Below are 263,272 nucleotides of genomic sequence, written 5' to 3' on the forward strand. Positions count from 1 at the left end.
AGGGGAAGGACAAGGGGAGCAGAAGAAGAAATACTAGGAAACAGTATTGACCAAATTATATCATGTGCATGTATAAATATATAAAAATGAATCCTACTATTATATTTCATTATAATGCACTAATTTAAAAAAAAGAAACAACACTTATACAATTACACCCCACCCAGGGGCTTTATGGAACCTATTTTCACTTTTTTAAAAAACATGTGTGTACCTTTTTACAGAGCCTACAAATTTTGGACACAGCAGGGACATGTAACAGAGTCTTTTTCAATAAACACATTTTTAAAAAATATTTTTTTAGTTGTAGTTGGACACAATACCTTTATTCTATTTATTTATTTATTTTTATGAGGTGCTGAGGATGGAATGCAGTGCCTAGCACATGCTAGGTGGGTGCTCTACTGCTGAGTCACAACCCCAGCCCCAAATACATGGTTTTAAATCTGTTTATGTGCATAACAATATATTAGCAGCAATACATTAATATATTTGATTAATTCAGAATTGATATCTTTCAATTTATATGTTGAAAAGTAGTAATAAAGTATAATCAGATCAGAGGCTGGGGCTGTAACAGAGCGCTGGCCTAGCATGTGCGAGGCTCTGGGTTCGATCCTCAGCACCACACAAAAATAAATAAATAAAATAAAGATATTGTATCCATCTACAACTAAAAAAAAAAAATTTAATTCTAATCAGATCAACCCAAAGGATTTCACCCTCAAAACAGAGAAAAAAGAGTTGCTAGAGAGTCTCTAATTATGCTCATGTTTCCCTCTCCATCCCAAAATAGTCTTAAAATACCTGAAATTATCATTTGTGTCCTTGATAAGTACATGACAGAACCTTGGGCTTCTCATGATGCTGTAGCATCTCCTGGCCTAAGCTACATTCCTTTTCTATTAGAGCAGGTCACATGGGAAACCTAACAAAACAGGCTGGTAGAGGGCTGTCTTCCTGAAGCACAAGAATGTTCTAGCCTTCATTTTCCTGCTGCTTCTCAGGAAGAGATGCATGCTAATAGCTCATTCCTTATTTTAAAACCTCAGTAAAAAAATAAAACAAACCAAGCACAAAATTCTCTTTCGGAGAGAATTCTAATACTATTTCATTTCACATTTTCCTTGTATCTTTCTCCAAAACTCCAAATAGGAAAGCCTGATTTGAGGCATTTTCCCATTTCCTTGATGTAAATATTCCCATGACTCAGTATAACTACCAAAGTGCTAACTCTGAAAGTGGAGTTGGGATATGCACACCTGGCTGTCTTGGAAGTTGGTAAGAGCTGGTTCTAGTATACTCCTGCAGATGACCAAAGCTGAGCCCAGATAACTCTAGCCAGCATGTACCACCATACCAGTTTATAGTAAATTTTGAAATCTGAAAGTGTTAAGTCCTCCAACTTAGTTTTTTTCCCAAGACTGTTTTCGGTTCCCCCACATTTCCATATTGTGTTAACCACAAATTATTGAGGTCATCAACTCTAAAAAAATTATTTTATATCAATTTGGGAGGTTCCAGCCCATGATCAGTTGGTTCTGTTGCTTTGGGCCTGTGGTAAAGCAGCACAAGAAAGAAGTATATGGTGAAGTAAAAATGCACACTCATCACAGGGCAGGGAGCAAAAGAGGGAGTTAGGATTCTACAACTCACCTCAAGGGCATGTCTCCAATAACCTAAAGACTTCCCTCTAGACCCCAATCCTTAGAAGTTCCACCTGCTCCAAAGAGCATCCTGGGGATCAAGCCTTTAACAAATGAAGTTGGGGGACGGGTATGTAAGATCCAAATTACAGCACAAATTCTAGGATCAGCTTTTCCATTTCTGCAAAGTCAACTGGGATTCTGATAGGGATTACATTGACTCTATAGATCAATTTTGGGAATATTACGATCTTAATTGCTTCAAGCTATTTAACATGACCATTTTTATGTCTTCAATCATTTTTTTCAAGTTGTTTCCAGAATATTATTTTGTTATAATTATTTCTAAATGTTTTATTCTTGACCATGTTATAAATAATGTTCTTAATTTCATTTCTGGTTTGCTCAATACCACTGTACAGAACTGCAGTAAATTTTTCTATGCTGATCTTGTATTTTGTAACCTGGCTGATATGCTAGTTAAGTTTTAGGACAATAAATAATTGGAACACCAATCATTCACTTATTCCTGCAATGTCCACCTTAACCTCTTATTATATTGCTTCTGCTTTAGTTCTAGGCCCCAGCCCTATGGCCTGGGTCATGCCCCTCCCCATTTGTGTGTGTGTGAGTATGCATGTGTGCTGGGGATTGAACCCAGGGCCTCATACATGCTAAGTTACTGAGCTAAACCTCCCATATCCCCCATCCCACAATTGTCTTTTATTTTTGTGGTACTGGGGATTTAACTCAGGGGCACTCTACCACTCTACATCTCCAGACCCCCCCAACCCAAAGGTCTTTAGTAGACCTTCCTGCTGCCATGGAGTCCCCTGCAACTCTTCTTTCGCATTACTTGCGTAAATTGGTTGTCTGAAATAACAAACTTGCACGCAGTTGATCTGCTTTAAATCATTGATATCAACTCCAATATGAAGACTCGAATTACTAATTTTAAAGCTCACAAAAATGTTTATTATCTGCCCTCTCATATACTACTTCTGTTACCATTTGGGGGTAACTTTTGCTTCCTAACACAAACCTTCAAGCACTATTTACTTTGCTGGGGTTATTTTTCCTCAACCCCTACTCATCTTTCTTCAACTTGTAGATCTGTTCCCTCTTGTCTTTTTCCCCACAGTTTGTTTGGATTTTCTACTTTGTGAGTTCACAAAGTCCTATATTTCCCTTTACTACTGAGCCAAACATACTATGCTGAAATTGGAGATTGTGTGAAGGCAGAGACCAAGTCCAACTTATTTTTGTATTTCTGATACCTAGCTTCCAGTAAAGATTAAAAAAAAAAAAAGAGGCCTAAAATTCTATCCGAATAAGAGATGGTAAGAGAATGAGACTTGAAAATGATTTAATTTCAGAATCCAATCTCCTGACTCACTTTTAGGGGATGATCTAGAAGATGGAAACATAATTGATTCCCCTTCCTGAAGCTTCCTGCGATTAAAGGAGGCAGCCTTTAGTGAAACTTGGATTCATTCTCATTAAATGTGTATCAGAGTTCCCAGGAAAATTAAGACTTGTGTTCATTTTAAGAATATTACTGGAGATGGGGAGATGTAAGTTTCTAAATTAGGGAATTAAGATTAGGAAGAAAGCCAGTATATCCTCTCTTAATTTTAACTTTAGATTAGCAATCTCATTTTCATTTTGCGATTCTTACTATGGAGTGCCATATTTAGAAACATAATGAGGAAACAGTTTTCTGTATACTTTGCTTATAGATGTTCTGCTTTATGGTTACATTTTGAACAATCCATACCTTCTACATATAACAAAGAATGTGCAACAAAACCCACCTAATAAACTCTAGTAAAAACAAACTACTTTAGATTTAAAACACTTCTGCAATTAAGGAAAAAAGATTTTGCTAATTTTTTAGTAAAATCAACTTTAAATGGAATTTGTAAATATTTTCCTGCTCTATCTGAAAATGGAGAGGCATGGTTAAAAGAATTAACTAACAGGCATGAACATGTAAGATGTACTGTAGATTGCTATCAAAATACCTGGCACTTAGTAGAAACTGACTAAAACACTCATATAAGACTTAGTGCCTCACACAAATTAAACAAATATTAGACACATCCCGAGAGAATAAAATAGGCTCTCTGAAGAATCATGAAACTTGCATGAATATCATATTCAAGGTGAAATTCTGTCAAGACTACCCTACTTCCACTACTTTTTACTCACCTTTCTTTCTCTTGGATTTGCAGTGATTATACACATATATGTTCAGCCAAATAATTAGAAAAATATGCATTAATGAAACACCAACAACTTGGGAGAAAAATAAAGGAGGGAGGGGAAAATCACCTCATATTGTAAAGCTCTGATTTAGGCAAGCTGTCTTGGGTACAGGTATAAAATGTTGGAAGATCTTTTGAGTGAAAATCAAGATTTGAATGTAGAGGTCAAAAATGTGCCATGGGGACACAAATAATAAGTGATCCTAAAGTTCTGAATGGATCACAAACTTAATCAAGTGACTCAGCAAATCCTGTTAGAAGGCAATGCATTTACTGAGTGCTCATCCAAATACAGTGTTGCAATGTTTCTAAAATACAGAAATCCAAAGCTTACAACCAAGCAGTATTATATACTTATTGAGATCTTAAGTATATAAAAAAGGGCAGGGCAGGCCATAGTGAAAGCATTTAAGTTCATTAAGGATTAAGGATTTAGATTTGCTTCTGGCTCAGTCTCCAGGAATATAAAAGAGTTTCAGTTGATATAAAATATTGAGTGAACAAATTTGGTGTAGATTTGTCCAGGTAATTCTCCACTGTAGTATCAAAACAGAAGTTGTATAATACACTGGGAACTTATTAGACCAGGGCTAATTATTATTTGGAATATTGAGGTGAAGTCAGACTTATTTCTCATAATCCAGGTAAATAAAATCTATTTCACCTGATAATCACTCTGAGCCCCAATTCTAAATGCTTACAACTCAGATTACCTGATCTTCCCTAGCCCAATGCTCTGTCTCCTTCTAGCACAATATTTGTGACTCTGCTTATATTAAAGAACATTTCCTTCTGGATCCTTAAGAAAAACTTGGGGCTCCAGGTGTAACTCAGTGTTTTCTAAAATCTGTTTATAATGTGTGAGGCATTAGGTTCAATCACCAGCACCAAAAAAAAAAAAAAAAAAAAAAAAAAAAGGAAAAACTCAAATTACCTGGGTCATAAGTGACTTTGAAGGTAAAAGTTCAATAATTTTATTTGAGACAGTTCAGGGAGTTAATTTCTTCTAGGCTAACCACACCCCTACAAAAGGAGTGCTTCTGGGACAGGCCTTCATTTTGTGTTAGAAATGAAATCTGCAGTAATTGCATAACCACTATACCATTGCCAATTTCACTATGTAATGATAATTTTAGTTAAACTGGTATTAAGGAGGAGAAAAGTAGGAACATTTAAAAACTATGGTTTTACATAATTTATATATATATTTTTTTCTATGAAGATATCATAAACTTTTATAGAAGCACTATGCTTTTGTGTATCATTTATAATTAAAATGCTAATTTTCCCTGAAGAGCCAAAATCAGCAGTTTAGAAAGAATGTTGCTGCAACAGTATAGTAAAGTAAAAGTGGAAAACTGATATTTAGAATTTACCTAGAGGCCATATATTCAGTATAATTCAAGATACATGCATTTAATAGTATGTAGTCTAACAGGTTTACAATCTAATTACATAGGGAGAAGGATTTTACATGGTATGTAGATGAAAATAAAAATATAAATATCAAAAAGGAGAAAAAAAGCAACTTTATTTTAAGCAAAAAGCTGAATTTCAATTATATTAAGTTTCTTTAAAGGAACATTCACCTCTGGTTTCCAAGGAGTAGAATGGTGCATGCCTGTAATCTCAATGACTTGGGAGGTAAAGCAGGAGGATCACAAGTTCAAGGCCAGCCTCAGCAATTTAGCAAAGTCCTAATAAGCAATTTAGCTAGACCTTATTTCAAAAACAAGAAGTACTGCTGGGGATGTAGCTAGCTCAGTAGTAAAAGTGATTCTGCGTTTAATCTTCAGGCAAGAGAAAAAAAAAAGTCTTTTTTTTTTTTTTAGTTGTTGATAGACCTTTTATTTATTTATATGCGGTGCTGAGAATCAAACCCAGTTCCTCACACATGCCAGGCAAATGCATTACCGCTGAGTCACATCCTCAGCCCAGAAGTAAGTTATTAATGACTCAGTTCTACAAGTCATAATATGTACGGTAGAATTAAAGAATGTATGACAAATGTCCTTGAAAGTTATTCCTTGATCCATTGGATGCCACTATTCTCAAAAGACACTGCCAGGCATGGTGGCACAAGTTGGTGATCCCAGCAGTTCAGGGGTGGGCTGAGACTAGAGGATCCTTAAGTTCAAAGCCAGTCTCAGCAATGGTGAGGTGCTCTGCAATTCAGAGAGACACTGTCTCTAAATAAAATACCAAATTAAGCTGGGGATATGGCTCAGTGGTTGAGTGTCCCCAAATTTAATCCTGGGTACCCCCCTCCCTAATGTGGACAACATGCAATATGTAAGTATGAATACCATATATCTAATTAATTTTGTAATTTTTACTAATTTTTTGTTGTTGTGTTGGGGATAGAACCTAGAACCTTGCACATGCTTGGCAAGTGCTCTACCACTGAACTCTACCAGTCCATTTACATATGTAACTTATAAGTAGGGATGACCACAATCTATAAAATTCCTATTAAATCTAATTATCACTTGAATTTTGATATAAAGGTCTACTGATACCAGTGCAAAGAATTTTCTTTTTCTGCAGTGAGTCATTTAATAAAAAGCAAATGCACTATATAAAGAAAAACTGATTTTAAAATGTGCAATACATTTTATATTTCAGTACACAATTACTTAGATCTACCTCTTCTTAAAAGAATAGGTAAGAAATAGGCTTCTGAACACGTTCCCAAAAATTTGGTTTTAGAACTATGGCATATCTAGCATTTCAGAAACAATAGCATAAAACAGAACCTTAGACATACTTACCAAAGGTCCTTTGGATGTAAAATCACGTTTTTAATTTTCCAATAAAACTTTTGAGAAATTTATGACTTTAGAGAATTATAGAACTAGAATGACAGGATAAAGGAAATCAGTTGAGTCTAGTTTGAGAAAAGTATTCCACAGATTCTAATTGAATTTTTAGCTTCCAATATTTATATACAACTTAATTATTATATAATAAATCATAAGATACCAAAGAAACATTTGGTTCAACATTCAATAATTAAGTTCTAACAAATGCAGCTCAACTGTATTTGTTACTACTTAATTGTTGAATGCTAAACCAAAGTTTCTTTGTTATCTTTAGCAGCTGGCTTATAATGGTATGGTTCCACACATATATTTCTAAACTCTCAATGTTACAAGTTACTGAAGTCACTACTAATAAACATTACTGGAATGTACTTGAGGAAGCTTTTTCTAGTATACAGTCAGCTGTTGTTTTTTCTTAAAAGATGGAACAAAAGACTGATTGAGATAAAAGTAGCAGAGCAGAAACTCAAATCACATGTGATATAACAAATGGGGGTGCCAGCTGCTACAAGTAGCTCATGGAAGCTGTGTATATTTTATAAATATCATTTAATTAAAGTATTTGATTTCAAAGATATAATATAGTTTCTCAAGTATCACATTAGTCAACAGCTGCATTAACATTTGAATAAAAGCATTAAGATTTATGTCATTAAAACATAAAAGTTTTATCTCTTACATTAGCTTATCTGAATATATGGGGTAACACTATTCCAAAACATTAGCTACTCTCTTGAAGAGTATAGGGAGCACATGTCAATTACTATAATCACTACAGCTTTCCCTTTCATTTCAAATTCATGTCTTCAAATAACTGATGACATCAACTACAATTTAAATAATTTTATAAATATATAACTTCTACTTATCATTTAAAAGTTATCAAACTTTTACTATTTCATATTTTGAAGTTATCAAACTTTCACTATTTCATATTTTGAAGATTTGCTGAATGAATTCATTATACTCACAACATGGAGTCTGACAAAGCAGAAATGGTGAAATTATTAGACTAAGAAAATAATAACATGAATCTTTTTTTGTGTGTGTGGTGTTGGGGATTGAACCTAGGGCCTTATGCATAGGAGACAAGCACTCTGCCAACTAAGCTATATCCCCACCCCCTAATAATGTGAATCTTTACTGTTAGATATACTTAAGTTTTTACGTTAGGTTAATTTTGTTTCAATGGCTATAGTTTTGTGTAATTAGTTACTTTGTTAACAAACTAATTTTAACTTTTCTTTAAAAAGCTCATAACAAAATTGTAAAATATTTTGATTCTTAAAAATTATTAGCATCTATGCAGATCTAGGATAGTATTCAGACTTCATGTGTGTGTGAATATTTATACATTATCATTACCCTTACCTCAGTTCCTATTAATCATCATTAACTAATTTTTATTCATTCCTTAGTATAGAGTGACTTTCCTCCAGTACAGAATGAAAGGATTATTTTAAAATTAAGAAGAGAGGGCTAGGGATATAATTCAGTTGGAAGAGTGCTTGCCTTGCAAGCATAAGGCCCTGGGTTCAATCCCCTGCACCAAAAAAAAAAAAAAAAAAAAAAAAAAAAAAGCTAAAATTAAGAACAGAATCTAATGATCACCATTTAGGCAGGGGAAAAAACTGTTAGAAGAATCTTTAAAAAAAACTCTTTGTAGAAAATATTGTAAGAGAGGTCAAGATTATTAGGAATTGATTTCTTTTAGACAAGGATGAATCCTTAATATTGACTCAATATTCAAAGCATTGCTTAATGCTATGTTATCTTTATACATAAAGACTGAGCTGATGATACTCATTTAGAAAATTGTTGACGGCTTGGGAAACAGATCATGGTATAAGTTGGAATTTGGCTCCCAAATACTTAGGATCATGTTACTTCTCAAAATATAAAAAATGGCATTATTTTCCCTTATAAGTCCTCTCCCTAATATATTAAAAAAACAGATAAAAATTATCAAGAAAGATAACAGAATCCTATACTAAGACTGCTTCAAAAGTAATTCTCAGAAAATTTTGGTCTCCTCCAGTTTCTCCAAAGAAATGGTGACTGCTCAGACAATACAGTTTAAAAAAATTTTATTTTGGGGTAGTTGTGTATGGAGAAAATGTCTTTGTTTATTTTTACTTGATGCTAAGGATCAAACCCAGTGCCTAACACATGCTAGGCAAGCACTCTGCCACTGAGCTACAGCCCCAGCCCCATACAGTTTGTTTGTTTGTTTTGGTACTGGGAATTGAACTCAGGGGCCCTTAACCACTGAGCCACATCCCCAGACGTTTTTAATATTTTATTTAGAGACAGGGTCTCACTAAGTTGCTTAGTGCCTTGCTAAGTTGCTGAGGCTAGCCTTGAACTTGTGATTCTCCTGTCAGACTCTCAAGCAACTGGGATTACAGGTGTGTACCACCACACCCAGCAGAACATACTTATTTATTTTTTTTAGTTGTAGTTGGACACAATACCTTTATTTACTTATTTTTATGTGCTGAGGATTGAACCTACGGCACCACACAGGCTAGGTGAGCGCTCTACCACTGATACACAACCTCAGCCCAGAACATACAGTTTTAATAGGCCAAAAAGTTTTCCAGTTACCCTCAAGCTCTTCCAGTGTGTGGAAAGTAGGATACACTATAACAAATATCAGTATGTAGAATATAAAATCATTTGGATTACAAATATATATACGCATAGAAGAAAAATATGGAAGACAACACAGTAGTTCCTTTTGGGTAGATTATGGTGTTTCATTTTCTTTTTGATAGCCTCTTTTCACAAGTATTCAGTACTTTTGTAACTTTAAAAAGAAACTTATAAGAAAAATAACCACTATGTTCCCATACAATTCTCGTTTTTTTTTGGATAAAAGCAGAAAACATCCAAGGGCATTGTCAATTGTAAGAAAAGTTATGAACTTCATACATTACATGAAAGTACCTTAATTTTGCACTTTATAGGTTGTCCTTACTTGCATGGATCTCATGTAAAATGTAGAAACCATAAATAGGCATAGAGAATGGTAGTTCAGTGGTACAGGATTTGTGCAATATGCACAAGGCCATGAATTCAATCCCCAGCTCTGTCTTACCATGTGATACCAGCACAGCAACCAAAAGAAACAAAAAAATCATATGACAAAAAAACAAATACAACAACCATTAGGGATCAAGGACACTTTAGCTAAGGTTTTATTTTATGGCAACATGAACAAAGTGAAAAGAAAACTGGGGATCTGTATTCTAGAACTACTCATTTTTAGCTGCCCTGCTATCACAAACACCTCTGAATTACAAATTTCTTTTTTATACAATTTATGTCCAAACATTCCACACCCTTGCTTTACTCAAAAAGAATAAATGCTAACTATTTGCCAGGCTTTGTGCTAGGCACTGGGGAAGTGAAACAGAACATGGTTATCAGTCCATGAAGACAAATAGGCAATTACACAATGCTGGCAAGTACTAGTAATAAAAGAAGGCTGATGAGAGTGTATGGCAGAGCACTGTAACAGAAAGGCTACAGACTTTCCAGGGAAACTGAGACCTGAAGACTAAGAAAGTGATTAACTGGTTGAGTTAGGGAAATATTGTTCAGATGAACAAAGCATTTGCAGAGGAAGTATGATTTTTTAAAATTTATTTTTCAGTTGTCAGTGGATACAACATCTTTATTTTTATGTGGTGCTGAGGATCGAACCCAGCACTCCGCGCATGCCAGGCGAGCGCTTGAGCCACATCCCCAGCCCAAGTATGATGTTTTCCACAAATTTAAACAAGTTCTGGTAGATGGGGAGATGTAAGCCACACACTATGGTTTAAAATTTCACGTGTTTGAAACCACCCCCAAATTCATAGTTAATGTTATTTGGAGGGAGGGCCTTTGAGAAGGACTTATGATTAGATGAGGTCATTAGGGCTGGTCCCCCTTGATGGCATTAGTGGTTTTATTCAGAGAAAGACTAGAGCTAGCATACTTGCTTTGTCTTACCATGTGATAAAGTTGGCTGTTATAATAGAGGAAGAAGGCCCAAGTAGATGTTGAGCAGATGCTTGTACCATGTTCTTGAAATTCCTTACCTTTGGAACTATTAAAAAAAAATATATATATATATAAATAAAGGATATATATATATATATATATATATATATATATATATATATATATAAATTACTTGGTTTCAGGTACTTTGTTAAAACAGAAAATGGACTAAGACACTATACTTTTTAGATTATCCTAAAAGGCTTTAAGGAATAATATGGTAGGATTTATACTTTAGAAATTATTCTGGGGCAGTATGTATAGAGTGCATTGTAGGGATGTAGGACCAACACCAGAGAGACCAGGAGGTCTGCTGCAATAATTAGGAAAACTGCTGGGTTAATGGCAGGAGAGAAAGAGAGGTAGAAAGATGAGAGAAAATCAGGGGTTGTACCAATAGGATTTGGTGATTCAGAAATGTTTCAAGGATGATTCAGAGGCTTGCAGCTTGATAACTGATAGTAGGACTATTCAATGAGAAAGGAAATCCAGGACCCAGGAGAACTTATTATGTCTGGACAGCAGAATGGATGAAGATGCACGAAGGTGTTGAATGACATTAATTCTGGGTGTACTGAATTTTGGATGTCTACAAGATATCCCAATGGATGCTTTCAATAAGCAACATTTTAGAGCTCGGAGTTAGGTTTAGGGCAAGATATATATTTAATGATAAACATACAGTTTAATGTTTTCTTATTTTTTAAAAAAAATCCATTTCTATTTGATCAACCAATACACGATTTGCCTTCAATCTCTAAGATGAGAACAATTAATGCAGATGGTAAAGGAAGCCAAAGCAATAAGTGATGTTTTTCAGGGAAATGATTGTGAGTAGAGAAAGGACCTTATGATAGAAATTTGAAGAACATTTAATGTCTAAGAGAAAGGCAGAGAAGCCTTCAAAAGTAAAGACAAAGAGAGTTGACCACAAAACTAGGGGTCTATGCCACAGAAGCCGAGTCTAAAATGGAAGGCATTTCTCATAAAGAGAATCAATATGCTGACAAACTATACAAAATGTTGGGTCATTTAAAACTTCTTGGGGGAAAGTCATTTGGACTGCTAAGGGAAAAGGATAAGCTCTCTGAAAGCCCTGTGAATTCTAGAACTTGCACACAAGAAAGGTATCAACCTTCACATCTCCTACTGTTGTTGAAGCTAAGCTGCAGCTGTACAGAAAGAGCCTGGCAAGTGTACTTCAGGGAAAAAGGGGAAAGAAGGTCTTTTCACTTGTTTAATTTTATCCAAAGACCTAATGAAGTTTTTATTTTTTAAAAAATAGAAGTAGAAAAGTAAGTTGATGTAAACTTTATTTATGATTTCTAGAAGGTGAGTTCAAATTCTAATCCAAGCTCCATGTTGCACATTTTTCTTATAAATACAATACAATACAATAATTCTGGAAGCAAGTAATTCTGGTGATTCACTGTATTCCAAGACTCACAGTAACTCCTTCTTATCCTGAAAGACACTTTGGATCAACTCTTTCTAGAGCTTTGGTGTAAATCTGGCATTGTAACAGTCTCGGGTGGGTCCAGAACTTTTTTTAAAAATCAAGTTTAACTATGAATAAGAATACAGAATATTTTAAGGCTAAAGAATCAAAACAAATGCAAATGGAGGCTGAATCCTTATTTGGACACTTAGCATCTCCCATCTGAGTTCAAAGAGTAATAATTCTATATATCAAAGCAATAATATATAACAAGTTTTGCTTAGAAAAACACATTGTATCTGTGGGTTACCCTGGTAAAGAGCAACTATCTTTTTGCTTTATGACTAATTCCAATTTGCAAAGCAAAATACTGTGGTATATATATGTTTTAGTTGTACTTAATCTTTATTGAAGTTTGGTTTTAAAAGGTACTGTTAATGACTCAACCCAGAGAAATTTATAATGAATATTTTAAATAGTATATTACTTAAAATACAGCATTGGAAAATGTTATCAGAACAGTGGGTAAAGAATATGCAGTATTTATTTTGATTATTAATAGTTGGTGCTGTTCATCAATCAAATTAGAAGTATATAATGTTTAGGGATAAGCTATTTATTCTATGTCCCTACTCCAGAATAAAAAGGAGGAAGAATAGTATGCCACAAAGTTTTCTTTGACATCTTTGTGACTAGAAGAATTAGAAATTAAGGGAGAGCCTGGTGTGGTGATGAACACCTATAATCCCAGCTACTTGGGAGGTTGAGGCAGGAGGATCACAAGTTTAAAGCCAGCCTCAGCAACTTAGCAAGGCCCTAAGCAACTTAGCTAAACCCTGTCTCAAAATAAAATATAAAAGGGGCTGGGGATGTGGCTCAGTGGTTAAGCACCCTGAGTTCAATTCCCAGTACCAAAAGGAAAAGAAAGAAAGAAAGAAAGAAAGAAAGAAGAAATTATGAGAAAAAGAATAATATAGGAGTAAATATCCATTAACATACAATACTATTTCCATCTAAAATAATCTAGAAAATCAAAGTCTGTATTGAAAAATAAGTAGTGTATCCAATGGGTTACTCCAGGTGAACTGAGTCAGCTGCTTATAATTTTAATTTTTTTCATCAAATTAATAAAGGAAATTGGCATTACTATTTTATTCTTAAATATTAAGATAACTGGAAATGACTGATACAATATTAACTTAAATCTTACTTTCTCAGACTCCTTGACTAACGTAACTAAGCACTTAAATATGATTTCTACTGTCAGCATTCAATAGTTAATAGTCACTCAATTAATTATCCATTGATGTTAATTTTATCAACTTGAAAAATATAGAAATAATCTGTTTGGGAAGACTGTTTCAAAGGCTAGAAATCGAGCACTGAACATATATACCCAACCATGTTTACCATTACATGATATGTACCAAGTATATTCATAGTTGTTAGAATTTAATTCCTTAGTAGCAGTTAATGTTTACTGACTCCTCTGTGGATTTAGATACTTATATCCAAATATTCACATTTCAGGATTTATATAAATAATCAGTGCCAATTATCTTTGAAATTACCAACAAAAATTAATTTTAAAAAATCATTTGATAACACCGGTTTCCTGATTTTTAACCCTTATTCTGGTCTTGATCACTCATTACAAAATCCATTCATTTTATCTCTTGTCGATGCAAATTTCTTGATTATAATTCTCTATCACCTCAATAAACTATCTGTCCCTATACTTGCAAAGTTAGCAAAGTATAGAAAACTTAAAAGTATAGAAAACTTAAGAAAAGCTAAAAAGGCATAGAGACCTGGGGAAGTTCCTCAGTTCTGTATATTGCTTAGCAGCAGTGCAACAAATGAGCAACTACAGACAGTAATTGTCTTAAACTAGGTCAATACAACAGCCCAAACACTTTGTAAACACTTTATTTGGCTCTTTCTGGAGATCAACACCGTTCTAATTAAATGCTGTAGCACAGAAGAGCTTAAGAACAACAAAAGTGGTCAACAATAGTTATTTATCTAACATCCTTTATCCAAGAATCTTAAAAATTAACCTAATTCTAATCAAACTCAGTAACTGGGAAAGGTAAGTACTAATGCAAACTGTAAAGGCCAAGAAGAGAAATTAGAAATGTGTTTCTGAATATCTCTGTGAGCTAGATTCTGCAGTCATCTAGTTCTGAGTATATAAATGAAGTTTTATTTGCCTTCAACAAACCTAAATTAGGCATAATAACACAGTATTAAAAGCATAATACTTCTTACTATATTTCATTTGTGTTTGTATTTATATTTTACTGATATTTGATTTACTGAAATTTGATTTTTAAAATACTGTAGTCAATTATCTGATCCAATTATTTAACACTGTGAAATTCAAATTTACAAAAGATTTCTTGTTTTGAATATTTTATCTTAATATTATAAGTCTACAGTAGCACACACCAATCATTTTACTTATCTTTCCATTTGAAGGCAATGGTTTATGATAAACTATATATACCATCTTCCTTATGACCTACAGTAGACTGTGAGATGGACACGGAGCGAAGGTACAGTCTGTAGCCATGAACTCATTTTGTGCATGAGTAATGTTAACAAACTTATAAAAGGATAAGACATACCCTTAGCCTCATTACCACCATAGTCCAACTCTGCTAACTTGTTCAAACTCTTAAATGAGATAATGATAACTGAAGGAAAAGAAACAAAAAGGTTGTACTTCACCATTTTAAGGTTTCACAGGGAGGATGATGCAGGCTTATAATTCAATTCCCACATCCTAAAAAGTGACTTTTCAAGTCATAAAAGTATAGTAATCTGGAATTTTTATAATATAAAGGCTTAATAACCAATTACTACAACTGATATTCATTGTGAGGAATACATAGCTATATGAAATATAGCTTACACTCACAATAGAATTCAGCGAGGTAACCTTTTAAACATTTTTACAGGAAGAAAAATGCTAGAGATTCTTATCAGTAGTTACTAACTAGGTAAATGCTGAAGATCTGCATTCTTAAGATTACTGAAGAGGAATTCAATTTTATCTTTGCTCAAATGTCTGTTAGGCTTATTAAAGATAAGATGGATGTATGAACCACCAGTAGTGGTATTAAACCCAATCACTTTCAAGACAGGTTAGATATAGAGGTATCAAGAGATTTCGCGAATTTGGTTCATTGACAGTAAAAATGGAATTTGAAAAGAAAGACTGCATACAGTCTGCTGGCATTTTATACTAACCATTAGCAGAGGTAGTAATGTAAAGTGTTGGAATTTAAAATACAAGGTCAGCATTAACTGTAAACAATTTGAAAATATAAGTAACTCTTCAAAATAAGTAGTAAATAAAGAATCTGTCAGTATACTGATAAAGAATTAAAATTCATGTAAAATCAGAATTAAAAAAGCAAAAAAATAGAAATATTTAGTGAATTTACTCAAATGAAGAAAGTTTACATGATACAGAAATGAAAAATATTAGAAATCTATATACAATAAAAAGTGAATATAAATTAGCCAACTCCATGAACATTTCCAGTTAAACATTAATACAAATACATATTCACCTTTTTCTTTACAAAGATAACACATACGTACATGACATGAACATTCTGGCCAAAAAAAAAAAAAAAAAAAAAAAAATCAGAGCTTCTAAAAACATTCTCAAGTTTCAAAACTAGTATGGAAAATGTTTCAACAACAGCATTCTACATGAATGTAAACCCCTGATTTAATTAATTTCATGATTTTATCATGCCAGAACTATGGTTGTTTTTAATTTTTTTTTGTACTGGGTATTGAACTCAGGAGTATTTTGTCATTGAGTTATATCTCCAGCCCTTTTTAATTACATATTTTGAGACAAGATCTTCCAAAGTTGCTGAGGCTGGCCTTAAACTTGTGATCCTCCTGCCTCAGCTTTCCAAGTGGCTGGGATTACAGGCATGTACCCACCATGCCTGGTGGGTTTTTTTTTATTTTTAAAAAACAGATATTGGTATCATAACACATTGGCTTATTAATAATTAAGGCATTTATATACACAGTATCTCAGTGTGGACAGAACATTTTTAATATTGATTATTTACTATGATGTTTTAAACTTTGACATTTATTCAACATAAGAAAATAGCTGCACACATTCAAGTGTTTTTTTATAAAACACAATAAAAAATTAATAATGATTGGTCTTTGTGGTTCCTAGTAATAAGTCCTGCCTTATTTTTTTCACATAGTATAAATTATATTCTTATGCAGGACTGCATTAAGACCAGTAGTTCTTAAACAATGTTACCAGATAACCACATAAATCCCAAATGCAGCAAAGGCGAACAATCTTTGTAGTGCACTTTCACCTCATTGAAGTTGAAGCTGCTCCATTTGGATATTTTTCCACTTCAATGTGAAGTAGATTGTTAGGTTTTCATTAGTGGTTTCATTATGTGGCTTTTTAAAAGAAAAAATGGTTTCAGTTTCTTCCACAGTTCATAGTTCTCAGAAGAGACTTGTTTTTGGAAATCATATAATCCAGGATGTTTTGAATAACCAAATGCTCTTTAGTAGACGAAATATCTCAATGCAACTGTAATAAATAAGCATCTACATCCTTAGAGGATAAAACAAAAACATTTCATTAGCCAGCATGGTAAATACAAATACATACAACCCATTTTCTCTTCACTTTTGTTGATTGATTTGCCTTAGTTTCTCTTTGTGGCCTGTAGAAGTTACAAGTCAAGTCTTATATGATATTTTTATATGCACTTGTTTAGCACAGGGCCTGGCACACAGCACACATTCAAGAAATGCCAGTTAAGTGCTGGGTGAATGTTTTGGTTCCTATGCTCAGACCACTCTGCTTTCGTGGTTAAAACTGATAGGAATTTGACCAGCGCTATGTAAACTCAAGGGCTGGAGCTTGATGATAGCCCTCTGTTTTCTACCTCCAAAAAATTACAAATTAATTGAAGGTTTAATTTGGTTTATTATTGGCCTTTTAATATACTGGCCATATTTCACTCAACAGTCTTCAATAATAAGCATAATACCTTGAGACTATGTTTACTATAAAACTTTTCTTATTGTAAAAAATTAAAATTTAAAGCAAATTTTTAAAGAAAGGATCATTTTTTTCAGTTGTACTGTCTAAAATGCAAAGCCTTCTAACAGAAGTGGATATGTATATTCTATTTGAAACAACAAAACTAAATTGATTTGTTTGTATTATCATTAAGAATTCTATAAAGTAAAATCACACAATGTGATAACACATTTGCTTAATGTCATTTTTTTTCTGTTTCTGAATGTATCCAAGAAGAATCCATGATATAAATTCTCTTATTTAGACTGTTTTCTTAAACCAATGAATACATTTATAATTTTGGTTAATGTTCACTTATGATAGTAGTATGCCCCCAAACAATGTTTCTTTACAATAATTTCTTTTGTAATATAATTACCAATGATTTATGGAATTTAAATACTGAAATCCAAACTGGCAACATACCTTTTCCTTTAAGAGACAAATCAATAAAGATCAATGTCAAATTCATTCTGTGAATTAAACCATTCACTTTTTCAAAAAGGATGATATAAAAGCAAAGTAAAAATGAACACTCCAAAACCATTTAATTGTACTCTTCATCTTTTATTTCCTGAGTGTCATTGTCTTTGGTTTGATGTTGTCTTTATCTGAATTTTTAACTTTTTTCAAATATTGCTGTCTGATTGGAACTAGATTATTAAATGCTGTCTGGCACAACATTTCTATGGTTATTTATGAAACATATTCAATGGCTAATTCCTGTTCTTACTGCCTAGGTCACTCATACATCCAGAGGACTTTAAGCATTTGCAAATATGAGATTGACTTCAGAACTTCTTAGAATAGTACAAAATTATCTGAATAGTTTGTTTATAAATGTACAACAGTATTATTTTTAATGTCTAACATTAAATTTAAATATAGATTACCTTAGCTATATTACCAGTATATCCTGGAACCAAAGTAAGATGGTTTTCTTGTTCCCACAAGCCACTTAATTGTTGTTTTAAAATCTGAATATTTCTAGGAGGAAAAAAAGAAGAGAAACAAATAGTGGGATATGAACTTTGACAGTAAACACAATCCAATGAAAATAATTTTTAAGGGGCTGGGGATGTGGCTCAAGCGGTAGCGCGCTCGCCTGGCATGCGTGCGGCCCGGGTTCAATCCTCAGCACCACATACAAACAAAGATGTTATGTCCGCCGAGAACTAAAAAATAAATATTAAAAAATTCTCTCTCTCTCTCTCTCTCTCTCCTCTCTCACTCTCTCTTTAAAAAAAAAAAGAATTTTTAATTTTGTTCAATTTTACAAGGAGAAAACTACATTATTTAAAGTCAAGTAACTATTTAAAATAGGACATGTCAATCACAGAAATTCAAGGTTATTTAGCTGTCCAAGTAGATAAGAAAACAACTAAGAATTTACAGCATTTGGACAATCTGTTCTTGGGTATGAAATGGGAAATTTTGAGAGCTTATAGAGAAAATTAATGGGTGTTAAGGAAATTAGGAAATTTTTGCAGCTTCATGACAATCTGGCTCATTTAGTCAATACCAACACATTTTTACAGTAAGATAATACTCAAATTATGATTATAATATAGTTTTTACAATTGTAATCAACATCAGACTCCCAGGTTAATGTCTAGATAACCAAAGAACCCTGCAGAATTCCTCCATTCCTTATACCCCTCCCCTACTCACAGAATGGATATGGGGGTTAAGCTACTGTTGTGCTTTTTCTTTCTAAAATGAAGGGTAGGTTCTGCTAGGAGGGATATAGGGGATTACTGGGCTCTGGAATTTAATTTCCATGTGTGATTTTCACAAATGAACAGTGTTAATATTTCTTTGAAAATGAACAGAATAAATATTATACACTGATGATCATGGGATAAAATTACCACCTTGTTTAAAGTTGCTTTCCTGAAGAAAACTTAGCAAAAAATTATCTGTTTGTTATTTGTGGTGTTGGGGATTGAACCCAGGATGAATTTATCTTCAAAGTCATACTCACCCATCACTTATAATTTCTGTTTTGGATGATAGTTCTGACCACCACCTTTTTATTACAGCTTGAAGCCAGTTTAAACCAACTATCACATATCTGAAATGACATTATATTACAAAATTCAAGTGTTTTCATCCAAGAAGCCTTTATAAAGATGAAACTGTCCCCCCAACCATACTGACCTTGCCCCTTTTAAAAATTTTCAGTACTTTTATGTCATATTTCTTAAAACTATATTTTATGTAACTTGTTTCTAGAAGTTTCTATAATTGTTCTTCAGTCATTTCACATTCTTTTCCTAATTTACTATAAGCTTCTTGAAAACAGAAACCATGGATAGTCCATGGAGCCAAATCCACTACTACGTACTCAAAACACACAAAATCAAGGATGTTGAAAGAGAAAACTGAATTAAAATTTAGATTAGCACTTACTCTTCAAATTTGCTTTTAAGTAATGACTTTACAAGAGGCAATAAGTCTACACAGCAGCCAAGTGAGATATATTGTTTTTCTTCCTGTAAACTAAAAGAAATCCTTAAGTTATGAAATTATAAACAGGCCACAAATTGCCCTTCTTTAAGCTTACATTACTTTTTTTTTCCTAAAAAATACTAATTTTACCTATTAGTGAGTACAGGCAGGCAATCTACCACAACTCCAAGATCTTCTATCCTGGGGGTACAAAAAGGATAGCATTGCTTAGAGAGCCAAATTCCTTATTTACTTTCATATTATAATCATCATACTGGCTTTTAGAAATTTATTAACAAATAATCCCAGTGTCTATGATGAGTCAGATATTGAAATACAGCAGAAAACAAAGAGATAGGACTTGCATTCCACTTCTGTGTGTGTGTGTAGGAGGTAGGGGTGGGCTTGCAGAGATAGATAATAAACAAACAAGTAGAAATATACAAAGTTAGGTTGATGATGATAAATGCTATGGAGAAAAATAAAACAAGGAAGGAGACAGGGAGTTAAGAAATAACTATTTTTAAATAAGATAACTGAGGAAGTCCTCCAAAAGGTAACATTTGAGAGACCTGAATAAAATGAAGGTAATATACAGAAGGTTTTCTGTATTCTGATTACTCTTAGACTGGTAATGAATGTAATTTAAACCATACTGTCTCTATGGAAACTAAACATAGAAGTTTTTAGCTGATAAAAGCATAAAAAAACAAGAGGCATTTCTAATATCACATTGAAAATTACTTGTACTGAACTAAGAATATAAAGGGCACACTTACCTCACCAAATAAGCTACAAGTTCACTTATACTTCTCTTTCTCCAGAAAGTTAAAGCTACATTCAGTCTCAAATTCCTGCTAAACAAAACTTGGGCCATTGTTTCATGATCCTGAGAAACCTGAAAGGCAATAATCTAGTTTGTTAAAAAGCACACTGAAACATGATATTAAACTATTTTTTTCAATGGAAACAGTCTACTGATACAGTTTTAAATTATGCAAAGGTGACTCCTTATACTGGGCTCAAAAAAGAATACTGCAGTTGAACATAGTAAACAAATGATGTGAACAAATATAAAATCTTCTTTTTTCTTGCTACCATTTTTCTTTTAAAACCCAATAATTTATATGACAAATTACTTTTAGCTATTTATAAGTGTGAATAAAAGGAAAAGGTAAACATAGGCTAGACATTAACAACTGAATGGTATAAGAAAGAAACGACAAAAATTTAGTTCTGTGACAAGCAATATAATATCATTTAAATGTGTCTACTTCTATATAATAAGACAATACAATTATATTGTGAGAAGTTTAAAACAGAGCTAAATAAGACCAAAACTGGATACTCTCTACTGGCCTATAAAAACATTCAGTTTCACTCCCCAGAAATAATCACAGCTAATAGACTGGCATGTATCTTTCCAAACCATATTCTGACAAATAGGTACATATGATTATACTCTGAAAAAATAAAATAAAATCTACATTTTTTTAAAGCCTTGCTTTTTCACTTATATGAACAATTTCAACATCAAAACATAGACTGACCTCATTTTTAATAGCAAATTCTCCAGTCTTTATATATCATGGTTTGTTTAGATTGATTTTGGTTTTTACTATGTATCAGTGAACATCCTGATGTATGTAAATATGTGCACTTTTATTATGATTAATTTTATAATTAGAACAGCTAGCAGGTTTGCCTGAATAAAACTTCTACTAGGCAATTCTGAGAGCTCAACAAACTGTGCCTAGATAATGGGCTTTGGTGATCCACTTTTTAGGCAAGATTTGTCTTTTTCCTTTAGTTTACACCTCTATTGGTCAACCTGTCATTCTGGATATTTACAGCAGCTTGTCAAGCATTTCACTAAATCTTATATATTGCTAGATTAGAGAAATGGAAGAAATCATTGATTCAAATTTGGTTAATCTAGAAAATTATCTGAGGGAATTACTATCACTCAAATAAGCCTGTATTCAATGGGTGGTAAATTATTATGATAGAAGAATAAGCCAAACAAATAGCCAATAATATCACAGGAATAAAACTAAACATGATTTAGAAAAATTTCTTACCTCGGAAAAAAACCCACTGTATTTAGATGATGGGCTTTCTGTCTGTGAAGTACCAGAGTCACTGGAGTTAACCAAATATGTTCGACTATCATGGTGTAATTTTTCAGGTAGGTGGCCTGCACAAGCCAGTTCATTTTCTTTATTTGCCATGTCACAGCCCCCACTTATAGGGGACTGTTTTTTTCTGTAACAAGGATTTGGAAAAGGATGCTGAACTTTCTTTCTGCGATAGATCACCTTTCGTAGTTTATCTGGGCTTTTCACAGCTTGGCCAACTGTTCTGTAATAAGAATTTGTTTTCTTAAGTGAAAAAAAATATAAAAACTTTTTAAGTTTTTAAACAGAGATTTAATAGGCCATGTTTTGTGACTGTATTCTAATAAAATTAGAAGTAATTAGAATTTAAAAAGTGTTAACTATTAGTTATAGAGGAAAATAAAAAAGAAGTTACAAATTACCTGGAAAACAATGAAAATAAAGACCAGATGAAAATAAAGACATAACTAGATACTTGTTAAATGAAATAGTAAAAGGCCATTTGGGAAAAAGAAAATTACAACTTTTTTGAGATATCTACTCTTTCTCTGACAAAGTGATAAACTGCCAGTTTGAATATTTGTAACATAATTTTGATAAAGGAGAAGTATATTTAATTTGAGTATGACTGAACACAACAGAGCAAACCTTACATACATACTGTGGTCCTCAAATGTTTTGGTATCAGGATGCCTTGCACTCTTAAAAATTTTCAGGGCTTAAAAGAATTTTTTTATGTGGGTAATATGTACTAATATTTATGGTATTAGAAACTAAAACTGGGAAAATTTAATTCATTTTAAAAATAATAGACTTATTACATATTGTTATGGTATGAATCTTAAAAGTCCCTCAGAGGCCCATATACTAAAGGTTTGGTCAATAGGCTGTGGTGCTATTAGGAAGGGGTAGAATCTTTACAAGGTGGAGGAGCCTGGTAGAAGAAAGGTCATTTGGAGAATGCCCTTGAAAGTGATATTGGGATACTGGATCCTTCCTCGATTTTTCCCTTCCTAACTGCAACAAGACAAACAGTTACTTTTGCCACATGCTTCCCACCATGATGTACTGCTTTGCCACAGACCCAAAGGCAACAGGGCCAAATGACCATAACCTCTGAAATGGGAAGCCAAAATAAATCTCTCCACCTTATACCTTTTTTATTTCAGGTGTTTTTGCTGACCAACATTCATACTAACAGAATATTTTACCAACCCTTCCCCCTAAGCAAACAAACAAAAACAAAAACAACTGTATTATAAATCAAAAGCCAAACAAAAACAAGTGACAACAATGTTTTACGTTTTTGCAAATCTTTAATATTTGGTTTAAGAGGAGACAGCTGTATTCTCATTTCTGCTTCTGCATTTAGTCTCTTATGATATCAAATGTCATGTCACCTCTAGAAAACTACCATACCATTTTCAGGAGAGTGAATATAAAGAAAAATATGTTTTTGTATTGTTATGAAAATAGTTTTGACCTCACAAAGTCTCTGAAATGGCTTCAAGATCCCTAGGTTCTTGGATCACACTTTAAAAACCAGTGCTTTTGTAGGAAAGTCATTTTAGAGTTAGGCAGTTCTAAAAATGTATGCCATGTTTACCACTTTTTGACCGATCCTGAACAAATCAGTTTTCTTATCTGACCTTAAGTTTTCTCACCATTATGGGTAATGATACTTATTGAGTAGGATGTTTGAAGGGAAAGGAGATAATATTGATATCTGTATTAGTGTAGCCTGGAACAAAGGAAGTGTTTAATAATAACTTAACTATTATAACAGAATATTTATTTTCCCCATATTTTCATTGTTCCCCAGCTTTTGATATTTGCTGTTGCACACAAACTTTAAAAAAGTTCTTACCTATTTATATAAGCAGCCAACTGTTTTGGAGATTTCTTAACCTGAAAAAAAGAAAGTAAACAGTTGTGGCACATTAAATTCTTTAATAGGGTTATATGTCAACTTTATGATTGATGTCAACAAAATTAAAATTCAATAGATATATTTTTGAAGTTAAAAGCTTCTTTGTCCTAACAATCATTAGGCACAAGCTGGATGCAGTGGTGCACATCTTTAATCCCAGTGACTTGGGAGGCTGAGGCAGAAGGATCATAAGTTCAAAGCCAGCCTTGGCAACTTAGCAAGGCCATAAAAATTTAGTGAGACCCTGTCTGAAAATATAAAAAGGATAGGGGATGTGGCTCAGTAGTAAAGTGCTTCTGGGTTCAATCCTTAGCACCAAAAAAAAAAAAAAAAAAAAAAAAATTAGATACAACATTGTAGTTAGGTATCCGTGACAAAGCAACACATCCATCTCCCTATTTTTCACACCACTAGTCACATATTATGCTTATAAGGGGCTTAATATGTGAGTTGAGGTTTAGTATTATTTAAAAGAAATTATATCAATACTAACAAACTTTGTAATGTTGAACAAAAGGAATCCCAGAGCTTGTTCTTTTTTTTTTTTAGAAAATATATTTTAGTTGTCGATGGACCTTTATTTTATTTATTTGTTTATATACAGTGCTAAGAATCAAACCCAGTGCCTCACCTATGCTAGGCAAGACTCTACCACTGAGCTACAACCACAGCCCTTTTATTTGTTCTTTATAGTTATACAAAAGAGTAGAATGTATAATGTATTTTGACATATTATACATACATGGAGCATAACTTCCCATTCTTATGGTTGTACATGATGTGGAGTTATACTGGTCATGTACTCATATATGAATATAGGAGAGTTATGTGCAATTCTGAGCTTCCTCTTATACCAAAATATTAGAATTATAGCATATCAAAACAGTATACTTAACAAAAAGTTTTTAGAGCTTTAGGAATGTAATGGCTATACTTCAATAATTCTACTTAATTCTAGCATATTAAGCAAAATTATTACCCTCCCATTAGTTAAACAATTTAACCAGAACAATCTATAGACCTGACTATTTAAACTGACCTGCCCATTTCTTAGAAACCATGGACTTACCTCCTTCATGTTCTTATTAGTGAAATTAGAGATCTTTTTTCTAGGAAGATCAATGGAATGATCCTCAATATTATTAGAAAAGTTTCGTTTTTTAACATTGTGGGTTTCAGATGCCATAATCTCTTAAATACCTAAGGAAAATAATAGAAAATACAAAAAAGTAAAGAATACGATCATTTTTTGTTAACACATAAACATCAACAGCTTCACACTGTGTAAAAGAAGCATATGAGTTAACAGAAGACTATCTTATACATTTTAAAACTTTAAACACAAAGGAAACATAAGACAGGGTATTCCAGGAAATTTTTTCTGTTCTCATTTTTTTTCAGTCACAACCAGTTGCAATAATATTATATACTTTTGCCAAAGCAATAGTCAATCTCCCCATTTCCCATATCACTAGACATTTTGAAGAAATCAGAATTTAGGTCCGTACATTTAAATGGTATTTATAATATCCAAAGGTATAGAAACCTAAAATTTTGGAGCCACATGACTGTAAAATAAAAAGAGAAAACCCTTTGCAACCAGAGGAACCAAAATCAGATTACATACATAAAGTTGACCCCCAAAACAAGTAGACAATCTGACTTGCCCAATGCCTAATCTTTAATTTTTTTTCTTATATTCTTGTAGCCTGTTCTCCAAAACTGTCCTTTTTTTTGGGGGGGGGGGAATCAAGCCTCTATTATTTCCTGAATATCCCAAAGTGGTGGAAACAGATGATATCACTACATTTATAAAAAGAGAAAATCAGTGATTTCCCTACTTGTACATTGGTTTCACACAGGAAATTTATTTTAGGTCATATCCTGACCATAAACTCCTCCCTAATTCTTTCTTTATATATTAAAAAGCATTCACTATATGCCAGGTCCTGGAGATAATAGGATTATACTCAGAAATCCTGTTCTAAAGAATCATTTAGGAAGTTTTTTTTGAAAACACACCTTATTGAGCCCTAATTTTAAAGACTCTACTCAGCAGATCTCTGGAGCAGAGCCTAAAGCAACTATAATTTTTAAAAAGCTCCATGGGTATTTCTGATGCACATTCCATATTTTCAAAAAATATGCACACACATCAAATTTTGCAAATAATTTTAGGTTATTGTAATATATCCTGCAGCTAAAATAATGAACAGCCTTCCCACCTGTATCTCTAGGGTAAGAAACCTTAAGGGTGAGTTTTTAAAATAAATAAAAAAATAATTCCAATAATACCATAAGCATTCTGACAGAAAGGACCTAGACAATCAGCAAAGCTGAAAAGAGAGGACAAACAACATAAAGAGAAAATAGCATGCATAGAACTGAGAGGTATAAAGGAACATGGTTTATTTGGCAATCACTTAAATAGATACATGTGGTTGGGGCTTAGGCTGGAGGCCCATTGGAGCAGAGCGAGATATGAGGCTAGAGAAATAGGCAGCAAATAGACATAAAGGGTTTCTTGCACAATGCTAGCCTTTTTTTTTTTTTTTTTAATAAAAAAAGGTACTTTGGGGGCTGGGGTGGTGGCTCAGTGGTAGCACGCTCGACAAGCATACACGAGGCACTGGGTTCGATCCTCAGCACCAAATAAATGTAAAATAAAGAGACTGTGTCCACCTAAAACTAAAAAATAAATATTAAGAAAAGGTACTTTTAAGTTAAGTATAATGGATTGAACACATATGATTACTTCTATCCTTTCCTAAAAGCCATTAAAATAACAATAGAGTTTTTTTTTTTTTTGAGAGAGAGAGAGAGAGAGAGAATTTTAATATTTATTTTTTAGTTTTTGGTGGTGGATACAACATCTTTGTTTGTATGTGGCGCTGAGGATTGAACCCGGGCCGCACGCTTGCCAGGCGAGTGCGCTACCGCTTGAGCCACATCCCCAGCCCCATAAAAGGCATAAAACCTATGAGGACAAAGAAAACATAAGATGAAAGCAACATTTACAAACTGCAAAGCCAAAGTAGTCCTTGACTTGGCAGATCTGAGAAACCCAAATTCTAAATCTGTAAGAAAGGTGAAAAGCAGAATTCCTTAAAGCAGAATTGACAATAGAAGCAGACAGATTGAATATCTATTTAAGACACATTTGAGAAATCCAAATCCTGAATCAGCAATGAGGAAAGGTGAAAAGCAGAACCCCTCAAAGGGTTAGGAATTGGTAATATCTACTCAAGAAGTGGGGAAAAAGGTAACCCTAAAAAAAAGTAGATGGATTGATGCATAGTTAGTTTCCTTCTCCATTCTAGAAAAAGACTGGAGTTTTATTCTACAGGAAATGTAAAACAGAGTCCTTGGGATGGGAAACACCAAGCATAAATATGGTTAAGAGGAACATATTGTGAATCAGAGGAATCAATTAAAAGTTTATATGCTAAATGATCAATCATTTCACCTTTTTTCTATCACTGAAAAAAAAAAGAGGGCAGAAGATGCTTTGGGAACTCTGACAGCCCTACAGGAATGAACACACACACACACACACACACACACACACACACACACACTAAAAAAATTGTCATTATGGTGATCAGAGCTCCCAAAGAACTGCTCTACATCTTGATTATGGTGGTTGTTACCTGTGAAAATTAATAGAACCATACACTAATGGAAGTAATTTTTTCTTCTCTTTTCTTTCTCTCTCTCTCTCCTTTTCTTTCTTTCTTTCTTTTTTTTTTTTTTTTTTTTTTTTTTTTTTTTTTTTTTTTTTTTTTTGGTGGCTCTGGAGATTGAAACCAAGGATGCTCTACCTCTCTCTGAGCCTTAGACCCTATAGCTCAGTGTAATTTTATTTTGAGACAGGGCCTCATGAAGTTGCCTCTGCTGGTTTCATACAAGTGATCCTCCTGCCTTAGGCTCCTGAGTTGCTGGAATTTCAGGTCTGTGCCACTCCCTGTAGGGGTGAATTCAAGGATGAATTTTAATTTTGCATAAATTATACTTCAATAAACCTGACTTTAGAAACACTTTCAAGAGAGAATATGAAAATATATCCATGAGATGGAAATGAGAAAAAACAAACCAACAAAATGATTGTTGGGAAATTAAAAATAATAATATAGTAGAAAAACTCAACAGAAGATGGAAGAGAAAGCCAAGGATCTCTCCTAGAACATAGGGCAAAAAGATTAAAAACAAGCAAAATCAGAAGTTGGGTTTTAGGGATCCAATAAAGGAATATGATAAAGAGTAGAGAAAAAACAATAAGAAATTTTAAAAGAAAACTGTACAAGTTTGAGTGACATGAATTTCCCAATAAAAAAAGGCACGCTTTGAGTCATATAATGGAAGAAAAGGCACATCACTGTCAAATTTCAGAGCACCAGAAAAAGGTACAGAAGGTGAAAATCTATAACAAAATGAAAAATATGCCCTCAAATTCAAACCTGTTCATACATAAGTGATAAAGATAAGGAGCAATGACTAAAATTCTCAGGCAACTTAAAATTTTACATATAACCAAATTATCAATCAAATCTGAGGGATGAAAGAACGTATCTGCAGATATTCAAAGCTGGAAAAAAAAATTCTTCCCAGTAAGCAATAAAGGGTGGAGGGCGACAACAAGAAATGGAGGTGTAACAGGAGAGATGGAATCGACTTCCCAGGACAGTCATAAAGGAAGATCTCAAGATAAAAAGGTTGTTCACCAGGAGTAGAGGACAACCAGTCTATATCAGAGCAGGTTAGGATTAGGAGAGTAGTCGCCACAAAACAACCACCTGATGTTCACTAGAGATGGAGACAACTGGGAAAAGTCAAAAGAAAGCAGTACATATTTTTCAAGTGCTAAAAGAAAAAAAATGCAATCCAGAATTCTGTAGGCAGAGAAAATATTCTTCAGGAATGAAGGAGAAACCAAAGCACTCTAAGATGAAAGAAAATTAAGATGACTTCTCACCAGCAGACCGACCTTAAAAGAATGGTTAAAAGAAGTTCTATTTAGTTGAATAAAAACAAAAAGGAAATGATAAAATAATAAATATTAGAATATCAAGGAGGTAGAAAGAAAATGGTAACTGAAAAAATACAGGTAAATGCAATAGACTTCTGTTCTCAAGTTTTCTAAATTACTTTTGATGGCTGAAACAAAATTTATATGATGTGGTTCACAACATAAGCAGATAAAGTATTTAAGACAATATGGTGGAAGAAAAAAGGGACACTTTGCTCAAACTAGTAAAAGGACAAACACCAGTAAATTGTGTTAAGATACGCATATATAAGGTACTATCTTATGAATTAATTGTATGATGTCTATAAGAAATTCACTTCAAATATGATTTAAACAGAAAGTAAAAGGGAAGAAAAAAATGTATAGTGTAAATGTGAACTTCCAAAAGCAGAAGTGGCTATATTAATATCACATAAATATGTTAGAGAAAAGAAAATTACCAGAGACATAGAAAAAACTTATTGAATGACAAAAAGGCTTATGCATCAAAGCAAGCATAGCAATGTTACATGTGCACCAAATAATGCAGGTGAAATATACATGAAACAAAAACAGGGCTGAAAGGAGAAAGGGACAAATTCACAATACTTGAGGACTTCAATGTCCCCTCTCACCAACTAATAGAAAACTGAAGAGAAATTCTCATCACATAAACCAACAGGATCACATCAACATTTATAGAATATTCCACCCAATACATACACATTATTTTGAAATGTGATAGGACAAATACCAAGGTAGACTATATCCTGAGCTATAAAACAAACCATAATAAATTTATTTCTGTGGAACATAGCTAAAATAGTTCTGAGGGAAATTATAGGACTAAAATGGATATAAGAGGAAATATCTGAAATCAATAATCTAGGCTCTTACCTAAAGAACCTTGAAAAAAGAAGGGCAAAAAAACCATAGGCAAGCAGAAGGAAGGACACAGTAGGGAATAGAAATCAATAAAAGTGAAGAAAAGTAATCAATGAAACATAGTTGGTTCACTGAAAAAAAAAAAAAAAAAAAAAAAAACGAAAACAAAAAACTGGCAACCTCCAGGGAGACTGACAAAGAAAAATAAGAGATATGAATTCCCAGTGTCAGGAATGGACAAAAGATGTTACTACAGGCTCTACAAATATTGAAAGGCAGTAAGAAAACACTAACTAGTCTACAAACATAAATTTGCTAAGTTAAAGGAAGAGGGTTAATTTCTATTTAAAAAACAACAACTAACTGGATATGGTGGTGTACAACTGTAAAACCAATGACTTGGAAGTCTGAGGCAGAAGGATCATCAAGTAAGTACAAGGCAAGCCTCAGTAACTTGGTGAGACCCTCAGCAACTCAGCAAGACCCTGTCACAAATCAAAGAATACAAAAGACTGGGGATGTTGCTTAGTAGTAAAACACCCCTGGGTTCAATTCCCAGTACCAAGAAAATAAAGTTTAGAAATAAAAAAACTACTACCACTCATATAATGTGAATAGCCCTGTAACCATTTAGGAAACAAACAAAACACACAGATACAGGCAAAAATATGTATGTGTGTATTTTTTTATTTTTTTTTGGTGGGGACGGCGTGTGCTAGGGATCAAGCCCAGGGGCTAGGCATCACTCTAACATTGAGCTGTATCCTTAGCCCCTAAACTTATAAATTTAAAAACTATCAACAGAAATCTCCAAGCCCAGATGATTTTGGGGGAGAAAATAGAAGAGCAGGGAAGATGTCCCAGTTTATTTTATTAATTTAATATTATTATTCTGATACAAAAACAATACAAAAAGGGAAAACTTAAAATATTAGCAAATGGAAGTCAGCAATACAAAAAAAAAAAAAAAAAGGAATTACATTGCATAACAAAGTAGGATTAATTCCAAGGATGCAACACTGGTTCTATATTCAAAAACCAGTCTGTTATTTATTATATTAACAAACTTAAGAAGAAAAATTATATGATCATATCAACTTATGCAGAAAAGGCATTTGACAAAATTCAGTACCCATTCATCATAAATATTTTCAGAAAAATAGGAATAGAGAAGACCTTCCTAAACTTGATTAAAAAAAACACAAATAGGTGTAAACCTAATAAAACTATATAATACTTGTAATGCTGAAAAATACAAAATTCTGAATCAGAGATCTAGTAGAGAAAAATTATGTTCATGAACTAAAAGACTCAAAATGGTAATCAATTTTCCCCAAACTGAAATATGGGTTTAATGCAACTTCCATAAAAATTCCAGCAGGATTTCTTGTAGATATCAACAATATTATTCTAAAATTTAATGGAAACATAGAGGACTAGAATATCCAAAACAATTTCAAAAAAGAAAAAAGAGGAAGTAATCAGTCTACCCTATTTCAAGACTTACTATGCAGCTTCAGTACTCAAAAGACTGTGATATTGGTGTGAAATAGATACACAGCTCAATGGAACAGATAACCCAGAAACACTCAAATAGATATACTCAATTGATTTTTGAAAGCAGCACAAAAGAAAACTAATGGAAAAAAAAGGAGTCTTTTCAACAAGTGGAGAAAAGAAAACATGTCTACAAAAAATCTTGCACATGAATTTTCATAGTATCATTATTTTTAATAACAAAGGAAACAACCAAATACCCATCAAACAATGAATAGATAAACAAAATATGATGTCCACACAATGGAATATTACTGAAGTACAGAAGCAGAATAACATAGATGAATGTTTAAAACATTATGCTAAGTGAAATAATTCAGTTACTGAAAGGCCATGATTCATAAGGTTTAAAATAGACAAATCTATAAACAGAAAATAAACAATTGCTTTTCTATGCATTTAAATGTTTAAACTATATGATAAGTGAATTATATCTTTGTGTTTTTTTTGGTACAAAGGATTGAACTCAGGGGCACTTAACCACTGAGTCACAACCCCAGCCCTTTTTTATATTTTATTTAGAGACAGGGCCTCACTAAGTTGCTGAGCCTGGCCTTGAACTCACAATCATTCTGCCTCTACCTCCTGAGCTGCTGGGATTAAAGGCATGTGCCACCACACTTGGCAAGTGAAAATATCTTAATAAAGCTGTCACAAAATATTTTTTAAAATGGTGAAACTATCTCTCAGGAAAAAAAAAAGAAGAAAGTATTTGGGATCTTGGACTTTAAAAAAAAGGCAAATTGGTCTTTTAAAAAATTCAAAAGCATGATCCAAGAAAACATGATAAACTCAATTTCATAAAAAATTAAAAACTAAATGAGAAATTATATCCCATCTGATTCAAATGTATGATATGTCAAGATCATTGTACTGTCATGTGTAACTAAATAAAACAAATAAAAAAAAGAAAAGTAAAAAAAAAATTAAAAACTTTCAGGCTGGGGTTGTAGCTCAGTGGTAGAGTGCTTGCCTCGTAAGCATGAGGTACTGTGTTCAATCCTCAGCACCACATTAAAAAAATAAATAAAAATAAAGATATTGTGTCCATCTACAACTAAAAAAAATTTTTTAAATTAAAAACTTGCTTGGCAAATGAGAACTTGGTAGGAACATGAAAAGACAAGCTACAGACTGGCAGAAAATATTTGCAAACCACATATTCCATAAAGGACTAGTATCTTGAATATAAAAAGAATTCTCAAAATCAACATTAAAACCTCCAAACATCCAATTAGTAAATGGGCAAAGAGCATGCTAATTCTAAATATACATTTTTTCCACCAAAAAGATGGAAGAAAAAAAAAAAAGACACTTCACTAAATAGGATATAAACATGGCAGTTAAGCATATTCAATATCATTAACCATTAGATAAATGCAAAAAAATGACATATTGCTACACAGCTATCAGAATAGCTAGAATAAAATAAAAATAGTGACAATACAAAATACCGACAAGGATACAAAGAAAATGAATTTCTAGTGGAAATGCAAAATGGCATAGCTAAACATTTTAGCTATTTCTTTAAAAAATTAAAGACGTAGCCAGCTAAGGTGGTGCTTGCCTATAATTCCAGCTACCCTAGAGGATGAAGCAGCAGGACTGCAGGTTCAAGGCCAACTTGGGCAATTTAGGAGACCCTGACTCAAGATAAAAAACAAAAAGGGAAGGGGTGTAATTCAGTGGTAGAGTGCCCATAGATTCAATCCCCTGTACTGACAACAAAACCAAAAAAAAAAAAAAAACAAACAAACAAAAAAAAAACCCTGCCTAAAAATGTTAACTACCATATGATCCAGCAATCACACTCCTGAAAATCTATCCCAGAGAAATAAAAATTTATTTCACATAAAAATTCATCATGGCTGGGAATGGTGGCACATATGTGTAATCCCAGCTACTCTGGAGGCTGAGGCAGAAGGATTGCAAGTTCAAAGCCAGCCTCAGGACTTTAAAGTCCCTATCCAACTCATCAAGATGCAGTTTCTAATAAAAAATAAGAAGGGCTGGGGATATGGCTCAGTGGTTAAGAGCCCCTGGATTCAATTAATGGTTAAAAAAAAAATCATCATGAATGTTTCTAGTGGTTTTATTCATAATAGTTTAAAACTTCAAACAACCTAGATTTCCTCTGATAAGTAAATGGCTAAACAAATTCTGATAGATCAATACCATTAACTATAACCCAGCAATAAAGTAGAATGAACTACTAAAATATATAATAACTTGGATGAATCTCCAGAGGATTATGCTGAATGGAAAAACTTAGCCCCAAATGGATTCATACTACATTAATACATTTATAGAGCATTTGTGAAACAAACAAAATTTACAGAAATGCATTAGTGGTTGCTAAGTATTAAAGGGAAATTTATAAGTACCTCAAAATAAATTGGTTAACTAAAAAAGTGAGCTGGGCATGTGGTACACACCTATCATTCCAGCAACAGGAGGCTGAGGCAGGAGGACTGCAGTTTGAAGCCTGCCTAGGCAACTTAGTGAGAATGTGCCTCAGGGGTAGAGCACTTGCCTGTTATGCACAAAGCACTAGTTCAAGCCCCAGTACATCAAAAAATACAAAAGTAATACAAATTGTAATCAGTATAAGCTGTTAAAATCCGTTAGATGAATGTGTATTACAAAAAACTTAGAATTAATGTAGTGACTTAAAAATATTCTGAATTCCCTAATACCAAAACCAAAGACATTGTAAGAAAACTATCAATTTCTCACGAACACTGATAAAAATACTCAACAAAATATTAGCAAATCAAACTCAACAATGTATAAAAGACTAAATACATCATAACCACACAGAATTTATCCTAGGCACAGAAGATTTGATCAGCATTAGAAAATCAACTAATGTAATCCATCAACATCAACAGGTTAGAGAAGAAAAATTACATAATCACATCCAGAGATGTAGAAAAAGCATCTGACAAAATCCAAAAACCATTCAGGACAAAAACTTTTGGTAAAACAGGGGAACTCCATCAACTTGATAAAGAACACCTAAAAAAAACCTATAGGTACTAAGGGTATACATCCTTAATGGTAAAAATTATGGAACTTTTCCACCAGGATTAGAAACAAGGCAACAATGCCCCTCTCACCACAGCTTTTCAATAGTGTATTAGAAGGCCTAGCTAATGCAATAGAACAAGAAAAAGAAATAAAAAGGCATACAGATTGCCTTTTTCTTTAAACTAATTTCAGTAGCACCGTAAAGAAATATGACTATCTTTGTTCACAGATAATATAATTATCAATAGAGAAAACCTGAAAGAATCAACCAAAAAAAAAAAAAAATCCTGAAACTAATAAGGGATTTACAGCAAGTTATCAAGATACAAGGTTAATATATGAAAGTGATGATTTCCCTATTTACCAGTGATGAACAAAGGGAATTTAAAATTAAGAATCATCACCACTTATATTAGCACTCTCCCCTAAAACAACTGAATTCAAACTAGATCGCCTGAGGAATGACAATAATAGTCAAAACTCTGTTCTCTCAATGAAGTAAAAATGAGCAAGGTATTTAGGTACATTGAACCAAAATAATGAAGATAAATATGTTTAACATTATAAGTCTTTGAAACTAGAGAAATTAAAGAAAAATAAATGAAAGGAACCAACTGACTCAACTTCCCTCTTCTCTTTCTATAATGTGTGTGAAAGTTATGGTTAAGTGAAAGAAGCCAGACGCTTTTAAAAGAGCACATCTTATACTACATGATTCCATTTATATGAAATGTCCATAAAATTAAAAATTTATAGACCAAAATTAGATTAGTAGTTATTTTAGGCTGGAGAAGGAGTGGGTGTAACTGCATATGGGCACAAGCTAAAACTATACTGGGGATGATGACTGTAAAATCTGTTCATCTATACAATGAATCAAATATTTAAAACATTAATTTTATGGAATATATGTAATACTTCAATGAAGTTTTTTATTTTAAGTGGAAGAAAATTATCAAAATTTTAATAATAAAACCTCATTGCAGGGCTGGGGATGTGGCTCAAGCGGTAGCGTGCTCGCCTGGCATGCGTGAGGCCCGGGTTCGATCCTCAGCACCACATACCAACAAAGATGTTGTGTCCGCCGAGAACTGAAAAATAAATATTAAAATTCTCTCTCTCAAAAAAAAAAAAAAAACAACCTCATTGCAAATTCATGTTTCATGAAATCTGATAGCATCTTTTAAGGGCAGTAATATAGGATTATCCTTTTTCTCTCAAGAATATTTATGGTGCTACTGAAATTAGTTTAAAGCTCTCTATATGCTGCTGACATTCTATCTGGTAATAGAACAAAAAAAATCTGAAATGGTCGGCTGGAGTGTAGCTCAGTGATAGAGTGCTTGCCTATCATGTGTGAGGAGCTGGGTAAATGAGATATTCTGGGACAATATTTAGGGTTTGGGGTTATTGATTCATACCTCCTACATTCAGGTTGGAGCAGTGATTATAGAAAATATAAAGGATGGTCTTTTAGTGAAAAAAGAACAAAAGAAATAAGGTCCTAAGAGAATAAAAATAGACAAGGAGGCTGGGAAGGGACCAATATGCTGACTTAAAACTATTCTGAATATTAAATATTTTCCTAAAGATTATAGTATTTTTCTTGAAAAATAAAACAGCAGTACACAGAAGAAATTGAAAGGATGAATTTTCTTTACATAGTAGGTTTTGCCCACCAGAAAGATAGAAAGGAATTTATTCATATAATCTATCCTGATGGCAGCCAAATCAAGTGATTAAACAGCTTTAAATGTTCAGAAATTCACAAAGAGAAAAACTCATCACATAGGAATGAAATATGTCTGGACTTTAGTCTATATCTTAAGTTGCAACTCAAGATCAAGCTAATTTAACTTTCCTACATTAACATACCACAGTATACTATTTATATTGTACTTAACTTTGTAATTTCACTAGGCAATTTCTTCTTGAAAAGTTAAACATGGTTGTCTCTAAAGACTCATTCTCAAGTCACCACCATAGTCACTCCTATTATTACAAAGGTGTTTTCTATTTACTTCCTTGAGGATAAAGACAGTTTATAAACACTATCATAATAATAAAATAGATAAGAAATAAACAGGTTTCAGAATTTAAAGCTCCAACCAGCTTTTTTGCTTAACCCCAGTATGCCAAGTAACACATCCAAAGATATTAGCCAGTCAGTGATAGAGCATAAAGCATAGGATGCCATTCCATCACATCTGTTTTTGTTAATTGAAACAAATTATTTTCAAACAGAGTTCAGTCAGCATTTTCAATCTGAATAATCAAACATTAATGCTTTATTCAAATAAGTACTAACTTTTGAGAAGACAACAAATGGACAGATAAACATAAGCTATAAGCTTTCTCCCACCCTTCCCTCACTTTATTTGGGTAAGCCAAATCTCCTATTAGGAGATTTATAGGGCTTAAAGACCAACAAGAGGCAGCTGCCAACCAAAAAAAATGACAGGGAAAGATAAACACAGACTTTTTCCCTCAAGAATTTCAGTGAAGGGGAGAGGAGAGAGAAGGTAAAAATGAGATATTCTGGGACAATATTTAGGGTTTGGGGTTATTGATTCCTACCTCTTACATTCAGCTATCAGAATCATGCTAACTGCTATGGTATCTGAAATATTTAACAATGAAATTTGGATTATATTAAAAAACAAGGTGATAAAAACAGACTTAAGAAACCAAGGCTGGGGGCTGGGGATGTGGCTCAAGTGGTAGTGTGCTGGCCTGGCACGTGCAAGGCACTGGGTTCGTTCCTCAGCACCACATGAAAATAAATAAAGATATTGTGTCCACCTAAAACAAAAAAATAAATATTAAAAAAAAAAAGGAAACCAAGGCTGATCCACATGGGATCAGCGCCTACAATGGAACATTAAAAACACTATTTTCAAAGAATGTTTTTAAAAGTGGAGGAAGGGTCAAACATAATGGTATTTTAAAACACAGGATATGGGGCTAGAAGTGTTTGCCTAGTATGTGTAGGCCCTAGATTTGATCCCCAGCACGCAAATATAAACAAACATGAATAAAAATAAAACAGAATACTGAAGGCAAAGTAGGATCCCGGTTTTTCAAACAAGATATAGATAACATATATCCATTCAAAAAGCTCTAAAGCAAAGGAAACAAAAGCAAAAATAGATAAATGTGATTATATTAAGCTAAAAAGGTTCTGCAAAGGAAATAATCATCAGAGGGAAGAGACAACCTGCAGAATGGCCAGGCTTGGTGGCATATACCTGTAATCCCAGATACTTGTAGGCTGAGACAAGAAAATCACAAGGTTAATGGCAGCCTGGGCAACTTAGCAAGAGCCTGTTTCAAAATGGAAGAGAAAAAAAAAGTAGGGCTAAGGATATAGCTCAGTGACAGAATGCCCCTGGGTTCAATCTCCAGTATCCTCAAAAATATAAAAATAAAAAGGGCTAGGGATGTAGTTCATTGGTAGAGTGCTTGCCTAGCATGTACCAGGCCCTGGGTTCTATCCCCAGTACCATAAAGAAAAAATTAAAAATCAAAAATAGTACTACCACATGAACCAGCAATCCTACCACAAGGTATATATCCAAAGCAAATGAATGACAAAAAGATATCTGTACTTCCATATTCATCATTGTGGTACTATTCACAATAACCAAGAGATAACTATTCACACACTAATGTGTCCATTAGTTGGTGACTAGATAAAGAAAACATGTACATATATACAATGGAATATTACATAACCATAAAAAGAATGTAATTGTATAATTTGTCAGGACAGGGATAGAAATGGCGATCATTACAGAAAGACAAATAATGCAAGATCTCATTCATATATGAAATCTAAGAGTTGATCTCATAGGAGTTGATAGTAGAATGGTGGTAATCAGAGACTGGAAAGAGTAGGCTGCAGGAAGGAACAGGGGAAAAGTTGACCAATAGCTACTAAGTTACAGTTAAATAAGAGTAAGAAGTTCTGATGTGCTATTTCATAGCAGGGTGACTACAGATAACAATAAGACTGTACTTCTCAAAAGGCTAAAAGAAAGGATTTTTAATGTTTTCACTGTAAAGAAATTATGAATATTTGAGTGGACAGGTATGTTTAACCTGATTTCAACATTGTACAATGAATACATGTATCAAAACATATGACACCTCATTAACATCTAGGTTTTTTTTATATTTTATGTCAGTTAAAATACATATAATTAATTTAAAACTGGGAGAAAGCTCTATCCAAACATTAACCATGGACTGAGGGTGTAGCTTAGAAGTAGAGTGCATGCCTAGCATGCATGAGGCCCTGGGTTCAATCTCCTATGTCCCCTTCCCCAAACACAAATTAACTGAAGTTCTTTATTGTGGGTGGGACTACAGGTGATTTTTTCATTCATTACAAGTTTCCCTATTTTCTACAATGAACATGAATTATTTTATTATTTTTATAATCTGAAGAAATAAGTATTTTAATGAGATTACTGTTTTAAAAAAGCGACTTAACTCTAAAAGTAATCAAAATAAGATAGAAATACCAACATACAGAGGTAAAGTTTCATTAAAGCAATCTATTTTAACTTTTCCAAAATTAGGACAGCTTCATTTAATTTTCTCAATTTTGCCTTTTTACTTCAATTTAGACTTTGCTCCCACTTTTTAAAAAATCTTCAGTTTCTCCCTTTGAACTGATTTCTCCCCATCTGCTTTCAAACATGCTCCGGTTTCCCCTATCAACTCCTATATCCTTTATCTGTTTTCCTTTCCTGCCAAATTTCTACAATGAGTGCTTTTTACTTCCAATTTGTATTTAATCCTTTACAATCTTGGTTTTCATTTTACTCTCTCATTTGAAAAGTTGCATCTTCAACATCACTGAAAGCTATAGCCTTTATAGCAGCAATGATGCTCATCAAGGTCAGCCACACCAACTCTAAAGACTGCTCATTATTCATCATCAGTTAGCTCTTTCATCACTCTATGACTCTTCCCTGATTTTGTTCAAACAATACAGCTCTGCTGACTCTTCTTATTGGTTTACCATTCTCTGGGTTTCTTTTCCTTCAGCAACTCCTCTTTCTATCCTAAAACAGAGGAAGTATGATTTCATGGCTTAAGCTATTTCTCTAAACCCGGCCTTGGCTTTCTGGTCTGCCTGCCATTGCTAGGTTCCAGTCGTCTCTTCAATGTCCACCTGAGCTACCACATTTGAAATTAATGACATCAAAATTCTCTTAGACTAGAATCGGGGAATTATTTTTGTTCCTCTCCATCCTTCTAATAGTCACAAAGTTTTCTTAAATCTTCTTTCAGAATACTTCATGGATTCATTCATTCTGACTTTCCCTCTTCCACTATCAGAACTACAACCCCATCAATTCGAGCCCAAATTGTTGTTTTATTTGCTTTCCTGCAAAAAGTCATCTCCTGGTCCCTACATTATCCTATACAACATCTGCCTTTATTAATTGTGGAAAAACATTACTGAAGATTTTTCCAAGATACGTTTAAAGCAGCTATATACATTTTAATGGATGCTTTACTCTGTTCAAATAATTGTGTATATGCTGCATGTTAAACCATTTCTTGGAAATTAAATATATTAAAAAGTCCCTATGATTAAATATTTTAAAAAGGGATTCATAATTGGGTACCAACTACTGAAGGTTAAAATTATTAATTTTTAATTAGAGGGAAAAACACAAAGTACTCTTATTTTTTTTTAAGAGTGGGAGGTTTTATTTTGGGGGAAGAGAGGATTTCACTGCATATTAAAGGCTGGGGATACAGTTCAGTGGTAAAGTGCCAGCCTTAACGTTCATAAGGCCCTGGATTCAATCTTCAACATCACATAACAACAACAAAAAAAAGTTTACCATAACCAAGGCACAGTGTGCAACACTGCACCCAGCTCCATTACCTATAATCAATACAATATACTTCCTCCCAATAAATATAAGAGATTAAGGGCCAAATTAATTAATTAATAGATATTGCAAAGACCTTAAGATATACACTATAGAATATACGGAGCTTCTAGCTCATGATTTTTGGCAGGTCATTTATTCTAATCTGAATGTTTCCTCAAATGCAAAATGAGAATATTGTTGTAAAGATTAAAATGAGATTACATGTTATTACTGCTATAATGTTTATATAAAATGTAAATATGCATATTACAGTATCTTGGAAAGTAATTTGGGCAAACTGGAAAGTAAGCGAACTATAACCACATCTTGCTATGTACTCGGTTTAGACTGGAAATATAATTGATCATCCAAACAGGAGTCTTTTGGGAGTGAAAGGAGGTACTATTAAAAATTATGCTGGAGCAGGGCATGGTGGCACTGGCATGTAATCCCAGTGGTTTAGGAGGAGCCAAGGCAAGAGGATTGCAAAGTTCAAAGCCGGCCTTAGCAATTTAGTGAGGACTTAAGTGACTTAAAATATATATTGCAATTGAACATAATACCTTTTTTAAAATTTATTTTTATGTGGTGCTGAGGATCGAACCCAGCACCTTGCATGTGCTAGGTGAGAGTGCTCTACCGCTGAGCCACAACCTCAGCGCCCCCCCCCCAAAGCAACGTAATGGGACCCTGTCTCAAAAATTAAAAAGGGCTAGGGATGTGACGTAGTTATTTAGGTGTCCCTGGATTCAATCCTGGTACCAAAAAAATAAAAAATAAAAAATTATGCTGGGATAATAGGCAGAAGCCAAGTTCATCTTAAGCAAAATTAGAATGCATGGATATCCCATCACAGTTCAAATGTTTAATTTCCTAGATCAATTTTTCTACAGTTTCTTTCTATAAAAATTCCCAACTACTCAGCAATAAAAAAGAACTACAGATCCACATGCAGCAATGGAACTCAACTGCATCATACTACATGAAAGAAGCCCGACTTGGAGGGATACATGCTATACAATTTTATTTGTATGATATTCTAGAAATAGCAAAAACACAGCCTGGGGGGAGGGAAAAGTTGACTACAAAGGGATAAGAGGAAGTTCTCTGATAGAGGGCCACATTTTATATCTAGATTGGTAGTGATTTCACAACTGTGTGCATGTCAAAACTCAAAGAAATGATACCTCAGTAACCTGACTTAAAGAAATTGGGGTCCAGAGCACTAGGGACTTGTTCGACAGAGCTGAGAAATTATGACTCCCTTGGGCCACTCCCATTCCTTTCCCTGGAGGAAACGGGTTCACACTTCAGTCCTGGAGGTTTCAGAACATTCCTTAAAACATCTGGGATATAGACTTGTTTTTAATGGCAATCACCAAGACCAGCCCTACTGGTTTTGTGCACTCCACTCAGCTGTGTGGGCTGGGTCAGCCCTGCAGACCAAGCTGGAGATGCCCTAGGTGCCCTGTGCATGCAATAGCTTGAAGTGAGTATTCTCACTTGGAGGCCTGTGGGAGTTAAAAGCTTCATCTGCAAAGGCCTTGGGGGCTCCTGCTGCGTCTCAACTCTCTGGAAAGCTCTGTGCTAAGCAGGTATCACAACTTACTAAATGGTTAAAAAAAATTAAGATTCATTCAACCTTAAAGGCTGGTATAGCTTGAAGATTAGGTCAAACAGACCCACGTTCAAATTCCCAGCTTTCCCTCGTATCTAGATATATAACATTGGAGATAGCTGAGTCTCACTTTCTTCATTGATGAAAGCAAAAATGTTTATATGTCTACCCAGCCTTACTTCAAAAAGAACGAAAAAAATCTGCAGATAATAAAATAGGATTTTTTTAAATACATTTTTTAGATGTTGATGGACCTTTATTTTATTCATTTATTTATATGTGGTGCTGAGAATCAAACCCAGTGCCTCACATATGCTCTACCACTGAGCCACAACCCCAGCCCCTAAGACTTTTGGTTTTTAAATAGAGGAGGAAACCAGGATAAAGAGAAATGGGAGTAAATAAATTAACCAAATTGTTGAAACTTGAGGAGAGAATATTTTGAGTGTCAAAGTGATTTCAAAGCAATAGGCAAAGTTTGGCAGAATGCTAATATTGGTATATCACATAGAGATCAACAAAAAAGATGGCAAAAACTTACAAAACTGACACATTAAATCTTTTACAAAAGGAAACAGGAGGAGAAGTGTAAACCATTGTAAGCATACCTGAACTTCATAACTTTGGATCTCATTTTCTAAACTTTGCAATTAAACTTCCTGTCTTTCCTAATGTTTCATTTTTATTGAAACAAAATGTTTTTACTCCCTGAAATACTCCTTTCCTGCCTTTCCTATTCATGAAAGTTTCCTCTTATCATTATTGAATTCAAATCTCTCTCTCTGAAGCACTTCTCTTTTCTTTATTTTTTAATAGTACTAGAAATTGAATCCAGGAACTCTCAACCATTGAGCTACCTCCCCAGCTCTTTTCTCTTTATATTTTTTGAGACAGGATCTCACTGAATTACCAAGACTGGCCTTGAATCTGTGATCTTCCTGTCTTTCCCTCCTGAGTCGCTGGGATTATAGGTGTACACCACTTTGCCTGGCTCTGAAACATTTCTTTTTTTTTTCTTTTTTCTTTTAGAGAGAGAGAGAGAGAGAAAGAGAGAGAGAGAATTTTTTTTAATATTTATTTTTTAGTTTTCAGCAGACACAACATCTTTGTATGTGGTGCTAAGGATCTACCTGGGCCACACACACACCAGGAGAGCGCGCTACCACTTGAGCCACATCCCCAGCCCTCTGAAACATTTCTTGAGTATTGTTTTTGTTTTTTTTCTTCTCTCTCTTTCAAAACTACAGATTTTTTAAAATAACTGTATTTTATTTATTTATTTTTATGGTGCTAAGGATCGAAACCAGTGCCTCCCACATGCAAGGCAAGTGATCTCCCTCTCTCTAAGCTACAACCTCAGCCCTCATTGTTCTTTTACTTCACCATCTCTTTCTCTTTTAAAAAATTTTTAAGTTATACATGGGTACAATATCTTTATTTTGTTTATTTATTTTTAATATTTATTTTTTAGTTGTAGTTGGACACAACACCTTTATTTCACTTGTTTATTTTTGTATGTGGTGCTGAGGATCGAACCCAGGGTCTCCCACATGTGAGGCAAGCGCTCTGTCACTGAGCCACAACTCCAGCCCCACCATCTCTTTTTGTATTTAGTTAATATGGCACAATTTTAATTCTTTCACAAACAACAAATAACTGAGGACCTAAATTGAAGATATGACTGGCTACAAATGGATTTAGGTGTGTCTCTTCTTGCAAAACTAGACTGCAAAACTTCTCACAGGCAGGAATTGCATTTCTCTAGCTTAACATAAACAACCTAAAAATCAATTCAACAACTATTAATGTAAACACATACATACACCCTTCAGTGAGCAAATGAATATCATCACAAAGTACTAGTATTTTAAGATTCATTTTTAAGCTATTAAAAGAAAAAAAGCATATGTATTCAACTCGATGTATTATTCAGCAAGTACTATTTTTCAGGAGATGAATAATAACTACATGTCTTATTCCTCAAGAAGCTTACAGTCTGGAGAGGAAAAAATGACAAGATATATAATGAATGCTATAAATGAGGAATAGATAGTACAGACTAGTAGAAACACAGAAGCAGAGCATCTAATTTGAGTAGAATATACATTTACCAGACCTAAGTCTTTTTTTTTTAAATTTTAGTTGTTTACTTTATTTATTTATTTTTATGTGGTGCTGAGGATTGAACCTAGTGCCTCACATGTGCAAGGCAAGTGCTCTACCACTGAGCTACAACCCCAACTCCAGATGTGAGTCTTGATGACAAACAGGAAATTATAAAAATAAAATGAAGGAAAGCTCTCTAATTAAACAACCACAGTAAAATTCTTGTATACCCAAAAATCCAAATCTAGAGCTTTTTCTATTTCGATATTTTGAGGTGAGCAAGAAAGAGTAAGCACAGCATTTGATCTGGAAAAGAAAAGTCAGGGCTGGGGTTGTGGCTCAGTGGTAGAGCACTTGCCTCGCACATGTGAGACTCAGGGTTCAATTCTCAGCACCACATAAAAATAAGTGAAATAAAGATACTGTGTCAAACTACAACTTATATATATATATATATATATATATATATATATATATATATGAAAGAAAAGTCAAAATTATTCCTCATTTAATTTGAAAAGTATATTAGAAACAGTTGTCCAATCTGGGCCTGAATGGAAAGCAAAAGCAAAGGTGATAGGAAACTTTCAATGGACAGAGAAGGTTGATGAAAACCAAACCACTGATCAATCTTAGCATCACAACCAGACACTATATGCCCCCTGATATAATACAACAGGAAATACACACTAGTAATAAATATTTTTGCCAAAAAAATCTAACCTGAACATAATTACCTGGTAAAAGTTATCATCTTAAATAAAATACTGAAGAGAAAGGAATCTGTTAAACACAACCATGGGGATGCAAATAGAAAAATCTAAAAATGGAAATTCTTTGAACATATGACTCAGTTTCCTCAATAGAAATTTTTCAAGAAAAAAAGAAGAACCTATATATTACAAGAGACTTAAGAACTACATCACTTAAATACAATGTAGGAATTATGATGAAAAGCTGTTCTTGAAGATTATTTATATTCTATTTGTGGAATTAGAATGACTGAAACAAGATGACCAAGAGTTGCTGGGCACAGTGGTGCATGCCTGTAATGCCAAAGACTAAGGAGGCTGAGGCAGGAGGATCTCAAGTTTGAGGTCAGCCTCAGCAATTTAACAAAATCCTGCCTCAACACAAAAATACCAAGGACTGGGGATGTACCTCAGTGGTCAGGTGCCCGGGTTTAATCTCTAACACTGGTCCCCCTACCCTGGAGAAAAGTCAAGAGGGCTAGTTTTTAACTGTTGTGCCATGAATCCTCCATTGATAAAAGACTGATAGTTTACAAATATGTAAGATTTATTTGTGGCAAACTGTTAATGATGATGATATTGCTAGGATAAGGAAATGTCAAGTACACACTCAAGTAAGATCTGGTGATGGACAAAATTGTACTTTGTGATTAGGTGGAGCATTCAAGGTAGTAATTGCTTAAAAGTTCTGAAAGGCTACCAAGTGAACAATGGATGCTTTACTACTACTAGGCAGCATTTTTTATACTGTAAGAACGACTGAACTGTACTCCAGTTGGTTTGTAGTCTGAGTCCTTTCAAGGTACTAGGAACATTTGTGTGCTGCTACTCTAGCAAGTTTGTCTTTCCTTGACAACTCATTCCTTCACATCTTCACTCATTTCATAAATATTTATGTATGTCATGGGCTAATTATAATCCTAGGCACTGGGAAAACATCAGTAGACAAAACAAAGATCCCTGCCTGCCTGATGCTTATAGGGTACAGAATTTAAATTCCATTCTAAGATTCCTACCTATCATATGGAAATAACTTGTACAAATTCCTCCAAAAGAAATTATCTATAATTAATGTACAGTAAGACATGAACAACTTAACAATTGCCCTATTCTCCAAAGGTTTCTCCTTGAAAAGTAACCATTTCATAGATTCTCACAGCAGGACCTTGAAGATAATTTCAATTTACAGATGAGATTAAGTGACTTGCCTAAGAACACACAGTTACTAATAGAAGAGCCAGGCTTAGAGCTGTGACTTCAAGTACCAGTGCCTTTCCCACCATAACACCAAACCACAAGTCTTAAATTAAAGTTGGTGAAAAAGGAAGATGCTGGAATAAACATTTCATGACTTATACATAGGTGGTAGGTTCTGGGTGACTTGTTCATGGCAAAAAGAATTTCAGGCAGTGTGTAAAACTCAAGAAAAGAGAGGCGGTTACACATGAAAGCAGCCAAATAGGGTAAAGAGTGTTCTGAAGAGTCCCCTATCTCTACTCTCATTATGCCTCAAGAATAAGAATGGTAAGTTTAATACAAACTTCTCCAAAGTAAATGGATACAAAGCAGTTAGTGACAAAATACTTAGAGGTAAGCAAGAAAGAGTAAGCACAGCATTTGATCTGGAAAAGAAAAGTCAAATTATACTACATGTAATTTGAAAAGTATATACTTCTAGTAAACACTTTTCACATTATGCTTAAGGTATTTTTAAAAAATTTACTTTCCTAAATATATTTTCCAGAAAGCACCAAATTAACAAATATTATTAATATCTTCAAATATTTTCTGCAGCAATTACAGAATACCAAAGACTGGGTAATTTGTACAGAATTTTTGTTGTTGTTCAGGAGGCTGGGAAAGCCAGGATCAAAGGGCCCCATGGAGTGAGGGCTTTCTTGATACATCATAATATGGTGGAAGGCAACACAAAGTTAAGAGAGACTGTATGAGGGAAAAAAGTAAGCAAGAGAGCAAAAGGGGGTCAGAATTCACCAGAATTTAATCACTAACCTATTCTCATAATAATGGCATTAATCCATTCATGAGAGTGAAGTCTACATGTGCTGCAGCCTGGCTGGGCACAACTGGGCACAAAATAACCGAGGGGCCACAAGGCACTTGGAGGTTCAAACAGGAACTACTTTATTGCCCGAACTCTCACCGGCAGGCACTTCATGCGCACTCCCGTAGAACTCTCCCAGCCCTCCAGGAGGCTCCCGGGAACTCAACGGGAACTCTGAGCGGGTGCCTGAGGCAGCAGGAGCCACCCTATTGCCAGACAGCAGGGGTCTATATACAACTGAATACACAGCCTGTTTCAATCCAGCATCATCCAGTCACAGCAATTATACACAGGTTAACTTAATTATCATCTTAATATCTCGCTGGCACACCTCTCAACCACTCCTTCTGGCAAAATGCCAGGTGCCATCCCAACTCGGCTGTGGCTCTCAACACACATGATCTAAATACCTGACATTAGACCCACCTCTTAATAATTTTACAATGGCAATTAAGTGAGTTGAGGGGATCATTCAAACAATAGCAACCAAGTATAATGACTGATAAAAGATCAATGTAATATTAATTGGCATTTGTAAAAAAATTTTTAGTTGTAGATGGACATGTTATCTTTTTTAAAAAAATTTTTTAGTTGTTGATGGACACAATACCATTATTTTATTTATTCAGTTTTCCAAGTGGTGCTGAGAACCCAGTGCTTCACACATGCTAAGGCAAGCGCTCTACCACTGAGCCACAACCCAGCCCTATCTTTCCTTTATTTATTTTTACATAGTGCTGAGGATAGAGCCCAGTGCCTCACATATGCTACACAAATGCTCTACCACTGAGCTACAACCCCAACCCCTGGTCAAGCACTTTTAAAAGATAATGCCCACTCCCTTGAAAAAGAAGTAAGTTACACTCACTTCTTGTCCGTAAAACTGTAGTGATTTGTACACTTTAAAAAAAAAAATCAAATTAGTCCTTTAAGCTTTCAAAGTGAAGATTCATGACCAACGAACTAAAACCTTATTTAGGATTTTAACAGGAAGAAAGTATTTGTAAAACTTCCAAAAAAGGGGGAAAGGGAAAGGAAGAATCTTGTTAAGAAAGAAATATAAGCTTTGTATTAAAGAAGAAGAAGGAGAAGGAGGAGGAGGAGGAGGAGGAAGAGGAAGAGGAAGAGGAGGAGGAGGAGGAGGAGGAGGAGGAAGAAAGAAGACGACGACGACAATGAAGACTAATTTAGGAGGTTCAGGAAAAATGAAAGTTGACAGATACCAAGGGTCTTCATTAAAATCTCATTATAGGTTTCTGTGAACTGCAGTTTACATTTCTTTTCTTTTTTTTTTTTAAAGAGAGAGAGAGAATTTTTTAATATTTATTTATTTTTTTAGTCTTCGGCGGACACAACATCTTTGTATGTGGTGCTGAGGATCGAACCCGGGTGGCACGCATGCCAGGCGAGCGCGCTACCACTTGAGCCACATCCCCAGCCCTGCAGTTTACACTTCTAAAATAAAAATTAGCACAAGTATTCTAATTTATTTTAGTGGTTCTATTCTCCTTTTAGCTTTAAATGTCATTACGGCATCTCTGGATATAAAACCTTGGAGATGCTATAATAACATTTAACTCCATTGTTTTTTTATAGTTAATCAATTATTGTGTTTTAATACTTCTTCCTGGGGCTGGGGTTTGGCTCATCGGTAGAGCACTCGCCTTGCACGTGCAAGTCCCTGGATTCGATCCTCAGCACCACATAAAATAAATAAATTTAAATAAAGTTATTAAAAAATACTTCTTCCTTTAAAATGTTTATATTTCAAATGAAAAGATACATTATCACTTGTAGTCATGCTCTGGAAATTCATCATTCATACTTATCTATAAGCACATGCAAGCAGAGGCTGACCATACAAACAATCAAAATGGGGTTCCTCAACCTCAGCACCAACATTTGGAGTAACCATTTCTCATGGAGGGGCTGTCCTATTGCAAGATGTTTATCAATCTTGCCAAATTGCCAATAGCATCCTCTTCCCCCACACTGTGCCAAATGTCCCCTGGAGGGGAAAAATGCACCAGTTGAGAACCACTGACAAAGTTTTAAAACTTTCAAAATCACACCTTGCTCTTTGCTTACATACATATATTTCAAATGTGTGTCTTGTACAACGACTCTTTAGTCTTGCCTCACACAATCTTACTCAACAATAACTTTCCAAATAGACCATACTTACTGTTCCCAAGGAAAAAAAAATTTTTCATTCCCAATTCCAAATCTCTGAATACTTTCCTTCCTAAAATTCCCCATCTACCTTTCTCTTCAATGCCCTACATAAATCCTTCAATTGTTGGCTCTTGGCTGAGCTTTACTCAGTTCAGTTCAGCATATAGCCAATGTATTAATGAATAGTATCACGTTCTTTTTGTTGTTGTTGTTGTTTCTGTTAATCTCATCTCCCAAACTAGACTAACCTCCCTCAAGTTTGTTGCCTGGAACATTTCTTTTATACAATCAATTGGGTCTAACACTGTGCTGGGCACAGAAGCAATCAAAAGTTTAGTAACTAAAAATAAAATTTAAAAAGTTCTGCTGTAAATAAGTATAAACTACTAATTTTTTTTCAAGAACTGGGAGTTGAACCCAGATGGTCTCTCCTATTGAGCCACACCCCTCAAGTCTGTCTATTTTATTTTGAGACAGGGTCTTGATAAATTATTGAGGCTGGCCTCAAATTTGCAGTTATCTTGCACAGTCTCCCAAGCTGCTAGGATTGCAGGCCTGTACTGCCACGCCCAGCAAACTGTTGATTTCCTATGAAGTGACTGTTCTTTTTTTATTTTCCCCTCCATGGGGTTGAGAATTAAATCCAGAGTCTTGGGCATGCTAAGCAAGCACTCTGCTACTGAGCTACACCTCAGGCCCACTAAATTGCCCAGGCTGGCCTCAAACTTGTAATCCTCCTGCCTCAGCCTCTGAAGTATCTGGGATTAGAGGTTTGCACCCTGGGGTCCAGCAGGAATATACAGGCTTCTAACTGTTCTCTACACTTGAGAAATGATACAAAGATATTAAAACTATAAGCAACAATACACACATGAATATTGATCAAGTCATTTAAGTTACATTGATTTAATCAATGTTTTGTTTGCACACAAAACATGTACAGTCAACACTGGCAAAGAACTCAACTAAATATTATATGAATTAATTTATGTGTACACAAAGGCACACTCTCACAAATGTCTCCAAAGTTGACATAAATGAAGAGTCACATATAAGGGAGGCAGCATAGCAGCAGTTAAAAGCCTGGATCCAGTCTGCTTGGGTTCCAGCTGCATTCTCTGTGTAACCCTGTACATGTTACTTGACTTCTTGATGCCTCAGTTTCCTTATTGTCAAAATGGGGACAATATCACTAACAGACCAAAAGCAAAGTTCTTAAAACAATGCTTAGCACATAGAAAATGCAAAATAAATATTACTTATTATTTCGCTGCCAATTATTAGCCAAGTAAAAGCCTCAATGTATAAAGTGCTGATTCAGTCTGAAGTAGGCTTAACACATACACACACGCTCACACACACATATCCCAGGATGCTTATTTTATACATAAGTTTAAGCTATTAGGTAAACTAATTTCTCAGATTTTCACAAGTGCTAAACTGGTGATTAACACAGAATTAATTTATCTCCCATTTTTTTCCGAATCTGCGCGGGCGCGCGCGCGCGCGCACACACACACACACACACACACACACACACACACACACACAGGCATAGATACCTGCCACAGTCTGGCTGTGGCTCTCAACAGATACCCTATTTCAATGAACTTTATGAAAGAAAACGGATCAACTCTTCTTTATCTTCATAGGTAAACTCATTTAATAGGTAAAGTCTAGGTACTGTTACAGAACTATTTTTCAGAAAATACAATGGAGGTTTTTAAAGTTGCAATTAGCAGTTCTTTTGCAGTTATGTTCCATGGAACAAAAGCTCATCCGTCTGGGAACCAAAGACACATCAGAAAATAAGGAAATGCCTTGGCCAGGCCTAGGCGGCTCTCGGAAAACCTGTCCACCAACAGCTCTCCTCACACGCGTGTCCGGTCCTCCCCGCTCCCCGGGGTATAGATGTCGACTCCACCCGAAGATAAATAAGTGACAGCAGGTTCCGTCCAAGGCTCTCCCCGACCAGACCCCTCGGGCCTAGCCCGGAGCGTCTCAGAGCCGGCGGCCCCAGCCTCCTCCACCTCCAGCAGGCCCACAGTGCTCCACAGCGAGTCAGCGGCCGCACCCCGGCCCGCGCCCCGCCCCGCGACCCTGCAGCCCGTCAGGCCCGGCCGAGCGAGGCCGCCGCGGGGCCTGCAGGTGGGCCCGGGCAGCTCCAGGCCAGCTGGAGAGGCGCTGCCCACTCAGGCAGCGGCGGGCGGGGTCCCTCACCGGGTTGGCCGTCACTTACCGGCGCCTCATGGTACCGCAGCGCCTCACCCCAGCGCCGGCGCTGGCAAACTGCCGCGGGACAGCCTAAAGCGTCCCTCTATTGCAGGGCCGGGCCCCACTCTGAGCCATTCAAACGCCGCCGCGCGCGCAGCCCGCCGGGATAGCGCCCCCAGTGGGCAGTACAGCTCCGCCCAACGCTAGCTCCGCCCATCTCCGTCTCGGCCTCTCTCCCATAGCGGAGGAAGGGGAAGGGGGAGGGCGTGTGTTCGCGATGCCCCCTGGTGGCCACAGGTATGCACCGAAGCCTTGCTGTGGCTTGACAAGTAATACTGCGATGGGGACTGAGGGTGTCAACCAATGATCCTGCTGGCTAGGGACAGTCCAGTGGGAGAGGACTTGACTCACAATCTGCTAAAGAAAGATTAAATAATCTGCTGTAAAAATATGGTGCAGGGATGAGGCTGCGGTTGTGGCTCAGTGGTAGAGCACTTGCGTAGCATGCGTGAGGCATTAGGTTTGATTCTCAGTGCTACATATAAATATAATAAAGGCCCATCAACAACTAAAAAAAATTAAAAATATGGTGCAAGGAGAGATATAGTCATTCACTCCTATTTAAATGCACTGGGGAGGTATTTAAAAGCACTGGACTCTGAGCCAGGTGTAGAGGAGCACACCCACAATCCCAGTGACTGGGGAAGTTGAAACAGAGGGTCGCAAATTCGAGGCCACCCTCAGCAAATTAGTGAGATATCATTTAAAAATATTTTTTTCTAAAAAGGGGTTGGGGATGTAGTTCAGTAATAAAGCGCCCCCTAGGTTCACTTCCCAGTGCCACAGAATGAAATGCATGGATGGATGGATGAATTGCCCAGGCTCTGGAACTATGTGCTCTTTGGCAAGTCACAAAATGGAAGTGATAACATATCTGCCTCTTAGTGTGGTTGTGTTAAATGAATTACCATATATAAAATGTTTATAGAAGTATTTGGCACACAGTAAGCACTACATAACTGTTAACAATCACGCTTTAGTTCTCAGACTCTGCTAGACTTCTTTATTTTATTTTTGTGGCATAGGGGATTGTACCCAAGGCCTTGTTCATGCAAGGCAAGCACTCTACGAACTGAACTATATCCCTGGCTCTTTTCTAGACTCTTGAGAATAAAAAAAATGCATGTGATGCAGAACCTATCCTCAGAAAGCAGGTTCAGTCTCTGGGCTGGGAACACTAGAATATGAGATTAGGATTGGTTCTGTCCCTGATATACTCTTAATTAATGAGGGTAATTCTCTTCATCTTACAGAAGCCAGAGTTTACTCAGCTTCATAGTAAGCCCGTGGTCAAGGTTAATCAAAGTGTGACAAAAACAAGTCTGCCAAGTAGTCCTCTCCCTGCCAACAGAACCCAATCAAGCAGGACATTTGAAGGAACTCTTCCTTACTACCTGATTGTGTACATCCTTTGGCTTATGTTTTTTTTTGGTGGGGGTGTTTGAGGGGGTAACCAGTATTGAACTCAGGGACACTTGACCACTGAGCCTTATGCCCAACCCTTTTTTTGTATTTCACTTAGAGGGTGTCACTGAGTTGCTTAGTGCCTTGCTTTTGCTGAGGCTGGCTTTGAACTCTTGATCCTCCTGCCTCAGCCTCCTGAACCATTGGGATTACAGGCATGCGCCACTGCACCTGGCTTTTGGCTCACTTTTTTAGGCACTCTTTAGAATTCTCCAGGACTTGCCTAAGGAAAAAGTGGGGAGTTTGGTTCAACAATATTTTGAGGGCCCTCTATGTGCCAGACATATCTCCAGGTGCTAGAGATAGTCAGAAGCAGATCACAATGGCTTAGAGAAATAGGGAGAGAGATCATTCCAATACACTACAGTGAGTGCAATAATAAAAGGTATATATCCTGAATGCTGTGAGAGTTGAGAGCAATGGATGGAGGTAGCCTGTCAGATAAAATATTCAGAGTTAAGATATCATTAGGTGATTATAACAGTGTATTTTTCTTCCCTAGTAACAGGGTCCTTATTTAATCCAAAAAATAGTAATAATGAAAATTTAATGCAGCACTTTAGGGTAGTGGGAACATATTTTTAGAATATTTGCATGAGCAATAGCTTTGAGAACATCTCAGATTGTACCAAGCACAGGCAGGTACATGCCTGTGTGTGGGGCCACACCTACTAACAGTTCCAGCTGGGTGAGTGAGTGAAGGGAGCTAGAGCCCTGAGTTATGAGGGCGTATTACAAAGAATATTTCCTGAGTGTGACTTCTACTAAGTAGGTGTGTTATTTTAAATAAAATTAAACACATGAAGTCACTTTCTCTCAAGCTCTTTCTTCATCATCGTAAACAGGAATTTCTTGATGGCCTGTTATGCAAAAAACATCATTGCTGGACCTTTACCAGAAGAGAATGAAAAGAGTGCAAGACATGATTTTTAACTCAAGGATGTGGTAAGACAAGTAACGGAGTCCTATGACTCTAGAGAAACTGCTGTGTTAATACAGAAAAAAGCTCAGCTAAAACAAGGCTTCTGGTTGTCTAAAGGCTAGAAAAGAACCTCAATATTCTCATTTCTAAACTTGTTAGAACAGAGTCTCAAGCAGATTCTTTTCCAGACCCAAGTTCTAATATTTGCTTCATAAGCCACCAGCTCCCAGATCTCATAATTTAGCATAAATCTACCTTTGTATTGCTACTTTTGAAATATACACAAACATTGCCATTTTAGTGATGAAAACATATTAATACTTTTCCTATCAATAAAGCTGAAATATTTTCCCTTAGGGCTCAATGGAGTTTAAGTTTTTATTTAAAAATCAGTAAGTGCAGCCCATACATATTTTTTTAAAATTTCTGTATGAGTGCTTGTATTCAAAAAGTTCGTTCATCACAGGCCTTCCAAAGGAGTCTTCTCATTCCTTCTGAGTGAATAGGCTAGTAAGTCAGCATTCCTGCCTCTCATCCTGCTAAGGGGGTGCAGAATTATCCAGGCACTATGTATAGATATCCAAGACCCATAAACACCCACCAAGAAAAGAACTCTAATGCAAAGTCCTATGTAGTGATGAGAAAAGGTACAGTAAAGGAGGATTTGAGATGGGCCTGACAAGCTAGACAGGATTTTGATAGGGGAAGTATAAAATAAGTTCCAAGACCACTGTGGTGTGCAAAGAGCCTTAGAGACTACCAGGTGCAAAGAATGAAAATGTATGTAGGCATCTGGCAAGTTGTATGAAGACCTGGAATTATTAAGGAACAATATTTGGAGGCAGCGAGGACACAACAGGGACCATTAGCAGGGGAGTGACAAAGTCAGTACTTTAAAAAATTGATCTGTCATCAGGAAGGATTCAGGAAAACTAGGGTAAGGGAGGGAAGGAAGATTGGTGGCAAGAACCTTAGGTATGAAAGTTCAGACTGGAGGTTCAGGGAACCATAGTATGTGCTACATTTATGTCACTCTCATACCCTCAGACCCATGCTGGGCCTGATAGATGACGATGCTAGAAGAGGTCTAACTCACAGCAATAGTTCATCTGTTCCATAAGTAACAACATCTACTGCTCACCATCAGTACCTTTGGAAAATTCCAGACAACTGACTTTGGCAAAATCAATCCCCACCTTCCTGTGCAGGCTGTGGAAAAAAGTAATGGCACTTTCAGATAAAGAAGTAGCAGTGGATATGAGCACATCTCACTCCTGGTTTACGGGATCTGCAATTGTTTTTAAACACAACCATAATACTATGCCCTGCTTGGGGGAAGCAGTAGTTTTGTTTGGGATTTTTTTGGGGGTCAGGGTGGAGAATGATAGTGGAAATGAGGTGTTTAGTGTTTGAGGATTCTATCAGAAAGAGTTTGTTTCTGATAAATCTACAGCTGTTATACCTCTACAACTGGGAAGGTGAGCCAAAAATACTTGGTTAACCCTTGGAAATATAAATAAGTACATGTTAGAGGGCCCATTTGAGCCTATCAACATTTTAAACTCTATAACCTCTGTGGTAAGCAATTCTAATTGTATTACTGTCACACAAAACTTTGTTGACAAGTACTCAAGGATGTTCATAATGATGTATTTTTTTAACAGTGAAAAATGGGAACAACTTAAGTGCTCATAAATTGGGGACTAATTAAATTATCATATACTATACTATGTATCACTGCAGAAAAAGAATGAGTTAGATCTGCATGAGGTGGTGTGGTGCACGCCTGTACTCCCAGTAGCTCAAGAGGCTGAGGTAGGAGGATTGCGAGTTCAAAGCCAGACTCAGCAAAAGCAGGGCAGTAAGCAATTCAGTGACACCCTGTCTTTAAATAAAATACAAAATAGGGCTGGGGATGTGGCTCAGTGGCCGAATGCCCGTGAGTTTAATCCCTGGTACCCCCCACAAAAAAAGTCTCATGACAGACATGGAAGATATCCAAAAAGAGAGTAAGTTAATGGACAATATTTAGTGTATTCCTGTCTATGCAATGAGAAGATTAAACACACTACTTTCCTGTACATGTGTAAAGGGGTGACTTTGTCTTTTAAGTACTAAAAAGTACCTATTGTTCTCCTCCAACTCTTTTGAATCACACTTCATCTTTGTATTAATCTGCTTGAGCTGCCATAGCAAAATACTGAGTGGCTTAAACAACCAAACCTTATTTTCTCACAGTTCTGGAGGCTGGGAGGTTTGGATCAAACTAGGTTTTAAATCAAACCTAGTTTGGGCTTCCCTAGTTAGGGCTCTCTTCATATCTTGCAGATGTTTGCTTTCTCACTTGTGCTCACATATGGGGTTTCCGGTGAGGTGGGTGGGGCAGAAAGTTCTTTGATGTCTCTTATAAGGGCACTAATGCTATCATGAGGACTCTAGATTTCACCCAAACCTATTTACTTCCCAGAGGTCCCATCTCTCTAAACACCATCACACCAGGGATTAAGTTTTCAAAATAAGAGCTCTGGGGGTACACAAACATTGAGTCCATAAGAATCCTTCAAAGTCTAAGGTTATTAAGCAATGCTTTATATGTGAACTGATACCCAGGAAATTTTTTTCCCAAAGGATCTAGATTGCTCAGATGCTTGATTTAGAGACGGTTTAGCCCACTTTCAAGATAGCTGAAATTAATCACTAGAAGGAATGGATGAATCCAGAGTAACCAAACTTGGAAAGACCTGTTAGGCCACAGGTACTACATCACTATGACTCATGCTATGGTTGTCATTCTTATCCTTTAATGGGATCTGTGGGAATGGCAATCTTCCCAGCTTCCTAAGCCAGTGCCGGAGGGAAGCTTACTATAATGGGAACCTGTTAAAATGTGAATTGCACAACAGCCCTTCTGAAATAAAGAGAAGGCAGTTGCTAAAAAAGAATGGAATTACTAAACCAGCAACTTCTCCAAGCACCACACTACTAGTGCACATCTTTACTGATAGGGGCATTTTATGACACTGCAGATCAATAAACCAAAATTTGAAGAAAAAAGCTATGGAATCATGCTTTATCTTTTACTTTCTTTAATTAACATCATTAATTAATATGCATAGAAATTACGTGGCAACCCAATAGTAACTAACAAGGTAGAACTGAACAATTTTTTTCACTAAATGGGTTTGAAAATACAAAAAGAAAAAATGGGAGGGGAATTTCTTCTTGTTAAAGCCTCGCTACTGACACAGAATAAACTTTTCAGAAGGCAATAATGATAGCAGAGTTAAAATATCTAGAATTTGCAATGGAAACCCATTTTAACTGGAAAAGTTTAGGAGATTCCAGAGCCAAATTTGTTGGACCAGGAAGAAGAGCAAACTACAATTTTTATAGAGTTAATGTCAAACTGTATAGATTAAGAAAGACTTTTCTCCCCATAACCAAAAGGGATCTGTTCTTGCAAATCAGATACTTTGAATAAATAAAATTCATTATTCAGGTTTCAGCTTAAATGCTATTTGTCAGAGGAACATGGCATTAAATAGCTTCTTTGATTCCTAGGAAGGAGTATGAGATAAAAAAAATAAACACAAAAAAATGTGTAAATGGCACAAATAACAAAAGTCAAGTGAGGAAATTCATGAGAGCTATGGAATCATGCTTTATCTTTTACTTTCTTTAATTAACATCATATTTGCTCAAAGGCATAAAGTAAATTTAATATTTATTTTAGTTTCATATTCCCATTATCTTCCAATTCATGTTTAATCCAGTTAGGCACATAATGAGGCTCTCAAAAACTGACCATTTGCTTGAATTACTCTTTGTAACTATTCACACCCTGTTATTTTAGAGCAATAAAATGCTTTAGGTGAGCAATTTTAGATCCTTGCTACATACAATATCACCTGGAGAGCTTTAAAAAATACTGATGCCCAGCTAGGCATGGTGGTGCATGCTTGTAATCCCAGCCAATTGGGAGGCTGAGACAGAAGGATCAAAAGTTTAAGGCCAGTCTCAGCAATTTAGCAAGACCCTGTTTCAAGATAAAAAACAGTATGATTGGGAGTGTAGCTCAGTGGTAAACCTCCCCTGGTAAAAAAACAAAACATCTGCTGCCCAGGACCTGCTCTAAGCAAAACAATCAGAATCTCCAAGTATGGCCTAGGTATCGATAGTTCTAAAAGCTCTTAAGTTGATTCTCAATAGAGAACCACTATACTTCTGGGTTTAGATTTTTTATATAATATAGTTATTTTTATAATATTATAACACCTATCTTTCTAAATCCAATAGTGGTACCTGAATAATATGGAGAACTAGGAAAAGTACTGGAAAAAGCAATTTAAAAAGATGATCTGAAATCCCACTACTTCACTGTGTCTATCATTTGAGTCTTTTCTAAGGGAACATATGTATGGAAAGGACAGTAGACAAAACATGTTAGCTTTTAAAAGCAAGCACGGTATATTCTAGAACTAGAATACACCTTTAGACACCATCTATTTTAAATCCCTTGTTTTATAAATGAAGAAATTAAGGTCAAGAAAGTACCTAACTCAAAGTGATTCTGGTAGTTCATTTGAAGTTGATTTTATAATCCAGGTTTCCCAGGCTTATGAAAAATCATACTAATTTCCTTTTCTTTCCAAAGAACACTGTGCAAAAATTGAATTCTCAAATTTCAACCTGAACTCCATTTTCACAAGAGATTGTTTCTAATGACTTTCTGATAATCTTTTTAAAAGAACAAGCAGCGCTTTATAGGGAGGACATTCATCTTTTTCTTGAAGAATCTGAGCATGCATAGAGGAACTGTCCCTATTGTGTCCTGGGGAAGAGTCCATTAAATGAAAACCATTACCCCAATACAATATTAACATTTTTGATGTATATCCTCATTTTTATAGTTTTACTTTACATGTGTAATTATAGCACACTCATATATTGTTATCATATTTATTTTCAATTTAATTACTCACAGTCACTAAACACTTATTCAGTATAGCAGCTCCCCACTACTCAATCCACAGCTTTGCTTTTCATAGATTCATTATCCATACTCAAACTATGGTTACCCTACTTTCAACCATGTTTGGAAAATATTAAATGAAAAATTCTATTTTTTTCTTCTTCTTTTGTGTGCTAGGAATCAAATCTAGAGCCTCAAGCATGCTAGGCAAGTGCTCTACCACTGAGCTACATCCCCAACGCTGGAAAAGTCCAGAATGTATGCTGTTCTGGTTAGCATAATAAAATCTCCTGGTATCCTATTCTATCTTACCATGGATTTGAATCATCCTTTCCCAATGTATTCCTGCTGATTATGCCATCTGCCATTGGTCACTTAGTAGCCTTCTTGGTTATCAGATTTGATTGTTTCCTATCAAAGGGCTTGTGTTCAAGTATCCTTTATTTTATTTAATGGCCCAAAGTACAAGAATTGTGATACTGGCAGTTTAGGTATGCCAAAGAGAAGCCATAAAGTGCTTTCTTTAAGTGAAAAGATAAAACTTTCAGCTTAATAAGAAAAAAAAGTATGCTGAGATTGCAAAGACTTACTATACTGAGAAACTGTGAAGAAGGAAAAAGGGAATTTGTTAGTTTTGCTGCCGCATATTAACTACAAAAAAATAAGTGCTTAGTCATTTACCTCACTTAATCTTATCAGGTAGGCATCTTACATCATCACAAAAAGGGTGAGTATGGTCTAAAAAGCTACTTTGAGAGAGGAAGAGACCACATCCACATTTTATTACAGTGTAGTGCTATATTTTTATTTTCATTATTGGATACTATTGTTAATCTCTTAATATTTAAAGTGTCTAATTTACAAATTAAGAATGTGTTCTAGGTATGTATATATAGAAAGAAACAGTATATATAGAATTCAGTACTACCCGCATTTTCAGGTTATCTACTGGTGGCCTTGGAATGTGTCCTCACAGATGGGGGTGAGAGGGACTACTGTACTTTGCAAGTTGGAGGCATTAGGCTGTGGAACCAAAGATAATTAACACACAGCTACTGTCCTCAAGTAATTTAGCGTAGGGCATGGGGGTTAGAGGTAAGTGTTCAGGGTATGATAACACACAACAATGCCAAGTGGTTAAGTGCTATTAGGCAATATATACTGGGACAGAGGAATGTCCAGTAGGGCCAAGGCCCTAGTGAAGCTTAAGATGAATCTTAAAGGTTCATCAGAGACAACGTGGTAAAGCAGAAAAGAAGGCAATCAGGGAAGGCAATCTACATGCTGGGTCTTCCTATGATCAGATGGATACACATTTTAGAATGGATTGAAGGGGGAAAGACTTTTCTATTTCTGCCTTAAACAGTCTGCTATTAAACTTCCAATTTGTAAAATTGGAAAACAAAGTGGGGGTGAAAATCTTCAGTGTTTTATATTACCATCATCTTCAAGCATCCAAATTCTTTAACTGGCCAAGGAGGCTCTTTTCAGTCTTACCCCCAACCACACTCTCACTGTACCCCCTTCTGTCAAATTCCAGTTGTCAAGTAATTTACGAAGAAATACAAATTTTAAAAAATACAGTACCATTTTTGAACTGCTAATTAAAAAACTTATAAAGACGGTAGAATGTCAATGATGCCGATTTTACTAGTGGGCATTTTAAATGAAAATGAAAATTCTTTTAAAATGTGAAAGCTCTTTGATGTAGCAAACCGCAGTTCCTGGGGTATAATAACCTAAGGAACTAAGACAAGATGTACTACAAGGATGCTCAGTAACATTGGTTCATAAAAGTGGTAGGGAGATAGGGAAAAAAACTAAATGTTCGTCTGGTGCGATGGGGCATGCCTGTAATCCCAGCGGTTTAGGAGGCTAAGACAGGAGAATAGAGAGTTCAAAGCCAGCCTCAGCAATGGTGAGGTGCTAATAAGCAATTCAGTGAGACCCTGTCTCTAAATAAAATACAACAACAACAAAAAAATTATGACATGGGTACACAACTGAATACAGAATCCATTAACTAGGAATAATGATGTAGATTACGTAATGATACTTGAAAAACAAATTAGGCATCTGAAGCAGTACAATTTAATCTGACAACACACCTTGAAAATAGGAAGAATTAATTTTTACATACGAGGAAGTTGAAATAATGGATTTAACTTGCCAAAGGTGACAAAATTAGTTAAGTGGTGAAGCCAGGATTCAAATGGAGGTCATGGGAATCCCGGTACGGTGGCCTACGCCTGTAATTCCAGCTACTCGGGAGGCTTAGGCAAGAGGACCACAAGTTTGAGACCAGGCTGGGTAATTTAAGAGAGATCTGTCCTTAAAAAAAAAAAAAAAAAAAAAAGAAAGAAAGAAAAGAAAAGAAAAAGGCGGGGGGGTGGGGGGCTGGCCACGTGAATCCCAAGCCCGTATACCCTTCCACTGCCACTTTGCTTTTGTGCAGAATGGAGGCAGATCTACTTAGCAAGGTTACTTACACCGTGGACAAGCAGTATTTGGAATCTACTAAATAACTCGCTCAAGGTCACACAATTAGTGGTGGAGCCAGGATTTGAACACTGTGTTCCCAGGAACACATAGGAATGGAGATCAAGAGCTTTCCATGACATCAATTCCTAACACAGGAGGTATGAACTTTGCTTGTGCACTGTAAAGTACACCTCGGAGATCAGAGAACACATAACAAGTCTACTGGAGAAGCTTTCGGAAGCTGTATATCTTGCCTCTCTCCTGATTTTCTACATCCAAGTTCCTAGTCGTCAGTCTTACCCGGTAGCCAATTTCTGGGGGCGGAAGTGACGTCTATATCCACACGCCGGAAGTGAGCTTGCCGAGGGAGACGCCGAGGTTAGAAGCCGGTGGGCTACGCCGCTAGTGGGTCCTGAGCTAGGAGTCAGCTTCTGTTTGAGGCTTCGCAACCTTAGGAAGTGGCCGTTGCCATGACGGCCCAAGGAGGCTTGGTGGCCAACCGAGGCCGGCGGTTCAAATGGGCCATTGAACTGAGCGGGCCTGGAGGAGGCAGCAGGTGAGCGCTTGGATCAAGCTCGACTTTAGAGTCGTCACCAGCTTTAGAACTTTAGAACTTCCCCAGCCTCATCCTGAGGAGCATTCTGTGTAAAGGTTGGGTGATAGACAGACGTCACCTGGGGAGGTAGCAGCTTCTCTATCGTGCAGGTTACTTTTCCCTAAGGATATTTATTTTAGTCTTCCCAATTGGCAAAGGGACTGACGAGCCCATCTGAGCATTTGGCCTAATCTGGGTAGTGCATCTGAGGCTCTTTATTATTATGATTGGTAGAACAAGAACTGAAAGATATAAAGTTTGGGAAGTTGCAGCTTTAGTCTCTTGGTTTGGTTCTTCAGGGGCCGAAGTGACCGCGGCAGTAGCCAGGGAGACTCACTATACCCAGTCGGTTACTTGGACAAGCAAGTACCTGATACCAGCGTGCAGGAGACAGACCGGATCCTGGTGGAGAAGGTACAGAGGTATAGATGTTACCCTAGTCCTGGAGCCAGTCAGGACCTACCCGCCTCTCCCAAGTAGCATTACTGTAGACCCCATTTATAAAGAATGGGAGCTACACCGCATGCAGTAAGTGTTACAGTAGTTTACATAACAGCTCCAATAGTGCTTAACAGTTGGAAAAGTAAAAGACATTCATTAAGGCAAGGTATTAGGAAATAGTTGCAAAATGATCTGCTGGTGGCAAGGCTTTCCAGCTTAAGTCGTCGTTTTTTTATGCTAGTTCCCTGACACCACACATCCATACTGTCAAGATATTACCTTCAAAAAAGATCCCAAATCCTATTACTATTTTTTTAAGGAATTGAATCCAGGGGCGCTTAACCAGTGAGCCACATCTCCAGCACCTCCCCCTCCCCCCCTTTTGTTTTTTATTCTAATTTGTTATCGTGTCTTCATACATGTACTTAGGTTAATGATGTCCAACTCATTCCACCATCTTTTTTACCCTCTTGCCCCTCCCTTCCCCTTGCCCTATCTAGAGTTCCTCTAATCTTCCCTGCTCCCCTTCCCAATCCCACTATGAATCAGCCTCCTTATATTAGAGAACATTCAGCATTTGGTTTTTAGGGATTGGCTAATTTCACTTACCATTATATTTTCCAACTCCATCCATTTACCATGATTTTATTCTCTTTTATTGATATTTTATTTTTCCTATTTCTCCATATCCAATGCCATGATTTTATTCTCTTTTATTACTGAGTAATATTCCATTATGTATATATACCACATTTTCTTCATCCATTCATCTACTGAAGGGCATATAGGTTGGTTCCACAGTTTAGCTATTGTGAATTGTATATTGTGAATAAACATTATGTGGCTGTATGCCTGTATGTTGTATTTTAGAAAATTTTTTTTTTTGAGAAACGGCCAACCTAAGTTGCTGAGGCTGGCCTTGAATTTACCATCCTCCTGACTTAACCTTTCTAGTTACTATGATTAACAGGCTTTCACCACCAAGACAGGCCTACTACTTCTTGTCTTTATCATCCTGGTCCTAGCCACTATCTCTCATTCAGATTTTTTTTTTTAAGATTTATTTTTTAAACCTTTATTTAGGGCTGGGGATGTGGCTCAAGTGGTAGCGCGCTCGCCTGGCATGCGTGCGGCCCGGGTTCCATCCTCAGCACCACATACAAAACAAAGATGTTGTGTCCGCCGAAAACTAAAAAATAAAAAATATTTAAAAAAAACACCTTTATTTATTTATTTTTATGTGGTGCTGAGGATCAAACCCAGTGCCTCACACATGCTAGGCAAGCATTCTACCACTGAGTCACAACCCCAGCCCTCTCATCCAGATTTTTGCAAGAGACTAAAAAAAATCAATAAAATATATATGTACATATAAACTCTTCCAAATTGTAGTTTATGTACAGTAAACTGCATTCAACTAAAGCATGGTTTATCAACCTCAGCATTGTTGGTGGTTAATACTTCTTGTTGTGGGGGAACTGTACTGTGCACTGTAAGATGTTCAGTATCCCTGCTCTACTTATTAGATGGCAGTAGTGCCCTTCCTTAGTTGTGACAATTACACATTTCCAGCATTCTAAATGTCTCCCAGGAGACAAATTGCCCTCAGCTGGGAACCTCTAAAGGGTAATATTTGATGAGCTTTGATAGTGGTGTTCTCTTAAAAGAGAACATATTTTTCATCTCCAAAAAATCTCTTGAATTCCTTTTTTGCAGTAGAAATCTAACTGGTCTTGTTACTTATACCTAGACCTCTGTAGTTTATTCTCATCACAACAGTCAACATCATTTTAAAATATAAGTCAGATCATTCCTATTCTGAATCCTCCTATAGGTCCCCATTTTTTCAACATAAAAGCCCAGTCTTCATAATGTTCTACATAACTCTGCATTGGTCAAACCCCTGAAACATCTCTGACCTCATCTTCTACCCTTTATTGATTATTGATTTCACTTTAGTCATAATGGCTTCCTTGCTGCTCTCTAAAGACAGCAAGGCAAGTGCCCATGTCAGGTTTTTTGTATTTGCTCTTCCCTATTTTTGGATGCTCTTCTTCCAGATCTTCTTGCCTATCACCTTTACATCTCTCAAATGTTTTGGTCTTAGTGAAGCCTACCCTTATGGTACTCCCTATCTTGTTTTCCTATTTCTCCATATCATTAACATATGCTATGAATATATCATATAATAGTTATTTTTTTTTATTGCCCATTGCCCTTATCACTCTTGTAAGCTCCATGAGAAGGGGATTTTGTTGGATATATCCTAAGTGCCTAGAATAGTACATAGCACTTTCTTTCCTTTTCTTACTTCTTTCTTGGCCTTAATGTTGCTCTGCATTACACAGTCTTTGTTCATGCATTCATGAAATGCATGTGATCTTCACAACATGAAAATGACAGAGCTATTATCAATCTTTTCTCAATATGCATTATTTATTTATTTTTGCGCAGTATTGGGGATCAAACCCAGGGCCTTGTGCATGCTAAGCAAACACTACCACCAAGTCACATCCCTAGCCCATTAATCCTGTAATTTTTCATCTTGGTACATTAAAGTGTTACATGATAGCAATTTTTTTTTTTTTCCTCTAACTTTAGCCAAGGGCAGCCGTGCATGCATGTAATCCCAGCAACTTGGGAGGTTGGGGCAGGAGCTTCAGTTTTGAGGCTAGCAATTTAATGAGACCCTTTCTCAAAATAATAAAAAGGTCTGGGGATGGCGATCAGTGGTAAAGTGCCCATGGGTTCAGTCCCCCAGTACCAAAAAAAAGTCTGTTTTTTTCCTAAGTTTCTTTGTTGTTCTTTTTTGGTACCAGGGATGGAACCTGCTTAATCACTGAGCCATATCCCTAGCCTCCCCTCCCCTTTTTTAAATTTTGAGACAGGGTGTCAGTAGGTTGCTTAGAGCCTAAGTTGCTGAGACTGGCTTTGAAACTGTGATCATCTTGATTCAGCCTCCCAAGTCACTGGGATTATAGATGTATGCTACCATGCCCAGCTAGCTAGTTTGTTCTTTTTCTAGCTTTTTTTTTTTTTTTTTTTGTACTGGGGATTGAACCCAGGGTGCTTTTCCACTGAGGTACATTCCCAGCCCTTTTTGAGACAGAGCCTCACTAAGTCTTCTGATATGTATTTAAGATTATAAATATATTACAGCTCTAACTTTATACAAGTTTTAATGCAGCATTTTTGTTTCCAATTAACATTTCTATTTTCCATTTTGATAGCATTCATGGATTAGTATACATTTGTTAATTTCTAAATATAAGGGATTTTCTAGTTACCTTTTGATTTCTAGCTTAGTTGCATTATAGTCAAAGAACACTGTATATTTTGAGTTCTGTGACATTGAGATTTTCATACATGGCTCAGCAAGTGGCCAGTTTTTCTAACTATCTGATGTTTGAAAAGAATATGAATTCCGTAATTGTTGGGTACAGTTTTATATATGTGAAAGTTCGTTTATGTCATTCAAATCGTGTCTTGACTTGCCTGTTATCTTTTCAAAACAATTTTTTCATAATACCTTTGTTTTATTTATTTTTATGTGGTGCTGAGGATCAAACCCAATGTCTCACACAGGCTAGGCAAGTGTTCTACCACTGAGCTATAACCCCAGCCCCTGCCTGTTCTGTTGTTAAGGTGTGGTAATCTCCCAGCATGTGGAGTTTTCTATTTCTTTAGTTGTAGCTGGAGTTTTCTATTTCTTTAGTTGTAAAAGGGACAGTGATATATGCAGAAGTTCAAGGACAAAAGCAGGAAAATCTTTTCTTTAGCCAAAATCACAAGAAAAAGATGACTGGAAATCTTATGGGGAAAACTAACAGATGGTGAGGCTGTCTTATACCTTTAATGGAAAGGAGCTTCCTATGGCAACATGGAGAAAGGAAGAGGTGGTGGAATTGAGTCAGCTTAGTCAGAAGCAGGGAATTGGGAATTCTGTTTATTTGACTTTAGCATCACTGATGCAGTAAATGTGGGATTGAGGGTAATGATGAAAGGTTATAACTGTGCTTGTTTTAGCGCTGCTGGGACATCGCCTTGGGTCCCCTCAAGCAGATTCCTATGAACCTCTTCATCATGTACATGGCAGGAAATACTATCTCCATCTTCCCTACTATGATGGTGTGTATGATGGCCTGGCGACCCATTCAAGCACTTATGGCCATTTCAGCCAGTAAGTATTTTTGAAATAATAAACCCTTCCCTATGTTTTAAGAATTTAAAGTCTTAGGCATAATTTTTTTTTTAACCAAAAGGTATGCAGGGTGGTGATGGTAGTAGTGGTGAAATGGAGGGGAAAACAATGCTGCTCACAGTATTCTGTTCACCTTTAGTGATCCTATTTGCTATCTTATTTTGGGTTTATCTATATTAATATATGCTTGATTTGATTCATATTGAAAAAGGAAGGTTGTTTTGGTTTTGACAGCTTCTGTTATCCCCGACAGCTTTCAAGATGCTAGAGAGTTCAAGCCAGAAGTTTCTTCAGGGTTTGGTCTATCTCATTGGGAACGTAATGGGTTTGGCATTGGCTGTTTACAAGTGTCAGTCTATGGGACTACTGCCTACACATGCATCAGACTGGTTAGCCTTCATTGAGCCCCCTGAGGTAAGGTAAAAGAAAAGTCAAATTTGAGGCATTTGTACAGTGAATAGCTGACTCATTTGATGGTAGAGAATTAAGAGTTGGTATTAGAATTCATTTCTTAAGTAATAAAAGCTATTAGGTGTTTGGAAGATTTTTTTTAATGATAAGAAATAATAGAACTTGTGATTAAAATACTGATTCAGAAAGTTATTTCAACACTTATTCACCACTAAACTGTTTACTGTTTCTTCTTCCAGAGAATGGAGTTCAGTGGTGGAGGATTACTTTTGTGAACCTGAGAAGGAAGCACCAGGTGCCTGTATATTTGGCCTCATTTACATCCTTCTTTAAGCTAAATGGCTCCCTAAGTATACTTTTTTTTTTTTTTTTTTTTTTTTAAGTATACTCACTCATATTGAAAAGAACCAAAAAGCTCTCTTCTCCATGGTCAGGAGACAAAGCATAGGACAATGTGTATATTACTACAAACACAAAGAAACTATACCACAACCCCTGGCTGAAAATAATGTAGAAAACTTTATTTATGTTTGCAGTACAGAGCAAAACAAATAAAACCAGAACTCTATGTAAACAAAAGAGTGGTTGCTGCTAAATCAAAAGCCATAGCAGCATCTCCTTTTAATAAATTAAATGGTTGAAAACAATACTTAAAAGTTTCACAAATTTCCTTTAATAAATCTATTTTCCTTAATAGTTCACTTCTATTTAACACAAATTGGGACATAAAAATTCTGTTGGAGACACTCATGGATGGAACTAATGCTGGATTTAAATTATACATGATGAAAAGAAAAATAAACCAGAAAAAAGAACACATAAATATGCTTACAGTGTAATTGTTACTTTAATACAATAAAGAATTTTTAACATGTTTAGGGGGAATGAGGATTGGTGGAATCCCTGGGGCCACAAAGATCAGAGGCAATGGAAGATAAAGAGCAGTGATCTTTCTCCTGCCACAAGGAACCTGTCAAACAGACACTGCAGTTCAAACTTCAGCTTTTAAGATAGCTATGGAAGGCAGAGAGCCAGCAGTAGGAGAAATTATATATTATCCTGCCCTGGTAAAGTCATAGGTAAGACTTAAAAGCTGGATCTTGCCCAAAGAGCAGGAGGTCTTAGTCTTCCCTCTTGAAACAAAAGCCCCTTCCCCTAAGGTGCATTCTCTCATCAAGTTTTCAGTATTGCTTTATTTGCAGTGATTAAACCAGACAAGACATTTTGTAGACAGACAACATAAGCAACACATAGACGTGAAATGCTCTAGACAGCTGAATATAAATCTGGCCTAATAATCGTTTTTCCATGTAACAGTGATTTCGTATTTTAGGGATTAAGGTAGTGGCATTGTTAATAAGTCACTAATTCCTTCCTCCCTTTAAAAGATTCTTACAGAGTTCCAACCACAAATAGCACTTCTAAAATTACCTTATTTTCTGCCCATATTTATTCTGTATAGGAAAAATGTGTATCACTTTGGCCAGGAGTATGTGTAAATTTTGGGAAATTCCTGGGCAGGATGACCTTTACAGTATTGGAGTCTTGAAGATCTTAGGTCCTAGGGGACCTGATCCATTACTACTATACTCAACTAAGCAGTGGAGTGTTGCAATGGGAGTTGTAAACAAAATTTCTATTCCCCGCAGGAAGGAGCAGAAGAAAAGACATAAGATACTGTCTGCTTTGCTACCCACAAATGGGCCTGAAGTTTGAAAGAAGAGCAAAAGGAACAAATCAAAATGACTTAATTTCTTAAGCCATACTGAACAATTTTCTTCTTTGTCCCTGTGTGTCAAAAGAATTATTTGCGACAGAGCTTATTCCAAATCTTACTGGGTAATCAAAAGAGAGTGGCACTATTTATCATTAATAAAGTGAAATTAAAAGTAGCTGTGAATACAGGCAAGAAGACAGTTTCTTAAATACCTATCTTGTATAAGAAATGAAAATTTCACATATTTGAAATTACTGCTTAGCCACACACATAGTTTCCCTATGCTGGTAAGCCAAGTGTTTTGTGATCAGTAAATTAGTAAATAAAAAGATGAGTTTGTAAAAGTATTTCCTTGGCACATTTAGAACTTTCTGGAAAAAAAAAAAGACTGGTGGCTTGGATAATACTTTAGAGCCAAATTTCTTCAGTCAGAATGAAGAATAAAAGGAAAAGGGGGGAAATGCTCATATTTGGGCCATTTAGTTGAGTGCCTCAAGTCTTAACTATAACCTTAGGGATGAGGCCATAGATTACTTAGTGAAAACAAATTTTCTTGAATCAGGCCATTGTCAATTTGTATGCATTTTTAAGTAGGTAAGGAGAGTAGCAGCTTGATAACTTTGGCACTATGGAAACAGTATGGCTCTAGAACTTCCAGTTCCATTGCTGAATTCCCCCTTTTAAAGACAGTCCAGAGCTTTCAGAGAATGATATTAGCCAGTCTTCCTAGTATTTGTTCCTTAAGGGTTCTTGATCCAGGCCTAGTAACTTGAGGCATAAAAAGAAGGAAAGGAGAACCTAGTGGCCAGTGTGCATCATGACCTGTTTCTACAAAACAGCTTGTATATTTTGCCCTTGTCGCATAGATAACCAGAGACTACTTGGGTAAATTTTAATAGCTACTCCTTGGAATTTCCTTAGTTTAGCCATTTAAAGAACCTGAAAGAGACCAATCCTTACCTTTTTTTTTTTTTTTTTGTGTGTGTGTGTGTGTGTGGTAACAGTGCCTGTGTTACAATCACAGAATTTGTTTTGAGCTAAGAGAAACAGCTGAAATATACACGGACACAGTGTAGATACTTAAACCTGACATTCTGGGGCAATCTTGTTTTTGAGGGAGAAGGAGAGGCTGCTGCCATGTTTCATGTTTTGTAGATATGTACCCTAACAGAGTCCTAGAGAACAGAAGGTACACTAAAGAAATAATTAGCTATAAAAGGTTTACATCTTGGCTTGCCACTGGTTATTTTCACAAGGCTAATAAATAGGCCCCCATACACCTAGCCACAAATTCTTTAGTAAGGTGAGGCTGTCTCTGGCAATTACCCCTGTGGTGTTATCATTGAACCATGACTTCTGAGACTCATCTTTAATGTTGGCTATGTACTTGCTTTTTGTCTTTAGTTGAATTTTTAGCATTCCTTTTATCATGTTGCTGTCTTCAACAGTGCTAAAAGGTTCCCATTTATTGGCTTTGTTAATCCTAACTTGCCTTCTCTTGGTACTGAATGGTTTTGGGACTTGATCATTCTTCTGATGTTGAAGGAGTATCTGCTGCTTCTGTCATTATAAGGGAGCCAAGAACAGATCTATAAGTATTCTTGAACAAGTACTGGAAGCTCAGCTCATCAAAAGTTCAGTGTTACGTGTACAGAACACAGGACTCTAGTTGAGTGAGTGTGGTAATAAAGAACCATCACTTTTCCATGGAGGATGGAAGCCTTTTAGAAAATGAGAGACCAAGCAGAGTCATTCAGGAGCAGATTATGAGTAAATGGTGATCACTTCACTGCCACCACCCCGGACAAGGAGGACTCGTTCTAGTCCCTCGGTGAGTACTTCTAGAAACTCCATGTCTTCAGAATTTGTCAAGGAGACAAACAGGCAGAAAAGTTCACTTTACAACCTGGCATCTCTTATCTGGTATTATCTGATAACAGCATGCTTCTTAATTATATAGTCAGACTTGGAGAAGTCTGAACATTTGTTATGTTTTGGTACCAGGGGTTGAACTCAGGGGCACTTGACCACTGAGCCACATCCCAGCCCTATTTTATATTTTATTTAGAGACAGAGTCTCACTGAGTTGCTTAGCACCTCTCTTGCTGAGGCTGGCTTTGAACTTGCAATCCTCCTGCCTCAGCCTCCCGAGCTGCTGAGATTACAGGTGTGTGCCACTGTGCTCAGCTAAGTCTGAACTTTTTTTAAAAAAATTTTTAAATTTATTTTTTAGGTGTAAATGGACACAACACAATGTCTTTATTTTTATGTGGTGCTGAGGATAGAACCTGGGTCCCGCCCATGTAGGCGAGTGTTCTACCACTGAGCCACAAATCCCAGCCCCAAGTCTGAATTTTTGATTCATTAACCCTGTGAAGTAATCCAGGGATGTAATACCTTTGCATATATAAGATTCTTCTATTTATTAGATATTTTCTAATGTTATTAAGAAATAAGGGAGTCCATAGTAATGTTATTCTAAATGATAAAAATGCAAAAAAAAAAAAAAACCCAACCACCCCATAACAATCCAGAGAGCACCCAATAATTTCTAAGTGAAGCCATTCAAGTCAGATTTTCCTGCCACTTCTTTTTTCAAGTTTTTGTTTTTACTTGTAGTTGAACACAATACCTCTATTTCGTTTATTTATTTTTATGTGGTGCTGAGGATTGAACCCACATGTGAGGCGAGCGCTCTACTGCTGAGCCACAACCTCAGCGCCCTCCCTCTTTTTTTTTTTTCCATTTTTAAACCTCTTTTCTGTAATGGCAGGAATGGGCTAGTCTGTGTTGTTGCAATGCTGAAAGTTTCCAATTAAAACAATTCTGGGGGCTGGGGATGTGGCTCAAGCGGTAGCGCGCTCGCCTGGCATGCGTGCGGCCCGGGTTCGATCCTCAGCACCACATACCAACAAAGATGTTGTGTCCGCTGAGAACTAAAAAATAAATATTAAAAAAAATTCTCTCTCTCTCTCTCTCCTCTCTCACTCTCTCTTAAAAAAAAAAAACAATTCTGGGATGAAAGTATTAGGGAAAATCCCTTTTTTCTTTCTTAACTTTGAGTCTCCATTCTCAGCTGCTTCTCTGCTAACTCCATCCAAAAGAAAAAGGCTTTGCTAAATGGATAGAAAAAAGAATGTGGATATTCTGTCTCTAGGATGGTCATTTAATATAAGACACCAACTAAAAAGTCTTTAGGGTTCAGAGAGAATATATTGCACCCCCAACTTCCCAAAAGGAGATTAATCAGTCTTACCACTTTGTAAGAATCCTTGCCTAAGACTTTAAAAGTCTGAGTTCCTCAAAGAGGGAAAGTGGGGCATAGACAATAACTTTTATGGTTTCCTAGATGTCTCATCTAAGAAATGAGCTAATAAGATTTTCCCAACTGGTGGTTCCACTTTCAAAAAGGATACAGTTTTCATCACCCTCAGGGTTTCGGGGTGGCCCTGGCATATTCAACAAAACCAGCTTTGCTTCATGGGACTTGTTAACTATAACCTCATTGAGCTTCACTGCTGTATGCATTCGTCTTACATTGGACTGGTCCCTGGGTGGGGAAGAAACAAACAGTTAAAGCAAAAAGAAAATAGTTACAATTGAATTTTAAAAACTTGAGGTCCAAAGCTTTTTAAACTTAACTATGGATAATGTGATAACTAAAATAATTTCCTTATGATAGTAAATCCCGAGTTTTCTCATTTAATAAGCTAACAGTATGGAGATGAACTATGTGAAGAGAAACAAGATGGTATTGTGTACACTTGGGAGCTAATATGCATAGGCAGACAATAGAGAAATGGCTGGATGTGGTTGAAATGAACAGAATTCATCCTATGTGTTCAGTCAGTCACATCTGTGTCACTGACTAGGATACTGTTTTACATGATAAGCTTCTGAGAGAAAACTTACGGACGCATGTTAAGTAGGTCTTGGAATCCTTCCATTGACTTGGCTTTTTGTCCCCGGGATGCCATGTACTTGTCTTTTGTCCAAGTCATGTGCACCTTCTCCTGATAGGTTTCTGTCTCTTCATCCTCATCAGAGCCAATGCTGGTCAGTCGTAGCATTGAATTCCGGTCTTTCACCAACTGTGCCTGGGAAGGTCCAACAAAGTTATTCTACCTAATATTCTCTCATGCTTCAACTATTTTGAAAAAAAAATGGGATTTTATTGGGATAACTAATACAGTGAAAAGGAAAGAATTTGTCATCCTGTGAAAACAATACAGTACCATCCCTTTCACTGAGACTTCACAGAGCCACGATTAGATCAATGCAACAAAGTCTCACCTCCCTGTCCCGTTCTGTTTTGGATAGCCTCATGTGCCGGAGCATCTGGGACCGTTGCTCCATCATCAGTGTGCGCTCATAAGTATAAGCTGATATATCACTGTCGTGCTGCCACAGACATCACACAAAGTGGGCAAAATGCACAAAGGAGAAAGAAGGATAGACCACACATTTTTACTTCCATTCAGTATCTTAAATCAGAAAATATATCACAATATCAACCTTTCACCTGTATTCTGTCTAGTCTCTGATCTACAAAGACACATTAGTTTGGGGTTATAAATCAAATCCAGAGGCTTTGAATATTTTCTGTAATCTATCTATTACATGTGTTTCCTTGAAACACAAAACACAAACTCTAGTCTGTATTTTTTACACATAAATCTCATTGTTTGTGAATTTAAGAATGAATTAAAAATATATTAGGCAGAAAAGAATCTGGCAGAAATATAAGAGCTGTATAATAAATGGAAAGCAAAACCAAAAAGTATTACCAAACATACATTATGTATTCTACTTATTTAAGTCAACAAATTAGAATTTTATTGGAAGTAGGGGATTAATTCACATTTATAGCTGAATAATTTCCCAAACCAAAAAAGGTTCTAGGAAGATAGGGTTGGGGTTGGGGGAGTAGTGGTCACCTCTATCTCAAACTCCACTTTCTTACCATCTCCACCACTTCCACCTCTGCTTCAATGCGCAGATGATACAGGAAGGTGGCCAGGTCTTTTTTCATCTGGATACTGTTATCTTCTAGTTGAGCTACTGTGAAGATCCGTATGCTGCATTTTCGCCACACCTGACAGAATGCCATATGTATATGGAAAACAGATGCAAGGCAGAATTAAAGTTATTTTCTAAAACATGAGGCATTTTGACTTAAAACAACTCTGCTATAGGCATGAGGATATTTGTTCCTTGCTTGGTATATTATTGTATTAGGGCAAAAGATTAACTAAGAAACACATTAAATATAGTTTTAAGGAGTTCTTGATTCCATGATAAGAAAAAACTGACAAAGAAAGAAAAGATGTCTCTTGTGATATTGTGAAATATACACTATCTGTGTATATGTCACTATTTCTTAGCATATGACTCCTAAAATCCTTTGCATCTTCATGGTGCTAAGTATGTTTTTGTATGCCAATGAGTTGGTCCATAACTAGCAGCCTCTGCATAGCTTCAGAAGCAGGGCAGGTCACCAGAAAGACTGAGGCAGATTAGTGGGTTAGAACTTTCAGCCCAAATCCACAACTACTTAGGAGGACAGAGGGATAGAAGGTTAAATTGATCACCAATAGCCAATGATTTGATGAATAATTCCTATGTAATAAAGTCTCTATGAAATCCCTAAAGAACTCGGTTCAGGGAACTTCTAGATAGCTAAACATGATGGCTTCAGAAAGGGCATGAAAACTCATGCTTCTCCCCATATGCCTTGTGCATCTCTTCATCTGCATCCTTTGATTATAATATTCTTTATAATAATCCAGTAAATGGAATAAAGTGTTTCTCAGTTCTGTAAGCCACTCTAGAACAAGGAGGGGATCATAGGAACCCTCATTTATAGCAGGTCAGTCACAAGCATTAGGTAAATCAAACCTGGGGCCTGTAATTAGTAGAAGAAATGGGAGGGTCATTTTGTGGGACTGAGCCCTCAATATGTGGGATATGATGCCACCTCTGATTGATAAACAGTGTCAAAGCTGATTAGAGGACAATCAGCTATGATGGGTGCACTGAAGAAATGATTTCTTATTTGATGTTTGAGGAAAATAACATATCAATGTGTCCTCACTTGTGATACATTAAGAGGATGCTTTATTCAGACAGTACATTAATGATACAAGACTAATTTAATTTCACTCTACCTAGTCTTACCAAAGAATGAGTACCCCTCTCTCTCTCTCTCTCTCACTCTCACACACACACACACACACACACACACACACACACACTCCTTATACTCCCTTTAGAAACTTTTCTTTTTAATATGTGTTCACACATTACCATTTTTTCCAAAGGGAAACTTTATTTTCTGACTTACATTTGAAGTTAGATTGTTATCAATTATTAAAAAAAAAACTATTTCTCGTAAAGTTTGAAACTGGGTTATGGAAAACTCAAGAATAATGCCTGACTTTTTGATTTTAAGCCACAACACTATATAATCAAGAAAGAATTTGTATAGTCAAACAAGACAGAAGGGAGAAAGACTTAAAGTTGCCTAAAATACCTTGTGCTGTTTCAGTAGGAATGGTAAAAGCATGAGCATCCCCCCATCATGCACAATCCACCACACATCAATGTTGCCCTCAGAAAACTGTTCCACATTGCTGGGAAAGAAGGAGATGTTTTTAGCTACCAACAGGGCAAGATGGGCGGCAGTTGTCACTCGAACTGTTCCTAGGGAGAAAAAAAGAGAAAATCAAGATAAGCAGAGAAGAATCCTTAGGTTTGCTTTACTTCCCACTGGGTCAGGAAAATAAGGATTACATCTCTTTTTTTTTAATTTTTAAAAAAATTTTTTTTTAAGAGAGAGAGAGAGAGAGAGAGAGAATTTTTAGTTTTCAGCATCAGACACAACATCTTTGTTTGTATGTGGTGCTGAGGATCAAACCCGGGCCACACGCATGCCAAGCAAGCGTGCCACTGCTTGAGCCACATCCCCAGCCCAAGGATTACATTTCTTTGAGCAAAAGATGCCCAAATACATAGTATAGTATAGATTATACCCCATTAAGTAACTAAACTCACTGAGAGAAATCTGAATAGCTAGCTGATTTGGATTGAGGATCATGGTTTACTTTACTAGATATACTCTTATTACTACACTTTCAAGGAGGCATAAGTGAAGTTGGGAGATTTTGATGCTGAAGGACTATCCTCCAATTCATGTGAGGATATAAGTACGAAAAATCATAAGTGAAAACATGGCAATTTTGGAGATAATTCCTAGCCCAATACTTGATAGAACTAAACAACTCATGAATATAAATGTAAAGCTGGAGAGGATAGGTAAAATCAGGTCATTAACACTAGTAGTTTTTTAGGTGGCCTCATAAGACCATGCTTCAGCAATGGCATAATGCTTACTTTAGAAGGTTAGGGGCTACGGTTGGTGTAAAAGGGATTCAACTCTATTCCCAATTTGGGCCTTTAGGTTAATATGGAAAATGTTTTGTACCAATAAAAGTCTTCCAAGCACGAGCATCTTCACTTTGCCGCCAACCATTGGGCCAGCCCATCACCACTGTGTTGTGCTTCATGCCCCCAAGGCCACATGATTGGATAAGGTGGGAAATGCCTTCTCTCAGCTTGGCAGCCACCACCAGCTGGCAGAATCCTTTTACCTTCTCTGCCTCCATTAGGTGCTTAATGGTCTGAAAGAAACACAAAACCTCAATAATGAATTGCTTTTCCCTAGACCATTAAAATCATTATTCCTTGGGGTTGGGGTTGTGGCCCAGTGGTAGAGTGCTCGCCTCGCATGCATGAGGCACTGGGTTCGATTCTCAGCACCACGTAAATGTAAAAATAAAAATTTTAAAAAAATCATTATTCCTTCTCCACATGATACTCCCCATCTCTTTTTAAATGTTTAAAGTCCAAAAAATTAAAATTATTCCACTGAAATATCATCCTTTGTCCTTTTCACCTTTCAGTGCTGGTAGTCTACTGGGAGTTTCACTGCTTTTTTCTCTATTCTGCTTTTCTTCCTTTATAACATATCAAAAACTTGAGAATAGGGAGCCCCACAAAGCAAATATTCAACAAAGCAAATACTCAAACTACTTTCTTAATGACCTAGAGAGTTCACTAGTGTGAACATTATCTCTTTCCTTCCTTAGTTATAGTAATGCACTGACTTCACTTTCAGAAATTCAATCTGATGATTCAGTATCTCTTCAGGATTTTCCTAGGTAAGTTTTCCTTGTTGCTTCTCCCATTTTGTATCCTTTTTGACATTTCAATGGTGATTATTACTGATATTTTTATTTCATTTAGCCCTCTTTGTGGAAAAGGGAAAGGAATAATGGTGTAGAAGATGGATCTAATTTTTCAAAGCAAAGATTAAGTCAGTGGCATAGGAGGATAAGAACTGTGACTTGCAATCTTGTGCTCTTTTTATGAATTTTGACCATCATTTTAATGTTTCTTAGTATTTCTGGTTTTTAGGGTTTCAAAGCATTCTGAAATGAAATCCAGAAAAAATTCTGAAATACAGTTGAAAATTTTCCAACAACAGGATTAGTTCTGTCATTTACAATAAATATTAGAGCTGGGGATGTAGCTCAAGTGGTAAAGTGCTTGCCTAGCATGTGTGAAGCCTTGGGTTCAATCTCCAGGACTGGAAGGAAAAAAAAAAAAAAAGGAAAAGGCTGGAAAATATAAATATTAGAAAACGACTTCCTTCTTCAGGTAGAACTCAGATATTCAGTAAACAGAAATGATAAAGGAATCTTGCTTATGATATCACATAAGTTGGTAAAGTGGAAGAGGAGTTGTTCCTTTCTCCTCGTCATAAGATTTAGGAACTGTTCCTACAGTTCAAATGATAGATTTAATTATTTAATTTCTCTCAGTGATCAATGTTTGGAATCTATTTGGGAATAATTTTCAGGTTTAATAATCTACAGCTTACTCATGATTTAAAATGGGAAGGAAGAATAGACAGTTGTCTTCTGGTTAAACTTATTATCTGGAAGAATATAACTGTTATGGTTTTGATATCAGGTGTGCCCTGAAAGCTCATGTTTGAGACAATACAAGAAAGGTTAGAGGGGCTGGGGCTGTGGCTCAGTGGTAGAGCGCTCACCTAGCATGTGTAAGGCACTGGGTTCGATCCTCAGCACCACATAAAAAATAAAAACAATAATAAAATAAAGATACTGTGCCCACCTATAACTAAAAAATAAATATTAAAAAAAGAAAGGTTAAAAATGAAATAATTGGTTGGAAAGCAGTTTGGAGATTCCTGGGAAAGCTGGGAATGGAACCACCATTTGACCCTGCTATTGCCCTTCTCGGACTATTCCCTGAAGACCTTAAAAGAGCATGCTACAGGGATACTGCCACATCGATGTTCATAGCAGCACAATTCACAATAGCTAGACTGTGGAACCAACCCAGATGCCCTTCAATAGATGAATGGATAAAAAAATGTGGCATCTATACACAATGGAGTACTATGCAGCAATAAAAAATGTCAAAATCATAGAATTTGCAGGGAAATGGATGGCACTAGAGCAGATTATGCTTAGTGAAGCTAGCCAATCCCTAAAAAACAAATACCAAATGTCTTCTTTGATATAATGAGAGCAACTATGAACAGAGCAGGGAGGAAGAGCAGGAAGAAAAGATTAACATTAAACAGAGACATGAGATGGGAGGGAAAGGGAGAGAAAAGGGAAATTGCATGGAAATGAAGGGAGACCCTCATTGCTATACAAAATTACATATAAGAGGTTGTGAGGGGAATGGGAAAATAAACAAGGAGAGAAATGAATTACAGTAGATGGGGTAGAGAGAGAAGATGTGAGGGAAGGGGAGGGGGGATAGTAGGGGATAGGAAAGGTAGCAGAATACAACAATTACTAATAGGGCATTATGTAAAATTGTGGATGTGTAACCGACGTGATTCTGCAATCTGCATTTGGGGTAAAATTGGGGGTTCATAACCCACTTCAATCTAATGTATGAAATATGATATGTCAAGAGCTTTGTAATGTTGTGAACAACCAATAAAAAAAATTAAGAAAAATGTAAATGGAAAAAAAAAGAAAAAAAATGAAACCATTGGATTATAAGAGGTTTAACCTAATCAGTGCATTAATCCTATGATGGGGATTATCTTGGTAATAACTGTAGGCAGGGTGTAGCTGCAGAAGGTGGGTACCTGGGGGTGTACCTTTGGGGTTTATATTTTGTCCTTGCTGAGCAGATTTCTCCCCTACTTCCTGATGCCATGTCCTGAGCTGCTTTCCTCCACCACACTCTTCTGTCATGGTGTTCTGCCTCACCTCAGGCCCTAAGAAATGAAGTCTGCTGTCTGTAGACAGAGACCTCTGAAACTGTGAACCCCCCCAAAAAACTTTTTTTCCTTAAAATTGTTCTTGTCATGTCTTTTGGCACAGCAGCAAAAAAGCTGACTAAAACAATGACTGTTCAAAAGTCAGCACTGGTAGGGCATGGTGATACATGCTTGTAATCCAGTTTGGGATTATGTGGGAGGTTGAGGTAAGGGGATTGCAACTCTGAGGCCAACCTCGGAAATTTAGTGAAATCCTTTATAAATAAATAAATGAATAAGAAGGGCTGTGGAGTGCCTGCCTAACTTGCAAGACTCTGAGTTCAATCTCTAGTACCACAAAGAAAAAACAAAAAAAGAATTAGCCCTAACTGGGAAACCTAGATCACACAGGAAATGAATTGATTTATAAGTCTGAACTTTTAGTACCAAACATCACAATGCTTACACTAAGTTCTATCAAGTCAATAAATCTTGACTCTTACCTGCTCAGCAGCTAAAGCTTCACCATAGTTCTCCAGGAAGTTCCCCACAATGACAGAACCCACAATAGTGAGACCCTTTCCTGCTTTGAGCTGTGAGGCAAAGGTGAGGAGGCGAGGATGCTTGACATGTAAGTCTTCATCTAGTTTCAGTAATACAAGCAACTGAGGCCTGTGAAGAGGTTAGATGAGGGTGGAGGGAGAAAACATTTTGGATTTGGGAAAAAGAATGTCAATTCCCACTTTAATTCAGGAGATCTGTATAAAACATGTAATTTGATAATAGGAAGAAGTCAGAGGAATAAGATGAGGGTACTGAGTTATTTTGAATGCTCTCAGTATTATCTCAAATTTATCAGTCTTCAAGAGAAAGCAACAAATGATAGAAATCTAGATAACAAATCACATGATGAAAAGGCAATAAAGATTTGAGATAGTTAAAAAAAAAGGTCCATTATTCCAGTTCCTTGAGCAGTATGATTATCTTATCCTGTAATCAACAAAGCACATATTTTTTTGTGCATTAACTATGTGTCAAACACCACTAGGCCTTGTTGATTCTTTACCTCCAGTTTTTAGTGTGTGGAGGTCCTTCCTCCAGCCGAAGCAAAGCAAACCGGGCTGCACTGAGGGACAGCCCACGGATACCATCACCCCATTCCTTCTCAGCTCTGGAAGAAAAAGGAGAAAAGAGCAGAGACAGACTTAAACCAAGTAAGTATAATTTCAAAAAATAAAGTTCATTTTTTTTTAAATCTAAAAGTACAAATGCACAAAGAAGAAGATAAAACATATTAATGATTTATATAATGTTCTTCACTAACATAATGAATCCACTGACAGCAAATGAACACCCCCCAGCACCACAGATTGCACTGCACAAATGATTCAGAATAAAGACTGGAAGGCCATTTGCTTAGTCCCTATGTATATTTAAAAGCAGTAATATAAAATAGTCGTTTGGATTAGGAAAGTGTCACAGACCAAGAACTTAAATTATTCTGAAAATACGTGGGAAAGTAAAATTCAATGTAATCTTCTGAATCAAAATGTTATGAAGTCTCTCTTTTAACAAAATTATTTAGGACTAATTTAATTTTTTATTTCACAGACAATTCCTTGACTTCAGTGTTACATTGTGCTTAGTACCTCTCATTATTATTTGGCTATGTTCTTTTAGTTATTTTTCATTGAGCTATTCACTCTTTCTCGTAATTAAAAGTTTATTATCTTCTGTAAGATGATAAAAGAATCAGGGACGCAAAATTTAGTTAGGGACAAATGAAGTTAACCTGGATCCTAAATTAATTTTCATTGCCAATCTTAATACTTTTAACAGTGATCAAGGTGAAATCCACACTCACCCTTGGTACTCAATGTACTTGTAGATCATACCAGCTATTACCATAGCCACGATGGCATAATACCAGGAAGAAATGAACATCAGAGCTAGACAGATACTCATTCCGATGAAAGAGAGGGCCCTAGGAAGTTGAAAACAAAACATAAATAAGGATCTTTTAAGCAACAAAAAAAGAAGACTGTGCTAAAGGTACTTCTCAAATTATTTGTGGTATGGGTTTATTATTTTTTAACCAATTACAGATGGAACTTTTGTAGAATGCAATAAAAATGCATTGTTAGAAAATTTATCTCAAGCAGGGAATGTTATGGCAATGTGTTTTTATTTTCTTGTGGTGCGGGGGATTCAACCCAAGTCCTTGAGCATACTGGGCAAGTACTCTACTACTAAGCCACCCCCCCAGCTCATGTGGCAAGCTTGAGTTGCTATAAAATTTCTAAATACTTATTCCCAATTTCTATAGTTGTCTTATCATAAACTGACCACAAACAGGTGGTAGATCTGTACTGAGCCCCCAAAGCATCCTTTGTAATAGAGGATTTCTCCCCATGGCTATAAAAACATGAGAGAACAGCAACTCTACAAACATCATCTGTAATGAGGAGGACAATTAATACTAATTTGGCAAAGCAGATATTGAACATGCAGCCAGAAATGTTAATAACTCTATAATCTTTAAGATTTTTTCATATAATTATTTCTGAAAATTTTATGAACATTTCATTAGGATAACTCAGAACCCACTGAGGAAATTTTTTTTTTTTTTAAAGAGAGTGATAGAGGGAGAGAGAGAGAAAGAATTTTTTAATATTTATTTTTTAGTTCTCGGCGGACACAACATCTTTGTTGGTATGTGGTGCTGAGGATCGAATCCGGGCCGCACGCATGCCAGACGAGCGCGCTACTGCTTGAGCCACATCCCCAGCCCCACTGAGGAAAATTTGCTATGAGTTTCCTTACAGTACATAAGAGAAACTTGGTAGGGAATAATGAAATACTTGTTTTTTTTTTTTTATATGCCTCTTTAAAATAAAGATCAGTCAGTCAGTCTGTCTGTCTTGTCTGTCTGTCTATAACGTATGTAGTACTGGGTGGGCTTTAAACTTAAGGAGTCAAGCATGCCAGACAAGTGCTCTACCGCAGAACCACAGCCCCTACCTGAAATATGTGCTTTGATCAAATAAAATTAGATAACTACATTTCCTGAAGCTCTTCTGTGTGCAGAATGAACATCCTAGCTCTGTGACTAGGAAATTTTAAAGTGTGACTAGGAAAGTTATTAACTTAGAGAAGATCTCATAAAAATAAAAAAAAAATAGAAGCTAGCAAAACAAAAATGTTCATAATGAATTTTAAACTAAATTTAAGACTAGAAAGAAGATCAGAAGTGTTAAAATCCGTTGAAAAGTCTAAAAAATTTTTGTCTACCATATCACTTCCCACCATTGGTAACTGAAGCCAGAAAAGGAAAGCTAGCAAAGAGGAATGAAGTAACAGGTACATATAAAATATAACTTAAAAACTCTTCGGTTATGAAAAAGAAGATGGGATGGGAACCAGAAAACTTGGATGGCTCCTTCAGGACTGGGGATGCTTAACCACAACAGTAGCAACACCATTTCATTAACAGCTTTACTATGTACCAGACACTGTACTAAGAACTCCAGACTTATTAGTCCCTTTTACAACAAGTAAAATGAGATTTTACATGGTTATGTGCTTTGCTGAAGGTTACAATGTGAGGAAGTAGTTTTAAGCTATGAACTTGGATCACCTGAATCCAGTCAACATTCTTAACTACTAAATGAAATTCTCCTAAGGAAGAAAGTGAGTGAATGAAAACTGATGAGAATATGAGAGCAAAATAAAAAGGGATGAAGTTAAGTGCTTAGCTAAGAGGGAAATGGGAAAATAGAATTGTAATGGAAAGGTTGTTTTAACCTAAAGAATGAAAATGCCTGGAAATAATGTATATTATAGTTATCTTTATTCTTAGTGTGATATTATAAAGTGATCAAGTTATTACAATGTGATTTAGAAAAAAAATTCAATAAAAAAGTGAGGATCCGCATGAGAACTAAATGTTAAAATAGACTTATAGAATGGCTGGCCAAGAAAAACAAATGTATCAAGAACCCAGAATCTGGGGGCTGGGGATGTGGCTCAAGCGGTAGCGCACTCGCCTGGCATGCGTGCGGCCCAGGTTCGATCCGCAGCACCACATACAAAGATGTTGTGTCCATCGAAAACTGAAAAATAAATATTAAAATTCTCTTTCTCTCTAAAAAAAAAAATAAAAAAAAAGAACCCAGAATCTCCTAGTTTTCTAGCTTAGAAATATTTCCTCTCCAAAAGAAGAAAACAAGGAGACCTACCAGTGGTAGTAGCGGAATCGGGGCCTCCAGTTGGGTGTTCGAAGTAATGTTTGCAAGGCACATGCCAAGTTCACAAAGAGGTAACACATGAGAAAAAACCTGGAAGAACAATAAGGACTAGGGTTACATCTTAGTGGTAGAGTGTTTGCCTAACATTCCCTGGGTTCAATCCCTAGTACCATTAAAAAAAAGAGGGGATAGGAAAAATTCAAGTTGTATAAGTAGAGAAAAACCCATGGTAATTTATAAGCTAGCCTTACATGAAAGTTCTCAGGAATATTATTTAAGTGAAGTAAAACCTGTATTTAGCCTACTATGTCACTATAATTACTGTTAAATGATTTGTGGAAATCATGTGTTATATGTCATTTAAGCAAGAATAATTGAAGAGAACACCTGGCTCTTACATGGAAAGAATTGGGGCCACAAGATCCAGGGAGGCAATAAGGATTCCCAGCTCTGCAATAGCAGCAGTTAGAAGTAAAGCCCAGGTAGGTTCCCCATTGGCTTTGCTGTGACCAAAAACCTATGTATAGAAGGGAAAATATCAGTCATAGTCATAGTTAGTCTATGTGCCCTCATTCTTGTAGCCTACAATTTGACATCTGAAAAATAACAGTGTTACAAAAGTGTTGTCTTTTAAACACCCTTACAGCAAACATATATAAACTCATACTAGAATTTAGAGGGTCTTGTACTAAAACCCCACATTTCCATATTTATGAGCTAGTAATACCTAAGCCCACAAAGACCACACTGTTTCTCATAAAATGTGGAAAAAAGAAGAGGATATAGGAAAAAGTCACTCACCCTCAGAAATGGTATGATGTTATCCTTGGCAATAGCCTGAAGCAGCCTTGGGGCACCTGTGAGGCTCTGAAGTCCAGCCCCACATGTTGAAAAGAAGGAGCCAATAACAATCACCCACGGGGATGGCCAAGATAATGTGCCCACCACCAAATTACCTTTTACAGCATCCCCAAACCTAGATAAAGAAATAAACAGTAGGGAAATTTAATTTGGAAATAACTTTAGACTTTAGAAAGAGATAGTTGCCCAATTTTTTTTATTTATAATTTTTGGAAAATAAAAATTGAGGCAGATATGAATACCAAGAAATACAAAGACAGAAAGCTTTGATTGAAAGGCACTGATGGGAAAGAGGGGAAGAGGGGAATGTAGCTCAGGGGTAGAGTGTTAGCTTACCATGCTGGAGACCCTGGGTTCAATCCCTGGTTAACCCGACAACCCCTGCCCCCCACTCAGAAAAAAAAAAAAACAAAGACACTTATAGGGGAAGCTCAGTAGTAGAGCACTTGTCTAGCATGCACAAGGCCCTGGGTTTATCCAACTACCCACCTACACTACAAAGGTACTGCTGACCTGTATTAAAACATACACACACACACACACACAAACAACAGCAAAAAACTAGTAGGGCCAGAAAATAAGATAAGCTTTGTTTGTAGCTTTCCCCTTTGGATTATCAAAATATTTGCTTCTGAGGGGAAATTGTTAAAGGGCAAAAGGGGGGGGGGAATCCATAATCTTAACTGCTTACTCTGCGTATTTTAGAAAATACTCTTGCACAGTTTAAACATTTTTTAAACACTGATGAGATCTTAATGAACCTATAATTCTGTATTTTTTTTTTATACTGGAGACTAAATCCAGGGGCTTTTTACCACTGAGCTACATCCCCTATCCTTTTTATTTTTTATGTTGAGACAGGGTCTCACTAAATTGCTGAAGACCTCACTAAGCTGCTGAGCTGGCCTCAAACTTGTAATTTTCCTGCCTCAACTTCCCAAATCCCTGGATTATAGGCATGAGCCACCATGCCCAGCTAATTCTGTATTCTTTTGAAGCATATTCATTTTACCGTGTTATGAAAAAACATGAACAAAAATTCAGTGGTTTGAATAATATATATTAATAATATATATTATCCATTCTTCTAATCATATAAAATACATGTTAATTAACGTCTTTAATGCACATACTACATAGATGTACCAGATTTTTTCTCTTATAGCAGATTCCTGAGGGAAAAACCATGGATGGGTGGGGGGAGGGACCAATATATTTAATCATTTCAGAATCACAAACTGCTTTCCAGAAAGGTTATACTTATTAAGATGCATGTGAGGTTTCAAGTCTTATACACATAACATATTCCACACAAGATGTATTAAAATTTGCAAATTTAATGGGTGAGATATGATAATCTCTAATTATTTTCATTTTAAAATTAAGTACCACACACAAAAAATAATGTACAAAACCCAAATGTATATCTCAATAAACTTCCACAAAGCAAATACCCATGAACTACCATATAGGTAAAATAAGAGAACACTTCCAGCATCCAAGTCTTTCTATTCCCAATCACAAGCCCTTCCTTCTTCTCCACTTTCCATTACTCTGCTTTTTAATGCTATGTAGTTCTATATGTTTTTAAATTTTATACAAATGAAATACAGTATATACATTTTGCATTATTTTTTACTCAGCATTGTGGAAATTCTTTTTCCCCCCTATATCCTTGTGGTTATTTTACCTTTTACAAATATTTTTAGTTGTACATGGATACATACTTTTTGAAACTTTCATGCAGTGCTGAGGATCAAATGAACCCAGAGCCTCACACATGCTAGGTAAGGGCTCTCCCATTGAGCTACAACCCCAGTCCAGTTATTTTACTTTTATTTTCCATTGCATGAATACATAATTTATTCATTATAGATACCTGGATTATTTTGATTTTGGTATTTAAAAATACTATTACTGTAACTCCATCCATTTACCTGCAAATGCTATGATTTTATTCTCTTTTATTGCTCAGTAATATTCCACTGTGTATATTTAATATATTTTTTTATCCATTCATCAACTGAAGGGCATCTATGTTGGTTCCACAGTTTAGCTATTGTGAATTGTGCTGCTATAAACATTGACGTGGCTGTGTCCCTGTAGTATGCTGTTTTTAAGTCTTTTGGGTATAGACCAAGGAGAGGGATAGCTGGGTCAAATGGTGGTTCCATTCCCAATTTTCCAAGAAATCTCCATACTGCTTTCCATATTAACTGCACCAATTTGCAGTCCTACCAGCAGTTATGAGTGTACCTTTTTCCCCACATCCTTGCCAACACTTATTGTTGTTTGTCTTCATAATAGCTGCCATTCTGACTGGAGTGAGATGAAATCTTAGAATGGTTTTGATTTGCATTTCTCTAACTGCTAGCGATGATGAACATTTTTTTCATGTATTTGTTGATTGATTGTATATCTTCTGAGAAGTGTCTGTTCATACTAAGTGAAGTTAGCCAATCACAAAATGCTGAATGTTTTCTCTGATATAAGGAGGCTAATTTATAGAGGGGTAGGGAGGGGGAGCATGGGAGGAATAGACGAACTCTAGATAAGGCGGAGGGGTTGGAAGAGAAGGAAGAGGGGGCATGGAGTTAGAAATGATGGTGGAATGTGATGGTCATTATTATCCAAAGTACATGTATGAAAACATGAATTGATGTGAATATATTTTGTATACAACCAGAGATAGGAAAAATTATGCTCTAAATGTGTAATAAGAATTGTAATGCATTCTGCTGTCATATATAAATAATAAAAAAATACTATTACTGGGCTGGGATTGTGGCTTTGTGGCAGAGCGCCTGCCTTGCACACGTGAGGTACTGGGTTTGATCCTCAGGACCATATAAAAATAAATAAATATAATAAAGGTACTGTGTCCATCTACAACTAAAAAATTTTTTTAAAAGAATAAAAATAGGTCTGGGGTTGTGGCTCAGTGGTAGAGTCCTTGCCTAGCATGCTTGAGGCACTGGGTTTGATCCTCAGTACCACAATCTAAAATAAAGATATTGTGTCCACATAAAACTAAAAAAAAAAAAAAAAGAATAAAAATAAATAAAATACTATTACTGTGAGAAATTTTGTGTATGATTTTTTATAACTTTATTATTATTTTTTATTCTTTTATGTGGTGCTGAGGATTGAACCCAGTGCCTCACACATGTAAGACAAGCATTATACCACTGAGCCACAACCCCAGCCCTGCACTTTTTTTTTCCCTTTTTGTTTTATACTGGGGAATTGAACTCAGGGGCACTTCACCACTTAGATCCCTTTTCAAATTTGGTCAGATTTATCCCACTGTTTTCCCCTATCCTATCCCTTATCCTTTCCCTTCATTACTCTTTGCCTACTTGATAATCACCATTCTGACTGGAGTGAGATGAAATCTCAGGGTAGTGTTAATTTGCATTGCTCTAATTTCTAGAGATGTTGAATATTTTTTCATATATTTGTTGACCATCTGCATTTCTTCTTTTGAGAAATGTCTGTTTAGTTCCTTTGCCCATTTATTAAGTGGGTTATCTGGGGAATTTTTGGTGCTCTTTTGAGTTCTTTGTATATATCCTGGATATTAGTGCCCTACTTGAGGAGCAGGTGGCAAAGATTTTCTCCCATTCTGTTAGCTTTCTCTTTGCACTGTTTCCTTTGCTTTGAAGCTTTTTTAATTTGACTGACTTTTGATTTTATTTTTTGGGCTCTAGGAGTCTTGTCAAGGAAGTCAGTTCCCGAGCCAACATGTTGAAGTACTGGGCCCACATTTTTTTCTAGCAGGTGTAGGGTTTCTATCTAATTCCTAGATCTTTGATCCACTTTGAGTTCCATTTTGTGCAGGGTGAAAAGGGTTAAATTTCATTCTTCTACTTATGGATTTCCAGTTTTCCCAGCATCAATTGTTCTTTTTTTTTTTAAAGGCTATCTTTTCTCCAATGTATGTTTTTAGCACCTTTATCTAGTATCAGATAACTGTACTGAAGTGGGTTTGTTTTCTATTCCATTGGTGTTCTTCCTGTTTTGATGCCAGTATCATGCTGTTTTTTTTTTTTTTTGAAGGGATTTTAAATTTTTTCTTTTTATTTATTTATTTATTTATTTATATAAAGGTATGACCTGCTTGGTTTTATTTATCTATTAATTTTTTTAGATTTGATGGACCTTTATTTTATTCATTTATTTATATGTAGTGCTGAGAATCCAACGCAGGGCCTCACACATGCTAGGCAAGTGCTCTACCACTGAGTTACAACTCCAGCCCTTCTGTTTAGATATACATGACAGTAGAGTATATTTAGATATATTATACCCACATGGAGTACAACTTCCCATTCTTGTGGTTGTACATGATGTGGAGTTACACTGGTTGTGTATTTACATATGAACACAGGAAGGTTATGTCCAATTTATTCTACTGTCTTTCCTAGTCCCATATTCTCCCTTCCTTTCATTCCTCTTAGTCTAATCCAATGAAATTCTACCCCCACACTTGTGTGTTAGCATCTGCATATCAGAGAGAACACTCGGCCTTTGTTTTTTTTTGGGGGGGGATTGGCTTATTTTACTTAGTATCATAGTCTCCAGTTCCATCCATTTACCAGCAAATGCCATAATCGCATTCTTCTTTATGGCTTAGTAATATTCCATTGTATATATATACCACATTTTCTTACCCATTCATCTGTTAAAGAGCATCTAGGTTGTTTCCATAGCTTAGCTACTGTGAATTGGGGTGCTATAAACATTGATTTGGCTGTGTCACTATAGTATGCTGCTTTTAAGTCCTTTTGGTATATACCCAGGAATGGGATAACTGGGTCAAATGGTGATTCCATTCCAAGTCTTGCTGAAGAATTCAGTTCCTAAACTGACATGATGGAGACGTGGATCTACATTTTCTTCTAGTAGGCACAGGGTTTCTGGTCTAATTCCTAGGTCTTTGATCCACTTTGAGCTGAGTTTTGTGCAGGGTGTCAGAGATAAGGATTCAATTTCATTCTAGTACATACTATGGATTTCCAGTTTTTCCAGCACTATTTGTTGAAGAGGCTATCTTTTTCTCCAATGTATGTTTATGGCACATTTATGTAGTATGAGATAACTGTATTTATGTGGGTTTATCTCTGCTTCTAATCTGTACCACTGGTCTTTATGTATGTTTTGGTACCAAAACTATGCTGTTTATAGCTTTGTAATATAATTTAAGGTCTAGTATTATGATGCTTTCTACTTCACTTTTCTTGCTAAGGATTGCTTTGGCTATTCTGGGCCTCTTGTTTTTCTCAACAAATTTTATGACTGCTTTTTCTATTAAGAATGTTATTGGAATTTTAATAGGAATTGCATTAAATCTGTATAGTGCTTTTGGTAGTATGGCCATTTTGACAATATTAATTCTGCCTATCCAAGAACATGGGAGATCTTTCTATCTTCTAAGGTCTTCTTCAGTTTTTCTTTAGTATTCTGTAATTTTCATTGCAGAGGCCTTTCATCTCTTTTGTTAGATTGATTCCCAAGCATTTTTTTTGAGGCTATTGTGAATGGGACAGTTTTCTTAATTTCTCTTTCAGGAGATTCATCGTTGGAGTCTAAGAATGTGATTGATTTATTGGTGTTGCTCTTGTATCCTGCTACTTTGCTGAATTCATTTGTGAATTCTAGAAGTCTTCTGGTGGAAGTTTTTGGGTCTTTTAAATATAAAACAAAGATAATTTGAACTCTTCTTTTCTATGTGTATCATTTTAATTTCCTTGTTTAGCATAATTGCTCTGGCTAGAGTTTCAAGGACTATGTTGAACAACAGTGATGAAATTGGGCACGGGATACTTGATTTTAAGCAAAGGAAACAGATTAGAAAAAGGTGTATATATACAGAGATCTGAAACAATAAAGCACATTTAACTCTAAATTACGACTAGAGCATAGGGAGCTTATGAAGGAATGGTGAGAGGTAAGAGCAGAAAGAGGTGCAAAGGTACAAATCAAAGTGGTGTTTGTCTTTTAAAATTATTTTTTGCAGTATTAGGGACTGAACCCAGGACCTCACATTTACCAGGCAAACACTCTACCCCTCGGTACACCTTTAATCCAGTAAGATTTTTTGAGACAGGGTTTCTCTAAATTGCCAGGCTGGCCTAGAACTTTTGATCCCCTGCCTTAGCCTTCCGAGCAGCTAGGACTACAGAAGTGAGTCCAGTTCATCAAAGTGATAGAGTTTAAGGGGACTTGGCAAGCTCTAAGCAAGGAGATTTACGTGAACAAATTTTGTGCTTTAGAAAAATTGTCCTACTAGCAGTGTGAAAGACTGATTAGAAGGCAGTAAAACTGAAAGGGAGATTATTAAAATAACATAGGCCAAAAATCCTGAAGGCCAGTACAAAGTGATGGGAATACAGAATAGGGAAAATAATGAGACCAGTTAAAGTGAAAGGGTGGAATTTACAGGGCTTAGAAACCACCTGAATGAGGGAATTAATGGCAAAAGCCTAGGATGACACCTAGATTTCTGTCTTGAGAGAGAGGTGAAAGGGGAAGCTATTAACCAAGATGGGAAACATGAGAAGCAGCAGGTTTCAAGGAAATATTTGCTTAGAATTATCTGGCAAAAACACTGTTTTAGAGAAGAGAAAAAGATGGCAACAACAAAACAGCAGCATTCACAGAGGAAAGAAAAAATTAACAGCTTTTATTTAAAATGACAAACAATTATCTCACAAAGGAAATGCTAGACACTTCAAAGTTGTTTTGTTTTATTTGCTCTTCCATACTTTTCTGGACTGTTTTCCCAACAGTTTTTAAACTGTATAAGGAAATACTTATTCAGGCAAATTCACTGCTTTTTTTGAAGAGTGATATTCATTGCATCACACATATTTATAACACACTGGTCCTTATTATTCACTAATAGTTTGGGAAACTATATGCATATATTTTCTTTTTTTTTTTAAGAGAGAGTGAGAGAGGGGGAGAGAGAGAGAGATTTTTTTTTAAAGAGAGAGTGAAAGAGGAGAGAGAGAGAGAGAGAGAGAGAGAGAGAATTTTTTAATATTTATTATTTTTTAGTTCTCGGCGGACACAACATCTTTGTTGGTATGTGGTGCTGAGGATCGAACCCGGGCCGCACGCATGCCAGGCGAGCGCGCTACCGCTTGAGCCACATCCCCAGCCCGAGATTTTTTTTTTTAATATGTATTTTTTAGTTCTTGGCGGACACAACATCTTTGTTGGTATGTGGTGCTGAGGATCGAACCCGGGCCGCATACATGCCAGGCGAGCGCGCTACCACTTGAACCACATCCTCAGCCCAATGCATATATTTTCTTTTAAGTGCTGGGGATTAGAACCCAGGGTTCTTGCACACGTTAGGCAAGTGTGCTATTAGTGGTCTTAACTTACAATTCAATACATACATTTTCTTATTGTTAGTCATGATTTATACCTTTGGTTGTATTTTTGAGATTACAACTGTCTTGGAGCTCTGTTGGATGATCAGATGTCATAGAAGAGACATATGATTATTACAAAGAAATTAACTACTCACTTGTCTCTGAGAACAGCACCTTCAATACACGCACCAAAAAGGATAACGTTGCTTAAATCTACCACACTTAGTCAAGGAAACTGCTGTTTATCTTCTAACATCAGATAAGAAGTAGACACTCAGTATTATTTTTCCTATCAATAAAATGAGTGGCTAAATATACTAACCCTATAAAATTCTTCTTGAATTTTTCACATAAGGTAGGTAGATCATCTAGTAATTAGTGAGGTCATAGAAGGAGATAATTTTATTCACTGAAAAGCACTGATTGTCCTACTTCTACTGGATGTTCCTCTAAGACTCATGAAAAGGATACAGACAAAGGACGTAGTCAGGATGGCAAGGATAGTTCCAATGGGAATAGACTTCTGAGCATCTTTCAAATCTCCAGATCTATTAGAACCAGCCATGATACCTTTTAGAGTGGGGGGAAAGCCCAAGTTAATTTCTTCAGCTCCTGGAAACCTTGATATTCATATTAATACCCAAGACAAAGGCAAATTGAGGAACCTTGAAAATATAATTCTGTCTCCTTAGGAAAAAAAAATCACTCTGTAGGTCTGACAGCTTTTAATATATAAAACAGTGTATCTGCTTACCTGTGACAGAGGGAAAGAAGATCCCCACTAGGAGTGTGAAGGAGGTGGTAATATCAACAAGAACATACTCATGATTTAAACTTCCCAAGACATCAAATGATTTGGCTGAGGGTTTTTCAATAATCTCTCCCTTGGGTAGATAATTACTCCAAAGATTCTCTGCAGTGGGAAAAAAAGAGAATATAGGCAACAGCAGTATGGTAAGAATATAATTAGGTAATTTCCTACTCAAACAATATTAAAAATCAGACTTTGCTTTCATATAGTATTTATTTATTTAGAATCAAATCCAGTGCCTCACACATGCCAGGCAAGCAATCTGCCACTGAGCCACAACCCCATCCCCTTATCAAAGTTTTAAAAGGGCTGACTGTTTCTTAAATTTCAGCATATAAATAAACACCGCAGAATAAAATACACATAAATAAAAACATAATGCCTTTTCTCACTTAATTTAAATATAACTTGACAAAATGCTTTGATGCAACAATGCAGTCAAACTGAACATCTCACAAAGTCCATTATTCTTTTTTTATTAGTTATCAATACTATTTCTAACACTTTAGTGTGAGCTTGTTTAACGTGCAAAGAATTCATGAACCAAACATTTAAAGTAGATGTCACTTAACGAGAGTTTTGAGAATTTAGCTGAGTTAGGAAAACACATGTGTAGATGTAGTGACATTAAAACAGTTCTATTTTAACTGTCACTGCAGGGGGAACACTGGCAATTTTTCAGGAATACACAAAGCTGGGTGTGGTGGCATGTGCCTGTAGCCCCAGCTACAGAGAAGATCGATTCAGGAGGAACATGTGAGCCTAGAAGTTGGAGGCCAGACTGCACAACATAGCAAGACCCTGTCTCAAAGAGAGCCAGAAGCAGAGAGAGAGAGAGACAGAAAGACAGAGACACAGACAGCAGACAGAGAATATACACAAAATATTTTAGTCATCTCTGTCCTCAGAGGGACATATATTTTAATAGATAACACTTTGCAAGGGAGTCTTAAGACAATTTTTCTAAGAGGAAAGTAGAAATATATTGAATTAAGAGCTGTGTGCTGAGAGCTTAAGACAGGAAGTCCCATCATGGCCCTATGTCTTCATGGACAATAAAAGAATATAACATGAGAGAAAGTCTATTTTCCTAAGAGAAGAATAAAAACATGTCTAACAACCCACTAACTTACCTGTAATTATACCACTAGCCAACCCAGGAATGCCCTGGATTGAAGTGACATTATTGTGAACAAAGTATTCATCACAGGTAGCATTGAAAAATTGACTTGAGTTACAGAAGAATCCCCACAACTTTGATGGTACCGTCATATTGTTAATTTCCTTGGTCTTAGAGCAAACATCAATGTGTCTTGATGAAAGGGTACGATTACCCAGCATGCAAACCCTAAGTGAAAACAAATGGGGAGAAGATCAACAAGAAAACTCACACACACATTTTTTAAAAAGGAAACAGGTCAGTAAAGGGGAAAAAAAATCTCAGTAGTGAGAGCTTATTCTGTCATAGGTAGGAGAGGAAATGATATTTATTGAGTAGCACTGTAAATGATGACTTATAGTTACCACCAAATAATCCTTATAGGGATCTTGCAATGTATTAATATTTCTGTTCTGTGGATGGAGGAACTGAAGTTTAAGGCAATACAATATTTTGCCCAAGGTCATACAAGTGATTGGTGGCAGTGATACAACTCAAACAAGAACAATCAGAAGACACTATGCTGACTCATCTTCCAAAAAATGTTAGGCTACAAATCAATTGTTAAATCAGAAAGAATCCTAGAATCTTTTCATTCTTATTTTTAAAATGGTCTTTTTTTTTTTTCTTTTCATTTTTCGCTTAGTAAAGTCTTAAATTCTTAACATCCTCTTGGAAACGTTAAACCTTCTGGTTATGGTTGTGAGGAAGACAGGTTGTCTAAAATTAAAAAGCACATCCCTCTGTGGCCTAAGAGAAAACTGTTTTTGAACATAAGCCTAGACCCAGTGGGAGTGAGGATATTTAAAGGTAATATAAATATTTTTTCTTCCCTTCTAATTTACTTTTTTTCTATTCAGAAAAATTAATACAAATAAAGAATAAATATACCCATGGTTAAAATACCTATTAGGTAGAACTTTTAAAAACTACAAAGTGATTACACACACACACACACACACACACACACACACACACACACTTCCATATACCTGTTACTCAAATTCAACAACTCTCAACAGTCCCCAGTTTTGTTTTAGGTATTTCTCTAGGTTTTTCATTTTGTTTTGCTGGATTTTAAAGAAAATACCATGTATTATGACTTTTTTATTAACCAAAAAAGATGGGTTAAGAAACCCCAAAGGATAACCTGAGGCAAAATGAAATTTCCCAAGGTAAGATGCAGAATAATATTGCCTTTAGAACTTCTATGCCTCTAAAAAAGATCTTTAGCTATTTCATAGTACCTAATAAACAGAAGAAAATTTCTTGATGGAAACTGACATCATATAGCATGACACAGAAGGAATACTGGACCAAAGTTGGGAAATCAGGTTTGTTTTCTTGCTCTGACATTAATTATTTTGGGGGCAAAGTCATTAACTTCACTGGACCTGTTTTTATTTTTTTTTCAACATATAAAAGCAATTTTGGGGGGCTGAGGTTGTAGCTCAGTGGTAGAGCGCTTGCCTTGCATGTGTGAGGCACTGCATTCAATCCTCAACACCATATGAAAATAAAGATATTGTGTTCAGAAAAAAAAGAGTTAAAAAAACCCTAATTTTTCTGTAATCTTGTTAAATCAACATAGAACTAAGGAGTTTGATTTCTAGAGCATCCAGATAATTTTTCAAATTATTTTCAAAAAAATAAGATTACAAATACCCTCAAACTTGTGATCTTTCTGCCTCAGCATCTCAAGTCGCTGTGATTATAGGAGAGTGCTACTATTCCTGGCTCTGTTTATTTTATAACTATAAATTCTTAGCAGGAATTTATTCTAAGATAGGATAAAAAATTAATTAATTAAACAATTTAGAGTTCTTTTGACTATTGATTTTTCAACAAAATTAAATACCTTAAAGTTTGCTGGCAATGACTACACTTTTAAAGTCCTTCATGAATAGTTCAAATACGTGCAATCACTACTATTGTGAAGAAAACCTAATATTTATTTGAATGATGACCATATCTGCTAATTTTATGCTTAGGCATAAGGAAGATGATCAACAGGACTTAATTTTCTGGGAGGCTTCCTGACAGATAACTGGGCCAACAGAGAAATCTCAGGTGACTCCATGAAATTCTGATTTAAATTATCACATCATCAGATACTGTCAATGACTACCCATGATGACTCGGCCAAGAGACAGACATACGGGAAGTGTGGTGGGGCAAAAGAAGACTTGATGGCTCCAGCGTAGATGGCCAAAATGGACACAATGACACAGGCCAGGAAAAGTGAGGCAAACTTGTTCACATAGCGTACGCCGATGAAAACCACCAATACCATGAGGACCAAAAAGGCTGTGCCATAGACACGCATGTTATTTAGCATGGCTGCTGATTCCTTGAGTGCATCATCACTGCGAAAGATGGCAGCCCGGGGGACGATATATACCTGGTAGACCAAAAAAAGTAGAAAATGAGGTCATTTCGAAATAATCACATAAAAGACCTGAAGGAAAAGCAAAGCTAAAACAAAAAATGACTGGAGAATTAGCTTAATTCCTATTTGGATCTAAAATGCCTACAGAAGTGGGATATCATGAATTTTTTTTCCTTGAATAATTATATTTCCAAATGGAAAAAAGGAACAAATTGATATTTTTTATTCAAAGGAATATATAAAATAATTTTTATTTTGAATCCTGCTTCTTCTGTCATTACTGTAAATAAAAAAATATGTCTCAGTGAATAGAGAAATTGAAACATTTTATTTCACTGGGAGATATATTTTTATTTATTTATATATATTTAATATATTTATTATATATATATTTAAAAAGCTGCATTTTACTATTTCCCCATTGGCACTGTTTTGCCTCCTGTTTCAATTAATTAATTAGACATTAACTCCTTGACTCAGGCAGCAGAGTGGCAGTGATCAAGTGGAGGGAAGGGATAAGCCAGCAAAGGATACCTCAACTTTTCTGCCTCCTATTCATAGTGAGAACCAAGAAATGAGCTAGTAACCACCTCATTGATTTCTATAACTGATGTCTTAAAACACTGATACTGAATAACAAAATAAGCCCAAATCTATAACTTTTCTATACTGTAGACTACAAGTTAAGACATTACTTACCAGAAAAATTTCAATGGCACCAAGGATGTACATGGCTGCTGCAAATGTGGTACCAAGATAAAAGCAGAGGCCAACAGCCCCGCCAAACTCGGGACCTAGTGCCCGGGAAATCATAAAGTATGAGCCCCCAGCTAAAAGACAAAATAGAAGATGAACAGGATAAAGAGAAAGTATTAGTAAAAGGAATATAAAAAGTTATAAATAGGAACAATAAACATACACATGATCCTTCAAATGTCTCAAGCTTTTGAAAATCCTAAATGTGAAAAAAAAAAAAAAGATTTGCTAGAGGGAAGTAATAGACAAAGCCTTGATTGTAGGATATATATTGACATCTAATGCCAGCATAAAGAAGAAATCAGGGATTTTACTTCAGATATGAGATTGTCTAATAAATTAAAGCAACTGTCTAGAAAATAAATTTTAAAGAAGGTACCCTAAGGTCAAACAGTATTAGTTTCTATGACCTGTAGACTGTTAACTCTATTGTAGTATAGGACAACAGCCTAAAGAATATTCTGTTCCTTGGAAGTTTGCACCTCTGGCTTTATGCATACAGTAATCACCAACAATCACTGAAATCCAAGCTTGGCCTACTGACCTGGCACTACTCCATTAGTGGCAATAGCACTCATGGAGATAGCAGTCAACATTGTCTGTAGAGAAAGAGAAAGAATATTGTTATGGGGCAAGACTGAAATTTCTATAATACTTTCCTATCTATAGCCCTCAGGGCATGTATTAAACATTTAACTATTTTTACTTTTATGGGAGAAGTTGCTGTATACCTAATAGTTTGGAAATTCGACAATATGGTTCAACTCATTCAACTCATTACACTAATCACACTACTGTTATTTGGCATGTACAGTTAATATGTCCTTAACATTGTACTCAGTAGATAAGATGCTATTAAGAACAACTGATCCCACCCTGGATCTCCTAATTAAACAGAAAACAAAGCCTACATAGCAAATTCAAGAGAGTAAATTAAAAAGAATTTACTGTGGAAAAAATTTTGGAAAATAGCTTAGAACCTGACTACAGCTATGATACCAAGCTATTTTGTAGCTATGATACCAAGAACAACAGTCAATAAAAAAGAACTGACGAAAACTTTTTGAGCATCTAAGAACTGATTAAAAACATTACCTAGTAGCAGAATGTAGAATGGCCTGCAGATAGGGAGTACCTGGAGGCAGAGGGACTGGTTAGTAGGCTACTGCAGAAGTTAAGTGAGGGATAAAACTGCAATGGTGGTAGTGTAAATGAAAAGGAAGGGTTGCACCTAAGAAATTTAAGAGAGTGATTGCTCTTTGTAGCTGATTAGATATAAAAGGCAACCTAGGAGTCAAAAATATGGTATTGACATTTCAAGTCTGTGAAACTGAAAAGAAAAAAAAGGTAGTACCATTAAGTTATTAATGATATGGACTATATCCACTTAACCTGCTTTGTATAATACTCAACTACTCAGCTAATCATGATGCACTGGGAGGGCATAATGGTGACAGGAATAAAAGACAACAGTAGAAACCTATAATAAAATTGATAAGTATGGCTGGGATACATAAAAATAGGAGTTTAAGTTAGTGGAAGATCAGGATGTTCTCAATATAGAAGGAAAGAAGACCTGGAAAGAACAACTGAATTTCTAGGAAAGTCTCTTCCCTTTTGGAAGAGACTTCAAAACTAAACCAAACCCAAACCAGATACACCTCACCCCCACTCAAATAATTGTCAATATTTTTTTTCAGGACATATTGGAATGGTTCATCAAAGAAGATGTTTTCTAAAACATCTTCTGTCAAAACTTTTGTGTTATTAAGCTCCAATTATTTAGATTCTGAATTCTTTGAAGATAGGGACTTTTATCTTCTACTTCCACTTGAGGTTTTGTTTTGTAATTTCTAGTACATCGGTGAATAACAGACAGTAAATAAATGAAAATCATTTAATATCAGAATAATCCCTACTGTTGAGATCATGATTCTTTCCAAGTATTCTTTATTTTATTCCCAAAGAAGTCAAGTGCATATACTCCTGAGAACTCGAAGTGCTCTAAGTGACCTCCAAAAGCCAATGTAGGACTTACACAGCAGCAGCAGATAAGGACAATTGCAAATGCCTGAAGAACTCCAGCTGTGCCCACCACCCATGTAAGGCGTAGAAAGAGAATTACTCCAAAAATGTTTTGTAGACATGGGAGGTAGACACCCATGAAAGTACCCATTTGGGGAGTCTGGAAAGAAAGATATAGACAAAAGAAAAATTATATAGTCAGCCATGAGATGTTCTTATTCTTTTACTTTTCTTTTATGCAATTTGCTACCATTTTATTTTTTAATCTTTTCTATAAAAACTTGCTTCCTAATGACCATGTTTATCTTAAAGCAGAGATAATAAATTTAAGTAATATCTTCAAAAAGGCACATATAAATCTCTAGAAAAGTCTGTCACTGTATTTCTAATATTCTTAGAGATATACATTTTTATTTTGCCTAGGTTCTCATGTGTTTATTATATTCAGGAATGTGGCCCTCAACAATTTAAAAATTTCTGTTCTTTAGAGCTGTTAGATTTCTCTTTTCATTTAAAAACGGAATAATGTCCTCATGGAAATCCTTTCGAATTGGGTAAAATTCATTATAGTAGTTAGAAAATGAAACAGATGGAAAAATGAAGATCATTTTATACCTTTCAAAGAGCTGAACAATTAGAATGTTAAATTATACATATTGTCTCATATTTAAGAAAAACTGGTATCTAGTATTTAAAAAATGCTTCACTACAGATAGATGGCTTTGGCAGATGGGTGTGGACACACTTGATATGCTATTCGCTCCCACATGGCTCATTCCCTCATATTAGTTAGGTCTCTGTTCAAATATCACCTTCTCAGAAGGACTTTCTCTGTCCAGCTTACCTCAATTAGCAAACTCATCTGTCTGGCTCCTTTATCAGTCTTAGTCTCTGTAACCTTAATTAAACTTTAAAAAGCATTAATCAACACTTAATATGTAATATACTTTAACAGAGTTACAACAGTTTAAGGACTATCTCCCTACATAACAGCAGGGACACCACATGTACTGCCTGTGCTGACAACAGTGCCCAGAATAGTTCTGATCATATATCAAGCATTTAATAAATAATTATTGAACACAGAATGATGCCATGGATCTTTCCCCCTTTCTTATGTATAGGGCTTTTAAAATTTATCCTTGTTATTCCAAGGCCTCACCTTGGTGGGCTTCTTTTTCCCCTCAGTGATGTTTTCTGCTTCTTCATGTTCCTTTGCTCCTTGTGTTAGATTAGTGTAATTGGCCATGCGGTTAAGGAGAGAAGATACTTTCGGTCTGGTGTCCATTTCTTCCTGTAAAGTCAGAAATATGGAAGAAATGAGTTGTGAAGAACACTGACAATAAGGATCAAAATAAACTTTCGACCATAAAACTGCAAAGTAAATGAGAAAATATTTCACATGTAAATATTTTAAGAAAATTTATTAATGAAACTATTTGTCCCTCATATTTAAAAGATCACAAAGGAGCTGGAAAATGTAGCTCAGTGATAAGAGTACTTGCCTTGCATGTTCAAGGCCCAGGGTTTGGTCACCCAGCACCACAAAAAATAAAAACAAAAATCAGTATTTAATCAGGTCACTAAATCCTTATAAAATTGTTTTTTAAGGGATAAATTAAAATTTTATGTACTTATGGGTAACATGTTTTGAAATGTGCATACATTGTGAAAAGATTAAATCAAGCTACTTAGCATATACATTGCCTCAAATATTATTTTTTTTGTGGTGAGACCATTTAAAATCTGAGAAATTTTTTTTAAAAGTTTTTTTTTTTTTTAGTTGTAGATGGACAGAATGCCTTTATTTTATTTATTTTTTTATATGGTGCTTAGGATCAAACTCAGTGCCTTACATATACTAAGCAAGTGCTCTGCCACTGAGCTACAGCCCCAGCCCTCTTGAGTAATTTTTGAGAATATATTTACTATAGTCATAATGTTATATAAACTAATCTGAAAAACTTATTCCTCCTGTCTCACTAAAACTTTATACTCTATGACTAACATTTCCCTGTCAGTCCTATCTCTGCCCCAGGTAACTACCATTCTGTTTTGTACTTTTATGAGTTTGACTTTTTCAGATTCCACATTAAGTAGTATTGTATAAATAGACATTATGTAGTATTTGTCTATCTGTGCATGGCTCATTTTATTTAATATAAGGTTCTCCAGATTCATCCATGTGACCAACGACAGGATTTCCTTCTTTTTTAAGTAAATAGAAAACTATTACATTGTGTATGTATACCATATTTTCTCTGTCCATTTGTCCATTGAGAATACTTAAGAGTTGATTACATATCTTGGCTATTGTGAATAATACTATAATGAATAGGGAGTGCAGATATCTCTTTGGCATAATGATTTCATTTCCTTTGGAATATATACCCAGAAGTGGAATTGCTAGATCATGTAAGAATTCTATTTTTAATATTTGAAGAAACTCCATGCTGTTTTATGCTTAGAAATTTTTATTTTATTTTGTGGTTTTGGTGATCAAACCCAGGACCACATGCTTGCTAGGCAAGTGCTGTAACATTGAGCTATACCCTCAATCCCCTACATATAACACTCTTAAATGAAAACTCATTATTCTTTATAGTAGCTATGAAACTTTATCTACAGTGCAAACAAAATAATGCAACCTAGAAAAGAATATTGGTAATATGATCCTTAACTATAACACCCCCTTTTGTGGGGGCTACTAACATTTATAGCAATTACTATCAATTTATTTATTTATTTGTTTATTTATTTATTTATTTGCTGTGCTAGGGATGGAACCCATGGTCTCGTGCATGCTAAGCTAATGCTCTACCACTGAGCTATATCCCCAGCCATATGGTAATTATTCTACCACCACCTTTGTCTGGCTTTGGACAGTGATTCAAGTGTCATATCTCTTAATATATTTTTTTAAAATAGTATTTCCTTTCAGCTTCCTTCAAACAAAGGTCTGAGGTGAATATTTTGTTTAATCACAAACGTTTGTCCTTAACCTATAAGACATATAGTAAAAATATAATTAGATTACATTTTATCTTAGATAATCTTATCTAAGTCCTTTTCATTATGCTAAGTGAAATAAGACAAATACCACATGACCTTACTTATATGCATAATCTAAAAAAGTTGAACTTATAGAGTAGAATGGTGACTACCAGAGGCTGAGGGCAGAAGAGGGAGATGTTAGTCATAGGGTAAGGCATAAAGGTTCAGTTAGACAGAAGGAATGTTTTCAGATCTACTACACAACATGGTAACTACAGTTAATAATAATATATATTTCAAAATAACTTTAAAAAATTTCAAGGTTTGTACTACAAAAAATAAGTGTATAAGGTGATGGACATGTTAATTAGCTTGATTAAAACACTTCCCAATAAATCAAAATATCATATTTTTACCCTCCAAATATATACAGTTATTTGTTAAGAGGACATATAGGTCCTCCTTAACTTACAGCCTCTTCCTCAGTGGTTTTGATTAATTATAAGATAAATAACACTTTCCTCAAACAGCATTAAGAAATACACTGCTTTATACTTAGAAAATTATTCTAATGTAAATATTTAAATCATAGAATAGCTAGATTGCAACATTCTTCATGTGACTTTTCTCCCTTACTTCATAGAAATGTGATTTAATGGGTACATGCTACAATTAGATTATACAGACAAAATTAACAATTACAAATTATAACAATAACTACTGTATTTTAAGAAAAAATTTAGTTGTAGATGAACACAATACCTTTATTTATTGATTTATTTTTGTGGTGCTGAGAATTGAACCTAGTGCCTCACATGTGCTAGGCAAGTGCTCTACCACTGAGCCACAACCCCAGCCCTAACTACTATATTTTATTTTAACATTGTTTATTATATTATCCAGTTTGTACTATTTTAAAACCAAATGGGACAGAAAATGGCTTATCTTGAAATTTCTGTTCCTTAAGTCTCTGTCCATAGTTTTCTCCAAAGTATTACCTCAAAGAGTGCCAAGTTTTTATCAAAATATTCATCTCCTTCTTCAAAATTGGAATTATTGAGGTAAGCATTTCGAGCTTTCTTATGCCCATCATCTGGAACAAAGGGTAAACCAAGTTAGTTTCTCATTAGCATTGAAGAAGTATCAGTACCAAATACCTGTGTGTTGCCTCTGTATTAATATAACTAATTTTCACATTCAGATTTTCTACCACGCGGCCTGCGCAGTGGTTTCATTAATGAGGTTCTAGGCATAAAGTTAGTTAGAAGAGATCGAAATAAAACACACAAACCAGTTACCTTATTTATATTGCTAGACGGCTCACCTCCCTGGTTCCCGCCTCCAGCCGCCCAGCAGGGCAGCGAGGATTACTCTGGGCTAGCAGGAGAGAGAGAGAGCGAACACGCCTGGGAGTAGCCTTTTATTTGGGGAACAAGAGATTCAGGGGAGAATTCCATCAATGAAGGTTGAGGGGGGGCTGCACTCCAAGGTCAGGGTCAGTGATTGGGTCTCCGGGGTCAGTGGTCATGCACACCCCCACACGGATGGGCTCTCTCATCAGGAAAGGGTCGGGAAAGCTCTGACACAGCCAGAGCGCCTCAGGCCCTTAACGGGAGTCACCCAATCACGTGTCAGAATGGCTCCCCACAAGATTTAATGTAACAGAATTCAATCAGCATTGCATGGAAAATGTGGCTATCTTTCCAAAAGGAGTAAAAGAAAATCTTATGTGGGTCATTCCTTTTTTTGATACAAAAAAAACAAAAAAAACAAAAAACCTTTGGAGACACTATACTTTGAGGATTCTAGCCTATAATGACTCATTCCTAAAGTTGCCTCATTCCAGGATGAGAAAAAAAATACATATATTAAGTGCCTACTCAATGTACAATACAGTACTGGGCTACTTTACACACTTGTTATGGTTTGGATGTGATATGTCCCCCAAAAGCTCATGTATGAGACAATGTAAGGTTTAGAGGACAAATGATCGGGTTATGACAGCATTAACCCAATCAATGAATTAATTCTCCGATGGGATTAAGTGAATGGTAGCTGAGGCTGGTAAAGTTGTCTGGAGGAGGTGGGTCATTAGGGGCATGCCTTTGGGGTATATATTTTGTATCTGGTGAATGAAGTCAGTCAGTCTCTCTCTCTCTCTCTCTCTCTCTCTCTCTCTCTCTCTCTCATCATGTGAGCTGCTTCCCCCTGCCACATTCTTCCACCATGATCTTCAGCCTCACCTGGAGTCACAAGGAATGGAGCCGGCTGTCTATGTACTGAGATCTCTGAAACCATGAGCCCCCAAACAGACTTTTCCTCCTTTACAATTGTTCTGGTTAGGTCTTTTAGTCACCGCAGCAAAAAAGCTAACTGAAATAACACTGTTACTGTAAATAAGGAAAGAAAAAGCTCTCTGACTTATTTGCTTATTTTTGGTACTATGTATTGCATCCAGGGTCTTGCACATGATGGGCAATTACTCTACCAGTGAGCTATACCCCCAGCCCTTTCAAATTTTATTTTGGAACCAAGTCTTGCTAAGTTACTTAGGCTGGCCTCAAACTTGTCATCCTTCTGCCTCAGCCTCCTGTAGCTGGGGATTATAGGCATGTGCCACCATGTATGGAGCTTCTTCCACTTTTTTTTTTTTTAATATTAAAAGAGGCACTCAGTGGAAATTTGATGAACCAGCTGTGAAGAAAAAAAAAAATACTGAGCGCCCAAGACAGCAAAATTTGTGTTGATTATCTCCTTAACTTTGTTTTTTATTGTGTAAAAGTTATATAATCTAGCAGGAGAGAATAGAAAAATAAGGAGTCCTAGTGGCCAAAAGTGGGATAAGTACTAAAAAAAAGAAATGATCTGAAATGCAGACACAAGAAGTATCCAAAATGATACTTTAAAAAATTAATCACCTTTGCAGAGTTGTTAAGAAAACAACACAGAACTCTGAAAAACAGTAGAAGGAAAGAATCAAGTAATTACACTTTCTTTCTTATTCCAACTGTACTTCAGGATAACTAAATTGCTAAAAGAAAACCTCATTTTAGAAGCATTGTAGCTAATTTATGATAGATGGAATGATAAGACTTAGAAAAAAAGAGAATAATTTGCAACCCCTTTGAAAATAATAGATCTAGGGAAGGATCATCAATAGTTGCTAAAATCATTAGGGAAAGGGCTGAGGCAGAACCTTACAATTGGTGGACCAGGGTAGTACAGAGCCCACTGAAAGTAGGACAAGACAATGTCTTACTGTAACACAATGAAAAGCACACTGTACAACCTATGCTATATTATGAAAAGGATGGAAATTGAATCTAATTAAGCCTGCACATCTAACTACCAGTTTTCTCTTGCACACAAACACATGCACACATACACACACACCACAAAGGATGAACATGTTAAATAAATGCTACCACAAGGATATAATCATCAAATTCATGACAAATAATATTATTTCTTCAGCAAATGTCATTAACCAAAAAAGTGAACTCTCACAGATTTGAGATATAACAATCAATTATTAAGATGTGAACCTTGGGGCTGGGGCTATAGCTCAGCAGCAGAGTGCTTGCCTAGCGTGTGGTGAATAAATAGAATAAAGGTATTGTGAAAACAATTTTTTTAAAAAGATGTGAACCTTGCTAGATCCTGACGTAAACAATTCAAATATAGAAAGATACTTTCAAAACAGAGAAATTTTAATACATACCAGGTATTTTTTAAAGGGATAAGTAAAACCGTTTGATGTCTGGGATTTTCTTTAATATTCTAGGCAGCATACTACAGTGATACATGTACACCCATATTTACAGCAGCACAATTCACAACAAATTATGGAAGCAGCCTAGGTGTCTGTCAGTGGATGAATGGATAAAGAAAATGTGGTATATATACAGAATGGAGTTTTATTCAGTTATAAATAAAATGAAGTTATGCCATTTGAAGGAAAATGAATGGAACTTGAGAACACATGTTAAGTGAAATAAGCCAGACTTAGAAAGTCAAGGGTCAGGGCTGGGCTCGTGGCTCAGTGGTAGAGCACTTGCCTACCACATGTGAGGCACTGGGTTTGATCCTTAGTACCACATAAAAATAAATAAAATAAAATAAAGGTATTGTGTCCATTTACAACCAAAAAAATATTTTAAAAAAGTCAAGGGTCTGATGTTTTCTCTCAAATGTAGAAGCTAGAGGAAAAAAAGGGGGTGGGGGAATCTCATAAAAATATAAGGAAGACCAGTAGAATATAAGAAGATCAAGAAGGAGGAGGAGAAGAAAAGGGGAGGTACTGTGGGACAAAATTAACCAAATTATATTGTTAAATTGTGTACAAATATATAACAATGAATCCCATCATTTTGCATAATTATCATGCACCAATAAAAAAATCTGGAGAAAAAAATATTGTAGGAAAAATATAAGTGGAAATGTGAAAAGCTTGGAAATGCTGCTAAAGCTGGGTAATGGGTTTATGGAAGTTCATTAAGGTATTCCACTTTTCTATACCTTTGGTATTTTCCAAAATAAAAAAATATTATTAAAAAAAGGAAAATGTAATTTCTTTCTTTCTCTAGTGGCTACTGAATGATACAGTTTAAATGATTACCACTTCTGAATGATTCATTTATTCAATTAAATCAAATATTTATTAAATTTCTATAATGTGCTGGGTGCTATTCTGGAGATATAGTAGCAGACAAGGCAATGAGACCCTGCTTTCACTCTGCCTATACTGAAGTTGCAGAAGACAGAAAATATACAAGTTTAAAAAGCATTTCAAGAAGTGCTAAATTCAATGAAGAAAATAATGTAACAGGTACTGGGGTAGACCATGACTGGGGGGATTGGGAGGAGGGCAACTTTAATCAAAATTATTAGTGTCTTCTAAAGCAGGCTCTCCAGAATCAAAACCAACCAAGCAACCTATCCCAGATTTATAATATCTGCCAATTTCTGTAGGGTAATTATTCACACATAACCAATTTCAAACTACTTATGTGAATACAGTGAAAATTGTTTTGAGAAGAGATGCACACAACTGTCTCTTGTGAGTGGATATGAACAGGCTGCAGCACAATCTTAGCATAGGATGGTAAGGGAAAGCCTGCATTTCAGGCAGAGAGAAAAGCAATTTCAAAAGATCTTTTTTTTTTTTTAAGAGAGTGAGAGAGAGAGAGAGAGAGAGAGAGAGAGAGAGAATTTTAATATTTATTTATTGTTTAGTTTTCGGCGGACACAACATCTTTGTTGGTATGTGGTGCTGAGGATCGAACCCGGGCCGCACGCATGCCAGACGAGCGCGCTACCGCTTGAGCCACATCCCCAGCCCCTCAAAAGATCTTAAAGCAAAAAATAATCTTGGTAAATTCATTAAACAGGAAGGATAATATAACTGAAGTAGAGTAAGGAAAGGAAAGTGTAGTTAGAAAGGTACGAAGGAGTCAGATCATGTAGTTAGCCAACAGACAGCTCTTCCAAAATCACTTATTGAATAGTTCCCTCCTTTTCTACCTCCTTCCTTCCACCCCAAACACCTGGACTCAAGTGATCCTCCTGCTTCAACCTCCCAAATAGTTGGGACTACATTTGCATGCCACTGTGACACCTGTCCCTCTTTTTCTGATAGATCTATTCTAGAAAATAAACATGAGGGAGGTTGGAGCCAGGAGAGAGTGATATAAGAGTGTGCTATTGTTTTGGGGTTTTTTTTCTTCATTATTTGGGTTAATACATATGGCTTTTTGTCAAGTAAAAATCTTATAGAGAGGCCGGAAAAATGGGACAAATAATTTAGGATAGCAAAATGATTCAAATATATCAGTATTACCAATAATTATAATAATGTAAACAGACTAAATTCACTAGTAAAAAATATAAAGATTGATGGATTGGTTTAAATAGCAAAATCCAGACATGGTGTTTATTAGAGACATAATATAAGGACATACAAAACGTTGAAAGTTGAGTTACACCACACAAATACCAAAAAAAAAAAAAAAAAAGCTGGTATAATTTTGTTACTCAGATAAACCTGTGTTCAAGAGAAAAACTTAAAGATTAGAAGATAACTAAATAATAAGGTCTAATTTGCTAAGAAGGTACAACAATTTAAAAACATACATGCATTGTTCAGTTATTAATTTTTGTGCAAAAAATTGCCCCCACATTTATTGGCTTAAGCAATACACATACTTATTATCTCATAATTTGTTCAGGTAGCATTAAAAAAAGATTTTTTTTTGTAGTGCTGGGATGGGACCCAGGGTCTCACATATGCTAGGCAAGTGCTCTGCTACTAAGCTATATCCCCAATCCTATTAAATATATGTGTGTGTTTTCTGCTGGGGACAGAACCCAGGGCCTTGCACATGCTAGGCAAGAGCTCTACTCTGAGCTAGATCCCTAGCAGTTAGGCAAATTTTTAGAAATCTGGAAACCTTTTTAAACTGTCACATTACTAATACATATGGACTGGGTTCTACTATCTTTTTCTTTTTTTTTTTCCCCCAGGAATTTTTTTCCTTTTTATATATGCACAGGAATAATAAACAATAAAAATCTATGTCCCAATAAGTCTAAAAAGAGATTTTTCAGCAAACACAAAATAAAAATTTGAAGTGATGAGAAAGTATTGTTTCTTTTTTTAAAAATTATTTATTTATTCTAATTTGTTATACATGATAGCAGAATGCAATTCACTTCATACTATACATATAAAGCACAATTTTTCAAGTCACTGATTGTACACAAAGTATTTTCACACCATTTGTGTCTTCATATACTAAGGGTAATGATGTCTAACTCATTCCACCATCATTCCTACTCCTTTGCCCCCTCCCTTCCCTTTGACCTAGCTAAAGTTCCTCCATTCCTCCCATGTTCACCCCAGCTCATTGCCATTATGAGTCAGTATCCTCATATTAAAGAAAACATTGGCCTTTGTTTTTTTGGGATTGGCTTGCTTCACTTAGCATTTTATATTCTCCAACTTCATTCATCTATCTGCAAATGCCATGATTTTATTCTCTTTTAATACTGAGTTAATGTTCCACTGTGTATATATACCAAAGTTTCACTATCCATTCATCCACTGAAAGGCATCAAGGTTGATTCCACAATTAGCAATTGTGAATTGTACTACTATAAACACTGAAAGTGGCTGTGTCCCTGTAGTATGCTGTTTTTAAGTCCTTTGGGTATAGTCTGAGGAAGGAATAGCTGGATCAAATGGTGGTTCCATACCCAGTTTTCCAAGGAATCTTCATACTGCTTTCCAGGTTGGCACCAATTTGCAGTCCTACCAGCAATGTGTGAGTGTACCTTTTCCCTCACATCCTCGCCAACACTTATTGTTGTTTGTATTCTTGGTAGATGCCATTCTGACTGGAGTGAGATGATATCTTAGAGTAGTTTTCATTTACATTTCTCTAATTACTAGAATGTTGAACATTTTTTCATATGTTTGTTGACTTATTGTTTATCCTCTTCTGAGAAGTGTCTGTTTAGTTCGTTGGCCCATTTATTGAGTTATTTCTCTTTTTTTTTATTTCTTACATACATGACAATAGTGTAATGAATTACAATCATAATTATCCATTCACAACACCATTTTTCGTAACTCTGTATTTAAGTATGTTCATGCCAAATTATGCCATTATACATGAGCTCTCTTATTATTATTAATTTTTTTGCATTACAATTCTTAATATACCTTTATACCACAATTTATCATATCTCTGATTGTATATAAGGTATGCTGACACCAAATTCACATCTTCATATGTGTATTTTGTATAATGATGAGGGTCTCCTTCCACCATCCATGCTATTCCCCTTCTCCCTCCCTTTCCCTCCCACCCCTATTCCCTATCTAGAGGTAATCTTCCTCTCTTGCTCTCCCTCCCAACCCCATTTTGGGAGGGAGAAGACATTCAGCATTTGTTTGTTTTTTTTTTTTTTTTGGATTAGCTAACTTCACATACTATAATCTTCTCTAATGCCATCAATTTCCCTGCAAATGCCACGATCTTATTCTTTTTCTTTCTCTGTTTTATTTTCATTCTTTCTCTGCCATTCTCTTCCTTTCTGAAATTGTTGGTCTGTTTCCCTCTTATTCCATTCTTTTCTCTAGTTCCTCACTCTATTTCTATCCTTTTAACTATTCTCCTTAAGGTTTTACTTAAGGATATATTTCACTTAAAACAAATTATTAAATGAGACTAAACAATAATGTTCTCCCAAACCACATGAAGACTTTTGAGCCCTTCAGTTCCAACTCTCTTCCTAAATTATCCAGTATTGCTATCCAATATTCATAGAAGTATTTTAAACCTCACAAATAAGATATTAAAATTATTTTATAGGGTAACAATTATTTGTTTTTTTTTTTTTTTTAATTTATTTATTTATTTTTTTTAGTTCTCGGCGGACACAACATCTCTGTTTGTATGTGGTGCTGAGGATCGAACCCGGGCCGCACGCACACCAGGCGAGCGCGCTACCGCTTGAGCCACATCCCCAGCCCCGGTAACAATTATTTGTGTTCAAGGTACACGTCTACCATTTCATTTGTTCAGTGCTCTCTGCTGTATTTCAGACTACTAGGCTTTTGGGATCACTTTCCTTTTTTCCTGAGGTACATTCCTTAGAATTACTTTAGGAGGAGGTTTCTCAAGCTTACTACTGAATGTTTGAACTAAATAATTATTTGGTATAAGGACAGTCTTATAGGATGTTTAAGAACATTCTTGGCCTCTACTCATATACCAGTTGCATCTCCAAGTAGTGACAATCAAAGATGCCTCCAGGCCAAGTGTGGTGGCACATGCCTGTAATCCTAGCCTCTTGGGAGGCTGAAGCAGGAGGACCCCAAGTTAAAAGCCAGCGTCTGCAACTCAGCAAGACCCTATCTCAAAATAAAAGGGCTAGGGATAAGTGGTTAAGCACCCCTGGATTCAATCCCTGGTACAAATCATCATCATCATCATTGTCGTCGTCTCCTGGGGCTGTGGTTGTGGCTCAGTGGCAGAGTGCTTGCCTCGAATGTGTGAGGCACTGGGTTTGAGTCTTAGCACCAAATATAAATAAATGGATAAAATAAAAGTCCATCAACAACTAAAAAAAATAAAATAATAAAAAATCTCCAAACAAGACAGGCACAGTGGTATTCACCTATAATTGCAACTACTCAGGAGGATCACAAGTTGCAGGCCAGCCTGGTAGTACCTATCTCAAAACAAACAAGTATCTAAACATTTCTAAATATCTTGGGGAGGCAAAATTTCCCCGAATTGAAAATCACTACTTTAGAGCAAACCTGATTGTTTGGGACATCTGACAAGGCCTTGTACAAAGTAGGATCTCCGAAAGCCTTGGGCTGCTTCACCCCATTCCCTGAGATTGAGTAAAGAAAAGAGTCCACTTTCCTATTTAGATTAGATCATGACATTTACTGTAGCACAAAAGCATCAATCTTTGGCCAAAGTGGAAGTTTTCTTTTTACTAGATCTTTTTAGTTATATGCACTATTAGGGCTCCTTTTGAAAAAAATAATAAATGCATGGAACATAATTTACTCTAATTCAGTCCTTTTCCTTCTCCTTCCCCATTTCTCTCCTCTACTCTACTAATCTTTCTGCTATTCTTTTAAAATTAATGTCATGTGGATATACACAAAGGTGAGATTCACTGTGGTACATACACACACACACACACACACACACACACACACACACACACACACGAAAGTTAGCACTGATTCATTACACTGTTCTTCCCTTTTCCCATCTCTCCTCCCACCCCTTCTTAATTCCCTTCCTCCATTCCACTGATCTCTCTTCTATTTTGCTGGAATACCCCATTCACATTTTTTCCCCTAATTTTGTACTAGCTTCGGCATATCAGAGAAAACATTTGACCTTTACTTTTCTGGGTCTGACTTATTTCACTTAGCATGATGGTCTCCAGTTCCATTCATTTACTGGAAAATGCCATAATTTCATTCCTATTTATGGCTGCATAATACTCCATTATCAAGTGTTGATGAGGATGTTGGGGGAAAGCTACACTAATACATTGCTGCTGGCCCTACAAATTAGTACAACTGTTCTAGAAAGCAGTATGGAAATTTCTTAAAAAACATATAGAACCATCATATGTTACAGCTACCCCACTCCTCAGTATATAATTCAAAAGATAAAAAAATCAACATACTATAAAGATACAGCCATATCAATGTTTATAGCAGCACAATTCAATACTGCCAAACTGTCGAACCAACATAGGTGCTTATCAACAGATGGCTAAGGAAAATGTGGCATATACCTACAATTATTTTAATTTTGTTCTTATTCCTACTTTGATAATCACAATTTTAGGTCAATAAAAATTCTGTGCACTCTTAGGTTTTCTAGTTTCTGTGATGCTGCTGAGCTTTCTTTCTTTTGTTCCTTTGATAATCTGTCCCTTCTCCTTTGGCTGCTTCATAGTGTAGCCTTCTTTAGTCTTGGTCACTACTGTGACGCCAGGAAACAAACCAGATGGTGTGGAACTTCCAGGATTTCTGAGTAATACATAATCCCTAACTCTGCATGAACCAAGAACCTAAATCCATATTCTAGGGCTTTTAGGATTATCTAGAATACTAAGAAGATTTCTTTGGAGGATACTGAGACTGGCCTTGGTAATGTTTTAAATTAAACACTGCATCAGATCACTGTTGTGTTTCATTTTACTATCTAAATAATGCTGATATTATTGAAAAACTACTGTTTTATTGCATAATTCAAATGAAAACAAATAGAAGAACCATTGGTTCTACTGAACATTTCATATGTCTATTTCTTTTTTTCTTTTCTTTTGATGCTTAGGAATTGAACCAGGTCCTTGCACATGCCAAGCATATACTCTATTACTGAGTTACTACATTCCATCCATTTAATTTTTTTTTTTTTTTTTGCAAACAGGAAAAAAAGTATACCAAACACTCATTTTAAAACATTATTTTGTGGTACTGTTATTTCTACAATGTTCTTTTTGCCAATGAACACACTATATTTGGGGCCCAAGATAAATCTCCCCTAAGTCTCCTGATCTTGTCAAATGGTCTTTGCTGGCTGGAACCAAGCAGTAAGAACATCTAAAGCTTCTTTGGTGTAGGTTTGGATTTGACCTAAGTATCTCCACAAACTTGAAAGGTTTTCTCAAAAAATGCAAGTTATGTTTTTGATTTTATTGTTTGTTTGGATCAGCTACCAAATAAGAGGAATATATTAGGATTAGTTGTTACACATCTTATATTTTTGTCTCTTTTCACCCTTGCAGCTTGCTGAAGAAATCATTTGTTCTAAAGAGTTTTTCGTTTGTTTGTTTGTATGTTTTTTAGTGGTAGTGAGTACTGAACCCAGGGGCACATCCCCAAACATTTTTATTTTTTATAAGGTCCTGGTAAGTTGCCCAAGTTGGTCTTGAACTTGGAATTTTTCCCGTTTTAGTCTTCCACAAAGCTGGGATCCCAGGCATATACAACACTGCCAACTGTCCTGGAGAGTTTCTGATGGGCTAGATTTGATGATAGCACTAATGTGATATTGGTTAATGGGTTCTGTTGATTATAGGAAATACCTGCTGTAATTACAACAGAACCTATTAGGTGGGTATAGAGGCTTAAATCACATCATATTCAGTATTTTTAAGGAAAAGAAAGGAAAACTACATCATAATGGCATCATAATGGCAATTGTGATTTTCTAATAGGAGGTATATGCCATCTGGTTGTCTTTCCTTTTGAGACATTACTAACAAATGTTATTATTATGTATTAATTTATGAGAGGTAAAAAGAGTGATATTCTATTATTCTTTCCTCACTTATTAGCTGAAAAACTATCAAATAGATATCCCCTTTCATCTGCTACTTGGTTACCCAGTGGTACAGGTAAAGACAGATCCTTCATTTCCTTTATTGACCAGTCCTCAGAATAATGAATTGGTTCACTACAATACTCTGATGGTGACCAATTCATTTTAAAAATATCATTATGAATTAATAAATGTTAATATTGGGTTTGTTTTGAATAAAAAACTTTTTGTATGGGCTGTGGATATGGCTCAGTGGTACAGTGCTTGCCTAACATACACAAGGCCCTGGGTTTGATCCCTAGCACTGTGAAAAAAACTAAAAAAACTTTTTCTATATCTCCTTTAATCTGTTAATATAACAAATTATATCAATTGATTTTCAAAATTAAGTCAACCATGCACTTTCAGCAGAAACCTCAACTTGGCATTAGGAGCAATTGAAAAACAATATTGCTTGATTCAGAGTGCAAATATTTTGTTTAGGATTATACATGTATTCATAAGTAAGACTGGCTCATACTCTTCTTAACTTTGAGTATCAAGGTTATGAAAGCCTCAAACTGATTCAGACACTGTTTATTTGGTTTTCTTTGCCTTGAGAAAGACTGCAGAAGACTGGAATTCTTTTTCCTTGAATGTTTGGCAAAACTTCTTGTAAAACTGCCAGGACTCACTGCTTGTTTGTTTTCTAAAGTTTTTTTGAATTGAAAAGTATACACTTACACACACAGGGAAGTTCATAAATTATAAGTATAGAGCTTGATTCATGGTTATAATAGCAGTTTCACCCTCCCATACATCTCCTCAGCCTGATCCTGAGTTTTGCAAGAGACCAGATGAGTCAGTGGGAACAATACCTGCAGTCTTTTGACAGGAAAAGCATTTAGCAGGTCTGGAAGATATAAATCCAATTCAGCAGAAAAGTCTGAAGGACTCTATTATAAATTCAAGGTAGGAGGCAAGGCAAATTTTACCCTACTAGACCAACTATTCTAAAGGAGGTTTTTAGAGAGCTGGGATTTTATACTTACTTACTTACTTACTTACTTACTTACTTACTGTGGTGCTGGGGATCAAACCCAGGCCCTTGCACATGCTAAGCAAGTGATCTACCAATGAGCTACACCCTAAGCCCAGAGATCAGGGAGGTTTTCATTCAAGCTACCAACGCCTTTTCTGAGAAACAATACAATTTTTAAAAAATAGCAAAAAATAATCTTTCATTATTTTGATCAGTTTAGTAATGGTGGAGCTGCATCAACTCCATTTCATTTGTAAAAATCTGACCCACCTCCACTTCCTTCTGTCAGGTAATAAATAACTAACTTCTCTGCCTACCAGGTATGTATCAGGAACAGAAGCCATTTAATAGTTTAGATGTGCTTTGCACGGTCTGGCAAAAATTAATGAAATCTTAACCATTCTTGATTTAACTGTGAAATTTTTACATAGAGAAAAACTAATTTTGATCAGCATAACTATCCATTATAAAAATAAAAAGGGCCAATATTTTAGCTCAGTGTAGAGTGCAGGCCTAGCATGTGCAGGGCGCTGAGTCTGGTTCCCAGCACTACAAAACAAAAACAAAAATTGAATAGTGATATCTCCAATACCCCAAGGCTAGGGCTCTAGTGATCAGATTTCCATGTTCATGTCAAAACATTTATTTAATACATATATTCTGGGTGCCTACAGTGTTAAATGCAGTTCTAGCACATATACTCACTCAAAGGAATGAGAGTTAAGATTTCATTACCTCTTCTCAATAACTCAAGATCCCTTAACATAAAAAGAGCAAAAAGGAGTATCTGATTTCTTTAACCAACACTCTGAAATCTCCATAAGCAAACAAGACAAATCAAGTACTTTCCCTACTTTGGACTTTCTGGTAACATATTTTCCACAGCTGCACTGCAAATATTCAACCAGCTAAAAGTTTAGCAATATATGAATCAAAAAACTCACACACAAATATACAAACAACTGTTAATATATTAAAAATACTCAACCTCACTCATAATTAAAGTACAAATATAAACTAGAAATGTCATCTTCACCTATTAGTAAAAATAAAAACTTAAGACTGGTAACATCAACTTTTGATAATAGACAGACAAACATTCCTCCATAAATCTTATTGGTGGAAGCTTATGATGACTTATCTTTTTGAAGATGTACTTACCTTTGCTTAAGTAATTGTACTGTTAGAAATTTATTCTAAAAATATACTGGCAATGAGATTACAAGGATATAAGTACAGTATCCTTATTGCAACATAATTTATAACATAACACCTAGAAATGACCTAAACATTCATGAAGAATGAGTTGGCTGAGTAAAATTACAGAAAAGGAGGACAAAAGTATACTATCCCACTGTAAACAAAGGAATGAGGCAGATCTTTATGTAGTGATATGAGATGCCCAAGATAAACTATTAAGTGAAAAACAGTCTATATGATAGAACAGAATAATCTGTGATAATATAACCAAATTGATATAAAAAGGAAAAAAAGATACAATACAAAATTTATAATAATTTCTAGAATTCCAAAGAAACTGTCAACACTAAGTACTTTGGAGAAATGGAGGTGAGGTAGTAGGAAGAAGAGATACTTCAAAAGATCTTTGCTTTCTTTATACCTTTGTATTGTCTGGATTCCTCAACTAGAATATGTCTTGTGTCTTTATTTATTTATTTACTTATTTTTTAAGTTGTCAATGGACTTGATTTTATTTATTTATATGTAGTGCTGAGAATCAAACCCAGTTCCTCACACATGCTAGGCGAGCACTCTACCACTGAGCCACAATCCCAGCTCGTGTTTTTTTTTAAGTATTTTTTTTAGTTGTAGATGGATATAATACTTTTATTTATTTTTATATGGTGCTGAGGATTAACCCAGTGCCTCACCCATGCTAGGCGAACACTATGCCAATGAGCCACAATCCCAGCCCTTGTTGTTATATTTTAAAAATTTATCAGTTTTGAGATTTTGTGAAATTCTTGTCAAATTATAAGTTTCCTGCTATTTATTTCTTTTTAAATTAACTTTCCTGCTCTTTAAATATGCAATATCCAAGAGAAATCCCTGCACTTCCTTAATTTGTTTCACAGATAACTGAAACAGTAATTTTTATGGATTAGTTAAGACCATGCTATTTATGAAGTACTTTCAGTAATAAAAATAAAGTTGTCAAAAGACCAAGAAAAATAACAAAAATGGGTAAAGTAGCTGTGAAGTCCAAGATATTATAAAATATTATATTTTCTTTTCAAAATTTCTTGGAAAAAAAGAAGTTGTAAGCTTAGAGTACTTTTTCACCATATACTATACAATTACATTTTAATATAACTAAATTGACTTTAGTAATCAATTACAGAAGTCATTTCCTAAAGCTTACCAAGTTGGAAAGAGACAGCAGGGAAAAAAAAACTAAAGAATGAAAAGCAGAAAAGGAGTCGACCAAAAATTGAATTAGAGAAGGGAGTAAGTAATGTCTGTTAGTACAAATGGGTAAAAAGGTGACTTTAGAGAGTCAATGCCCATAGTAATACTATACCTAACAGCTGGCTGTGTTCCCCTGTGATGGAGTTCTGATTCGGGTCTGAAAAACAAACAATTGAAAAGAAAAGAAAAAATGAATGATCAAAACAAATAAGTTTTTTAAAATTCAGCAACAGAAGTCAACCCAGGAAACAAAAATTAAAAAAAAAACTTAAACATTAATGAAAGGATAATAAAAACAGAATGAGCTATTATAAAAAATGATCATGGGGCTGGGGATATAGCTCAGTTGGTAGAGTGCTTGCCTAACATTCACAAGGATCTACGTTCAATCCCCAGCACCACTAAGAAAAAAAAATTAAATACTTAAAAAAAAAATTCACATTGCTCAAAAAGTTAAATACTGAATTACTAAATGACCTAGTAATTCCACTTCTAAGTATACATGCCCCCCCAGCAAAAAAGTGAAAACAGGGACTCAGACATTATATGACAAAGTTTATAGAAGCATTCTTTCCAAGTCAAAAGGCAGAAACAACCCAAGTGTCCTCCAACAAATGAATGAATAAACAAAATGTGGCATAAACACAGACTGGAATGTTATTCAGCTATAAAAAAGAATAGAATTCTGATATAATCTAACACATTGATAAAACTTGAAAACACTCTCTAAGAGAAATAAGCCAGACACAAAAAGACAAATATTGCATGATTTAATTTACATGAAAAGAAAGTTTAGTGTTTAATAGAAGTTGGGTAGAATGTACTAAGGAGTGTTATTGTTTAATGAGTACAGCTGCTGTTTGGGATGATGATAATTTAGGAAATAGTGAGCAGTAATGGCTGCACACCACTACAGATGTAATTAATGCCACTAAATTGTATACTTAAAAGTGGTCAAAATAGTAAATTTTGCATTAATTTTACCACAATAAAAAATAAATTCAAAAAATTATCACACAAACACTACCCTGCAAATTTCCACAAAGTATCCACAAAGTAGGATGATTCAGGGCCTATGACATGAGTTACATTTTCTCTTTAATGACAAAAGACTATATTATGAAAACAGCTTAAAGTCAAGGCATAAATAAAGCACTCATTACTGCTAGAAGGGATGTTCTGATTTTAAACTGGCTTTTAAAAATATTCATTTCAGTAATCTGAAACAAAGCCAGTGGCAATGAACTGAGTTCCTAATGCAAGAGCTATTGATAATCACCATTTAACAACCAACCACTTGCTTATTTTAAAGACTTGAAAAGCATTAAGGGCTAAATATGGAAGAGACCCTGAGCTCCACCTTCCTCAAAGATTAAATCTCTTGAAACATTGAGGATTACATCTGGCTTCCCTGAATGTGTCTTAGGGAATACAAATAATTTTAGATTGAAGGGGTCTATGAACAATAGGGAAAAATTACATCTTCATTTTCACTAACTTCTAATTGTTTAATATTTTCCGCAATTATGATGTAGACAATGAACTACATAAAAGTACCTATGATTTCATCAACAATAAATATCAGATATTTTTGTATCATATTATTGCTGTCTTAGAAAAAATTCAAATACTATTTTCCATGGTCCATGTATGTATTTTATACATAATTTAATTAAATCTAATGCTTTAAAATATGCATCCCAAGGCTGGGTATATATAGCTCAGTGACATAGCATTTGCCTAACTTGTGTGAGGCCCTGGGCTTGATCCCCAGCACTGCAAAGTATTACTTAATTAAAATATGCATTCCAGAAAAAAGAAATAATTGGAATAGTTAAAAAGTTCTGTTTTCTGATGTCTGCTGTAGTATACCTTACTACATCATCAAAACAAAAACAAAAACAAAAATAAAAAAAAACAAGATAGACACCAGATTTCTAAAACTAAAGTTTTCTTGCTGTTGAACATTTTAAAATATAATCTCAGAAGATTTTCTTCCTTAATTTGGTTTTGAAAAAGAGAAATTCCAAATTTTCTACTATAGGACGCTTCCCCCAAAACACCAGCAAACTAATTTCCAGCTTTTATTTTAAACTTGTCCTATAGTTCAGTTAAAAAAAAAAAGTTATTGGTTGTTTTTGCACATAAGACTAAATAGGAATAGCAATTCTACAGTAAGCTGATATATTAGATTTTCCCCCTTCCCATCCTTTGGTAGGGGGAAAAACTATGCAAGTGTATTGGTGGTATGCAAAGAAAGGCAGAAGAAAAAAAATCACAGAATTTCAGAAATGGAAGAACTTTGGTCGTCACCTAGACCTAGTAGTAGATTTAGAGGAAAAGCTGGAGTGGAGTATCATATCATCTATTTTTCCTCTTAAAATTCTACCAACACCCCTTTCTCACGATTTTGATTCCCAGCTATCAGTTAATGGGAATGTCTTGTATCTCTTACATGTGCTGGGTTAGAAAATGTTGAAAACTTTTTCTCTTAGTATTTTTGATAAAATTAATGCTTGGGTTAAGGGTCAGACACATTCACAGTACTGCTAAAAGAGAAAGGTTAGATATATTGTCCTCTCTTTTTCCTTTGGCACTGTCTTCATACATGTACTTAGGGTAATGATGTCCATCTCATTCCACCGTCACTTGAAAACTAGTCTCTAAGAATCCCAAAATCATTCAATATCTTTTTTTTTTTAAGTGAAAATGGCAAATCTGGGAGTGAACAAGTTTATAAACCCACTAGAATGAAACTAGCCATGACTTAAAAATCACAGTTGGGGCTATTGTGAATGGGGTTGTTTTCCTAATTTCTCTTTCAGCTTCACTGCTTGGAGTATAGGAATGCAACTGATTTATGGGTGTTGATTCTGTATCATGCTACTTTGCTGAATTCATTTATTAATTCTAGAAGTTTTCTGGTAGAACTTTTTGGTTCTTCCCAATATAGAATCATGTTGTCAAGCAAACAGATAATTTGAGCTCTTCTTTTTCTATTTGTATCCCTTTAATTTCTTTCTTATGCCTAATTGCTCTGGCTAATTTCAAGGACCATGTTGAATATAAATGGTGAAAACAGGCATAACTGTCTTACTCCTGGTTTTGGAGGGAATGCTTTGTTTTTGTCCATTTAGAATGACATTGGCCTTGGGTTTGTAAATGAGTATCACCCACAATCATTTTTTGTATCTATTCTCCAAGGTGCTTTTTACAATAGATTTTACAATGTTGAGGTATATTCTTTTTATCCCTAGTTTTTTCAGTGTTCTACACATGAATGGATGATGTATTTTGTCAAATGCTTTTTCTGCATCAATTGAGAAAATTATGTGGTTCTTGTCTATTGATGTGATGAATTACATTTATTGAACCAACCTTGCATCCCTAAGATGAAATCCACTGGATCATGGTTCACTGTCTTTCTATTGTCCTATATCTGAACTCTCCCATTTAGTATTTTTCCTGCCTGTCACTGGTAAGGAGACACACAAGTTTGCTTAAGACTGGGAACTGTCCTAAATATTATTCAAAATTACATTTATTTTAACCAAATTATTTCCTGTAATAGGAGTCATGTTCTGATAATATACTTTTACCCTTTGATGACCTTCCCAAACTAAGCTACATCTAGGCTATAATATAACCAGGTTATAATCAGAAGCCCAAGATACTCTACAAATCAAAATGGTAGTTCCAATAATAATAAAAAAAACAACAGAGAAACAAAACATATATCTTTTATTAACATCAAATAGATGCAATCAAAAAAATGAACTGAAAATATTTTCTATAACAGTAAGAATTTACAGTAGTAGTTTTATAAACAGGCATGTGCTCAATTAATACATTTATCCTAGGTAAATGGTAAGGAAAGAAGATTTAATTTAGTTTCTTGTCAAGCACCTTGGAGGAGAGAGAGATTAAAAAAATGACTGTGGGTGATACTCATTTACAAAACTACCTTTGTGAAGTTTTTCTGAAGGACTTTAATATTTTTCTTAGATTGCCCATAGGAACAGCTTTTTCAAAAATTCCTTTGAGAATCTCTTTACCTACCATTTATAGTGGAGAATTTGAAGTAAATTAAATGTTAGCCTATGTCTTGCAGCTCAAATTCAGCACAAAAGTCTTGATTAAACCCATTAATTTCATTTAAACAACAATGTCAATTAAGAACATACCAAGGCTATAAACATCAGTACATTTACAATATTATCCTATTGACTATATTATCTATACATACAAGTCATTTCAAGATATCAAACACCTAAAATAACTAGCCCTAATGTAATATAATTTTCCAGACTCCAACTTTTTAAAAAACTAAAGCATCATTATCCTAAGAAATCATTTTGACTCAATTAAGCAAATATGATTAAAGATGAAACCCAAAACAACTGATATTATTATTCAATTTACTAGATTCTGCCTCTCTATACAGGAAGGTTTTCTAAGTGGGGACAAAAATTGAAATAAGGTAAAGTCTAAAAAACAAACAAACAAACCAACCCTATATTCTTTACATAACAGATTCTGAACTTACTGCAATGAAACTAAATAGATCCAGAAACACTTACATAATATTATTTTAATGGGGTTGAATGAATGGGGTTGTTTTCCTAATTTCTTTTAGTACTCACTCAGTACTATTTTAAATAAATAAAAATAGAAAAATAGTAATTTTAGGTAAAGTAATTGATAAGATGGAAATGTAAACCAATGAATAAAAAATTAATAAATCATTAGTTTTTATGTTTTTAGATTACCCCATAGAGTCAAAAGATCCTTACCTGGAATTTTAATATAAGAGAAATATAGTTTTAAAAAGATATACAGAGGACTCAGGATGTAGCTCAGTTGCAGAGTGTTTGCCTAACAAGTACAAGGCCCTGGGTTGAATCCCCAGCACTGCAGTTTAAAACAAACAAACAAACAACAAAAACAAAACAAACAAACAAAAACTACTTAACTACTTATGCCAAAAATAGATCATTTAGCTGATATTTATATTGTGGTCCATACTATCTGCCACATCAATGAATTTAAGTGTAGACACCTAACCACAGATAGAATAAACTGCTATAGGAGCACAGAACCATGAACTATACTTTATATATGGTACACAATTACTTAGCACATAAGTGCATATTCCTTAGTATACCAATAGGGATTTAGTGAGAAATGGGGTAGATATGTTAAGTGTTATGGTTTAGATATTAGTGTTCCCCCCAAAAGCTCATGTGTGAGACAACACAAGAACCTTCAGTGGTGAAATGATTGGATTATGAGAAAGCCTTAACTTGAACAGTGAATTAATCCCCTTGTAGGGATTAACTTGGTGGTAACTGTAGACTGGTAGGGTATTGCTGGAGGAGGTGGGTCTCGAGAGGTTTGTCTTTGGAGTATATATGTAGTGAGCTTAGTGTCTCTGCTTTCTATCATCATGTGAGCTACTTCCCTCTGCTTCTAACGATGTTGTGTCTCACCTTGAGCCCCAAGGAATGGTACCGCTGTCTAAGGACTGAGACCTCTGAAACTGTGAGCCTCTGAATAAACTTTTCCTCCTTAAAATTGTTCTTGTAATATCTTTTAGTCACAGTAGTGAAAACACTGACTAAAACAATAAGTAAACTTGGCAAATCAATTTAACAGTTAAGTAGGCTTCTGTAACTTAATTTCTCATACCCTTCAATATGCTAATGGCTGCCTAATTAATTCCCCCAAAGAACATAACATTAAGCACTCCTAAATGTATATCAGAAAAGATAACTCATTTTGCATCAAATACCTTGTATAGCTAGTCTTATGTGATATACATTTTGGGAAATGTCAAACTAATTAATATCAAGATACTAGGGTTAAAGGATAATTCCCTAGATCCTCATTCCCATTTCATCACTCACTCACTCACTCAGTACTATTTCCATTAAACCAGTATTTTCTAAATTTGCCTAGTCAAAACAATTATAAAGTATTAGTTATACTACAAATTCCTGGATCACAAAATTAACTGTCATTACTCAATTTCATGGGAGGATCCTCAGATTCTATAGCTTTACCAACAGCCTTAGATGACTACAGCATCTCAGAGATACTGTGCATTGGTTCCAGGAAATAGTAATAAAGTGAATATAACAATAAAGTGAGTCACACAATTTTTTTGGTTTCCCAGTACATATGAAAATTATTTTTACACTATAAGTGTATAATAACATTATGTCCAAAAAACCCAATATACATACCTTAATTAAAATTGCTTTATTGGGCTGGGGATGTGGCTCAAGCAGTAGCGCGCTCGCCTGGCATGCGTGGGGTGCTGGGTTCGATCCTTAGCACCACATACAAATAAAATAAAGATGTTGTGTCTACTGAAAACTAAAAAATAAATATTAAAAAATTCTCTCTCTCTCTTAAAAAAGAATTGCTTTATTGCTAAAACAATGCTAATTGTTACTGAAGTCTTCGTGAGTTGTCAACTTTTTGCTGGTAGAGAATGTCACCTCAATGTTCACAGCTGCTGATAGATTAAGGTAGTAGTTGCTTAAATTTCCTTCTTTCCTTCTTCCCTCCCTCCCTCCCCCCCCCCTTTCTTTCTTTCTTTCATGTGTTACTGGGTATGAACCCAGGGCCTTGTGCATGCTAGGTAAGCACTCTACCACTAAAATACATTCCCAAAACCTTTTATTTGAGACAGGGCTTGTTAAGTTGCCAAGGCTGGCCTCAAATTAGCAATCCTTCCACCTCAGCCTTCAGAGAAGGTGGGAGAATACCTGGCACAGTTTACTTAATAAGACAAATGATGATGTTTACCATAATGAATTCTTCCTTTAATGAAAGATTTCTCTAAAGTATGAGATGCTGTTTGATAGCATTTGATCCACAGAACTTCTTTTCAAATTGTAGTCAATCATCTCAAATCCTGCCACTGCTTTATCAACTAGACTTATATAATATTCTAAATTCTTTGTTGTCGTCACTTCAACAATGTTCACAGCATAACAAGTAGATATCATTTCAAGAAACCACTCTTTACTTATCCAAAAAAGCAACTTCTCATCCATTAACATTTTATCATGAGGCTGTAGCAATTCAGTCATCTTCTCCGATTCCAATTTTAATTCTAGTCTCTTCTTATTTCCACTACATCTGCAATTAATTCCTTACTAAAGTCCTGAATCTCTCAAAATCAAACATGCGGGCAGGAATAAACTACTTCCAAACTCCTGTTATTGTTGATATGAATCAGAATTTCTTAATGATATCTAGAATGGTGAATCCTTTCCAGAAGGTTTTCATTTACATTGCCAGACACATCAGAGGAACCACCATCTATAGAAACTACGAACTCAGGAAATATATTTCTTACTAAGTTTTGAAAATCAAAATTACTCCTTCACCTCTGGATTTCAAAATGGATGTTGTATTAAGCAGGCATGAAAACAACTTTCATTGTCTATCAGAGCTCTTAGTTTATCAGGCATATTGTAAATGAACAATAATATTTTGAAAGAAATCTTTTTCTGAGCAACTCTTAATAGTGGACTTAAAATATTCAGTAAACCAAGCTGGAAATAAATGTGCTGTCATCAGGCTTTGTTGTTCCATTTAGATAGCAACAGGCAGGACAGATATAGTATAATTCTTAGGGGCCCTAGGAATTTTGTAATGGTAAATGAACTTTGACTTTACTAGCTGCATTAGCCCCTAACAAAAGAGCCAGCCTGTTCTTTGAAGTTAGGCATTAACTTCTCTCTAGCTATGAAAGTCCTAGGTGACATCTTCTTCCTATGTAAGTTTTTCTGACTACATTGAAAATCTGTTTAGAGTTGCCACCTTCATCAACTATCTTAGCTAGATGTTCTGTTCCCAGGTTCAAAATTGCTGCTTGCTGTTTCACTTTGTACATTTACATTACGGAGATGGCTTCTTTAATTAAAACTCATAAAACAACCTCTGCTAGCTCTAAATTTTTCTTCTACAGCTTCCTCACCTCACTCAGCCTTCACAGAATGGAGATAATTCTAGAAAAATGATTTCATGTTTCTTAGCCTAAATTTACTATTTATGCAACTATGTTGCAGAAAACTGTTAAGGATTAAAGATAGTAGATACTCATTAAATGGTAAGTATAAAAAAAACTGAGGACGGCTGCATCAATGATTATAGCGGCACAATTCACAATAGCTAGACTGTGGAACCAATCTAGATGCCCCTCAATAGATGAATGGATAAAAAAAATGTGGCATCTATACACAATGGAGTATTATGCAGCACTAAGAAATGACAAAATCATAGAATTTGCAGGGAAATGGATGGCATTAGAGCAGATTATGCTAAGCGAAGCTAGCCAAGCCCTAAAAAACAAATGCCAAATGTCTGCTTTGATATAAAGAGAACAACTAAGAACAGAACAGGAAGGAAGAGCATGAGGAAAAGACTACAGTAAACAAAGACGAATGGGGGGAGAGAAACGGAGAGAGAAGGGGAAGCACATGGAAATAGTAGGAGACCTTCAATGATACATAAAATTATAAGAGGTTATGAGGGGCAAGGGGGAGGGGAAAAAAAGGGAGAGAACTGAACAACAGCAGGGGAGGTAGAGAGGGAAGATGGGAGGGGAGGGGAGGGGAGGGGGGATAGTAGGGGATAGGAAAGGTAGCAGAATACAACAGTCACTAATATGGCATTATGTAAAAATGTGAATATGTAACAGATGTGATTCTGCAATCTGTATTTGGGCTGAAAATGGGAGTTCAAAACACAATTTGAGTCAAATGTATGAAAGAAGATATATCATGAGCTATGTAATGCTTTAAATAATCAATAAAAAAAAGAAAAAAAAATAAAAAATTAAAAAAAAACTGAGGTAAGCCATGGAATCATTCTCATAAGAAATAATAAAAATTGCAGTGCTGCAAGTATCATGGTAAAAATTAGCTTTTTGGTAACTGGGCATATTTTCTAGAATTCTAAACATTTTGTACTTTAACAATATGAGGAAAATATGAAAGTAATATGTCTGAATCCTTGGCACACTGACTTAAAATTGTACAGCCATGTGATAATAATAGTTTGATTCTCCAAAGTTTGGGGGTGGGTACAGGGAATCTCATGAAAATCAAAGGGAGATCAGTAGAAGAAAGAAAACGGGGGTGAGAGGCAAATTATATTGTTATATTGTGTGCATGTATGAATAAGCAAAAACAAATCCCATAATTAGATACAACTAAAATGCAACAATAAAAAAATGAAAAGGAAAAAAAAAGATATTTCCCAGCAAAGTATGGTGATGCATGCCTAAAGGCTCCAGCTACATGGGAGCATGAGGTAAGAGGAACATTTGGGCACAGGGGTTCCAGAACAGGCTGGACAACACAGAGACACTGTCTCAAAAAACAAAAACAAAATATGAACAAACAAAATATATATATATATTTCCTGATGTTAAGACGCTCATAATTGCTGGGCAAAGTGGTGCATGGCTGCAATCCCAATGGCTCAAGAGGCTGAGACAGGAGGATTGCGAGTTCAAAACAAGCCTCAGCAAAAGAGAGGTGCTAAGCAACTCAGTGAGACCCTGTCTCTAAATAAAATACAAAATAGAGCTGGGGATGTTGCTCAGTGGTTGAATGCCCCTGAATTCAATTCCCAGTACCCACCCCCAAAAAAGGGCTGGGGATGTTGCTCAGTGGTTAAGTACTTCTGAGTTCACTCCCTAGTACCCAAAAAATAAATAAATAAAAAGCTCATAACCTAGATGAAGAATCAAATTCAACTAAGAAACTAAGAAAAGTGGTAATATCTTACATTTAATAACATTCTAGTTTTTAAAATGTTTTCACACATCATTTGATTCTCATGATAACCCTGGGATATGTGTAGACAGGAAATATATAAAGAAGCCAAAGTAGTGGGGCTGGGGCTGGGGCTTAGTGGCAGAGCACTTGCCTACCATGTGTGATGCACTGGGTTTGAATCTCAGCATCACATATAAACAAATAAATAAAGGTCCATCAACAACTAAAAAAAATATTAAAAAAAAAAAAGTGGGTGAGAAGCGGCTGCAGCGCCGAGAGGAGGCAGAAGGCAGATAACGAGAAGCCGCTGGGTGGGCACCATGGCCGGGATCACCACCGTAGAGGCGGTGAAGCGCAAGATCCAGGTTCTGCAGCAGTAAGGGCTGAGCACCTCCAGCGGGAAGTTGAGGGAGAAAGGCGGGCCTGGGAACAGGCTGAGGCTGAGGTAGCCTCCTTGAACCGAAGGATCCAACTGGTTGAAGAGGAGCTGGACCGTGCTCAGGAGCGCCTTGCTACTGCCCTGCAAAAGCTGGAGGAAGCAGAAAAAGCTGCTGATGAGAGTGAGAGAGGTATGAAGGTTATTGAAAACCGGGCCCTAAAAGATGAAGAAAAGATGGAACTCCAGGAAATCCAACTCAAAGAAGCTAAGCACATTGCAGAAGAAGCAGATAGGAAGTATGAAGAGGTGGCTCGTAAGTTAGTGATTATTGAAGGAGACTTGGAACGCACAGAGGAACGAGCTGAGCTGGCAGAGTCCCGTTGCCGAGAGATGGATGAGCAGATCAGACTGATGGACCAGAACCTGAAGTGTCTGAATGCTGCTGAAGAAAAGTACTCTCAAAAAGAAGACAAATATGAGGAAGAAATAAAGATTCTCACTGATAAACTCAAGGAGGCAGAGACGCGAGCCGAGTTTGCCGAGATCGGTAGCCAAACTGGAAAAGACAATTGATGATTTGGAAGATAAGCTGAAATGCACCAAAGAGGAGCACCTCTGTACACAAAGGATGCTGGACCAGACTCTGCTGGACCTGAATGAGATGTAGAGCTCCCCAGTCCCGCCCTGCTGCTGCTCCTCCCTCTGACCCTGACTCCGCCTGAGGCCAGCCAGCCCGAAGCTGACCTTGAAACTGAGGGCTGATCTTTAACTGGAAGGCTGCTTTCTCCTTTCAACACCCCCTCAACCCCCTACCCCCTTGTCTTTTTCACCAAACTGTCTCTGCTTCTTCCCAGAGATTCCAGCTGGGCTAGAGGCTGAGCACGTTTGGGAACAGCATTTAAGGGAATTTGAGCACAACACAAAGTGTCTTTAAAAGCATGTTGTGATGTACACATTTTGTAATTACTTTTTTTGTTGTTACAGTAACCATTTGTAAAACATTCCAAATAATTTCATAGCTCTGAAGCAGCAATCTAATTCCCTTCTCACTTTTGGAAGGTAACTTTCCAGCCTAATCCCTATTGCCCTCTCCTTAGAGGAGGAAAAGAGGAATGGGCCTGCCTTACTGAGAGCCAAACAGAGCCCAGGGAAAGACTCTACTATGGCAAACCTCATTGCTCTGTGCAAAGTACTAGCCAAACCAGAAAGGTGATTCCAAGAGGAGTTAGCCAAAAAAACAAAAACCTTGCTATTCAGGTTTTGTTTTATTTTTAGCTTTAAGGTATCTTTAGACAACTGTATTCTTATTTTTTACTTTTTTTCATCAGAAATGACCAAATTAACATGGTGAGACCTCTGAGACTTTTTGTTTTTCTGGTGCTGGGGATTGAACCCAGGGCCTCGTGCTTGTTCGGCAAATGCTCTACCACTGAGCCATATTCTTAGCCCTGAGACCAAATTTTTCTCCCATCTCTACCCACTTCCCAAGTGTTCACAGAATGGATCATGGGCCCCTTAATCTTGCGTGACCACTTAATTGCTCTCCTGCTTGCTTGAAAAAAAAAGAAAAGAAAAAAAGAAAATTATGTTTTGGCCACTGATTTAGCCATATGAACTCATCTCTTCACCCTTTTCTGGGTCTGAAGCTGCTGTATCTAAAAGTGCCATCTCATTGTGCTTTGTATCAGTCAGTGCTGGAGAATCTTGAATAGCTTATGTACACAACTTTTTAAATTTTATATTATTTTGAAACTGCATCTTTGGGGTGGGGTACCTGGCCACCTCGTCTGGCTGTGAGAGTCCTGCAGTCTGGGCTGGCAGTGTGCTGATCTTTCAAAGTTTCTTTCCCAGCCCAATCCCCACTTTTTTAGGTGAGGTTTCGTGAGGTCTGTTAGGTGTACATCCTGCAGTTTATTGGCTTAAAATGTATTCTCCTTTGTTGTGGTTTCTTTGGGGCCAGTTGGGAGAAAGACAAACAATAGTGCAACTGTTTTGATACTGAATATTGACAAGTGTCTTTTTGAAATAAAGAACCAGTCCCTCCAAAAAAAAAAAAAAAAAAAAAAGTCAAAGTGAAGTTAAGCTCAATGGTTTGGCCAAGGTGTACTGTATGTACATTTCAAGGACTAGTTTGAAACTGGATTCTGACTTGTCTAATACATTATGCTGGTTGTTCATAAAATTTGGGTACAAGAATAAATGTAGGTAACTTACAAGTCATCAAAGTAGTTATCTAGAGACACAGTGACCACAGATGGTCATATTGTTATAGTTCAGAAACATCGCCTACTCGGATAAGATGGCCCCCAACACAGGACATGGTAAATACAGGGCAGCTTCTGTGGTTAGGAAATCCAATAAGGACTCAGGATGAAAGGGTAGAGAAAATTAAGAAGACACAAACAACATACATCTCTACAACAGTAAGTATGCTTGTGTTTCAATATTTGGGGGGGAAAAAAAACCCTTAGCAACCAAACTATTTTATTTGTGTTATTTTAATACGTTGGTTACATCTATAAGAATACAAACATTCATAAATATTTATAAAATAAACTATTCATAAATATTGAAAGTGCTTGTAAAATTCATTTTATACTAAACATCTCAATAAGTTTTAACTGTGACTTTAGGTTTCAGGATGTGATTCTACCTTTGCACCCCTATCCTGACATTAATCCAGGTAACAGAAAGCTGAAGCTGTTTATAAAAATTATTTGTAACTTCTTTAATTTGAATTTCATTATTTGGCAGTTGTGGGGATGGAACCAGGGTCATGCACATGCCAGACAAGTCCTCTACCACTGGACTATATCCCCATCCCTAAAATATCATTTTTATATGTGTATGCTAGAATATCTTCAATATCTCTTAAAATTTTGCTAATCTCTCTCTCTCTTTTTAAATCAGGTTTAGATTCTATGCTTAGCAACAGTATCTAACAAGATTAATAATGCTTGTATTGTATCTATTTTTAATTTCTACTCTATGGCAAGAATGCTGATATTTTACTTTGTGACAAAGTTTCCTTTTTAAAGAAAACCATGGAAGTAGTGACTGAATTACAGAATAAAAAAATAAAATACAAGATGATCCATGAAAATGGGAAGATTATAAAAGTAGTGTCTAAAATGGCTGAATTTAGGAAAAATTCCTATCATCATTATATCAAATCTGCTTAGCAACTCTGCAAGGAAGAATTTATTCCTGTATTCCTGAAGAAACAACTAATTCAGAGAAAGCAGAAATTATTTGGCCAAGGTAGTGCAGCTGATGCAGCTAAGGGAACAGAGGCAGAGCCAGATCTCAACCATGGTCTTTGACCACTTACCTTGCAGCAGGAGGTGCAAGGGTCCAAAGGAGAACAACATGGATTGAGCAATAAGAACTTTAAGTAGGACTTATAAAAAACCTTAATAAGCATGGAGGACTCAAAACCAGAAAGAAGGAATAAACATGGCACTATCTAGGACACCAAATAGAAGACTAAAGAAATTGGAAAACAAATGAAATTTTCTAAGTAGAAGTCTAAAAATGGAAGCAGTATTTTAGGAAAGGAAATATGAATGCAATATGCAAAATGAAACAAACTCTAGATTTATTAGGCAGGCATACTCATTACCAGATCACTATAATTTGTTCACGTGCTAACAGCATTTCTAAGATGGTCTCTAGTCTCTAGGATAGCAACAGTAGTAATAATAGTTGTTGTTATTTTTAGATGGGGTCTCCCTATGTTGTCCAGGCTGGTCTTGACTCCTGAGTGCAAATGATCCTCCTCCTGCCTTGGCCTCCTAAGTAACTAGGACTATAGGCATGTGTAGCTTTTATTATTAATTCAACCACTACTCTGAATGTGTATATATGTCAAATACATACTAGGCAGTATGGATAACAAAAAAGCAGTCCTTTGTTCTCAAGAAGTCTGGAGAGCAAAAAAATACACAAACTTGCAGGCATGGTGGCACATGCTTGTAATCCCAGTGACTCAGGAAGCTAAGGCAGGAGGATTGCAAATTTGAGGCTACCTTAGGCAACTTAGTGAGACTGTCTCAAAATTAAAAAATAAAAAGAGTTGGAGGTATAGCTCAGTGGTAATGTGCCCTGGGATCAATTCCAGGCACTGCCCAAAACACACACACACACACACACACACACACACACACACACTCTTATGAAATAATAAAATGATTGTTATAGTGCAAGTAAAAATACTTTTCAAGAAAAAAACACACAAAATAAAGCAGTAGGGGCTGGGGATGTGGCTCAAGTGGTAGCGCGCTCGCCTGGCATGCGTGCGGCCCAGGTTCGATCCTCAGCACCACATACAAACAAAGATGTTGTGTCCGCCAAATACTAAAAAATAAATATTAAAATTCCTTCTCTCTCACTCTTTCTTTAAAAAAAAAAAACAAAATAAAGCAGTAGTCAGATGGATGGTGTCAAGCAGACAACTGAGCTAAATCTTGAAGGATGGATAGTTCATCAAAAAGCAGAATAATGGATGGGGGAAATGGAGAAAAAACTATCTAGTCAGAGGAACTGAAATTAGGACACAGCTAATGACAATGTCCTTGAGATGACAGGGTTTAATAAACCAAACTGGTAATAAAGGAAAAAAAAAAAAGAGAGTAGTCACTGACCTAATGAGTTAAATAGGCAGGACCAGTCAGCATAGGCAATACTGACTTGATTCTTCCCCCTCTATCATCCTCCACATTTAGTCCCAAATCCAGTCAACTGTGACTTCACTATGCTTCCATACCAATCTTCTTTTCCACCACACTTCCATCATTTAGATTCATATTTTCCAATTTGGATCATTAAAGTACTTCAATTATTCTCCTTGCCAGCAATTCTCCCATCTTAAAACAATCCATATTAATGATCCCTGAATTCTGCTTTTTTCAGGTTACTTCACTGCTTAAAAAACAAAATGCTTTCAAAGGTTTCCAATGACAGTTCCAGGAGTTTCCAACCATTTTTATGAAAAGAAAATAATTTGGACTTCTTATTTATATCCACATATCTGCTCATATGTGGGGTACTAATTTGAAATTCCTAAGGAAAGGAGACCTGCCTTTGCAGGCTCTACCTCTGTTCCTGCTTTGAATCCTCAGGAAAGGGATGGTGGTAAAGGCTAATGGCTTAGACATCTGTAAATACATCCTGGCTTACTTATTTGGACCTCTTGGTTTATAGGAGGAACTCCAAAAAACTGATCCTGGCATTCAAGTCCCTTTATAATCTAGCACCAGTTTACTCAGCTCTAATATCATGTGAAGTTCTTAGTCAAGAGACTTTTGGCCACACTCTCTAGAATATACCGTGAGCCCTGACTATAAGACCCACAATCTTTTCACTGAAAATTTCCTTCTCCTTCCTCTTTATTTACCTGAGCTCTACTTTCTTCAAAGACCCAACTCAAGTGCTTCTTTCCATAAGGTTCAATTTTCTAACAAGTTTAATCTTCCTCTGAACAGCTGGATACATGCTGCATTATATTATTTTTTAATTAATCAACACATATTTACTAAGCACCTTTAAGTGTGAGTCTATGTACAAGGTGCTGGGGATACACAAAGATGAACATAGCAGAGTAGCTATCCTGAAGGAGCTATTAGCACATAACAGTATGACAAGTGATTAGCTGGGTGATTAAAGTACTATATCAGAGGTGTAGCGGAGAGGTATGGAAGTACAGACTTGTTACAGTCCCTGGAACAATCACAGAAGTCATTAAGGAAGAAGTGATTTTGAGCTCATCTTGAAAGGAGGAAACACTTGTTAGGTGACTATAGGAAAGAACCCTTCAAAATATAAAACAGGCATGACGAACCACAGAAACATTTGAGTACATTTGTTATATCTGGAATGCTGTATGTATAAAAGAATAATGGAAGCCAGGTGTGGTGATGCACATATCTATAATCCCAGCTACCTGGGAGGCTGAGGCAGGATGATCGAGGCCAGTTTAGGCATCTGAGCGAGGGTGGGGCGGGGTGCACATGCCTGTAATCCCATTGACTTGGTAGACTGATATAGGAGAACTGCTAGTTCGAGGCCAGCCTCGGAAACTAAGAGAGGTCCTAAATAAAAAGGACTGAGGATATAGCCTGCAAAGGCAGTTCTCCTTTCCTTAGGAATTTCAAATTAGTACCCCACATATGAGCAGATATGTGGATATTTTACCCAGTGGTAAAGCACTCCTGGGTTCAATCCCCATTTAAAAAAGGGGGGGCGGGCGCGGGGATACAACTCAGTGATTGAGCACTTGCCCAGCATGTGCAAGGCCCTGAGTTTGATCCCTGGTACTACAAAAATAAATAAATAATAATAAATAACAGACAAGGAAGCTATTAAGTTAGGATGTTCTAGATTATGAAGTACAAACTTTTCTCTGTGGACAAAGGGGAGATATTATAGGGTTTTAAATGGGAATGAAATGATAGGGATGAGATTTACATTTGAGAAAAATTCCTCTGGTAATTACTATATTGAATGGTTTTAAAAGCCAGACAAGAAATGACAATAGACTAGCACAGTAGTTTGGAGACTAGTGAGGAGTTTGGGGAACTATTTGGGAGACTAAATGAGCAACAATTAGTGAGAAAGACAATGAAAAAGAAAAGAAAGGGAAGACAGAAAAAGATCAAATATTGTAATATATCAAGGAAAGAGGTCAATGAAGAAGTAGAAAACAGCTCTGTGGTTCCTAGATGACATGAGCTGAGAAGCTTTCTTGCCCCACACCCTTCCACCATGATACTTCTGCCTCGAAACCAGCCAATCATGGACTGGATCCTCAGAAACCAATATGAATGATGAGCCTCCTATATGCACAACATTTGGAAACTGGGATTTAAATTTTCTTTTATTCACTTAAACTGTTTAGACAAAGTTTTTCCACAAGAATGTCTATTCAATTACAGGAGAAAATGCAAATAAGTCATACTTTAGAGACCAGATGTTGATCTTCCTTCTCTGGCCAGTTGGTGGTATTTTAGATGTATTTCAAAGGATTCAATACCCTATGAGTTTTCAGTTGCTTACTGAAGGGTAATGAATTAGAAGGAAATAAAATTAATGTGCTGACAGCTAATACTTACAGTCATAATTCATGTGCTTCCCTGGACCACAAAATGACCATTTTCTTCCTCAAAAACACTACAGCTACAATTACTACTTCTATATTAAAGATTTACCCAAATTACTAGAGCCCTGATAACTGGTTTCCTGCAGTACCAAATATAACAGAAGCTCTCTTTGTGATGTTCTTCTATACTGCTGTATGGTGCCTCTTCAAAGATGCTTCTACCTGTTCAAAATTATCTCCTTATTGTCACAAATATCGTTAGTCAGCCAAGTCTCATTACCAAGGAGCTAGAAGGCATGAGTAGTGATTCCAAACCAAACACAAAACCAAATTTATTGCCTGTAAATCACTGAACATTAAGTTTATTTCTTCTTTTTTTTCTTTTGTCAGTAATGGGTATTAAACACAGGGCCTCATACATGCTAGGCAAGAACTCTACCATTGAGCCACATATCCATCCCAGACATCAATAGTTTATGATGGACATACAATTGATCCTAATAAGAAGCAGAACACAGTATCAAGGGATGGGGATGTAGCTCAGTAATTAAGTGCCCCTGTGATCAGTCCTTGGCACCAAAAATAAATAAATAAATAAATATAGATAAATTAAGAATAAGAGGTCACTGAGAGAAAACTTGGAATTGGGAATATGCTGGGAGGAGTGTATCTGCCTATTACATGTGCTTTGAAGGCAATATTGTCTTAATATTGCTATGACAATTACAACTTTTTGTAATGTAGAGCTTTGTATATTTTATAAAATGTTTAACATGCTTTTAAATTGACTCATAGTGAAATTACTTTTTAAATATATCCAAAGAAATAGAAATTTGAGATTAGTTCAATAAAAGGTTAATGATGGAAATAAAGATTTCAAAGTCATCATTAAAACAGAGTTAAAGATAGAAGGTTGAATTTTCCTAAAATATAGGCAGAAGCTGAGATCAAGAGCTGGAAATACTAAAGAATACTCATTGAAGGAACCAGGAAAATATCATTGGAAGAGCTATGAATGCAATGTTATTCCTGTTTTCCCCAAGAAATCCACATACTGAAAGGAAGAAAAGGTAATCAAGGTGGAATAATGATAATTCAGAGCCAAACCAACCTATGGGAACAAAGAATATGACACAAAAGTCCTGAAGAAGTTTATGAGAATTTTATTTAGCCATTTTCCCTCTGGTCCATCTGACTTATTGTAAGGAAAAGATGACCAGACAATAGCAGCCAAGTAGCTGGAGTAGACAAGGGCCAGTCCCTGGTTCTTATCCAGTTCACTGAAGCCCATTTCCTGCGGCAGGGCTCCACTATAGTACAGGGAGGTGGTGGAATGACAGCACAGGGGAAGAACAATTGGACTTCCAGCAGGAAGAGGTGGAGAGAAATGGCAAGAGGTATAGGCAGATCTACTGCTAATACAATCATCTGTAAATACTATTCCACTGTCTCATACTTTCCAGCATTGTGGATTAGAATTCTGATGCTAGTCTGATACTTTATAGGCATAACTTGTGCTATCTTAAAGCTTTTGGGATGAATCCTTGGAGCTCAAAAATTTTATCAGCATATCCCTAGATGTGTGTTTTTCATCACTTTTACTCCCTGGGATTTCATTCTGCATCTGGAGTCTTTTACTCGGGAATTTTTTTTCTATCTTTAATTACTGCTTTTCCTTCACTTGTTTCTTTCTCTTCTTTTGGGTTTATATTTGCCACTTTTAAATGTCCTGAACTGAAATATTTCTTTTACTTGATCTTCTAGATCAATAATAATCACATTAATTCCTTTATCCATTAATTATTTATCAGCCTATTATGTGCAAGACAGCATTTTGGGCATTAGGTGTTGACATAGGTTAGCAGTGTATATAAGTAATAAAATTTCTGCTTTAATGATGTTTACATTATAGTGGAGATTTTAGTTAAATTATTTTTCCATTGGTTCTTAGTTATACATAACAGAAGAATCAACTACAAAAGTAGTTGTAGTTGGACACAATACCTTTATTTATCTATTTATTTATTTAATTTTATGTGGTGCTGAGGATTGAACGTGCTAGGTGAGTGCTCTACTGCTGAGCCACAACCCCAGCCCTAGAATCCATTTTGATAAAACTATACAAGCATGAAATTTATCAAGTTTTCTTTTTCTTAGGTGTGTGTGCATGAATCAAGTCAGGTAGTAATAAGTAGCTAAGAAATCATGTTTATTTATTTTTTCTATAAAGTCTTTTTTGCTTCACTTTAACCTCCTTAAATACTCCCATTATTATTTTCATGTCGAAGTTACTGTCTACTGCAGCATTTCTATTTAACTGGTCCAACAAACTGTTTATTCTAAGCAATTTTTCTCTTTGATTTCCTGGCTGGGTTTTTGCCCGGATGGGTTGTTTTTCTTTGTCATCTCATAAGAGCTTAGATTTGTTTGCTGGAGGACCACAAGTGATGATAGTCTCAAGAAAATAGAAGGCTGGTTACACTGGCACATGTATATAATCCTGGTTTCTTAGAAAGCTGACAAGAAGGATCACAAGTTTAAGGCCAGCCTAGGCAACATGGAGAGACACCTGTCTCAAAACAACAACAACAAAAAAGAACAAAGGCAAAGCAGTCTCCTCTCTGTGGGCAGGCAGTGTTGCAGCAGGTAAGTCACCAACCAGGTGGAGGCTCAGGAGGAAGCCTCTCTGCTCCTGAATCTTCCTTACCTTTTCAAACTTCAGGGATAGGGAGATTTCAGTGCCCTGACTCTTTAGCTTTCTCTCTCCAGGAGTCCATGGATCTCCACCAAACCAAGCTCTTTCCCAGATCTGCCATTCTTAGTTTCACCCTGAGAACTCCAGGTTCTTGTTCCACCCTTAAGGAATGAGTCCTGTGTTAGCGGTCTCAAACAGAGCCAAGATATCACTTGTACCCATTTCATTAAATACAGGAGGCTTTTTGCTCAAAAGAGGAAGATAAAAGCTGGAATTAGGAATTGAAGGATCACAAAATATTCTAGTAGCCACCTTTCTAGAACTTTCTGAAAATCAAGTTCAGTTTACAGACAATCCTCAAAACATTCTAATCTTGGCAAACAGTGAGACAGGATCTCACTATATTGCCCATGCTGGCCTTGAAATCTTGGGCTTCAGTGATCCTCCTGCCCAACTTCCTGAGTAGGCAGGTCTACAGGCCTACCTACACATTACCACACCTAGCTAAGTAAAAAAGTTTAAAGATCCTCTGTGAAGTCCAAACATAACAAAAATTAAGCAATTTTCTAAAAAGTATTAAAACACCATCCCTCCCCTTCATATAATTAATGATACAGTTGAAGATAGAAAAATAGAATTACAACATGATTACAAATTTAAGGCACACTGCAAAGTATATTTGAGGGCTAACAGATACTGACAAATGGAATAATCAAAGTTGAAAAACAATATTAGGTAAATCATCTTGGAAAAAATACAAACCTGATCTTGAGGTGATGATGTTAAGTGTGAATATGTGTAATGTTTTACATTAGGCAGAGAATGAAAGCACAAGAGTTCAGATGAAGATATTGAGGTGGGAAAAAGAGACAACTTTAGAGGAGAACTCTTATAGATTCACCATTTCTAACACAAGGATCAGAATCTTCTGTCACAAAAGGTTATGTGTTACAGTGGAAAGAACACAGCAAAGGAAATGAGACCTACTTCATCATATGGTGTTTTAGAATAGATTAAAATCACTTATGGAGCTGGGGATATACCTCACTGGTAGAGTACTTGTCTAGTATGCATGAGGCTCTGGGTTTAATCCTTAGTACAGAAAAAAAAAATGTGATTACGTACCATATTCTAAGTAATAAAATCCATAATGAAATACATTAAAAGAAATATATCTTGCACACCTTCAGTGAAGAATATGTATTCTGAAGTTATATTAAAGTCAATTATTTCACTAACTCCATTTTTAAGTTTTAAGTCTCCCACTCCCCTTCCCCTCGGTACCAGGGATTGAACCAAGGGGTGCTAAGCCACTGATCCATAACTCCAGCCCTTTTTAAATTTTCTGTTTTGAGATGGGGTCTCACTAAGTTGCTTAGGGACTCACTAAGTTGTTGAGGCTGGCTTTGAATTTTCAATTCTCCTGCCTTAGCCTCCAGAGCTGTTGGGATTACAGGCATGTGCCACTGTGCCCAGCTAATCCTTCTATTTCTATATCACTGATAAGTAGGAATCTTCCTCGAAATGTGAGGAATGGAAGGCTTCTAAAGGTTTGTCAGATTAAGCTAAGTTAAGCCAAGTTCTATGCTCAAATTTCACAATTTTTAGCATTATTTCAAATATTCTACATTTAGAAATATTTTTTTAAAGAGAGAGAGAGACAGAGGAGAGAGAGAGAATTTTTTAATATTTATTTTTTAGTTTTTGGTGGACACAACATCTTTGTTTGTATGTGGTGCAGAGGATCGAACCCGGGCCGCACGCATGCCAGGCGAGTGCGCAACCGCTTGAGCCACATCCCCAGCCATTTAGAAATATTCTATACTAAATTTATAGAAAGCAATCCAATACTTGAAATAATAGAAGAAGTTAACTTTAATTTTAAGAAATCTACAATAATAAAGAAATAGAGAATATGAATTAATAACTATTAGGGCTGGGGTTGTGGCTCAGTGATAGAGTCCTTGCCTAGCATGTGTGAGGCATTGGGTTCGATCCTCAGCACCACATACAAAAAAAAATAAATAAAGGTCCATTAATAATTAATAAAAACACTTAAAAAAAGGAATTAGTAACTATTAAGAGAGCCGCCTAGTTGCAGGAAACATAAAAAATTATGTGTGTATTTAAAGCAGAGGGGCCATTCGGTGTGGTTAAAAACAAACAAAAAAAGCTTTAGAGCCATATACATTTACTTTGAATTCCAAATTTGCTACTTAAATCATCTAATTTCTTGACAATTTATTTTCCTAATATAGAAAATAGCAATAATGGTTTCCTGTCTTGGTGGTTGTGAGGATTATGTGAGCCAATATTTGTTAAGTGCCTAGTTTGAACACTGGCTTTTCTACTTACCATGCTCAACAATAGTAACTAGCCGGGTGTGGTGGCACATGCTGGAATCCCAGCATCTTGGGAGGGTGAGGCAGGAAGATTACTAAGGCCAGCCTCACCAACTTAGTGAGGTCCTAAGCAACTCAGCAAGACCCTGTCTCTAAATAAAATATAAAAAAGGGCAGGGGTTGTCTCTCTGTGTCTCAGTGGGTAAGCACCACTGGGTTCAATCCCTGGTATCAAAAAAAAAAAAAAAAAAAAAAAAAAGGAAGAAAGAAAGAAAGAAAAAGAAAAGAAGAAAAAAAACCTTCAAAAAAACAATGGTAGCTAGTAGTTTATAACTTAAAGTTGACAACATGTTCATGTAAAACTGTTTCCTTTTTCAACATGGCAAAAACAAGAAATGATACATTCCTCAGAGTTTACCAGTTAATAATCAATTTCTTAATCCATGCCATATAGCCAAATTCTATCTGAAATCTGAAAATCTTTTAAATATTTTACAATATGTTAAAGTTATATATTTTACACTCCTAAATATTAAGTATAGAAAATAAAAGTAACTAGCAATTAAGCAACATGTACAGTGTATGAAGGGGTTTTGTTTAGTTTTTGTTTTTGGTACTGGGGACTGAACTCAGGGGCTCTCTCCCACTGAGCTACACCTCAGCTTTTTATTTTTAGATAGAGTCTCACTAAATTGCTGAGGCTGGCCTTGGACTGCTCAGTCTCCCAAATTGCTGGGATTATAGGCATATACCACAACACCCAGTTTGTATGCTTATTTAAAAAAAAATTATAGAATTCAGTTAATTTCAATCTGGCAAATCTCTTTGTGGGGCAAAAGCAGCATATCCTACACACAGGGTTGGTGTGCTAAGCAAGAAAAATTCTGGGAGAAATTCTAATTAACTGGTGAAAATAGTGTTGAAATACAAAATGAAAATATTCAAGACTGTCAGAATACATGACAAATAAGAGTTACAATCTACATGGTTGTAAAATGTAAAGAACTGAAAGATTACAACCATGCACATGCCTGTAATCTCAGTGACACAGGAGGTGACAAAGGAGGATCCCAAGTGCAAGGCCAGCCTCAGCAACTTAGCAAGGAACTAAGCAACTTAGAACCTGTCACAATAGAATAAATAGAAAGGGTTGAGGATGTAACTCAGTGGTAAAGTGTCCTTGGGTTCAATCCTTAGTACTACCCCCCCTTCTTCCCCCCCAAAAAAAAGAATTAAAAGGAAACAAACTGTGTATTCTTGTATTAAGGTCTTACATACAGTAAAAATCACGGTGAAAAGAATTGGGATGAGGCTGGAGTTGTGGCTCAGCGGTAGAGTGCTTGCCTAGCATGTGCGAGGCCCTGGGTACGATCCTCAGCACCACATAAAAATAAATAAAATAGGGCTGGGGATGTGGCTGAAGCGGTAGTGCGCTCGCCTGGCATGTGTGCGGCCTGGGTTCAATCCTCAGCACCACATACCAACAAAGATGTTGTGTCCCCCGAGAACTAGAAAATGGGTATTAAAAATTCTCTCTCTCTCTCTCTCTCTCCTCTCTCACTCTCTCTTAAAAAAAATAAAAAATAAAAAAAATAAAAAAATTAAAATAAATAAATAAAATAAAGATATTGTGTCCAATTACAACTAAAAAATAATTTAAAAAAAGAACTGGGATGATATTTTAGGGAGATGTTAAGTCTTTCTGGCAATGCTTCCTTTCCTACTGAGGTATGGAAAGGAAGATGGAAAAATATGCCTCACTCAGCAGGTTTAAGGACAAACTCAGATTTTAAAACATGAAGATATATGTTTGTTAGATGGATTGGGAAAAGGCCCACACAAATAATTAAAAGAACAAACAGCTGGGCATGGAGGTGCACTGAGTCAGGAGGATCATGAGTTCAAAGCCCATAGCAGAAACTAGCAAGACCCTGTCTCTAAATAAAAATATAAAAAATGGCTGGGAATGTGGCTCAGTGAGCAGCCCTAGGTTCAATCCCTAGTACCAAAACAAACAAACAAAAAAGGCTTTTGTTTTTAATTCTTGAGATGTGGTCTTCCTATATTGTCTAGGCTGGCTTTGGAACACCTGGAGTAATTCTCCTGCCTCAGCCTCCTGAGAAGTTGTGACTACAGGCACATACTAGTATGCCTGGCTATAAAAGGCTTTAAAATCCTCACTATAGAAAATAGTTATATTTACACAGAGAAAAATCTCTTTAGTTTTCTATCTCAATGTTAGTCAATAAAAGAAGGTAGTCAAATATCCTTTTTAGAATGTAAGATTTCACGGGTAATGAGCAGAATTAATGTTTAGCTAACAACTTATATTAGTAATACAATTTGAACTTCATTACTTCATTTGACAAATTGCTCTCATACTGTTTGTACTGCTGGTGAGTTAATGTTTGTAGCTGCTGTTCAATACCAATGCACTGAGTCAGAACGCCAGTCCTCCTCTTTTTTTTGGTTACCAGGAATTGAATTCAGAGGCACTTGGCCACATCCCTAGCCCTATTTTGTATTTTATTTAGAGACAGGGTCTCACTGAGTTGCTCAGCACCTCTTTTGCTGAGGCTGGCTTTGAACTCATTATTCTCCTGCCTCAGGCTCCCAACCCCAGTCCTTTATGTTTTATTTTGAGACAGGGTCTCGCTAAATTGCTTTGGGCCTCCCTCAATTGCTGAGGCTGGCTTTGAACTTGCCATCTTTCTGCCTCAGCATCCGAAGCTGCTAGGATCACAGGCATGTGCCATCATGCTTGGCCAATAAGAAGATTTGAGGAGGAGGGAGATAATCTGGAGCAATTATTTCATAAAAATACTTACACAAATTTAAATAAATACTTTAATGAAAGAATAACTAAGTGTAGGGCTGGGGGTGTGGCTCAGTGGTGGAGCTCTTGCCTAGCATGTGTAAGGCACTTGGGTTCTATCTTTGCACCACATAAAAATAAATGAAGGGATTATGTCCATCTACAACTAAAAATAAATAAAAAAGGATAAGTGTAGCATTCACATCTGATTAAGTAAATTCAGTAAACAATAAAACTGTTCTATTGGTCCTATTAAAAATTAGTTTTGATAATACTTATCAAATCCTGTGGCCCTTCCACATTAAGATATACAGTAACTTTCTCTCTTCCTTTTTTTGTAGTGGGATTAAATGCAGGGGTGCTTTATCACTGAGATACATCCCCAGTCTTTTTTATTTTTTGAGACAGGGTCTTGCTAAATTGCCAAGGCTGGCCTTGAACTTGTGAACCTCCTGCCTCAGCCTCCTGATAATTGTTTTTTAATGACATATAAACTTGTGCTAAGGTTTTGAATTTTATGATGCTGAGCATGTTCTGCACTGGTGCCAACGTCTAATACAATTATATATTTATAAATATACCTGCTACCCAGTGAAAAGTATTAATTTAGTCCATATGGATCATGGACCCCTTTTGAAATTGCAACTTACACACTCTTAAATAAGTGTTTAGACTTTTAAGACTAACTCATATCTGAACATGTTTATAAACCTCTTGATTTCTAACATATTATAGAAACCACCAGCAATTAAAAAATACTCAAGTTCTACTCACTGTTGGCTACTGTTACTAGAGAACACACAGCAGTATCTGGTATGCTACAAGCTTTTAAGATGGCTTAAACTTGAAAAATTTGGTCCATTAACTTTATCTGATGGAAGTGAATTTGCTACCTAGTTCACTTTGTGTCAAGAGCTAAAACTGTGAACTTAACTTTCTCTTATTGCTGGGTAATAACTGAAAATAAAAGATTCATGTTAAAAAAAATTAGGCTTTTCCTGAGGCAAGTCACTTACTATTGTCAACAGTCTAGGTTTTTAAATCTCTAAAAAGGCAATAACCACGTGAAGTCCCAGAGAGTTTGGATAACACTTCACTAAATACCCTCAATTTACCCCCCCCCTTTTTTGATACTGGGAAGTGAATCCAAGGGAGCTTAACTACTGAACCACATCCCCAGACCTTTTTTGTATTTTATTTAGAGACAGGGTCTCAGTTACTTAGAGCCTTGCTAACTTGCTGAAGCTGGCTTTAAACTGGTGATCCTCCTGCCTCAGCCTCCAGAGCCACTGGGATTACAGGTGTGCCCCACTACGCCCAGCCCCTTCATCTCGTTACCACATGCCCAATGTGCTATCTATAGCTTGGAATGTGGCTCAGTGGTATTTGCATGAGGCTCTGGTTCAATCCTTAGTACCCCAAAACAGTAACAACCACAACCAATATGCTAACCACCCTAAGTATTTGTTCCCCACAAGTGCATCATCCTTCTTGAATATCTTCAAATTGTTCCTATTATCTGTCATCTTTTCCAGGTCTCCAAGAATCAGTGATGTCCCCTCCTGAGACACCTGTTCCAGGATCCCCACCATGCCATTTATTATTCTTTCCATCATCTGCTATCCAAATCTGTTTTTTTTTTAAATTTTTTTAGTGAACCACTAATCACACTGTATAAATAATGGGTAGTTCTTATTTTTTGAATGCTTGGTCACACGTCTCTCTCTCTCTCTCTCTCTCTCTCTCTCTCTCTCTCTCTCTCTCTCACACACACACACACACACACACACACACACACACACACACGGTATCCTATGCCCTCCTTATAAACACTTTGTAAAATAGGTACTGTTATTCCCTTGGTTTTATCAATGAGGAAAAAAGTTGTTAAATAGCTTGCTGAAAGTCACTCAAGTACTAATTATTACAAATTAACACTACTACTAATTAGTAATAATTAGTATGACTGGGATTCACAGCCAGGTCCCTGACTCCAATGCCATTCTGCTGCATTTAGTGGGGAACTTGAAACTTCTTACACATTTGTAGCCTTAGGAAAAAGAGCACAAACAGCTGACACCACATTTGGTGAATTAAAAAGGCAGAGAATATGTCTATCCACTGATTTGCTTACTATGTTGCTAAGAACCTGGAAATACAAAATCGATATTATAAGATCTCTGTCCTCAAGGAATTTGTAATCAATCAGTCTGTTGGGGAGACAGAAACAAGTAAACAGATACTGAAATACAGTGTGTGGTAAATGCTATTTTATGGATAGGTTGCTGAGAAAACAGAACAGGGAGGAAGAAAACAAGAAAAATGTTATGGAAATCTGAATTTTTCCTTTTTCTTTTAAAGCCCCAATTAAGCAGGGTTCTACTATATTGACTTTCTATTGTAGTTTGTATGGCAAGGATTATGTAGTTTAAAAAATTAGATTACCTCTGTGTTTGTATTTCTATTTTATCTAAAATTATTCACTAGTCTAATTCAAATACATATATTTTTAAAAAACCACTTAAAAGGATGATATGCTTTCTAAATATGTTCCATTTATACCATTATATGTATTTTTCTCTCCACGGAGAAGGAAAAACAAAGGAAAGTAAAACTATTGGTTACATAACTGGCCAGAGTTAGAAGTACTTGCAACAAAACCACAATGAAGGTAGGATTTTTTTTTTTTTTAAACTCAGGAGGGGTCATAAAGGGGCCAAAAAACAAAACAAAACAAAAAATCCTGACCCTTTTTCCTAGGTTGAAAAAGGAAGAAACGACTTTTAGACTTTCCCCTCTCTCCTTCCAATTCAACCCTACAACTAAGGTAATTTAGATAATATATTCCTAGCAGTTGTTCACTTGCCAAACAATAGTTTATTCAAGTGGTGACTTTCTGGGGCTGTTATGGAAAACAACAAATGAAAATCCTTATAAAATTCAAATTAGATTATATCTGTGACTTATTTCTTGTTCAAAGCAATTACTATGGAAGAAAATAAGTTAAACCTAATAATGGCACTTTCTTAAAGTTGGGTACTCTCAAACTTTTATGGCTTTCCTAGGTGGTTGTTCGTAGAGTAAAGCTCTGTTCTAATCTGAAGAGAGTTACGTTTCTCCAAACATAATGGGACTAATAAAGACGAAAATAAAAGAGTAGAGGTGGTGGAGAAAGGAAATAGAAGTTTGCATTTGTGAAATTAATGAAGATGACAATAAAGACAAAGTTCTAAAGGGAATAAAATCTAAGCAATTAAGAAAATTCATCTTGAAATACACACAGGCCTGAGAGAAAGAATTATCTAACTTCTTTGAGTTGAAGTTGTAGAGAATCAGGTTCAAGTTCAAAGTCGGTTAAACTTGTTTTCAGCTTCTTATCATCCTGACTATTCAGCAAAATGAAAATAACCTAGTGGACAAAGAATTTACATAAAACCTTTTTATTTTCTCCTAATAAATTTTCTCTATCAGGAAAAAGTATATAAAAGGAACATTTTTTTTTAACTAGTCACCATCTTGAATAAGTTAAAGATTCTTTAAAATTCTCTAAAGCTTGGAAAGAAGCTGAGATAATCAACAGCTGTTTACAGCAAGGAACTGCAATGTGTTACTTGCTATAGAAAAAAGTTAGAATCATGGCATCACAGAATTAAAGGGAATTTTGTGAGTTTCCCTTAGACTTTATTCACATACTAGAGAAGTTTCTGACAATTTACAGATTTAAAAAATAAGGGGCTTCAAACTATGGCTATATTTGATACCATAATATTAACTTCAGATTTTAATTGCATGCTTAAGACTCCAAAACCACAATTCCCCTAGAAAGTATAACTGTTACCATTTAGAGAAAATAATAGGGATAAGTATCTTCATCAAGTAACTTCATTAAACAGTGATGCTATACTCAGTCAGCATAATGACCATCTACTGTACTTTTCTTTCATTAAAAATTTCTTAAGAGTATTTACTACTGAATTACCGTCTATCTTGTAAACTGATGCAAAATTTTAAGTAACTATAGAAATCACAAAGTCCACATTACAAAATTAGTGAACCATGCTCCCTCTTTATATAATATTCTGTAAACTGCTAAATTTAAATGTTGTTCACTCATTGGGTTTAGAGTATTTTCTGGATATAACCTAAACTGTGTAAGTAAAAAGTAATTCTACATTGACTTTTACTGTGCTCATTTGTTTGAAAACTCTTTTCATACGCTGCCATGATTCAATTTCACCTGTTTGTAACGAACACAGAACTCATTGTGGGTGAAAACAAACCAGTGTGTGAAAAACGTAAAAGAACTTATCAGATATACAAAGGAGTGAAACAATTGAGTGAAAAATACTTCAACCACAACACTTTTTCTCAATCCATAAGAGGGCATTTCAATTTTGATATCTTAGTGACTATATTTTCTCACAAAATCTTCAGAGATTCCAAACACTCCGAAACTGGGGACTCACCTGGATCATCTGAATCCCGAATCCGGGTTTTTATTTCTGTTAAATTGGGCTCTTGGGAGACCGAAGCCGCTGCCCCCTCTTCTGGATCCTCTACTTTAGTCACAGTAAAGTGTGGCATCGTTATAGTTCGAAATGCTTCGCTTTCTGTGTTTAAACTTCCTCGCAGTCCGCTCTGCCTGCCTGCGCTTTCCACCTTTCACACTGAGCGCAACTGCCTACGGGAGACAGTGGCTGGGAATCGGGAAGTACTTGGCGCTCACGTGACCTGCAGCCGCGAGGGAGTGAGGCTCTAGAAGACACGCCTTCCTCAGTGTTTATCATTCACTTCAGAGGATTAAGCACTCCACCCCTTACGTATTGTTATTACCCTAAAGAACCCCAAGAACTGTTCAGGCTGCTTTTCCAGAGCCGCCAAAAGCTGGAGACGGCAGAATTTATGAATTGCAGTCAACTGTGTGCTACCTACACTCGATTCTTTCACTTAAAGCACTGCCATACCTTTGTGCACATCAGGATCTCAACCTCTGCCCTCATATTTCACATGAAAGATTGGGGAACATCATTTCACAAACAAACTGTATCGACTTAGAAACAAAAGATGGACTATTTGTTGGGCTTTTGTTGTTGCTTTATTTCAAAGCTCATACAAATCATTTTTTTTCCTTCAGGGGGAAACATTCATTTAGCAAATATTTAATGACACCTACATATTTTATATATCGTTCAAGATGCTGCAATGTATACATCCAAGAAGAGATATTAACTTTCCCAAAATACAAGTTTGTTTAAAAGAGCAAACTATATTTAAAGGGAAGAGTTCAGAACTTTGTTTTGTACAGGAGGCTTAAATATGTTTAAAAGAAAAAAGAAAATCCAAAGAAATCCTTCTGAGTAAGAAGTATACAGCTCCTTCAGCATATACCTAAAATAACATACTCAATTAACTCTTGGGTCTAGTTCATCAGTTAACTGTATCAAGTTCTCAGTTGATGACTTTAACTACAGGAGTATGAGGCCAACCTCTTCACTCAGCCAGGGAAATCAGTAAATTGAGCCCTGTGTTAATTTCCATGTTGATGATGTAACATAAAGGCTTTGTTAGGAATGCCTTCCACCTGACATGTAAACTATGCTGAATTTATTTAACAGTGAAGGAATGACAGTTTGTAATCCTCAAAGAGATGCCACTTCTAAGACAAGAGGAACCCGATATTGTCAAAGACCTACTTTGTTCTCTGCATCGCACTAGAAACTTTACACCATGATTGCATTTAGCCAAGAAACTTGCCCAAAGTCACAGAGCTTGTAAATGGTGAAGCCCAACTTCAAAATCTCCAATGCCCTTGTGGTATGCAACCTGGAAAGTTTAAAAGAAAGCTCATATACATTTACCTAAATTTTATTTCCTGTGTTCCTAATAGCACTGATTTGTAATCTTGGCTGCACACTGGGATTATGTGGGGAGCTTTTAAAAATACTAATGCTGAGCTGGGTGTGGGTGCATGCCTATGATTCCAGAGACTTGGGTGACAGAAGCAGGAGGATCGCAAATTTGAGGTCAGCCTGGGCAACTTAGTAAACCCCTGTCTCAAAACAAGAATTTTAAAAAAGGATGGAGATGTAGCTTGGTGGTAGAATGCTTGCTTAGCATGTAGGAAGTCCTGGGTTCATTTCTCAGTATCACAAACAACAACAAGACAAGTGTGATGCCTGGGTTCCATCTTCCCTTCTCAGATTTTCTAACTTGTTTTGGAACACAATCTGAGTGAAAAGACTTTTTAAAAATTCCTTCAGATGGTTCTTATATGCAACCACTATAGAATTACTATCATACAGGAAAGAGGTAACTTTAAAAAAAAATTTTTTTTAGTTGTAGATGGACACAATACTTTTATTTTTAAGTGGTGCTGAGCATCAAGCCTAGTGCCTCACACTTGCGAGGAAAGTGCTCTACCACTGAACCACAACCCCAGCCCCTCAGGTAACTATTTCTATTTTTTTTTTAAGAAATTAAGTGAGGACTGGATAGTGTACTTTGGTGATTCTTCCATATTTACAACTCAGTTACTCTACTAATTTATTTGAAGGAACTTAAGAGAACAACCAAACTGTAGATGATTTCAATAGTATATTCTGGATTCCAGTTTGTTAATACTTTACAACCAACAGATATTTCCAGTTGGATCTTGCCTTTTATACTTATTTTATAAAGAGGATCAAACTGTGGCTAATCTTCTATATTTGATAGAAAACAAAGACTTGTGTTCATAAATCTGTGTATGGCTTGTGTGTATAAGTCTATATACAAATATTATTCTGTCACCCTTCCCCTCTTAAAAAAAATTCTCAAGCTAAACAACCAGGATATGACAAATTTCTGTTAATGTATTTTAGGAGTAACTTATTTACCAACTTGATGCTTGGATACCACATTGGTCAGCAATTTAATAATAGTTCTTACCAAGCACTGTAAATAAAAGTGTAAGGGCATAGAAAATTGAAGGCAAAGTTAAAGTAATATAGAAAAAGCTGGAGGTGGGAGAAGTAGTACAGAAAAAGTTGAGGTGTGTATAATATATATGGGGAGTAACTAGATAAAGGTGGCAGGATGTAAGAAATAGATATTTAAAGTACAATATTCTGTTATGATGAGATACCACTACACCCCAAAACGGTTAAACATAAATAAGGCTAACACCACCAAATATGGCAAATATATGAAACAAAATGAACTTTTGGGGAGTGTGAAACTGTTAAACCACTATGAACAAGGGTCCAACAGTTTTCCCTACAAGTCAGCAATTCCACTCCTAATTATTTACTCCTAAAAAGGAAAAGATATTCCCACAAAAGGACTTGTACAAAAATGTTCATACCAGATAAAATAAGAAAAAAAAATGTTCATATCACACTCCCAAACTAGAAACAATTCAGGTGTATATCTGTGAGAGAACAGATACACAGTGATACAAACAAAGGATTACTATTGAGCAGTAACAAGGAATGAACTACTGACAATGCAACCACAGGATGAATCTCAAAAACATGCTAAGTAAAAGAAACTTCAACCAGAAAAGTATATCATGTGTGAATCCACTGTTATGAGGTTTTGGAACAGGCCAAAGTAAACGATGATGCAAAAAATCAGGAAATGGTTGCCTCTGGGGGGATGGAGGCAGAATTTAACTGGAACCAGACATGAGAGGACCTCCTGGAGTGACAGTAAATTCTACATCTTGATAGAGTTTAGGGTTTCACAGGTGCATGCATTTGTCAAACTCAGCCATTATTCACTTAGAATTTTGCACTGCATGGTATAAGAAGTTTACCTCAAAAGAAAACAAGTTGCAAGCAAATTCTGAGTTCTAATAAATAATATGCATTTTGAAGTACTTGGGGGAAATGAACTGATACCTGCAATTTACACTGAAATACATATAATAGGATATATGGATAGATATGTGAAAGGACAAATATAATAAAATGTTAATGATCAGCCAGGCTCAGTGGTGCACGCCTGTAATCCCAGCAGCACAGTAGGCTGAGGCAGGAGTACCTCAAGTTCAAGGCCAGCCTCAGCAATTTAGCCAGACCCTGTCTTAAAATTAAAAATGGGCTGGGGATGTTGCCAAGTGATAGAGCGCCCCTAGGGTCAATCACCAGTACCAAAAAATAAATACTAAAGACAGAACTGGGTGATGAGTGTATGAATGTTCACTATAAACTTTATGTTTGAAGTCACATAAAATGTTGGAAAAAATGCAATGAACTGACTCCACTATGAAAATGAATAAGTTATAGATTGGAAGAAAATATTCACAAAACATACTTGATAACAAGAATTGTATGTAAAACATACAAAAATCCCTTATGACTTAATCATAAAAACACAAAATGGGTAATGGTTTTAAATAGACAATTGTTAAAGGAAGAGATACAAATGGCTTATAAGCACTTGAAAAGGTGCTCAACATCACTGACCACCAGGGAAATACAAATTAAAACCTACAATATAAAGACTATTGGCAAAGATGTAGAACAAACCTTATAGGGGAAATAAAATAGCAGAACCACTTTGGAAAAAATTCTCTTTTTAAAAAATAAATCTAAAACATACATCTACCCTATGACCCAGTCTTTCCTCTTGATATTTTTAACCAAGAGAAAGAAAAGCATAAGTCTACCAAAAACATTCAAACAAGTATTTATATAGCAACTTTATTTATAACAGCCCAAACAAGAAATAGCCTAAGTCTCTAACAATATAGGATAAACAACTATAGTATATTCAGACAATGGACTCAACAAACAAAAACTACAGAAACAATCAACATCATCAATGACTCTTAAAACATTATGCATTATAAATTATATATAACATTCTTCATGTGCATACTACAATGGTTAGTGGTGAAACATCCTAATGTCTCCAACTTAACTTTGAAATGCTTCAAAAATAGATTAATGGAGAGATAAATATGGAATAAAACACATAGAAAACTGTTAATTGAAGCAGATAGGAGATAAAAATTAATGAATTCACAAAACAATTCTTTCAAATTTTCTGCACATTTGAAAACTTCCATAATAAAATGTTGGAAAAAAATACTATAAAAATGAAATTCTTTGAAACCTAAAGATCTTCAGGCCTCAGTATAAAGAAAGGCACTTCAGGGTCAAATTCCATTTCACATAAAAGTTAGGAAGTTGCACAAATCTTTTCTTATACTTTGAGTTTAAAGTCTTGAAGTGAGTCATCACACAGGTTTAAAATATTTACACTGTCACATTAAAAAATAGTTTTTTTTTTTGAAATACTGGAAATTGAACCCAGTGGTACTCTATGACTGAGTCATATGCCCAACCTTTTTTATTTTTTATTCATTTATTTTGGGTACCAGGGATTGAACTCAGACACTTGGCCACTGAGCCACATCCTCAGACCTGTTTTGTATTTTATTTAGAGACAGGGTCTCACTGAGTTGCTTAGCACCTCCCCATTGCTGAGGCTGGCTTTGAACTCGCAATCCTCCTGTCTCAGCCTCCTGAGCCGCTGGGATTAAGTATGTGCCACTATGCCCAGCTACCCTTTTTATTTTAAAACAGAGTCTTGCTAAAATGCCCAGACTGGTCTTGAACCTGTGATCCTCTTGCCTCAGCCTCCTATGTAGCTGGGATTACAGGAGTGGTCCAACACAACTTATTAAATATATGGTGTTTTAAAATACTAAGGCATAAAGAAAGGCCAGAACAGGGCAAAAGGGTTTAATATATTAGACCAAATAGTATACACATTTATTTTGCTAACTAGTTTCAATAAATTTGTGATAACCAGTATTGTTTTATTCAACCCATTTAATTAAAAATAAAGACAAGTTAAATAGAGTAAAAAAGATTGAAACAAGGGTAAGTCAGTGAAAATTTATTTTCAACATAATAATTAGCTACTTTTTTTGGGGGGCGGTACTAGGGATTGAACTTTGGGGGGCCCTTAACCACTAACCATGTCCCCAACCCTTTCTACTTTTTATTTTGAGACAGGGTCTCCCTAAATTGCTGAAGTTGGCTTTCAACTTATGAGCCTCCTACCCCACCCTCCTGAACCCCTGGGATTATAAGCATGGGCCACCATGCCCAGCTCTGTTAAATTTTTACACATTGTTATTCTTTATCCTGAGAAATCACTCAGGTTCAGACCAAACCCTATGCATTTTTTCCTCTTTTTCTTGGAAACTGAGAACTATTACTATACAACTGAAAGCTAAAAAAATAATCTAGAACCATCTAATCTTTTTTTAAATTTTTAAAATTTTTTGGTTCTGTCCCTTAAACCCAGGGACACTTTACCACTGAGCTACATCCCCAGCCCTCTTTATTTTTTGACACAGGGTCTCACTAAATTGCTTAGGACCTCAGGCCTGGCCTCAAACTTGCAATCCTCTTGCTTTAGGCTCTCGACTTGCTAGGATTATAGGCATGCACCACTGCACCTGGCTAGAACCATATAATCTTATTGCTGAAATGGTTCTTAAAAATTACCCAGTAACTGGGCTGCTGATGTAGCGAAGTGGTAGAGCACTTGCCTAGCACGTGTGAGGCACTGGGTTTGATCCTCAGTACCAAATAAAAACAAATAAAGGTACTGAGTCCATCTACAACAACAAAATTTTTAAAAATTATCCAGTAACTATTCACAATGAATCCCTGATGCAAGAAAACTTCTGTAATAAGTGAGTACTAAGCAAAACACCTGGTAATAAAAGCTACATGTATTTAGAAAATATGAGTTGTGACAGACATTGTTCTGTTCATTCTTGAGAATATCCTATATGATGTTGAAGCTGGGCACAGTGGCACAAGACTTCAATCTCAGTGTCTTGGGAGGCTAAAGCAGGAGCATGGCAAATTTGAGGCCAGCCTCAGCAACTTAGCAAGACTCTGTCTCAAAAGGAAAAATAAAAAGTGCTGGGAATGTAGCTTAGTGGTTAAGTGCCTCTGGGTTTTCAATCCCTGGTACCAAAACAAACAAACAAAACAAAAAAGGGGGGGGGGGTCTAATGGTAAAAATTTTGTTAATATGTAATAGCATTCATTATAAAAATAAACATGGAATTAAATTTTACCAAAGGTACCAGGATATTATTTTAAAAATGGACAAGTATATAAAACCAGGACTATAAGTACAATACACTATAAGCAAAGAAAGAAAAATAAGGAAAAAAAAAGATTTACAGATATTTGGGTCAAAACATAACTCCTCATTAACTTTAGGACAGAAACAACATAACTAAATCACTAGTTGTCCTTGTAACTCAGTACTAATACTCTGCCCTAGGCATCTGCACATCATTTGTATAAATGACAACGAAATATACATCTTTAGCCAGATTTCTTTTGAGAAACAAAGAACCAGAGTTTACCAGGGAACATGTCAGCATCTTTTCCTTTAAATTTTTCCTCTAATGCTTCGAATGCCAGGCAAAATAATAGCAAACATGTCCTCAGAGTATAAAAATTACATTTTTTTTCTTAGAATGGCTTTTTATTTTTTAATTCATTTTTTTAAAAAAATAAATGACAGTGGAATGCGTTACAATTCATATTACACATATAAAGCACAATTTTTCATATCTCTGGTTGTATATAAAAATTGTATTTGTTTTAATGCTGCTTCTCTGCTATACAACTGTAGTTGAATAACTGAGTTCAATAAGATTAACCACTAAGAAAAAACATACTATTAGAATCACACTTGCCCAGTCTCAAATCATTACTCTTTGATATATTACTTGTATAACCTTGGGCAGGTTACTTAACTATTGACTGTTTTCTCCTGGATAGAAAAATTTCAACTTAGTATAGAAAATAATGACTTGTAGGGCTGGGGGCATAGCCTGGTGGCAAAGCACTTGCCCAGTATGTGTGAGGTCCCAGGTGTAAACCAGCAGTGCAAAAACAAACAAAATAAGATACTGACTTGCATTCAAGTGGACAAGTATCAAAATTGATGATTTTTCAAGATGGGGGAAAAAATTAACTTCCTCTACTAGGGAGGAATTATTTTTTTAAAATTTCCTACTGATTCTTAAAATTTTTATTTGGAATGTAGCACACTGCTAAACTAGGAAAAAATTTATCAACCCAGCGTAATCTTTTGAATGTTTCCTAGTATAATTAGCTAAATCGTGAAAATAAGTATTATTTTTGTCTGGAAAAAAAAAGGAACTCAAAAGAATGTAGCACAAAGGTGTAGCACTTGCCTAATAATATGTGTGAAGCCTTAGGATCAATGCCTGGTACCGGAAAAAAAAAAAAAAGAAAAAAAGTTTAAATATGGCTAATGCAAATGAGCTCAAAATAAAATAAAGGGAAATTTTAAATTGGATTCAATTTCTCATAGCTCCTCAAAGTGAAAATGTACAAACGTATTCAAGAGTTTTTACTTATTATTTGGGCATGTGCACCTGTAATCCCAGTAAGTCCAGTTGATGCAGAAGGATCAAGTTCAAGGTCAACTTCAACAACTTAGTGAGGCTCTATCTTAACACTTAAATGTTGATATAGGGATGTAGCTTAGTGGTTAGTTGCCCCTGGGTTCAACACCCAGTACCAAAAAAAAAAAAAAAAAAAAAAAAACAAAACAGAGAGAGAGGAAGAGGAAAGAGAGGGGGAGAGAGTTTTTACTTATTAGTGTTTTTTCTCTTTTTCATAAACTAGTAATATGAATAATGAGTAGTCTTACCTCAGAGTGAAAATAGACCTGTCAAAATGGGAGACACTCAAGTACCATTTAGCCAAAAACTAAAGGTACATACCAAAACTTAACAAAAACTGCCACTGCAAAACTTAACAAAAACTGCCGAGTATGAATGCTATCAGCTGAATTTCTCAAGGCCAGGAGAAACAACAAGGAACTAAAGGCAGTGATGCACACAGGTAATCCCAGGGACTCTGGAGGTTGTGAGGCAGGAGGATTATAAATTTGAGGCCAGCCTCAGCAATTTAGCAAGGACCTAGATAACTCAGTGAGACCCTGTCTCAAAATAAAAAGTAAAAAGGGCTGGGGACTTAGTTCAGTGGTAGAGTGCTTTTGGTTCAATCTCCTGTACCAAAACCAAACCAAACCAAATAAAAACCTAACAACAATGACAAAAAAACAGTAACCAGGATTAGCAATGCAGTAATAAAAATGCAAACCAAAAGCTGCCACTGATTAACAAGGAAACTGAAGACTGAAACCAGCTAGCTCTGGGCTAAAATGACAGGAATATTTAAATAAGGGAGGGGGGCTAAATTAGGACTGAAACTTAAATATACCTACCATATATTAATACATTTTTTGCTTTGTTTCTATGCTTTTCAACTACAAAAGCTTCCATCTTTAGTTAAGATGTCTATGGTAACAACACTTCAGGTTTTACATAGCTTCTCAAACTAACTTATTTAGATTATTGACGTGCTTCTGAAATCCTGTTAACTGTAGGTTTTTCCACTAATTTGAGTAATTTAAAAAAAATTCTTCAGCTGAGTGTGACAGCACATTCCTTTAAACCCAGCAACTTAGGAGGCTGAAGCAAGAGGATCACAAATTTCAGGCCAGCATGGGCGATTTAGCAAGATACTGTCTCAAAAAAGCTCGGTAGTTCAACCCAGTGCCGCCTTGCCCCCATAAATAAATAAGAAATAAATTCTTGGGCTGGGGATGTGGCTCAAGCGGTAGCGCACTCGCCTGGCATGCCTGAGGCGCTGGGTTGGATCCTCAGCACCACATACAAATAAAATGAAGATGTTGTGTCCGCCGAAAACTGAAAAATAAATGTTAAAAACTTCTCTCTCTTAAAAAAAAAAAAAGAAAAGAAAGAAAAAGAAATTCTTCAAAAGTAAAATGTGGGTTTGTGGGTTTGGGGATGTCTCAGTGGTAGTACTGCTTTTCTAGCATGCCTGAGACCATAGATTTTATCCCCAGCTCTCTAGCTCTGTCAAAATAAATAAAAATAAATTAAAAAATAGTAAAATGTACCTGAGTGTGTACACCTTAGAGCTGAGCAAATATTAAAATATTTTCTTTTAATCAACCATTGAACTTCTGCAGTTAGCCAAAGTGCTGTGTTTATATATCTGTATGTGCTGTACATTTTACAATTTTGTGTTCATACCTTCAAATGTAATTGCTGAGATTCTACAAAACACACCTAAGTACTAAAAGTTTTTGTTTTTGTTTTGTCTTTTTGGTACCAGAGATTGAACCCAGGGGTACTTAACCACTGAGCTACATCCCCAGCCTGTTTTTTATGTATTTTATTTAGAGAAAGTGTTTCAATGTGTTGCTTAGGGTAGCTTTGAACTTGGGATTCTCCTGCCTCAGCCTCCTGATCCATTGGGATCACAGGTGTGCAGCATCGTACCTGCCTTAATAAAATTTTAATAGAGATTATATTCTTTTTCCATTTATATTTATAAAATGTAATTAAAATGATATTTTTAACATTCACAAAACAAAATGCTTTCATAATTCCTACAATATAGTTCTCCAAACTTTCAAACCTACTGTAAGAAACACAAATTACCAAAGACTTAAACACATATAATTTGCATTATTCTTAAACAATAAGCCCACCAGATACAGTTGTGCACAAAGGCAGTGGCCAAAAGGGAGGAAGACTGAAATTCAGCTTGCCCTTTTCCAGTGAAGCAATGAGCTTAAAGTTCTTGGCAATCCAGAGGTATTTTATTAGGCCCAAAGGGCAAAAGGAGAAACAGACAGGATGCAAAAGTTTAGAGCAAAATATTCTCCTCATAGAGCTGGGGATATAGCTCAGTTGGAAGACTGCTTGCCTTTCATGTGCAAGGCCCTGGGTTCAATCCCTAGTACCACACACAAAAAAAATAATAATAATATTGTCTTCATAGATCATGACAAGTTGCCTTAAACTTCAGCATCAGAAGCATTCCCCTTGGAGTCAGGCATGGTGGCACCTGCCTGAAATTCCAGCAACTTGAGAAACCGAGGCAGGAGGATGGTAAATTCAAAGCCAGTTTCAGCAGTTTAGCAATTGCAAGCCTCAGCCTTTGGAGTGGCTGGGATTACAGGTATGTACATGATGCCTGGCCTTAAAGTTTTTATTATAGACATTTTCAAACAAAATAAAAATTGAGAAAATAGAAAAAGCTTTTACTCCATTTCAACAAATTATAAACATTCGCTCATCTTATTTTGTCTGTCTATCCCCAACTTTTTTGAGGGGATGGGAAGTAAGGGAGCCAGAGGAAAGGCAGGAGTATATTTTATTTCACATGTAAAGACTTAATATGTATCTGTACAGGTGAGGGCTTTACATTACCACAATGTCATAAACCTAAGAAAATGAACAATAATTCCTTTTTTTTTTGAGAGAGAGTGAGAGAGAGAGGGAGAGAGAGAATTTTTAATATTTATTTTTTTTAGTTATCAGCGGACACAACACCTTTGTATGTGGTGCTGAGGATCAAACCCGGGCCACACGCATGCCAGGCGAGCGTGCTACCGCTTGAGCCACATCCCCAGCCCCACAATAATTCCTTAATATTATTTAATACCATGTATATATTTACACTTCTTAAACTCAAATGTCTTTTTTTTTTTTTTTTTTTTTTTGAGTATCAGGTATTGAACTCAGGGGCACTCAACCACTGAGCCACATCTCTAGCCCTATTCTGTATTTTATTTGGAGGTAGGATTTCACTGAGTTGCTTGGCGCCTTGCTACTCACGATCCTCCTGCCTCAGCCTCCTGAGCTATGGGATCATAGGCATGCACTACTGTGCCTGACTCCAAAAATGTCTTTTTAAAGTTGTTGTCCATTCACACAAGGATCCAAAATAAATCCGCACACTGCATTTGGTTGATGGCCTCTTTTTATCTGTAACAGTATTCTCTCCCTTCTCATCACATCTTCCACCCCATGCCACTTACTTGTTGAAAAATCTAGTTAATTTAATAAAATCTCCCAATTTCTGCATTTGGTTGATTGATTCCTGAGGTGTAAAGTAGTATTAGTATATTATAAATTTCTTTTGGGAGTAATCTGTACCCAATTTAACTTTACAATCAGTCAATTCATCAATTATAGTCCGTCCATCCCCTCCCTGTGGGCTGTCTTGAGAACTCCGTTGACTTCCTGGTATGGGATCAATGTATTAACAAGGACATTCTTGCCTGGTGGCACATTCCTGTAATCCCAGAGGCTCAGGGGGCTGAGGCAAGAGTTCACAAATTTGAAGCCAGCCTCAGCAATTTAGTGAGGCTCTAAGCATCTTTGTGAAACCCTGTCTCGAAAATAAAAAGAGCTGGGGATGTGGTTCAGTGGTTAAGCACCCTTGGGTTCAATCCCTGGTACCAAAAAAAAAAAAAAAAAAAAACAAAAACCAACAACAAAAAAAGCCCCCACAAACCCAAAGAAGACATTTTTTGTTTTCATTTTTTGCAGTACTGGAGATTGAACTTGGGTGCTTTTATCACTGAGCTACATCCCTAGCCCTTCTTATTTATGGCCCCCCCAATCTGTTGAGATTGGCCTCAAACTTTTGATCCTCCTGCCTCTCAGCCTTACAAACCCTTGGGATTACAGTCATGCATCACTGTGCCCAGCACAGACAGACATTCTTTAAGCAAAAAGAGGCACTATGCATGTTATATGCCATATGGATATGTCACAATGAAACCTCTTGATTTGTACAATTAATTTGTGCCAATAATTACAATTGCAAAATCTTTGTAAAAATAAAAAAGTATAATCACTGGCTATCGAGTATAGAGAAGAGTAAGAGGGCTGGGGATGTGGTTCAAGCGGTAGCGCGCTTGCCTGGCATGCGTGTGGCCCGGGTTCGATCCTCAGCACCACATACAAAGATGTTGTGTCCGCCGAAAACTAAAAAATGAATATTAAAAAAAAATCTCTCTCTGTATCTCTCTCTCTCTCTCCCTCTCTTTAAAAAAAAAGAGTAAGAAAAAATTTGTGGAATATAACTAAAATGTTTTGGATAAATGATACTGAAAAACTCCCCCTACCCTTATTTTTAAATCAGAGGATGCTATCAGTTAAGCTAAGGTACCAAATAAATGTGTTTTTATAAAGCTATATATCTTATACAATGTAACAGTTCAATATTAGAGAGCCAAAACATAAATAGCATTAAAAATACAATATAAAAAGTATGTTTAAGAAAAGCATAGTGGTCACCAGTTATTGGCAATATAAAATATTCACTTATTTTGGTTTGGGACAAAAAAAATACTAAAAACTTAGAAGTTCATTTGAAAAGTATATTTTATAAAAGTGCTTGGTATTTTGAGATCATGTTCTTATGAAAAGCAAAATACATAGCTTTCCAACTTTCTTAGTCAAACAATCTGCTTTAACTCTAGCACAAGAGGGTAAGACTTACTGATAACATTATAGAATAAGTAGATCAACAGAACAGGCTAAACTTTCAAGTGTAACGTCATGGCTATGAGGGCAGATATTCTATTAAGACCTACCTACATTTAAAGAAAAAAGCCTGCTGTAAACTAACCAATGGGGGAATTTCTGCTCATCCTTCAAAGTCCAACTCAACTGGAAAAGTTTTTCCTATGCATGTAGCATTAATCACTCTTCCATTTTAAGCTGTGGACAACACTGACTTCTTTCAATTCATTTGAAGAGATTAAAAAAAAAAAACTGATGAGGGCTGGGGTCGTGGCTCAATGGCAGAGTGCTTGCCTCATAAGTATGAGGCACTGGGTTTGATCCTCAGCACCACATAAAGAATAAATAAATAAAATAAAGGTATTGTGTCCATCTACAACTAAAAAAATATTTAAAAAAAACTGATGAAAGTCAATCAGAATCTATGAGGATGGCACCAGAATAGAGGGTTTTTTTTAAAAAGCTCTCTAGAAGCCAGGTGTAGTATGGGTATACTTCTGTAACCACAGCTACTCAAGAGGCTGAGGCAGTAAGATTGCGAATTTGAGGCCAGCCTCAGCAACTTAGTGAGACCCTGGATCAAAAAATAAAAGAGGGGGGCTGGGGATGTGGCTCAAGCGGTAGCGCGCTCGCCTAGCGTGCGTGCGGCCGGGGTTCGATCCTCAGCACCACATACAAAAACGAAGATGTTGTGTCCGTCGAGAACTAAGAAAAAATAAATATTAAAATTCTCTCTCTCTCTGTCCCCCTCTCTCTCACTCTCTCTTTAAAAAAAAATAAATAAATAAAATAAAAGAGGGGCTGGGGTGGTGGCTCAGTGGCAGAGTGCTCGCCTAGCATGCATGAGGCACTGGGTTCAATCCTTGGTGCCACATAAAAACAAACTAATGTATCCACCTAAAACTAACGATAAATAAATATTTAAAAAATAAAAAATAAAAGAAACAGATTATTCCACCTGGATCTGGTGGCACATGCCTGTAATCCCAGCATCTTAGGAGGCTGAGGCAGGAAGATCACAAGTTCAAATTCAGCCTCGGCAACTTATTGAGGCCCTAAGCAACTCAGTGAGACTCAGTGAGTTGAATACAAAAAGGGCTGGAGATGTGACTCAGTGGTTGAGTGCCCCTGAGTTCAATGCCTGGCACTGCCCCCAAAAAAGATTATTCCAATAAAAAGCTCTCTACATTATTTCTATATACAGCCTGATGAAACATCTACTCTGCTGTCATACACACCTTTAATTTGCCTTTAACACAGTGTATTTTTGTCTCTTTTTTGTTTGGAAGCTCCTCAACTCAACATTTACTGAATATAAATTATGCGGGGCACCACACATTATACTAGGTGCAAATAAATAACTCTGTGTCCCTGTCCTTAAAACCTTACAGTTTGGTTGAGAAAGATAATCTGACAATAATAACAACAAAGTGAAGTGATATAGGTACTATAGTGTCTCAGGAACACTAAGACTCAATTTATTCTTTCTGGGTATGGTATTGAATCAGAACTTATAGAAGCGACTTACAGAAATATTTTTGCATCTCTAAAATCCCTCAAAAATACTTGGTAAGGACCATCTGCAAAGGTGGCATATTTAGATCTCCTTGACTCACCTGGCTTTTATTTCTATCCATTTCAAGACTCTACTCCCAAGTCTGCTTACTAGATCATGTTAACATAGGAAATGTTCTACCTCAAACTGTTCACTCTAATATTCAACCCATGACCACAATATTTAATCTTTTTACATTTTTCACCATAATTTTACCTCATCAAATCCTCCACTTTATCTCAGTTCATTTTCATTTATTGTATTTTTGCATATTTCCATTGTTGTAATTATCCAGCATTCATTATTATATAAAAATGTGTCTGCTTTTTCTATTAGATATAACTTTCTTTAGAACAGATAATAGATTTTCTTTCTCAGTCCTGCATCCTTAACATCCAGCACAGTGCCTGACCCAGAAATACTCAATAAATGTTTAGTGAAGGAATAGAGTGTTCTGGCTATTTTTGCCACTACATTATGAGCTCCCCAAGACAGAAACTGTATTACCTGCATACTACCTATAATTCACACCAGAGTGCCTCACACATATCAAAAGCTCAGGTAGTATTTATTGAATTAGGGCCTTTATAAGGTTTTAAATGTTCCCTGATTTTCAGTATTATTACTTTAACAATAATTTAAGTTAACCACATAGTTATTAAGCAAATGTAAAAAGTTTATCACAAGAGATAGAAAGGCAAAATAATTTATGAAAGAGCACTATGTAAAGTCAGGAGGTCTGGGGCTGAAGGTGTAGCTTAGTGGTAGAGTGCTTGCTTAGCATCCATGAGGTGCTGGGTTCCATTCCCAGCAAAACACACATGCAGTCGGGAGGCCTGTACTTCAACTTTAACTTTGCTACGAACCATGTGATCTTCAAACAACCATCTCTGAAAGTCTTAATTTTCTTCTATATTAAAAAAAAGGGTTGATCAGAATTAAGAGTCTAGATCATCATCTCCAACTTGCTAAAAAAACCTGTTATACAAGTAAAATATACAATATAAAAATTGAACCAGGCTAGGCACAGTGGTACACACCTGTAATTCCTAAGACTCAGGAGGCTGAGGCAGGAGGATCACAAATTTAAAACCAGCTCAGTAACTTAGTGAGACCCTAAGCAACTTTGTGAAACCCTGTCTCAAAAACAAAAAATAAAAAAGGGCTGGGGATGTGATTCAGTTGTTAAGTGCCTGTGGGTTCAATCTCTGGTACAAAAAAAAAATTGAGCTGGGTGTGGTGCCACAGACCTATAATCCCAGCAATTTGGGAGGCAGTGGCCGGAGGATAAGTTCAAAGCCAGCCTCAGCAACTTAGCGAGACCCTAAGTAATGTAGTGAGACTCTGTCTCAAAATAAAGATAATAAATAAAAAAGGGCTGGTGGCTCAGTGGTTAAGTGCACCAGGGTTTAATTCCTGGTGTGTACACACACAGGCACATATAAAAATTGTACATGCCTTTGTGAATTGTTTAGGTAAAAAAAAAAAAAATCCCACTTTCAACTCTGTTTTCATAACTCATTTCCCAGAGAATCCACTCTCAAGTGTATCTCTAAGGCATTCTTTATGCATAAGCTAATGCAGTACTGCATCAAGATTCTTGATTATACCAAGTGGACAAGTCTATAAACTCTCATAGAAACTTGCCAAAATGAAAGAAAAACTATAAATTCTTTGATTATCTATTCAGAAGGACAAGAGTAGAAAAACTAAAACAAAGTATTTAAAATTTTATGTGTCACACTGTATTTATGTAATATGTAAGTAAAAGGCATATAATGAGAAAACACACTAAAGGATGTTTGATCCAGTGGTAGAGCACTTGCTTAGAATGCTCAAGGCCCTTGAGCACCACCAAAAGAAAGAAAGAAAAAAAAAGATGAAAGAAAAACAAGAGAGAAGACAAGAAAAAGATTCCAGATGTAAAGTTCCTTTACAGGAAGAAATGTAGAAGGCATGGGAACTGTGAGTAAAGGAGAATCATATCGATGTTACAACCACCAGATAATACAAAAAGAGCCATAAAATTCACAAATTGTAAATAAAATAGCAAACACATCTTTTAAAAACACAGAGCTTAAGGTTAGAACCAATTGTACAAAAGGAGGTAGCTGTTTTCCTATACTAAATTCAGTCCAGAGACAAATACGGACTAACATTAGGTCCTCAAGTCTCTTGATAACAGCATCCTCTGAAGATCTACATCTAAATCTAACCAGACAAAAGTGAAATAATTATATTTTCAACCAGCTGCCTCTAATAGTGGTGAAAATAAATCACAAGATGATAGTTATCCTGATAATTTTTTAAAGTATAGAATGAATGAGAAAAAGCAGGTTACTGAGGAACTAGGAAGCTAGATTCCCAAAAATAGGAAAAAATGCTATCTAATAGCAGAACTGCTAATTTCCCTTTCATCTGGATACCAAAGAGTAGGGAAATTTAAGTAAGGAATGTGTTACATAAAGAGCTAAGCTTTAATTTCTGTACCCACATAAGCAACGTAGATTTCACCTAGACAGGTCCCCAGTGTTACCTGAAGAGTGTAAGACTAAACTGCTCTAGACTGCAAGGAATGCTTAAAGATAAGATAACAGGAGCCTGGAGAAGGATCCTCTTCTGTATGTCTAACACATTATTCAGAGAGTCCACTTTTTTAAAAAAGAGTAAAAATACAATTCTATAACATGTAAATTACAAGTCTAACAACATTCAACCATAAATTACCTAATGATAATTATGATATAAACAATTAACACTGTTATAATCTCTACTTGGTCTTTACCTGGTCTTTTTATCCTGATATGATGAATAAAAACTAAAAGTACAATTTATAATTATTTGGAGAGACAGAGGAAATGATAAATTATTTTTTATTCCATAATATAATTTTAACACAGTGTACATATAATTGGGTAAGGTTTGTCAAGAAGTTGAAGAGAGTTAAGTCCAGGAATCAACCTGTAGTATTTTCATAAAAGAAGAAATGAGTGGGCTGGGGTTGTGGCTCAGTGGTTGAGCGCTTGCCTACCATGTGTGAGGCACTGGGTTTGATTCTCAGGCACAGCATATAAGTAAATGAATAAAATAAAGGTCTATCAAAATCTAAAAAAAAAGAAGAAGAAATGAGTGAATTCTAGAACTACAAGCTTTACCAAATCTACCTTATTTTTAGAAATTAGACACACATACAGAATTAAGGAACTAAACTCATTCTGGTTTCCTGAACTCTTTAGGTTAAGAGGAACAATATTTTCTGACACCAGAAAATGTTATGTCACCCTTACTTTCATAAGTCAGTGGCTGAAGGTATGGTTTTCAAATTTGAGTAGAATATCCTTTTGTTTTGTTTTTTTGTTTGTTTACTTTTGGGTACCAGGGATTGAACTCAGGGGCACTTAACCACTGAGCCACATCCCCAGCCTTTTTGTTTTTCATTTTGAGACAGGGTCTCCCTAAATTTCTTAGGGCCTTGAGAAACTGCTGAGGCTGGCTTTGAACTCAATCCTCCTGCCTCTGCCTCCAGAATTGCTGGGATTATAGGCATATGCTACCTTGCTTGTCCAGTCTTCAATTCTTAAGGGAAAAATTTATTACTAGAAAGATTGTTAGAATACAATATAAAACTGAGTATAATAGCAGTGTAGCAGTTTCAACTTATTTACTTTGGAGTCTGAAAAATGTTATGATCACTCCATTCCCATTAAATCAAATGAAAATTTCCAAATTAGCTGACAGGCTGGTTTAAGAAGCTAAAATTCTGCAATGGTCAACATGACCCAGAGGTAGATTGTGTGCTACTTTCTGCCTACAAAGACTCAATACAGTACTCAGGTCATTTCATCTCAAGCTCAAAGTGACAAAAATCAAGTGGGAATCTAAAAGCCTCCTTAGAACTTCTTCATTTGGCAGTGACAGGGCATCAGATATTTTCACTACTGCCCTGAGTGACCTTAGCTACTTGAACCACTGTCTGTATAAAAATATAAGTTTGAAAAAAGGAATTTTGTGATGCCCATATCAAATTTTTGAAAGAAAGCCACTAAGATATGATCAATAATTTCTCCTTGTAATTGACCTTAAAAGCAGACTATGAGTTAAAGCCTCAAAGCTGGCAAGAAAGCACATCTCCAAATCACTAAATTTTACCCTTTAGGATTTTCTTGTAAAAAACAATTCGTTTTCACCAAAATAACCATTTCAATTCTAAGGAGGCGAAAATGAGGAAGTCAAAATACGCATTTACTTTCTTTCTTGCTACACACCTTCCCACATAATAAACTACTACCGCATTGACCCATTATGGTAACCACTATTCCAAAGGGCCATAAGCATCACAAAAAGAGGAGCCATCATTGGTTCCTAATGATTACAGTAAAATGGGAAAATGCCCTCCCAGTAGATGGTCACCCTGCATAAATAACCCCATAATAAAAGTATCCTATTCTCTGAGTTTCTACTTACCCTCCGAAACATCCTGGGGGTTAGAAGTCCGATCACTGGCAGGATCCAGGGCAACAGTTGCCAGTGAAGTGGTGGCCCCAGACATCTCACTCATGGGCTCACTACGGCTTGTTTCAGGCACACTCTCCCGAGAGCTAAATCTTACTCGAGAACTAGATCGAGAGCTGAGATCCGGGCTGGTATCTGACAAACCTGGAATGTCATCAATCTTTGTTGGTGTCACCATGAACCGAACTGAAGCCATTTTGGTGGTGGTTTCTGGAGGATGCATTTTTCTTTTCCTTTTTAACAAAGAATAAGGAAAAACCTCACAAAAATCTTCCTCCCACACTAGCTACTTTTGATTGCAAAAAATAGAAAACTTAAAAAAAAAAACCAATTACCTTGATTCACATCCCACAAAAAGCCCCGAATAAGAATCCCACGCAGAATTCGAGCTTAAAAAGTGCACTACCAACAGCTGAAAATATTTTTTGAGAAACAAAAACATAAAAAACAATGTCAATCTTGTGTAACTTTGCTCCTTCAGAATGAAGAGGTTCCTAGCTATCTCCTCTGGTTCAGAGCTGAGGGCTCAGTGCCATGGTCTCACAGCTGCAGGTGAGGCCTTCTATACCCCTCAACCCTGGGTTTCTCTAGAGCTAGTCTTTTATCTGGTGAGTGTTCCACAGTCCTAGCTGAGCAAAGTGCGTGCAGGCCCACCCTAATCAGGAGAATACAGCGTGGATCAGATTGAGAAAAGGTGTGCACCCGGCCACCTGTTGTGTATCAGGTGAATACCCCACAGGTCTGGCTGGGAGGAGGTGTGTGAAGAGCTACCCGATGTTTTTTAAGTCGATAATCCACTTGGGTCTGGTGGAAGAGATGCGCATGCATAACGGGGAAAATAACCCACACACTGTATGGAGAAGAATGAGGAGAGAAGGGTGAGAGAGCAAGATGCAGGGCAGAGCGGATTCCTGCCTCCAAGAGGTTGCGGGGGTGGCACGCCCGCTCTTCTTCGGAAGACAGGTCCTTGGGATCTGTAGGAGGCAAACTAATCAAGACACCTCGGACAGTAGTTCGGGGTCGTGGCAGATCGTTGCTAGTCCGCTGAGTCCACAGTCAGCTCCCTGGGTCTCTGCTGCGTGACAAGACGCGCCACCCCTTGGTCGCGAGACGCTTTCTCGACCCCGGCGCAGGTCAGCCCGGTCTTTCTTGGGTCCTACCCCGACGAGACGGCCACGCAAAGTGGCCCTGACTGGGCAGGAAGGGGCTGCAGGGCTGAGCAAGACGAGGTCGCAGGTGCGGGCTCCAGCGCCAGCTGATGCGGGTGCGCGCGCAGCTGTTGTTTACTAGCCGGTAACTGTTTCGCAGCCGCGGTGCTTAGGAGGGCTCGGGCTGCGGATAGGGCGCCCCCTCCACGTCCAGACGCCAGCGTGGCCGTTACGTGACCTCGCCGCCCCCCGCCCCGGGCCCGGCGGGCTGTGCCCGCGCCGCCGCAGCCCTCCTTTTCCCTCCCCGCTCGTTCCTCATTCGAGGTTAACCGTCCGGAGAAGCCAGAGGAGCAGTTGGAGGGCGGAACCGTCCCGCGGGCTCCTGGAGCCCCGCCCAGAATCTTCAGCCAGCACGGCGCGCAGCGCGCCTGCGTCCGCCCGGGCTCAGCGACGAGGGGCACGCCGGGAACTGCAGTCCGTAGCCCTCGAGGCGTGCGGGGGAAGTTACGCCTCCCTGCGGGTCACTGAGGTGCACGCTCGCTCCCAAGACCTCAGAGAAGCAGGCGAGGGCCCTCAGACTCAGGTCTTAAGAGCTATTTCTCTTTTCTAGGAGCGTCTCTGACAACCATTTGTGAATCCTTACACTTAAGCCTCCCTGTACCTATTCTTAGGTATGACCCTCATTGTAACTTTTAGGGAGAGTTCTTTCTTTTATACTCGGGATTGAACCCAGGAGTGCCCTATTACTGAGCTACATCTCAGGCTGGCCTCTAACTTGAGACCAATTCGCTGAGATTACAGGCGTGCACCTCCATGCCTGGGTATGTAGAGATCTTTCTAAAACATTGTATCACATAAACACAATTCTGTATGCTTCATCGCCGCCCCTATGTTTCCGTCCTACTATTCAAAACTTTCTATGTTCATCTACTGGTCAGATTTAAAATTTTATTAAAACAAACGTCTTTAGAAAAATCATTGAGATATTTTCTCTTGAATCAATTCCCAATGTTTGTCCTATCACATTTACTGTCTCTGGAATATTTTTCTTGTTTACTTAATGCATAAATGGCGACTTAATAAATATTGGTTCATCAATGTTTTGAATTTTTTCTATAACTTTGATCAAAACGTCTAAACTTCAGAAACTAGCCCCCTGCTTTGTCTGGGTTCTTGCTCCTTATAAGTGTAAATATTTAAGTAGTGTCTGCTTTAAGACCTGACCCTGGAAATTCCGTTTTATAAAATGACTAAGTCCAAAGTCTAGTTAAAAAGAATCTGGTATCAAAAAGATAAATTCTTATTTAAAATCTAAACTTAGTTTGGTGGTACAGCGCTTGCCTGCTATGCCGCAGCACAGGATGGGGAGTAGGGGGATAAAAATTTCCTCAAACTCAATTCTTTACAGAGCCTGATTTTTAATTTAGGCTTACAGCTTTCTTACTTGAGGAAGCAAGAAATCCATCTCCCAGATGGATCATATTTTTTCCTCAGGCCCATTATTGCTGATGCAAACCTCCTAGACTTTCTTTTATAAAGGAATGCTGGATCTTTGCCTCCCTTGGTACCGGGAACTGAATCCAGCAGTGCTTAACCACCAAGCACATCCCCAGCCTTTTTTTGAGACAGAGTCTTGCTAAACTGCTGAGGCTAGCCTTGAATTTGCTATCCTCCAGTCTAAGCCTCCCCAGTTTGTGGGATTATAGGAATGGCCACATTGCCCGGCTTGAAATGCTGGATTTTTATACTCATTTTTTTTTCTTTATCATAGCCTACTTGCATTTCAACCTGCTTACCTCTAACCAGCAGTAATCAAGATCTATAAATAAGGCTTGGCTGGGCAAGGCTGTAATTCCAGTTATTCTGAGGCCAAGGCAGGAGTATTACAAATTCCAGGACTGCCTGAGCAACACAGAGACAGTCTCAAATTTTTAAAAAATAAAAATAAAAAGGGCTGAGGATGTAGCTCAGTGGTAGAGCACTCCTGGGTTCAATAACCCATAAATCTCACATTAATACCCAGGGGACTCTTTTTTTTTTTTTTTTTTTAATTAACAAAACTGGGGATTGAACCCAGAGCTTTATGCATACTAGGCAAATGCTCTACCACTGAGCTATATCCAAAGTCTTTATTTTGAATCAGGGTCTCGCTAAATTGCCCAGACTGGCCCTGAATTTGGGATCCTCCTGCCTCAGCCTCTGGAGTAACTGGGATTACCTCTGCTCCTAGGAGATCTCTTAAACCCTTGGTATAGTCATGCCAATTTGCCTTTTCTATATTTATTAGGAATATGTCCAGATTAAATTATTTTTATTTCAGTCTATACAACTGGAGGCATAGAACAAAGCTAATCTTTTTTTTTTTTAATATAAGATAAAAACATAATTAGCCAGGTGCACTGGCACAGGACTGTAATCCCAACTACTTTGAAGATTAAGAGAGGAGGATCCAAGTTCAAGGTCACGCTGGACAACTTAGAGGGACCCTATCTCAAAATAAAAAAAACAAAAAACAAATTGTATCCCAGCAATTCAGGAGGCCAACGCAATAAATTAAAAAAAAAGGGCTGGATGTAGTTCAGTAGTAGAGCATTTGCCTAACCTGTGAGGTACTACTGGGTTCAATCCTGGATACCAGAAAAGACAATTTGGACTGCATTCAATATTGAAAAAAAACTGGCAGAATTTACCTATTAACTTTAGTTGTTAAAAACTTCCACTGCAGATCCTTTTTCTAGTCATCTGCAGTTTTTAACACTTCTTTTTTTGTTTTTGTGATTCTGTGGATTAAACCCAGGGCTTGCTGGGTGCAGTGGCACAAGCGTCACCTGTAACCCCAGCAGCTCAGGAAGCTGAGGTAGGAGGATCACAAGTTCAAAGCCAGCCTCACCAAAAGCAAGTGCTAAGCAACTCAGTGAGACCCAGTCTCTAGCTAAAATACAAAAAAAAAAAAAAAAGGACTGGGGGTGTGGCTCAGTAGTTGAGTGCCCCCTGAGTTCAATCCCCAATAGCCCCCCAAAAAAACCCAAAACCAAAACAAAAAATAGGGTTTCTCTACCACTGAGCAACACCCCCCAGCAATTTTTCTTTTTTCTTTTTTTAAATTTTGAGACAAGATTTAAGTTGCCCAGGCTGGCCTGAAACTTGTGCCTCCTGCCTCAGCCTCCTGAGTTTCTGGGATTATAGGAGTACACCATCATGTCTGGCTAACACTTCTTTATCTCTTTAACAGGATAAGATTAATTTTAAATCTCTCACATGCAATGCTAAAAACCCTGTAAATGAACCAGCTAAGAAATAAAATTGCAGACAGAGACAAATATCTCATTTCACCATTCTTGTACTTGAAAATCATGTCTTCTGTTAGTCATGGTCCAAATCCATAGATTTTTTTCTATTTCCCATCAGCACTCAACAAATATCCTGAACTTTTTTTTTTGCCTGAATGGTTATTCAACAGAGTCCAAGACAAACACATCTACCCCTTTCCAAGGTTAGTCTTCATAAATGACATGTGTGCTAATTTAAGTTACATCTGCTTCTGGAGCCCCGACTTTTTATGTGGTTGAAAAAGATTGCAGAATTACAATACAATCTCCACAAAGCAATTTAAAATCAGTGGCATTAAGCAAATGTATTCAGATCCAGTATCAAAAGCCAGGAATGAAAAGACTGGGAAATAGTTGATTAACTTGAGGATAGGAATAAGCAAACTAACATTTCTTGACTGTCCATATAATATTTTACCTCACTATCACTCTAATATGAATTAATATAAAAAAAATTGCTCCATGATTGAAGTTCAAGTCCTGAGAAACTTCTAGCACTCTTTTTAAAATTAAGCCCCAACAGTAGTTTGAAAAACAAAAATCCCTGCTTGAATCTCTGATACTTCATCTTTTAAATTAAAATATGTGGGAAGTTCCACATAGTTCCTAGCTGCCAAAGAGAAACTAAAGGTAGGTGTGTGTAAAAAAAAAAAAAAAAAAAAAAAAAACAACTAGAGAGAACTAAACCTAGGAGTATTTCCAGAGGGAGAACAAATAAGTTTAAAGTCATTCCTATTTATATCAACTGGACAAACACTGTAGATACACTGAGATCCACTACTAAACCCTTTCAATTTCAAAGTTGGGAGAGAACTTAGAAAATAGAGAAAAAGAGAACTAAATAGGTTAAGTAACATTATCAAAGTTATACAGAGAGGAGAATAATATGAGTGGCCTGACTTCCAACTGACTGCCTTCACTCTAAAATATGTCTAAATATTATATTTTTAAAAAACTCAGTTTGAATCTAAACATGTTAAAGGAGCAAGAAATTACTTGGATATTTTTCAGTGAATACTGACATTTCTGGGAGTCTTTCTCAACCTCTTCTCCATCCCTAAACTGTCCTGTCATTCACTGAACACTGCACTACAGTTACAGGCAATAACTGAAATTTTTCTTTCAAGTGGTCTTTTTATAACTACCAGTGGTAGTCTCTCCCTCATCCTCCTCTCATTAAAAATAAAAATTACCAATCTTTTCTCCAACAAAACAGAAAATGAGCTCTTTCAAATCATTTTATCTTTAATAACGTGGCAATAATTCAAAATATGAAAAACGTGTTCCCTTTAAAGAGGATGCCACCATGATAGCCTCATACAAGCATGATCAAAGGCAATCGGAGGAGACTGGATTCCAAAGGGCATGGGTGGTTGGGTTACGGATTCTTCGAAGCAGGCGACAGACGAAACATGAAATTTAAGGGACCCTCAGAGAACAGGGCGCGGTTGCTGAGTCATGAGCACCTTGAACCGTTTCTTGATGGTGATTCGGTGTCGCGAGTATTTGTCGTCCGGGGAGAACCGAGCAGGATGGGCTGAGCAGGTCTGTTGTCCCATAGGGTCAAATTTCTGCTCGAGGAAAAAGGAAAATGATCTCAATACAAGAGTGATGAAGTAAGCCTGGAGATACAGCTCAGTTGACAGAGTGCTTGCCTTGCATGCACAAGGCCCTGGGTTCAATCCTCAGCACACACACAAAAGAGTGATGGGACTTGGAGAGAGCAGCACCGAGACACGACGGTCAGATGGAGAAACTGCGCACTGCGTTTCTACCGCGCCTCGGTGCCAGACTTTCTGGTACCCCGCACCCAGACAGGCAGCTCGGAGGCTGACCTCAACCGCTCTTCCCACTTACGAAAAATGTTTCTCGTCATGCCCACTTACAACGTTTCCTCTTCTTACCTTCAGTGTGTAGACTCGATCTCCTTGCTCATTGAGATAATACTGGAGAAACATGACCACGTTTGAACCTGAGGCTCCAAGTCCGTCTGCAACACGTGTCTGTCAATTTCCTTCCTGTGTCGCCGGAAGACTGCCCCGAGGGATGCCGGGAAATGTAGTCCATTTTTTTTTGCCTTATATTCAGCAGGCCAGAAGAGGGCACAGTGGTGCAGTATTTGGCCTGTGACGCCAGTTGCAACCTTGCAGGCTTTCTAAGACCCATAAAGTGTGCCCACTGTGTGCCAGGTACTAGTAGTCGTTTGAGAGAAAGGTAGGGATGGATGTGAACTGAATATTGCTGTGTGCAGTCCTGTCTTTATCTAAAGATGCACACCCATTTCAGAGGCAGTGCCTTGCTAGTGTCTAGAGAAACAAGGGCTCTGGGATTCAGAATCCTTTTAACCCTAGGGAAGAAAAAAGATCCCACTTTTACATCCGGTTCCTCCGCTTCATTTCAAAGTATTGGCGGTAAAGAGTGCATGATGGGTATTCGATATTCTGCAAAGCGAAGAGAGCGTAAAGTTATTTTATGAAGTTGGTGATGTTCTAGTAGTCGAACCAAGATTCAAACTCAGGCCTCTTTACCGCAAATTCAACGTTCTTATAGTGGTGAGTAATGAATTATAGTGTCCATTCTAGTAGTATATCAAACTTTTAAAAGAACGTAGAAATTCTTCTTAAAGGATTCTAAAGAAATAAAAATTGGAGCCAAGTTGTCATTTCAGAGATGATGGCAAAGAAGTTGGGACATGTTGATTTTGTAACCAGAAAAAACTGAAAAAATATTATTATTATTATTATTATTATTATTATTATTATTTTGAGACAGGGTCTCACTAAATTGCCCAGGCTGACTTCAATTTTGAGTTCCTCCTGCTTCAGTGTTCAGAGTCGCTGAGATTATAGGCTGTAGGCGAGCGCCACTGCACCCGTCTAAAGAATAGAGTTCGCATTGCTTGTAGTTGCTTAAAATATCTTTGCAAAGATCCACAAGAAACAGAAGATATTGGTTTCCTTTGGGATAGAGAACTTGGTTTCAGGGGAAAGTAGTGGGCAGAAGACCTTGAGGTATATTCATTTTGCACAGTTGACTTTTGAACAAAATGTGCTACCTATATAAAAACTGTAAAAATAAAGCAAAATAAAGGAAATCAGGGTGCAGTGGTGCATGCATATAATTGCAACGACTTAGACTCAGGCAAACAATCACAAGTTCCAGGACAGCGTTGACAATTTAGCTAGCTAGGTTCTTTAAAAAAAAAAAAAAAAAAAGGTGGGGGAGAGGAGACAATTGGGAATGTAGTTCAGTGGTAAAGAGTCCCCCCCCACACACACCAAATTCAAACATCATGTTGAGGGGAGAGCAGTAATTTAACAAAAAGAAGTACTTTCTGGACTTGCAGTTTTAGTCTACTTGGTTTTATTAAGGCTGTAGTGTCTGTGGACTGCAGACCTTATGGTAATGGGTGTTTGGGGACTACAGGGCAGCTTTCAAGAAAGTAATATGTTCACAGGATTTGAAGGAACACCCTGAATCATTTGGGACGAGTCTAATTTTAAACAATTAGTTCCCTTGATCCTTTAATTTTCAGAGTATGTGCTTTGAATTGGTTGAGGAACTATAGTCATCCTTGAATTAAGCCAAGGGCTTATCCCAACCTGCTATTAATAGGAAATCAGTTACAGAACTGGGTGGGATTGAAGGGCATAGAATTAGATATGTTGGTGAAGAATTGAAGTACACACAGTTGAAAGGTAAACTGCACTGTGTTTGGCATTTGAGAAGGGATATTTCAAATTGCCCTAAAGAGGTACACATCAATGTGTTGCCAATTCTAGTTTGGAGGAAGTTCTAATTTTTGCTACTTACTAGAACCCTTTGTGGAATATCTCCCTGCCCCCACTCCACCCCACAACTCTCTCCCCTTCCCCCACTGCAGAATACTTGAGTCCTAGATTCTAGTTCTATTTTGATCAAATCTTTGCCCTCCCTTCCTTGGATACCTGTGTATCTGTTGGTGCCAGTCACTCTCTGGGACCTGGACCTGTCTCATTCTGGAGGCTTCTAGACAGACACAGTTAGTGCCCAAACCTGGGAGATGGCTTCAGATGGAGGTAAGTTTCAGGTGGTGGGGGAGGATCCCTTCCATAGGCTAACATCCTTGGGGATTCAAATTTCCCCCTTCATCTGGGGACCAGCTCTTTAGGCTGATCTGGAGCTACATGAGATACTAACACCTCCCCACCCCTGCTGCCACCAAAGGCTAGGGAAGAAGATTTTGTCATTAAGATTAGGGACTGAGGAAGGAAGAGGGCCTCCTTGGAGGTGAATCAAGGCTCCTCAGAGGAAACATTCTGAGTATAGGGAATGGATGGCAGTTAGTTAACAGCTTGATTCTCTGAAGAGGGACCACTTCAACATGTATCTGTATGGTGAGGGCAGAGCCATGTGCAGCAGCAGTGGCACAGAAAAGATCCAGGGAAAGGCCCAAGTTCCTGTATCTTCTTTAGGCAACTGGAGCCCAATCTAGAATCTTACCTTGAGAGAATAGAGCTAGGGTTTCTCTTTATGTCATGATGGGAAGTAGGATGATAGATGTGTGTGTATGTGGGTGGGTGTGGGGGCAGAAGTAATTAGGGCAGGGAGAATTAGCTAAAAAACTGTTCAGAGGTGTTATCCATTGTAGGAGCACATACTCCTGAAATTGGGGCTGGAAGGTATATAACTACCCCTGCTCAGAGCTTTACAATTCCTTCCATCCCCGGAGGTGGCTTCTCTTTCAGCTCAGGGTGCAGTCTTTATTGATTTGTCAGGGCCAGAGGAGGTGGGTCACTTCAGCCATGGTGAAAGCTGAGGCTTCCCTGAGATACTCTTGGTGTGTCTACCTCTGTGGAACTCAGGCCTTACACCTATTTCATTGTGGTTGGTACTTCATGGCAGGTCTTGGTCTCCTGTTGTATGGCTAAGATGAGTTTGAATATAAGTTTGCTCATATCAATTTCTACTTCCTGGTAAAGAAGCAGAAGTGGAGGGTTGTTGGTTTGTTGTTGAAGTATTCTTTGTAAGAAGGGGAGGAGGGGGCTGGGGTTATGGCTCAGGGGTAGAACGCTTGTCTAGCATGTGTGAGGCATTGGGTTTGATCCTCAGTACCACATAAAAATAAATAAATAAAGGTATTGTGTCCAACTACAACTAAAAAATAAATATTAAAAAAAAAGAAGGGGAGGAGAGTAACTTGAAATTAGGCTACTTATGTTCTATTATTATTATTATTAAAAGTTCCAGAAGGTATAGGTCACATTAATTCAGTACACATTTGTGTGCTTATCTCTGGTTTCCTTGACTGGAGTCCACATGGCTCCTCCTCTGCAGAACCTGTGTTCTGGACTTCAGTTGTCCTCTCCTTAGCACAGACTCAATATCATGTTCCTGTTGTGCCCTAAGTTTCTGATATTAGGAGCTCTAAATAGAAGAACTACAGATAGTCTGCATCACCATATTTTAATGTGTCCAGCATATTACTTACAGCTCTAGATACCTCCTTCCCCCTACTGCCCTCCCCTCTCCATTTCCTGGTCCTTATCTAATCCTCTCTAGTTATCCCTGACTGTTATGTAACAAAATTTCTGGGAACCAAACATCAGTCCACACATCTCCTTCTGGGAACTGCACTTCTACAGAGCAGCTGGGAGCAGGAGGTTTGAATGTCTTGTTTGGAGTTGGTGGGAATGGTGTATGCTGGGCAGGATGTGCTGTAGGGTCTGAACTTCATGAGTCCTAGAGTCAGTGCTCCTCATCATAGATTGCATCTTTCTTCTGTTGCTTTAGATTAGGAAAGGAAGTGAAGGAGATTGTAAGGAGCATCAGGAAAAGGAAAAGGAGGAGAGGTTGGGCCAATAATCTTTTTGGAACCACCACCTTCTTAAGGGCTCTGTGGGAGGAGCCAGAAGTTTTCTTGGACTAGTTTCTTTACTGCACAGGTGTCAACTCAGATCCTTGTCTTAGTAAATAGCATATGGGGCTCATAGGGAAGGTCTGCCAGGAATGTTCCTAAAGAAGCTCTCAGAAGAGGTGATGGTTTGGGCTTGCCTTTTCCTGGCAGACAGGGGTCTGTGTGCCTTGTTGAAAGAAAGCAACGTCTCTAGTTCAGTAATTCTCAACTGGGAATAAGAACATCAAAATAATTTGGGGACTGAAATCCCAGCAACTTGGGAGACTAAGGCAGAAGGATCACAAGTTCGAGGCCAGCCTCAGCAACTTTATGGAGACCCAAGCAACTTAGTGAGACCCTGTCTCAAAATAAAAAAAAATAAAAAGGGCTGAGGATATGGCTCAGTTGTAAAGCACCTCTGGTTTCAATCCCTAGTACCCCCCCAAAAAATCACTTAGGAGACCAAGTGATTTTAGGAAGCAAGCTGCACAAATTCATCCATATCTCTTCCTTCACCTGTTGAGAATCAGTTCTCTGATTTTTTTTTGTGGTGCTGAAGTTTGAACCCAGAGTCTCATGCATGCTAAGCAAGTGACACTATCGCTGAGCCACATCACCAGCAGTGCTCTGATTCTTATTCTTTAGGGGTTCTGGCCTCCTTTGTCCTACTTCATTCTCTCTTTTTCTTTGTCTCAACAGCATCTCCACTTCTGGGACCAGATGTGACTATGAAACCTGGTGCTGCCCTATCTCCTTTTACTGTGCTTCCCTTTCCCCCACCTACTCCTGGCCCACCAGACCAGCCACTCTGGGAGCCATCTCCACAGCCCTCCCTGACTTCTGCATTCTCTCCAGGCAACCCTCTGGTGCTCTCTGCTTTCCCCAGCCCACTGTTGGTGACTGGAGAAGCCAGCTCTGGCCCCAGTGGGGCTGGGACTGCAGCTGGGAAGGTCATTGTCAAAGTCAAGGCAGAAGGGGGACCAGCTGAGCCCTCTCAAACTCAGAACTTCATCCTTACTCAGACAACCCTCAGTTGGATTCCCTCAGGTGCTCCCTGTGGGGGCTCTGAGGGTCCTCCTGCCCGGTACATTACAGCTTCTAACATGAAGCCCATCCTGCCCACTGAAGCTGTTGGGTTGAGCCAGGAGGGTCCCCCAGGCCTTCCTCCTCAGGCTCCACCACCAGCTGCCCAACTGGCCCCTATTGTGCCTCCAGAAAAGGCTTGGCCAGGGCCTCAAGGGGCACTTGGGGAAGCAGGTTCTGCATCCACCCAGAAGCCCTCACTAGGTGACCTGGCCTATACTTCCAAGGGCGTTTATGAGAATTTCCGTCGTTGGCAGCGCTACAAGGCCTTGGCCCGGAGGCACGAATCCCAAAGTCCTGACGTAGAAGCTCTTTCCTGCTTTCTTATGTAAGTGAGGAAACCTGAGATGAATTATCCTAGGGCTTTTAAATAAGGAGGCTTTGGGATAGACATAGGGGGTTAGGCTAGGGGTTAGGACATGAGAGTGAGGAGATGCTTGAGAAGGAAAAAAACAGTAATAATCAGCCTCTTTACCCTCTTCCCAGTTTACAACAAGCTTTCAGATGTCTTCTTTCATGTGTGTTCAGGCAAGCATTTTTATGGTAATCCTCAGCTTAGAGATATGTTTCTTGTCCAGAAAGCAAGGAGCAGTGATTGATGCTTAGGTCTTTCTCTCCAAGTATCAGGGTCCTCTGGGTCTATCTCACTGCCCTTCAACATTGAGTTGTACTATACAAACCAGAGGGAATGAGGAGTGCTGGGCTCTGACTCATTCCTGTAGGGGGAGGAGGTCAATGCTCTGCCAAGCAAAGGACTCTTGTGTGTGCCATTCCCCCACTATACCATTATACTCAGAAGTCAAGTTGAGATAGGATGCAGAGTTTGCTAGGCTTCACAGATTTGTGAAGGACATTTGTGCAGGACATTTCACACCTTTGCCCCCAGTTTTCTCATCTAAAAAGGGGATAATTATACCTACCTCAGAAGGTTGCTGAGAAAATGAAAAGTGCTTGGCAGAGTGCCTGGCATAGAGAGTGCATTATTAGATAGTAACTATTTTATTATTATTATAAAAAGGCAATCTAAAAGAGGAAAAGAGCTCACAAAAAACCGAAGTGTCCTTGCTTAAGAGTGAGCATATGTTTGGCCAAGGAGCCTGGGGTCATAAGCTATTTAGTTTATAAAGCAGTCATTAGTCATCTGGGGAATTTTTCCTCCTTCCCAACCACACTGGCTGTCTCTCTCAATTTATGCAAACCACTATATAACACATACCCCATCTTACTTACTGGACTTTGAACAAACTTAGTTACTCTTCCAGTGCCATAATTCCTAAAAGAATCTCTCCTTTCAACCTGGAGTCCTAGATAAGCTAGTTTACTGATTTCCCTCTATTTCAAGTTCAGAGTTTTCTCTCGGAAGCTACCAGGCTGAATTTATAAATCTTGAGCCATTCTGGGTTTTCAAAGTTTGCTTGGGATCGGTTCACTTTTGGTCCTAGCCAACTTCTGCTGTCCATGTTCAGGGACCCCGGGAAGGTTCTCCTGCCAAGTGTAGTCCAGACACTCTACAACAGTCACCTGGGAAGCTGGTTAAATGCCCAGTTCTGGGATCATGGGGCGCTGCAATCCGTGTTAACAAGCTTCCTCAGGTGACTCCGGTACACAATAATGTGGAAAACTAGAGAGGTAAAGATGAAATCCTTACTTTAGTCTGGGCTCTCACTCTCTTCTGGATCAGAAAGGGTTCAAGAGCCTTCACAAAGTGAGGGTCTAATATTATATTGGAAGGTCTGAAGTTGTCTGAAAAACCAATGAAGAAAGATACCAAACATCCTTTAGGTAGAGATTCATTTGGATTAGTGAATGTCTTTCAAAATGCAAGAGGCTCTGGACAGGGAGAGTTAAGCATACTTTATAGTGAGTATCATTCATTTAGAAACACAAGATATTTTCTTTGTAACGTTTAGTTAAAGACAGCACTGTGAGAATTAGGGGTAGTTTCCTTGGTTGATTCAAAAGGTGGGAAGAAGAAGAATCTATTTTATTTTGATTTACAAATCTCAGTGGGAAGAGAGGTAAATATAGGACTAGATGGGAGGTTGGAATTCTGGAAATCTCATCAGAAGTGGGACATGACAGGGCCTGAGGGTCATACAGGATTTGATGAGGGGCAGGGGATATGGACTGAGGTGTGCAGGGGACCGACTTTTGGAATGCGACTGACCCAATGGGGGTTTTAGCCCAGTGCTTCGCTCTCTGGCCCGCCTGAAGCCTACCATGACACTGGAGGAGGGACTGCCGAGGGCTGTGCAGGAGTGGGAGCACACCAGCAACTTCGACCGGATGATCTTTTATGAGATGGCGGAAAAGTGAGTCTAAATTTCATTCTCTTGAGGGGACTGTGTGGCCGAGAGTGGTGGGGCAATGGAGAGTGCCTGTGTCTAGGTGTGGCAGAGATTATTAACAGGGGTGTCAGGAGGGGAGCATAGGCTAGGATAGAGTCCCATGGATCCTTGCTTCTCCCTCCACCTTGATTCTGTGGATTTTTCTATTCTACCTATGTTCTCTTGAAAGCATCATCCCCTCCCCCCAATTTCAGATCTTGAGTCTATTTACGGACATTCATATTGAAGGTCTTAGGATGGGATTGGAGCCCAATATGTGTAAAAATTTCATGCTCAAGGGACTTAGTAATGAGGAGGTGAACCCTACTGGGTAGGTTTTCTCAGCTGTCCAAGTAGCAAGTGGCTGTGATATAGGACTTTGGGACCACCTTTCTTTTGGAAATAGTGGCACAGAAAATCCTTTCCTCTTCATCCCAGGGAAGGACTAGTTCTGAAGAGTTTGGTTAGGGGAAGCCAGGGTGCTGGCTCTTACCATTTGTCTAGGACATCTTTGGTTAAAAAACAAACAAACAAACAACAAAAAAACTCTTAGCTGGGCTCAGTGGCACATTCCTGTAATCCCAGCAACCCGGGAGGCCGAGGCAGGAGGATCACATGTTCAAAGCCAGCCCCAGCAGATTAGCGAGGCACTTAGTAACTCAGTGAGACCTGGTCTCTAAATAATATATAAAAAAGGACTGGGGATATGGCTCAGTGGTTGAGCACCCCTGGGTTAAATCCTTGGTACCAAAACAAACAAAAAACCCCAAAACTTGCTGGGCATGTGGTGCATGCCTGTAGTCCCAGATACTTGGGAGGCTGAGGTGGGAGGATAACTTGAATCCAGGAGTTTGGGACCAGCTAGGCAACTAGCAAGACTCCATCTCAGAAAACAAAGCAAATGAAGCCTTTCTTCCAAGCTTAGCTTCTACCTTCTCTCCTGTCTCGACCCATATTTCCTAGATTTACCCTTCCAAGGCCTCAGTCCCAGCTTCAAGGTTCCTGGATCTCAGCATTGCTTCCTGATGGAACCTGCCTTGAATTGCAACCAGGGTCCTGATTCAGGAATTCTGCCATTTTCTAGGATTGTGGAATGGGTGGGGGAGGTAAGGCCTTAAAGAGGGGCCCACTTGTAAGGTCCCAGCAGGCTGCTGCATAGGCCCTATTTAATTCAACAAGCCTGTATTTAGTATTACTGTATAAAATCTGTGCAGCTGGGAGAAACGGATATAGAAAAAAAGTAAAGGCTATATTGTTCTGTCCTGGAGGTTATAAGCTCTAGTTCATTCACTTCCTTAACAAACTTCCTAAGTGAACACTGTAGGTAAAGGGATGATGTAGTAATCTTACAAGGTTACCCCAGAACCATTACTAGGGTGCCTGTGAGCAGCTTCTCCCTGGGTGACTTGACATAGGCAAGACTTTGCCTAAATGAGGGCACTTCCTTTCTTGGCCATGCTTGGTTGCTGCCGGGTGTCTGGATTCCTAATGGGCTGGGTTTCCTCCACACCACCTGTACTTTAGTCACCCTCTACAAAACAGGTTCATGGAATTTGAGGCAGAAGAGGAGCTGCAGATACAGAATGCACAACTGATGAATGGTGCCCAGGGACTGCCTCCTGCAGCCCCTTTGAAATCTGATCCTCCAGGGCCACCAGTCCCTGAGGTTTGCCAGCAGCCAGGTAAGGCTGCCCAATGCCAATAGTAGAAATGAGCCCAAGGCTTGAAGGGAGGCATACAGAAATCAGCTATGGATTAGGGAAGGCACGGCCTTTGCTCCTGCCACTCTTTCCAGGAAGTGCATTTTATATCCCAAACAGAATGCCCCCTCAGGAAGCTGGGTTTCAGATTGCCCTTGTCCTGAATTAGGTATTGATCTCAGTCACATAAACTAATTATTCTCTCATCTAGACTGCAGATGAACTCCATTGTACCTTATCTGCCTAAGAAATGGGGAAAGAGTTCCAATACTGTGACTCTCTCTCATAGCCTCCAGCTTTTAAATCTTCTCGCATGGTCTGTACTTTTTCAGCCTGGAATCATTTCAATGTACCCAGATTGCTGCCCTTACAAATAGAATTGGGAGGTAGAGGCCAAGGCTTCCTTGCCACTTCCCATTCCCCTAGTGCACAACCTGTACCACTTCCCACCCCTAGTGTACATTCCAAAGAAGGCAGTCTCCAAGGCAAGGGCTCCCCGCCGGCGGCAGCGCAAACCCCAAAGGCCTCCAGTTCCTGAGGCATCCAAGGAGATTCCACCAGAAGCTGTGAGAGAGTATATTGACATCATGGAAGGGCTGGAGGGGAGTCACTTGGCCACTGGGGAGTCGGATGGAAAACAGGAAGAGCAACAGGAGGAAGAAGCAATGTATCCAGATCCAAGTCTCCTGGGCTACATTGATGAGCTGTGTTCTCAGGAGATCTTTGTCTCCAAGGTGGGCTGGGCTACTTTCTAGTAGGTCCTAGGGGTGGGCATGATGGGATACCAACCATCTGGGGTTCTGTCTAAGGCAGAAGGTAGGCTTTATTCTTTAACTGGTGGTAGTCATGGCCTTGTCTCTGGAGATCTTTGGCTCACAGGTTACTTCATCAAGGATTCACATCATTGTTCCTTCTATTCTCCAGGTGGAGGCCATTATTCACCCTCAGTTTATGGCAGATCTGCTGTCTCCAGAACAGGAGAGAGATCCTTTAGCCTTAATGGAGGAGCTGGAACAAGAAGAAGGACTCACTCTTGCACAGGTAAACCTGGGAGGTAGGGAGTATTAGAACAAGATGTTTTCAAGATTTTTTCTTAGAACAGCTTCAGGATTGGGTTTTAGGTGCAGAATAGTTATAGGACTGTGGAAACACAGGAAATGAGAGAGTAAGGGGTCCAGGCATGAGAATAAGGCATGAGAAGGTAGGAAGAGCTGCAATTATGTCTTTGATACCATCACTTCAGCCATAAGCTTTTCTTCCCTGTTCTGCCCAAATACCGTCTCTACCGCCCACTCAGCCACCTCTTCTCACAACTATGTATAGAACTGGTATTTGTCCATTCTCTTTCAGCTGGTCCAGAAGCGACTCTCAGCCTTGGAACAGGAGGATGTGGAGACGCCTCCAAATTGCAGTGCAGTTCAGTTGGTCTCGAGCCATTCTGTTTCTGATAAGGATGAAGGTGGGGGTGGGAGGCCTCGGACCTCACCTGGGCCACAGGGGGGTACTGTTTGCCTTGGAAAAGCTGTTTCTTCAGGAAAGCAGGCAAGAGAAATGCATGGTGGGCAGCAGCGAGCTCTAGATGGTCTAAGGGGGATGCGCAGAGAGGGGAACACTCTGCCATCCTCGAGTAGCTGGGACCTGCAGGTAGAACTTGGGGCTTCACAGGGAACTCAGACACTCTTGGGTATGGAGAGAAAAGGGTTTAGGAAGGTCATAAGCCAACTGTCACCATATCAGGAGGGCCATCTGGGAGGTGCTGGGTCCCCTGGGCACTGCTTGGCAGCTGACAGGACTTCAGAGGCTTTGCCCCTTTGCTGGCAGGAAGGCCCCCAGCCCAAGAAAGCCCCTAATTTGGATGTTGAGCTTGAAAAGCCAGCTCCTCCACAAGGACAAGGGTTAGAAAAGCAGGATCTGAGGCTGCAGACAGTACAACAGATGGGGGAACTTGAAGTGCTTCCTCAAGGGAAAGAGCCTTCAGCAGCACTGCGGGAAGGCTCCTCAGGAACCATGTGCAGAGATGACAGAGGTCCTCCCATGGTTCAGAACTGTGATCAAAAACCTTCCCCTGGAGCAGCTGGGGACAGGGACAGGACCTCTCTTAGCCCAGGACTTTGGCTGAGCAGTGAGATGGATGCTGTAGGCTTGGAGTTGCCCTTACAAATTGAAGAAGTCATAGAGAGCTTCAAAGATGGGGAATGTATAACTGAGCATCAGGAACTGGGCTCCAGGAACAGCATTTCTCTGGGTTCTGGAGAAACCATGGTGCCTAGGGATGTGGGGAGCAGTGTGGTTCCCTGTGGAGAAACAGATGCCACAGCTGCCCTAGAAAAGAGAAACTACTATAGCTTGTCAGTACCTCTGAGGGCCAATAGCCCAGTCTTGGGACCCAATAGAGAACAGGACAGTGATCTCTGGGCTGAAGGTTGTTCTCCACTGCTGGAAAGCAGAGTTGGTACCTCCACATTGGGGTCTTCCAAAGAAACTCTGCTGCCTGCATGTCAAGGCAATCCCATTATTCTAGGGACCCAGGATGCTTCCTCCTTCCCGGAGGGCAGCCAAGAGGCAGGGAGCAGAGGCAATCTCTTTTCTCCTCTGTTGGAAACCACAGAACATGAAAACATACTAGATGTTAGAGATAACTATAGCCTCCAACTAGGGGTCAGCAAGGATACCTGTCCTACAAATTTTACTTCTGATGATCCTCAAGGAGTGGGCAGGGAAGACAAGGGTTTGTCTAAGCAGAACGACCTTGTTCCTTTACAAAGCAATCAAGACACCTTGTCACTCAGGGCCTCCAAATCAACATCTCCTCACCAGGGCCTTCAGAGCTCTTCCCCTAGATGGGGAACCAAGGATGCTTTAGTCCTGAGAAAAACCTCTCCTATGAGTAAAACATACACCTCAGATGTGATAAAAGGAGGGGAAAAGGAGGAGGGGGAAGATGAGGGGCTCTCTAACTTTGCCTACCTCTTGGCCTCAAAACTTAGCCTGTCTCCGAGAGGGCCTCCCCTCAGTCCTTGCCAAGCCTCAGGAAGTCGGTCCATCCAAAGATCATCCTACCCCTCCACTGAGGAAAGAGGCCTTAGCCAAGCTCCATATCCTGTCAAGTCTGGGAAGCGGGCTGTAGTTGGAGGTCTAGCTGCTGTTGAAAAGAGACCCCAATCAGGAACTCAACTTGGGGTCCCTGGGGAGAAGCCCCTGGCTCTGGGCGCTGTGCAACCCTCACAGCCTCGTAAAAGGCGGCGTGACAGTTTTGTCACAGGCAGAAGAAAGAAACGACGTCGTAGCCAGTAGGAAGCAGAGGGACCATCCTGACCCACCTGCCAGTCCCAGAGGTGGGTGCCCCAGAGTAGATTTCACTGCTGCTGCTCACAGTGGAGAATCAGCCTCAGCCCAATGCTGTTATGTTCTGCAAGAGTGGTTGGTGAGGGAGGCAGGAGGTCAGATTGACCAGGTTGCAGGTGGTTCCATAGTTGGAAGAACCTTTGGAAGTTGTTGTATGGAATAAAATAAAGGTTTCTTTTGTTGGAGAATGCTCTCAATGTGCCCTTCTTCTACATGAACACCTTTGCTGCTAGATAGGGCAAGATGTTGTGAAAGTAGGTGGGGATACTTCCACAGTCTGGATCTAGGTACTTGACCGTGCCTCTTACCTTAACTTGGCTCCCTGCTTCCTCTTGGCAACAGATATTTAGGTTGTGATGGGCCCAAAACAAGAGTTTTCACATGATCAGATCACTTTATTCATTCCATCTACACAAGCCTGGACTTGGCATCAAGAGGGCTTTTCTGGATATCCTACTGTTACTTACCTTTCCTTTGCTTTTTTATATATTAATATCTCTAGGACAGAGATCTAATTTCTTAAATCTAATTAGTTTTCCTTATTTGTTTCTAGGGGCCTTCTTTTCTTCCTTGAAAAGATGCTGAACAGAAAGGACTCATGTGTCCTCAGCTCATCCTGTGGCAGGGAAACTGACCCACGTGGTTGGTCTGCCCTGTAACTGGGAGGCTGCTTCCTTACTGAGATAGCTCTCTGCTCCCACTATGGGTGATGGAATCAAGTCTCAGTAGGATTATTAAATATGGAATGGTAGTAAGCTATTTTAATCTTTAATGAGGACAGAACAAGAGGGAATGGGCTGAAAAGAGGTTCATGAACTAGTCCATTAAAATGTGCATATTTAGGAGGTGATAACAGAAAGGGAGGGTATGAGATTTCTTTGTATAATTTCTGTACAGGAAAGAGCCCTGTCTGGGAGTGAGAATACTCCTCCAGCTATGGCTAAGAGGACTGACCTTTGGAACCTTCTGGGTCTTCCAATGGGCATCCTGTAACCATTCATCCTTTTCCTTCCCAACTAATGATGTCATCCATGTGACTGAGCTTCACTTTTTTTTAAATAGATATATATTTATATTTATATATAAAATAGTTTCTTACAAAAAAACCCAACCAAACAAAAAATTAAAATCAACTTAAAAAAACAACAACAACCAAAATCAAACAGGAGCAGAGATGGGGTTGAGGCATAGGGTAGGTCCCTGGCGCTGCCCTGAGTCTGCGGGGCTGGATTTGAGCTGAGGAAGAAGGGGTGGGTGACTGAGGCACTCAGTCATCCTTCTGCTTGGGGGCTTTCATGGTCCCATTGGCCAGATCAGTGGGGCTGCCTGGGGAGGTGGCATTTGGTATTTGGGAGGTGCCTCGAGGGGTGTGTGGGGGTCGCAAGTAGGTGCTGAAGAGCTTCCCATAGAGTGGGTCATGGAGGGAGAAGTTCTGGAACTGACCTGGACAAATGAGATGGGAAAAAGTCAAGACCCAAGAATGAGAAGAAGACGCCCCTGTAATCTACTCAGAACCAAGAGGTCCTGCCTCTCTTATCTCTGTTTAACTTCTCAAATCCAGGTTTTTGTCTGCTCTTCCCTTTCAGCCCATTCCTCCCAGCCTCAGCTCTCAAGACAGAGGTTTTATCCTCCAAACCAGCCACTAACCCTTGTTCCCTCTGAACCCATGCTTTCTTCTCCAAGTCCCTGGTACTGATGGTGCCTGAGTGCCCGAGCAGGCTGAGAAGGCAGTGACTCACAGAGGGAGAGGCCCTGGCTGGGTGCCTCCTGGCACAGCTCAGCATGCAAAGTTGAGGCAGCAGGGCGAGGTGAACCCAGTAGCAGGTGCAGGATGGTGCTGAAACCGTCTCTGTACAGCAGGCGGCCAGGCCCCTCTGCCTGCTCTTCGGCAAAGAGCTTGGGAAAGAAAGGGATGCAAGTCAAGCTGTGTCCCCAAGACACTGAATCATCTTGCCCCACAGGTCTGCCTGATACGCTCCTCCTCTTCAGAAAGCACTTTGCATAGTCCCCCTCTGACCTTTACAGATCTTTTTGCAGAACTGTAAACTTTATAGCTTTTGCCCTCTGTGGTTCCTTGCTAGACCTCAACAGAGACACCAGGGCTCTGTAGCTTTTGGAAGTGTGGCATGTGGTAGGACACCAAGTGCCTACCATCTAGAAATTATTGGGAATTGTGCACAACACCAGCCTCCTGATATGGGATGAGCATAGCCACAAGTGCCCCTCACTTCCCAGGTACCTCAAAGGCTAGGCGAGTCAGCTCCTCCAGGTTCCTGCCCCCATCCAGAGCTGCTAGTGCAAGTGCCACATCTCGGAAGTCCACCAAACCCTTGGCATCCTGCAAAGAGAAACCAGGGTGAAGCAGGGCACCCTCCCTCCTGCTCTCTGGATTGGGCTCCTCCCTTTCCTAAGCAGGCATGGTTGTGATGCCTGTAAGCTCTAAACTCTGCAGGACCCCTGAAAGATTAAGAAAGATTGTTACCTGAAGGAACTATCTCAAGTCACTTGGTGACAAAGATCTCACAAAGAGATCTCCTAGGAATGTTAGGGAATCCCTCAGGAATGCCAAAGTTACTTACCATCAAGTATCTGACATACCACGAAGGCACTCCTGGCCCCCAAGCTGGACAAACTGGTTCTCTCCTCTGACTCAGCGTATGTGGGAGAACTAGTCCCACAGATTGAAAGGGGACCACTGGCCTAATTTCTCACAAAAAAACAAAAAACAACAAAAAAAAAAAACCCCAAAAAAAAACCCAAGCAGGATGCCTGCTATTCAAGCTGTATGGGAGAACCACATAGGAGCTCCTTTCAGGAACACACAGTGCTTCAATCTAAGGAATCTACAAACTTGATCACTCTGTCCCTTCAGAGAATGTTAAGAGCCATAGTTGGGCTGGGGATGTGGCTCAAGCGGTAGCGTGCTCGCCTGGCATGCGTGCAGCCCAGGTTCGATCCTCAGCACCACATACCAACAAAGATGTTTTCGCTGAGAACTAAAAAATAAATATTAAAAATTCTCTCTCTCTCTCTCCTCTCTCACTCTCTCTTAAAAAAAAAAAAAAGAGCCATAGTCCATGTCTTAAATAAAAAAAAAGAGCTACTTGGAGCTACTGTTGTTCATAAACATTAATAATCTTTTAAAATTATAACTTGACAGGGAAACTTAGTTGTATACCAAGGAAATTCAAGGTTTGCCAAGATTCTTGAGACTATTCCAGAGTCTCATAGAGAAGTCACAGGCTATTAGAAAAAATCTGCCCCAGAATTGAAAATACTCCTGGATCTCAAATTCTCTACTGTCTAACCTATCAGTGGTGTGAAGATCCTCACTCAGTGCCCCATACAGTCATATGATGCCCCCATCTCTGCCAATCTCTAAAGTAGCTTCAGAAATTGATGGACCTCAGTTATGGTTTATTTTCCCACTTGTTCCTCCTGACAATAATTACAACACTGATCTTATGCAGGGCATAGTGACACATGCCTATAATCCCAGTCGGGAGGCTGAGGCACAAGAGGATTACAACTTTTGAGGCCTACCTCAGCAACTTAGTGAGGCCTAAGTAATTTAGGGAGACCCTGTCTCAAACTAGAAAATAAAAAGTGCTGAGGGATATGGCTCAGTGGCTAAGTGCCCCTGGGTTCAATCCTTAGTACCTATAACAAAACAAACCACTGCTCTTCCATGCACTGGATACTCACAAAAAAAAAAAAAAAAAAAAAAAAAAAAAAATCTTCCAATGGATCTCCGAAGATAATCATCTGTCAAAGGTGGTCAGAATACCCAATGGAGACTCTCAGCTGGGCATCCTACTGATATAGGCCAGTAGGATATCGCCTCTAATGCATGAGTATGTCAGCCTGGAGAGCAAGCCCTGGCCTCTGCCCTTTGCATTGTAGCTCCTTTACCTGCTGGAAGTAGCTGAAGGCACCAGCCACCGTCCGAGGGTCTGAAAGCTGTAGCTGTCTGGCAAACTCCTCCTGGCCAATCATTCGACTCCGGCTTGGCTCTGCCCCAGTGTCCACACAGCCAGGGGACAGCCTACAACAGAGTTGAAGGCAGAGCTGGATCCAGGATATACCTATATACCATGCAGTAGCACCCTGGCCCAGCTCCACACATTCTCCCAACATAGGTTTAGCTGCTGGATTTTTTTTCTCCTCTGGCACAGGGAATTGAATCCAGGGAACTGACCCACTCCCTTGAAAGTCCTTACTTTCCTCACCTGTTAGTAGGTATCCTGTTTCTCCTCCCTCAGTTTCTATTAATCCTTTTACTTAAGAAGCTCCTTTAGCATCCCACTTTTTTTCTTAAGACTTTCTTTTCTCTCTCCTACTTCTCCCTTTTCTTTTCTCTTTCTCTGTTTATGACAATGCTTGTACCTTCATTTTCAAGGTCACTTACCCTGCTTTCCGAAGCACTTTTCCCAGTTCCCAGAGCTGTGGCTCCAATGCCACCTTCAGCCGGCCCACCACAATCACAGGCAAGCTCCCTACAAACTCACATTCAGTGGCTGGAATGCCCAAGGCCCTATGGGATGAAGAGGGATGAGTGGAGAGGGAAAGAGGAAGCAGAAGAAATTCTGAGGGCTCATTATTAACTCTGGCCTGCTGACCTGGGAGGGGTCAGGCTCCTTTATCTTTCCCCTTCTCAGCCTCAGCTATTCAATAGCCCTTCCCACTGCCAGGCCCCTAATCTTTGCCTCAAGACCTCCCCCATTCTCCCCCTCCCTGAGGTTCCTTTTTGCTGTGTATCTACTCCAGGAAATACTTTGTGGAACACTCACTGCGCCATGACCTTCTGGACATTGTTGGCGTAGAGGGTGGGGTCCTTGCTCTCCTCAAGGCTGGGCTGATACACAGGGAGGAACTAAAACAGACATGCACAATTCTTAGCAGGACCTCAAAAGGAGGGGTGACTATTCCTACTCTTTTCCCATGGCTTTAAGAGTCCATGATGCCCTTTCTCCCACTCCACCCACTGGGTTCATACCTCCACATCCACAATGCTGCAGGGCTGAGAGGCTGTGAGCCAGAGAACTTTGAGTCTAGGAGAAGAGAGACCACCATGTTCACATATCTCCAACTATGGGATGCTCCTACCTTGAGAAAGGGAAAGTTCTATCCAAGGATATAAATAAGAATAAACCCCTAGCCACACAGTCAGCTGGGTCAATGTGCAGTTGAGAGACCATGAAAAGGTCCAGGAAGGTAGCTGGGAAAGACAGAAGAGTTTCAGGGGTGTGCCAGAGGAAGAACTGTGGGCAAGAGGAAGTTTGGGTAACAGAGGAAAAAGGCAAGAAGCAGGCTGGTGGTGGTGTCCTAGGGGACAACTAAGGAGGAAGATCACTTAGAAACATAGGAAAGTGAGGGGCTGTAATCACAGTAGGACTGATACAGGTGGGACAGGTGAAAGCACAGCCAGATGATACTGAAAGGTCAGAGGGAAACAGGGAAACGGGTCTCTTATCCTCTAGCTCTCCCAGTCTTAGAATGAAAAGGGCCATTCACCTTGTCTTAAGAGTAGATGGCCCAGGAATACAGAACCAGCTCCCCACCCTCACCCCAGGAATACAACTCACACTCCAGGCCCCCTCCACGCCCAGCTGGTAGTGTCCTATGGGAGAAGTAGAGGTGGGAGCAGAACATTACTTTCTTTCCTAGAACCAGCTAATCTTCTTTGACTTGGCCCTAACTCTGCCTCCAGCCCCATCCCCAGATGCACCTCCCCACATGGCCCCAATGTTTTTCACTTATTCCCATTAGGGTGGATTCATGCTCCCCCTTCCACCCTTCCTTGGACTAAGACTCACCAGACTGTTGGGGTAGCGGATGAGGACAGGCTGCACAGGCACCCCTGCGATGAAAGCTCCTAAATCCCATTTCCACCCCCACCCCAGGGGCAGAGGTTAGTGCATGAGACAGCATGAGGCGTTGGGATCTGGGACCAGTTCCCAAATGAGACCTAGCCTTCTCCCTTCGTTTTCAATTTTCTGACTCCTCAACTTGTCATCATTAGCTAAGCAGATCCCTGTCTCCCTTTTCCCCAACACTCCCCACCCTTCTGCTGTGCAGGTTATTCCTCCCCCAAACTGGGGCTCATTTTCCCCACTGCCTTACCACCCACCATCATTTTATTCACCTGGCTTGAACTTAAGCAAAGCCTTCTTGTTAGAACAGGTGCCTTCGGGAAAGAATAGCACCTGGGGAAAAAAGAGCAGAATGAGGTGGGGGAGGAAAGGAAAGACTCTTCAGGAGCACAGAGAAATGGAGGAGAGGGTCTCAAGACCCTTACCCACCTGGGGCCACTTGCCTCCTGAGGTGGCCCGCCTTCGGACCTCCTCCACCACTCTACGACGAGAAGCTGGGTCATGCCGGGAAACTAGGATGGCTTGATTGAATCGAAGAAGGGCTGAGGGTGGCAAAGGTATCAGGAGAAATCTTTTGGTCCCTTCCCCAGGGCAATAACACCTGCAGCCTCCATTTGCTCACAGTATGAGATGTTCCTTAGTTATCTCTTTGCCCTGGGCACAATTCCTTTATTGGACCTTGTCCTTTCAAAGAAGTGATCAGCACTCCCTCCAACACATTCTCAATGCCTCAGCCTTCAGTGTCTAAGACACCCAGTGACAAATGATGTTGATTTACATTTCATTTGCCAGAAGTCAAAATCCCTTCCAACTTCTACCTCTCTACCAGAGCCCAGAGTTATCATGCCCCACCCTTCACTGTGTTGCACTTTCTCACCTCCAATGACAGGCACCGAAAGGTTTTCAGCTCTGGACACAACCTTAGGCAGGTCACAAGGCAGCAGAACAATGGGGTCAAAGAAAGTGGAATGGGGGGCAGCGACAAGGACAGGGGCTTGGAGGCGAGAGGCCCTCTGGCCTCGAACCCGAATCCGGAGGAAGCCCAGTAGGAAAAACAGCAGGCGGCTCAGGCCCAGTACCCCGTTGTGGCACACAGTCCTGCCAGGGCAATGCTGGGTATCAGTGGGGGCAACAGCTTGACCTTCACCCACTCCCTGGGGTTTGGGTACCCCTCCTTTCTTCCCTCAACTACTTTGGCCATGGGGCTGACATCTCTAGGCCCTCTGGGACACGTCAGGGCACATCACTTAGAGGTGAGGTCCTGGGTACCGGGTCTGGACTTGGCTGACTAATCGCACCTACCCAGGTTGAACAAAATAATTTCAGAAGCCTCCTTCTCCTTTTCCAAGAGGGGGCAGAATGGATAACAGGGAAGAGAAGTAGCCCCAGGGCTGATTCCCTACTTACTTCCTCCATCCTGTAATTGGCTCTTGAAGCTGCTCCTCAGTAAGACCTGCTACTTGAAGCCAAGCAAAGGGCCAGAGGAGAAAGAGGACAATAAAGGCCAGAAGCACTCGGATGGGGGCCAGCAGTGCCCCCAGGAGGCAGAACTGCAGAGGGTGGGAGAGAATGTCATTTAGAGCTGGGAGATGGTTTCTTCATGGCATCCCCTCTCCCGGGAGGATGGACTAAGGAGCAAGCAGCCATCATCCTTTGCAGGTGACTGGCTGTGTGGGAACAGGAGAGGAGACTAGGTTCCCAGTGGGATGAAGATATCAGTGAGGACAAGAGGATCAAAAATTATTAGCACCAGGAGCCTCATTCTCTCTTGGTTCCCACTCCACCTATAAAGGTGAATGTCATAAAACACACCTAGCATTTGGAAAGGCTATTAAGAGAAATTAATGAGAAAATGCATGTGAAAATGCCCAGCACTGTGCTTGATGTAGGCTAAAGACAGGTCCTCCTCGCCCACATCCCTTTCCACAAATAGTTCCTATGTCAAACAGAAACCAGGTGCAGAGCTCTTTCCACTTTGAGCCTGGGATGCAGAGTGGACTGAGAGGTCCACTTTTCAGACCTTGGGTCAGTCTTCAGTACTACCCAAGAGCAAAATCTTTATTATTGGGGGAGGGTGGGGGAAGAAAAGGTTTGGCCCTACTCTGCGAGACAAGGGTTGCTAGGAGCCAAGAGCGATTCCAATAGGCTGCCCTGGGGAGACAGCAGGTAAACAAACCTAGCTAGTGAGTCTGCCTGGGGAGGTGATGACAGCAGAAACCTTGGACACTTCCTCCCGACACCATCTCCCTGATCCCCCAGGCTGGTGCGGCCCTCCACTTCCTGTAGCCAACCCCCTTTCCAGCTTCCCTGCCCCCACCGAGAGGTGCTGCAGTGCGGGGGGGAGGGGAGAGGGCAGAAAGAGGGGGTGTTGGAAGGGCACAGGGACGCAGTCTCTGGGCCCAGGTACGTGTTCTAAGTCAGAGCCCCAGGGAATCACTCAGCAACCGCGGCCCCCAGAGCCTCCAACTCCATCCTAGCTCGCCAGCCTCCGCAGGATGTAATCCGCATTCCCGAGTGTCCTCCATCTCTCCTACCCCTGGGTCCCCTGCAGTGCTCCATCCTCACCTACTCAATTCTTCCACACCTTCAAGCTTGTCTATCGCTCAAGCCCGCGTCCTAACCAGGGCTCCTCGCCCACCCCCGGCCACCCCCACGTGCACACCTCCCGGCTCCAGCTCCACAACCCTATCAGCCGGGTCCTTCCTGGATTCCCGTGCCCATCCTCTCCATGGCTCTACACGGCCCATTTTCGCATCTCCACATTTGCCTATCTCCGCGAGTCCTCCCGACGCCCCCTGCCCACACCTTACCTTAACCCTCTGGAGGCGCGAGAGATGTAACTCGTGCACGAAGGGGTTGGGGGGCGCTGGGGGTCCGGGGGTGGGATCCAGGGGGGCCCAATCCCCCGGACTTCCCTGGCTCATGGCGGGAGAAAGTGGGAGGGTGGGCCCCGGCCCCAGCCCCGGGCCCCACTCTGCAGAGGAGCGGCTGCTCCAGCAGCGGCAGTGGCGCTCTGGCCCGGCCCCGCCTGGTGCGGGCCGCCGGGGGCGGGGAGCAGGCGGCGCGGCCCGGCCCGCTCGCGTTGTCAGGGCGCCGGCCGAGGGGCGGGGCTTGCAGCGCCGGGCGCCTCCGCTGTTCCGCGGCTTCCGCAGCCCCTCCAGCCATTGCGCCGCCGCGGCGGGCTGTGAGGTGCGGGCTGACCCGGGCCTCGGCTTTCTGGCAGTTACTCCCTGAAGACCTGGTCGACGTTCCCTCGCGCGCTACCGGCACGGAGCGGGAGTGGGGCCGCGAGGTGGGCGCGCCGCTGAGAGCGACCTCCTCCCCGCCTGGGTACCGCGGTCACCCCAGGAGCGCGGGTTGGCGTGGCCCTCGGGCTGTTGGGAATGGAAAGGCGAGAGCGCAGGACGCCGTGGCCGGCAGGTCCAGGAAGGGGCGGACCCTCCTCGCCCTGCCCGCTCTGTGGACTCCCTGGCCTCAGCTTCCTCTTCTCGGCGATGGACCACCTTCCCTTCCCGGTGGGGAGCCGCCATCGCGCGAGCACTTGCGCTGGCTCGCCCTCTGGTGGCCGTCCTGCGCCTCGTAGCTCTCGGCCTCCGCGTCCTGCCGGAGCTAGGCAGGACCGGTCCTCCCGCGCGAGGGCGCCGTAATCTGGGCGCCATCAGCCCAGGTGCGCTGGCGGGTGTGCCTCCCTGGAACCCCGAGAGGCCGGTTGGGGGAGACTGCGGCGGTCGGTGTCGGTCTGTCTCTGTGGTCCACAGAAGACCCAGTAATCTCCGTCACCCACAATTCCCAAACTACCCTAGAAAACAAGCATCCTGGTGGTCAGGCCGTGCAGGGCTCAGGCACCAGAGAATTGCGTGGACTTTGAAATCCAGCCAGGCACACAATCAAATATGTAATACACAGAAGAAAAAAGTGGCTTCTTTGCTTGGGGAAAGAAATTACCTTCAATTTACCTCTATTTCTGCCCAGTGAAAGGTAGAAGATGAAAGTGAAGAAGAAGGGAGAGGACTTGTAACTAAGAGTATTTGCCTCTACTTGTTTCTTTACATCCAGTTCTGAGTTAATGGGCTCCAGGAAATTTTCTGAGCCCAGGCTGAAAAGCATGGGCTTTCTATCCTATTGGGAACAGAGAATTGCCACTATATTTTTGTATACAACATGGAGCTCTTAAGACAAATCCAAGCACAATTCTTGAACTTGAAAGCAAAACAAAACAAAAAATCAAACCAGATTTCATCTTATACATTGTCACCAGAAAACAAAAAAGTTCAATTTAATTAATTAGTCTCCTTTGCCTTGCTTTTGGGAAGAAGAAATTTTAAGGACTAGCATAAAGTTTGGGAGTTACCCAGGTTTGGAGACTCAAGAAAGGCTTTATTCAGTAGCCAAAGAATGGTGAGGTCTACCACGCGTCCTGCGCAGTGGTTTCATTAATGAGGTTCTGGCATTCAGTTAGCTAGAAGAGATCAAAATAAAACACACAGACAGTACCTTATTTTAATGCTAGGTCCAAGACGGCTCGCCTCAGTTTCCCTGCCTCCAGCCGCCCAGCAGGGCAGCGAGGATTACTCTGGGCTAGCAGGGGAGAGAGAGAGCGAACACGCCGGGGATCAGCCTTTTATTTGGGGGAAACAAGAGATTCAGGGGAGAATTCCATCCAATGAAGGTTGAGGGGGGGCTGTACTCCAAGGTCAGGGTCAGTGATTGGGTCTCCGGGGTCAGTGGTTACGCACACCCCCACACGGATGGGCTCTCTCATCAGGAAAGGGTCGGGATAACTCCGACAGCCAGAGTGCCTCAGGCCCTTAACGGGAGTCACCCAATCACGTGTCAGAATGGCTCCCCACATATTCCCCCTTTTTATTCTTAACAATGAGGCGGCGGTTCACTCTCTGGAGTCCCCGGATTCTTGATTGGAAGACTAACCCTAACCCTAACCCTAACCCTAACCCTAACTCGCCATCCTATAGTTACAATACAAAAGAGAATTAACAGCAAGGAGAATAATCCAATAAGGTACCAAGCGGAGTGCTTAAGAACATTTCCAGGGTTGAATCCATTTAATTCCTTCAATATTTGGTTAGCCAAAGAAGAAGGATCTGAAAAATCAGCTCTATTATTTTGAATGTCTTGGATATGGTGATGAAGTTCCAGAATATCCAAGCTATTATTATTATTTTGCCAAATACCTAATAAATGGTTTTTAACCTTCTCCCAATCCCAGAGAGAAGCATTGTACTTGGCAGCTGTAACACATACATACTTATAATTAGCATGGCATTTAAGCCTTTCCTTAAATTTTAAGGCTGAAAGTTCATTACCAAAGTTAATAACAGTCGCCTCTAAGGCGTTTAACTTAGTCTCAATCCTTTCATCAATATTTACTTGATTACGCAGAGCCTTGGAAGTATTTTGAGCTAAATTATTAAGAAATTTTGTATGCTGAATATTCTGAGACAATGTCAGAGATGCAGAGACGGTTGAGGCAATAAATGAGACCAGTGCTAAGACACCAACAATTATGACTCCAATAGCACGTTTAGGTCTTGTTAGCTGGGCATGAATTTGCTGCAGGACTTGTAAACCAGCATCAGCATACCATGGCTCTGAAATATTAGCAGGTAATAAAACAAAAGAGGGCTGATGAAGTATCAGCACTCCTTTTCCTCCATTATACCTAGAAATACAATTGGTTAGGTTGCACTTATTACAAGTAACAAAATATCTATCATCTATCCATTTAACTTTTACATTTCCAATAATTAAAACATAAGGAGATTGGACACAGGCTCTTAGGCCATAGCAAGATCCCTCTTTACAGTTCTTGCCGACAAATTTTGGTAAAGGTTTATCTGTAAAATGTAAATATTTTGAGGCAGCAATTAAACGCCAAATATCTCTTTGAATGCCTCCTTCACTATAAGTCAAAATATTACTAACAAATCCTGCAGGTGTCATAGCAGAATTTCTTCGTAATTGTCTCATCAATTTTTGGAGACCAGTCTAAAATATACCCACTAGCTTTAGACACCTTATGTTGTACAGGAAAGGTATTTACACAATCCATCCATTTAGGAAAGGTGCCAATTTCAATTATAGAACTATTTGGACAGTGGGGTACTGGTGGAGGTTTTGCAGAAATGACTGGCTTGTTATGGGAAAGTCCCATCTTAATTATTGATCTAGTATTAGGTTTTAAGTCTCCATAAATAGAATTATTTGTCAGTCTAGGTTTACCAATCGCTGTCTTTTCTTCAAATGATACTTTCAGACAGCCAGCATGTTTATCATGTGACCAACATAAAGGTAATTGGGCACTGTAGCCAGAATAATTAAATCTAGTCACATGATTGGGAGTAATATGAGCATCTGTAAATCCTCCCATCATGGATGAGTCATTAGTAAATACTGGAATAGATTCTCCAGTCCACACAGCTGGGTGTACCAGGGGTGGATCTGGGAAATATGTCCAATAAGTGTCTACTTGATTTCCTTTTACCTGACAGCCCAGTAGGGCAATTACTGTCACTACCATCAAGACTGGTGTCCTGTTCTTTCCTAGGCGTCGAAGTATTTGGGAAGCCTGGGTTGTCAATTTCTTCACATCTTTCCATGAAATCAGCTTCTCGGCTGGTTCGATCTGGTCTTTCTTCATCTTTTTCCGATATCTCCTCCTTCTGGGTTGTGGCTCCTCCGTGTCTATCCTCAGTCGCTTGAGTCTGGGTTCTATCTCCTCCATGTCTGATAGCACGTTCAGGCACCCAGATAGGGCGAAAAGCACCTTCTGGAAAAATACAAGCATGCCCTCGGCCCCATGATATTACCGGATCTGGGCCCTTCCACTGACCAGTCTGTAAATCTTTCCACAGAACTCTGCCTAATGGGCCTGTCACTGAGGGAGACATTTGCCTCTCAGCAGCAGTGTGACCTTCTGTGTCACAGTTTAAAAACTTTAAAACAAATAAGGCATGATTAAGGCTATTTTGGGGAGTCATTATCTTATTCCCCCTTTTTAATTTTTGTAATTGAAGTTTAATAGATAAATGAGCTCGTTCTACAATGGCTTGACCTTGGGGGTTATAAGGAATTCCTGTTTTATGATTAATTTGAAACTCTTGGCAAAATTGTTGAAAAGCAGAGCTTACATAAGCTGGAGCATTATCTGTTTTAATCTGCATAGGACACCCTAAAACGGAAAAAGCTGCTAAGCAATGAGAAATTACATGTTGAGTATTTTCCTTAGTACGTGTTGTGGCAAAAATAAATCTAGAATAAGTGTCCACTATGACATGCACATAACATTGCTTACCAAATTGAGGAATATGAGTTACATCCATTTGCCATATCTGATTTGGTTTTAATCCACGGGGATTTACCCCTGATGGCAGAGATGGAGTGTGAATAACACACTTAGGGCATTGGCTTACAATCTGACGAGCCTGTTCTCTGGTAATACTAAATTTTTTACGTAAGCTAGAAGCATTTTGATGATGCAAGGAATGGGAAGCTAGGGCACAGTCATATGAAGACATCTGTTGACAAAAAGCTACTAATTTATCAATATTATCATTACCTGTAACCAAAGGTCCAGGGAGGTTAGAATGTGCTCGGATATGTCCAATAAAACATGGGTACTTCCTCATTAGCATTGTCTTTTGTAAATTATGAAATAATTCAAATAACTCCTGTGATGAAGTAAACCCAATAATTGAGGTTTCAATATTTTTGGTAACTCTGACTGCATATAAGCTGTCAGAATAGATATTAATAGGCTCATTTGAAAAATAATCTAAGGCCAAAATCAGGGCTTGAAGTTCTGCCCTTTGAGCTGAAGTATAAGAAGTTTGTATTACCTCTGTGTGAACACGGCTGAAGAAACCTGCCTTACCAGAGCTGGAACCATCTGTGAACACCGATAAAGCTCCCTCTATTGGATGGGAAAGTACAATCTTTGGAAAAATAAGTGATGTTAATGATGCAAATTGTACAATCTTATCACGAGGATAATGGCTATCTATCTGGCCAGGGAAATCTGCAAAAGCTATCTGCCATGAAGTAGAAGTTTGAAAAAGCCAATTAGTCTGTTGAACAGAAAATGGAATAATTATGATATCAGGCTCAGATCCAATTAATTGTAAAATCCTAGTTCTACCCTTAATTACTAATTGAGCTGTAGAATCATGAAAAGGAATTAATGTTTTTTGAGGGGAATGAGATAAGTAGATCCATTCAATAACTCCTAATCTTTGCCATATGGCTCCTGTTGGGGTATGTTCAGTTGGAAATATTAATAAATTCAGTATTTCTTTAGGATCTATTCTAGTAAGCTGTGTATTTTTAATTGCAATTTCCACTTTCCTTAAGGCTGCTTTGGCCTCCAAAGTTAGTTGACGTGGAGAGGTTGGAGAAGGATTTCCTTGTAATATCTGAAATAAGGGACTTAACTCAGAAGTAGTTAACTTTAAGGATGGTCTTAGCCAGTTAATATCTCCTAATAGTTTTTGAAAATCATTAAGGGTATGTAACTCCTTAACTCTTATCTGAAGGTTTTGAGGACGGATTGTACTCCCTTGAATTATCTGACCTAGATATTGAAAAGGAGATACCTTTTGAATTTTTTGAGGAGCTATACTTAAACCCATAGTTGTAAGTGAGGTCTCTAACTGAGTAAAAATTTTTGAAAGTACTTCTGAATTAGCATGGGCCAATAATATATCATCCATAAAATGAATAATGTATGTATCAGGGAAGCTATTTCTAATGGGATCTATTGCCTGATCAACATATTTTTGACACAGGGTAGGGCTATTACGCATTCCCTGAGGAAGGACTTTCCAGCAGTATCTTTTAACAGGTTCCTTAAAATTAACTGCTGGGACAGTGAAAGCAAATTTTTCACAATCTTCAGGATGTAACCTTATAGAGAAAAAACAGTCTTTTAAATCTATTACCATCAAGCTATAATCTAAAGGAATGGCTGTGGGGGAGGGAAGTCCTGGCTGTAATGATCCCATAGGCTGAATTGCCTGATTTATCGCCCTTAAATCCTGCAGTAATCTCCAATTTCCTGACTTTTTCTTAATAACAAAAATAGGTGTATTCCAAGGGCTAAGTGTTGGTTCAATATGACCAGCTTGAAGTTGTTCCTCAACTAATCTATGAATTATTTTAAGTTTTTCCCCTGAGATGGGCCACTGAGAAATCCAAATAGGCTCTTCTGTGAGCCACGTAATTTTTTCAGCTGTCTTAAGGATCGGGGAAGTACTCAGTGCCCCTAATAAAAATTTTGTCCTGAAGTATTTACTAATCCTTGCCGTGGAGACTGGCTTGTAAACAGATATTTTTCCTGAAAGGTTTCCTTATCATCTCCAGGAAAATACCTCTGATTAATTTCTTCAACTGACCTTATAGAATTTGGGGTAACTAGTAGCAGTCCCATTTTGGCTAGAATATCTCTTCCCCATAGATTAGCTGGTAAAGACTCTAACACATAAGGCTTAAATATTCCACTGTTTCCATCAGAATCTTCCCAACGGAGATAGTTGGCACTTTGAGCAGGCTGTGAAATTTTTCCTATTCCTTCTAGGTTAGCTAAGGCTGTATGCAGAGGCCATGTCCTGGGCCAAAACCGGCTGGACAATATTGAGCTATCAGCCCCTGTGTCAATTATTCCTAGGAAATTTTTATTATTAATTCTAAGTTTTAATAAAGGGCGTTCTTGTCGCACTAACTGGGACCAATATACTCTGTTCGGCGGTTTAGAAACTGAATCTGCCGGCAGGTGCCTTTCTGAGACACAAGGCAATAATATTAATTGAGCAAAAATATCCTTTGGGGTGAGTCTTAGGGCATAATTGGATCTTACAGTAACATATAATTGCCCTTTAAATTTTGAATCTATCACGCCAGGTATTACTTCAATAGCTCCCTTTAAATTATTACGCCCCAAAATTAAACCTACAGTATTTTCAGGAAGCGGCCCGAAAATCCCAGTAGGGATTTGTGTTGGTCCCGTTTTAGGATCTAATTCAACTGTCTCTGAAGGTCCTAAGAAAACTGTCTGTGATCCATGTCTCTGTTCCGGTAAAAATCGCGGACTGTCCTGGTCGGCGCCGCTAGTGACGTCACACTGTGCGACGTCTCCCCATATTGTTTCTGGGCCCGGGGAGGGGCCGAACGGAAGTTTTTTGTCCCCTCGCTAGGAGGAAATACTTGTGGCGAGAAGGCGGGCTCATCCGCGCCACCCGAATCAACCACGTGGCGCCGAGTCCTGCAATATCTATTATCGCCAGTAGATGGAGCCCTAAACCTAAATTTGCGTTGGCGACATTCGTAGGCGAAATGACCGGGTTTTCCGCAAACGTAACACTTGCTGCGGGACTTCTGAACTGAATTTTGTGGCCCCAAAGTTTCCTTTAATACTGCTGCTAAGGCCACCGTTTGTAACTGAGTGGAATCTAAGTCAGAACACAAGCGAATATACTCAGAAATTGTTCCTTTTTTACGATGGGGGCGGAGAACATCTTGGCAAATTTTGTTTGCGTTTTCAAAAGCCAATTGTCTAACAATAAATTCGCTAGCTCCTGGGTCCCCGATGGACCTGTTCGCAGCCTGATATAGTCGGGCTACGAAATCTGAATAAGTCTCACTGGCACCTTGTCTGATTTTGGTAAGAACTAAATTGGACTGGTCCTTGGGGACAATTTGTCTCCAGGCACGTTTTGCACAATCAGTTATTTGATTGTACACTACAAAATCATAATTTAACTGTCTTTCTAAATCAGCAAAATCTTCAGTCCCTAAAAACATCGTTACTGGCGTTTCTATGCCCTGTCTCCTGTTCCTTTCTGCTTGTTCATTACAAAAATCAGTCCAGTAAGTTTTCCAAAGCAAGTAATCTCCCCCGCTCAGACAAGATCTGGCTAAAAAAATCCAATCACTAGGAGGAAGGGGTTGTGAGCAAATATTTTCTATCAGACTCTGAACAAAAGGCGAATTTGGGCCGTACGTTTCACATGCATTTTTCAATTCCTTGATAGTTTTAAAAGGGATTACAGCATGAACTCTAACTCTCTGATCTTGTTCATTAGTTTGCTCAAAAACTGGAAAGAGGTGAAAACCAGTAGTATCCTCCCCCATTTCTTGAGCCTTCTTAATACCTTGCTGAACTGGGGTAAGAAAAGTCATCTTTAATTCAGCACACCTGTTAAATTTGGTCCTTCTAGCAGGTATCGGCCGAATTTTAAAAGCTTGGGCAGGTGGTGCTAAATGCAATCTATTAAAATTTCTCTCTAAGTCCTGAGTTTCTATGTCTAATTCTTCTTCCTCAGACTGTGAGCTGCTATCAGACTCTGTACTATCGCCATTTGGAATTTGGGTTTCTAACTCACGTGGCTGAGAAGAAACCTGAGCCCCGCTAGGAGTTTCCTTTGTATTTTCCTCTCCAGGAAGATTGGTTACCACTTCTGGAGGGCTCTCCAAGATTAGAGATGCTTCTTCTTTATCATGCTGTTCTGTACAATCTGTCTGCGGGCTAGCTTGCACAATTCTAACCTTTGTTTTAGCTCTTAGCGCTTTTGTTTTAAAACGGCTCAAAGGAAAGGAAATTAATTTAGCTTCAGGCTGATTTTCCATTTGAATAGACCTAATGGCTCTTTGAATACCTCTCAGAAGCTCTTCTGGTGGCCACGGACTCTGGTCCATGTATTCAAAGAGACAAATTTCTAGGGCCGTCCAAGTTTTCTGTATATTCTCTATGCCTCCAGGTATTTCAGTAGAAAGACAAACTCTCTGTAACTTTCTTCCTAATTTCTCCCAAGTAAGTAAATTTGGAGACTCTTGGTCACAAAACCAAGGACAATATTCACCTACAATCTTTAAGAATTGCAATAACTGAGTTTTCTTTATCTGTTTTCCTTTCTGATTAATTATACTGTCTAAAATAGTTAGATACATTTCCTTATCCGAAGAAGTAGAATTTCCCATTTTAAGTAAATTAACGTCTCTTTCCTTCAATATTTCCTGGTACTTTTGTGACTCAAATGTCACTTTTTTCTTTCTCTTATCTTATTTCTTATTTTCCTTATCCTCTTTATTACTTTTGTGACCCAAATGTCACCTCTTCCTTTTCTTTATTCTTTATTCCTTACTTTCCTTTATTTTCTATTTATTTCTTTTCCTTATCTTCCTTTTTATTTTTTCCCTTAATCTTTTTAGCGCGCGCTCCCACTCAATCTAACTAATTCAGAATGCCCCCCTCTTGGGCGCCAATTCTACCACGCGTCCTGCGCAGTGGTTTCATTAATGAGGTTCTGGCATTCAGTTAGCTAGAAGAGATCAAAATAAAACACACAGACAGTACCTTATTTTAATGCTAGGTCCAAGACGGCTCGCCTCCGTTTCCCTGCCTCCAGCCGCCCAGCAGGGCAGCGAGGATTACTCTGGGCTAGCAGGGGAGAGAGAGAGCGAACACGCCGGGGATCAGCCTTTTATTTGGGGGAAACAAGAGATTCAGGGGAGAATTCCATCCAATGAAGGTTGAGGGGGGGCTGTACTCCAAGGTCAGGGTCAGTGATTGGGTCTCCGGGGTCAGTGGTTACGCACACCCCCACACGGATGGGCTCTCTCATCAGGAAAGGGTCGGGATAACTCCGACACAGCCAGAGTGCCTCAGGCCCTTAACGGGAGTCACCCAATCACGTGTCAGAATGGCTCCCCACAGTGAGGAGGGAACTCTGTTTACAAATCAGCTTCACAACTCCAGGGGGGTTGAAGGGTTATAGGTATATGACAGGAATAATGAGAAGGGGAGGATAGGCTAATAATAAAAGGGAGGAATATTCATGTATTTTTTGAAACTAGGTGGAGAGCATCTGGGAACTTGAGTGCCGCCTTGTAACAGTGGTCTACTTTATGCTTTGAATATAGCTCTTGCTGTTCTGCCACTGTAACTTTTTTTTTAAAAAAGTTTTTAAAACTTGTATATGGACACAATTCCTTTATTTATTTTTATGTAGTGTTGAGGATAGAATCCAGTGCCTCACATGTGCTAGGTAAGCGCTCTACCACTGAACTACAACTCCAGCATCAACTGTGATTTATTTTTAAAATGGACATGTTTCTTCTCTTCCTCTCCTGCTCCTCCCTATCTCCTCCCTCCCTAATCTCAGAGTAAACAGGATTACCTTTCTTTCCCATCCTAGGAAGAGTTATCTGTCTTTGAGCATATACCTAACAAAGGAATGAAGTAATTCAGGCCTTGGGAATGGCACAGAAATTGCTATCTCCCAAATTAACAAGAAGTGAATTATAACTCTGGACAGAGAACACATGGAATGTAGCCTTTGAATCACCTCTTTAAAAGCCCCCTGTCCCCCTGATGGGCAGAATTATAGCCTCTGGGACTGGACAGTTTCCTGTGTTTCTCCTTCACTAGCAAAAGCCACGTCCTCATTATTGGACTGACATTGGGGACAAGGACTGAGCTTTTGGTAACCATCTCTTTTCACTACTTTCATGGTCTAGTGTTTCAGGTCATGGCAGCTGGAAGGTATCTTTAGCCCTGAAGGATGGGGGTAGGGGACTGAAAGACTTGGCAAGTCTAGGTCAGGTTAGCCCTGTATAATAGTTTTGGACAAAACATCTCATAAATGCTCAGTTGAGTAGAATCTGACCCAAAAGTTAAGGCAATGAAGGAGAGAGGCACACTTTGAAGACAGAAATGCCAAGTGTTTTCATCCTGTTCCAATTGCCCATCAGACATGTTAGGCCCAAATGAAGAATCAGTGTGGCCTTCAGATCCCTGAAGCTACTGTTACCACCATAGCCTACATGTTAGAGATATTACCTATAGCAAAGCTAGTGAAAGGGCTATGTATTATCCAGTTGTGTGACCTCCCAAATTAGGGATTTGAAGTCATTTAAGAACAAGTGAAGGGGCTAGGGCTGTATGTAGCTCAGTGGTAGAATGATTGCCTAGCATGCATGAGGCACTGGGTTCGATCCTCAGCATCACATAAAAATAAAGGCATTCTGTCCATCTACAACTACCAAAAATAAATAAATAAATAAAAGAACAAGTGAAGGGGTTGGGGATATAGCTCAGTTGGTAGAGTGCTTGCCTTGCATGAATAAGGCCAAGGCCATGGGTTCAATCCCCAGAACCACACACACACACACACACACACACACACACACAAAAGTGAAGCTAGGCATTTATGGCACACACCTATAATCCTGAAGTAGGACAGAAGAGGCTGGACACCTGAGGAATTTTCAGGAGTCAGGTTTCTTGACTGCAGGGTTCAGAAGTGGCTCCTGCTAGGAATTCTTCCTCTGAACAATGAGTATAGAAATTCTTTGAACTTTGCGGGCAGGGGGCAGGGTGAGTGGGGTGGGGGTGGGGTGAGGGGATGAGTTCATATGACAAGTTCATTTCATTCCATCCTCTAGACAGATAGGGATTTCACAAATTTTTCCTGCAAATCTGGCATTTATAAACAAAGAGAAAGTTACAAATCTGCCTTCTGCAGATTTTTACTGATAGCTGATGTCCTGTGCAAAAAGCTCTCTGATAAGAGGAAATTTCATGCCACAAATATGGTAGGGGGCTTTCTGCTCAATTATAGTAAGGGGTCTTCTGGGTGGGGGGGTCTTTGGCCTGCTTCATTTCCCCCTTTGATAATCCTTATTAATTATTTAAATCATCATCATCATCCTCTTGGCTTAAAGCTTTATATAATGTCATAATCTTAGTTGTTGCCTTTTTTTCAACAGCTGCTTCTTTGGTAGACCCAATATTTCTAATGTAAAGGGGAGCCAAATATGGGAGCAATTAACAGATCAAGAGCAGAATACCTACTATGCCAATTATGCCTTTAAATTCACCAACAGTTGAAAATCATCCTCCAAACAGTAAGGTTGGATACCAAGCTTTAATGCGCTTCAAGATTTGAACTGGCCCATGTGCTAATTTTCTGATATTGATGGCTATGTCTTTAACTGCTTGTTCATTATCTATTTGAAATGTGACAGTCTGAATTGTTGAACTTTTTACTATCCACCCCCTCCCTTTTTTTTTTTTTAGCCCCCTGATTTGAACTGATTGGTTTCCGAAGCAGTGGTCCTGAGAAGTGAGTCCTGGTCCTTTGTTCAGTGAGATTTTATACATTGTTTTTGGGATACTCTGTGTGTCACAACATCACACAGCAAATCATTCCACCCCGCAGAAAAATCAAACAACAACTCTTTTTAGCCAGTAGGTAATCTAATGTCATGTGGTTTCGATAGATAGCCACACACATCTGGGTCTGTTATGTGGTTAGGAGATCAAAGGTTGTGGCAGTTTGATTAGTAATAATTTCCAGTACAGTTTGTAAGTGAATAATCCTGTTTAGCATGTAAATAGGAGTTTTATAGCCCCAACTGTCATCTTGTGTCTAGGTAGCAGGACTATAAGTAGCAATAATCCTCTGGGGTGGCCAGTCATCTTCACCCCAAGTTTCTTGACATCCTAGATTAAGTTTCTAATGGACCCTTTTTTCCTTGGCCCTGTAAGGCCAGATTCGTGGGACCCCAATAGACCTCCAGGAGCTGAATCCGATGCAATCACATAAGAGTCTTTATTGCAAACTCGAGCCTGGACTCACAACTGTTTCCGACGCAGCGGTCCCAAGGAGTGAGTCCCGATTCAGTGAGATTTTATACATTTTTTGGGGGATACTCTATGTGTCACAATATCACACAGCAAATCATTCCACACTGCAGGAAAATCAAACAACTCTTAACATTGATTAGCACATTCACTGGTGGGAACAAGTTGGGAAGAAGTGATTGGTTAGTACAAGAGGGGGATTCGTTTGAACTGATTGGTTTAAGCCCTGAGGGGTGTAAGTGCTAAACTACATGGTTTCCTAACAAGTTATGAATTACTGAGAGACTACTGGGGGGGTCATCTGGCATCCCAGGTATTTTCCCTGTGTCATGCTGATTGGTGGTTGCTAGGGGGTTGCTATGGGTCCTCATCTAGTAACTGACACCTGGCGCTGCAGATCTCTTCTGTTATTTGTAGACAAACAACTCAGCAGGGTGGCTATGTGCCTAGGAGTGCTCTGTGGGTTTTTCCAAGGACAAGGGTCACCCCACCACACACCCACCCTTGGACAGGCTTTGCTCTGAGGTAGAGACTGGTTTCTCAAAAATGGAGTCACATCAGTTTCTCACAGCCAGCCTCTGAGTGACTGAAGCAGAGCTGTTGGCCTTCTGATTCCTGAGGTTCTCCAGAGTTTCCTTCCTCTGGATGGTCACCTTAAGGAGTGCAGCAGGGTCTGGAGTGTACTCCTAGTCCATGGCTGTGGGCTTGGGTCTGGTATAATGAATCTAGGGACCTATCTCTGTTACCTTTACTGCAGTTGGGTTGGATAAAATAACAGTGAAAGGGCCCTTCCAAAGAGATTTCAAAGGTTGAATATTCCATTCTTTGACCCAGACTGAATCTCCAAGCTTGAAGGAGTGGTCCTTTGTTCAGTGAGATTTTATACATTGTTTTTGGGATACTCTGTGTGTCACAACATCACACAGCAAATCATTCCACAGCAAATCATGCAAAGTTACTGGCAACCGATTAGTTGAGAGTCTGTAAGGGTTTTCCTAAGGCCTGAAGCTGTTATCTAAATGTTAATTTCCTTAAGTCTTAAGTCTCCCTGTAATCCCCTGATTAGTGGGAGAGGCTTCCATACATTAGCTCATAGGGAGAGAATCCTTTCATCTTAATGGAAGTGGATCTAATCTTTAACAGTGCAATAGGGAGGATTTAATCCCAATGTAGGTGAGTTACCTGACACAGTTTACCTAAAGTCCTATCTATCTATCTATCTGATATTTAAACTCTTGGCCAATAATTATATCACCTCTGCCACAAAAGCTGGCCCATTGTCTGAGCCAATGGTTATCGGAATGTCATATCTGGGAATAATTTCCCAGAGGAGCACCCTGGTCACCTCTCTAGCCTTTTTAGTGTGGGTTGGAAAGGCTTCCACCCAACTGGAATAAAAACACATGAAAACCAAAAGATATTTATAGCCCCATGAGCGTGGTAGTGCAGTAAGGTCCATTTCAAAGTCCTCAAAAGGTGCTCCTCCTATAGTTTGGATTCCTTGTAGAAGCCTTGTTTCCTCGTGTGGGTTGTTGTGGGCAAGCTTTGCACTATTCATAGATCACCTGGGAGATGCTTGTGAACTGGGGACAGAGGAATGATGACTCAGAACAGTCTCAAGTGTCATTCAGCCAATGTGTATTCCCCTGTGGAATGGTCTATTTAATAAAGTCAGGGGCTAGAGTCTCAGGGATGGCTATTCAGCCATCAGAAAATCTCCACCATACACTTGGGAGATACCTTCCTTTTTCAGTCTTAAACCAATTACTTTCATGTTAGGAATATTTTGGCTCCTGTTCTGTTAGAGGATCAGGCAGAAGGACAGCATTTAAGCCTGAGACTAAATTTCCTTCCTGTTTCTTGCAGGCAGCTAACCTTGCTTTTCTGTCTTTTCTTTGGTTGCCCTTAGCAACCACAACAGCCCCCTTTTTGGTGGCCCTGGGAATGTATAACTGCAACTTTATTTTTATTTTTTATAGTGCCCATACTACATTTAGAAGATTAAGAATTTTCTGTCCATGTTTTATGCCCTTTTCTCCTGTGTTAATTAGCCCCTTTTCTTTATATAAGGCTCCATGATCATGAGGGGTGGTGAAAGCATACTTCCAGTCTGTATAGATATTTACATAGATTTCTGCTGCCAATTGGAGTGCTCTGGTCAGAGTAATAAGTTCTGCCTTTTGTGCTGAAGTTCCCTGAGACAGAGGCTTTGTCTCAATGGTGGAGTCCAAAGTGCATATACCACTGCATATCCAGCAAGATGAACCCCATCCTTTATGAAACTTCTTCCATCTGTGAAATACTCCACATCAGGGTCCTTGAGGGGCTGGGCTATCAAGTCCAGTTTACTGGAGAACACTTTATGACCTCAATGGAGTTGTGATCAGTTTGCCCAGTCCCAATGGGTAGCAGAGTTGCTGGGTTTAGATTTCAGATGACTTTAATGTGGACATGTGGATTTTCATATAATGTGCCCTGGTATCTGATCATCTTCTCATTAGTCAGCCAATATTTTCCTTTATACTCTAACATGTCAAAATTAAATGAGGAACTCTGATGGCCAATTCTTGTCCCATAACCAGTTTATCAGCTTTCAACACCAGCAGGGCGATGGCTGCAAGGGCCATGGCTGCAAGGGCCTGTAAATAAGGTGGCCAGCTTTGGGCTCCAGAGTCCAGCTGTTTCGATAGATAGACCACTGGATGGTGCCATGTCCCCAGCATTTGAGTCATGACTCCTACAGCTATTCCAAGCCACTCATGGACATACAGAAAGAAGGGCTTTGTGAGGTCAGGGAGTCCTAGTCCAGGTGCACTGGTGAGTGCTTGTTTAATGTCCTCAAAGGCCTTTTGCTGTGCTTTCCCCCACATCAGAGGATCCTGTTCTCCCCCTTTGTGGCTTCATAGAAAGGTTTTTCCAAAACTGAAAAGTTGAGGATCCTTTTATGAAAGAATCCAGCAGTCCCCAAGAACTCTCTGATCTGACAGTGGGTTGAAGGGACCAGAATTGAGCAGATAACCTGTTTAGTTTCGAAGCATAGTTGTCGCTGCTGCTGTCCCTGAGTCAGATAGAAACCAAGGTACTTGACTTTTTCTTGACAGATCTGAGCTTTCTTCTTTGGAACTTTGTAATCCAGCTTTACATAGGAGAGTGTGAAGCAACTGTGCCCCTTTCATGCAGTCCTCTCCAGCCAGCAATGGATCATCTACATATTGGAACAACATGCACCCACAATGTCTTACAGGAAAGGCTTTTAAGTCAGAAGTCAGGGCTGTCCCAAAGATGGTTGGTGAGTTTTTGAAGATCTGTGGCAGCCTGGTCCAGGTCAATTGACCTTTAGTTAAGGGCATTCTTTCTTCCATTGGCCCTTTAGATGGAAGTAGGCACATCAGTTTAGTCTCAGCTTAGTCCCTGGGTTAGGTGATTCCTTCATCCAGACCTTCTGTTGGCCCTTTATTTAGCTCCAGTTTTGACATTTGTTTTGGTCCTGGTGGGACCACCCCCCACCCCCCACCCCCGGCTTTGGGTGACCTCTGGATTTGCAGTGAGGGAAGCCACAGGAGACCATCTCTTTTTTCATATTTTGGCCTGCCTCTCGTTGAGCCTCTTGGTCTCTGTTGATGAAAACTGTGGTGGCCACTTCAATCAGCTCACTGGCATTCTTTTTAGCAAGGTCCAGCAAAATTCTCTAGTTTTTGGAACTCTTGGTGAATGTCTCTCTGGGCTTGTTTTACTTGCTGGTTATTTGGTGTCTCAGAATCAAAGGGAAGGGAGGGTCAAATGGTCTCACATAGTTATTCATAGCACTGGCTGGGGCTTTCATTGGGCTTTTGGAGTATTTATGAAAGCTTGTTCATGTTTAGGGCTCTCCTTTCCCCTCCTTTTAGGCTGCCTTTGAGGGTCTCTTGATATATCTTTATCTTTAGATCTTCCTCTTTGTTGGGGTCCTATGCCGCGTCCGGCAGAAATGGACCGAGTCCGGCGGGAGACGTCGGGGTTAAAAGAATTCACAGGACACCAAGGTTCTTCATCCAGGGAGAGTCTCTCTTTATTATCTCAGCTCATACTTATATATTTCTTTCAGACAGAATGGAAAGTTACTGGTAGGCGGAAGCAAGGACGGAGGGGGGCAGGTGGTCCTTGTCGACTCATACTAAGCCTTCAACCAGGAACCTTATCAGACCCAAGCAGGTCAGGACGTTCCCACATGACTGTTATAGGCTGAATATGAAAACAGACACCACAAATCTTTCAAGGCCTTGGGAGCTGGCCTCTTTGACGTGCACAACAAGAAACCAGGGCCGGCACCAAGCCCCGGGGGCCAGGGGGGATCCGAGCCAGCAGTTCCCCCTCTTTTGTTTGTTGCACGTCAAAGGGAATCAAGTAGCCCCTGTCTTAGGTCGTTCACTGCCCTTACAGTGCTTACCCGTCTCTGGGGAGGCCCCATTCCCCTGTCTTAGGTTGCAGTGCAAGTGTGAAAGTTGCCCGTCTCTGGGTACTACAAGATCAGCTCGTTATTACCAAGGCATTTAGTGGTAGCGATCCAGCCAGTCATTATTGGGTCTCTAATTGGTTCCCGTTCGACAAGGCATAGAGTCAGAGGAGAGGAATAACAAAAATAAAGAAGAAAAGAAGGGGGCAAAAGGAGAAAGGCATGAAGCAGGATCATTGTAGAAAAATCATCTCCGAATTGGTCGGAGACAAACTTCAGCAAGATCATCCTTGGTTTGTAGGCGTTGATAATGGACCTGTATTGGCTTAGAAGTCAGAATGTTAATTTGATCTTTAATAAATTGTGTCATTCTCTTGACAAGGCAGGGGCCTACAGCAACTATAAGGAGGAGACCGAAAAGCGGTCCCATATTGTGAGCGGCGGCATCTGCTTTAGCATTGCCTTCCGCCAGAGGTCCAGGAAGCTCTGAATGTCCTCGGATATGTCCAATGAATAAAGGATCTCGTCTAGCCCAAACAAGAAGCTAAACCGTTTGTAATTGTTCCATGATAGTAGATTGCCTGCCAATATAAGGGGCTGTTTCAATAACTAAGGCTAAATTGGCAACATAGAGACTATCAGTATACACATTAAGTGGGGTGGAATTGTAAAGTTTAAGAGCCATAATTAGAGCCTCAACTTCTGATCTTTGGGCAGACAGTTTAGGAACAGGGTGTCGAATTACTTGAGATCCATCAAAAACAACAGCAAACCCCCCTTTAGCTCCGTCTGTATAAACAGTCTGAGCTCCTGAGATAGGTTCCCTTTTAATAATTTTAGGAAAAATAATAGGACATTTTTTAAGGCCTTCTAGAAGTTTATGTCGGGGAAAGTGATTATCAATTTGACCTTTGAAATTACAAAGGAAGAGACACCAAAGATTATGTTCTTGTTGTAATTTTAAAATCATATCCTGGGTATAAGGCTGAATGAGAATGTCAAAAGTTTTTCCAAACAGTGCATCACCCAAATATTTGGCTTTCCAGATCAGATTTATCACTAGTTCATAAAAGGGAGTTATCACCCGAGAGTTAGAAGCGGGTAGATGGACCCAATAGATGGGACCTGTTTGCCAAAACACTCCAGTAGGAGTTAATTTTGATGGCAGGATTATAAATGATAGGGGTATAGAATAATCTATCTGGGTAACCTGTATCTTTTGTGGGGCTGTTTTTATTAACCTGAGTGCCTTCAAGGCTTTTGGAGTAGGTTTTTACAGGGAGGTGGGTGAGGGGTCTCCTCTCAAAAGGTCATACAGGGATTTAAGTTAGTAGTTCAATATACTTAATGTTTAATCAACAATGTGAATTTATTTACCAAAATTAATCTTTATCTTAAACAGTAAGAATTATTAGGCAATAAGGATCTTTCTTTAAAGAAATAAACTTACATTTTAATAGGTGTTTATCATATCAAAATATGGACAAAATTTTTGCTCACATTAGTATAGTTAAATTAGGAAAATAACCTGAAATACCCTTAAATTAATTATAGTCAGTTTAGTATATATAAATCTCTTTTTTAATTGTTCTAACTTTTTACATCATCTGTTTAGATACCAATATAAAACCCCCTTTTTTTTTTTTTTTTTTTTTTTTTAGGAAAATGAATATAAAGACCTTGTTTTACCCAAAGATGATTTCTTTCTTCTTTTTAGGATCCATGTGTGCTTTTTCTTTGTTGAAGCACCTTTTTCTTAAAAAAATATATACTTTGGAACAATTTCTGAAAACCTTAGAATCTATAAACAAATTATTATACTTTGATAAGAAATATCAATGAAAATATAGTTAAAACCCTTAGATATTTTGTAGAAATAATTATAATAATTTATCATCTTATGAGTTTAAACAGTAACTTTGAGAATTAGAAATTACTTGGTTGTATTTTCACTTAAAAGCAAATTTATAGTAAACACATTTATCTCAAATATCTGTAACTGAAAAGGCAGAGTATCTTGATAAATGTAAATATAAAACATAAATTATGGGTTTCCTGTTGAAGAAAAACAATTAGGCAAATATATATTAACTAATCAATTAGGCATGTGCTAATTAATTTATAGATTAACAAATATAGGTTATTTAAATATCTAAAAAATATATATTAAGAATAAGAACTTAACTTATAATTGTATTAACTTTATGTAACCACGTGGTCTTAAAATATTTGGATCCATTTTAATTTATTTTTAACTAGGAGTGCACTCTTTTATGTGATGTCACTTGATGTAACTGAAATAAGATCCTTGAGTATACATTTTTATTTTTATAGTTAGCAATGAAAATAAGGATTTTTTGGTCATCACAGGAACTTTGCCGGCTTGTTCCTGTGGCGAGCAAATGCATCCTCATAACCTCCAAAATTAAAGGTAAAATATAAAGAAGCATATTTGATATCTCTCATCAATAGAACATTATTTAGTAACACAACTATAAAGAAAAAGGTTATTTAACTTAGAACTAGCTTAAATTTAGGACTGTAACATAGAAACTTGTAGAATTAAATTTTGTCTGAAAAAGATATCTTTCGTTAGCATTTACAGGTAGGCATCTTTTAAAAATACAGGCTCTGAGCAGCTCCGGTAGAAATCTGAAACACAGCAGTACAGGTTAGTGGCTGGAAGGCGGGACTAGAAGTCCTGTCTGAGTGACTGTGGAAGAACCAATCAGTAGCCCCAAAAGTGTGGGAGGTGGGACCAGGAAGCCGCTCTTCCGGCCAGGCAGCCCATGGTTACCATGGTGATGCAAACAACATGGAGTCTGTTGCCCATTTTTGGGGGCAAAAGTTCCCCAAGTTTTCCTAACCAATTGCATTTTGTTTGCTTTTGTCTGTAATTAGTAACTGCCTCCTTTAGTTGTTTAATATCTTTAAAGGCTAAAGAAACATACACTCTGGCCGGCTGTCCATAGGCATCCGGGTTTTCAATTACTGGAAAAGTTTGGGCTATCTTAGGCTGCCACTGAATACCCCCCCCCCCGCCTTTTGGGGTTGTCCTCGTCCCAATCGGGGTTATAAGGAGGGAGCACAACAGGGATCGGGGCCGTAGGTGCTTTAAATCTTGACTTCTTCATTCGACCCTCTAGTTCCTCTACCTCCCTTTCCAGTTCCTCCTCCTGCCAGCTGTTACCATGGAGCCCAGCTAGTAACTCCCTTATCTTAGAAATGTACTCAGCACTGTGAAGCCCAGCTCAAGGCCAGAGGCCTTGTTTACATATTTTTGTGAAAAACTAGTAAGGGAGTGTCCAGCGCCTGGAGTGCTGATTTTTTTTTTTTTCAGACAGTAGCCAAATAAAACAGGGAAACATGAAAATAGGAAATTTATCTACATTGAACCTTTTTGTAGAGATTTTTTTGCTGAAAATCCTAAAATAAGCCATGGTGAATATTTTGGAGAAGGTCAGTTAAGACTTTTCTGTGGGCCTATTAGGGAGGGGGAAGATGAGAAGGCAGGGTTGAGAGCAGCTAGGGTGGATCTAAGAATGAAGAAGGAGATGTGAAAGAATAATGGGAAAGGGGTAAGGACTCTGCCATTTGTTCTTCCTGGACCTGGTTAAGGACCTGTTCACATTCTGCAAGCTGTTCCTTAATCTTTATTTTATCTATTAACAAAGCATCTTTAACCAGTCTCCATAAAGAGAAAGTGGCGATTGGGATACTTTCCGGACCTTGATCCCTCAACAATCTTTGTAAATCACATTTGACCTGATCCCAATCATTGTTATTAAGAAATCCCCCTGTCAGAAACCAAGGACATGCCTGGGCAATAACTTCAACGAATTCTGTTACAGTTTTTGTTTTTATTCCTGTTCCTTGTGTGTTCAGCAGCTCCCTGAGTTCGTTGGCCAGACGAACTTTTGCTGCTGAGTTACCCATGGTTCCTTATTTAAGTTGCAACTTTTTTCCCCTTCTCTTATGGAAGGTCTCTTTTTCTTATGGAAGGACCCCTTCTGTTTATGGAAGGCTTCCAGTCTCTTTACTTTATGGAAGGACCCCTTCTGCTTATGGAAGGCTTCCAGTCCCCCCTCTCCGTGGAGGGAGCCCCCGTCCGCTTACCTCCTCTTTCCGGTCGGCGGAACCTCCAAACTGCCGCGTCCGGCAGAAATGGACCGAGTCCGGTGGGAGACGTCGGGGTTAAAAGAATTCACAGGACACCAAGGTTCTTCATCCAGGGAGAGTCTCTCTTTATTATCTCAGCTCATACTTATATATTTCTTTCAGACAGAATGGAAAGTTACTGGTAGGCGGAAGCAAGGACGGAGGGGGGCAGGTGGTCCTTGTCGACTCATACTAAGCCTTCAACCAGGAACCTTATCAGACCCAAGCAGGTCAGGACGTTCCCACATGACTGTTATAGGCTGAATATGAAAACAGACACCACAAATCTTTCAAGGCCTTGGGAGCTGGCCTCTTTGACGTGCACAACAAGAAACCAGGGCCGGCACCAAGCCCCGGGGGCCAGGGGGGATCCGAGCCAGCAGTCCTACCCTGCATCTGTGTTGGGGCATTGGGCCTTGGTATAGGCCTGGATATTGCCTTGTGTGTCTGGAGCATGTCCCTTTAGCCACTTTAAAGCTGCTCATGTCACCAGCTGCATTTTTCTGTCAACCCAGCTGGGCTGGTGGGATTGGATAATGGATTATACCAAATCAATCATTGCCCAGGGCTACTCTTTGTAGAAGGGAGTATGAGTTTTCAGTTCAAGAGATCAATGGTGGTGAAAGGCTGGCATACAAAACTACATTTTTTCCCCTCAGATGTTTCCTTCCTGGTCATCATAGGCAGGTCCCCTTTCTCTCATAGGGGAATCAGGAGAACTCTCATCTGGGTTGTGGTCTTGGGACAAGTTTTCCGCCTTGGTCTTGGAGGGTGGAGGACTGTCTGGCTCTGGGGAAGACTTTGGCACTGAGAGCATTGAGGAGGAGGGAGTAGCTAGTGTCAAGGGGTCACCATTTGTTTTCTCTGGGGACAAGGGGGCTGAGGGGACAGTTTGCTGTCCCCACCTGTTTCCTTTCTGTCTTTCCTTTGTCAGGTTTTCTCTGTTTAGTTTCCATTAATTGGGTCTTAGAGGCTACTATAGTCTTGGATTATCCTTCCAGACAGGCTCTCAACCAAGGAGGCTATTTCTATACTATCTCTTTCCAACAATCAGTATTGGAAAATTGGTCTAGAGGCCTAGGGGTTCTGACAATTTAAAAGGACCTCACCAAGGACACTTTTGTCTAAAGGTCCTTTTGTTGGCCTTCCACCTCAAGACTGGTCATTCTAATTTGCAAAGTATATAACCTTTGTGGAGTGAGCTTTAGCCCACAGTTAACTTTAAAATCTCCCTTAACACTTTGTGGAGTGAATTTCACATAGTTGCCATTAAAACCTTTCTTAAAGTTTTATAACATACATTTCAAAAGACTCAGTTTCCTTTGTGTGCCTCTCATGTTCTACCCTGCATTGGTATTGCACACTTAGGACAGGACTCACTTTGTCTCTAGCTATTTCCCTTGTGGGGACTTAGGGTCCTCTTAGCCTTGCAGGTTGGTATCAACCCCTAATCTGGAGCTTCCACCTAGATGTTGGTTGGTGGACTTCTGCCACATTGTATGAGGCATCACAGAACCGTGGACTGGGAATCCGGATTTGCTTTGGCCCTTGTGTTGGGTGGGAACCTTTCCCATGGGAACCCTTCCCTCTGTCTCATTCACACACTTTCACACAGACATGGTCAGAGCGAAATTTCTATACCATCCAAATCCCAAAAATTTCACTACCAAAAAAGGAGTCACTGACCCAGAACTGCTTGGGTGACTCCCTGGGTCCTTTTTGGCTCAGTTTCTATGAAGCTTACTCAGGATCCTCAGAGGTTGATGAAGCCTCTTTCCTACCTACTCAGGCCTCTATGGGGAAGACAAGTGGGCTACCACCTTTTGTCTAAATGTCTACTACCTTTAGACAAAAGGACACTTTTGTCTAAAGATCCTTTGATCTACCTCCTCAGTCTAGCGGGTGCTCCAAGTTCCCTAGTCCTGGTTCCTGTTCCTTATGGGTGGGTCCCATTGTGCTCCAGGGCAGCAGCTCTGGGGTGCCCTGTGAGTCACCTCACCTACAGGCACAGAGTATCCTGTGGTGCACTGAGAAGTGTTGTCCTCCAATGTCCTGGGGAAGCCAGATCTGGAGACAAGAGAGGCAGAAAAGCCATCTTTGCCTCCACTGTACCATCTGGGTTGCCAAATGAAGTAGGACAGAAGAGGCTGGACACCTGAGGAATTTTCAGGAAGCAAGTTTATTGACTGCAGGATTCAGAGGTAGTTCTCACTTAAGAATTCTTCCTCTGACAATGAGTATAAAAAGTCTTTGAACTTTATACCCAGTGGGGGGAGGGCTAAGAGGTTCATATGACAAGTGCATTTCATTTCATCCTCTGGACAGACAGGAATTTCACAAGTTTTTTCCTGCAAACCTGGCATTTATAAACAGAGAGGAAGCTACAAACCACAATGCCTTCTGCAGATTTTTACTGATAGCTGATATCCTGTGCAAAATGCTCTCTGATAAGAAGAGGAATTTACATGCCACAAATATAGTGTGTGAGGGGTTCTGCTTAATTATGATAAGGGTCTTCTGGGTGAGGGGTCTCTGGCCTGCTTCAATCCCAGTGACATGGGAGGCTGAAGCAGGAGGATGACAAGTTTGAAACCAGCTTCAGCAATTTAGTGAGGCCCTAAACAACTTAGCAAGACCATGTCTCAAAATAAAAAAATGAAAAAGGGCTGGGAATGTGGCTCAGTGTTTAAATATGCCTAGGTTCAAATCCCTGGTACCAAAACAAAACAAACCCAAGTGAAGCTAGAAAGTTTATTTAGATTTTTGCTAACCTAACAAAGGGGTGGGAGAAAGAAGATGAGAGGATTCAATGAACATAATCAAGTACCTCTATAGGGCCAGGGTTTTATTTTATGTTACTAGGGAGTGAATCCCCAGGAGTGCTCAAACACTGAGTCAAATATACATCCCTCCTTTTATTTTTTATTTGAAGATAAGGCCTCACTAAATTTCTTATATAATTGGAATCATAAGTCTCTTTTAAGTCCTTTATTTATTATTTTAGTACTATGTATTACCCAGGGGTGTTTTACCTCTGAGCTACATCCCCAACCCTTTTTAAAAAAATTCTTTTATTTTGAGACAGGTTCTTTGTAAATTCAGCAGGCTGGCCTCAATCTTGTGATCCTCTTGCATCAGCCTCCTGAGTACCACCATACCTGGCATCTTTTTAAAATTTTATTTATTTATTTATATGCGGTGCTGAGAATCGAACCCAGTGCCTCACACATGCTATGCAAGCGCTCTACCACTGTGCCATAACCCCAGCACCCCCGGCATCTTTTACCTACTATTTAAGTAAGGCCAGATTTCTGTTATCTTCTGTGTTTTCCAAGGTAGTTCCACGACTTTTATAATTTTATTTTTTCAATTGAGGCAATTCATAGATGCGTGGTTAAACATTTGATTTTTATACTTTTAATATTTTTATTTTTTTGTTTTTATTTTTGCACCCAGGATTGAACCCAGGGGCAGTTAACCACTGAACCACATCCCCAGCCCTTTTTATTTTTTATTTAGAGACAAGGTCTCATGAAGATGCTTAAGGCCTCACTAAATTGCTGAGGCTGGCTTTGAACTTGTAATCCTCTTGCCTCAGCCTCCCAAGCCACTAGGATTACAGGTGTGCACTATGGCATCTAGTATACCTTTAATATTTTAACAAAATTTAACAATTTTTAATGATTTTATTAAGTTTAGGACCCAAATCCAAAGAGTAACTATAATTACATACAAATTACTATAATTAAAATTTGATTTTTAAAAAATTTCAAAAGCTGAGCAGAATATTTCTAAATCATCATAAACAGAACAATTTTAAGACTTTAAATTTTTTTTTTAAAACTGGGGATTGAAGCCAGGGATGACTTAACCTCTGAGCCACATCCCCAGCCCTTTTTATTTATTTTCTTTTATTTTGAGGCAATTAATTTTGTAAAAAATGGTTTATCAATTCCATTTTTCTATAAAACTTATGGGAGAAACTTCCAATCAATACACAACTGTCACAACATGGAAAATGTACTTTATCAAACTTTGAATCTAAGAGCATAAAAATATTTCTTTTAGCATGTCTACAGTAATTGTCTATGTCTTTCTTTGTAATTCTTTTTAAAAATTCCACATATCCCCATTGTTATCTTCTGTTCCAGTTATAGGAGAAGGACTTGGAGGAAGAGGGTTGTAACCAACCATGCAAGTAGTTTTCTGCTGTCCCTTCTGTCCAGAGACTTATAGTTGTGAGGTATCACACTACCCCCAATAATGGAAGCTTTGATAAGAGAATTCAAGTCTTCATCACCACAGATTTCAAGCTGCAAGTGATGTGGAGTGATGTTTTCTTTGAGATGCTTAGAGGCTTTACTTGCTGGCTATTCATATGTACATCACTGTACTTGGCACCAGTGACATCCACCCTTCTTTGGCTTGTGGTGTGAGTCTCAAGTGTCTGTGGATGTGGCCTATAGAAAACTGAAGTCCAGCTCTTTGTGAGCCAGACACTGCCTTGGCCTTGGCCTTGCCACTATCCTTTACAGGTTGTGCCTTGGACTTGGTGTTGAGAGCAACACCTGAATTAGCCCCAGCAAACTTCCAGCTGATTGGCTCCTCTGCGGTGATGCTCATTAGGCTGTTTCCCCGCCCTTTCAGACCATGGAGCTGCTCATTGGGGGACTCTTTTGGCTCTGCCCACGTGACCCAGCCAATCAACCTCAAGAGCAGGAGGAGTGGGGGGTTGAGAGGCTTGCCGGAAGCCTGTGGTGGCAGTTGGGCTCTGAGGGAATTCCTGAAGAGCTCGTGTGGTGTGGCGTGTGTGTGTTCTAAAAATAAAGTTTGTTTCTTTTGACAAATGGCTCGTGAATTGTGCCCAGCCAGTCTGTGGCATTTGGTGGCCCGCACGGGGAACGACTGAGGGAAAGTGATAAGGTAAACTGCTTGCCCCTGAGGGCAGAGGGAGAATGGGTAGCCATTTTAAGATTCGTCTTTCATTTTGTTTCACTTTTGTTTTAAGTTGCCTGTCACTGGAGATGGGTGAGATGGAAAAAAAACCGCTCACATCTGAGGAAAAACTATTTGCATCTGAGGAACATATAGGGAGAAAGGATGGATGGACATTTCAGGAGGATAGAAAGGCTGATATAATGAATTTTTGTTCCATTTTTGTTTCATTCTGTTTTGGTTTTGTTTGGTGTTACCTTGTTGGGTTGTGTTATCTTTATAGTAGAAATATGGGATCAGAAATTAGTAAAAAACAAATCAAAAGAGTGTTAAGTAAATTGTTAGAGGAAGGAGGCATCCCAGTAAAATCAAGAGCAGTCAGGGCATACGTTGATACAATACAAAAATGTAGCCCATGGCTTTTTAAGGAGGAGTTGTTAAATATATCACAATGGAACCATCATGGTGAAGATTTAAAAAGAATAGAAAAGAAAAGCCCAGGGACTCTGTCAGTTGGCACATTGCCATTGTGGACGTTCGTATCTTGTTTGCTTAGTCCAAAGCCTTCAGTTCAGACAATGGTAGAGGAAGGAGAAGACATGTTGATTCAAGTAAAAGAGAAGGTCTCTCAAGTTAGTCAGACAGAAGAAAAGATTCAAGTAAAAGAGAAGGTCTCTCTAGCTAGTCAGACAGAGGAAGAAAGTTTAGAGCAGAAAAAGCCATCAGGGGAAAAGTTACAACAGGAGACTGCTACTAACAACTTTCTATCACCAGAGGGCATAAGTGTCCAACAAACAGCGCCACCTCCATATGCTGGGAGGCCCTCAACCCCCGCAGTTGATAGTTGGGATCCTGAGACAGGATCTCAAATATTAACATGCCCTGTATTTGAGCAGGCAGGAGGGCAGCGAATTCACCATGCTTTAAATTTCAAAAAAGTGAAGCAGCTAAAAGAGGCTGTAACAACCTATGGTCCTCAAGCACCCTTCACTGTAAGCATGGTCAAATCCATTACCAACTTGAACATGACGCCAGCAGATTGGGCTAATATGTGTAAAGCTGTGCTAAATGGAGGACAATACCTGTTATGGAAGGTTGCCAATGAGGAATTTTGCAAGGAGTCGGCTAGGCGAAATGCAGCAGCTGGTTATCCTCAGAGAAATCTAGATATGTTGTTAGGAAAGGGACCTTATGAGGATCATCAGCAATAAATTGCATATGATCCTGGTGTATACATACAAATTGCTGTAGATGCAGTTAGGGCATGGAAGACTTTACAAGGACATGGAGGTTTACAAGGTCAATTATCTAAGGTAATACAAGGAGCTAATGAACCTTACGCTGAATTTGTAGATAGGCTCATTCAAACAGCTACCAGAGTTTTTGGGAATACAGAACAAGCAGTGCCATTAATAAAACAATTGGCTTATGAGCAAGCAAATCGTTGGTGCAAAGAGGTCATTAGACCATGCAAACATGAAGATTTAAACACATATATTAAATTATGTAGTGACATTAATGAACAAGGGCAAATCGTGGCAGCTGCAGTAAAACAGGCTTTAGATGCCAGGCCAAAAACATGCTACAATTGTGAACAAACAGGACATTTTAAAAGGAATTGCCCCATAGAAGGAGGGTTTAACAAAACTAGGTATCAGGGTTGGGGATGTGGCTCAAGCGGTAGCGCGCTTGCCTGGCATGCGTGCGGCCCGTGTTCGATCCTCAGCACCACATACCAACAAAGATGTTGTGTCCGCCGAGAACTAAAAAATAAATATTAAAAAATTCTCTCTCTCTCTCTCTCTCTCTCTCTCTCTCTCTCTCTCTCTCTCCTCTCTCACTCTCTCTTTAAAAAAATATTAAAAAAAAAAAACTAGGTATCAAAGGAATAGAATACTGTGTATTTGCCCATGATGCCGTAGAAGGAGACATTGGAGAATGCCATTCTGAAACCACCATAGAGGGTACTCCGTTATCAAAAAATGGATAATGACCAGGTGTTTACCCACGATATCGTGGAGAAAGGCATCAGGCTCCATTGCCAAAAAATGGACAGGGGGCCCAATGCTCCAGGGCCCATGACCACAAATATATGGGGCACTGAGGAACCCAGCAACACCATCAGGGTAGTGCCCAGGACACATTATCCATTAGATCCCTCACTAGACAAACCAGAGGAAGCACAGGATTGGACATCTGCACCTCCACCAGAGCAGTACTAACTTCAGAGATGGGAGTTCAAATCATTCCTACAGGGGTAAAAGGGCCTCTTCCCCAAGGAACAGTAGGCTTATTATTGGGACACAGTTCTTCTACTCTAAAAGGACTTATGATAAGTCCTGGGGCAATTGATCCAGATTATGAAGGTGAAATAAAAATTATAGCCAGTTCTCTAAGGGGTATATCAGTAATTTCACCAAGAGATAGAATAGCACAGTTATTAATAATACCCAGCCTACATGATAAATTTTCCAGTCATACTGTAGAAAGAGGTTCCAGGGGATTAGGCTCCACAGGTGTAGATTGGGCTATGCTTTCTGTAAATTTAGATTCTTGCCCCATGCTAAAACTAAATATTCAAGGACATGAATTTAATGGGCTACTGGATACAGGTGCAGACCCTAGCATCATCTCTCATCAAGAATGGCCAAAACATTGGCTGTTACAACAAGCCACTCAAATGCTTCGAGGCCTAGGAGTGGTGACTAATCCCCATAGAAATGCAATGGTATTAGATTGGAAGGATCCTGAAGGATGTAAAGGAACTATACAACCATATGTATTGGATCATCTTCCTATAAATTTATGGGGATGAGATGTCCTAGATCAATTAGGACTAACATTAACAAATAACATCAATTCAAATGCGTCCACTATTATGGCTAGACAAGGTTTTAGGAATGGAAAAAGATTAGAAGAACAAGAACAAGGTATAGCAGCACCAATACAAATAGATCAAGGAACAGACAGACATGGATTGGATTTTCAGGAGGGGTCACTGAGACAATAAAAATGACTTGGAAATCAGAAAGACCAGTATGGGTTCCTTAGTATGGCCCCTGACTAAAGAAAAGATACAAGCAGCCCATGACCTGGTCAAACAACAATTAGCGGAAGGACATATACAACCTTCTGTATCTCCCCACAATACTTCCATTTTTGTCATCAAAAAGAAATCTAGTAAATGGAGATTATTGCAAGATTTAAGAGCCATTAATAATGAGATGGTTATTATGGGACCTGCTCAATCAGGTATTCCTCAATTGTCTGCTTTGCCAAGAACCTGGTATGTTTTAGTTATAGATATTAAAGATTTTTTTTTTCAATTCCAATTCATCCTGAGGATAGTCCACGTTTTGCATTTACTATCCCTGCACTGAATCATAAAGGTCTTAATCAGAGACATGAATGGAAAGTACCCCCTCAAGGGATGGCTAACAGCCCAACTATGTGTCAAATTTATGTTAATAAAGTAATCCAGCCACTTAGAAATCAAAATACTGAACTACAAATATTTCACTGTATGGATGATGTATTATTAGCACACAAAGATAAAAACACATTGCTAGAATGTTATGCCACACTTACAAGTTTATTAAAAAATTATAATCTAGACATAGTAATATATAAAGTACAATTAAATTTTCCAATTAAATATTTAGGAGTTCTATTATCCTCAACCATGGTCCGTCCACCAAAAATTCAAATACGAGTAGATCAACTCAAATCACTTAACAACTTTCAAAAGTTATTAGGAGACATAAATTGGATAAGGCCGTATCTAGGCATACCAACAGGAGAGTTGGGACCTTTATTTGATATCCTAAAAGGTCCATCAGATCCAAATTCACCCCGGATGTTAACGCCTGAAGCAAGAAAGGCATTAAAAATTATTGAAACATATATGGAAAATATGCATTTGGATAGAATTGATATGTTTGCCTTTATTATTTATTGTACTACCAACAAAAAATATTCCTACAGGAGTATTTTGGCAAGAAGGTCCATTATTATGGATACATTTATCTTATTCTCCTGACACTCTTCTTACTAGGTATCCTAAGGCTGTAGGACAATTAATACTCAAAGGAATAAAAGCAGCAAAGGGAGTGTTTGGAATTTCTCCCAATAAAATTATTACTCCATATACTATGAATCAAATTGATGAGTTATCTAATGAGTTAAATACTTGGGCAATAATCATGTGTAAATCTAATGTTTAATTTGATAACCACTTACCATCTAATCCTTTGTTGTCTTTTTGGTCTTCACAACCTGTAATTTTTCCAAAAGTGACAAGAAAAACACCTATCATGAATGCTCCAAATATATGCACTGATGAGTCACATAATGGTACAGCAGCAGTAGTTACCCCTGATCAAACTTTCACATTTTTAGTACCCAGACAATCAGCTCAAAAGGTAGAGCTTAATGCATTACAAGCTTTTGTGATGTTTAAAGGTTCTGTATTTAATTTATTTTCCGATAGTCAGTATATAGTTAATGCTATAGTATCTCTTGAAGATGCTGGTAGGATTTCCCCTTCCTCTACTGTTTTCTCTTTGTTTTCCACTATACAAAGTCTAATCTAGGACAGAAAAGATCCATTCTTTATAGAACATATCAGGGCACATACAGGATTGCCTGGAGCCCTTAGTTTGGGCAATGATTTAGCAGATAAAACTACTCATGACATACATATTTTCTCTACACTAGAAGAAGCTACAATTTTTCATAAAAGGTTCCATGTCAATGCTAATACTTTATAAAAGCATTTTAAAATAACTAAGGAACAAGCTAGACAAATAATAAAACAATGTCAAAATTGTGTGACCGTTTTACCACAAGTTAATCTTGGAGTCAATCCTAGAGGACTGATACCTAACCATATTTAGCAGATGGATGTCACACACTTGCCAGAATTTGGAAAATTAAAATTTTTGCATGTTACAGTTGATACTTCTTCCGGATTTTTGATGGGCTCCCTTCATGCCGGAGAAAAAAACTAAAGATATTATAGCTCACTGCTTACAAAATTTTGCCACTTTGGGTTTTCCAAAACAGTTAAAAACAGATAATGCCCCTGGTTATACTTCTACCTCTTTTAAACAATTTTGCTCAACATTTGGCATTACTCATATAACAGGAATCTCATACAATCCACAGGGACAAGGCATAGTTGAAAGAGCTCATCAAACTATTAAAATGTACTTATTAAAGCAAAAAGAGGGATTTGGGAAGGGGTATATATCCCCCAAAGATAAACTTAAAATAACCCTTTTTACTCTAAACTTTTAAAATTTGGATTCATCAGGGCTTAATGCTGTCTGTGGAAAGGCATATGTGTCCAAAAAATGTACATAAGCCCAAGGTACTTTGGAAGGATATTCTAACAGGACAATGGAAAGGTCCTGACCCAGTAATTGTCTGGAGTTGGGGGTCTATTTGTGTGTTTCCACAGGGAGAACAGCAGCCGATTTGGATTCCAGAGAGATTAACTAAGGTCCTGACCCAGTGATTGTCTGGAGTCGGGGGTCTGTTTGTGTGTTTCCACAGGGAGAACAGCAGCCGATTTGGATTCCAGAGAGATTAACTAAGGTCCTGACCCAGTGATTGTCTGGAGTCGGGGGTCTGTTTGTGTGTTTCCACAGGGAGAACAGCAGCAGATTTGGATTCCTGAGAGACTAACTAAAGCGATTTCTACAGACCAAAAAGAAGATGATTTGGCTCAAATCCATAACAGCTGATATCCAGAACTCCAGTGTGGCTATTTTTATATTTGCGACAGTGGTTCTCCAACACCTGGAGGCTAATTAAACCAGGATATTTTAAAATTTATTATTTATTTATTTATTTATTTATTTATTTATTATTGCCCTGTCCCACATCATGAAGTTCTATTTTGTTTTTTGAGCTCATACAGACCTAGGTTAATGTTTTGCTGATCAGTTCTATTTTTTGACTATGGAGTTATTAAACATTGCAATGGAGATTTCACCTGTAAAATGTTACAAGGCCTTTACTATTGTGTTATGTGTTGTATGTATTATATTATGTGTGCACACTTGTGTTTTGTGTTGTATGTTTGTATGTGTGTATGTCCATAAATCATATATGACGAGCGCTCATGAAAAAATGGATCCAAATATTTTTTTTCTTATTCATGTGATTTAAATGATTTAATTTAAATTGGGTAAACAGCTGTTGAGGATTGTTTTAATATGTTAACAAAAAAGGAGTTTAACAGATCTGTTTGTTTACTTTCACCTTTCCTTTTCATTATATTTAATAATTCTGTTCAGGATAATGTAAATTGTTCAGAAAATTGCTTTCTTTTAGTGCCTGCTGGAATGTTACATAATTTTTTCTTTAGCCATCATTGCCAGAATTCCTATCTTCATCCCAGTGCCAGTGAAGACAAAGATAAAACCAATCTACAGCTTCTGCAATAGCTATCACTGAACTGCTTGCAGAACTTGCCTCAACTATGTATCACTTGTATGCATTGTGAACTATCTGTTGGTGCAGCCACTTGTGGTAGTGCCAGGGTATTTTTGCTGATGGTGTCATCGGTGGTACAATTTTTCCAAAAGGAGTCATCAATTGGCTTGGTATATCCTCCTCCCTTCTGCTTGTGATGGTTGTTCAGCTAAAATTTGGGCGCCAACAGAGGTGAAGCAAAGAACCTCACCTCCCCATTGGTACAAGGCCTATCCACAGGTGTGGCTGTATGCTGGACCGGTAGTCAATGATGTGTAAGATCCAATTGCAATGGTACCAACCTAAGACAGGAGGCTGAGGCCTTGAGGTCAGCTCATCCAATGACGGGTAAGGACCAAATGTAGTATTGGATAACCTAAGGCAGGCACAGTCCATAAGCCACATGCTTGTTGTTTAATTAAACAGAGAGGGGGAGATGTTGAGAGCCACAGCTGAAGCGGCCCCAGCAAACTTCCAGCTGATTGGCTCCTCTGTGATGATGCTCATTGGGCTGTTTCCCCACCCTTTCAGACTACGGAGCTGCTCACTGGGGGACTCTTTTGGCTCTGCCCACGTGACCCAGCCAATCAACCTCAAGAGCAGGAGGAGTGGGGGATTGAGAGGCTTATGGGAAGCCGGTGGTAGCAGTTGGGCTCTGAGGGAATTCCTGAAGAGCTTGTGTGGTGCAGCGTGTGTTCTAAAAATAAAGTTCATTTCTGCTTGACAAGTGGCTTGTGAATTGTGCCCAGCCAGACTGCAGCAACTTGGCCTTCCCACTTTCCTTTCCAGGTTGATGAGATACTATTATAGCAAGAATTGCTTTGCCCCAGCAATGTATCTGCTGCCAAATGGGATGTCCTGTCTGATCATAAGAGGGGAGACTACTCCTGTCTCCAGGTAATAAACTAACAGTGTTGGAATCTACTGCCACATCATTTGTGTCCAGTAGCTTCCATCCTCCATGGGCAAAAGGGGCTGGAAGGCAGGACGAAGACCAGGTTCTCTTTGGCCATTTTTCTATAGCATAGGCTGCATTTCCAGGTTTTTCCCCCCTCATCCCCAGCTTAGGACTATAGTGTTGTTCTTGACCCACAGTAAAAAGACCTATAGCTGCTTGGGGCCTATAGTGCTAGGAGTGCCAACACAAGGTTTAAAAGATTTAAATCTTTTTAACCCCTTTTTCTGGCATCCTGCTATCCTTACATACCTTACTCCATGTTAAAATGGCTCCAAAACAGGCTAGACTTCAGTTCATTTAAAGTTGTATTTAAAAGATTGATTTTACTGTAAAGATTACTGTGATCTCAGACAGAGGATATAATATAACCAAAGGTTCAAGATTATAAAAATCATTTTTCTTAGTTAATAGCTATTATACAAACCAAATATGTTTTTGCCATGCTAATTTCATTTTGTATTTTCCTTATAAACTTTATAACCGTTCCTTGTTAGTGTTTTGCAGAGGTACTGCTTTGAATAAACAACAATCTGTGTTAATTTGAGACAATAAGCTATCACTTACAGGACAGATAGTATATAATGCTGACTGCCAGTACTAATACTGACCCCAGTTAAATAAAGGGTATAACTATAAAATTATAGATATTGAAGTTATAACCTCTTACTTCCTCCTTAAGACTGGTGAAACTGACTTGCTGGGTGTTTAAAACCGAAAACTTGGAGACCAAAGTCAAGGAAGTAAAAGGGCCAAGCAAAAAACAGCCAAAATTTTGGCCCTTACTCTCTAATATCATCTAGGACCCAAAGAATGATGAGACTCCTTTCTGGGTCCTGCAACTCTGATGATTCTCCTGATCTGCTGATCAGGAAGATGAGAGGACCATAGAGAACAGGAAGCCAGTCAGTGTACATTCTGCAAAGAGGAGAGTCATTGGAGATGGAAATGTCCCTGATGCTTTCAAGAGAAGCTACATATTGTCAGCCAGACCCTGACCCATCCGGGCGGGTGGCATCACTGATAGAGTAAAGCTAAAGGAGCCAGAAGGCTTTGCACATATCCCCAAGACTGATCTCTGAGGAATCTCAGGTAACTCTTAAGAGTAGATAGAAACAAGGTCAGTTTTGACTAACTTGGTCTTAAACACCTGCCAGGAGAGTATAGCCTAAAACCACAGCCATAAAAGGATACTTAAAAGGAAAAACAATGTGTTTTTTTTGGATGTAACTTAAAATATACACTTTTGTAATTCTTACTAATAGTAAGTAAAGCTGAAGGCTTTAAAGGAAGGGTTGTATGAAAGTGTCTAATAATAATGATCACAAGAGTTGCAAATTTGTCCTGAGTTAATTTGAGTCTGATTTCATAGATCTACAAATCTTCCTAACTACCTGCATTGATAAGCTTGATCTATTTTTCACTGATAAGATTATGAGTTACTGTCCTCATCATTTTCAGAGACTAAAATACTATTTGTTTTTGTCCTAACTATCTTTAAAAAAGTAATGCTTTTCTGTCTTTATTGTTGTCTTAGCATAATCCCTGTCCTATGTATGCCTTATCCAGTTACCTGCTATTGCTACCATAATTTTAAAATTTATTTATTTATTTAAAATATATATTTTTAGTTGTACATGGACACAATACCTTTATTTTGCTTATTTATTTTTTTATGTGGTGCTGAGGATGGAACCCAGTGCCTAACACATGCTAGGCAAGCATTTTACCCCTGAGCCACAACCCCAGCCCTGATTTATTTTTAATTGGTACATTATGTTATACATAAAAGTGGAATTCATTGTAGTGTATTTATACATGAACATGACATAGTCTGGTTAATTTCATTCTGCTACTTTCCCCCTTTCCTTCCCTTTTTCTAACTCTCCTCTCTCCCCCTCATTCCCCTTTCTCCATGCCACTGTTCTCCCTTTTATTTTCATGATATCCCTGCCCTTCTTTTAAAAAAATTTCTTATTTCTCTCTAAGGCACCATAATTTTTAAGTAGGAATGAAAATGGATTGTATGTCAAGCTCTCTGCAACAACTGTACTTTACCTTAGGATTATGTATAATTTGTATTATTAACAGTTATAGGTAGTGCTAATACTACTATAGTTTGTTGCCTGTGTTCATAATAGGAATACTAATTTTGATCAGAGATGAATAAAAATTAAGATGAAAAAATTTTCCTATCCCAAATTGTTCATGGCAATCCCAAACTTCTGATGCTATAGTCTGAATGTTCAAAATTCATGTTGAAAACGAATTTTCATTGTGAATATATTTGGAGACGAGGCCTTTGGCAGGTGATAGGTCACTTTTGGGATGGGGTTAATGTCCTTGTAAGAGACCCAGAGATGTCTCTGGTTCCTTCCTCCATGTGAAAGACACCCATCTATGAGGAAGCAGGTCCTTGCCAGACACTGAATTTGCTAGTACTTTGATCTTAGACTTCATGGTCTTCAGAACTATGAAAAATAAATTCCCAGTAAGTTATCCATTCTATGGTATTTTGTCATAGAAGCCCTAAGGGATTAAGACACTCATGCTAGGTAAAGAACTTTTGCCCTACGTAAAAGCAATTTTTCCTTTGGTATTTGTATTTGTAATCCATACTCTAGATAATCTATGAACTATTGTGCCTTTTTGTTGTTGTTGTTGTTTTTTTTTTTTGCAATAAGGTTTTAGTTGGGCAGTGGCTACTCATCTAATCACAACATTTCATTCCTTTCTGTGTGCAGCTTGTCCTGACTCTGTAACAATTTTTGATAGCTATTGGTAACCTGAATGGTGCCTCTCTGAGAGTTAGAAGCCGTTGCCCCATCCCCTGGGCAGGTACAGTGCTGTGATGTGAACATATTGGCAGCAGAGGGCAAGCTGGATGTTGGCCACTCCTCACCTCTTCTTCTAGTTGCTCCTGGGTAACAACTTGTACAATCACAGGCAACAGCCCTATTTTGCCCGGGGGCTGTGAGTGGAAGAATGTGTACAACTGCTGGACCTTGCTCTTACAGGGGAGGTGTAGATCCTCTCTCTCTCTCCTCTCAGGTGGAAAGGTGGACATGGTGGCAAGCCATTGCTGATGGCAGAGCATCAAGATAGAAGGATCCCGAGTTCTCCACGACCCTGGGCTGCCTTTTGAACCTTGGACTACCGGATTGTTACAAGAGAAAAACAAGCTACGTTTTTGTTTGAGTCCCTGTATTTTGGGGATATTTTCTTGTTCTCTAAGAGTTTTAAATAAACTAACAATGAAAAAATAAAATTTAATTTAAAGATATTATTCCATACTCAGTAAAATATTCTAAGTATGAATTAAGAATTTCATTTGCCACAAAACTATACCTTGTAATTCTCACTTTAAAAAATAGGTTTTAATTTAAATAGGACAAGAACTTAAACTGGAATAAAGAACAAAAATTTTGAATGAACCCAAGTTCTACTCCTTTGCCTTTACTGTCAGTATCATTGTTATCATTGCTATTATCAAGTCAGCTATTTAAAGATAGGTAGCTGGAGACAAGAACAGAGCCCCAAGCACTCTGGAATAGTTCTGAACCATTGCAATTTTTTTTTTTAATGAATGGGAATAAGTGTGAGTTTTCTTGCATTCTTTCAGACATATTCCATGCAGAATACAATATTTATGTCTATTTTTTCTGTGGTACTGGGGATTGAACCCAGAGGCACTTTAACACTGAGCCCAATCTTCAGCCCTTTTAAATTTTGTATCCTGAGATAGTTTTCACTAAGTGCCAAGACCGTCCTTGAACTTGTGATTCTCCTGTCTCAGGCTCCTGAGTCTCTGGGATTACAGGTGTGTACTAGAGCACCTGGCAAAATGTATAAGTTTAAGGAAATATTGTTCAAACTCAATTCAAAACTAAGCATAGCAATTATTTGAAACTTGTATCAATAGGGTGATTTTAAAAATAAGTACATCATCACCAACATTGTTTAGAACTGCTGGTACATAGTGACCACAAAGTGCTGACTGTTAGCTTACCTTATGACTACTTTTGAATTTTCCATGGCAGTGTGCTCTCTTCTTGCCTTCACTTGGGCCTGACCCTGCCACCAGCCTGCCCTTGGTGCCCTATGACTGCATGGTCTCTTAGCTGTTTATCACAGATTGAGAACCACTGGTTAAACTCCAGAGATGAGGGAGATTTGGGTTTGATGTGATCAAACATATTAAGTGGATGGCAATGTCTAGAAGGCCTTTAAAAATGTATATTTGGGGCTTAGGAATGGTGGTAAAGATTTTGGAGAAATCTATGTATGTGATAGAGAATTTGAAATCAGGTGCATGCATGTCTCTCGTGTACCTTTTTTAATATTTATTTTTTAGTTATAGGTGGACACAATGTCTTTATTTTACTTTATGTGGTGCTGAGGATTGAACCTAGTGCCTCACGCATGCTAGGCAAGCACTCTACCTCTGAGCCACAATCCCAGCCCTCTCATGTACTTTTGGGATTAGATGTATTTTTGTTTATTTTGGAGTTGTCTTGTAACTGAAGGAAATTTGCCACAGTCCGACTGGGCAAAATAACCGGGAGGTGACAAGCAACTTTAAGGTTGAAGTGGGAACTGCTTTATTGCAGGGAAACTGAGCGGGAACTCAAGGTAGCGGGCACCCAAGGTAGCAGGAGCCGCTTTATTGAGGAACAGCAGAGGTATATATACCTAACTGATTACACACAGCTTATCTCAATTAGCATCATCTAGATACAGTAGTCAGCCAATAAGGAATCGTCACCATCTTAATGGCTCGGTGATGTTGCCTCACAAACCACTCCTCCTGCAAACTGCCAGGCTCCATCTTGACTTGTTTTGCGGTCCCCAACAGAAATTCTCCCAGAAAAACCCATTTTATCAGAGTTTAATTTAATTAAAAATATTGAGTAGGGGATGGGGATGTGGCTCAAGCAGTAGTGCACTCACCTGGCATGTGCAGGGCGCTGAGTTAGATCCTCAGCATCACATAAAAATAAAATAAAGATGTTGTGTCCACCGAAAACTGAAAAATAAATATTAAAAAATTCTCTCTCTCTCTCTCTCTCTCTCTCTCTCTCTCTCTCTCTCTCTCTCAAAAAAATATTGAGTAACTCCTATATAACAGATAATTTGCTAAGTTCTAGAAACATACTACACAGTCTCTGCTGTGGTTGAGGAACTTAGATTCCAGCTTCTTCATCCCATTTTACTTTTGAATGTTGGACCACATTTTGAAATCTCAATAAAGAATATACTCATTTTTTAAAAATAACTTTTTAGATGTTGATGAAACTTTATTTTATTCATTTATTTATATGTGGTGCTGAGAATCAAACCCAGTGCCTCACACATGCTAGGCAAGCACTCTGCCACTGAGCCACAACCCCAGCCCCAGAATATGCTCATTTGATAACAAGCTGGATTCTTTTTTAACTACAGATTTGACTTTTCCTTGGTAGGGTTAGTACTTTTTTTTTTTTTTGGCCCATACTCTTGGTTTCCAGAATTGTCCTTTGAAGGGTTAAAGATTTAGAAAAAATCATAATCAAACTTCATTCTCAACATATTTGATAATATTGAAGATAGGCTTAAAATGAGACAACAAATTTTAGAAAGGGAGCTTACTGCATAAAATATCATGTGAGAAGGAGGAGATAAGACTTCATTTCTATGGTCCTGAGCATGCCACAGGGCTCATCAGGGTTCTCTGGAATTTAAGAGTTAAAGATTTGTTTTTTTTTAAGCTGAACTGAGAGCCCGTTGCAGTGGTGCATGCTTGTAATCACAGTGACTCAGAAGGATGAAAGAGGAGGACTGCAAGTTTGAGGTCTGCCTTAGCAATTTAGCAAGGCCCTAAGCAACTTAGCAAGCAAGCCCCTGTCTCATAAAAATAAAAAATGGGCTGTGGTAATGCACCCCTGGGTTAAATTCCCAGAACAAATAACCTCAACAAAGATTCTGGGGCAGCCTTTGTTCTTCCAAGAGTAGCCTAAAATCAGATGTCAGCGATTGCATTGAACTTTGTGGAATACTATGCCAGTAAATAAAGCCTTGTCTTTCACATTTTTGAAGGTACCTGAGCCATTTTTTCTAGTCTTGGTTTTAGGTTTTTAACTAATTCTTCTTTGGAGTAATGGTGTGAATTTGAGTTGCTAGAAGGAGATTGGAGATAACAAAATAAATAATCTTGATCTGACATTACAGCATTTTCAAAGGGCTGTTGTTCAGTGACTCCTCTACTTGGAGTGCACATATCCACCTTTTCCTAAGTCCCATATTTTAGCTCCTAACACTTCTTTGTCCTGAGCCTTTCTGTTTTCTGAAGAGTTCTGTTCCCCTTCTTCTTCTCCTCCCATACCATTTAAATTTTGGTGAGAGATACCAGAACAAGCAATGGAGCATGGGAGAGAAAAAGATCAGGGGCTGTGCCTGGGGGAGCAAAGACCAGGGATGGTAGTTGGTGGTGGGACATAGGACATAGGAAGAGGAAAAGCAGAGCATGTGTTCAGATATTGGTCAGATCCATAGGGCCCAGCACAGAACCTGGCAAGAAGCAAGTGCTTCATAATTTTTAGTTGAAGGTAAAATCATGTTTATTTATTTTTTTATGTCATATTAAATAATATTTTGTTTGTTCACAATCAGAACACATAGAATATAAGGAAGATAGAAAAAATTAGAAACAGAAAACATGAATAAGAATAAATAAATAAGATACCATATTCAGTAAGAGATGACTTTATTTTAATTTTCTCATCATTAGTTTTTTATCCCTGGATATTGAGGATTAAACCCATGGGTGCTCCATCACTGAGCTACATCCCCAGCTCTTTTTATTTTTTAATTTGAGACAGGGTCTTGCTAAGTTGCCCAGGTTGGCCTTGAACTTGCCATCTTCCTGCCTCAGCCTCCTGAGGATTACAGGGGTGCACTATGACCAGTTATGATTGCTTGGTTGTATGGTAGTTTTGTGTTCACTTTTATAAGAAATGGTCCAACCATGGTCATCCTTTTACATTCCCACCAGCAATAATCTAGCTGTTCTACACCTTTGCCGGCAATGGATGTTTAATTTTAGATGTTCTACTAGATGTGTGGTTATAGCACATTGTAGGTTGTTTTCTCTAATGGCTAGTGATGTTGAATATTTTTCTGTAATTCATTAGTCTTTAATCATTTTTTCAGAAGACTTTTTCCTGTACCATGATAACTAATTAAGACCATGTTAGTTCTCAGGCTTGGTCCTAGATAATGTCCTTCTCTGCTGTTTCCCTGTGCTCTTGTATCACCTGGAGTGAGTATTAATAAAGTTGCTTGTGACAAAGTATTTTATCAACAGAAGCACTTTGTATGGAGACACAGCCTCCAAGTCTCAAAAATATCACAGTTAAGGATTTCATGTTTGGTCAGAGTACATTATCTTTAGATCTTTTGGCTCTGTGACTGGATGTTATAGTTTATTTATTGATTTTTATACTGGGGACTGAATCCAGGGGTGCTTTATTACTGAGCCACATCCCCAGTCCATTTTTATTTTGAGACAGGCTTTTACTTAGTTGCTGAGACTGGTCTTGAACTTGTAATTTTCCTGGCTCAGCCTCTCCAGTTCCTGGGATGAGAGGCCTGTACCTCCATACCTGGCTACAGTTTCCTGACTTTTTTTTTTTTTTGAAAGGCAGGGGTGTGATAGGGTTAGAGGTGGGGAAAGTCACTCCTTCCTCTTTATATTGCCTTCCAGTGAATGGGAATGTATTCTCTCAACATTGTGTGTGTGTGTGTGTGTGTGTGTGTGTGTGTTGTGGAATACCATATCTAATAGGTAAGCTTGGAAAGAGAAAGTGGGCCCTTCTCTCCTTCCAGCTCTCAAGCATCACAGGCTTTTCTCTGTTTCTCCAGACACTACATTTTATGGGTCTGCCTCCATGTGGGGAAGTCTGTAGAGGTCCATCAGAATAATTTGAGATTCAGGATGGGAAGATATTTTAGCTCGCACACCTCTAGACAGAATGCTCTGATGCCAGCTTTATCATACATCCACCTTTTGGACTCCTAACCCCAAACCACTATTATTTATTGTTTCTATTATAACTGGTCAGAAGGAAGAAGAGAGTTCTAATTTTTGGGTGATCTAAAATCCTGACATTGCTCTTAGTTTTAAAAACAGTGATAATGGAATTTTATTTCAAGTTTTTCTTAGAAACATACCTTGTTGATCAGCCATTCACAAAAGTTACACTAGGTGGCAGTCACACTCTATCCAAAACAGCCCTACAGCTTATTAAGGAACAAGCCAATTTTTGCAATGCTGTTAGAAACCAGATCCCTGTTTGCAAATTATATTAATCTAGAATGAGCAGAAACATTTTTTTTTATGCAGTGCTGGGGGTTGAACCTAGGGCCTTATGCATGTCGGGCAAGCACTCTCCTACTCAGCTACATCCCGAGTCCAACCACCATGTAACCAAGCTATCCCACTGCTTGGTATTTTCCCTAAAGTAGAGTATTCCTAAAATCAGCATACTATAGCAATATAGCCTTCTCAATGTTTATAGCAGTACAATAATAATAACTAAATTATGGAATCAACCTAGAATCTATTCATCAACAGAAATTGTGGTGTATGTATCCAATGGAGTTCTACTCAGCCATAAAAAAGTGAAATTATGGCATTTTACAGTAATTGGATGCAAATGGAGGATATAATGCGAAATTAAATAAGCCAAACTTAGAAACTGAAGGGTCGAATGTTTTCTCTCATATGTGGAAAATATAGTGAAATAAAGGAAAGGAGGAGGGAAGAACAGAATAACATAAAGGGAAGATGAGTAATGTAGAAGGAGATCGAGAGGCAGAGTAGAGGAATGGCTAAAGGGAGGCCCTGAGGAATGAATTTTTAAAAAATTCTGTTATGTGCTTATATAAATATACCATAGGGAACTTCACCTTTATGCATAAGAGTTGAATATAAATAAACAGGCAAGTGAATGGATGTCTAGTAGAAGAGAAGAATGGGAAAGGGGAGGGAGAATGGGAGGAAGAGAAAGGGGAGGATCATGACCTCAAATTGATTTCCATGCATGTATGAGTTTTTCAGGGTTAACCCAACTACTATGTACAACCATAAACTCTAATTTAAAAAAATACATGGAAACTAGATCCACCTTGTGAAGCATCTAGCTATTTTCTATGATGTTGAACAGAAATCATGAAATCATGTAGGTTATTCTTTACATGTTTGTCTCCCTTTGAGTAGAAAGAATCCCGAGCACTAAACTGGGAGTATTGAGAATAATAAATCTAATGAGAACAAGAAAATGATTAAGCACTTAACGATTATCAAGCAAGTGCTAAGTTCTTTCTATGTGTTACCCAAATTAATATTTACCACAGCCTTATGATGTAGTATTATATTACTTGCTTTGCAGATGAGCCATCTGAGGCTGATAGGGTTTAAGGGATGATATTAAAATTTACGTGCTAGTAAGTAGAGGTTTCTTAAACATATGCTCTGAATTGCTGCAGTAAATTGCTTCAGTGGGCCGTAACTTTGCTGAATAAAAGGAACCAAAGTTTGGAAGGTGGACTTTGTTCTATCAAGATAGATGTGATAGTTGTGTTACCTTTGTTTACTGGTGATGTTGGAGTCCTTGCTTCCCCAAATGCTGAAATATAACACCAGAGAAGCATGCCAAGGCAAGCGTAGAGTGTAAAGTGGAAGGCTTTATTAAAGGACAGCAGAAAAGTCTTCTCCCCAGAGGAAGAAGGGGACCCAAAAAGTGGAATCTGTGGAAGAAGGAGGTCTTCCCTTTTTTATAGCCAAGGTCTTCTCTTGTCCTTTGTTTTCCTTTATCTCTCAGTGATAGAATGCAGGTGGGAAGGATCAAAAGGTGGGAGATAGGTGGACTGGAGGAGTAATCTGGGCAGGAAAGGCCTGGGGCGACTTTTGATTAGCACTTCCCTGTTTGCTGGGAGCTGTTTCATTAATAGTTCCTTAGGATGGGTTCTGGGCCTTGGGGACATTAACATTTCAATTTCCCCAAATGCTGCTCTGGTTTTCTGGACTCCATTCTCAATAACTCTCATTCTCTCTATTTTATTTATCTTACTCGATATTAGACCCGATTTACCTAACTATCTATCTGTAAATCTGGCTTCAGTTGTATTTAAGTGTGAAGGCTGCCAGGAGCTCAGACTTAATTGGTGTAGCTCCAGAGAGAGGACCACAGGGAACCAGCAAGCAGTAGATGCACTTCATTACCCGAAGATTTTCTTTTCTTTTTAAAAAATATCTTATTAGTACCTTATAGTTATACATAATAGTGGGGTTCATTCTGACATTATAATTTGGAGAATCATTTGCTTCATTTCAATCCCCAGTATTTCCACTTTGCCTCCCTTCCTCCCTCTATCCACTCCCCTTCTTCATTTTACTGGTCTTATAGGAGGGTTTTCTAACAGAGGAGCTGTGTAATATTTTTCTAATGTGTAGAGCAGAAGTGGAAAAGTGCAGTTGGTGAAATAGTAATTGTTGGTGCTTGGAGAAAAAGGTCCTATTTTGATTGTTATATTACATTCTAACAACAATAGCTTAAAAAAAATCACACTGATTGCCTGACTCTGAGGTTCTATTTGGGTTCAAATCCTGGTTCTGCCACTTGCCAGTCTGTGTTTGCTGCATGACCACTAGATGGGGCTGGTGGACAGACTTGGCACTTCAAAGGCCCAGGTTTCCAAATCTTGGCTTTGACTGAACTTTGTGGCTCAGCTGAACTTTGTGGCTCAGCTTCCTCATCGATTAACAAGTATCATTATAGAATTTACCTCATGGGATTGTTGGGCAGAGTTCACAAGTTGATCTATGTAAAATATAGTAAGTACCAAGTAAGTATGAGCTATAATTTCTAAATTTGTGATTGCCGCTATAGGATTTGTAAAAAATAAACTGTTGTCCCTATTTCTAACTCAATATGATTTTTTATTGTAATTTAATTTAATTCAGGGTTGTCAGAGTCTTTTGGATATTCATTAGGGATGTCCAAGGAATGGATGAAGAGATTTTATCTTTTTTTGAAATGGTCAAATTATTTAGAAATGTCTTTTAAATAATAAAAACCATTAAATTCGAGATTTGATGTGTGGCAGAATAGTTCTTTGAAGAATTAATTTATATTTTGGCCTCTTTTTCTTTCTTTCTTCCTTCTTTCTACTAGGGATCAAATCCAATCTACTTTTTACTAGGGATTGAACTACATTCCTTAGCCCTTTTTATTTTGTATTTTGAGACAGGGTCTTGCTAAATTACTTCCTGCCTCAGCCTCCTGAGTTGCATTACAGGTGTGTGCTACTGTGTCTAGCCCATGCCATGTTTTTTTTTTTTTTCTTTCTGTTCTTCAAATCTAAATATATAGCCAGGCCCCTTGAGAATGCTTTGATTTGGATATTATTTGTAGGATATAAATGGAAACATTGATATCAACAATTCCCTTCTGCTTCTTGAGAAACAATATTTCCACTGAGTGTAATTTATGTCCTGGGGGGATAAGAATGAGAGAAGAATGGGTAGAGAGAAAAAGAAAAGCTACTGATACTAAAAAGGGGACAAAAATCCCTGGGACCTGTGCTTATGAGAAACCTGGACTCCAGACAGGGACTCCTGGCCTTCCTAACTCCAGTGCACCAAATGTGCTGAAAAGAGAGGATTGGGATAATGGTCTTCTTAACTTAGATGACTGATAAACTCCCTGATGCTTTGGTGCCATAAGATCCCAGGATTTTGGCATAACTGGATAATTTGAGCCTAGTTAATGAGTGAAATGAAATTTATTCAGCTGTTTGGCAGAATGAAATTCAAAGACAGATTTAAGATTATTATTATTATTTTTGGTACTGGGAATTGAAGCACCACTGAGTCACATCCTTAGCCCTTTTTATATTTTATTTAGAGACAGGATCAAGCTAAGTTGCTTAGGGCCTTGCTAAGTTTCTGAGGCCTGCCTTGAATTTGTAATCCTCCTGCCTCAGCCTCCTAAACCACTGGGATTATAGGCATTTGCCACCACATCTGGCCTTCATAGTTTATTACGAGAGATTCTTAGGGAAAGACTGAAATTAGGGGGAAACCAATTAGAATATGTGCAGATTTTTCTGCCCAGACCCTGAAAGCTAAAAGATCCTGGAACAACATATATGAACCTCTGAAAGAAAATGGATGCCAACCAAGAATCTTATATCCAGCAAAATTAAGCTTTAGATTTTTGATGAAATAGAAACCTCCTATGATAAACAAAATAATTTACAACTCAAAAGCCTGTACTACAGAACATCCTCAGCAAAATATTCCATGAAGAGGAATTGAAAAACAATGACGAAAATCAGCAAAGGGAGGTATTACACTAAAGGAAAAATTAATCAAAGGAGAAACAAAGTCAAGTTAAATACCAAAAATAAACAAAAATGGCTGGGACTACAAATCATATCTCAATAACAACTCTGAATGTTAATGGCCTAAACTCACCAGTCAAAACACATAGTCTAGCAGATTTGATAAAAAAAAAAAAAAAAAACCAAACAATATGCTGCCTCCAAGAGACTCATCTCATAGGAAAAGATATCCACAGACTGAAGGTGAAAGGTTGGGAAAAATCATACCACTCACATGGACTGCAGAAGCAAGCAGGGATTTCTATCCTCATATCAAATAAAGTAGACTTAAAGCTAAAGTTAATCAGAATGACATTTCATACTGCTTAAGGGAACTATTCATTAACAAGACATAACAATAACTAATTTATATGCCCTAAACAATGGAGCATCTATGTTCATCAAACAAACTCTTCTCAAGTTCAAGAGTCAAATAGACCACAACATAATAATTCTGGGTGACTTTAACATACCTCTTTCACCACTGGATATATCTTCCAAACAAAAGCTGAATAAAGAAACTGTAGAACTCAATAATATAATCAATAATTTAGACTTAACTAATATATATAGGATATTTTATCTTTCAATGAATGAATACACTTTCTTCTCAGCAGCACATGGATCCTTCTCTAAAATGGACCATATATTATGTCACAAAGCACCTCTCAGCAAATATAAAAAATAGAGATACTACCTTGCATTTTATAATATCATAATGAAATGAAATTAGAAATCAATGATAAAATTAAAAAAAATCTACTCCAACACTTGGAGACTAAATAATATGCTATTGAATGAACAATGGGTTGAAAAAGACATCAAAGAGGAGATTAAAAAAATTTAGAGGTGAATGAGAACACAGATACAATGTATCAAAATCTCCGGGACACTATGAAGGCAGTTCTAAGGGAAAAGTTCATTGCATGGAGTTCATTCCTTAAAAGAAGAAAAAGTCAACAAATAAATGATTTAATATTACCTCTCAAAGCCCTAGAAAACAGAAGAACAAATCAACACCAAAGCAGTAGAAGACAAGAATAATTAAGATCAAAGCTGAAATCAATGAAATTGAAACAAAAGAAACAATTGAAAAAACGAAAAGTTGGCTCTTTGAAAAGATAAATAAAATTGAAAAACCCTTAGTCATGCTAACAAAGGAGAGAGAAAACTCAAATTAAATAACATACAGTATGAAAAAGGAAATATCATGACAGACCTTACAGAATTATAGAAGATAATTAGAAATTATCTTGAAATCTTATACTCCAATAAAATAGAAAATATTGAAGGCATTGACAAATTTCTAGAGTAATATGATTTGCCCAGATTTAATCAGGATCATATACACAGTTTAAACAGATCAATTTCAAGCAATAAAATAGAAGATGCCATCAGAAGCCTACCAATCAAGAAAAGCCCAGGACCAGATAGCTGAGTTCTACAAGACCATTAAAGAAGAACTAATACCAACACTCTTCAATTTATTTTATTTTTTATTTTTTTATCCTTATTTGTTATATATGACAGCAGAATGCATTACAATTCATATTACACATATAGCACAATTTTTTTATATCTCTGGTTGTATCCAAAAATATCTTCACACCATTCATGTTTTCATACATGGACTTAGGATAATGATGTCCATCTCATTCCACCATCTTTTTTACTCCCTTACCCTCTCCCTTCCTCTCCCTCCCCTTTGTCCTAGAGTTTGTCTAATCTTCCCATACTCCCCCTCCCAACCCCACTATGAATCAGTCTCCTTATATCAAATAAAGCATTCAACATTTGGTTTTTAGGGATTGGCTAACTTCACTTAGCATTATTTTCTTCAACTCCATTCATTTACCTGCAAATGCCATGATTTTATTTTCTTTTATTGCTGAGTAATATTCCATTGTGTATATATATATATACCACATTTTCTTTATCCATTCATCTACTGAACGACATCTAGGTTAGTTCCACAGTTTAGCTGCAGTAAACATTGACTTGGCTGTGTCCCTCTAGTATGCTGTTTTTAAGTCTTTTAGGTATGGACAGAGGAGAGGGATAGCTGGGTCAAAAGATGGTTCCATTCCAAGTTTTCCAAGGAATCTCCATACTGCTTTCCATATTGGCTGCACCAATTTGCAGTCCCACCAGCAAAGTTTGAGTGTGCCTTTTTCCCCACATCCTCGCCAACACTTATTGTTGTTTGTCTTCATAATAGCTGCCATTCTGACTGGAGTGAGATGAAATCTTAGAGCAGTTTTGATTTGCATTTCTCTAGTTGCTAGAGATGTTGAACATTTTTTCATATATTGTTGATTAATTGTATATCACCTTCTGAGAAGAGCCTGTTCAGTTCCTTGGCCCATTTATTGATTGGTTTTTTTTTTAATGTTTACCTAAAATAAAAAATAAAAAAAAATAATAAATAATAAATAAATAAATAAATAAATTAAAAAAAAGAGAAAAAACAAGGCAAATGATTTCATGTGGTTCCCTTTGTGTCTTGGTAAGTTCATGTATATCACTCAGTTCTCGGTTGTTTTCATTTATTTTAGGAGTCAATACTACCTTTGAAGTGGCCAACAATTTACTTCTAAGAATAATTTTTTTTCTAAGAGTAAGTTTTTGGGAACAACTTTAGTAAGATATTTTTCAAGAAGATGAGGAAATGCAAATTCAATTCAGCCTGGGATGGAATCTGCTAAGATGTGTTATTGCTGATGGCGGTTAAAACGTAGAGTAATTAATAGAAATCCTTATTGGACAAATTTATAAAGATTGTGGAAAATGTTAGCTGTTTAAAAACTTATGCTTGGGGCTGGGGCTGGGGCTCACTGGTAACACACTTGCCTGGCATGTGTGAGACAGTGGGTTTGATTCTCAGTACCATGTATGAATAAATAAAATAAAAGTCTACCAACAACTGCAAAAATATTTAAAAAATAAAAAAATAAAACTTACGCTTATTCATTATATTACTAATCAGCAGGTTCTTTGCAAAAAAAAAACTTTGAATTCATCATGTGTTTATTGAACCAGCAGCACTAGTGCCAAATTTTATTCATTCTTGAGCCCTTAACATTATTTAGTTCCATGAGTGTTAGTCAGAAATAGAAGCTGAATAGCCTGACCTTTTCTACCACAGAGCAGTTGAATAGTCTAGAAATTTTAAGGTCTTATTGTGATTTTTTTTGAGCTTGGCCTGAGATTGAAAATTAGCTGAGCCAATACGGACTAATTAGTTCTATATAAGAGAAGAGAATGATATACTATAACTAGATTCTAATAAATTGTCTTTGAGACTATCAGATAAAAAAACTAAAATTGTCAGTTCTGTATAAATACATTAAAAGGAGAGAAACAATCAAAGCTGTGAGTTCAATATGAATACCATTAGTAACTCAAGAAACCATAAGAAACTCAATGTGAAACCATCAAAACTCAAGGGGCACATTGCTGATAGAATACCAACTTGAAGAAAGTACATTTATACTTCTGATGTTTTCAGCAGTTTTGCAATGATTTAGATATAGACATGAAGTATTAAAATCATTCAGAGAATTCAGTCTCTGAATAACTCAGGAAGTTTTAGATTTCGATATAGACACGAAGTGTTAAAATTAGAAGGGTTTAAGAGTAAATAATGAGAAAGAGTCACAGTGGCTGTAAACTTGTGTTAAACCAAGGATATCAATCCCTCAAAACTAATAAAATTTCAGGATTTTCTAATAAACAAGGGGAATCATAATACCTCTTTGCTATATATTGCCAGGTAACCAGTACCCCTCTTGTATACCAGTCTCTTTGCTCTTTGATAACAAGCTGTTCTATAATTTTTCTGGTTATGTCTTCTTTTATTAGCACAAGGTGTCCACAGTTATAACCAGGAAACCTTAGCTCTCTTTACAGACCTCAGCCCTCCAGGCAAAAACTCTGCCAAGCCCCTGAATGTGCTGCGCCATTTCAGATTTACATGTCTCTTCATATACCGCTGCGTTCGTCACTGCTCAAAGCTAAGCTGTCACCCAGCTGCTATTTCTTTTTTTCTTTCAATATTTATTTATTTATTTAAGCTGTAGTTGGACACAATACCTTTATTTATTTATTTATTATATGTGCTGATCAAACCCAGGGCCTCACCTGTGGTAGATGAATGTTCTACCACTGAGCCACAAACCCAGCCCCAGCTGTTATCTCCTTAATGAAGCTTCTTTGACTTTTCCAGTCACATTTTATCTTTTCTTGAGCCCTTAACATTATTTAGTTCCATGAATGTTAGTCAGAAATAGAAGCTGAATAGTCTAAACTTATCTAAGGTCAACCTTTTGATGTGCACTTATTACTGTGTTTAAGTATTTCTTTGCCTTTCTCCATCTTCAGACTGAATTCTCTGAATGATTAGATTATGTTCCCTCCATTCCTTGTCTGCCTCCTCCTGTGTTGGCATCATATACACTGGAGCTTAGCACACTAGAATTGAAGTGAGTGTTGTGGAACCTGCAGTCCTCTCACCCTCTACTCCAACATCTTGATCAATGGCCTATAAATATTTAAAAAATGACATTTTGTCAAGAAAACTAAGTAGACACTGAGGGGATCACAATTGAAACAAAATATTCCTCAACCCATAAAAACCTCATAACTATTTGTTTGGCAGAGTAATATTCCCTATAAATAGAGGTAGGAACATTGATGAAAACCCTTAGATAAGTTATCAGATAGATAGGGTAGAGTCAAGAGCAAAGGGTGTTAAGAATTAGATAGGAGGCATCCCCCCAAAACTCATGTGTGAGACAATGCAAGAATTTTCAGAGGTGAAATGATTAGATCACCTAATCCAATTGGGTGTTACCTAATCGGTAGATTAATCCACCCATTAACTGTTATGGTAGTTATGTAGGCAGATAGGGTGTGGCTGGAGGAAGTGGGTTACTGGAATTGTGCCTTTGGGGTTTATATTTGTTTTTGGTGATTGGAGCTCTGTCTCTGCTTCCTGGTTGCCTTTTGTCCTGATCTGCTTTCTTTTACCATACCTTTCATCTATGATGTTCTGCCTTTCCTCCAGTCCAGAGCTATGGAGCTGGCCATCCATGAACTGAACCCCTGAAACTGTGAGCCAAAGAAAACTTTTCCTCTTTTAGCTGTTCCTGTCAGATCTTTTGGTCACAGCAATGTAAAAGCTGATTAAAACAAGGGGCCTTATTTTTTGGTGGCTCTTGTTCTTGAATTTTTCTTGTATTTGCTGAATTCCAGACTATACCCATTCTTATATTTTCTTTTTCTAAAAATATTTTTTAGTTGTTGATGTATCTTTATTTTTTATTTATTTATATGTGGTGCTGAGGATCAAACCCAGTGCCTCGCACATGCTAGGTAAGTGCTCTGCCACTGAGCCACAACCCCAGCCCCTCTTATATTTTCTTAACCTGCCCAAGTGCATTTATCTACAAAATAAATATCCTTTGTATATTTTGTGTCTCTCTTGTATGTGTGTATATGGGAGAAAATAAAGATTTTCATTAAAGAGTAATTAAAAGGTATGTTAATGAACCATAGAACTTTACATTTGCCTTAAGCCCCAAGATAGGAAATAATGTGATAAAACTTATTCATTCTTGAGGGATCCCTGCCCCTAGGTGACCCATTAGCTGCCTTCTCCTATGGCTCTTGGGAAATCAATTTTATTGTATTAGACCATTTCCAGCACAGATTGAAGTCCTATTGGCCTTCCCTGTTCTCTTTGGTTCCACTTTTTACTACCCTCAATATTGCTAATTAGATGCATCTTTTCTACCTCAGAGTAATTTCAAATAGCTCAGTATGTGAGGTGTGATTTTTCTGAAGATGTTGTTATTTCAGATCTGCTAGAGAACAGGTGTGTGAGAAGGATGGGCTGATTATATCCAACTACATCATTGCATTTCGTTGACTAATATTTTTAGTAACTAAGTCACAGTTTGAAATTACCACTGGGTATACAAGAATATACTCAGAGGAGAGAGTTGAGAATAGTAGTTGTGTCAATGGGAAGGTCTGAGGAATACTTTGCAGTAAACAAAAAGGGCTTCAGGTATTTAAAGAAAAAAGCCATGAAATGAGAGCCCGGCCCCAGCCCTGGGGCACACAGGAATGTTAATAATTTAGCTGCATCTACAGGTTAGTTTGGCAGTAAACATCCATTCCAGAGTTGGTATTGGTATTTTGTCTTAGTTGAGGAAGACAACTTCTATGTAGACCAAGCAAATAGATGTATGAAAATCAGGCAGTGTTTGCCAAAGAGGTAGGAATTGCATCCTTTCCTGAGCACACTGACCACTTCAGTCAGATGTTATAAGAAATGACTCATGAGAACAAATCTGAAGTGATTACTGAGGGCAAATATTACTTCTGATTTTCTCAGTTGGACTTTAGTCTTTCTGAAATATTCAAAGAACCTTTATATCCAGTTTGGATCATTTTTGTGTGCAGATCTATTTTTCTTTTTTTTTTCCCCCCAAGAAAATCTACTTTGGCTTCTATTAGGTTTCCACTGCTTTTCTGGGTGAGGGAGATACAGAAAACATATCGCTTCTTCCCTCCAGAGCTCCCACCTTGTGTGGGAGAGAGAAACAGAATGTTGTACTGGGTCACTGCACAGCTAGGGTGGGACAGCTGAGAGGTGGAACTGTAAGGGAGGAACATGCCTTAGGGAAATAGCACATGAGAAAAGTGATGGAAAAAGTGGAGAAATGGTTCCAAATTAAGGGTCTGCCATTTTGTGTCCATCAGGGTTCTGTCAGATGTTTTCTGAGGAGAAAAACTCAGGTCTTGTCTTTATACGAAAAGTCATTTCCTGGGTATGTGAGTAGAGTTTTTTGAAACTGTGAAAATATAAACTAGCTTTAAACTTCTTTTCTGTATTTTCCTAGTTGAGCATGTTAGTCTCCAGTGTCAGAACATAAGGGAGTTTTTATAAATATTCCTTTTTAAATTCTCTTTCATTTTTACTTGATTCTTTTTTATCACTCTCTTTACCTTGTTATTCCCCGTCTCCCCCTTTCCTTCCCTTCCCTTCCTATTTCCTCCCTCCCTTTCTTCCTTCCTTCCACTAGGAATTGAAGGATGGGGGTACTTAACCATGGAACCACATCCCCAGTCCTTTTTATTTTTTTTATTTTGACACAGGGCCTCACTAAGTTGCTTAGGGCCTCCTAAGTTGCTGATGCTGGCTTTGAACTTGCAATCTTCTGCCTTAGCCTCCAGAGCTAAATTGGGATTACAGGCATGTGCCACTGTGCCTGGCTCTTTGCCTATTTCTTGCTCTTTCTCCCAATTTCCCTTTTCTCCTTTACTTCACATTTTCTTTCTTCTCTTCGAATGTCTCTTTAGCTTCATCCTTTAACTTGTTTGATAGAATCACTCCAAATTGCAAAAGAATTTGAATTATTTTAGAAAATACATATTGACTTCCCAGAACCGACAACTCTGCCCTCTGGAAATGTCGTAGGATGTGAAGACAAAGGCAGAGATGATACTACAGGAGACTTGTCTTCCAGCACTTGGAAACAGGACATAAGGCTGCACACGCACCTCCATGCTAAAGTTAAAGAGGCTGTGACCAGGACAGAGTGCTGTGGGAAGGGAAGGGACAAGATACTTTTCCCAGCTAAGAGACATGGGGAGGTCTTGTGAGTTGGGTAGCTTTGAAATGTGAAAAATGGGCAACATTTCAGAAGAGATGGGCATTTTGTGAAGAAGAGTATTTTACTCTGTATGAGGAAGGAATAATTTCAGCAAAAGAAGAAAAGGCAAATTTTGGAGATGGTGAAGGCACGATTTTGCTGAAGAGGAGAGTGAGTGCTGGGCCCCAAACCCAGAGGACCTTCAGGGTATGGGCTTTACCAGTGGGAACAGTCAGCCCTGTGAAGTGATTTCAGCAGCAGAAAGACATAACTCATGGTTTTAGGATCTTAATCTACCATGAAGTAGGCTGAGCGGGTAGAGACGGGGAAATGGGAATGCTTTATATTTGGCATAACCTTATTTCCCACTTCTGTTGGGTTAATTGTAGCTATGAATCACTTGGAAATTCTAATCTACTTGTTAATTCCATATTTCTCAGTTATGGGTATTGCCTCTCTTTTGAGATCTCACTTCATCCCTACCAAATTCCAGAAAAATAATGTAAAATTTGATTTTAATTATTTCTTAAATATTCAAAATTATTATCTTTTCCTTGGCTTTTGGATTTTTCTACTTATTTGACAGCAACATAATCAAATAAAAAAAAAAGGGGACAGTAATAGGTAGTGATTATTTTGTTTATCTGATTGAAAGTCTAAAGTATGTAATTTATTGACATCTGAATTTAAGACTGACCTTTTAATTTCCTGTTACAGTCAAAATTAATCTCTTACTAGTCTAGTGTTTTTTTTTTTTTTGCTACAACAAAATTTCTTAATTTATTTAACTTTTCTTTACGTCTTCATATCTTTTTCTCATTTTCCTCTCTAGATTCAGAGCAATTTATAGCCCTCTTATTTTGTAAGGCTAACTCTTCCTCTTCTCCTCTTCCTCCTTCTTTTTTATTTTTTATTATTTATTTTTTAGTTGCAGTTGGACACAATACCTTTATTTCACTTATTTATTTTTGTGTGGTGCTGAGGATTGAACCCATGGTCTCCCATGTGCAAGATGAGTGCTCTACTGCTGAGCCACAACCCCAGCCCCTCTTTCTTATTTTCTTTCTCTCTCTCCCTTTTGGTGGGGGGTGTTGAAATCAAACTCAGGGCTTACCATTCTATTCAAGTGCTCTACCACTGAGATACACCCCCTGACTCTTCATATCTTTACTTTTATTTTTATCCATTTCTGGTAGTCCAGAACCTCATGATCAGTTACCTCTGACTCATGCTCTTTCCTATTCTCCTTACATGGCTCATATGAAATGCTGAATTCTCCTATTTATCTAGTAGTTAAAAAAAGTCATTTTGGGGACACTATTTCTGTATAATTCTCCATCCTTTTGTTTTTAATTGTATGGCCTCAATAGATTAACTTTATTAACAATCAACCTTTCCTTAATGCTGGGTATTCTGAGTTCTTCTCACCATCCTTTATTTATTAATTTATCTCATAACTATTTGTTGAACATGTATAATGTATTAGATATGTTTGGGGCACTGGTTACATTGGTGAATAATTCCCATAAAATTGTTGTGTTCCAAATACCTATTTCCTTATTAATAGTATCATACACACTGTTAACCCTGGTTGTTTTTGACCCCAATGTGACATTCTCCACCTTTTTTTTTGGTACTGGGGATTTATCCCAGGGTTGCTTTACCATTGAGCTAAGTCCTCAGCCCTTTTTATTTATTTCTTTTATTTAGAGACACGGTTTTGAAAAGTTGCTTAGGATTTCTCTAAATTGCTGAGGCTGGCCTTGAATTCACAATCCTCCTGCCTCAGGCTCTCAAATTGCTGGGATTATAGGTGTGCACCACAGCAACAGGCACTTTTCACTTCCTTGAAATGGTCTTGTACCTTGGCTTCTGGGGTACTGAGCTCTCCTGGCTCTTTCATAACTTTTCTCTGTGTGCATAACTAATTTTGTTTATTCTTCCCAGCCTCTAAGTCTTGAGCTTTTCCCCTTGTGCATTTGACCTTTTTTTGGATACATAATTCCTTGTGATTTAAATGATCCCATTGCCCAGATGAAGTCTAAGTTACTTCTCTAGCCCTAGTCTCCTTCTAAAACACTACTTTACCTAATATAAAGCCTTTCTGGACTCAAAACCCCCAGAAGACTCTTCCTCAACGGAGGACACTCGCATCCTTTTGCAATCTTTTACATTTTATTTCTTATGTCCCTCCTGTGCAAACTTGCATTGACGTCCAGAAAGTCACTGTCCTTCCTGCTAAAGATCTAGTATTTACCTCTTGCCTCTATACCTTGTTACTTGTGGTTTTCTTTCTCTGGAATCTCTACAGCCATCTTCTCTTCCTTTTAGTTTTATTTTTAATTGAGAAATATGTTCTATGTCCAAAGAAAATCTAAAACATGTATGGTATACCTGTAATCCCAGGAGTTTGGGAGACTTCGGAAGGAGGATCATGAGTTCAAAGCCAGCCTCAGCAACAGCGAGGTGCTAGGCAACTCAGTGAGAACCTGTGTCTAAATAAAATACAAAATAGGGTTGGGGATATGGCTCAGTGGCCACGTGTTCCGAGTTCAATCCCAGGTACCTCCCCCCCAAATAAATAAATAAATGAATAAACAAAAAATAAGTAAATAAAATTCTGTGCACTCACCACATTAGGTTCAAAGATAGAATATTTCTAAGTACCTTGGAAAGCCTCTGTATTTTTTTTTAATTTAAATTCCCCTCCTTTCCTTCTGTAGTTAGCTATCATTTAATTTTTTCTTGCCTTTTCTTTTTACCATAGATGTGTGCAAAGTAGACCAAAAAAAAAAAAAAAAAAAAACAACAACCAAAAATCTTTGTTTAAAGATGCATGCTCATATATATCAAGAACAAATTTAAAAAAAAGAGAGAGAAAAAGAAAAAAAAAAGATGCATGCTACTGGAAACTGGTACTTGCACATTCACATTTCACTTAAAACTTCACGTGCTGAGATCAGAATCCATCATCTCCTGCCCTCCCTGCCACCCTGATCTCCCTTCAAAAAGGATGTGCTGCAAAATGGAGGGGTGTGCCATCAGCAGCTGGCTCCTAGCTATTAGCTACTCTGGATCTGCTTTAGGGGCAGAGAGCCCTGAAGTCATCTACCCCAGAGTAGCCCACCTGGGGTGGGAGTGAAAGGATGGGGATAAATGCCTGGCAATTTCAACCCTACATGGGATCATTTGGTGGAGAAAAGCTTGGTACAGATCTCTGTCTGGCAGAGGCCTTGTGGGGTCTGTGTTGCAATTAGAGGCCTTCCTTTGCTCGGTCCTACTTTGCTGTCTTTTCTTCTAAAGTGCTGACTCCCTAACAAACATTGATACCCCAAACTCCACCTTAGTGCTAATTTAAGGGAAACCCAAATGGCTACCTTCTCTCTTTTCCATTCTCTTTAACAAAGTCAGTTTTGTCAAATTTACCTCTGTTTCCATGAATGTAGTGACCTGGAAATTTTTTTTTTTCTCTTTGTCTTGGTTAAATTTAGTATGGACATTATATTAGTCTCATAAAATAAGGCAGGGGATAAAGTTTTCTTTTTTCCATACAATTTATGTAGAGTTGTAATTCCTTATTTATTCTTTGAATCTTTGATATATCTTGTCATTAGAACTGAAGTTCTATTGTGGGACTTATTTTAAAATTACTGATTAGATTCTTAAATACAGTTATAGGATTATTTGCTTTCCTATTTTATTAATTGTGGTCTCGGTAGACAACAACACAGTCAAATTAAATAATAGGGGAAGATTATTAATAAAGGGACTATTTAAGAAGTGATTATTTAAACCAGGTGTGGTGGTGCGTGCCTATAATCCTACTGATTTGAAAGGTTGAGGTAGGATTGCAAGTTCAAGGCCAGTTTGGGCAACCTACACCACGTCTCAAAATAAAAACAAAAAGGACTGGGGATGTAACTCAGTATGAGAAGTGCTTCTGGGCTCAATTCCCAGTGCAAAAAAAAAAAAAAAAAAAAAAAAAGTGACTATTTAAGAAGGTGGGATAGGATTAAGGGAATCTGGTAGGGACTAGAGAAGCACACCAGGTGGTTGCTGGAAACTTCGAAGAAAGTTCTAGATGTAGAGGAGGGCTATCCTATTGGAGAGAACTATAGCCACTCCACCCTGAGATGTGGCTGGGCCTAAATCAGGAACTCAATATCCTTCTCTTTCTCTCTTTCTTCCTGGCCTCCCCCTCTTTCCTCAGTGCCTCCTATTAACCAAAACCAATAAACAGCACGAGTGTAAGAGAGACCAACTCATGCAGCCCTTGAAGGTCACCTCGGGAGTACAGAGCAGAGTGGGGAAAAGGACAGTGCATCCAAACATCCAGCAGAGTCATTTTTGGTAAGTTGTATTTTTCTAGATATTTGCTCATGTAATCCAATTTTTAAAGTATGCTGACATAAAGTTGTTCCTTATAGTCTCATTATGCTTTTAATGTCTGTAACATCTTTACTTATGTTCCTCTTTAATATTTAATGTTAGTCCTATGTGTCATCTCTCTTTTTTCCCCAATGGGTCTTATCAGAGGCTTATCAATTTTATCTTTACAAAAAATCTATGGCTTTGTTGATTATTTATTGTGCATTTTGTTATTTTATTAAATTATAATTTTTTAAATTATTTTTTCTTTCTTTTTTTAATTTTCATGGTACTAAGTATTAAATGCAAGGACTTAGCATGGTAGACAAGTGCTCTACCAGTGAATTACATCCCCAGTTTTCTTTATTCTTTATGTTTGTCTTGATTTAGGACTTTGTATATGCTGAGCATACTGCTCTACCACCAAGCTACATATTCAGCCCTTTGTTTACTAAATTTAATTTAAAAATTAATTTTAAGCCTTTTTTCTTTCTCTGATATGACCAGTTAAAACAAATATTTGCCTCTAAATAATGCTTTAGCTGCATCCTATAAGACTATATGTGTGTGTGTGTGTGTGTGTGTGTGTGTGTGTGTGTGTGTGTGTTCAGTGATGGGGACTGAATCTAGGACCTTGCACATGCTAGGCAAATACTCTATATCTCCAGCCTATGGTATATAATATTTTTATAACTCAGTTTAAATGTTTTCTAATTTCTGTTGTGAGTTATTTAAAAATGTATTTTTCAACTTCCAAACATGGAGATTTTCTAGTTATTTTGGTTAGTGGTTCTACCTTGTGCATTACAGCTGGAATGTGGCAACAATATTTTGAAGTTTGTTAAGATTTGCTTTATATGAGAGTATAGTATATAGTAAATTTTTGTAATGCTCCACACATGCTCGAGCAGAATGTATTTGTGCATGTAATGGGGAGAGGAAACTATTATAATTTAATTAGATTAATCAGGTTATTCAAACCTTCTTTATGTTGATTGATATTTTATGTCTTATTGTTCACTAAAAGAAGTGAATAAATTTAGCTGGACATCTTGTTTTTTATGTGCTAAACATGACAATCCTAACTGCATTGTATTATTTCCTAGGTATGTTTTCTTTAGTTAATACTGTTATGCTTTATTGGAAAATGTAAATTTGTGGACAAGCACCTTCCATCAATTTTGGAAAGTTTTTAGGCATTATTTCTTCAAAATTGCCTCTGCTCTAGAAGTTCAGTTAGATTTATGTTAAGCTTCTTCATATGTTTCTGTGTCTCTTATCTTTTGTTTGCCAACTCTGTTTTCTGTGTTACATCTTCAAATATGACTTCTAATTATAAATCCTATCTTTGACTATATCTTCTATGCTGTCATTTCTCTTTGGAATTCTGAATTTTAATATTTTATTTTAAATTTCTAGGAGCTTTATTTGATTTTTTTTGTATTTTTTCAGTCTTTAAATTTTCTTGTTTGTTGTTTTTATTTTCACTTTGTATTTCTTTCTTTTTTTTTTAAATTTTTTTTAAAGAACAGTTTTTTTTAAGAGAGAGGGAGAGAGAGAGAGAGAGAGAATTTTTAATATTTATTTTTTAGTTCTCGGCGGACACAACATCTTTGTTGGTATGTGGTGCTGAGGATCGAACCCGGGCCGCACGCACGCCAGGCGATCGCGCTACCGCTTGAGCCACATCCCCAGCCCTATTTATTTCTTTTTGAGATATGGTTTCCCTATGCTGTTCAGGCTGCCCTTGAACTCAGGATCTTTCTGCCTCAACCTCTCTACTAGCAGGGAATATAGAGTATGGCACCGTGCCTGGCTCACTTTGTATTTATTAATTTATTTGTCACTGAGAATTGAAACCAAAGGCAGTTAACCATTGAGTCACATACCAACCCTTTGTATTTTTTATTTTGAGACGAGGTCTTGCTAAATTGTTGAATTGCTGAGGCTGGCTTTGAACTCATGATCTTCCTGCCTCAGCCTCCCAGTAGTTAGGATTACAGGTGTGTGCCACCATGCCTGGCAAGATCTTTCTAATATTTTAAGACTTTGTGGGGATTTGTTTTCTCTTCTACTAGTTTTTGCTATGGTTCTTATTTTTTTTTAAATGAAGTGATGTGTTTATGAACTCATGTTTTTCCTCTGGAACTTTATAGGACTTATTTGAGGCCTTGGATGAAGATCAAGATTCAAGACATATACGTTTTTCCTTACAAGCTCCTTGGGGTGTAAGGTGGGTGGGTTTTCCTAGTTTACCTTTCAAGAAGTAAGGCCTTAAAAATAAAAGAAAAAAGACAAAAGAAGTGAGGCCTTTAGGAGTCCAAAATTTATTGGGGCCGATTCCCATAATAGACTCCCACTTTAATTGGATGCTGGCCTTTTATTCTTTAAAAAATTATTATTTGTTATTATTTTGGTACTAGGGATTGAATCCAGGGGAGCTTAACTGTGGGAGGCTATCCTTGCATGTGATTTGAGTTACCTCCCTGGCTGGGTGAGAGGCACTTAGACACAGCTGTGTTAGAGCTATTCCCCACCCTTCTCCAGGTCCGAGGGCTTGTCTGTGCAGAGGTGTGTCTGGCCACTTCCCCAAAAACCCAATCGTCGCCCCTGACCTTGGGATGCTGCCCCTCTTAACCTTCATTGGATGGGATTTTCCCTTGAATTTTTTTGGTTCCCCAATAAAAGCCCACTCCTTGGCGTGTTCTTTCACTAGTCTCTTTTGTAAACCTCACTATGGCATCAGGTGGCTGGAGGTGGGAGCTAGCAGAAGCCATCCCGGAGCTGGTATTAAAGGTAATGAGAGTCTTGTCTCTTTAATTTAAAACTCCCTAGCAATTACTCATGAATCGAACCTTCTTTCATGAAGCCAGAGCTGGTCACGTGGCAGACTTAACCACTGAGACACATCCCCAGCCCTTTTTTGTATTTTACCTAGAGTCTCTCTAAATTGCTAAGAGCCTTGCTAATTGCTGAGGATGGCTTTGAATTTGCAATCTTCCTGCCTCTGCCTCCTGAGCTGTTGGGATTACAGGCGTGAGCCACTGTGCCTGGCTTGGGCTTTTATTCTTGATCCTGGAATTCTGCTAGACTGTGTAAATATAAGCTCAGATTCACTTTATTTGCCCTAAGGCTTTAATAATGTCAAAAGTCAGGTTCTGTACTCTATTTGAGTTCCAAACTTTACTGAGGTTTTGACATTAGTACTGTTTGTGTGTCTGTGTGTGTGTGTGTGTGTGTAAATTTTAAAAACCATTTACCTTTATGTTTAAGAAGACAAATAATTCAATCTTTTTTTTTTTTTTTGTTTTGTTTTTTGTTCCTGGGGATTGAACACAGGGGCGCTTAACCTCTGAGCCACATCCCCAGCCCTTTATTATATTTTATTAGACACAGGGTCTCCCTCAGTTGCTTAGTGCCTCACTAAGTTGCTGAGGCTTACTTTGAACTCACAATCCTCCTGCGTCAGCCTCCAGAATCACTGGGATTATAGGTAAGCACCACTGTCCCCAGTTCATGATGAACTTTAGAAGGACCTAGGTAGTTTGCTCATAAAAGGATGACCTTGATGGATAGATATGAGAGATAATTTCACATATTTGAAAGTCCAGTGTATAAGAGATGAATTTATTAATTCTGCATGACTTCAAATGACAAAACTGGGATCAATGATTAGAAGTTAAAGAAAACACTGCTTCTCATTAAATAGAAGAATTTCATAATATGAATATTCAAGAGGAGCTAACTTGTTCTTTATCCGTGGAATTATTCATTGATGACCACTTGTAAAGAATCCTACAGAGGAAGTTTCTGTTTACCAAGAACCAGTACAATTCTTGCTTCTGTGAACTCCAGTGGTTCAGGGTTTGACCCTTCATGTGTTTCACTGTGTGTTAATGTTTATTTTTGACCTGTTTCTTCAGATTCTAAATTATGGCTCATGTAATTAGGAACCTTGCTTTAGGGATGTAGCTCAGTGGTAGAGAACTTGCCTAGCATGTGTGAGGCCCAGAGTTTAGTTCCTAGTGTCACAAAAAGGAAACAACCCCCCATATCAAACCCAAACTAAAAATCCAAACAAAACACGCCCCCCAAACCTAAACAATTCCCCTAGGGGGGAGGGGGAACACAAGCCTCACTTTATGTTTGTTTCTTTACTTGCATGATATTGTGCCCAGAGCAGATATTTTTGCATGTAGTTGTTAATGGTTGTTTTCAGTGTATTACAATTTTGTTTTATTTCATATTTGTAACTCCAAACACTTTTTAGGAGAGATGTGTTAGATTTGTTGAGGTAAATGATTACTGTAGAGTAAAAATCAAATTTCAAAGAATGGGAATAGTTTCCTTCAGAAAGAAAAAGAAGCCTATGATCCTAGCTACTTGGAAAGCTGAGGCAGGAGAATCACAAATTCAAGGCCAGTCTGGGAAATGTAGTAAGAACTTGTCTTAAAATAAAATAAAAATGGGCTGTGATTGTAGTTCAGTGGTAGAATGCTTGCCTAGCATCTGTGAGACCCTAGGATCTATCCCTAGCACCACCAAAACAAACTAACAACATTAAAAAAAAAGGAGTAAAAAACTGGTAAGTCAATTTAATGAAGCAAAATGATTTTGGCTTACTACTGAAATCCCAAGTGACCAAATGAAAAGACAAGTTAATTTATCCATCTATCCATTTATCCTGCTGTTCATCATATAACCCAACTATCCAGCCATCCACTAAACAACGTTTATTAAGAGCTTTCTGTCTATGAGACATATTGTTCAACACAAATATCTTCTATGTTGTTAAAATACTTTTGCGGGATCACTGAGAACTTCATGTCCAAAGGGTAGTAAATAAACTGCTTTTCTTTTTCTTTTTTATTATAACACTTAGATTAATTTCTGAGTACTCTAGCTGGCTAGCTCAAAACTTAAATCAACTTTCACATGTTTTAGGATTAGTCTTGAAAGGGAAATCATATTACTCTTCTGATTTGGTTTATATATGGCAAAATATTTGGAATCACATATAAAATACACCTTACTATTCAGACTCAAGATTTGAGTTCCAATCCACCATGGGGATGTTCAGATTATCACTAGACTAATTCTTTTTTTTTTATTGGTTGTTCAAAACATTACATAGTTCTTGATATATCATATTTCACACTTTGATTCAAGTGGGTTATGAACTCCCATTTTTACCCCGTATACAGATTGCAGAGTCACATCAGTTACACTTCCATTGATTTACATGTTGACATACTCATGTCTGTTGTATTCTGCTGCCTTTCCTATCCTCTACTATCCTAGACTAATTCTTGATCCCAGAGAAATCCCCATATACCTGGAACAGGGAGAAAGAGAGGTTAACTCCCAAATTCTTTAGCATTTAGAAGTTTCGGGGGCTTTCCATATAACATAATACTTGGTACTTTTGTTTTGCTTTTGTCCTAAAACTCTATTGAAATTATTTTTTGCAATCCCTCATTTGAAATAGCTCCCTGATGCTGCAGGGGAACTAATGGTTAAATTTTAGAGAGTCAGTAATCATGAGGGAAGTTGGTGGAAGATACGGTGGTAAGAGGAATAGAAGATTTAGAGCCTTTGCTAGATCTATTTCAGTGCTATTGTGGTCATAGTGCAAAAGAGATGGTAACTATTTTTCAAAATGTATTCATTTTCTCTCTTTTATTTGGTCATTAACTTTATTTTGTCATTTTTTCTTATTTTTAATTGACACATAGCCAGTGTGGTGACTTTCATTGCTCTAACTTGGCTAGGCTGAGCTATATTCCTCAGAATTCCTCTTTTAAAATATGTTTCCAGTGGGAATGGGCTCAGGAGAGATTCTTTTGTAAGATTTGGAATTTTTTCTAGTTTCTCTCATTGGTGTGAGGCAGTGAATGGGGCTGCAACTGCCACATGTTCCTTGGGATCCTCCTTTAGGTCCATGGACTCATGGACCATGTGTGTGTTTATTCCTGTGACAAATGACCTTGGCTTCTACAGTACACCCATGCTGTCAAGGTTAGAGACAATGAGATCTGATACTAGTTTCTATCTTGTGGACTCTAGCTCTTGCTTGTGGGTTCTAGATTATCATTACTCTCCCCAGCTTTATACCCATGTTCCCATCCTGGATGCCTCCTTGTAGCCTTCCAGCTATAACATTAAATAAAAAGATGATGGACTCACCCATTGTAGAACCAGCTTTCATGGTTATGTAAGGTCAACTTCCTGTGACAAATCTCATAGCACATTATTTCCTAGGGGTTTTGTTGCTGTCATGGAACCCGAAAATGATTTATCCAGTAATTCTACTTTCTTATTTCTTTTGTTCTTTCAGGCAAATTTGGAGCCCCAAGGTAACTGAGACCATGAAGGGAGGAAATTATTCGATGGTATCTGAGATTGTGTTGGTGGGACTCACCAGTTCTTTGGAGTTACAACTTGCCCTTTTTCTGGTTTTCTCTACATTCTATATGGCAGGTATTTTAGGAAATGTCTTCATCATGCTCACAGTGATCTCTGACTCACATTTACACTCCCCCATGTACTTCTTATTGGCCAACCTCTCCTTTCTTGACATGTGGATTTCCTCCGTTACAGTTCCCAAGATGATTTCTGATCTTTTCAAGGACAGAAAAGTCATTTCTTTCCAAGGCTGCATTGCTCAGATGTTCTTTATTCATGTCTTTGGAGGAACTGAGATGGTGCTGCTCATAACCATGGCCCTTGACCGATACATAGCTATATGTAGGCCTCTCCATTACCTGACCCTCATGAGCTTCAGAACGTGCAGTTTACTCTTGGTGGTGGCCTGGACCACTGGAATCATCCACTCATTGATCCAAATAGTATTTGTTGTAAAACTACCATTCTGTGGCCCCAATGAAGTGGACAGCTTTTACTGTGATCTCCCTCGATTTATTAAGCTTGCTTGCACAGTCACCTACAGACTGGAGTTCTTAGTCACTGCCAATAGTGGCTTCATCTCTCTGGGAACTTTTCTCATCTTGATTATCTCCTATATTTTCATCTTGGTCACTGTTAGGCAGCATTCGTCAGGTGGCTTGTCCAAGGCTGTCTCTACACTGTCAGCTCACATCACAGTGGTGGTCTTATTTTTTGGTCCGTGTATCTTTGTGTATTCATGTCCATTTCTCACAGCGCCTGTGGATAAATTCCTTGCCATTTTTGATGTATTAATTACTCCATTTCTGAACCCTGTCATCTATACTTTAAGGAACAAAGAGATGAAGGTGGCAATGAGGAGAATATTCTGCCAGTTGTTGACTCCCCAGAAGTTATTTTAAATGATTGTTTTTCAGGAAAAATGTATCTGTAACATTTCCTGTCCATGTTATAGACAAGAATTCAAAGAAACATAGCATAATGGATACTTTGCTTATAAATTCTATTACCCACATGAAGGATTTTCTTGATGTGTGTTTTCTTGCACATAAACAAGGAAGGTACGTTATTCTTTCTTATGGGATGTGTTGGAATAAAAAGTATTAAAATAGAACTGTGTCCACAATTTTCCCAAATGTCCTTGATAAAGAGGATTCTGGATTGGTCAGTTATATCCTATTCAGCATTTGAGCAGATTCCTCCTTTCTCATATTGATTTAAGGGGCTTTATGATGCATGATATTTAAATATTTAAGGAGGTATTTCTTTTATCCTTCAGTGTATGATGCCCTTTAATTAACAAAAATAAAGTCATTTTTATTTAATTTTTTTTTATTCACAATGTCAACCTAAGTAGGGTCACAACATTATGGGCTTGTTAATTTTAGTTAATGCATACAGTAACTATAAACTAACCCTTATAATTACTCTAGTCCTGTCAAAAGTTGTGTCGTAGAAGCATCACAGTATTTGAAAAATGGGGGTCTGGTTAGGGGCACACATAGCAATTTCCTTCCATTCCAGTTTGTGCTTATCCTAATTACAGCTGAAATCAGCAATGATTAGGAAAATCATTGGGAAAATTTTTCTCCTTTTCAGTGTTATGGTTTAGATATGAGGTGTCCCCAAAAAGCTCATGTGTGAGACAATGCCAGAAAGTCTAGAAGTGAAGTGACTGGATTACGAAAGCCTTAACCTGATTGGTGCATTAATCCCCTGATAGGGATTAACTGGGTGGAAATGGAAGGCAGGTAGGGTGTGGCTGGAGGAGGCTGGTCATTCAGGATATGCCTTTGGCGTTTATATTTTGTCCCTGGTGAGCCAAACTTAGTCTCTCTGTTTTCTGATGGTCATATCCTGAGCTGCTTTCCTTCACCATACTCCTCTACTGTGATGTTTTGCCTTACCTCATGCCCACAGCAAGGAAGCTGGTCATCTATGGACTGAGACCTCCGAAACCAGGAGCACCAAATAAACTTTTCCTCCTCTAAAATCGTTCTTGTCAGGTCTTTTGAAAAAGCTGATCAAAACATTCAGTGATGTGGTTACAAGCACAAACATGTGAGAGCCACTTCCTGGCTTCTAATCCCAGCTTTGCTTTTTACTAGCTCAAATAGTGTATTATTATTCTATTTATGCCTAAATTCCATAATCTGCAAAATAGACCTGGATTAAACCTAAATTCCTGACATTTCACTATTTTAGACCTAGAAAATGGCAGTTCCTTTTGACTAATAATATTTTCCTCATAAGGATTCAAGGATTAAATGAATTAATATTTGTAAAGTACTTAAAAATTTTTTTGGTCTAAAGTATTATATAAGTACTTGTTCAATAAAATGAAATAAAACATTAAAACCACTTCTCAAGTGGGAGGGTGTGGGGGTGCATGCCTGTAATTCCAGTGACTCTGGAGGATGAGACAGAAGAATCACAAGGTCGAGGCCAGCCTCAGCAATTTAACAAGGCCCTGTTTCAAAATAATTATCCAAGCTCTGGAATCAATCAATCAACAGATGAATGGATAAAGAAAATGTGGTATAAATATATAGTAGAGTATTACTCAGCCATAAAGAAGAATGCTGGTAAATGGATGGAACAGCTGGTAGATGGAGATTATCATGCTAAACAAAATAAACCAGCTTCAGAAAGCCAAAGAAATGTTTTTTCTTGTTTGTGGAAGCTAATCCAAAACAAGGGGGAAAAATAGAGAGAGAGAGAAGAGAGAAAGAAAAAAGCAGGGGGAGAGTGATCCCATTTAAAATAGAAGAAAGATCTGTGGACTAGGTGAAGGGGACTGAAGGGGAGGGAAGAGGGATGGGATAAGGGAAGAATAGCAGAATGAATCTGACCTAACTTTCCTGTGTACATGTGTGAACATACCACAGTGAATCTCACCATCACGTACATCCACAAGGTACTATCTATCTATATCTATATCTATATCTATATCTATATCTATATCTATATCTATATCTATATCTATATCTATATCTATCTAATCTATATCTATCTATATCTATCTATCTATCTATCCATCCTGAGTTGTCTATTCCTCCTGTGCTCCCCTTCCCTACCCCACTATGAATCAACCTCCTTATATCAAAGAAAACATTCAGCATTTGTTTTTTTGGGATTGGCTAATTTCACTTAGCATTATTTTCTCTAACTCCATCCATACAAATACAAAAAATACATACATATATATATTTATAAAAGTAAATTAGCAGAAAGATCAGTAGAGGGAAAGGAACATGGGGAGGGAGGATAGGAGGGAAAGGGGAAATATTAGGACTGAATTTGAGCTAATCATATTCCATGCTTATATAATTATGTCAAAATTAATCCTAATGTTATGCATAACTAGAAAGAACTAATCATAACAACAAAAGATCTGGGGATGTAGCTCAGTGGTAAAGTACCAAAAATCAATCAATCAATTTAAAAAAATATTTCAATTTTGATGACTTTCTCCCATTCTGTCTGCAAATTTTGTTTCTTTCCTTCTGAATTCATTCATCAGTCTGTGATCAAGAACTTGTTCTTTTCCTAACAGAACTAGAATATTCTTCAATTATTTTATTTCTTTATTTTTTTAAAAGCATAGAGATTTATTTAGGAAGGTAGACATACATTCAAGGGAGAATGTGGATTATCTTGAGAGTGAGAAGCCTCTTTATCTATTTTAAATGATAAAATTTCTTGAATAGAGAGACTTCAATATGCTGTGACTCAATTTGCTATCTGTACTTTTTAAAAACAGTGTTCTCTTATATTCAAATTGCCCTCTTATATGCTATAATTCTAGTATCTTGTTTTGGTTATCTATCTATATATTTTTGTTTACTTATCACACATATAGAGTACAATTTTTCATATTTCTGGTTGTATACAAAGTATATTCACACCAATTTGTGTCTTCATATGAACTCTACCCTATCTAGAGTTGACTATTCCTCTGATGCTCCCCTTCCCTACCCCACTATGAATCAGCCTCCTTATATCAAAGAAAACATTCAGCATTTGTTTTTTTGGGATTGGTTAACTTCACTTAGCATTATCTTCTCTAACTCCATCCATACAAAACCAAAAAATATATTTTTGTATTGGGTATTGAACCCAGGGGCACTTTACCACTGAGGTACATCCCTGGCCCTTTTATTTTTTTTTAAATTTTGAGACAGTGTCTCACTAAGTTGCTTAGGGCATTGCTGAGTTGTGGAGGCTGACCTTGAATTTGCAATCTTCCTGCCTCAGTCTCCCAAGTCCTGGGATTACAGGTGTACACCACTATGCCCAGCCTTTATGTTGCTTTTTAATATGCTGGAATAAGTTTTCAAGCTTATTAATTTATAAAATTATATAGACAGAGCCGGACATGATGGCACATGCCTATAATCCCAGTGGCTTGGGAGGCTGAGGCAGGAGGATCGCAAGTTTGAGACCAACCTCAGTGACTTAGCAAGGCCCTAATTCTTAGTTAGTGAGACCCTGTCTCAAAATAAAACATAAAAAATGGGCTGGGAATGTGGCTCAGTAGTAAAGCACCCCTGGGTTCAACACAAAAAATATAAGTTATGAAGTGGTATGGTAACTCAGCAGACTCACACAAAGAATGTAACTAGGACTCATGGGCTTGTGGATACTATGGAAAGGGGTAGACACCATTGGGCTACTCTTCAGAGCTAATGCATGCCCTGAAAGAAGAGAAGCTCTTGGAAAGTAATGATATCTTAGGGCAGGGTGACCCCAGCATGACTGGGAGGTTGTACCCTGCTTCACCCTGTGGCCTAACCAGCACTAGCAAAGCCTGACGAGATCTGATCCTGCCAACCTCAATAACCTCAATGAACTTTCTTTCTTTTCTTTTCCTTCCTTCCTTCATTCCTTCCTTCCTTCCTTCCTTCCTTCCTTCCTTCCTTCCTTCCTTCCTTCCTTCCTCCCTCCCTCCCTCCCTCCCTTCCTTCTTTCCTCCCTCCCTCCCTCCCTCCCTCCCTTCCCCCCCCTCTCTTTCCTGGAGATTTAACCCAGGGCACTTAACCTCTGAACCACATCTCCAAGCCTCTTTAAAATTTGTTTTGAGACAAGGTCTCCCTAAGTTGCTTAGAGCCTAGCTAAATTGCTGAGGCTTGCTTTGAACTTGTGATCCTCCTACCTCAGCTTCCTGAGCTGCTGGGATTACAGATATGTGCCACTGTGCCCTGTGAACTTTTTTTTTTTTTAAAATCACTTTCTCCCTCCTGCTATGCATGGCCCCAAGCTGTTACTTGAACATATCAAGCTTGTGTCTCTTGAGGACTGTACACTGACTCTTCCCTCTGCCTGCAGAGCACGTTGCAAAGGTGTATGCAGGGCTGGCTCCTTCTCATCATTCAGATTTCAGCCTGACTGTCAACTCCAAGAAAGACTCCTTTCTAAAGTAGTTCCCTCTTGCCTCCCTACTCCAGTCTTTATTATGTACTTGGTTTAATGTCTCTATAGGAAAGAGTGCTTCCTAATATTTTGTTAATTACATTTTCTCCACAGGACTGTGTGCTCCATAAAGCAGAAACTGTGATTTCTTGTTCATTTGTACCTAGAAGGATGCCTAGCCTAGAGAAAGGAGTCAATAGTTATTTGTTATTATATAAACAGCAAAGGCAAATAAAAGCTAAGAGGAAGAAAGAAGCAACTTTTTCCCATCTGCATCTCAAGTGATGAGAAAATCTGGTAGATTTACCACAAAATGTGAAAATAAAAACTAAAAATAAATCAACACACTGGAGTCTAAAGTATGTTTTTAAGTTACTTATTGTTAAGCATGTGAGAAAAAGAAAATGTTGAGTTAAAGTCATTTCATTAAAATATAACTGTCACTTCTTGGCATATTTCT

At 38.0% G+C, this 263,272-nt stretch overlaps 7 protein-coding genes and 1 pseudogene across 14 annotated transcripts; 4 read left to right on the top strand and 4 right to left on the bottom strand.

Annotated features, from left to right (window-relative positions):
- Positions 1-12,346: 12,346 nt before the first annotated feature.
- On the bottom strand, positions 12,347-51,278 carry KATNBL1 (katanin regulatory subunit B1 like 1). 2 transcript variants are annotated; one of them, XM_081291320.1, is made up of 10 exons: positions 51,146-51,278; positions 24,886-25,016; positions 23,754-23,794; positions 21,851-22,130; positions 20,549-20,667; positions 19,920-19,970; positions 19,731-19,820; positions 19,303-19,392; positions 18,212-18,305; positions 12,347-16,844 (listed from the first exon to the last, which is right to left on the bottom strand). In XM_081291320.1, the coding sequence occupies exons 2-10, from the start codon at positions 25,000-25,002 to the stop codon at positions 16,812-16,814; spliced, it is 915 nt and encodes a 304-aa protein (XP_081147446.1). In that variant the 5' UTR covers positions 25,003-25,016; positions 51,146-51,278; the 3' UTR covers positions 12,347-16,811. The 2 variants fall into 2 exon arrangements, with proteins under 2 accessions (XP_081147446.1, XP_081147447.1); XM_081291321.1 differs by lacking the exon at positions 19,303-19,392.
- A 10,079-nt stretch (positions 51,279-61,357) lies between these two features.
- EMC4 (ER membrane protein complex subunit 4) lies at positions 61,358-68,559 on the top strand. Of its 4 annotated transcripts, none has more exons than XR_014021332.1 (6): positions 61,358-61,575; positions 61,914-62,036; positions 66,152-66,235; positions 66,510-66,670; positions 66,907-66,962; positions 68,317-68,559. XR_014021332.1 is itself a non-coding variant. In XM_081288891.1 (6 exons), exons 1-5 carry the CDS (start codon positions 61,490-61,492, stop codon positions 66,940-66,942), a joined length of 552 nt encoding a protein of 183 aa, XP_081145017.1. In that variant the 5' UTR covers positions 61,358-61,489; the 3' UTR covers positions 66,943-66,962; positions 68,317-68,559. The 4 variants fall into 4 exon arrangements, 2 of the variants coding, with proteins under 2 accessions (XP_081145017.1, XP_081145018.1); XM_081288891.1 differs by having other exon boundaries at positions 61,914-62,028; positions 66,082-66,235; XR_014021333.1 differs by lacking the exon at positions 61,914-62,036.
- Positions 68,560-68,714: 155 nt separating this feature from the next.
- SLC12A6 (solute carrier family 12 member 6) lies at positions 68,715-166,808 on the bottom strand. 3 transcript variants are annotated; one of them, XM_081288848.1, is made up of 26 exons: positions 165,584-166,808; positions 165,201-165,481; positions 116,754-116,798; positions 102,319-102,413; positions 99,489-99,620; positions 98,340-98,486; positions 96,846-96,900; positions 96,245-96,375; positions 95,316-95,557; positions 93,131-93,345; positions 91,941-92,099; positions 91,658-91,756; positions 91,342-91,399; positions 83,742-83,916; positions 83,339-83,457; positions 82,932-83,030; positions 80,558-80,677; positions 79,760-79,864; positions 79,197-79,365; positions 75,868-76,063; positions 74,917-75,086; positions 73,348-73,479; positions 72,678-72,785; positions 72,297-72,481; positions 71,801-71,934; positions 68,715-70,240 (listed from the first exon to the last, which is right to left on the bottom strand). In XM_081288848.1, the coding sequence occupies exons 1-26, from the start codon at positions 165,688-165,690 to the stop codon at positions 70,149-70,151; spliced, it is 3,570 nt and encodes a 1,189-aa protein (XP_081144974.1). In that variant the 5' UTR covers positions 165,691-166,808; the 3' UTR covers positions 68,715-70,148. The 3 variants fall into 3 exon arrangements, with proteins under 3 accessions (XP_081144974.1, XP_081144975.1, XP_081144976.1); XM_081288849.1 differs by lacking the exon at positions 116,754-116,798; XM_081288850.1 differs by lacking the exons at positions 165,201-165,481; positions 165,584-166,808 and adding an exon at positions 146,235-146,417.
- On the top strand, positions 126,747-128,411 carry LOC308646586 (annotated as a pseudogene). The gene has a single exon. The product of its transcript is annotated as an uncharacterized misc_RNA (transcript).
- A 4,142-nt stretch (positions 166,809-170,950) lies between the features above and the next one.
- NOP10 (NOP10 ribonucleoprotein) lies at positions 170,951-171,768 on the bottom strand. Its single transcript, XM_081292774.1, has 2 exons — positions 171,630-171,768; positions 170,951-171,296 (listed from the first exon to the last, which is right to left on the bottom strand). Exons 1-2 carry the CDS (start codon positions 171,681-171,683, stop codon positions 171,156-171,158), a joined length of 195 nt encoding a protein of 64 aa, XP_081148900.1. The 5' UTR covers positions 171,684-171,768; the 3' UTR covers positions 170,951-171,155.
- Positions 171,769-172,168: 400 nt separating this feature from the next.
- Positions 172,169-184,044, top strand: NUTM1 (NUT midline carcinoma family member 1). Its single transcript, XM_081290500.1, has 8 exons — positions 172,169-172,277; positions 173,694-173,783; positions 176,300-177,011; positions 178,867-178,995; positions 180,553-180,692; positions 181,167-181,444; positions 181,635-181,751; positions 182,061-184,044. The coding sequence occupies exons 2-8, from the start codon at positions 173,768-173,770 to the stop codon at positions 184,002-184,004; spliced, it is 3,336 nt and encodes a 1,111-aa protein (XP_081146626.1). The 5' UTR covers positions 172,169-172,277; positions 173,694-173,767; the 3' UTR covers positions 184,005-184,044.
- A 470-nt stretch (positions 184,045-184,514) lies between these two features.
- LPCAT4 (lysophosphatidylcholine acyltransferase 4) lies at positions 184,515-193,641 on the bottom strand. Its single transcript, XM_081289932.1, has 14 exons — positions 192,739-193,641; positions 191,336-191,478; positions 190,806-191,026; positions 190,358-190,470; positions 190,201-190,261; positions 189,872-189,930; positions 189,641-189,675; positions 189,052-189,106; positions 188,846-188,928; positions 188,464-188,589; positions 187,968-188,100; positions 186,295-186,393; positions 185,795-185,951; positions 184,515-185,498 (listed from the first exon to the last, which is right to left on the bottom strand). The coding sequence occupies exons 1-14, from the start codon at positions 192,850-192,852 to the stop codon at positions 185,323-185,325; spliced, it is 1,575 nt and encodes a 524-aa protein (XP_081146058.1). The 5' UTR covers positions 192,853-193,641; the 3' UTR covers positions 184,515-185,322.
- Positions 193,642-257,363: 63,722 nt separating this feature from the next.
- Positions 257,364-258,302, top strand: LOC308646197 (olfactory receptor 4F21-like; the record flags this gene model as incomplete). The annotated part of the gene is made up of 1 exon (XM_081288864.1): positions 257,364-258,302. The coding sequence occupies one exon, from the start codon at positions 257,364-257,366 to the stop codon at positions 258,300-258,302; it is 939 nt and encodes a 312-aa protein (XP_081144990.1).
- Positions 258,303-263,272: the final 4,970 nt, after the last annotated feature.

The sequence above is a fragment of the Spermophilus citellus genome, assembly GCF_964194105.1.
Source record: "Spermophilus citellus genome assembly, chromosome: 4".
NCBI classification, from domain to species: Eukaryota; Metazoa; Chordata; class Mammalia; order Rodentia; family Sciuridae; genus Spermophilus; species Spermophilus citellus.

Coding starts and splice junctions, on each gene's coding strand:
- KATNBL1 (XM_081291320.1), bottom strand. CDS start 25,002: ATGGCATCTGAAACCCACAATGTTAAAAAACGAAACTTTTCTAATAAT. Junction 23,795..24,885: donor CTAATAAGAACATGAAGGAG/GTAAGTCCATGG, acceptor TCTTTTTTTCAG/GTTAAGAAATCTCCAAAACA. Junction 18,306..19,302: donor ACAGAAATTATAAGTGATGG/GTGAGTATGACT, acceptor TTTTCCTCCTAG/AAATATTCAGATTTTAAAAC.
- EMC4 (XM_081288891.1), top strand. CDS start 61,490: ATGACGGCCCAAGGAGGCTTGGTGGCCAACCGAGGCCGGCGGTTCAAA. Junction 62,029..66,081: donor ACCGGATCCTGGTGGAGAAG/GTACAGAGGTAT, acceptor TGCTTGTTTTAG/CGCTGCTGGGACATCGCCTT. Junction 66,236..66,509: donor ACTTATGGCCATTTCAGCCA/GTAAGTATTTTT, acceptor TATCCCCGACAG/CTTTCAAGATGCTAGAGAGT.
- SLC12A6 (XM_081288848.1), bottom strand. CDS start 165,690: ATGTTTTTGTTTCTCAAAAAATATTTTCAGCTGTTGGTAGTGCACTTT. Junction 98,487..99,488: donor GGAAAAAGAAGCCCACCAAG/GTGAGGCCTTGG, acceptor CTTTCTTTCCAG/ACTCCCCAAATGGGTACTTT. Junction 91,400..91,657: donor CCTGACTACGTCCTTTGTCT/GTATCCTTTTCA, acceptor TAAGTGTGGTAG/ATTTAAGCAACGTTATCCTT.
- NOP10 (XM_081292774.1), bottom strand. CDS start 171,683: ATGTTTCTCCAGTATTATCTCAATGAGCAAGGAGATCGAGTCTACACA. Junction 171,297..171,629: donor ATCGAGTCTACACACTGAAG/GTAAGAAGAGGA, acceptor TTCCTCGAGCAG/AAATTTGACCCTATGGGACA.
- NUTM1 (XM_081290500.1), top strand. Junction 181,445..181,634: donor AGGAGATCTTTGTCTCCAAG/GTGGGCTGGGCT, acceptor TCTATTCTCCAG/GTGGAGGCCATTATTCACCC. Junction 181,752..182,060: donor AAGGACTCACTCTTGCACAG/GTAAACCTGGGA, acceptor ATTCTCTTTCAG/CTGGTCCAGAAGCGACTCTC.
- LPCAT4 (XM_081289932.1), bottom strand. CDS start 192,852: ATGAGCCAGGGAAGTCCGGGGGATTGGGCCCCCCTGGATCCCACCCCC. Junction 188,590..188,845: donor GTCCAGAAGGTCATGGCGCA/GTGAGTGTTCCA, acceptor TTCATCCCATAG/GGCCTTGGGCATTCCAGCCA. Junction 186,394..187,967: donor CCTTCAGCTACTTCCAGCAG/GTAAAGGAGCTA, acceptor TTCTCTTTGCAG/GATGCCAAGGGTTTGGTGGA.